The sequence below is a fragment of the Maylandia zebra genome, linkage group LG10 (assembly GCF_041146795.1).
Source record: "Maylandia zebra isolate NMK-2024a linkage group LG10, Mzebra_GT3a, whole genome shotgun sequence".
NCBI lineage: Eukaryota > Metazoa > Chordata > Actinopteri > Cichliformes > Cichlidae > Maylandia > Maylandia zebra.
In genome coordinates this window covers 996,309-1,281,746 of record NC_135176.1, presented here as the reverse complement: position 1 = coordinate 1,281,746, position 285,438 = coordinate 996,309, and the positions used below count along the sequence as shown (strand labels likewise).

The following is a 285,438-nucleotide window of genomic DNA, read 5'->3' as shown; positions in this document are numbered from 1 at the left end:
GGACCAAACTTCAGTCAGGAGAACAACTGAGATAATCCATCCACAATACCAGGTTAGTCATTCATATACTGCAGCAACATGGGAATAGAACAGCTGCAGAGGATTCAGCATTAATGAATCAATGGTACAGAAGTGGAGGAAGCAAGAAGAATGAGTTGAGGAAAGTTTGACTTATCTGACTGTTTGGTTTTGTTTAATGCGCCTTATGGTCCGAAAAATACGGTAACTGTAAACCAAGTACTGCATCTTGGTGGAAGGGAGAATTACAGTATACAATTTATCTCACGGTGGATATGAATGTCTGAACCAAACTTCTGTGCAACCGTCGATTAGCAAACACTCGAATCCTCAGCAAGGCAGGAATAATTAAAGGAATGAATACAGCCCAGTCTTCACCGGTGTGGTGGACGGACTGACTGACATTGCTATCCCACGAGCCACAGTGATAGCATGACCAGAAGCATGTGCAAATGACACTATTACTTAATCTGAAAGATTGAAAATCAGATTACAGTTACTACACATTGGGACCGTGTATCTTAATATACTGTGCTATCGCTAATGATCAGGGACTGCAAAGCAGGCACTTCCATCTATATCGACATGGAACCAATCCATTTATTTAGGAGCTGAAGCATGCCAAACACCCCCTGTTTAGTGCAAAACATACCTGGTCCCAAGTCCACCCATGTATCACTTGAAAATTGATGTAAACAAAGACAATACCATCTGTTTAAGCCCGTCTCATTACTACTACATGTTTCACATAGCTGCCACATGTAGGTTGGGTGACAGAACCTTCTGCCAGTGTGTGGGCATTCACTTGAAATAACTTGAGATATGCATTAACTATTTTTATCTTTGTACCATTTCACTTTAAACGAGTATCTCCCTGTGTACTGTCAGGCCCTCTTTAAGGAAATGAAGTGAGCTAAAAATATGGAACAGGTGGTGAGTGCTCAGAGCAGGTAAGGCTAAACCCAAAGGTGTTCGCTGTGACCAGTGCTGCAGAGGGAAAGCCGATGTCGGGGTTTGCAGGAGAGTTTTCAGCATAGATCAGCGTCTCCAGAGGACAGGCACACACTCAACCACACATTTATTTCAGTTAGCTCCCCGGCCCTGGGACCGTGTGAGAGAACGACGTTAGCAGGACATGAATACAGACACAACTTACAGGGATTTAAGAGCTACTTGTGTTATTTTTCTAGGAAACAAATTTATTGCATTGCTGTCATACTGCCAGTCTGACAACAACGTGTCTTTCTAAGAGTACTACTATATCGAACCGTATGGATTTCTGTAAAATCACAATGTGGTTACGCAGCCAAAGCTTCAGGAAAGCCACAGAAACATACTAATCAATACTTTAATTTTGGCCGTCTTAAGATGTGCCGCTGTCTCTCATACACAGACTAATGAGAACGAGCGAGAAGTGCAAGTGGGGTGGAGTACAGGCTAGCACTTGGATGAGGTTAACTGAGAGATCTGAGGACCCCCGGAGTCCTTACTGATCGTGCTTTGAATGATAAAGGCCAATATGCAGATATAGCTGCGTGCCAGGTGCAGAATGAACTAATGAGGATTCACTTTCTACACCTCTCGCCTCTAAAAAGTAAAATAACACAACTTGCTACCTGCACCTAAAGTTTCACAATTATCTTTCTGTTAGGTTGGCTGACATTTAAAATGTCATCTGGAGGGTAAAGCAAAAAAAGGGGGGGGGGGGGGGGTGTCTCTTTACCTCACCCACCCTTTTATTCAGTGTTAGCTGTGTTTGGTTCTCTGACTGACTCTGTGCAGACCATCATGATCTGAGCAGCCCAGCTCGGCACACAAGAATGTAGCTCAGGCTGCCTGTAAGTTTGTGCTTGATGTCATCATTCACTGATTTTGAGCACTTATCCTAAATATGGAGATTCCTCGTTTTTAATCTAATTAGTTTGTGTGACAAACTGCAAACCCAGCAAGTACCAAGCTGTGGGCTGGAGCTACTCTGTTTTAGCATATAAAGATGCATATGGAACGATTTGTTTTTCAATATGATTGAATACTTCAATTTGACCAAACCAAACAATACTGCAGCATACACAGTTAGGTATAGAGAGTAAAAGTAAAGATGTTTTTCACTGCTAGTTTAGCCTAAACATGGAGTCTGAGAGCACTGACTTACTTTTTGTGGAGGAACTGCAGTCATTAGTGTTTCCATGTTGGCTTCATTGTTCAGACTTGTAAGTTGAATCTTCAATATATGAATTAGCAGGATATAGACCACGCCCTGCGTTGTACTGCGCTGATAAGTGACCAATATCCAGAAAGCACCATCAACAGGAACAGGAAACAATACATAAAACAGAGCGGGACACAGACTCGTCTTAACCTGCTTTAACTCGGTCATCTCAGCCCTGTTGGAGAGCTCACCTGTTACAATTACTTCATGCGTCTATTCATCCTACACCGCTAGAGTCGTTCTGACAGAGTGAAACTCTGCAACATTACACCGGGAGCTTCTACAAAGGAGGCAGAATCACTACAGCGAGTACAGCTGCTGCTCGCTCCTCACAGCTGTAACATGAAAGCCTGCGAGACATCAAATAAAGCGCTCTTTGGCGTGGATACAAATAGGCCTGAGCGTCACTCTCCAGACTGGAAAACACACTTGAGATGCACGTAATGAGTTGTCTTATATCTCTGGTGAGGAAGACTACTGTCACTATCTGTGACAGTATTTATACAGCTCCATCTCCTGCAAAATGACTCATTATGGCTGATGTCTCCTAAAAGACCCAACAACCCAAGAACAAAGGCTGTGTGTAACTGAACTTCTTCGTGTATTATTACATAGAGGCTTTATTTGAATATCAAAGCATCAAATCCCAAGAATAATGTCTCACCAGTCCAGGTCAAAGGTCAGGCACAGATTTCCATTTGGATCCAAATCTGTGAACCTTCATGGCTGACACACACAAACATGTAGAGGTGTAGCTCATCTCCACCTGATGATGATCACCGGGCTCTCTTACAGTGAGCAGCAGACACACCACCATGCAAACAAACAGAAAGGCCTTGATTTGATCAAACGATGCTACTTGAAGCTCTACAGACACTTAATGACCACAAATGATCCAAAATGACGAGCTGCAGGGTCAAGTGGTCGTCATCTCCAACCAGCTGCGAGCAGTCACAGAGCGACGCAGAACGATGTTCAGGCCTTTATGTAAATCTTTTTAAGATTTATTTAAAACACTAATGGTAACACACACACACACACACAAAAAATACATATTTCTTTCTCCTCCCAGCCTCATGCAAGTAATTTCCCAGAGGGGCTGAAGGAGCTGGGAGCTGTTGACATGTCCTCCTTTTTAGTCACTGAGCTGTGTCTCTGCTATGGTTCCAGTTTAAGCCATCGGCACCTTCAGTGGGGAAAAAAGCAGGGTGCAAGGAAAACCGAAGCAATCCATGCAAAAGCAAATAATGAAATAAGATCTTGTTTTAATCAAAGTATATCTGCAATATGCTTCTAAACAAACAACTCTTGGCAATGCATGGCTCATTTTTGGGCACATCACTTGACAAAGACCAAAATGCAGCCATCACCTGTGCACATGTTTTGTTCAAACTGGAGAACCATTTAAAAAGCTGTTTCCAGCTTCCATTCCTGGGATCCAGTGCAAAAAGTGCTGCATAGAAAAACAAACACTAAATAAGCCCAAAAGAGGGAAGCTGAGCTGCTCAGGAACCAAACTCGCAATACGTCAGCACCGCTGCAACAGAGCCTCCGGCCAGTTCAGCTGAAGTCACTTTAGTTACTGTGCCTGCGGGGATTCAAGTCATCATAGTGTCGACCAAGCCAAACAGAAACTGGTTTTCTCTGCGCTGAGTAAACACCATGCCTGACTAATTGTTTAGGCTGGGGTTAGGAAGGAAGTCAGAGACGACTCTGCAACTATTTGTGTGTCATTCAGCCACTCGCTGATTGTTTTTCCAAGGTGTACCACCGAATGAGTCTGTTCATTTGGAAGCTATCCTTCAAGCGACTTCAAAAATTCAGGTGCGTGCCTCAAAGCGTGAGAGCAAACAGTCCTTCTCCGGGCAAGCCGAGTGGCTCCCTGCTGTTAGGGATAAGATCTCAGAACAAGCCTTATGAGCTGGTACGACAGTCACACCGAGTGCAGGCAGGTCAAAATGAATGTGTCTAGAAAGCCCAGTCTCTGTGTAGCTCAAAGTTCCTCAGCTCTGGTTGAGTAGATGATTTCCCACCTCATAATTTGTCAATGCAAAGTGTTCTGCGCTCCAGTTGGAAGCTCCTTCAATCACACCCAACAAAACTGGGAGAAGTTTAACTCTGAGCTACAGGTGAGATTGAAATCTTTTAATGATCTTAAAATGAGATCTTCTGACAGTGGGGTCCTGTCTCATCCACGCAGACGTGCCCTGCTGAGCACCGTTCGTTGCAACTATATCATTAACCGCAGGACAAAGTTCACATTTAGTCAGCTTGTCCTTTCAATGACATTTGAATTCTAACATATGATCCTCGTATTTGAGAGGCTGCAAGCAGTGAAATTTAGTCCTTAAATTCCACAAATGAGGACTTCAAACTCACACGTGTTCATTTCGAGGATTCATCTTCTGCTGGCTCTCTAATCAATAAATAATTACAGCTTGTGGCTCACAGAGGGAAATCTGTGATCGCATGAGACATACCAGTGTGGAACTGGGCTAAAACCGGGCCCTCCACAGTAACCCTGGAATCTAAGTTTCTGGTTTGCACAGTTAGATTCTTGACAAACGTCGTGTGTCTGGTGCAAGGCCACATCATGTTCTGCCAGGTGCGTGACATAAATAAGCGGCACGTCACGCAGCGTTGCGGTGCAGCTTCCAGCTCGAGGGCGCAAAAGCGCTTAAAATTCAGTGCAACAAACTGCAGTGACCCACGCGAGCGATCCACTGAACATCATTAAAACACGGTCAGAAAGCACGTGCGGGGAGCTCCATCTGCATTGCACAACAACACCAGCGTACCTGTGTTACACCACGGCGACTGCCCTGAAACCCGACGGGAACACACCACGCGAGGATTTAGAGGAAAAAGTTTCACTTACCCACAAAACAGAAAAAGAGCGCTGGTGCGTGCTCGAGCCCCGGATTCAGAGGGTTGTCCCGCTCGGACGCGCGGTGCCTGTTCGAGTCGCTCTCTTCGCTGCCTTTTGTTCACAGACGGGCACCTCGTCGGGCTTCTGCGTGTGGCTGCTGACCCGAGGTGTGTCCCGTGTTTTGCACCATCGTTTCCGGAAAGCACGGGCGGACCAGCCTACACTCGCCTCGGTTTGTTTACAGTGCAGCCACAGAGTAGTGAAGACACCCCGCGGCAGATCGCGCACACAAACACACACGCAGCCCTGCAGCTGACTGCTGCTGCACCACTGCAATGGGAGCACAGCAGCAGCAGCAGCAAAGGGGCTGACCACAGACACTTTGACACACTCTGACTGCTGTGTAGCACGTCCACAGCACGCCGAGCGCCCCCCTAACTTTTTGTTATTCGACGAGGAATGAAAGCACGGGTCCTAAGATCCGCCCTGTTCCCGCAGCGTGGCCAGTCGGTGCCGACGGCCGTGGAAAACTCCGATACTGGCGCTACTGGTCACTATTCACCTCACACAAAGCAGCCAGACTCCTGGCGTTATAGAATAAAGCGTCATGTGTGTCCCGGATTAGATCACCGGGTTTATAAGCACAGATGTGGAGCTGCCATAATCATCCATCCATCTAACACTGTGTGTACAGCAGTGTGATTAGCGCCTCTGCTGGCCATCCTGCTTCGTTTCTCCAGAAACAAAATTCCAGGGAAGGTCTGACTCATTAGTGGAGATAAGAGAAGCAGTCGGTGAAACAGTCTAATTGCTGGCCCACATTTTCCACCGGATGCTGGTAAAACATCCAGCTCTTCGCATTTCTTTGGCTGATTCTATGAAATAAATGCCTCCCTATCACTAAGAGCACTTCAGTGAACAGCAGGTGATCAGCTGAAGGACTGGATGCTCTCAGGCTCTGTGTCCGGGTTTTTACCGGATGTTTTCCCCATTTCTTAAGGACGTGGCTTGCAGACACTGTTAAAGAGGGTTTTTTAAGGTTTGCCACTTCTTCTTTTTCTTCCTCTACTTGTCCAGTTTCCTCAACTAAAAAAAAAGACGCACTGCACACAGTGGTGAACTATGTCAAGTTTTCAGTTAATATAGGCTGACCAACCGCCCTCTTTCCCCCGGACATGTCCTCTTTTCACGTTCTGTCCGTGGGGATTTTCGAGACTGATAAAAATGTCCAGAGGACCCGTGTGTGACGTCATCCCCAAACTTGCTTTGTGGGCGCGTGCTCTGCGCTCACAGACAGCGCACAGGAACGCGCCAAATGATGTTTAAACGACCCCAAAGCGCAAGTCCTTCTTTCACTGCAAAAGAAATTTCCCTCCTAACGACCATAGCTGACATGGCCATCGGGCATACCGGTATAAACGGTATAAACAATGAAAGGTGGTGGATTGGCCAGATGCTCGCCGATGTATAAAAATAACTCAGAAATACTTTTCTTTATTCTCATTTAAAATGTTTCACTTTTGATAAATAATCATCTGAAAGTTTTTATCTGATGTAAAATGTATAGAAATCACACATATACCAACAAGACTGTACATCACTGTCACCACAGCGGGTTAGGGTTATGGCTTTCATACCTGGGGGGCCGGTCTCTAGTCAAAATGCCCGGAACGATTTTATGTTTCTTTAAGAAAGTTCTTCATGAGTGAGCCACGTTTTCTCTTTTTTGGAAATCAAAATATGGCCGCCCTACGTTAATAGCTGTTAGAAATGATCTTGTTTATGCAAACATACTATTCGTGCCTGTTAACTGTGATGGTTGGCATTATCACTGGTTCATCCACTGAGTCTTACGCCTTTTGTACAATTCTGAAGTCAGTGTTAAGTGGATTAACAAACAACAGTAAGAACAACTGAAGAGCTTCAGCTCAGCATTAAAGAACTTACACGTCTGGCTCCTTGGAAGCAAAATATTAAAAAATGAGTTGGCTCAGTACCGCAATAGCATCGAATGGTCTCAAGGAGGTCAGGTGGCCAGTGGAAGAAGAGAGAGCTGGTGTGTGATGTAGCACAATGCAGCTACCAGTAGGGAAATATTAGAAAGAAATAGTAAAATGCCATATGTGCATTTTATGTCCCATAAGATACTCCATATAATTGTTATGTAATGTCAAAAATAGTAGGGGTGAAGTATTAGTGCAGTAATAAAATCATTCCTAATATTTTGGTAAAAATTATATGGAGCATGTTATGAGGCATGAAATGTGCATCTGGCATAAGCACTCAGAGCCCAGCTGACCTTCCTGTTGAGACTCAAGGTGTTTAGAAAGCTTAGCATCACTGTGTAATACAGACTTTGAAAAGGTTTATTAAATGAAACACTTTGCAGTTGCTTCCTATGTGCACCCAGTGATCCTCCTAGTCACAGATAACGCCATAATCAATATATCTAATTATGTGCACTGCTGGCAGGGCAAAGCTCAGCCTTCCATCGAATTGGTATCAGGCCTTTTGCTGCAGTGGATCCATCATGTCCTCTAAGACACGTTTAAGCTGACGTAAGTCTTCATTTAATAGCAGTACTGGTAGGGAAATGCACAAGAGGGTTCAACTCAGCAGGAAACATTATTTTTGTGTTTGCTCGCGTTCATCTTTTTGTCGTTGTACCTCCAAAGGAAACACTAACAGGCAGCTTTTTTAGAGCATTTACAAACCAGGTCAGGTCCGACAAGGAACTAAACACAGCTGAAACTAATCAAGGACAGCAATTAAGGGGGAAGTAAAACAAGGAACAAGACACAGGCGACGACTGCTAACAAAATAAAACAGGAAGTAACACAACAAAAGAAAACTAACATAGAGACAGGGACTTAACAAGAAGACACACAGGGGAGCAGGACAAAGTGAAACTCACGGAGTTAAAACAAAAACAGAAACTAGACTGTAATACGTAGCAAAACTACACTGACAAAGTAACCATAAAGAAACCAGTCGAGAAATCTCTGCTACACAAAGAGAGTACACAGGAAACGCTTACAAAAACCCAGGATCCACGACACAGACTGCAGAAAACACAATTAAAAAATACATGACGTTAACAATTCTAAGTAATCTTTAGTCCTGTCTTTGCAGTTGTGATGCAGACGTGCGCGTGGCTACAGTGCTGTGTGAACTTGAACCAGCAGGACTTTATCGTAAACCTGTCACACATCTGCTGTTGGTGATATCAAACGAGTACGCTCCACAGCAAAGAGGAACATTTCTGGATGGCTTATGAATTAATATGTTTAAGTCTAATGCCAAATACTGCACATACTGTGTGCCGTATGCGTGCCGTACACCCTATATTACAGTCAAAGAGTCTGAATGTAAGAACATCTGTTTTTGAAGAACCTTTGATTACATGATCATAAAAGAGCTGTGGTGAGTGTCAGCGTGCCTGAGCTCACGGAGCTGGATTGGAGCATGGAATAAACAGCATTTACACCTTTCTCCTTCTTAAAAAGCCCAGAGTGATGACACACGTATTTAAAAGACAAAGTGAAACTTCCTCCTCCAGCTGGAGGAGGTGGCTGGGGAGAGGGAGGTCTGGACCTCTTTGCTTAGGCTGCTACCCCCGCGACCCGACCTCGGATAAGCGGATGAAGATGGATGGATGGATGGATGGAAAGTGAAACTTTTGCACATCCGTCATTCAAGCGAGACATCAAAGTGGTGTAGCACAAAGTCAAACACACGTTTGAGGAGGACTTTAAATATTTATTATCTCAGTGGAGACACCTCGCTCAGGCTGAAACGTGTCAGTCTGATGAATGGATGTTTAGTTTACTGCAGTCTGCAGTAGGAATCTGTGTGACGTAGTTTGGCATCAGGAGGTGCGATTTCAAACAAGTGCTGGCGCCAACTTCACACTTTCATTTCATATCATCACTAAAATTCTTCATGAAGACACTCCATCAGGCAGCTTAAAGTCAGCTGTTTCTGCTAACTACCTACTAATAGATGAACACACAGTACAAACATCACCTCTGTGTTTGTCTTCACACATCACCAGATGTGTCCGAGTTGTGTGACAGCAGCGATGGAAGACGCTGCACGCCGTCATGGCTGACTACAGTCTCACGAGATGTGCACGGCACAATTAATGATTGTGATTTAAACATCTGCAGCAAGCATGAAGATGGATCACAGCAGATTAACAACATGCAGGCCCGGGTGGATGCGAGTCATTCTTTGGGATCGCAATCCTCATGATGGACTTTCTGGGCGTATCCCATCTCTCTCCAGTGTCAGTGGCAATAATCCCAGGGTTAACTGAGCTCACATGTAGCAGAGTCACATGTCCTGAATTTGCAAAATCTGTATTTGCAGTCGGCACATACATTTGACCAGGCTCTTCGTTTTGATAAAGATATTTTAATAGTTGTTTCATTTAGGAAATGTTACCCGCCTCAGTCGAATGCTGGCCTTTGTTTCACACAGTCAGACTACTGTAAGTCACTGTAAGGCGTTTTTGGTCCAAGTTACAGCTGTGGGGCTGCTTACTAAGTGTTCTCATCTGACACCTTTTTTGTCATCTTTGCACATCTGTTCCCATGAAGTTCAGACTTCAGTTTAACATCTTGGTGATCACTTTCAGGGCTCTGATCGGTCAAACACCTGCTTACACTATAGCAAACTCTTAGACCGGGGGTGTCCAACTCCAGGCCTCGAGGGCCGGTGTCCTGCAGGTTTTAGATCTCACCCTGGGTCAACACACCTGAATCAAATGATTCGTTTATTACCAGACCTCTGGAGAACTTCAAGACATGTTGAGGAGGCAATTTAGCCATTTAAATCAGCTGTGTTGGATCAAGGACACGTCTAAAACCTGCAGGACTCCGGCCCTCGAGGCCTGCAGTTGGACACCTGTGTCTTAGAGCCACAGCTAACATGCAGGTCACTGAAATCTTTTGACCAAACCAGCTGTTGTTCTCTGTTCACTGGCTGAAAACTAAAGGAGAAAGTGTGTGTGATGATGGTGTCCGCACTATGAGACCTGTGAGCAGCTCAAGCTTTATTCGCACAGACTCACTTTTGACTAGTGGATACTGTTTCCTTTTAATATTTGTGTTTTTATTGGTCGACTGTGGTGAAGCACTTTGTGAGCCTCATCTAGAAAATTGCTATAAAAATAAATGTTACTTACATGTATAAGATAGTAAATGCTAAACCTAAATAAAATCCACACTATAAATATGAACGTCACACTAGCACAGAAGCTTAACGTGTAGTTAAGAATTCATTTTTGCACGATGAGAATAAATCAAAACTTTTAGCTATTTTATACATGAATTGGTTAGTTCTTGGTTAGTTCAGTGATTGATGGGATTTACTGCAGGTAATATAAATGCATGGAGTCAGACAGTGTTAGAGGGCTAAAGTAAAATCAACACCATATGTTTTTCATCATCATCATCTTTATTTATAAAGCACTTTAAAAACAAACAGCTGACACACAGTACTGTACATAAATAATACTATCACATAAGACATAAATAAAAGCCAAATAAAAATAATTATTATTAATTCGTTAGTTAATAAATGATTAAATTATTATTATTTTAAAATAGTTTCAATTAAAAGCCACAAATTGTTACACCTGAGAAGCTGGAACTATTAAAACTAAACAGATATTAATTGTCAGTTCATTTTCCAATCTCTTATGTTTTCAGTGCAGAATCTTAAACAATCTTTAAACTGCAGCCGGCTGTATCGTACAGTACATTGGAGGCTTCTGAGTTGTAAAGCTGCAGTAAGTGGTGCACATGTGCCACAGCCTCTGAGCTCTTTCTTGGCAACAGCTCCAGCCTCACAGCACAACACGGGCTGACACCATGGGATAAGGGGCACAATGTCCTCGCAGCGCAATCGCTCCTCAAATTTCAAGTCTTTCCCAGCCATTCCTGTTTTTTAGAGCCTGCTGGACTGTGAGCAGCATCTGCTTGTTTTCAAATGAGTCATGGTGCAAATCGGCCGCAGCACAGCCTTGTATGTGCATAACAGGACTGAGCGTATGAAACGAGTTCAAAGAAGGCATGTGGCATGACCAGATCATTATCAAAGGTCAGGGATCCCTGCTTGAGTCGGAGCTTGTTTAGCCTTAGCGATTTATTTATTTTTTCTTGTCTTGCATGGTTGCATTTTAACAAATATGGTCTTTTTCACAAAGACATAATCGTTGGAAACAGCTTCACACAAAAAAGAAAAAAGTGTGTGAGTCAGTTGGACATTGAAGTAGAATAATATTTAATTTCATCCTTCTTTCTGCTGATGCTTTACAAGTTAGCCTCAGGGGTGCTGTTATTTCACCTGCTTTTTCTTTCATAGACATTCATTTTATTCAGTTTTCATGCCGACATGTAGAATGAAAGCAGAGGTGTGTGTTTTCAGAGCAATAACGCTGTGGTCTCGTCTCACAGGACGTCTTAAACCACAGTTCGGACATTCTCTTCCTGCTGATATGAAAGCAACAGGATCCTGGCAGGATTCACTTTAAGCAAACGCAACAATTCTCCTCAAACACCTTTTGCTATCAGCTCTAAAAATTTGCAGTCTTTCCATTAGTTTTCCCAACTCCTATCTTTGGCCTGTGTGTTTACTTGCCTTTCACTGGGACAGCGTCTCTGCTGAATGCTGTCTTGCATCTGTCCTGCTGGAAAAAACAACCTAATACTAATGAGATCCTCCTCTGCGGCCCTTGAGAGGAACTTCCCCCTCTGGAGACAATGTGCGTGCATGTGTGCCATTCTCACATGGGAGGTCTGAGAAAGCATATCTGGCACGTGTGTGCAGGTGATTAGGTTTCCTGGAGAAGTGGAAAGTGCTGCTAGGCTGTAGTGTGATGGAGAAACTTAATTTCATCCTGTTGGGTCTTTTTTCTCCCTTGGTGTTATAGGACACAATCAGTGCAGCTGCTGCAGAATAAAAGCTACATATAGCATCTTGACAGGCCCACTTAGTAAACAGCACAGATGCACCAGGAATGCGATGCAACATCTCCCCCTGCTGGTCCCATAGCTGTCCTTCAGTTTTATTCCACTGATTTAAATTCAATAATAATAAAATCAGTGGATTTGACTGCATTTGAAATCATGGCCACTACATCTGTATCTTTGCAGAGTTGAACTGAACAAGAGCTTTCGGTTCACGGCAAAGAGAAAGCCGCTCCTGCTGGCAGAGCTCCTTCACTGTGTGAGAATGTGAAGCATGTGAAGGGCACACACGGTTTTATCAGAGCAGTGTTTCCAGTGTCATTGAAGCAGCATTCTGCTGTTGTCCTTATGTTCCTAGATTATGATAAGAAATGACCTGATAGAAATAAATACTTTTTGTTTCCTTTTTTAATTTTGTGACACGTTTAAAAGTAAACTGTAATAAATCACGACTCTTGTAAAGAGCTGCTCGTAAACTCAGAGGATTGACCGTACGGGTCCATCCAGGTCACGGTGCTCTCGACGTTCTTGAATGAAGGCAACTGGATTTGTTTTAGGTTTGTGAAGACATTTCACCCCCGTCCAAGAGGCTTCTTCGTTTCTGAACACTGGCAGAGGCCCAAGTATTTAAACTCATTGTTGACCCATCCTGTTATAATGTGGCTGATTAAGGATTCTTCACACTGCATTTAATCATTAGTTGTTATTAATCTCTTTCACAGAGTGTCTTTTGTCCCATGTCCCTCAGCCAATGGCCGCCCCTCCCTGATCCGGGTTCTGCGGCAGGTCCCCCCCACAGTCACCGGGTGCTTGCTGATAGGGGGTCGTCTCATGGTTGGGATATTCTCCGCACGTCCGAGTGGTTAATTTGTCTGAAATGCACCTGTTGGCCTCAAACTATGTTGTCTTTACTATTTTGAAAATAAACATAGGCTGTGTCTCAATTCAGGGGCCGCCTTTGAAGGCTGATTACGTCACAGCGATGCGCCGAAGGCTGTCCCAATTCGAAGACAAATGCGTCCTCCCTTTCCCCAGATTTGGAGGATGGGTGGGGTGTGTCCTTCGTGGACCACCATATCCCAGAATTCATAGCACAGCAGCCAATTCCAGTTTCCAACAATGGCGGCCGCTACTTAGTTGTAATATTACTCTTTTCAATACTTTGAATAATAATTTAATTACTATAGTATTTTTATAATAATATAAAAATACTTTTCAAACAATGGCTGAGGAGCGTGGCTAAAAAGTTTGAAATATTATTCTTTCTGGGCCACAAAATAAACTTTTAAGATATTTTCAGGCGAGTATGTAGCTGTGCAAACTTCAAATATCTGCTCAGTTTATCAAGACATCGCACATTTGCAAAAGCGCTCCGATGTTTTCGGAGACGTCTGTTACCCACCAGCTCGATAGCTGACTGGGGTTCAAGGCTCACTGGAGCCGGCGAGAACAGCGACCTCCCGGCACAAACATGATATTTTTCAGTGTTTGATTTGTTCCTGAGTAAATCTGATGGTCAAGAGTTTACTCTGGTGTCCTGTTACATTTTAGATAGCAAGGAGCAGACGGCTGAGTTTATTAAACTCCACTGAGACAGCGGTGACGCAAACCTGAAGGTTAGACCGTCCCATCTCACAACCTCGCACTTCCGGCCTTCACGGTCTACGTGGGCCGGGTCCACCGAAGGATGCAGCCCCTGAAGTGAGACACAGCTATAGTATTCAAATCATCTGCTCATTATTGCCTCGTGCTTTCATTTACATATCGAAGACTGTCCCAAGTGTTGGGGGGGGGGGGTTGCACTGACAATCATCCATTTAAACAAAAAACCCACAGCCTCTGAATAAATAACAAGATAAATAATCTTTATTTCCACGTCTTTGTCATTTATAAAATTATGTGTCCACAATTAATATTAACAAGGCAACACAGAGAATCCTTTTAATTTCTCAGAGGTGGAGGTCAGGCTCTAGAGGCACGTTCACTAGTCAGCTGTTATCATCTCAACCCGATCGCTCCTTCACTGTTAGTAAAGGAGGTTAGCCTTTTACAGACTGCGGAGGACTCGGAGTACCAAGCTGGAAGAGCTTTGCAACGTCCCAGATCTGAAAGGGGTCTCTAGAGCCTGCATCACCACCAAGCCCTTCAATGTACACTCATGAAACTTCATATCCCAGGATTCATCACTGCTTATCGCTCAGTGTAAACCAGACACTGTTCGTTCACAATTTCTTGAGTATCCTCACACCAGCTAGCTATCACTGAAATGTTCCATGTCATTGCCACTTATTAGCGTAAGCGTTAATCTCGTCTATCCTAAACACGATATCATCATATTCTTCTCCCTACAGTAAAAGACACAAAACCCCACAAGTGTAAAAACCAAATGGAAACATGAAGAAACAACCTTTCTATTCTACAAGGAAACAAATAAACCAAAACAGACAAGAAACAAAGGTCCTTAGATACCATGTGCTCCAAAGAAAAAGAAAAACAGGAAGTCTTGTAAGTCCGTCTCTTGTTGAAAGTAGGTTTTCATTGATGCAAGTTATCAAAAAATTAAATATTATATACTGTATAGGGTATTATTACAGTAACAAGGTTCCATGCGATCGTTTTCTCAGCGTCTGTACAGAGTTGAGGATTCAGTAGTAAATAACAAGGCTACGCAGACCTATCGTGCCAGCATGTTACAGAGCCTTGGAGATCTGGGACAGGGATGTGGAATCTGCTGGTCTGGAAAGAGGTGCCACATTCACACGGTGGTGACGGGAAATCATGAAAAGCTCAACCTTAACATAAAGGCTGCTTTGTGTCAAGTATAGTCACAATCCAGCTTCTGGTCTATAGTTAAAGGACTAGTCTGCTCTTAAAACCTATTTTTTAATATATATATAGATAGATATTAAAACTGGTGAGGTGTTTTAACAAACTTTATAGTGTATTTGTTTTAATTTGCCTCGTCTACTTAAGTCAGTTTCCTACTGTGCATTCCAAGAATGACCCCAGAGAGCATGCGAAACTGGAAACATCTATACTTTGGCGAGCTATTCCCTGGAGCGAGAAAAAAACAACCCCATCACCAAGCAACAAAACGAGTGTGTAGCACAGCTGCATACGCCACAGTCAACAGCTGCAGACTGGATGGATTGTGTTGAAGGGTAAATTTCCTGCATCACACTGAAAAAAGTACTGGGTTTGAAATGCTGTCTGAAAAGGAGAAAGGGGGAAAAGATCTGCACACTGTGTTGATAACTCCCAGTTCAATTTAAAAAAATGAAACAAACCTCCTTAAGTCCCGTGCTGCAAGTAAAAGCCATTTTTAATATACCAGGTCTGCTGAATATAGTAATTGTTTGGTCAGAACACAAAGAAGATGACTGTGTTGCAGAGCTCCTGCTCCAGGATGAGGTTTACCTCCACTCATTTCTACCCAGCTGCTGTTTTTAGACAGCTCCCAAAGTCTGCACGGCCAAAACGCTTCTAAGGTGAGCGGCGGCACGAGCCTCGGCTCACGTTGTTTACCGTCCTCCTTCAGATGATCACCATTACCTCTCATCACCACATGTATATGACCACATACAAGTGGTCAGAAGAGCACCTCCAGGGACTGAGGTACGCGACAAGATGACCTCGAAGGGGAGCTCAGCTAAACTTCAAAGTGTTTGTTTTTTTAATGGCTGTAGTGCTTCAGTGTTTTTAACCAATCACTGCAGCTCTACCTTTAAACACACAACAGCCACAACATATCATTGCTTTAATAAGTATGAGGGACACAGTGTGCAGATTCCCATTTTTATTCCACCTATTCAAAGACTTTTTAAAAATGTGTACACGCTCTTCTCTGCAGCATGTGGAAGCAATAAGAGTCCAAAAACACAGCCGACCCCGTCCACAGAGCACCAGGGCCCCACACAAAACCCAGAATTAAGACTTAAAAGACACAATCCAAACCCTGCGGGTTCATTCAGTCAAACACATTATTATTATTAAGAATTATAAAACACCCAAATGAAATGCTATAGCACTGAGAAAGCAGGAGGAGCTGAGGGAGCAGCGCACAAAGCAGAACAAGAAAACCAAAAAACACGCCACATTCAGAGTCTTTAAGACTTCACATGATCAGTGTGAGAATCACGGTCCGGCCATGCGAGTGCAAAGTGGTAGTGATGGGTAACGAGCTCATTAAAGGTCAGCAAACACATTCATCGGGACCACATGTTTAATGTGGAGGTGCAGTGGGCTGTGTAAGGCATGGATGTGCTTAATATCTACACTGTTAATGTCCACGTGACGCTGGGACGAGCCACTTACTTCTCTAACTTACTTTAAACTACATCGTTTGTGCGATTCAGACGGGGGAAAAAGCCTATCACATCAAATTAGACAACTTTATTCAAGTAAGGCTATAACGCACACACACCTCAGCGCTGGTTCAGGGTGTGACACAGCGGATTAAAGGCATGACGCAGGAATCCTGAAGCATCAGTTTCCCGTCCACCTTTAACCTTTACATGAAATGACTCGCAGAGATTTTCCAGTGGCAGCAAAGAAGCAGAAGGACATTATAGTGAAGCTAAAGAGGGCCAGCTAAGTGGGCTGGATCACAACTACTCTACCGATTTGCTGGTTTGGTTGCTGTTTGACTTTTTAAAATTTCGTTTCTTTGCCCAGTGTGTGAGCCGACCTCAGCCCCTCGAATTTAGAGCCAAAGGAAGCAGCCAAGCAGCGTAAAGCTATTCACACCTTTAGGCGGAGCGACCCCAACCCCACCAAAGAGCCCGACAGTCACGACCCCGGGCCCACAGCTGCCTCCTCACACAGAGAGCGAGAAAGAGACAAAGAGAGAGCAGAGACAGGCCGAAGGAGAGGAACTGAGCATAAACGACAGAAGAGTGATGAAGGAGCAGCGCTGTGACAAACTGGCCAGAGAAACAGTTGTGTTGTGCTGATAAGGCCAGAGCTGGCTGGAATTCACTGCCAGTAGTGTGATGGCAGAAGCCTGGGCAGCGCCTCCTGATAATGATGCTTCTGTGGACACGCGTGGGTACCGTGGCTCTCTCCTCACAGCGCCTCCAGGCTGTTCTCACCTTCCTCGTCCTTTCCTTGATGCTTTTGCTTTTTTGTCAGTGTGTCCATCTGGTTCTTCTCCTCTCAGTCTCTCTTTCAGTCTCTGTGTTGATTTTAAAACCCCAACTCCCACCCCCACCCCACCCAGTATTATCAATGTCTGTTCCCCCATCCTCCCCTCTCCCCCCAGAAGTCCACCACTATGTTTGTACTGTACAGACAACAAAAAGATGAGCAGAAACCTTTAAAAAGCAGAGCCCAGTTGTATTTTTCTTTTCTGCAGTTGTTTCTTGCTCTTGCAACTATAAAGACAGGTCTGCATCCGTCTGTGTCCTCCCACACACACACACACACACACACACACACACACACACGCACGCTTGCAGGAGCACAAGCGCTCTCACTTTCTCACACTCATTCTCATGCAAGCCACCCCTCATTTCTAGTGGTGGTTTGTTGGACATGCAGAAGTGGGGAACGAGGGCAGGGGAGAGAAACGTTTCCTAGCTCAAAAATGGGAAGAGGGTAGCTGTGTGTCTAACTGTGTGAGTGTGTTGAGGGAGAGGTCTTAGTTCAGCTGCCATCTCCTCCGATACTTCTTCTCCTCATCACCTGCCAAAACAAAAACCCACAGGCTTAGAACACGTAACCATCGGACAGCAGGCAGGTTCGAATGGAGACGGAAGAAAGCAGCACAAAGAAAGTCAGGTACCTTTTTACAGAAGGTGAGATTAAAAGAGTTTAGGCTGATTTAGAAATGCAGAAGAGAAGGAAAAAAGAGCAGAACAAGCATCATTAGATTCGTTTATTGATTTGAAAAAAATTGCTTATTAAATTAAAAACAGGTAGGACTTAACATACCTTCCAGATGGTTCCTGGATAAATATTTCAAAGCCTCATCCAGTAGGATGACTGGGAAGGAAATCTTCAGGACCACAGTCCACTGGGACCAATGCAGAGGGGTCACCTGGAAGATGAGCTGAAGGACAAGAGAAATCAGACGATGATGACAAAGCTGCAGCAGAAGCCTTTTCTAACATGCAAGCTTAATATTTTGTAACTATTTTGAAAAATGCAAAGACATCAGCCTGCAAGAAAACATAATCCAGTGGAGCCATGGAAACCTTTATTTTGTAACGCCTTCTGTCTGACTCACAGCATTTCTGTATCTGCTTTTTGCACGACGCTAGCTATTACATTACATTACATTACACCTACAGGGCCATCCTACTTTTTTTGCAGACGACAGACAAGTTGTGTCATCACTGGCAAAAGAATCGGACTCATAAAACACGGCTCGTGAATCTGGGCCACAATACAGTGCTGAGGATTATTAGCATGCAGTGTTTGGGTTTTTTTAAACGCTCAAAGAGCTGCGTGTCCTGTGTACTCACTGGCAGAGGCTCGACGTAGAGGATTAAGAAGTGGAGGGAGAGGGAGAGGATGATTGCTCCCAGCAACCAAATATTGACCCAGGGAGGCATCCTGAGCAGGGACTGGTTCTCAGACAAACTGTAAGGAGAAGTTTGAATAGATGAAAACATGCTAACATTTCAGGATCAGGTTGCAAAACAACAACTGATGAAAATATTCCAGCAAGCTGCATGAAAATGAACAGATGTGCCGGCGTTAGGCTGGACCATCTTTGGACTCCATCTGAAGTGGTGATCAGACCTCGTCGAGTTGGACATTTCTTTCAAAACAGAGCTAATGACCCTTCATAGCTCCGTTCAATAAAGTATAATTTCTCTTCTTAAGATGTGCGCTTAAGCACATTCTTCAGGTGGAGGACATAAAAACAAAAATCAGTCGTTCAAACAGTGAACAGCTGATGTTTGCGACGGCCGTGGCCTTTCTGGCACGGATCGTTCTTCCTCAAAGGGAGCTCCGTCTCGTCGAATGACAGCGTCGCTTTCTTTGAGTAAATTTCTGACGTTTGTGACATTTAAGGCTCGTTTACTCTGACACCAGCTCTGAAGCCGACTGACCTGTTGAGCGCGTTGAACATTTCGATGGTGACCAGCACAGACAGCGCCATGGTTGTGGGGTAGCGAGATTCAAACACCTCGCAGTCTATTTCTTTGAACATGGGGTTGTCCTCAGTGCACTGCATGAAATGTCGCTGTGAAGAGAGAGACAGGCGGAGTTAGCGTGCGCTCGTGCATCGTGTTGCGACCTGGTTTGATGGGACTCTGCTCAGATTGGGTGGGGGGCAGCTGCCAAACCCTGGCTTCATTTCAGCTCTGCATGCAATCAATCCACAGAAATCTTAATTCCCTTTCTATGCCTGTCTGCTGCTGGGATCATCAAACGTTACTGCATCAAATAGCAGCGAATGAAAAGGATGCATAGAGGTGGGGTAAACAGTATAACAGGAAACAATGCAGCTCATGTTCTCCTAGGGCAGGAGCTACGTCAGATAAACTGTTTTACAACTCACCAGCTGATAGAAAGACACTTGTGGGCCCTCCTCATCAAACAGGTACCACCATGTGGCTGCACTCACTGTTCCCAGACCCACATATCCTGCAAGACAACACAGACATACATTTATATTTATACACACAAACAAGAGCTGCCGTTTCTTGCCTGTGAGACAAAACCAGATATTGATAGACGCACAGTCACAAATTTAATATTATACAGACAAAGTGTAAGGTTACAGTTATTCAGTGTGCGAAGAATAAAATGTAATAACCTTACAAAGGAGAAGCTGTTCAGGAAAATAAACATGCTGACATGAGTGCTTGATTAGAAAAAAAAAAAAAAAGATGCTAGGCCTACTGACAGTCGCCGTTTTACTAAATACATCTCAAATCTTGTTACTGTATTTTTCCTACCATAAGGCGCATTAAGCGAAACCAAACAGTCAGATAAGTCAAACTTTCCTCAACTCATTCTTCTTGCTTCCTCCACTTCTGTACCATTGATTCATTAATGCTGAATCCTCTGCAGCGGCTCTATTCCCATGTTGTTGCAGTATATTAATGACTAACCTCGTATTGTGGATGGATTATCTCAGTTGTTCTCCTGACTGAAGTTTGGTCCGTTTACAGCATCCTGCCATGAGATTGCATTTGTCTCTAACCATCAGGAACCCTCACGTTAACTTTTATCGAGTGGAATAAAGTTAGCGTTCATCCTCCAGCTTCACTGTGTTTATGCTAACATAGCTGTGTCGCTAGCGATCACGTAGCACATCATTATATACCAGCTAGTGCAACTTCAGTAACCCTACAAACGTCACTGCTGTTTAGTTTTCTGTCTTCATTTATGTTGGAAGTGATAGCAGAGCTGTACCTTTGAATTTGTTTCAGAAATCCCTCAGTCAGAACATGCTATATTATGTTTAGGTGGAAGCTAGTGAGCTAACTTCCTGCTAACTTCTAACTCCGTTAAGTGTAATAAATTCTGTTTTCATGGATGCCTGGATGTTAAACTTAATTGTTACACCTGGTAAAGCAGCAACACTGATCATTTTATTAAAGATGAAAGAATTTAGACAGTTTTTAACTCTCAGTGATGCTGCAGTGTTCGTTTGACTTTGGGACCTGAAATAGATGGAGTTTAGGACCCAGATTCCTCTGCAAGGCTCCTGACTACAGCCGTGATGTTCCAACAATCCGTCAAGCGGTGCGGCTTCGTAGCTTAGCAAAGTCGGACTAAAACATTTGTGACAGAGTTTTGAGCGCAGTGTATGACATACAACCGGTTCAAGGTCAATGAGCACAACCAGAATTCATACATAAGTTGAACTGACGATTTTTGAGAAAATTAAAGGATTTTAAGTGCGCCTTATAGTGTGAAAAATCAACGTTAACTAAGGTACCATCGATAAAGTGTTAGAAAATGCATCAAGTTGTTCTGCTATTAGATTTTTAAAAATGGGCGCAGGTGCACAGAAGCTCTTTAGACAGCCCTGTCAGCCAATCAGCAGGGCTAACACACAGACACAGTCAACCAGTCACAATTTAGAATCACCAGTTAATGTTAACTCAGGCATGTCTTTGGACCGTGGAGGGAAGCTGGAGTACCCGGTACCCATGCAGCGAGAGACTAAAAGAACCCTGACTGGATTCAAACCCAAGACCTTCTTGCTGTGAGGTGACAGTGCTAACCACCGCACCACCCCACACAGTGACAACTGCACAATAATTTATTCACGTCTGAGTGAATAATACCTCCAATGGCCAGGTATCTAAAGAAGAGCCAGCCAGAGATGAGTGGCTCCTTAGGGTTGCGGGGTGGTTTATCCATGATGTCCAAATCTGGGGGGTTGAAGCCCAGGGCGGTGGCAGGCAGGCCATCAGTCACCAGGTTAACCCACAGCAGCTGGACTGGAATCAAAGCCTCAGGCAGACCCAGGATAGCTGTCAGGAAGATGCTGCAGACAGACACAGGAGAGACCCACAAACGTCAGCCGCACACGAAGACAGTCCCCGCCCGGCAGCTGCGTCTCACGGCGCTCTTGTCTCACCACACGACTTCTCCCACGTTTGAGGAGATGAGGTATCTGATGAACTGCTTCATGTTGTTGTAGATGGCTCTGCCCTCCTCCACAGCAGCTACGATGGTGGAGAAGTTGTCGTCAGACAGCACCATCTCAGACGCCGACTTTGCCACAGCTGTACCGGATCCCATGGCGATGCCGATCTCTGCCTTCTTCAAGGCCGGGGCATCGTTCACACCATCACCTGTCTGCAACCAGGAGGAAATACCTGGATTATTACGTGTCAAAGAACAGGGGGGCACTAAAGGAAACGTCAACAGTATTGTTTATTAAAAAGCGTCTCTCAATAAGACTTGCTTATCCTTAAATGGTCCTTACTTAGAGATATAAGCTGAGCATTGAAACTTGGCCCTCAGAGTCCAACACTGTGACAGTACATGTGTGTCAGAAAAGAACAAGTCCACTCTCAAATACCGAGCCCACACTCATTTTTCATGAAGGATGACTCGCTCGGGAGCCCCAAGTTTAACAAGCAACGACTCTAACTCACTGTGCAAAGGCTCATTATCTTTTCACACCATGACGGGATTAAACTAAAGCTGTGCAGAAGAGATATTTATCTGTCAAGGCAGGGCCTGAAAGCAGCTTCAGACTGATGGGCAAATGGTGATATTGTCGTTTCCCTCCCGCGGACCAACTTCTCTTCTGAGACGCATGTCAGATAGGAAGCAGCCGAGCAGACCAGAGATGACAGCTCGTGATAGCGGCGTCTGAGAGAGCAGCCTCACAGAGACCTGGAACATGTCATGCCTCACTGGCTTCTCCTCATACATCTTTGACAAGTCATTCAAACAGCGAATGGCTACAGGAAGGAGAAAGGCAGCAGTGCTGTGCACTGCCACAAAAAGAAGAAGATGCTGGAACACGCAGGTGTGTTACTTGTATGGGGATAGTTTTCCTTACCATGGCTGTAATCTCGTCAAACGACTGCAGGTATCCGACGATCTTGGACTTGTGAGCCGGCTCCACGCGGGCAAAGCACCGTGCCCGTTTGACGGCATCTCTCTGCACCTCCTGCGGTAGATCGTCAAACTCGCGGCCTGTATAGGCCTTTCTCGTCACGTCCTCGTCCTCTTCAAAGATGCCAATCCGTCTGCAGATGGCCACGGCCGTGCCCTTGTTGTCCCCTGTGATCATGATAACACGGATACCTGCCTCGTTGCACAGTTTCACCGAACCGATCACTTCCTTCCTGGGTGGGTCGAGCATGCCCACACAGCCAACAAATGTGAGCCCCAGCTACACGGAAAACAAACAGCATCAGGGTGGTTAGGTTACGCAGGACCACATCAGGAACAGCTTTCTACTGTTACTGCTGCCAAAAAACATCCGATCCAAATTCTTCCTAAAGAACAAAGAAACTATTGGAGCGAAGACCAAAGTGTAGAAAGTACTAACTACTACTAAGCAAACTAGTACCCAGTCGTCTCATTAAACTTAACAAAGCCTATTTCAATTCAATGTGGGAACAAAAGGACTTCTAAGCTGTGATGTTTGGATAGAGAAATCTTGTGGCGAACCTCATATTCTGCAAACTTGCTGGAATTCTCCAGCTCCATGTTTTCCTTGCGTGGCGGAGTATCGTGCGTAGCCAGCGCCAGGCAGCGCAGGGTGTCCTTGCCCGTCCCCCATTCTCTGATCTTAGACATGAGCTGGTCGCGCACGGCTGGTGTCAGCGTCACTTTTCTGTTTCCCACCCGTACGTACTCGCACCGCTCTATCACACTCTCGGGCGCACCCTGAGGGGACACAATGCAATTGGCAAAAGAAGAACATTAAAAAAATGGTTCAAATGAAATGAAATTTGTGATTATTTGAGTTCGTGTTATTCAGCCGTGCCTTGATGAACATCTTGCTCTGGGACCCGGGCTTGACAGGGGTGCAGTAGACAGACATGGACTTGCGGTCACGAGAGAACTCCAGGGTGAACTCCTTCTTCATCAACTGTTTGATAACCTGACAGATGAAAAAGAGGGCAAATGCTGACATGGCAGAAGAAAATGATTGATTGATTGATTGATTGAATCTTTATTTTGAACATGTTGAAAAAGTATAAAAAAAAAAAAAAATAGAATTAAAAGAGACAAATGAACAAAGCAAACAAAAGGAAAACGAGCAACCACAACTCCAAATAACGTCCATGTTCAAAAAGGAGCAGGAAGAAGCATAAGCTTATTTAATCCCACCCCTTTTCCACTATCTAGTATCAATAGACTACAGAAATACTTCCTTGTAATTACATTATATGTTATGTGTAATTTTTTTTTTAAATATATACACACATATGTTTCTATCTATCCATACCTACGTATATACACACATATACACATTTTCAATAACCCCATTAACACCTGAAGGATACACAACCTACAATTTTTTTTTTTTTTATATATATACATACATACACACACATATATATACACATACACACACATATATATACACATACACACACATATATATACACACACATATACATATATATATATATATATATATATATATATATATATACACACACACACACACACATACATATATATACATACATACATACATACATACATATATATACACACACACCCATACCAACAAACCCGTGCATGCGCACACACATGATAATATTAGACAAGAACACCCTATCAAATCTCTACCTTTTCCCTGTACCCTGTAAAAACCATATCCTTAAACCGCTTTTTAAACTGCGCCATGCTTGGACATTGCTTCATATCTTTACTTAGTCTGTTCCACAGCTTCACTCCACACACAGAGATGCAGACACACACACACACACACACACACACACACACACACACACACACACAGACAGACACGCAGACAGAGAGACAGACACGCAGACACACACACACACACGCAGAGACAGGCACACACACGCAGACGCAGACACACACACGCAGACACACACAGAGACGCAGACACACGCAGACACACACAGACAGACACACACAGACAGACGCAGACACACGCAGACAGACAGACACACACAGACAGACGCAGACACACGCAGACACACGCAGACAGACAGACACACACAGACAGACAGACACACACAGACAGACGCAGACACACGCAGACACACGCAGACACACACACACAGAGACGCGCAGACACACACAGACAGACACACACAGACAGACAGACGCAGACACACACACACACACGCACGCAGACACACACACACACACACACACGCACACAGACACACACACACACACACGCAGACACACACACACACGCAGACACACACACACACGCAGACACACACAGAGCTTCTAACAGCTGACCGATGTTGAAATCCGTGAGTGTGCCAAGCAGCTTCTCTCTGTCAGAGTTCGGCACACTGGCCTCTTTCTCGGCCTCTTTCTCGGCTCTCTGGTTCTATATGTGAAAAAGTTCAGATCGTCTCATCTAAAAGTTTCTGCAGATTCCTGCTATTGTAAAGTAATGGTTCACATTTATCCATCTACTAACCAAGACAGCGCAGCAGCTCGTTTCAGAGTTACAGGTAAAAGGAAGATAAAACCCTGTAATGAGCTCTGCTGTTTGCTGTTGTTACGTTTATAGACTAGCTTTGTGCAAAGCTGTTTTTAGACTCACAAGCAAACACTCACACCCTGAAGTCAAACATTTGTTGATCATCAACTATCTGCTTTTTTTTTTTTTTTTTAAATAAATGGGTCGTCCTTGTGTGGGACACTTAACCATAACCTGCATCGTTCATCATATATATGACGTGGCACAGGTTTATAAGCAGGCTCCTCATAGGCAGTGCAGCAGTGTGATTACACAAGTCTGTACAAATCTTTGACTGGACATTTAACCTCCTAGGACCTGCGTCCACATATGTGGACATCACATTCTTGGTCATTTAGACCCAAATACTCAATTTTGCTCTACAAGGGCCTGGTATCCACTTACGAGGACGTTATACTGCTACTGTTCTACTGAAATTTTAAACAAATACCCTCATTTGTGGCTCTCATTTTTCTTAGAAACAAAAATTGGGCAAAAAAAAAAAAAATTCCTGTAATTGTTTGTTTTTAGATTCATCAGGTCAAATCAGCCCAAATATCAAAGATAAATTAAAAATGCTGTGAAGAGTTCGGGTCTTAGAGGTTAAAGACCAGTCCACTGATTTGCTCACCTGTCTGACTCACACTGGGCACTCCAATACATGAATATAGAGCTGGGCGATATGAGATTTTTTCATATCACGATATGTTTTTTTCATTTCAGGCGATAACGATATCTATCACGATATAAGCCAAATAACTATATTTGTAAGATTTAAATGTGCCGTTGCTCACAAGTAAAATGTGAAATAATCAGCAGCTTGTTTTTATTTAAATATTTATTTCCCATAATAAGTTCAACAGGGTAGATGTACTTAAGGAACATGAGACTTTTTCAGATAAATAAAGGCAAATATTGCAAACTACACAAAAGGCAGCCGCTAAAGCGTTTAAGTTTCAAAATAGAACAAACGAAACAGACTAAATTGTCAATTCCACTTAGAAACAAAATATTAATTCTAAAAATAAATCTTAGTTTGTTTTACAGAAGAACAGACAAAACTGACTAACTTTTGTCAATATCAAATAAACTGAGAACTAAAAGGAAATTCTCAATCTCTCCTTGTTGTATAGCTGAGCTTTTCAAACAGTTTTAACAGTTACTTTAGTCTGACAAAAGCCGAATGACGAATTAGCGCTTCCAGTCAGAGACTGAGGCTACGTCCACACGTACACGGGTGTTTTTGAAAACGGAGATTTTCCGTTTTCGTTTTAAAAAAATAATCCCGTCCACACATAAAGGCAGAAATGAAGGAAAACGCTGCTATGAACATGCCAAAGCAGCAGGTGGCGCTAGATTCCTAACCGTGCAGAAATGTTGGCCAATCAGAAGTCTAGAAGCCTCGGTGGGAAAAAGTAAACAAAGCTGGGGCATAGAAGCAGAACCGAGTCGTATGTGTGGAGGGACAGTAACTGTGTGTATATGTAAGCATTTAAACACTGCAGAGAGTAGAATTAACAGTATTGTAGAAATTCATTTCACCGAAACAATAACGTGGCGCACAGTGTGACGCATGCACCAGTTTATTGTATTTCCAGACTTGCTTTCGGCACAATTTACAGTGCACGCTGCTCTGTTTTTGTCAGACTTGAAATAGCAGAAATACCTTCACACTACGGAGCTTCTCTGGCTCTTCCGTTCGACAATCTCTCCGGCGTTGGAACCATCATCTGTTTTCTCTTCGGTCACGCTCGGTTGATTTTTCTAGTCGGCACACTCATTTCCTCCATTACCTGCTGGCTGCTTCCCAAACAAACACACGTGCGGCTTGGCACTTGTGCTGTACGTAACAAGTCACGCGACGTGACGCTGCGGCTGTGATTGGTTCGGCTCTGCGCTACTTAGTTTGGATTGGCTGACCTTTTTTTTTTTTTTTTTTTTTTTTAAGAGGACAAGAGCGGCGAGGTCTATCGCGATAGCTTAATTTCTCTATCGAGTAAAAGTTATATCGCGATACATATCGTTATCGTTCTATCGCCCAGCTCTACATGAATACATAATTAATTGAAAAAAATTGGGTTGACTGCCTTGAAAAAAGTAAAGTGGTGTCAATACTACTTGAAGGGTAATATTTGTTCTTTATTACTATAAAACAGGACGGTCCCTAAAAACTAATCAGATTTTACATTTTCCGAGTGTTGGATGCTGCACATCTGGAGTCAGCCTAAAACTGACTAACTTAAAGTGTGAGGTTTTTGGCAAACCCACGTCCCCTCATCAATATGGAAATTCATGCAAACGTCTGCTCCAGAATCTAATTGGATCACCTACTGCATATGGACTGAGCCGTAAGAAGCCTATGAAGTTTGTATCGTGTCAGACATGTTCATAAGAGCACGCCAACAGCTGCACAGAGGCAGGAAGGAGCCGCACTGCTTGTGAGTTTGATATCAGGTCTACAGTTTGAGTAGGAAGTCAAGCTTAAACAGCTTTAAGCAGAAATGAAGAGAAACCTGCTGAGGTCTGGTTAGCTCACCTCTTTTTACTTGTTTCATCTCAAGTCAGCAAGACTTCACACAGCTGACTATTAAACCACCGTGTTAGCTTCATGTATGCAGCAGTACTTTAAATGCACACTAGGATCATGCAGCAGTGGCAACTTACTGAGTTGCAGGCACCGGCACGCTCCACCTTGGTGAGTCCAGACAGATCCGTCTTGAAGACATTCATCTTCTCGACCAAGGTGGTGAGAGCTGTTTCTGTGGCCTCGCCCACCTTCTCATAAACCCCTTTGGCCTGCGAGAGAGAAGAAATTTATCAAAACACATTGATCAGCTCTTCCTTGGACTGGTTTTTGTCCCGTCTCCCTCTCCGAACCCCTGACTGGTCACGGGAGTTGGCCCCGCCCCGCCCCTCCCTGAGCCTGGTTCTGCTGGAGGTTCCTTCCTGTTAAAAGGGAGTTTTTCCTTCCCACTGTCACCAAGTACTTGCTCATAGGGGGTCATATGATTGTTGGGTTTTCTGTATTATTGTAGGGCCTTTACCTTATGGTGACTGCTGTTGTTAGGATATGAATAAAAGAGCACTGAATGAAACTGAAAAAGTTGGAGTGTTCAACATTTGGTACACTTGTGTTTATTACAAGCATTAAATGTTTAATATTTGTAACTATTTTAGAAGCAGACACTTGTTTGGCTTCATGTTCGTTTCCATGGAGTCAAAATAGCTCAAGACTGACTGGACAAACATGCTGAAAGGATATCTGCAAGTCATTCGCCACGACCTCCACCATTGCGTTTGAGTCATGCATGCAAAGTGGCTTGTCCTCGCCAGCAGTAAGCCGGCAGTCGAGATGAAGCAGTAACGGCACATCGCACATCATTTGCTTGTGCGACTGGCCGTAGACGGGAATTAAACACCTCACTCCCCTCCAGCATCGGCTCCTCTGCAACTCTCCTGTCTCTCTCCTGGTTTGGCTCAATCAGACTCTTTATCCAAAGTGTACAAAATTAGCAGAGAAACAGCCATTTATGAGAACAGACGCAGATACGATGGAGTTTAGAAGTGCTGCATGCCTGGCCTCTATCCTCAGCATGGTTACCATGATACCATGGTGATGACAAATAGGTGAGAAAAGCAATTCAAACCAGAGAAAAGAGATCATACCAGAGTAAAATTAGCTCAGTTGGACAAAAAGAAAAAAAAGCAGTGAGTGTGATTAAGGGCTAATAATTATGGAAAATATCATTCGTGTAATTCTACGTAGAAAGTTAGACTGATGGATCTGTTTGGAGCTTAAAAGTGTTCAAAGTGTGTGCTAATGACCTCGTTATAGTCCAGTGAAGAATCATTGCACATCGAGCACACGGTTGCCAACTCCACAAGTCCATCATAGTCTCCACACTGGACAGGCTTGTTGTCTTTGAGTCTGAAAGAACAACACACACACATAAAACGTCACACTTCGCTTCACTGCACACACGGCAATCTCACGAATACCCATGAATGGGGTTCACGTTCCACAGCTGATGGAGAAACCGTGCTCGGACGGCAGTAAGGAGTGTATCTGAGTGTGTGTGTGCTCACTGCATGACAACCATGGATCTCTTCCCAGTAGAGACTGCAACCGTTGCTAGCGAAGCTCCCACACAGTAACCCACACTCTGCTGTTATGAAACCGTAGGTTCATCCAGAGTCACAGCGATGTAGTCAGCAAACGGCAAAACAAACAGCATGTATATACACAATGAACCGCAACACCCTGCCCCTGTCTGCTGAACGCTTGTGCTCAGAGGCCACCTGCCTTCACTGCTGCACAGTTTACATCTCTGAGATTTCAAAAGTGTCACAGGCAACGTCAAAAAGGGTCAAAAATTCAGTTTGTCCAAGTTTGCATTAACAATAGTCGATCATTAAGGTGCTTACTGGGAGTAAAGTACAACTGAGACTTATGGGGCATATATAATTAAAGCCACATGTGCTGTAACACAACCAACTGGGACTGCTCGCTGTTTTTATGCTGCACCAACTGAAGCAAAGCTACTCAAACTATTCCTGCAAACTGACGGTGCATCAAATCTCAGAGCACATCGATTTATTGCATTTATGTTTTATCTGGTTAAGAAGAAAGGAGGAGCTGGGAAAGGAGAGAGAGACGCTTTAACTTGTTTTTCATTCAGTGTAGAATCTGCTGGTAAAAAAAATGAAAAATCTGGAAGGCTTAACAGCAAACATTTTCCATGTAATGAGTTATTAAAGCACAGAGGCAGAACAAGTAATAAATCCAGAATGGTGGTACTCACATTTGTCCCTCAGGGGCATACGTAGAACCAGTTATAGAGAACTCGTGCAGGGTGCAGCTGGAGTCCTCCACCTTGTCTAGGATGAACATCTGGAGAGAGAAAAAGACCAAAGCAAACAGAGGTGGGACCTTTAGCCAGTTACAACTGTGGCTGCTCCTCGTTTCGCAGCTGTCCACTGCTGTAAAAGATAATGACCGCTCAAATTGTGTGAGATTTTGGAGCAGTAAAAAAAAAAAAAAATAATTTCATATTTTCAGTAGCTAATTGGATCCACCCACTGACGAGGTCCTGTGGACCAAGAGAAACCGGCTGGCGATTACTGTAAGAACTGAGTGAACTAAGTCAAACAGCTTAATAATAACGAACACGTGACTTAATGTGAATAACAAAAAAAACACTGAAAGCACAAAGCAGTCACACTCCTGCTTTTTGCCCCTTTCAGTTGCATCACAATCAAGAAATGTAGCTGAACTGTAATTGGTCGGCTGTGGCTCAGGTGATCCCTGACTCATACTGAAGTTTGAGATGAATGCATTGGAGGCAACCTGGGAACCGATTACATACCTGACGTGGACCATTGCAGCGCTTTGATTCGTTTCCTTTTCTGTTGCAGATTTGTTTCTTATCTCAAGCACAGTTGCTGAGCCGTTTGTGCTGATATGCTGCGTTTGGTTGTTCAGACTCTTTGGTCTCATATGTGCAGACGTTGTTCCAGGAGCCTCGCGGTTTGATCAGACGCACGGTCGTGTTCCTTCTACAGCGAGCCGGCTTCCAAACCCTTCCAACCAAGCCGTACTTGTTCAGGCTCTTTTCTGACTGCACTGTTGTAACCTTTAACATGCTGAGGCCTGCAGAGTCTGTAGCTCTTGGGCTTTTTTCAGTGAGAACTGTGGGGTCTGGGAATTTGCTGGGACGTCAACTCCTGGGAAGTTTGCATTGTGTTAACACACACCTAAATGGTTCATGCCGGCAAACTGCCAGAGCTTCTTCTTTTATAGATGCACAGCTGCTGATCAACTAATCCAGTGCACTTGATTAGCAGCTGGCTGCTAACGACTGGGATATAACTGTAAATATTAGACTATAGTGTGAAAGCAGCCAGAACAGAGAAGTGTGCTGGTGAAGTAACTTAGTAATGGCATTTACAAAGTACATTAGGCTAAAATTAGCCACCATCAAGGCAAAGCAGAAACGTACTGAACATATTAAAGCAGTAAAAAGTAAATACTTGCTGTAAACAGGAAGTCTTCAAGGCTAAAACACAAACGAGGAGTTCTGTTTATCAAGTGTTGCTGTGATCCAGAAACATCAGCCCCTACTGCATACCGGCGTCTGCACCGTACGGGCACTCCTTTCTCCAATTTCTTTGTTTCTCTACACATGCAAGCAACACGGGAGTTGCAGTTGGCTTCATCGGTCCCGGTTACGAAACACGCTGTAGTGAACTGATGGAAAAGAAGTCAAGTGAAAGCAGGAGACAGAGCTGCATTCCCAGAGCACTTCAAGGACTTGTTGACTGCTTTGTTGACAAGACTTCCCCCAGGAGGCGCAGTTCACGATGTACTGCTAATGCTAATGCATCAGTAAAAACAGAAGGGAGAACAGGGGCCAGGATACGCCATCGCCCATATTCCAGTGACTGTGTCCACGCTGCTCATTTCAATGGGACAGACATTAGGCAAACAGACTTTCATTGACCTCAAGTCGTTTAACAATATTCTGTGAAAACTTCTAAAGATAAGACATGCATGGACAACATGCCCAGCTCGACTTAGTTTGAGACTGAACAAAGTCCTTTTCTTGCCTCTCGATTCTCCTGTAACTGCGAGCGTGTACGAGTCGCTGACTTAAACCCACCGATTAGTGTCAAAGGAGCTCTTGATCAGCGGCAGACTTCACCTGAGAGGAGACCGCCGTTGTTTGCAGAAAATGCAGTTTTTAAGCTATTATTCACATAAAAACTCTCCATGACAGCAGAGTGGTACATTTACTCAGTGGCCCACAGACTTTACATGCAGCTCTTTGGCTCTGAAAGTAACCCTGGTCAAAGCTGCCTTTAACCTTCTTTTAAACTCCTGGCCAGCAGGGGGCAGCTCCTCTTTAAAAGCCAGTCTGGGAAAGACTTGTCCTGGACTCATGTTTACTTTTGGACTTTGTCACTTTGGATTCAGATATCAGCATTAAAAGCTTCCTTTTTGTCTCCACTCAGTGACTGTGACTGTGTGCAGGGTGGCTGTTACCTTTATCATGTGATGGAGCATGCAGCGTCGGTTTCTCAGTCAGATCAGCTCGAACCAGTGAGCAAAACTGTCATTTTTATATATTTTTTAATTTATTTTCCTTGTATCCAGTCGACACTCTTGAAATTTTCTTCATTTAGCAGTGATGTTTAAGAAAGCGGTGATGTTTTAGCAACACACACACACGCCCGTTCAGCTATCTTAGTGAGGACCTTCATTGACATATTGGTTTCCCTAGCCCCTCACCCTAACCATTAAAAATGAATGCCTAACCCTTTTTATGACAGTTTCAATCACAAATGCAACAAAGCTCATCAGAGGGAACCAGGACGAGGGTTGCTGGGTTTAAAAGCTGCAGACAGCAGGCTGCAAACTTCCAACTACAGTTTGTAAAGGGAACCTTTTTGCTTTGCCCTGCTGCATTTTTGCAGTGACTGTGAAGGACCTATTCATCTGGCCACTCTGTAACCTGAGCCAACAGTTGTATTACAAATAACAGAGCTGTCCTGTTACAGTGGCTAAAACCTTTAGCCGGGTTTATACAACACTGTTGTTTAAAAAGTGGGACTTGTTATTCCAAGATTTTCCATTTCATTTTGGGAGGTAATGCCCTTTAAACAGCGCCGACCTTCTGTTCACTTCTTTATTTCACAAAGGTCAGCCGTCAGACTTTGTTCCTTTCTTCTGTAATAAATCAACAATGAGCACAGAGCGACACAATAACTTTCACAAAGCAGAGGCGAAGGAATAAGATGAGGTTGCTCTTTCATCCGTGGTCAGTTTTCACTCACGATCTGATCCGCTGTGGTCTCCAAGGAAACACGGCACAGTGAGATCCACCACTATCAAACGTTTTTTTCCATACTCATTTCCTCTGAGCTTGCATGGGGATGAATGGTGAGCAGCTGTTGATGTGCATTTGTGAAAGGCTTTTTAGTGCGTGCCGGTCAGAGTGTGAGAGAGGAGGGAAAACAGAGGTATAACGTCAGGATGCAGAGGGGAATCCCTGGAAATCCTGCTGATATGGGGATACCCCCGAGGCCAGGGAGACACATGGCATTATCAGGGCCACTGGCTGCAGACCAGTACAGGAATAAGCACAGATGGATACGCCTGAGCAAACAGAGTATAAATGGTGACGCACAGAAAGCATTAAAAAAACAGACAGAGGCAGTCTTGGTTCAGCATACAAGCACCACGAAGGGGGAAAGTGAAGCTAAATATGAAGCGGACCTATCACCAGGAAACAAGTGGTGCAAGAAAAAAAAAAAAAAAAAACCTGCAAAGCGGAAGCTTGATTCATCTTTGCAACAACGCAAACGTGTATGCTCCTTATCTCACAGCAGAGAGCTGAGAGCAGCAAGCCGGGGAGTATAGGTGGAAGCAGAAGGTCAATATTTACCAACGTCTGCCTGCCTGAGAGCATTTCAGGGTTGTGGTGAGATCACTCCTCCATGTCCCTGCTGCCAGAGGGAACTCCCTGCAGCTACGCATTAATCACTCAGACGCTCCACGTCGACTCGTGGAGAAAGGAGGGGCGAGCGTTCGTACGACAAGAACAGAGAGTCGGCTCTGAAGCCATTTTGAGGTCGAAAGGAATTCACAGAGACGCCGATTATACAGCAGCTACTGTTGCTTTTTCATTTCCTGCCTATAGGAAGTCATCCTGTTGGGATATTTATAGAGCAGCATTTCATCTTGTTGATCGATAGCATCTCCATCTAACATAAAGAGCCAAGCTCTTCTTGTCCCGACGTGGACCTCCGTGGGTCCAACCTGACTATCCACCAGTATCTGTGGGTTCCCTTAATTTTTGCTCTTATTTGCCTGTTGCATTATTCTTAGGACACCATTAAGCTTTTTTCCCAAGATATATAAAAGGAACTGGTTAATTAGAGCATAATTTTTGATCAATACAATCAATTCCTCTTTGGGAAACCAATAAGTGGCCAACAATATCTCGTCTAAACAGGGTTTTGATGCTGCCCTGCTCGACTAACGAGGTCATCATTGTGGTGAGATGGGAGATCGTGAGGACAAGAGGTGTTAACTGAGATTAGGGTGTGCATGTGTGCAGAGCTCGAACCAGGAGCCAAGTCAAACAGCAGTGCTGGTATTTACTCTGCGCTTACAGCAAAGTCGGTTAGCAAGCGACACACACACGCACACGCTAACAGACAAAGGGAAGGGTGAGGCTGTGCACCATACGAGCACTTGTGAATTGTGAACAGTGGATAAAATCTTTCAGTGTTTATCACGTATACTGAAAGCTAGAGAAAGGTTCAGGGCCTTGTGTTTGTTCAGGTGACGTTCTGGAACCCGTCACTGCTAACCGCTAACAGCCCGCGCTGGTGCTGCTAGGTCATGCCAGCCTGTGCTGCTCCTGCCAGCTGCTATCTCGAATCTGCCAAACGGAGGCAAACATTACGGCACCACAGGGATTTCTCAGCATTCTTTAAGCTCCACGTGCATGAAAAGAAAACCTCAGAGGGGGGAAAGAGAGACAAAAAGATCAGGATTGCACAGACTGGCAGCAACAATCCCAAAGTATTCACCTGGAAAACATTTTTTTTGAGAGGGAAGACCCAGAAGTGCCGGGCACTATGATAGAAGGTGGAATTAATTACTCTACTTTGGCTGAGTTGAAGAAATCTCAGTCAGAAGCAATATCGTCACAGAAGATTTTCATTTCCTTCCGCAGTATTCGACAGCATGCTCGGCGTAAACCTGGGAAGCCTGAAGCACAGGAGGACTGTTTGTCACTTACTCTGCACACAGACATCTGGTTGGTGGTGAGGGTGCCCGTCTTGTCAGAGCAGATAACGGAGGTACAGCCCAGGGTCTCCACAGACGGCAGGCTCCGGACGATGGCGTTCTTCTTGGCCATGCGACGCGTGCCGAGGGCCAGGCAGGTGGTGATGACGGCCGGCAGGCCCTCGGGGATGGCGGCCACTGCCAGGGCCACGGCAATTTTAAAGTAATAGATGGCCCCTCGAACCCAGGAGCCCCCGTGGACCGGGTCTCCGAAGTGGCCGATGTTGATGACCCACACAGCCACGCAGATCAGGGAGATGACCTTTGAGAGCTGCTGGCCAAACTCGTCCAGCTTCTGCTGCAGCGGTGTCTTCTCTTGCTCCGTCGACGCCATCTGATTACGGATCTTCCCGATCTCTGTCGAGACACCCGTAGCAACGACGACACCTATGGCACGACCGGCAGCAATGTTTGTGCCCTGAGAGAAGGACAGAGACATACGCACAGGGAAGTCAGCACAAATCCGCCGTCATCTGGGAGAAAACAGACAAACTCCGTCACCAGCTCACAAACAGCAACATGGCCGATTACTACGAGTTTGGCCACGAGACAAGTGAAAGAATGTGATAGCTGCCATTACTGCTTTTGACTACGTGACCAAATGTAAGGACTAATGTAGCTTTGTCTGTGACAACATGAGTTTTTGATTTGAAAGCTGAAGATAAGCACGAGTCGGGGGTTCTTACAGAAAACAACATGTTCTTTTTGTCCTGGTTGACGGCTCGAGGGTCAGGAACAGGGTCGGTGTGTTTGATGACAGACACAGACTCTCCTACAGAAAACAAATCGAGACGGTTGGAGGTGTAGCAGGTGATTATCAGACCGTGCTTCAAAGCAAACACAGTGAGGAGAAAAACATCAACGGAAATCTTGGTTGCAACCAGTTACTGGGAAGCCATGGAGAGGAGCTTCTGGTGAGATGTAATAAATACCTGTGAGAATGGACTGGTCCACGCGCAGGGTGGTGGACTTTATCGAGGTCACTCTGATGTCAGCAGGCACCTTGTCACCAACTAAAAGAAAAATATTAAGAGATTTAAAATCAAATGTACAAAAGCAAGCAGCTCTGTTGGGCTACATTTAGACTTCCTGTGTTAGCACCTTTACATCACTCCATCAGGAGTTACAGGTAACTGGAGTTAGGGGTGGCTGCAGCTCAGAGCGGGTCACCTGCTAATCAGGCGACGACCGATCCACTGTTAATGTGTGTGACCGGTTTATAGAAAGCAGTTAGGGGTTAAAAACGCGCCTGTATGACAGCGTGTGAAAGAGCACCTGTAGACAGCTCAATGATCATTTCTCTAACTATTTGAAAACCTTGATCTGCTCGTGTTCTCCTGAAAATGATTCACATTCTGCTCCCATCACAAAAGAGCCTTAATCCTCAGACGACTATAATCGATGCAGTATTAGTACTGTACAAATACACACACACGTCAGTAAAGGGTGTAGGGGCAGCTGCAGCTCAGGAGGTAGAGCGCGTCATCTGCTAATCAGAAGGTTGGTGGTTGGATCCGGTCTGCAGGACAAATATTAGCATCTTAGTGGAAAGATGGCCAAGATGCTCCCGAGGAGCTGGGAAGTGTTCGAATGTTAGACAGGAAGCACTTATGTAGAAAAAAAGTGCTGAATGAGCACGTTGCATAAAGCACTGAGTGCTCAGAGTGCAGAAGCACCACATGAGAAGCCATTCATTTACCAGTTAAAGAGACAACAGGTAACAAGTTCTGCTCATTTCGGTGTTTTGCAGATGGGCACTCAGTTACATCCCTATTTAACGTCCGTGCTGAAACAATAAATCCTGAAGCATCGGTGGGTTCAGTCCAGGCTCGGGCTGCAGGTAAACAACAGCTCGATACAACCTTGATGGAGTCGCGTAAAATGATTGATTATTTCCTTCTGTGTCCTCTCTGTTCCTCTAACACAAACCACACCTGAACCCTGCGTTAAAGGCTCAAATTAATTCCATCGCCAACGGTCTCGAGTCTGCTTATTAAGCCTGCATATTAAACTCATAATTCATAGCCAAAACAAAATGGTTATTACTTCCTCTGTGTCAGGGCCTGACAATGAACATTTAACGGAAATATTTTCATAATAACAGGGCAGACTTGTGATTAATGGATCGTCTGATGCAGTCAGTGACAATGATGTCAGCGCACAGGAGTGGGAAGCTGCTCCAAATACTCTAGACAGATGTAATATTCTTCAGTTGTTTCCTTCCAGCAGGAGAGAAGAAGAGAAGGAGCTGCTCATTACTTTGTGTAATAAGTGACTCATTAATGCCAGCTCAGAGTGCTCAGCTATCACGACTTCTCAACGTAACGGCACCAAAACTCCTGCTTTTCCTCGCCAGGCAGCGGCACTGCTGTTGTACGAGCACGCTTACACGTGAGAGTGGTCTCGCAATTCTGGAGCTTTTTTCCATCATCTCTTCATGACATTTGTTCAGCGCTCTGACACCTGAGGTGATGGCCTTCATCTCGATGGGACGGAGGTACCTTTCTCCACCTCCGACACGGCTCAGAGAGAACGCGAGTGGGAGAGCGTGTGTGTTGTTGTGTTTGTGTGGGAGATGGCTGGGGGCTACAGGTGGCCGAGGGCAGGAAAAGAGAGACTTTTCAAACGCCCACCCACAGACTCCTGCTCCCCTCACTGCCACAGCCTCCCACAGACACTTTCCATGTGCTAGAAATGTAAATCCTAATACGGCTTTTATACATTATAAAAATCTGATATTTGTCTGGCTTTTATCGTTAGCCGTCTTAATAAATCTGAATCCAACACATGCAGCTCTGAGGCGGTGTTCTTGCATAACATCCTGGTGACATGCAGGATAACCGTGACTTGTTACTGGGAATGGCTGGTTGCAGGTTTCCTTTTCTTCGGGTTGTCTGTAAATCCTGGAGTTCCTGACAACCTGACCGCGGCAGTTAAGTCAAAGAAAGAGGAAAGTTCCAGTGGAGGCGCAAATCACAAATGTGCTGTAACCGTGGCTGGCACTGGCAGCAGGGAGCAAGAGGGCAGGCGGGCACCGGCAGTGGAAACCTGAGTAAATACATTTATGCTCTTTTCTCTCCTCAAAGGCACTTGTGGTCTACAGCGTCTTTTTCCAATACCTTCATACAGTTTACTTCAGCCCCTCGCATTAAGCTAGCATGGAATAACCGCTGGCTGATACAAAGTCCAGGAAAGCCTGAGAAAACTCACTGGAGAACGGGATGAAATATCCCGACATGCTTCCTTTGGAGCGATCCCCAACAAGCATCCTTTCTAAAGAGAGCGTGCTGCCCTGCCTACCTCAGCTGCCTAGCAACAACATTATGTCAAAAAAAAAAACAAAGCACTGAATGTATGAATGTGTATGTTTAACAAACCACTAGTTACACCCAGTTAACCAGTGCTCTGGAAATGTATTTGATACTTGAGACAAGTTACTGTAACCCGTGAACATTTTAAACCTTATATGGTTCTTAAACATATATTTGAATTTTCCCTATAAACTTCTATGTGTTTAGATCAGACACTTTATGTACGCGTCCGTCTGCTTATCCAATCAGCTGACGTGCTTTGGGGCACATCTGTAATGAAACACTCACAGGCGCCGCCCTCACTGTAGGCGCCTTCACTCACCAGAACATCAGAGTTCGTCAGAGCACATTTGATTTTATTTGACCCACCGACAATTAAAGAAAAACGTTTTTGTCCACCGTGTTTGTTTGCAGTTACTAAACAGTCAGCCTAAAAATAGTACAGATAACACGGAAGATTAAAACAAACAACAACAACAAAGCAAGCTCCTCTGAGTCGCAGCGTGCCCCCCCCCTCCTTTATGGGAGCTGCTGACACTCAGCAATAATATCAGAGGCTTTATTCAAACAGCAGATGGGAGTCACATCTCTCCCTGCTTCACGCTGTCATCAACAGGTGTCGTTAAAACCTCAAGCTCTTGTGAACTTGAGCACCGTGGAGATGAGTGGAACTGAGCGGGGGGGTTGTCATGGCGACACTGTTGGTGTTGACAGTGACGGTGATGGTAGTGGCGGTAGGCGGGAGCTAAGCGGAGTCATTGCGGTCCTTGCTACCTGTGTGGGCTTGCCTGCGTCTGGCTGCGAGGACGCTGGCTGCAACAAGCCCAAATTCCAAGCAACTGCTATGAGTTACAAAAACAGCACGCTAAATAAGTGCAACCGGTAAATAAGACATGGAAAAGAAAGAGAACATTTGTTTAAAGAGAATGTGAACTGTAGTGTGGCTGTGGGTGACAGTTAAGCAAACGGATGATTGATTTCGCCTCAGTTTTACAACCTCGCGTTGAAATCCGAGGCTTCGCTGCCACCAGCACAGCACGTATAATCTCTCTGCGCTTCTGAATGAAGGCTGCCAGCTCCCTCCTTTCCCACACATTGCTCCGAGCCGCCTGAGATAAATCGCCAGTCACGCAAAGCTCAGGATTACCACCACCACCCCCCTCCGACCCAAAACGGCCACGTCGGTGGCAAAGCGGTCTCCTCCATCCTGCGTTTGCAGTTCAGCTCTGGCATTCACAGATGTTTGGGAGCCAGAGCGACAATGCGGCTATTTTTAATCAGAGGCTGCCCACACATGGGCGAGTTTACAGCAGGGGAATATTGTGTGTAAGCGAGGAGCTGACAAACATCAGGCAGCCTCCAGGTGGTGAGACTGAGAGCATGGAAAGCAAAGGGGAAGCGGAAAGTTGTGGAAAATTCAACTGGGCCTTAAATATAAGGAGTGACCACAGCCACTTGCAAAGAACCAAACACATGCACACACAAACAGACACTGGACAGCAGCCCTGGCACCTCCACATCCAGAGAAAAGACTCTTATGTAATCTGCATTGAGTGTTTCCACGCTCACAAAGGTTGTGCGAGTGTGCGTCTGTGTGTGCGAATGTGTTAAGGACAGCATAAAAGCAGCTAGGTGAGACAAGCCAAGCATAAATTAGCCCGAGTGAGTGACAGTAAGAGTTCGGCCCGGTGCAGCCGCAGCTAACCTGCCACCTCCACTATATCTCCTGGGACGATGTCTCTGGCTTTGATCCTCTGGACCGCCTTGCGGTTCATGCGATACACCTTTCCCATCTCAGGTTCGTACTCCTTCAGAGCCTCAATGGCATTCTCGGCATTCCGTTCCTGTGAGATACGGAAAAGAAAAGAAAAAAGTTAATTGCAAGAACAATTTGATGTCCTTTTGATTTGACGTGATGTTCAGTGAGCAAACTCTGCTCATTGCAAAGATGATATCTCCTAATGTGTTGGTGTTTTGCATGGGCTCTGTGGTTTGTTTATGTTGATGAACAGCCTGATCCCTCTGCAGTGTGCTATATGGATGCTAACACGTGTCACTATGGTGTCAGTTTGATTAGTACTAATATATCTATATCTATCTCTCTATCTCTATATCTATCTCTCTATCTCTATATCTATCTCTCTATCTCTATATCTATCTATCTATCTATATATATATACATATATACATATATACATATATATATATACACACACACACATACACACACACGTGTGTGAATTCTGCAACAGCTGCATGTTTATCAACTACTACTAGCCTTTGTTAGCCTGTGTGTGTGAAGACCAAATCGAATGAACACTCTGAAAAGAGACACAGGACGAAGAACACATCTCACCTGCCAGACCCCAATAACAGCATTGGCGATGAGGATAAGAAGAATAACAATCGGCTCTACGAAGGCGGTGGTTGTCTCCTCTCCTTCTTCAAACAGAGCTAACACCTATACGAACATACAGTACAAATTAGCTTAGCCAACATAATAAACTAGCACTCTTTAAAACCTATGTTAGCTCGCGTACATTTTCAGAAGAAGCTCGGTGCGACAAAATCATAAAATCAGGACAAATAAAACGAAGCAGTATTTGAACAAAGCAGCTGTCACTGTTTGAGTGGGCCTGTGCTATCCTGTCTTTAAGTCTGACGTCATTAGCCGTTTCCGGGTCCAAAATCTGCTGCAGGTCCATAAGTCAAGCGATCACTGCGGCATCACTGAGAGTTAAAAACTGTCTAAATTCTTTCATCTTTAATAAAATCATCAGTGTTGCTGCTTTACCAGGTGTAACAATTAAGTTTAACATCCAGGCATCCATGAAAACAGAATTTATTACATTTAAGTTAGAAGTTAGCAGGAAGTTAGCTCGCTAGCTTCCATCTAAACATAATATAGCATGTTTTGACAGAGAGACTTCTGAAACAAATTCAAACGTACAGCTCTGCTATCACTTCCAACATAAATGAAGACAGAAAACTAAACAGCAGTGACGTTTGTAGGGTTACTGAAGTTGGGCTAGCTGGTTTAAAATGATGTGCTGCGTGATCGCTAGCAACACAGCTATGTTAGCATAAACACAGTGAAGCTGGAGGATGAATGCTAACTTTTTTTCCACTGGATAAAAGTTAACGTGAAGGTTCCTGATGGTTAGAGACAAATGCAATCGCATGGCAGGATGCTGTAAACGCACCAAACTTCAGTCAGGAGAACAACTGAGATAATCCATCCACAATACGAGGTTAGTCATTAATATACTGCTGCATGGGCTGCAGTTACATCGTAAGGATTTAAAAACTGAGCTTTAAAATGAATAGCGGTAATAAAAACCGAGAGAGGCCGACAGTGATCACTGACTGTTTTTAGAGGCTTGTTGAGATTAAATAGAACAAGATACAAAGCATTAAAACATGTTAAACACACAACAGACTTAATAAATGCAGAGTAGTTTGGGCCCGGAAGCAGGATTCATCACGTCATCACTTAAAGGTTAGCTTGTGTAGCCTTTAGCATCTTTTGGTTTCAGGTTCCTTAGACAGTCCTACAAGATAAACTCACGCTCACTGCAAGTTTACATTCACACGAGATTCCTAACTTGGAAATTCAATCTCATGTCTTTGAAATAGACCAAACCACCACTCAAAATATTTATCCGCTACTTTGAGTTTCACATTTAGCTATTTACCTTAAAAGTTTAGCTAGTTAATCATCTTCTACTGGTTTATTACTTTAACCAGCTATCAACTAGCTCACTTTATCCAGTTATTTGAACTACAAATTGTTTCAATCCTTCAATTATTTTGTGCCATGGCAATCCTTTTTATTAACAGTTTGAACATTCATTTTGGCTAATACGTACACAGCTACAGAGCCAGTCTGACGTGTAAATGATGAGTTTTGACCCCTCAGCCAATAAAGGACCTCGCCGGGCAGGCAGGTCTGCGACGTGGACACTTAAGTTTGTGGTAACTCAGCCACTGGTATTTTTATGTCATTTCATATGGACTTAGCATCCGTTAGTTTCCAGAGTGGATTTTCTTGTTTCAGTTTAGCTTTAGTTTGGTTTTTAATAATTTCAGTGTTTGAGTCTTTTTCATTACTATGATGTATGAAGGGCAGATGCCAGAGGCAGTATTTAGGAAAATCATTGAAGGCATGACTACGATACTTTTTTGAAAGCAGTTGAAAATCTTGTAGACTCGATAAACACGCCCATCAAAGCCACATCAAACTCACTTCCATAAAACCTTTTATGAAAGTTAATGATACTAAAAGTAAGGATATTTCCTCTGTATTTTTATTTTATGTGACTGCAGTAATATTCTGACCTCCAGTGTATCTGAAGTCAGGAAAGGAGAGGGCTGCTCACCGCCTGTACTATTAACAACCGAGGCACTGAAAGCAGAGAGGCTGGGAAATGGCCCGAGGGTTCAAGCCTGTTTCTCTGCAGTTAGAAGCTGCAAATGACTGCAACAGCGAGGTACAGCACAGTGCAATGAAATCACGGGAAAAGCTAATATTTCTCACACCCGGCAGAAAAAGCTGTCTTCTTTACTTTTTTAAACAATATCTGTGTGGATTCACGATTGTAATTACTCTCGTGTGCATTTCTCAGAAGACTGTGCTCTTCACTTCACTCTGCAGGTTTTGCAAGTCCAAGATTACATCAAATGAAGGGTAAGTTGTGCACACCGAGTAATGGCAAAAACATGTAGCTGCCTTGCCCAGAGCATAATTATGATGTATGACAAGCAAGGGTGATAAAAACTCAATAAATTATGAGATCACTGAGTAATTTCAATGATTAGGATTACAAAGAACAAACTGGATGAAGTCAAAGCTGTGTTTTTTTAACCTAGTGTTGTATTCACAGCATATCTGCGACTGAACTGTGTTTATGAAAACATAGTTTGCTCATTTACCTGTGTGACATTTTACAAATGCCTACCAACATCACACGACGTCCAGTCCACAGCTCCCTGATGAATGCAGACTTAGAACATGGTTTATATCTTTGTCTCAAACTGTGAAATTTTCATTATTATTATTCAAACAGCTGAAACTATAAAATGATAAAGACTCTTAAACAGGCTGCCCTTCACATCAGTGGTCACGGGAAACAATTATCCACTAATAAACACATATTTAACTTTGTAGAAACTTTGAAAAAACTAAACTTATCATTTAGTACCACTCAGTATCTATTAGTCTTTAAAGACACGTCTGTGTGCGTCAGGCAGCTTAAGCATGAAAAACATCCCTGCACTCTGATATTTGTGATCGTTTTTTACCAGATATAGTTTATTGTGGCAAAAGCACAGTCACCCAACAGCTGAGCTGTAGGTTTTTGCCTAAAGCTGTCTTTACACATGCACTGTATGTCCAGTTTGTTTCTAGACTACATCGTGCCTTTATGGTTCATTATAAAATAATAACACAATAAGATACCCCAGAGGAACAGAGAATAGTTTTCACATTATTTTATCACTGGTGAGAGTAGAAACTAAAATGACTGCAGCAGAGAGCAGCACAGACAGCAGTGGGTAAAGTGGATCTATTTTTCGATTATCTGATGGGACTTATCAAAGACAGAGGACAATTTTCTCTGCAGAGTATTAAGAGCCAGCGTATACGTCACGGCAGCCTGAGCTCGGTCGATAGCTCATCATTCCCCATCGTGTGGGACGGTAAATCTCCCTCCTGTCTGAGCGGAGAGTGGAGGGCACCAATGTCAGTCCTCCGAGTATGGATGGCTCAAAAAACCAGGACGCGTTCAGAGAGCGGACCGAGTACCAACGCCCACCTTCACGGCGAGCAGGAGTTCAAAAGCTGGAGATTTCTTTGGCTTTTTGAACTTATTGAGGGATTCTGGTGGAAATTTCACTGCATGCATTTGGCAGTCTGAGACAAAATTAAGCTCAGTTTCACTGATGGGTTTGGAAACTCATGCTCCATCACCAACATCAGCATACAGCTCGCGTTCCTCAGATCCCACACACACAGCGACATGCCACAGAGTTTCAGAAAAGCCTTATTCATAAATCATATTGATCAGAAAGGAGAACTCATGGAACGTCGTGTAGTGTGGCCTTCTGCGCGTCACCTCCTTTCTTTATATTGTGCTTCCAATGAGCCAGACTTTGTCTGAGGGTCGTTCATAGTTTCCTTTGTCTGCCTTTCCGCTCATTTTCAGTCCAGTCAGGAATAAAGTAATTTCCTCGGCATGCTGTGCAGTGTGCCGGGTGAGTGCAAGACAAAAGAAGAGGTGGCAGGGAGGGCTGTGCCGTACCGTCCACGACAGAAAAATGTCATATCACTATATTATTGCGATATCATCAACAGGATGCGTTTATGTTCCAAGACGAGCCCGGGCGTGTCTGAGAGCCGCGGGAGCCGTGTGGAACCTGGTGATGCGTGACCCACACATCGCTCTCCACATGACAGGAAGAGCAAACGGTGGATGGAAAGCACTGAAGTGGTTGCATAGTGGAAAAGCAGGGCTTCGGGCAGCTGGTTAAAAAGCTCAGCCCAGACGGAGAAAACATTTTCAGCTTTGTTGTGTGACAGTACTGCGCAGCTCCTGAGGAGTCACAGGGTTCAGTTACTTTAACAGATATCTGCTGCTTTTACTTTAAATGTGCCCCCAGCTGCCTTTGTGCTGACGGGCACTGTGACATAATGCTGAGTCACTACTATTACACTACCGTGGTGCTGCTGCCACCTCATTTCAATACACACACACTGCAAAACAGGAAGCGTGTCATCACTGACACAATGAAGCTCACTGGAAAAGAAAGATGGAAATGACCTTCGCTCACTTCCACTTACAAATGCTGATGTGTGCAAGCATCAAACAATACTTTCTTAACTTCCACAGAAACATCGTTATCGCACATTTGATGTATCCTAATATCAGGCTACATCTCTCTGCCTAACATCCATCAGATGAACAGTATGTGAAAGTCACGTCCTTGAGAAATGGATAAACAGGAAAAATGCATCTTCAGTTGATCCACCTACTGTTCACTGAAGCCTCATCGGGAACAGCATCAGTGGAAGGGTGGATGTCACGAAGCATTTTATAAGGAAGGGGAAAAGGCTGAGGTATGCCACGTCACACAGGAACTGAGCTGAGAATCAGTGGCAACGTCTGATGGAGCCACGGATCCAAGTTTACATTTTTTGGGCTGAAATCATCGTCAATGTCAATCGTCCGACAGGGAGTCGATATCTACATGGTGGAGGCTGCGTCAGGGTTTGGGGCAGCAGTGGTGTTGGATCCAGATGCAGTTTTCAGTTTTCATCTTGACAGAGAAAAGAAGAAAAAGCAGCCGAGATCCAAAGAAGAGCCTTCAAGAGACCCAGAGAAAAGTACAAGAACACTTCAAGAGTTCAGGCTGTTCAAGAATAAAGACGCACACACCAAATATTGACTTTCCAGCTGTTCCATGCCTGTTTGCACAGTTCAATAAACTGCTGCACCCATTCTCCAAGCACAGTCTAAAGAAATGAGGCTTTTGCACAGTCTGTAACTGTAAGCTGGTGCATAACTAACTGTTTGTGAATTCAGTTCCTCATTTATTTGCTGTACATTAATAGCATATTTTATAAAATGTCCCAACTTGCCCAGTTTCCCACTGGTGCGTCATGGAAAGGAACCAGGGAATCTAATACTGTCAATTTGAATATATTGAAATTAGCAGACAAATAAGTCCGAGATTAGGGCTCAAGTTCAGTCCACTGAGAATCAGCCACACCCTGGTTGTAGTGGAAACATTCAAAACAGCAACAAAACAGCAAAATAGCTGTGAAATAAGAGTTCTAATAAAGTCAACTCTCTGGGCTGGATGACTTTGGATTTCAAGTTGAATCAGGTCACAAGGAAACTTGAGTTTCTGAGCTGACACCACTCCAGGCAACGGTGACACTGTAAAGTGTTCGGGTAGTGTAGCAGTGGAGCAGGTTCCACTATAAACAATCTGGTAAAAGTAAGGAAAGCCTGATTTGCATGAGGAAATTTAAGCCATGCTTCAAAGTCATGGCACCAAAGCCCACGCCTGCACTCCGCGTTTGTCACTAACAGAAGAAACAGTAAAAGATAGATTGGGTCGGTTTTTGTGCCGTTTTCCTACTTTCAGAAACAGCTAGAGCAATTCCATCCCAAGTCACCAGTGCTGTGCTGTAATAGATGGAAAAAGTTATTATGCAGTGAGGATTGCACCACTCCACCCCTCTCTGACCTTCACCTCCCTCAAACTGCAACCGGGGTCACAGTCTGAGGGAACGGGAGCTTTGATTGAGAGTTTTGTTTCCAGTTTGGCACAAGCAAGGAGACTGCACTGAACGCATATCAGCACTGGGTGGAAAAGCCTGCGACAGACACGTTTCCACACAAACTGGGTAACCAGAATCCTAACAGGGGAATAACAGTGCAGTCTATTAGGTGGCGACTTCCTGGACAGTTAGGGTCTCAGATCCCCGAGCGGTACATCTGAAAATGGAGACTGACACATTTTAATTAGCAGGGTCATACTTACAAAGGAGACGCAGGCAGCCAGCAGCAGGATCCTCACCAAGAGGTCTTCAAACTGCTCCACCACCAGCTCCCACAGGGACTTGCCTGAAATGTTTAAGTACACATTGCACACCTCGATGCATCACACTTGATTTAACGTTGAAGGCTCTCGCTGTAAAGACGTGTGTCCTGGAAAGACGTGTTGACATTAGCTCTCTAATACTGATAAAACAAGACCAATGCTGTATCTACAGTGTTGTGTGTCCATGGGTGGGTAGCTGCTATAGTGGACACTGCCAAGATTACCCCTCAGTCAACAACAAGAAAGAAAGAAAAGATCCCGGCTCAGGATACTTCATTAAGCACAGAGAGGAGGATCACAGCTCAGTGCAAAAATCAATATTTACCTTCTTCAGCTGGGAGCTCTGTGGATGTCACGCGGTGCAGGTCGTAGAAGAGTCGAATCGGCAGGGCCGAGGCGGAGGAGAAAAACAAGAAGAGAGCAGTTAATACGTTTGATTACCTCAGTGTGACTTTAAGATGCACGGACACGCACAAATTGCTCTGTTGAATTGTTCCGCTTGGTTACGATGATTAAACGCTCCGCGCAGTGAGGCAGGACAGCGACGCCGTTGTTTTTCCAAGCCGAGGACTACAGGACGCAATCACACGTCTACTGTTGTGATGACCTGCAAGTCCAATTCTAGGATCAGCCACTCATGGAAGTGCAGCTCGGGATGTTTTGCACAGCGAACCACAGACCACCAATCACCTTTGACTGCTCGTGGTGATGTAACGGCTAACCAGACTCAGTCTCGCCACCTCACAGATGTTTCATGACGAGCGTTTCTTCACTAAGACTGAAAAGCCAAGTTATAAAACTTCAGTTGATATTCTTTTGGAAACCCATACCCACCGCCTGTTAATCAGATATTTCTGAAGGCCCGGGCGACCTCTGACTGACCTCATTATCAAGTCACTGCTGATTGCAAACAGGTTATTCAGTAAGCTGACAGTCGTATATGGGAGACACTTTTTTTGCTCAAAACTAAACTAAATTTTTTAACTAACTTTGTTATAAACGTCCAACCTCATGAATCCCTGCAGCTTCCATGCTGTTTCTGAGCGCGGCAGCAAAGCTCACGATGCTAGTGTAAGTTAGATTAGACAGAGTGATTGCAATTATAACGAATCTATCCAATGAGCCACTTCAGTTCAGAAATAAGATTAGCTTTATAATAAAGGTAATCTGTGTTAGTTTATCAAGGCAACGGGTTGCTCTCAGCACTGGTGCACATTCTGTTTACTGCACCAAACCCTTTTGTTCATCCACGAGCTAATATCCCACAAAAACAATCACCAAGATTTCAGCACGTTGCTCCGTTCTGTAACATTTTCTTGTCATTTTCAGGCTTAATCAACATTTCAAAGGAGAAATTGTTTGTTTTTTGGCATTCCGACATCCCCCCACGTACATGAGTCAGCGGCAAGAGTAGAAAACACATCAGTCATGTTCTAAAAATGCTCCAATTGACAAGCACTGTTGATCAGTGTCACCACAATGAGACAAAAGCATAGTCGCCGTGTTTGTCGGGCCCATATCGGGTCCAGTGCAAAGTTACGACTGAACAGGTCGGACGTAGCAAACGACCTGAGGATGCATCACTGGACGCGTTTGCTTCGGCGGGATTAGTTATGAATTCTTTCCAGGAGAGTGTGCGTGTTTTCTTACCGACTAAGGGAATCAAAAAAATATTATTCTTTAATCCACTCCTTTTAAGTGAAGCTTTTTCTGCATATAAAATAAGTAAAAGCTTGAATTACAGCCCTCATTACAGAATGACTGTGGAAAAGCAGCTATACTTAGAAGGCAGTGGGCTGCAGCTCTCAATAATAGCAGCATTCTCCTTTAAGCAGTGGAAACCCCGTGTTTCTCTGCATGCTCTGACCACACTGTGCAACACGTGTGTCTAATGTGTAGAGAGGAACTGGAAAGAGGCCGTGACACGAGGCCTCGGCACTCCTTCCACTCGCTGGCGCAGAGAGAAATAAACTGTGTTTTTAGGTGGAGAAGAGATGCTAAAAGCAACCGGGGAGCATGCCAAATTAGATGAAAAGGCTCCTTTATTTACTTTAATAAAACTACACACAGGCCACCACTTCAATGTCCACTTGATAAGGTTTGATAAGGTCAAACATGCAGCTGATCTGTTAGCATTTCTGTATTAGAAAACAACCATCTTGCGGGGGTTGACCCTCACACTGTGGTCAGCTCTCTCCGCTCCACAAAACACCCTCCTCAGACTGTGTATTAATAGCTGATGAGTCACTGTGAATAGCTTTTCTAACCTGCCATCTGAAGGGTTTTCTGAGTGCACTCTGCCAGCAGCAGCAGAAATGTGGAGAAGTGGGTTCTGCTGTTTTCCATGCTCCACCAGTGTGACATAAGCCTCTTTCCCCATAACTGTGCCTCCCCGGTTGTATAATGTTTTTATGGCAGACAGGCTGGCTGTGACCCGACTGCATGAGACAAAGACGGGCTGACTGAAAGGACGAGACAGACACGAGGGTGGGGGATACAGCGAGGAAAAGAGATGGAGGTGTTGAACGGGGTTCCCCGGCTTCCCTCTGCCAAGGATTCCCTCCCAGTCATCCGGGCTCTGTCAACGCGAGGCTTGCCCAGGCACATTCCTGAATACTGACTTCACCTCTCTCCTCATGTCCCCACAGCACCTCCCCACCTCCTCCTCCCTTCTCCCAGCCCAGACAATGAATAAAAGAGGCTGTTTACGCAGAACAGAAAAACTGAGCAGTGCCTAGAAGAAGGGAGACACTTCCTGGAGACAGTTGCCAACAACAGCAACAGTGAGATGCTCTCTGTGTTCAGAGCATCAGGAAGCAAAGCAGGAAACAGTCCGTCTTTCTTTCTGCACTGCAAACAATCTGCCGATAAAGGATCTCACAGTCCGAGCTGCCCCCCCCCCCCTCCCCCTTGCTCTGAGTCCATTAACAAATTACAGGCCAGATCATTAAAACCCCCAGTAAACATCACATCTGAGTGTGTTAAGCAGTGTTAACAAGCCAGAATCCAGGCTGACTTGTGAAAACTACAAACACAACAAAGTTTTCAGCAGTTACCATGGCGACTTGACTCATGAAGACTCCTTGAAAACAAGTGCGTTACAAGGTAATGTGCAAGTGTCTGTCAAAATTGACCAAGAATAACTATTATGCAATCAGTGGGACCTTGATGTAGCATGCAGGCATCAAGCCCCCACACATTCTCATGTAGATAAGCTCACTGCTGGCCTGCTACTAAAACACCATTAGCATGCAGACAAGCAGACACACCTCCGAGCACACAGCTTACAGTCACCCATCGATTGAGGAGGAGCACGGGGGTGAAGGAGAAAGGAGTATGGAGGCAGTGTGGTGAGGCGTGTACTAGCTGAAGGATTCGGCTCCATCCACTAACCCTGAATGCAAAACAGGTCTATAAATAGCATGATGGTAACCCCTAATGATAGCTTCCTACATCCACTAAATGTGTTGTCCCACTGGAAAAGGTCTGAATGCATTAACCGTATCAAATGTGAATGATAAATGTACTTCATTCTCCACCCTAACATCATTATCTCCGCTGCACAGAAAACACTGCAAGTGACTGCAGAACAGACATCCGCAGTCTGATAATGTCAAAGTTTCTCTCCTTTACATAAATATCGACAGAGGGCTTCCCTATTCTGAGGAGCTCATATCGAACTACGTTACGTGGGCGAGTATCAGCGACCATCTTTAGGAATCCCTGACCTCTGCCAGGCAACCCTAAAGATCTGCTACCACAGGAACAAGAGCAGTGATGCTAAAGTTACTACAAGAACATCAAGTCCTCACATACGGCCGATGTTCAGTCATTTAAGCCCCAGAAATCGTTCATAGTGGATTAAAGCTGCTCCGCTCAAACAAAAGAAGATTAAGTCAACACAGCCAAGCTAACTGTGGTGCTTTGAGCTAAACGCCAATGAGAACACGAGGATTCTAGTGTAGCATGCTAATGCTATTTAGCAGCACGCAACAAAGCTGAGGGGAGCAGCTGTTTAGTCACAAACAGTGAAAGTAGTCGTAGAGTGTTGGAGCTGCAGAAATGGTGACCGTGTAGTTAGAGGAAAAGTCTGATGACTTCTGAAGTGACAACAACTCAGTTTGAGAGAAGCATAGAAATGTTCACTGGTGACCCAGCCAAAATGTGGCTTTTCCCCAAAATGCAAATTCCCACACAAAGAAAAAGCTAGAAGAGAGGGATTCCTGCTACTGGAACTGGCAACATCTCGTCAAATTTTGAGCCAACCCAAATTGGCTCAATGTCACATATATTTGATTCAGTTATTTGAAACAGTATTGGACCAATTTCTGAAGTAGTGAATCCTTTAGCCTGCAGGCATTCAAACATCAGTGGAAGCACAGCTCAGTTTCTGTAAAGTTTTTATTGCCGGCAAAAATTCTGCTGTTCTTTGAAATATTTCAGGAAAAATCCTGAAATATAAAGTTAGAATAAGTCAAGATTTCTTGAGCAACAAAGGACCAAGTTTTCCCTAACAGCAGAATAAGAACAGCATTAACGTTTTCCCAGTTCACATTATACAAACTTTGTCAAAATAAGTTGGAACAATGGTTTCATTTTGGTGGAAGGAAAATTATATTAACATGCACAGTGGGGACAAAAAGGACGTAGGATGTTCTGCTCAATACAATTTGGCATTAGCTGCGATGATATCGATTAACCGATAGAGTCGTGATTCTTCCCCTGCTGAGCCCACAGAGGAGAAATACCATCAGCTGTCAAAGCTGAAAGGAGATTGGCTCTTTTGTGCAGCTTCTCTCTGAAAGTCTGCGTCATTAGAGAGACTGAATTTAGTTTCAAAGTGGAGATTTTCCTCTTTTCGAGCCAGTTACGACATGAGATTGAGGGTAACGGCCGCTGCAGCTGTCCATTGGCTGCACTGTATCTGACGTCATCAAAGCTGTGGTCAGGGAAAAAGAGAGCAAGTTTTTTCCCTTTGGTTGTTGCACAAGATAGAGCATGCTGAAATCAAACTGTAGCATCATTCTCACGTTCTAAATGCACGCATGCAAGTGTCCTGCTTATTTTACTGCATCGATCATTTGCACGCCATGCTCGACTGAGCCACGAAAGAGTGAAAGTGCTGATGAAGACCAGAGATACGACATCTATATTTAGGCCTTAATGTAAAGAACACTGCTCTCTAACTGTTCACACCCCACGCACACTGCACACTGCTCTTTCTACATCAGATGCAAGTTTAAATAAGCATCCAATAAAGTGCTTTTCCCCACATATTGCCACTAAGTATCTTCAGCTCTGCTGTCAAATTATAGAGGAAAAGGAAGAGGGCCTGTCAACAGAGCAGGACATGCTTGAGGTGATTAGCAAAGAGCCCGTATCGCGTCAGGGCTCAGAGTTTCCTCTTTAAGGTCACAGCTGTGCAAAGAACCATTTTTCGAACATCTCAACAGGCATCTGGCCACCAAACGAAGACGCTGTGGAAAATAGCCAGAAATCCCCAAACGGACAGACTGAAATATCTGTGTATTTATAGAGTTTCTTCTAGGTTTGGAAACCAGAGCGCCACTTCTGTCCAATCACGTGCCTGATAGATTACAACTTCACTGATGTGAACCCTGAAGCAATGGAGGCCACTGAAACTAGGGCTGCTCAATTAATCGAATTTTAATCACGATTACGATCTGGGCTTTCAACGATCATTAAAAATGACTGAGCCGATTATTAGCCCCTCCCTCATTTATCCGCGACACCTTAAAGGCCGGTCCGTGAAAATATTGTCGGGCATAAACCGGTCCGTGGTGCAAAAAAGGTTGGAGACCGCTGATTAAGAGGACCCGAGGGAAGCTCGGAAAGCTAAGCAGAAGTTATTTGGAGAGGAGAGAGTGACTGCCGTTGGTTGAAAAGAGTTAAAAAAAAAAAAAAAAAACTTCAGTGGTGTTGCACACTATTTTATATTATTTTTTTAAAGTCATTGTTAACCCTTTAAAGCCGGTCAGAGCTGCACGCTCCGTTTTGCGTAACTATTTTTAAATCCCTGTAGAATCTGAACCGTGTAAGCTAGCGCAATAATTTGTTTTGCATATGAAACCGGAGGAGTTGTACTTACATCTGATGCCATCAGCTTGTCCTCGGTCACGGTTTCCTTCCACATATAGCTTTGCAAAAATTGCATAAAAAGCGCTTGCAGGAACAAAAACATAATATTCCAGAAACACGCTTTGCCGTTCCTATCAGCTGTTCGTAACACTTCCCACAGTGAAATGATGCACCTGCTGTTTTCTTTGCAAATTTGCATCATAGGATTGTTTTTTGTTTTTCCTGCAGTATATAAAAATTGGTGTATCTCCAAAATAAAACTATGAAGACACTCAAAATAAATTTCCTGTGGTGGGAAACTATTTTTTGCAACTTTATTGTATTTAAAGTTTTGAGGGATAAACCTCTTAAATTTCTCCAAGTAGAAATATATGTAAACAAAACAAAAGCGATTTTCAATTTTTTTTGTAGTTTATTGCACTTTTTTGCAATTTATGTAATTACTATGCACTTAATGCATACATATTATTAAAATATGGGCTATAACAGTTGTATTGATGTATAGCAACTTGAAATGCTCCCACAAATGGCACTACAGCATGTAAAAAAAAAAAAATAATATAAGCTCTGGTGGACTTGGTTCTATAGTAGGTCTTAAAGGGTTAAATAAATATCGTCAAATAATCGTGATCTCAATTTCAGTGAAAATAATCGTGATTATCATTTTTGCCATAATCGAGCAGCCCTAACTGAAACTAGTTGAGCGACTTCTATAGGCTGTGTGAATACTTGTGCCCTAGCATTTGAATATATGCTTAACATTGTAAAAGCCCCTTCTCAGCCATGTCTGTGATCCTGCCATCACACCCACCTGCTAACAGCTCATAATCACAGGGACACGATTGTTCTCGACGTCTGAAACGAACCCCAAACAACTGCTATAAATGCACTATTCTCTTCGAACAGTGTGTGGTTATTTTGCCAAAATGATCGGTAGTTTTAACCATCGTATTCAGAAAGGGCCAAAAACAGCTCCTAAAGCAGGTCTGCCTGTGAAGCCAACACTCTGTACTTCCCTTTCCTTCGTACAGCTCCGTTGTTTGGATTGTGGGCCACACTCTGGAGGGTCACGTGCAAGCTGAGCATGGTTATGGTGACATTTTCTTTTTTATTATATACAATATGTAGACAGATAAGTGATTGAGACGCTGGCTCGATGGATGGGTGCATAAAGTGTTGCTAGTAAAGGGCAGAATCGGTGACTGTAGAAACTACTGCAGTCATTGGGTGGAATTAACACAAAAAGCAAGGACGCTCGTTGCATGTGCGTGCAATCACAACTTGTAGGCACACTCAGCTTCATCACGTTTTACTTACAATACGAATGATTTTCTACATGAACGTTCTGCGGTACTAAACTTGAAACTAACGATTAGAATCACAAACTCATCAGGAAAGTGTTTACTCAGATCACAAGCTTCAGCATCCAAACCAGAGGAGGCGCCCCCTGCTGGCCATTGGCTTCACCTTTCAGACTGGGAACTGCTGCCATCTTTTAGATTCAGTCTGTTATTTAACCATTGATCCAACTGTTAGGTTCTAGTGTTCCAGCCACTAATGATCATTAATTGACATGCAGCTGATTATCCATAACCCACGCTGCTCTTGGACGTCTCTGAATGCTATTTAATGACTTTCATGTGCTCTTTACCTCTTTGTGGTATATTTGAAGGCAGTGTAGGCTACAGCACACGCTCTGCATACTGCCCACACTTTGGAACACAAACTCCGTGCATCTCCTCTGTGGATCGGACCGTGCTGTAGCAGAGCATCCAGGCAACGTGTTAGAGCCTCATGACTCAATATCATGTTAACATAAGGGCTTGATGATGAGTGACACATGCAGGGGTGGGAGGGAAGAAGCCGAGACAAGTGACAAGCTAGAACAGGATCACAGTCCCTTAGAAGGCAGCTGGGCAGGCACGCACAGAGCCACTACAACAGGGAAGTGACTCAACACCCCGAAGACTTCAAATTACTTTTCTACAACTTCTCTCAGCCCACACAACACCAACACTGTTACCGCAGTTTAAGTCTCAACTGGACACTTTTCAGTGATCGAAACGCGCTCTGCAAAGCGCCATGGTGAGTGTGCCGGCAGAGAGGAGGAGCAGGAAGCAGCGTGTCTCTCACATTTCAAATGGAGGAGAGATTAAGTCAGGCAGCTTTTATATTGATCTGCAGAACAGGAAGAGAAACAGCCCTGTGTGAGAGCGAGATCCTACCAGAGGAAGCTGTAGTTATTATGTGTGGCAGAAACCAGACTGAAGAAACAGCTTAGATAAAGACAGAATCACCTTAGAATAACAACAACAGGCAGCTTCCATCAGTGAAAGTAACCAAACGCTTTAATTCAAACAACTTCAAAGAAGAGAAGAAGTTCAGTGGCATTCATGACAGTTTATCAATCGAACACTTTCGGTTTGCTGCCACCGGCAATTTGACTCGAAGCATTTCCATCTGCGAGCCAGAAAACGCATGTCATTTTGGACACGGAGCAATGGTGGCGCAATGACACGTCATACCAAGTTGTTTAACCTGTAAATGTTGCACAACTATACTCCAGGGAGTGTCGAGTGACATCCTAACACATTCAGGCTATTCTGAAGGCTCTGCACTTGTGCAAAGTAACTGAAAAAACAGAACCCATAAAGAAAGGAAATAGAAAAGCCTCACACTGTAAATTAGTCACAGAAGGGGCCTTTGTTCCAAAACAGGAGGATATGAATGAAATCTAATTATTTAACATGCTCCGAGTAAGAATCCTTCTCAATTTAAACATCATTTAATATATTCAATTCCTAAGAAGAAGACTGATGCCATGAACACTCGTTCATTCATTCGAGTGTCAGCTACTTTAAAATGTCGGTTTTTTAAACAAAGAAAGTTTAGAGAGCAAACGTGTCGTTTTTCTGACTCTTCCTAACAATGAGTGCAGCACACAATCACTGAGCACCACAAGTGTGCACCCACACACAGGAGAGACAGACCTGCGACTTCCTCTCTCCTGCTGCATCACAATGATGAAAGTGATAAACTGTCTCACAAATTGAGGTGCTTGCAGCGCTCAACAGTAGTTTAGCTGGATGCCTGTAGTGTGCGTCTCTGTGAATGGAGTTGCAAATAAGCGAGCTGCTGCTAGACCATAAACGGAAGGTGTGACTAAAAGGCCAGCTGCCTCCTTTCTGCAGCACAGACTGCTGTGTAGAAAAGGCTCTCTCCATATGTGGGAGCTAATGTTCCAACAAAGCCTGAGGGCGGCTGCTCCGATGGAGCGCGTTTAAAGTGCTGATAGAAAGCTCACCTGTATTTACGTTTCAGCAACAAGTTACAAAGAAAGATGATATAAGTATCAGTAAGGTTTGAACCTGTTGCCATCTACACCACAATCAGGGGAAAAATCTCATACTAGGCCGATATTTAACCTCATGGTGGTTTCCCTTTATTTGTGACCTCCATATTATGCACCGACATAATAGTGCAGGACACAGTCTCATCTCAAACAGCAGAGGTAGTGCAAGAGGATAAAGTCCCACCAGGCCCACGACAGTGTCATCTCGGAGTCAAACAGATCATGTAATCTTCCTAGCGTGTCGTGCCTCCTTACACAGACAGCTGGAGTGACACTTGGACAGCAGCTCGCGTCATTTTCACGTCCTATCTGCCTCCAAACCGAGGCAAACGCTGAGCTCAGACGAATAGTGGAGGATCTCGCATGTTTGGGGTCCCCTGCTAACCAGACAGTGCACACATGTCAGTGGAGGCAAGGTAATCATACCAGCCGCGAGCTGCTTTGAACCAACGTAGCCTGGAACAAAACAGCAAGGCGCATATGAGGCCCTTGCTTCATCTACAAAGTCTGTGGTTTGCGAGCAGAGGGGAAGCAGCAGTTAAGCAGCTGTATATCACTTTGCAGGGACATGCACTAAAATAGTAAACAGACCCGTCAACTCTCCTGCTGTCATTTTTCAACAGCTTTGACTTGGGAAAAAGCACATGATAACCCTTTTGCAGGTAGCCCCCAAAAACTGGGGAAAAAAGGGGGGGGGTATTCCCTCCCTCCAGTGTTTCTCTGCAGCGCGCTCACACAAGGCAGGAAGTTCACAGCTCAAAGCGAAAGAGATGTTATCTGTAGCAAGACGTTGCTTTTTTCCATGAAGTCATCACGAGCCCCTGGGTAGAGTCGGCTGGCTGCAACAAAAGGGCTACTGTTCGACTGGCACAATGCGCGGCTCTGCTCAACAGCTTGGCAGCACATGCAAATGACAGGCCAGGAGCGATAGGTGCGTTGGTGTCAGGCCCAAACTCCACACAAAACCACGCAAACACCAGTATGTGTCGGTGCATGTACGCGATGAGGTAGACCTGAACAGGCTTGCTCATGATCAGCATCAGTCCAGCTGAGAGCCTCAATTGAAAGAGGCTTTGACAGGCAGACCTGGCAACCAGGGCCTGGTCCAGTATGTCACTCTGAAACGTTACATGACTTGACCCAGCTACTCCCTCTGTTATTGTGTAATTTGAACTGCAAAGTAGAGGCCCTGTGTAAGAACCACTGTTGAAAGTGAAAACAGGTTGTTCAAGATTTTCAGTGTGATTATTTACGGCACAGACCATGCCCCAAAGCCCGAACTCTGCAGGACAGCCGAGGATGCCCGTCCTCACACAGCTGCGCATACTGTGTCGGTATTTGGTCAGTGGACCCTTCTTTGGTTTTGGTGAGATACAAGCGCGCTGTCTGTCTGCTCACTAAGCCACTTGACATGACTTCAAACCAGACCAGACACGAGGCGACCTCGGGGAGGGGGACTACGACCTCGGGGAGGGGGACTAACTCAAACACAGATGTAGCTGGATTGGTCAGGCTTGCATTACACCTTTCCTTCCCAGACGGGGCTTCTATGTGCTCGCTGCGAGGTGTTTCAACACGGGCATGAGCATCAATGAATGTGCCTCTGACATTTCCACTGACTGTGCGCCTGAGGGAACGGGGCTGTTTTTTACGCGCACGATCTGCCTCAGCATGAAATATAACGGCTGCTGAGGGATTTCCTGGGAAATGAATCGATATACATCATGACACGCAGCAGCCACGAGCCGCAAATTTAAGAGGGAAATGATTTACAGAGCTACTCACCGTTCGGTCCATATTTCTCCAGGTTGGCTTTGACCTGTTCGAGAGTCAGCCCAGTGTTTTCGTTCACACCGAAGTTGTCTAAAACTTCAGTCGCCGATTTAGTGTGCGCATTTTCCATGTTGGTGTGCCGGGCTTAGATGATCAGACAGAAATGTAGTTCAGTCACATCTATTGTGGGAATCGGAGGGTGCGCGTGCCTGGAGGGTGTACGAGCAGTAATTTCCACCGAAGGACGCGGGAGCGGTCGGTCACCTGTCCCCCCCCCAAGTGAAGAAAACCTCCGGATCCGCGGTTCAGACGCTGCTCTTTCTGTGTTGCTCGACTGCCGCTGCTACTTCATCCCCATCTGAAGGTGTGCTGTGTCTGTGCCGACGCGGACCGCCTCTCGGTTGTTGTGGGCACTCCCTCCTGCCCTCATTGGCTGCGTGTACCTGAGCGCAGACCCCCCCGCCCGCAGCCACCTCAGACATATCCCCTTGAAATAGGACCCGTGCTCCGTGTGGTGTAATGCGGGTTAATAACTTGTACATACTCTGTCATGGTTGCTGCTCCTTGTAGGGGGTTTGTCTTTTTTTTTTTTTGCCTAAACTTCAGCTGCTCATCAGAGGCTGAGTTGAACTTGAACAAGGCGCTGTTCAAAGCGCAGGTTTGAAAGCACAGCACACAAAACTGCTGCTGCTGCGTGTGAGAGACAAGTGCACATAGGAGCCGAAGACTTGAAGTGAAGGGAACTCAGCCCGGATGCAGCTCTGATGCCCGCTGCGCAGTGAGCATGTAGATGCGGTCATTTAGGTTTTTAGCTTAAAGACATGGCTGCCCTGCGCTCCAGGCTCATCCACCGTGGAGCCGAAAGCTGAGATAGAAGAGTGAAACATGTGCAGGTTCATCTGCACATGTTTCACTCCAAAGTTTCTGTTTCACGCGTTGGAATTATTTTTATTTTCTTTTTTTCTCCTTTTTTTGGAAATGACTGCAGCTCCAACTAATAGCTTTGTCAGCATGTTTGGAAATAATTAACTGAAATAGAAGCAGGAGTAAAAAATTAAAGTGTGTTCATATGGATATTAGTTACTACGAGAATGATGAGACAGGAGATCATCTGAATGTGCTGTGGTTTCATTTTCAGGGAGTTAACTGTGAGAAAAAGTTATGAATGAGCAACATTTTCCACATGTTGCAGCTAACCGGACTAAATGAGGTTTCGACTACATTTACCACACAGGAACCCTCTGAAACACAGCTGTGGTTTTATTCGGTTTATTTGCAAGATAAAAATGCAAATGAAACAGTGAAAGAAATCATTTGACCACAATGAAGCACGATGGCTGTGGCGTCTTTTCAAAAGCGGGGATCACACTAACAGCTAAGCAGAACAAACGGTGACAGCTGTTCTTCGTCCTTGCGATGGTGCCAGAGTGTTCTCTAAAGGAGACTTGGCTGGAGTGTCCTTCTGAAGTCCATTCCTGGCTGCACCGGTACTGAGAAACAACCTTGAGTCCTCAGGAACGAGGCTGAATGCTTAAAAGGAAGATTTCAGATGCAGGCTTGAACTCATACAAGAGGAGAAAGCACATTTAAAGTGAGAACACATGCATACATTTCAGCTTATGAGGAATAAATAATAAATGTAGCATATTTGTGGCAACTTGTTTTTGGTATAAAGCATCTTATTTTGCAACTGATGCAAAACCATTTAAGGTTAACACACATAAACCTGCAGCAGCAACACATTAAAATGCACCTAAAACACTTGCTTACATTCACTTCCTTCAGATAAGAGTGCAGGCGATCCTTAGTGCACACGAAAACAGTATTTTGCAAATCATTAACAAGGCCCCATTAACACCTGAACTTCCTGGAAAATTGTCTTTTGCAATGATGCTCTTACATAGCATGGCGAGCAGACATCACTAAAACATTCAAGTATCCCCGCCTGTTGGCCAATTAAACTCTCTTTCACCCTCTAACTGATATCTCAATGGTTGAGATGTCATCATCAGCCTGCCTGAGAAACATTACTGTTCGCAGTGCTTTACAGTTTCGAGTCGATGCTTATGGGAACAGAAGACGTTTTCCAAGAAGTTTCAAAAATTCATCGTCATCTGGGGAAGAATCAGCCAAATGAATGCTAGTAAGGAAACGGGCGTTCCAGATTTCACGTCCATCGCTTCATTCCGAGTGTGAGGCTGCAGCACAATCCCCCCGCAGTATGTGGACTCTGAAGTGGGTCTGCTGTTGGAGATCACAGGCACCGGACTGGGACCTCGTTGGGCACAAACTATAAAAGGAACAGGGTGCTCCAATTCTGTCCCTGCTCACAGCTGGCCTCTTCTGTCACAGCAGAAGAAAAAGTATATTTATATCTGAAACTTACGTAACTTCCAGAACTGCTGTCTGGAGGATGGCAGCCGCTACGTGAAGTTCTGGGATGCTAAGTGCCTGGTAGTGTCCTCGCACTTGATTTGGAGGGCCTGTCTTTGCCTTCGTCTCCATGTTCAGTCCATTTCTGTTTGAAAAGACAGACCTCACTACAGTTATCCACACGTCCCAGCAGACAATATGACCACAGGTTCCACTTGGGCTGCTCGCTGCCCACTCACATGCACAGTCAGTGGGATTATTACTGACTTACAGCATCAAATTCTTTTTAAACTTGTGCTCGTGTGTGTGTGTGTCCATCCTGCTGTGTGAGCTAAAAGTTTTGCATCAGGCCTCACGGTGACATAAATTTCAAGCGAACCCCTCCAACACCAAAGCTCTTATGAAAAGGAAATCCCCACCTCCCCCCACCTCCACACACCCCTCTTTTTGGCTCGCTCCCTCTTTCCCTTCTGTGGCACACACTGGGGGACTGTACTAGTCTCAGTGCCAGTCACACAACATTTTCCACACACCACTGTCAGCCTTCCAATAGCATTTGCTTTCCCCTTTCGCTTGCAGGGTCATTTGCATGAGGGAAATGAGCCCTGCCCTTCCAAGCATAAAAAAAGACGTTCTCCTCCATCTCGACAGAACCCACGAGTGCCCACCGAAGATGACACACGCCACTCTCTGTGCGCCTGTGGTTTAGAAATCGATGTGAACTCCAGACTAATTTAAATTTAACTGTGAAAAACAGCCACCATTGATGTTCGCCGTAGAGCTCTGTCCCCAAAGCTGTGGGCCAGGCAGCTGCTGCTGACGCTGACTTTGACTCAAGGAGACGATGATGTCGTGAGGTGACCGCATTTTGGAGCAGGTGTACCTGACAGGCAGCCCAAGTGGGAAGTCATTCCCGCCCAGCCACTTTGCCATTAACAAACCTCTCTACCCCCTTTCCCGTTCACTTCTTCCCCATTCAGAGCTCTGCACATCTGTGAGAAATCCATCATTGCACAGTCTGCCGCGGCAGGATGCTGCGCCGCCCGTCAGCCCGAGAAAATAAGAGCAATGGTTTAATGTCAGGGGAGAACTGGCTGCTTTCATGCTGCTTTAATATCAGCTCAACACTTTACATTCACGTCTTGATTTAAGAAGCAGCCTCTATTAGGGAGGTGTTCACTTTTCAGATCATCAGAACCAACATGCTCCAAATCCTGGTAATCATCCTATTCAGAGTGGACGGTTCTCGCACCATCTACTGTTGCGGGGACCTGCAGGAGTTGCACACATTTCTTATATTATTCCAAGTCCTCAAACCTTTCCCACAGCACCATTTCCACATTTTAAAAGCTTTACTTAGACATAATTTCACAAGTCGGCTCAGTATTTGCTCTGAAATCTTTCATGAAAAGCAGATATAGAGTTCAATCTGTTCTATTAAAAAGCTATGTTTCCATTTTCTCCTGCCGGTGTTAGTTTCCCACGTCTGTGAGAGCTAGTCAATAAGAGTCAAGTTGCACTTTGAGGTTACTTTCCCATCAGTAGATGCTGCCTGCTCGCACAGAGCCCCATGGATGGAGCAGAGTGATTACACCACGGTCCATGCTCCGTCTTGGCTTTGTGACAAACAAGCACTTGACTGGTAGGATTGCAGTCACTGTGGTTCAGCCTGGAGCTAGGCTCAAGCAAAAACGAGGAGGTAACGTCTTTTTAACTCCCTCATTTAACTTGTAGTCTTCAGCCCTGACCACCAATGATTCAAGTTACGTCGTGTGTGGCTACTTTAAAGGTTGCACAGCCTTTTGTTGAGACATACCACACCTTTTCACATATGCAATAGTACTTTCCAGGCCCTGTAAACCAAATTTGATTAGTTTAATGAGCAGTAGGCAAAAATGTGCAAAAGGAAATGTAAAACAGGCAGAATTGTAAAATAGAAAATAGCTGCAGCTCTTCCCTCGGTGGTCCACGTGTCATAAGCTAAAAAAAGATTTCTGAGCTTCATTTTTGCATAAATTGACTCTCACCTTTCAAGGCGAGCTGTTCTGCTGGAAATCAGATAAAAGACTGGATCTTAAATACTGTCTGTCACTCACCTGAGCTGGAGTGGAAAACAAAACCTGTGATTGGCCAAAGTCTCCAGTCAGAGCTTTAGGAGACTGGTTCCCTTCCACAATGTTTGTCTATGTTTATTCACATGACACTAAAACCGTGCTACCCACTCCAGGTTTAATGCCCCCCATCCAACTAGTGTTCCAGGGATACTTGACCCCATCCCAGTCCAGCATAGGTGGACTCAGTTGATTTCAATTTGGATATTTCCTATTCTCAGTGTCAGCTGGGCTCTAGCTGCAATCACATAAATACTGGTTCACAGTGGAGTATGAGACCAATGTGGGCAACATACAAATAAAGGCAGAACCATCCGCATCACGCTGAAAGACAATGTTGAATCATCAGTTAGCATCGGATGCAAATCTTTGTATCGGGGGAGAAAATCTCTGCAGGCACAGGAAGCAGAAGGAGGGTTTGAATCCATTCCCTAAAAAGGAACCCGTCCCATAACAAACAAACCTTACAGCAGCGCGAGAACACAGAGCCACAGCAGCTACTCTCGTTACCCAATCACGTGGCCGGTTACATGTACACTGATGATTCAAAGTATAGTTGTCTTTTATGTCTGTGATTTCACCTCCTTTGTAACTCAGAAATTAACAGGAGTGATTTCAACACAGCCGGTGTTTTAAGACTGTGGTTAGTCCGTCTGCCTTTAACCTGTTATTCTGTGTTTGATGTCAGTAACCTGCACAATCTCTGACAGCCCACTTTCTACACTTGTCACTACTCATTTTCCCTTCTCCCCAAAGTCAACATTTTAATTGGCAACTGGCACATACACGTCATCATCATCATCATCATCACCAGCAGCAGCACATCCAGGCTGTTTGTGGGCTCGATCGCTTTGGACCGGATGAGTCACTGTGTGATGACGGGCTCATCCTGTCACTCAGCCCCTCTGTAATGGAATCAGATGCAGCATATGAAGCAATTACCCGACTCGCTGACGACGTGCGTTTAAAAGGTGCTGCTCTGTGCTTTTTGCCACACAAACACAGAGCTGGGCTGACAGCATGAGATGCTCCTGACTATCAGCAGTAACAGCATCATCTGTGTCTCCCATCTGTTGCTAAAAGATACTGTTGATCATTCACCAGCCAACAATCCAACTTGTGACAGGATTCATATTTGCTCTAATGAAGTCATTTATCACAGGATGAAGGCTGAGTTTACTCCACAATCGATATTATTGCTCAAAACAAATTTGTCCTTTAAGTAAGTGTTGGTGCTGCAATCCTTAAAATATTTTACTGCAGTGCTTTGGCATCATCAGAGCAAAAGGATCGTCATCAACATTACATGTATGTGCCTCGGAGCTCCCGCAATCCACAATCAGAGGCCGAAGCAACACACAGCACGCGAATGGGAACAGCTGCGCGTGGTGTCTGTGGGTCCGGCTCAAAGATGTTCATCTTTCTGAACATGTTCATGGAAAACTTGTTTTTGTCCCCTGAAAAAAAGAAAAGAGAAAAGTGCTCATCTCACCTTCGTCCGAGTTCCCCCTGAGCACGAGTGATTACCCGGCACCGAGCAGTTCACTCGCTGACTATGAATCTTTGCAGCTTTACAGGCTTTCATCTAATTTCCTGATGTCACAAAGACATACAGCTCTGGAGTGATCCCAGAATGGGAGAACGACTTTGTCTGTGCGCGGTGCATTAACATTGAAATGCACTTGATTTTTATAGTGAGAACAATTCGTGTGACACCAGTGTACCAACAGTGTCCAAACTACAGAGCTGTAAGTCACCAGCAGGGCGGATTGAATCAGACATGAGTAAAATGGACGACAGGAGACAACACGCTGTCTCAGGCCGCAGGAAGGACGTGGCTTTACAATAAATGGTGCTTCTCTTCTATCAAGAGGCTGGATTGAATTTCTGGATCTGTTCCTCCTGCTGTCCCAGAAGTGATAATGCTATTAATAGCAGTGATGACAAACCTGCTGCTTGAGCTCCTCAGCATTAGCCAGAGGCTGCTCGTTTGACAGGTCATCTACACAAATGAACTCGAGCACGAGACGCCGTCAACAAGTGCAGCGGTTTGAAAACTGGGGAGGGGGGGGGGGCTTGACAGTAGCTCTGGTATAAATATCCTGGCAGAGCAGCGGCAAACGCTGCTTCAGAGGTGTCGCCACCGTTGTTGTGAAGAGGATTCTTGCCTCGGTTTTTGGTTGTGAAAAGATCTCCCCAAAACTCCCACTTACACCACGACCCCACCCACTGCCAGTATATGTGCTTCTCGAAGGTCAGCCACACTCTGGCACTGCCCAGCAGCAGCATCGGGCGCCTGGTTCCTCTAAGGGCTTTTATGCAAATTATAAACCAACACGCTTCTTCACAACATGACAAGCGAAGAAACAACACAGTGTCACTTCCTGTCAGAAATCTCCAATTACCCATCATGACCTGGGAAATAGATGGTGGGAGGGAAGGAGCAGGTGATAAAGAAAGCAGTAACGTAAGATCTCAGCCAAGGAGCGCGCTGACGGCCACTGACAACATTTTCACAAGGTGGTTAAACAGAATTTAGGCTGGTTTGTTTTCTCGCTGCCACTCTGAATGTGTGTCCTTTGAGTTTTATTGAAAAAGAACGGTTCTGAGAACAGAAACTGTCATTCACAGTTTGGCTTTCAGACAGGGAAACAATTGCAGTTAATGCTTGTGTGGGGTGGACACAAGAACCCAATGTAGGATGTAGAGGCAGGCAGGAAAAAATAGCTTACAAAGAAGGAACTAAAGCAGGAGGTACTGCCCAAACAAGACAGAAGGGAAAACCAGCTTCAACGTAAAAGACATGACCGAAGGCTGATGCAGAGGGTTGCTTCTTCGCTGTCAGTTACTATGTTACCATCAGAAGACGGCACCGCGCACTCGGCCTCTGTCGTGGTGCACGGACAGCGAACGTGATGGAGAGAGCGCGTGTCCCTCACACACCTCTCACTGCTGCACTGGTTAAAAAAGAGAAGAAAACAAATCCTACTGACAATCTAGCAACAGGAAACTCTCTCACATGCTCAGTTCACTGTTATTTATACAGCACCAAACACAGCAACAGTGAACGGTCCGACGATTATACGAGGCAACAGTGTTTGTCACTCAGGGGCTTTTCCAGCCCCCGATTGAGATGGGTGCATCAAAAATAACTGCCCAAACAAACGCACAGAGGTGTTACCAAGATGTGCCTCTAGACTGATTTGGTGTCTCATCCTTTTAATCATAAAGGGGAAAAGTTTTTGAACACATTTACCTACAAAACACAAGAAAAATCACGTTTGATGTCTGACAGACATATATAGACATATGTACACATATATACACATTATTTACACATATGTACACATATATATTGGGTAATGTGTGTGTAGGAATGAAAGGACTCCGTATTGTTCGATGGAAATGATCAACTTACAGAGGGCTGAACTCAAAAACAGCCCAGAAATCAAAGTGAAAACATTTTGCGAGAGGCTGGTCCATTTTGCCGAAATTTAATTGCAGCAACTCAAAGTGGTCCTGTTATGTTTGTATACATACCTGAGAATGTCGGGGCTCCTAATGAGACCACGGTGTCCTGTGGGATCTGGAGCAGGGCATCAGGGTTTCTGGACAGCCCAAGGTGCAACCTGGAGGCATCATAGTGGCCCAGAGGCATTCTGTTGTTGTTCAGCTGTATCAGTTCATTCATGCTCCAGGACCTGCCTGCATACTCTCCCCACATGAGGCACTGGAGGGGTTGGACTACCTGTGCAGCCTTCAGCTCATGCTAGCAGCAGTGACTCGAGCCAAAGACGAGGAGAGAGAAACATGTCGGCGACCTCCACCTGTAACATCATTCCTGTTTACAGGTTGTGTCATTGTTGCGCCTCTGCTGAAACTGATGTTAATTTGATCAAACTGATCAACAACGCCCTCTGATACTTATCTGATCAGATCAATAACCCAGAAGTTTAATGTGAATAAAAAGTGTTCCTTTGATCTGAGCAGTGCGCACAGGGTAAGGTTTGCACGAATGCTGCAAAATTACAATTATAGGTGCTTTTTAAAGGAGCAGATAAACTGTGCGAACTCTACAAGCTGCACTTGGTCCTGTACTCTGGACACACGTCTTCATATGCACGGTTTAAGCTTCCTAACAAGGATGCAACTCTGGTTAGTCTCTGATCTCCTGGCAGATCCAGGATCCCACAGGAGATTTTTCTTTCACAATATGTGTGTGTGTGTGTGTGTGTGTGTGTGTGTGTGTGTGCGTGTGTGCGGGTGTGTGGGTGTGTGTGTGTGCGTGTGTGTGCGTGTGTGTGGGTGTGTGTGGGTGTGTGTGTGTGTGTGTGGGTGTGTGGGTGTGTGCGTGTGTGCGGGTGTGTGTGTGTGTGTGTGTGTGTGTGTGTGCTGTATAATGCCTGCAGTGTCCAGTGGTGACCTGTCTTTTTAATGGGCGACTGATGGCTTCTCTCTGCCAGCCTGTGTTCATCATCTCTGTCAGTCTGGAGTATAACAAAGCGAATCAGAGCAATGGCAGCTTAATAACAGAAGCTCTGCAGCAGAGTGCACAGCCCTTCATGAAGTACCTTCCCTCCCTGGTTAAAGTACAGAGGTGTTGTTTAGTTTATACTAAAGATGACTCAGGCTTTTGGGACTAACATCACAAACACTGTCAGCTGGAACAGACGGGTGAGGATAGTAACTCTTCAGTTTGAATATCAACACTTCCTCTTTTAGAATAAATGTGTGACCTTATTCAAACGAACTGAGAGAGCTACACACTTCCTCTCTTTGAGTCCTGACTGCCTGTCAGAGCGGAGCAGAGAGCGAGGCGCCTTTGTGGGAAAGGTTTCTTACCAAAAACATTTCATGACTGAGTTCCCCCGGGTCAGATTACTTTCTGTGCAGTGTTGTAAGAAGTTTCTCCTGTCAGTTTGAACCACTGACCATCTGAAAATATAACGTACTGTGCACCTTTAGACGATGGAACATTTGATTATTTCCTGGAAACTTCAGAATTGCAGCAGCTCATTTGTTTAAGTTGACTGAAAGAAGTGAAGACATGTAAAAAAAAGTTGTATAATAATGATTTTTTTTTTTATTTAAAACAGTGTAACTGTATTTATAACATTTAAAAAGTTCAACGCTCACTCATGTTCCTTCACATTAGCTTCTGTCCACTGACCTTTTGTAACTTTCAAAGCATTCAAAGCCCTAAATGATCCAGTCGTAACGTAAAGGTTTGGCGTTCAATGGAGAGGCCTCTTCACACATAAAGGTCATTAATGGAGTTCCACAGGGTTCAGTGCTTGAACCACGTCTGTTTACATTACACATGCTTCCCTTAGGCAGCATCATTCAAATGAATAGCTTAAATTTTCCCTGCTATGCAGATGATACCCAGCTTTATCTATGCATGAAGCCAGTCTTAGAAATATGGTGTCTAAGCAGATACTGGCATTACCTTGGCTTCTAATAACACCGTTGGAGGTGTTTTCGACTTCTATGTTCTTCAGTCTGCATATTAAACAAATATGTAAGACTGCTTTCTTTAATTTGTGCAACATCTCTAAAAACATCCTGTCTCAGAGTGACGCTGAGAAACGTGTTCATGTAGTTGTGTAATTTAGTATCAGGTTTTTCTACAAACTGCTGCAGCAAGAGCATCGACAGGGACGAGAGAGCAGGTTTGTCTGATATTAGCTTCTCTTTATTAAATCCACAATCACATACAAGGTCTTAAATAATCAGGCCCCATCGTATCTTAATGACCTTGTAGTACCATATCACCCTATTAGAGCACTTCGCTCTCGCTCTGCAGGCCTACTTGTTGTTCCTAGAGTATTTAAAAGTAGAATGGGAGGCAGAGCCTTCAGTTTTCAGGCCCCTCTTCTGTGGAACCAGCTTCCAGTTTGGATTCAGGAGACAGACACTATCTCTACTTTTAAGATTAGGCTTCAAACTTTCCTTTTTGCTAAAGCATATAGTTAGGGCTGGACCAGGTGACCCTGAATCCTCCCTTAGTTATGCTGCAATCCGGTCGTGAAGTCTGACGTCACTAGCCGTGTCTGGGCCTAAACTCCGCTGCAGGTCCATATATCAAACGATCACTATGGCATTACTGAGAGTTGAAAAACTGTCTAAAGTCTTTCATCTTTAATAAAATGATCAGCGTTCTGCTCTACCAGGTGTAACAATTGAGTTTAACATCCAGGCATCCATGAAAACGGAATTTATGACATTTAACGGAGTTAGAAGTTAGCAGGGAGTTAGCTCGCTAGCTTCTATCTAAATACAATATAGCATGTCCTGACTGCGGGGTTTTGGAAACAAATTCAAACGTACAGCTCTGCTATCACTTCCAACATAAATGAAGACAGAAACTAAACAGCAGTGACGTTTGTAGGGTTACTGAAGTTGGGCTAGCTGGTATATAATGATGTGCTACGTGACCGCTAGCGACACAGCTATGTTAGCATAATATAAACAAGCTAACTTTTTTCCCACTCGATAAAAGTTAAGGTGAGTGTTCTCGGTGGTCAGGAACAAATGTAATCGCGTGGCAGGATGCTGTAAAAGGACCAAACTTCAGCCAGGAGAACAACTGAGATAATCCATCCACAATACGAGGTTAGTCATTCATATACTGCAGCATGGGCTGGGCTGTAGTTACATCCTAAGGTTTTAAAAACTGAGCTTAAATAAATGATTAGTGGTAATAAAAGCCGAGGGAGGTCAACGGTGATCACTGACTGTTTTAGGAGCTTTTTGAGATCAAATAGAAGAAAATACAAAACATTAAACATGTTAACAACACAAAAGCCATATTAAACGCAGACTACTTTAGACCCGGAAGTAGGATTCGTCGCGTCATCACTGAACAACCGGATTGACGTAGGCTGCCGGGGGATTCCCATGATGCACTGGGTGATTCTTCTTCACTCATGCTGTGTGTTTATACACCACTTTGCATTTAATCATTACTGATTGTTAAACTCTTCCAACTCTTCTGTCCAGTCTCTCTCCCATCACACCCATCAGTCGTGGCTGACCCTCCCTGAGCCTGGTTCTGTCGGCGGTTTCTTCCTCTGAAAATGGACTTTTTCCTTCCCACTGTCGCCAAATGCTTGCTCATGGGGGTCACCATATCAATTAAACTGAGTTGACTTTTATAGAATAAATGGTAAATGGCTTGTATTTATATAGCGCTTTACTAGTCCCTAAGGACCCCAAAGCGCTTTACATATCCAGTCATCCACCCATTCACACACTGGTGATGGCAGCTACATTGTAGCCACAGCCACCCTGGGGCGCACTGACAGAGGCGAGGCTGCCGGACACTGGCGCCACCGGGCCCTCTGACCACCACCAGTAGGCAACGGGTGAAGTGTCTTGCCCAAGGACACAACGACCGAGGCTGTCCAAGCCGGGGCTCGAACCGGCATATGTGTCCTCATCTCTGCTGACATCTCCTGGACAGTCAACATCTCAGCGGTCATCAAGAAGGCCCAACAGCGGCTGCACTTCCTGAGAGTCCTCAGGAAGTACAAGCTGAACTCCAACCTGCTGCTGACCTTCTACTTCTACCTTCTACTGCTAGTCCATTGAGAGCCTGCTAACCTACTGCATCATATGGTACGGCAGCTGCACCAAGGCGGATAGAGTGAGGCTTCAGAGTGTGGTCAAGACAGCACAAAAGATCATCGGCTGCCCTCTCCCCTCCCTGATGGACATCTATTCCTCCCGCTGCCTCAGCAGAGCAGCAAACATCATCAAGGACAGCTCCCACCCTGGCTTTAACATGTTCAGCCTGCTTCCCTCAGGGAAGCACCACAGGTGCATCAGCACAAAAACCCACAGACTCAAAAACAGTTTCTTCCCCAAAGCGATAACCACCCTGAACTCACACATGCACCGATATCCCACTTCCTCTATGGACCACCAGTGTGCAATACCAATTCTATGTGCAATGACTCAACTGTATATACATAACACTATTTATTACATATTACTTACAGCTTGTATATTTACATCTTATATATATATATATATATATATATATATATATATATATATATATATATATATATATATATATATATATATATGTTTTTCCCTGTGTTAATACTGTCCATATGTACATAGCGCTGCAGAACTGTACCCCCCCCCCCCCCCCCCAGCATGTTTACACTGAGTAGGAGATGCTCTGTATCTCATTGTACAACTGTATAGTGACAATAAAGGCATTCTATTCTATTCTATTCTATTCTATTCTATATGCACAAAGAAATTGTGAGTGCTCCACATGGACTGTGCAGGAAATAAAAATAATAAGACAAGTGAAATAAATACCAAACAAGAGGAAGGCACATCATTAAGGAGGCACAATAAGACAAGTAGACAGTGAACCATTTAGACCTTCAGCTATCATGCTGCTCTCCAGTGGAACCAGTTCCTAATCTGAGTTATGGCTGTGGAGTTATTGTCTCTTTTAAACAAGAAATACACCGACTGTCTGTTGTCCCTTTATGCTTTCGTTGTAATGTCACAAAATCCTTTCACATTTCTTTTTTCCAAGTGTACTACATGCATGTATGATGCAGGAGCCAGTATTTTCAAATTTACCCTGAATTTTGTCTTTTAATGTATTTCTTTGTCATGGTTCTGAGCAGTGAGACAAGTTAGGTGGCAAAAACAGACACATTCCACTTTTTGGGCAACTCAGAGATGTAGATATTACACCATTACAAAAATAATCATTAACTGTGGGTCATCTGGTATACTGGTAAGATGGTATTAGAAGATATAAGTTAAATGTTTGCTTCAACAATGTGTTTCTGACCATCTTGTGAATTTAAATCCATTATTTACTTTAAGCTCTGCCAAGTCCTGGAGTAATAACTGGACCTTCTGTATCAGCTAAAGTGTTGCACATCTTCACTTGCTGGTCACATCTTCATCTTCCTGAAGTGTGCTGACAGAAGAAGTCAGTAAAAAGAGAACAAACTGAGGCTCAGACAGTTGAATCGAGATTGGAGCAACTTTGGAAAAGAAACAAAAGACATCTTCTGTGGATTTATCAGCACCAGTGACGGCTCGAGTTTTTATTTAACGAAAATAGGCAGGTATATATTCATTTTTAAGCTTCAGCCTCAAAATGCTCGACTACAAAAAATACAAGTGCTCACACCATGCAGCAGATGTCTTTTCATCATCCCTCAGCAGCGCTACTCGTACCTACAGAGCTGTGCAGCAAAGGAAAGAATAACAGGAAGGAGTGAGACTCAGGTGCGTCCAAGCTGCTGTCAGAAAGCTGCTGCTGGGGTTCAGCGCTCACAGATGAAAATAGCTTCACTGTGGAAAGTCGAACGCATCTTCACAGTATCAGGGAAAAACTGCCGTGGACCGAGCACTTCTTCATAAAAAGAGGGGGAAAGAAAGAAACGGCGTAACCGGACATTATAAATCTGGGAGAAATGTGCAGCTCAGTGTGAATGTTCATAATGAAGACGATAAAGAAGACAAAAAAGGCCAAAGCGACGGTTATTAAAGATCATACTCGCTCTGCTTTTGTGCATAAACGGTTTACCCTCGCAGATATTAAGCGTCTCCTCGCATCACTTTTCTGAGCTTGTAATTCGTGGAAAGACATTTTTATCTCTTTGTGCTCATCTTTGAAACACCCTGATGCAGTGGAGTCACTGCACTCAAAATGACAAGGACATTAACTTCACTTTGCCAGAATATTTTAGATCTAAATCAAGGAGTCGTTATTTTATGGCACTACTATCCGCTGAGACAGCAGCGCCGTTTCAGCTGCTTTCACTGTCATTTTTTTCACCTTGCTTGCGCTGACGGGCCTCCTTCTCCCTCGCCTTGGTTTTGGCTACTGAGACGTTGGTGCATGCTCAGTCATGAATGCGAGTTTGCACCAGCTTCGCTTCTTGACCTCGCCTGTCTGCTCACGCTCAGCTCGTCATCTCAAGGATGCCCCCCCCCCCCCCCATCAGAGGCCTCACACCGCCAGCTGAAAGCGCCGGAGAGGAAAATGAAGAAATTATGGAGCCTTGTGGCGCCTTAATGAGCTGTCGGGCTGTCAGACTCAGAGAGATAATTAACCTTGATAATTTGTCACGTCACAATATCGTTGGAAGTTTGTCTACGCTGAGGACTCGAGCTGACATCAGGGTGACATCCCTGCCGCCGCAGGTACGGGCAGACGAAGGAGAGGGAAAGACCGGGGAGTGATAGTGATGGAGGTCCGAGATTAGGCCGGCGGATGTTGATACCTCAGGGAGAGCTGGTCCTCTGGCAAATTTCATTCTTTTTATAGCCTCAGTGGTCGGGCGCTCCCATGAAACCTGCCTGACACCTCACTTCATTCCTCTCTCCATCCATCACTCTCCCCCTGTTGGAAAGCCAGCATAATGTTAATGTTTGTATTTAAAGTGCTGAGCTCTTCCCCTGACTTTCCTTCTACAGGAAGACTGTTTAAATAAACAGCACACACACTGAGCACTCTCTCACTCGCCTCGCACTCCCTGGAGGAGGCAGTCTGGGAGAGTTGTGTTTATTTATTTTACTGTTATCAGACATAAATAGCATTCATGACGCAACGCTGGAGATTTAAGAATACTTCACAGAAAATCTGGAAGAGGAGGCATTTGCAGTTGCTGGTTATGTAAAGAAACTCACAAATGCAATGTGAGAAAAGGAACAAGGCATGCCCAGAAGCACCCAGGCGAGCGGCGTGGGGATACTCACACTGCACGCATGCACACACAAACTACGGGAACAGAGAGAGGCTACATCTTGTCTGTGGGTGGGAGAAGATGAGCCGACAGTCCAGCTTAACAAGCTGTGAGCTGAGTTGGAGCTGCCTAAGCTCCGGACTCAGAGGAGGGGGAGGCGTTTTACAGCTCCTCTCTCGTTCTGTCACACACACCGGCACATATGTAAACTCAGTAGGTTTCCATCGAATCTGAAGACACTCTCAAGTTATTAGTCTGACGTTGTAGTGACTTTGTTCTGCAGATGATGAGTTCTTCTTCTTAAGGTACTTTTGCATCTTGCTTCATAAGCTCCCCTAGCTCATATTTACTGACTCAACTCTGAAGGCGTCTCCTCTAAAAGCTCACAGTTACCAAACAACATTTGTGTCTCTTCTGTATTTCTATAGCAGCCATAGTTTCGAGACAATTTAAGGCAGGGGTGTCGAACTGCAGGCCTCGAGGGCCGGTGTCTGCAGGTTTTAGATCCCACCCTGGGTCAACACACCCGAATCAAATGATTAGTTCATTAGCAGGCCTCTGGAGAACTTCAAGACAGGGGCTGTGTCCCAATTCAGGGTCTGCAGCCATAAAGGCCGCATTTTAAGGCCGATTACATCACAGCAACGTGACGAAGGCTGTCCCAATTCGAAGGCTGCTCGAAATGCGGCCCTCAAATGCGTCCTTCATTTCCCTGAATTTTAAGGACGTGGCGGTGTAGACTTCATGGCCCAATCATCCCAGAATGCATAGCGCGGCGGTGGGTGTGGATAATTTTGCTGAAAAAAAAAACGGCGGATGAGGGGCGCCCGAAGAGTAAACTTTAAGTAAGTACTGAATATTATGTCACTTATTTATGTGCAAATGTTTAATAACGAAGAACATGAAAACATTCCTGTTGGCCACATGTCGGCAAAGTCATGTGACATCAGTGACGTTTGTACTAACTTGGTTTTAAAGCCTTTACTTTAAAATATACGCCGTTCAATAGCTGAGCTTAATCTCACAGAGAATGATCAAAGCTCATGTAGAAACAAACAAACAAATGAACAAAGAATTTTCTCCTTCATCTCTGTCAAACACAGCTGTATGACACGTTTCCAGCTGTTAGTATCATGGTTGCTAGGCAACCTTGACAGCGCAACGGAGGCTAGACCGTCCCATTTCACAAGCCTCGCACTTCCGGCCTTAGCGGTCTTTGAGTACGCGGCCCTTGTGGACCGTTAAGGCTGCGTACTTTAAGGCTGCAGACCCTGAATTGGGATACAGCCATGTTGAGGAGGTCGTTTAGCCATCAGCTGTGTTGGACCAAGGACACGTCTAAAACCTGCAGGACACCGGCCCTCGAGGCCTGCAGTTGGACACCTGTGATTTAAGGTTTTATACACAAAATATAAGTTAGTTAATACAAAAAACCTGCATTGGTACAAGTCAAAGTAAGCTGCTCCCTGAGTCCTCATCAGAAATATACACCTGGCATAAGAATAAGCAGCAAAGTAAAAGGAAAGAAACACTTTTTCCCTTCCATTGAAGTGCTTCCTGTCTAACATTCACACTGTGATGAGCTTCAGCATCTTCCCCAGCGATACTCATGCAGGAGGTCAGCAGGGATCAAAGCACCCAACAGTCGTCCCGCTCCACCGCCTCCCCTGTGAACATGTCAGTGAGATACTGAAGATATCATAACTCAATTTAGACACAGCTTGATAGTTATGCAGTCCACTATAGTTTATATAATTGAGGGAACAAATGTGTGATTTAGCAATGTATGTAACTGCACAAACTGTAGTTATTAAGCCTGAGCATTCGATTGTGTCAACCTTAGCTTGTCGAGTGTGTTTGTTGTAAAACCTGCTGCGACAGCGATCGCTCTGTAACAGTATTGTTGGTGTTTGATGGTCTGCTGAGCCTCAAACACTCCTGCTGTCTGTGTGACAAAGGCCAGGCAGATGTGCTCCAGCTGTAGTTCTTCTTCTAGATGATGTTTGCAGTTCTGTAGCTTGAACACCTCGTGTACTCACTTGTTTGAAATACATAAACAGTGTGAATACATACAAATATATTTGTGTTTTTTATTCCCTAAAATTACAGATGAACCACTTACAGGAACGGAAGGTTTCAAATTGAACACTTGACCATGACTGGCTGTCAAACTGGTCATGGTGTTACAATTCATGCTTGTGAGAGCTTGTGTTAAACGTGTAAGCACAGAGAAACTTTCCGCCTTTAGCAGCAACAGAAGCCCGCTGGTGTCAAACTGCACATCACTCTGGGCAGCTCAGCCATCCGAGCACAGTCGCATTCTGACGTTTCCTGCTGCGTTTGCTGAGGATACTGAGAAAAAATAAAGTGACACTTGGTGCATGCAGACAAATGTATGTAGTTAGAAGAAAAGCCACTTGTGTGAGAATCCTGATCTGGTTTATTGATGAACAATGAAAAGACGGACTGGTTAGAACTGGGTTTTTGTGGTGATTTTGCACAGGAAATCTGCATTAGCCTCGACATCAATGGATTTTATTCTGTACCCGGAGAGGTGGCACCTACACTGAAGTGAGTGTGTGTGTGTGTGTGTGTGTGTGTGTGTGTGTGTGTGTGTGTGTGTGTGTGTGTGTGTGTGTGTGTGTGTGCAAAACAGAGAAGCCATGGAGCAGGTCCAGCATATGTAAAGAGCAGACATCAGCATACTGGTTTTCTTCTTTTGCTTGTCTTTTAATAAAAACAGGATCCATGCTGTGCTGCAGCACAAACTGTTTATGCTGGAGATGAAGAGCTCAATGAAAGTCATCAGAGGAGCTTTCCAAACTTAATTTCACTAAACAAACGCACCTTTGGTAACTGCAGTTGTTTTTATTGTTGTGGATTCCTGATCTTTCTCAGCATCATCAGCGCAATACCCAGACTTCAAACAGCAGGCAGTGTTCCCACTGCCAATAGGGAGATATGTTCTTCAGCTGGGTATAAAATCACCTCCGGACCCTCAGCATCACATGATCTGTACATTCACTGATGGCAGCATTAACAAGCAGACCACCAGCAAATGTTCTCCTTGTGATGGGAAATTGCCCCGGGAAGATGTAAGGGATCTGATTAGAGGAGTCCTGAGTGAACAGCTTCATCCTGCACATACACGACAACTACTACAAACATAAAATATCACGAGTACTTTTACATCGATTCTTGCTGAGCTTCCTCTGTGCTTGTGTATAAATCAGGAGTCAGCAACCCTGGGCACCCGTGCCACAGTTGGCACGCAAAGGGTTAACTGATGGCACAACCAAATGCCCAACGGTGGTGGTTTTTCATTTTTATGGGCCGATGGTGGTATTTTTGTAACGGCATGAACAATGAGAGGTGGTGGATTGGCCAGATGCTGGCAGATGTGTTTGGTGGTGGCTATGGTGGAGCTTCCACAGAGGCAGCAGGTGGATGAGGGAAGGGGAGGCAGGAGGAGAGACCCGAGGCGGCCGCCGGTCCGAGTGTCAGGTGAACTGAACTTCAGGTAAGAAGTTATGACCTGCAGTCTCTCTGGGTCAGATATAAACCAAGTTTAGGTGGAGTTTATTTTAGCTGTGCTGACTTTTTACAGTCAGTTACAATAACTCGTACTGCGTACTAGCTAGCATGATGGAGTTTCTACAGCTGGGTGGTGCTATGATGTTACTGATAGTGAACTTTATTGTATTCATAAGGTCAGTTAGTAGAGTTGCCAACCGTCCCGTCTCGTATTCACGGAAAATATTACGCGTTTTGTGTTGAGCTGAAAAGAAACACAGTTTGTCCCGGACTTCAGCTACAATGAAAAAGACACAAAGCTGGAGTTATTCTGTCTTTGCTGCACAGCTGCCTCTTCTTCTCTCATTCAATCATGAAACTGATTAATGATCAGCTGATCGGCTTTTCTCTCTTGTTTGTTTATCACTTTGCGTCAGAAAGAAGAAACCAGCAGATGTCGTGTTAAACAACAGCAGCACGTTCAAGCTTGATCAGCTGTTGTTAGAGTTTATTTAACATTAATTTCTAGTATCAGCTGATGTTTGCTGGAGCCACAGCTGTCACGGTTCTGGGTCAGTTTTGACCCAGTATTTTGAGTTTCTCGTGTCTTGGTTTAATTTTGTATTTTGATTCTTTGTTGCCGCAAAACCAGAAGCTTTGCAAACACCTTAACAAATCTGGCTCACGGGCCGAGGAGCTGCACGTGCGCTCTCTTCACGGGACACCTTAAACACCTCGAAATGTGCTTTTTGTTTTTCAATCTGAAAGCACATTTGCTTATACCACGCGTCGGATTCGCTCACTGCAATTTGTGCTCATTTGGAAAAACACCATGATGCGTTCATCATTTATGTCCGACTTTTGATCCCAGCGCTAAAATGCTTTCTGTTGTTGTTTCGACCCTAACCCACTGAAAGGGTCACGCTCACGCACAGGAAAAAAAGCTCACACATTATTAACACGTGACACATGGACTGGTATGCAAACTGATGCCTGGCCTGCCCTCTTCTTTTTCTTACATTATGCTTCTCCCTGCCAGGCTCCATCTCGTCACTTCAAAGAAATCAGGAAGCTCTCTAAAAGGCAGCGATGTCCATCTTCCAGACTGCGTCAGATTCAAAGTTGGGGTAGAAAAGGGCTGAGGTGTTAAAAGTTAGTAGGAGGTCTGATCACCTCTATGAGAGCTGTGCTATGAAGCATCGAAGCCCCGGAGAATTGCTGCTGCCCACGTTACAGCCTTTAAATAAAACACTGTCCTGATTATACAGCTCTCCTCCCAGAAACATGCAGCACAAGGCGACTTGTCTACATGGCCTATATGCAAAGCCGTACAGTAAAGTGCAGTACAACGCCACACAGGACAAACAGGCAAATGCACTAGATCACAAAAACTTACTCAGTACTCAGATTATTCTACTGCCAAAGACATCAAACACCCTTTTCTCCACAGTAAGAAAGGAGACAAGCTCCAAGTTCTTCTTCTTTATTTGTTTTAGGTAAAGCAGCAGCAAAGCTGAGTAGACTTAGGTAAAACGACTCACTGGAAGTTTTCTCTGTCCTGATGTCAGGGACACAAAGCTTCTAAAGGCTGATGTTACACATGATGAGGTTACTCACTTTGAGAAACGCTGCTTATCCTGCTTATGGTCCCTTAATTCTCAGAAAATTTTATGGGTTGATTTTACAACAATACATCACTATTATACTTTTACTGCCTCTTCCCATTGAACTGGCCAAACTCTGTGAAGTGAAAGAAAAACTGAATCTAAAGTTAAGTTCCATTAACAAACACTGTTTGTGGAGTTTCATTTGAAGTATTTATTCTTACAGTCTTACTCAACATGTTCCTGGAAAGAAGCGTTGTTTTGGTGGGTGATGCTACCACTTTAAGGCGTATTATGATGTACAGCCCATTTTTTAAATGAGGATAAAAATACCTTTTTATGACCTCATTGGAAAAAGGGATATAGCTATTTACAGCTGTGGCCCGTGTCACAGACTGCAGTCTGTAGGATGTTAGCTAAAGGCTGGTCAACCAGAAGCATGCACAGAATTTGCCTAACAAATGCTGGCAAGCAAGGACGGACACTGGATGCAAACCAGGCTGAGATGATAAACTGAGGCTGGTGCTGCACACACACTGTGAGAGTGTGCATTATGGCTGTTACCTAAGAAGGTAAAACAAATGGTATGCTTTCATTTAGAGTGCAGTACTTAGCATGTCGCAAATCCAGGAGCTAATTTCCTATTTGGGAGACACCAGTGAGAGCTGTGCTCTGTATTCTTCATAGTCAAACAAATAAAAGCCCATCTCTGTTGTTCTCGACCATATCAAGAATATCAACATGACATATTCCACATGTATGTGTGGATACTTCTTTAAGAAACTCTGGCTAGCCCGGCCAAATCCCACAGCACAAAACAGCTGTTGAGACGTGAAACCGGTGATTGTTTGATTGTCACTTGCTTTTGTGTGTGTACCCCGTGTGGTACAGTGTGTGGTTTATTGTGTGTCCGTTTACCTTTGTGGAGTGGTAGGTAGCCTGTCCCTGTTATCCCCAATCCAAAAGAAGCAGCTGCAGTGACACTAGTTCCTGGTACCCTGTCTCGCAGGCTGCACACTTGGCACTCGCCCAGGGTCCGACAGCAGACAGTGCCCTAGCGTATAGCTTGCAGTGGGTTTATGTGAAAGTTAGACCTCGCTGTGTTTGACGTGTCGGCTAGCGAGTGAAAGTTCTCCAGCTTGCAGACCTGGCTTGCCATACGGCATATTGCCCAAGGTCTCGTGGGTTTACACACCCAGCGGGACCTGGCTGAAGCTAACATGTTAGCTTCTCTGGGTTTAGCGAGCCTAGCACTCTCAGACTTCCCAGTTCACAACACATAACATCAAGCATCCCATTCACACCATAAATGAGTGTGAGTATGGCAGCCCCAATGTATCATAACTGTGTGGTTTGCAGATGCTTTTTCTGTCCTCTCCTCTGAGGGACCCGTGGCCAGCCTCCAGATAGTTCCCTAGGGACAGAGTCGGACCAGAATCAATTTTTCAGTGTGTTAGGCAGGGTATCCAGGGTTCTGGATATCGCTCTGTCTGAGAACTCTGTGGAGGTGGTCCCATTGGCGCTCCTGGACATGAGACCGGTCCAATGATGCCTGCGTCTGTGCCCGCACCGGTACCACCAGTCGACAGTGGTAGTCTCTCAAGGGCTCCACCAAGCTCTCTGTTGGTGGAGGGACTCGTCCAACCTGGAGCAGGGTCAAGTGGTGGGTGTGGTGACCCACCATCAGTTAGTCTTCACAGGCGGCTCTCCAGTCGGGGTGCATTCAATGAGAGCTGTAGGGTCAGTGGCCATTGGACTGGCCTCTGGGCATCCCGGCACATACTGGAGCTGCAAGCTGTCGTCCTGGCACTCCGGCAGTTTCTGCCTCGTTGGCATAGGTATCATGTCATCATCAGGACAGACAGCACGGTCGCGGCAGCCTATGTCAACAGGATGGGGGGCTAGGAACTCCTGTTTTGGAGGGACCTCCTATTCCAGGCAAGCGGGTCTCTGGTCCAACTTCTCCCCACAGGTTTCTGGCCTGATGGCCTGGCCCCTATGAGGGACAAGCTGCCTGCTGCCTGGCTCAGTTGTGTGAATGTTGCAGGAGTCTCCTGCGCCATCAACCTTGGTTCTTTACATGAGAGACCATCTCTCCAGCCTCAGCCTGCTTGGAGACACATTTCAATCAAACCATCAAACCATGACCGGTTTCACACCTGCACATCTGTTTTATATGCAAACTGTGGGCTGGACTAGCTGGACTGTCTTAAAGACGTATCCACGCATCAGGACCAAGAGGGGTAACCTTGGTTCTCTCATTCAGAGAACCAAGGTTACAAAATAACCGTACACTTTGTGACACTACTGTGTTTATCTTCTGTTGGCAGTTGAAGATTAGATAAGACGGTCTTATACAGAAAAGTATGGCACCATTTTAAACTTTAATTTAGATGGTAATGTGCAAGAACAGTGGTTTTGTTGCATGATTAGATGAGGCAAAGCTATTGATGTGAAGTTGTCTTAGAAGCCAGCTTTCTTGGCATTAGGCCACCTTTACAATCAGACATAAATTCCTCAGATTAGCGTTCAGTAAAAAGCGATGGAAGCCTGTTTGATGCAGTAGCGATCCTGTATGCCTAACAGGAACAGATAACTTGGAAGATATGTTAGAAGCAAGTTCATTTCAGAGATGTGTTAAAAGGACGTTCCCTGTCTGGGCTCATTGTGTAATAGAAATCTTTTTTTAAGTTTATGTATGAGCCCTCATACAGGTGGTTGAGACACCTGAATCTGAAATGCAGTGACAAGGCAGCTGCATCTGACGCACAGCCAGAAAGCCTCTTTTCTACAGAATGAGTGCTCCATCACTCCGCTGTCACACAGACATGCACACTTTGGGAAAAGTGACAATTAGGAAAAGGGAAATCCCAAAGAAACAACAGTGCAGCGCTGGTTTCCTTTCAGTTTTTCAGTGATTTTTTTTCCAGTCATTCCTGCTGACAATGAAATTTCCAACAATACTGTGACAACAGTAATATTTTAATACTTTTCCTTTGGCCTTATTTCCAATAAGAACTAATCTTTGTATTTATAAGCATGCAAACACAAAAGCTGGCAGGTCATGTACGCACACAGGCTCTGCTGCCGTTTCAAGTAATAATGGCCATTAACTATTAACCAGCTCCCACTCGTTTATGCTGAGGCTTCATTGTCTGTCAAGGTCATTTGCTGAGAAATGATCCTGGGCCAGGAAGGCTTAATAAAAATGACGGAATTAAAATATCATCTTTCATGGCTGTGACTCCACTGGACCATCCACCCGGAGCCAGAATGAGTTCTAGTACAGTGCACCTTTAAGAACATCACATTGTGCCGCAAGTTAATGATGGAGTTACAAGTAGACCACTGCAGCACATTGTTGTGCATCAGAGTGTGACCTGAATCTGGGGCAAGTGGATGTGGAACAAGTGAGGCACAAGTTGGAGCTCGCATTTAGTAAAGCTCCACATCGACGAGAACAGCAAAAACATGTACAAACTGGATCTTTGTATGTGTGCATGTTCCTGCACACGTCTGACAGTTTACATTTAAACTAAAGGCCTCAGAGCTAAAATAATTTGATGCAAGCAGAGGGAGACACGTTTGTCACTCACACGTGCTGCATTTCATCTATAAAATAACACTCTTAAGAGACTGATGCAATGTCCCTGAAGAAAATGAGCCTAATTAGATCAGCGGATTGTAATTCCACTGGAAACAAAGACACATGGGATGGACCATAAACCTGGTCTTCCTACCACAGTGACAGGAATCTACAACAATGCATGGCACACGTCTTCCCCAGTCCATCCATCCATCTTCGTCCACTTCCCTGCTCTCAGTATCGCACAGGTCGTCGTGCAGGCATGCCCCCTGCTAAAAAAATAAGGAGTAAAGAATCAGGCAGTGGAGCACATTGCAGTACATGTGGTTAGTTACCCACCATCCCTTCCTCTCTTCATCATATCTGTTACTTCAGTAAGCCCCAGAGTGTGGGCTTGTGGGCACGGTGGACGCTCCCCTGAGCCTGGACAAGCTTTGCCTCTGCAGGAGGCAGACCTCTAACAGAATATTTACTCAAAAACATCTGTTCTGGATTTATCAAAGTACACAGAGTACATCTGTGCATACGTAGTAAAAGTTGTTATGTATGTGTCGTGGAAGAACCCAAACGCAGGATTCAGAAACAGGAAGTTAAGTTAAGGTGCAGCTTTATTGCTGGGAAAAGTCTACATAAGAAATAAACATCACAAAATGAACCAGAATCCTAAACGTGAAATTAAAACACTAGACTGAACGCTGGAGCCTAAAACTAAGAACCTCGTGGAAACAAACCAGGACTGAGAGCGAGGGTCAGGAACGCAGCACGAAGAGAGTGCAGGTTAAACAACAAGCCCGGGAAGACTGAGGACTAAAATACACAGGATGGGGAGCAGGAAGAAACACAGCTGGGGCAACTCAGACATAAGGAGACGAGGGAGGCAAAACTAGATACACTGACGTAGGACGCACACTACCAAAATAAAACAGGAAGTACGACACACACGCACCGACATGGATTCAGACACGAACAGAGGGAACACGGAGTGACTGAGGAACAAGAGAATAAACCCGAGGGCAGAACTGAACCTAAGAACTAGAAATCACAAACCAGACGAACCAGAGATCTAGAAATACAAAACACAAACCAAAAGCCTGGTAATAATAATAGATTGGATTTATATAGCGCTTTTCAAGGCACCCAAAGCGCTTTACAATGCCACTATTCATTCACTCTCACATTCACACACTGGTGGAGGCAGCTACAGGTGTAGCCACAGCTGCCCTGGGGCAGACTGACAGAGGCGAGGCTGCCATATCGCACCATCGGCCCCTCTGGCCATCACAAGTAGGCGGTAGGTGAAGTGTCTTGCCCAAGGACACAACGACCAGGACAGAGAGCCCGGGGATTGAACCAGCGACCTTCCGGCTGAAATGACATCGCTAGCTTGTCCATTTCAAGCACTTTTTAACAAAAATCACACCATAAACAAATAACATCTACTTACATATACAGTAAATATGATCACAAAGCTCATTCACATGATATGGTAAATAGAAAGGTTTCTACAGGACTCTGTGCCATCCTTTGAACGATACGCTTACTGATTCTGTAGGAGTTCAGAGGGTAAGTAGCAGCCAGGTCCTGCTAATCAAACGCACCGATTAACTGATTATCAGTGAGCGTGAACACGTAAAAGCAGGCGTCTTCACAGTTTGCTGGTCAGCTGTGTGTTAACGGTTGATGTCCGAGGAAATTCACCCAAATAATCCAAGCGTTACATCTATGAATCTACAGGCCTCAGTTAGCATGTTCAATGTTAAAGTTCACTACAGTACAATTACAGAAGGGCCCTCAGTGATGATGTGTGAGACTGATAAAGGTGGTTCTACTAGCTACTGAATCATGGGCTGCATTTCAGTTTTCACACAGTGATTCTGCATTTTAGCTTCATTTTTGTTAAATAAATAATGAGAATGTCACGATGTTGTCCATCTGACCAATAGACACTTCATTTGATCAACGCAGTAATCTTATAAACATATTTTTGCCTCAACCTCGTGTACTGCGATAGTTGTATTTGAATATTGTAAAGACGAGTGGGCCAAAATTCCTCCACAATGACGTGAGAGACCGACAGAGTCATACAGAAAATGATTTGCATGCAGGACTGCAGAGGGAAAACATTATTTTTCACATGATTGTATGTTTGATATGATTCACAGCATCTCTCTTTCACATAAACTGGACTTTTTTTTCTACTCAGGTTTTTAACTTAATAAGATCCTTTGGTCTGTGAATAACTCGACATGTGGACGCTTACTGTACTTGCTCCAACAACAAAGCTACAGCATAATCATAAGATGAACATTTTAGCTTGACTTTCTAATGTTACTAGTCAAACTTGAAAGAGGAGAGGATGAAAGGATGAGAAGAGAAAGGAAGGAGACGATACGGAGATCTGGTATAAAAGACTAAAGAAAAAAGTAGCAGAGAAGAGAGGAGGAAGAGCAGCTGCTGTCCTCCAGGCATGCCGTCATGTTGGTAGATTCACCTGGCGTGGGCAACCAGCTCTGCTGGAAACATTGGGGACTAATACAGGCTTTATGATTCTCCACAAGCTCTCAGTCATCTCTTAGTAGCTGAAAAGCCTCCTACAAGAAAACAGTGTTACAACTAGAGGCGTCTTGTGTCACAGATGAGCAGCGAAGAAGAGCTGACAGCACTATATCCCGATATCTATGGCTTGATCTTTGCAGCACCTGTTACAAGCCTTGAAATGTTTCCCACCAGAAAATATGACGAGTAAGACACAAACTCAAATCTGACTTGCATTTGTTTGGAAAACAAACAGCAAAGCCGGCGACGGCCCACTGGAGCTTTGAGAGTTACCGATTTCTCCTGAAAGCGTGTTTATGCCTGTAGCTGCAGAACACACTGTAGGAGTTTAAAGCTGGCCAAGCAACACTTCCTTGGCTCTAAAGATATGTCAGGCATGGCCTGGTCTCTCATATGCCTAAGTCTGACATTTTGGGAAATACAGTAAGCTGTTTTCCTAAGACTTAGCCTGCATGACAAGACTCATGCCATTTTTATATCAGAGCAGTAAGCTAGCTTAGCATAGATGCTGGAAACAGGAGGAGGCTTGAAAGAAGCTGAGGTTTGAGTTTAATGATGTGCTGAACAGAATGTCTCTTAATACATCCATTGGACTCTTTTCTGACACTGGGCCACTAACCAGAACCTATAGTAACCTATAGTTGCCATGGTTCTGTTCATGCAAAGATTTAAGAAATAAAATACTCTATAAATGTGAATCAGTCAGTTAAAGAGTGGTCGCTGGAATGTGCAACTTTGGACGGCAGCTACCACTTGCTATGTATGCTAAGCATTAACAAGAAAACAAATAAGTGTATCTTCCAAAATATCAAACGTTAAAATTACAGTGTGTAAAATCTCACCACTAGATGTCAGTAGATTGCAGATTGGTTAATTTGGTTTCTTGCCGTTACAATTTAAGTGCATAATCTTATCAGTGGAGGCTGCTGTAGGGTAGAGGGTAGCCTATGGGATGATCTGATATCCTCGTGTCAGTGTTGTTCCCACATCATCATAATAAATGTTGTTCCAGATCGTGCTAGGCTATGCGTCTGCTGTTTACCTCAGCTGCCAATACGTGTCCACTTCCATTTACTCTGGAAGAGGCTGTAAAACATTATGAAAGGAGTTCAGTGTAAGTGTAAGAAGTTAGTGTAAAAAACAGCAAAGCTTACTTCTTACTTACTGACAATGATACTGAAGAGAGTTATTGAGGATATCTTTTACTTTTTAGTAAGCGCTGCTGTTTTTGCCACTGTTAGCTGCTGTTAGCTATTAGGCCTAGACTTGGACACTTTGTGAATAAACTCTCATATGATGTGAAAATGTAACCAAACTGTTCTTGAGGGAAACCGTGATTTTTAAGATACCCACGGCTACCATTAGCTGGCATAATGTTAGCTTATAACCAGTTGTTGTTGTTTAGCTGGCCTGTTGTTAGCTAGGAAGGAAATGAGACAGCATGTCTAATGTGCTAACAATAAGTAATTGTGACAATATTGGGAATAAGAAAGCACGTTTATTCACATTTCCATGTTAGAGCCATGACTTCAGACCAGGAGATGAGGCCTGAGGTGAGGAGGTAGAAGATGACGTGCTGTCCAGATGTTGGTCATGTTGTCTCTTTCTTTGTATTTTTACTTCTTTGGTGATAAAACATAAGCATCCTTGATGTCTTGAGGCTGAAGGTGCAGGCATGAATTAAAATTTACCTCTGTGTCTTCTCCCTCACCTTTGGTGTGCCATGTATCCCCGACTCCTAGCTGAACACATTATACACGATTGGCAGCTGTATTCAAGATGGTGGGGAAACATGGTTGGTTCTACAAACTGGCATCACTTCAACTGACTGTACTCTCAGAAAAGCTTGAACTCTGTTTTGCAGTCTGGGTAGTGTGGTATTGGGTTCAATTTACATTCCCCTTGCTTTTTATGAGGCAGGATGAACAGGCACATTTTTTTAAACAAAACCCGTGAAAGCACATATTTCAAACAGTAAACTCACCACATTTATGCAAATTATTTACTTTTGTTTATTTTGGGTATAAATCTGTTTATGCAGTCAAAGTGTAATAATATTTTTAGAAAATCTTGGTTTTAGATTTAGGCCGTGGTTAGGCAAAGGCCAGCGGTTATGTTCATCGTTGTGGTTATGGTGAGGCTCTACGACATGAATGTACGTGAAAGTAATCTCTGATAAGACCTTCACACTGAACTCTGTGCAGAAGCAATGACGATCCTACTGGAGGTACAGAACCCCTGGAGGGGACAATGTTAGGTGTTTGGTACAAGTGAATCTTCCTAATAAAATGATGCTCCTGTAGTAACTAACATTCAACTACGTATGTTTAAAATATATTGTGATCAGTTAGAATTATTAAAAGGTTCATGGTGACTCTGAGTTTGTTCATTCAATGTAAAATCCATTAAATAGAAAAGTAGCCAAACTTATTTTCATACAGAAGGAATCAGTTTTAGAGGAAGAGCCTGGTATGAAAACATGTTGAAAGAAAACTTTGACAGCCACCTATCCCTCACAGGGATGTGACCCTTACATTTTATCCAAGCTGTCACTTTTACACATTTTCTTGAATTTAAAAAATGTGTTTAATTCAATCAAATTTTATTTATATAGCGCCACATCTCCAACAACTGTTGCCTTAAGGTGCTATATATTGTAATGTAAAGAGCCTACAGTAACAGAGAGAAACCCAACAATCGAACAACCGCCTTTGAGCAAGCACTTGGCGACAGTGGGAAGGAAAAACTCCCTTTTAACAGGAAGAAACCTCCGGTAGAACCAGGCTCAGGGAGGGGCGGCCATGTGCCACAGGCGGTTGGGGTGGGGGGAGAAAGAAGGGACCAAAGACTTACTGGAGGTTAATAATAACAAATGACTAAACTGAAATGACTTGTTGTGTCTTATCCATCCATTTACACACCACCACTCACACCACTGCTGTGTATGTGAGGTGTTTGTCTGAACCCCAAACAGCTGGTTAGAACATTGTCTCATACTCAAAGGAGCTTGCAAAGAAAAGCGTCTGGACTTCTTTAAGTTGCTTGAAGACGTTTCACCTCTCATCCAAGAAGCTTCTTCAGTTCTGAAGAATCTCATACAGACAAACTAATTTGGGTGTTTGTGACCAGTTTCTTGTCCAGGTGAAGCGATCAATAATCGCCCTTTCATTTCACACAGGTTCAGGCCACAACAGGCCAGTCAGTTCCTCTCGTCGCCATCGCATTAGAGCCATTATCCCCTTTTAGTCATACACAGCCCTCGTCCTAATGATCCAGATTAGCGAACGCGCTTGGCACCACGGCTGTCATATTGGAAGCCCCAGCTATCCATTATAGTCCACCTTCCCCTTGTGCCCTGGGTGGCTGTTCCAATAACAGCCCTCCTCTAACCCAGATAGGAGCGCAGCGAGAAATGAGATCAAAAACAGCGAGCTTCTCTCTCCCAGTGCGATCACACAACAGTGTGCGCCTAGCTGCTAAATCTGGGTGTAGTCCTTCACAGCGTCGTATTCTCACTGGATTCCTCAAACTACCCAATTATCCCCGATCCTCTTGAGAAGTGACCCATCGTGTCCCAGGAGGCTGAGTGGAAGTGGGTCTCATTATGATAAGGTGAAGGTAGAATTTCCTTCATCGTGGGAGCAGTTTCATCAGCGGGGTTGTGGAAAATGTCCAGAGATGTGAGCAGACTACACAACCATTCGCCCCCTTTTAACAGACTCCACAGTGAAATTCTGTGTTATTATTGGTGATATTATAGCGGTTCCATCCACTATAGGAAGCCTGAGTGGAAAACACTTAAGTCATCTGCACCAAAGTACAAAAGCAGACACGAACAATGATGACGTACGTGAGACTCAACGTCCAGTGAAGCTGGAAAGATGACAAACACTGGAGCAATCAGGAAGCTCTCTCTCTTCTCAAAGTTATGCAGGAAACGTATTTCATATCATATTTCCACGATCTTTCCTACATTCCTACGTGGCCATCTTATCTGTTTTGTGGCACCGTCTGTTTATCAGGACAAGCAGTATGTCTGTGTGACACGAGCGGATGGAAAAATGCTCGGTGCCGTCTACACGAGTACAGCACTGATAACAATCACTTTACTAAACACTCTGGCTGTGTCCCAATTCAGGGTCTGCACGCTTGAAGTACGCATTTTGAGTGCGATTACGTCACCGCCACGCAACGACGGCTGTCCCAATTCGAAGTGTGCTTCAAATGCATACTCCAAATGCGCCGTCGATTTCCCCAGATATCAAGCGTGCACACTTTGTGGTCCCATATATCCCACAATTCATAGCGCGGCGGTGGGTGTGGATAATTTTGCCACAAAATACGGCAGAAGGGAGCGGCCGAAGAGTGAAATGTCAAAAGTAAGTACTGAATATGATGTCACTTATTTATGTTATTAATGTTTAATAACGAAGAACATTAAAGCATTGCTGTTGGCCACATGTCGGCAAAGTCATGTGACATTAGTGATGTTTGTACTGTATATATATACAGTATATATATATATATATATATATATATATATATATATATATATATATATATATACAGCAATGACATTGCTGTACAGCAATGACATTGGAATGTCGTTCGGACTGGAGAAGTGTAGTCGGATGGTAACAAAGAGAGGGAAGGTAGTCAGAGCTGAGGGGATTGAACTACCAGAAGGCAACATTGCAGACATAGAGGACAGTTACAAGTACTTGGGGATCCCACAGGCGAATGGGAACCATGAAGAGGCCGCTAGAAAAGCTGCAACCACCAAGTACCTGCAGAGGGTCAGGCAAGTCCTGAGGAGTCAGCTGAATGGTAAGAACAAGATCCGGGCCATCAACACGTACGCCCTGCCCGTGATCAGGTACCCTGCTGGGGTAATAGGCTGGCCAAAGGAGGAGATAGAAGCCACTGACATAAAGACAAGAAAGCTCCTTACCATGCATGGAGGGTTTCACCCCAAATCCAGCACCCTGAGGCTGTACGCTAAGCGGAAGGAAGGGGGCCGGGGACTGGTGAGTGTCAGCACCACAGTCCAGGATGAGACAACGAACATCCAAGAATACATTAGGAAGATGGCCCCAACTGACCGAGTGCTCAGTGAATACCTCAGGCAGCAGAAACCCAAGAAAGAGGAGGGAGACGAGGAACCATCATGGAAGGACAGGCCCCTGCACGGTATGTACCACCGGCAGATAGAGGAGGTGGCTGATATCCAGAAATCCTACCAGTGGCTGGACAAAGCTGGACTGAAAGACAGCACAGAGGCACTAATCATGGCAGCACAAGAACAAGCTCTGAGCACAAGATCCATAGAGGCTGGGGTCTATCACACCAGGCAAGACCCCAGGTGCAGGCTGTGTAAAGATGCCCCAGAGACAATCCAGCACATAACAGCAGGGTGCAAGATGCTAGCAGGCAAGGCATACATGGAACGCCATAACCAAGTGGCCGGCATAGTGTACAGGAACATCTGTGCCGAGTATAACCTGGAAGTCCCGAGGTCAAAATGGGAGATGCCCCCAAGGGTGGTGGAGAATGACCGAGCTAAGATCCTGTGGGACTTCCAGATACAGACGGACAAAATGGTGGTGGCTAACCAACCGGACATAGTGGTGGTAGACAAACAGAAGAAGACGGCCGTAGTGATCGATGTAGCGGTTCCGAATGACAGCAATATCAGGAAGAAGGAACACGAGAAGCTGGAGAAATACCAAGGGCTCAGAGAAGAGCTCGAGAGGATGTGGAGGGTGAAGGTAACGGTGGTCCCCGTGGTAATCGGAGCACTAGGTGCGGTGACTCCCAAGCTAGGCGAGTGGCTCCAGCAGATCCCAGGAACAACATCGGAGATCTCTGTCCAGAAGAGCGCAGTCCTGGGAACAGCTAAGATACTGCGCAGGACCCTCAAGCTCCCAGGCCTCTGGTAGAGGACCCGAGCTTGAAGGATAAACCGCCCGCAGGGGCGTGCTGGGTGTTTGGGTATATATATATATATATATATATATAGTTCCTGATGAAGGCTCTTAGGGTCCCATTGATCATGTACAAATGTAGGCATTCCAGTATCCAGCTGTGGGGCATTGAGTCATAGGCCTTCTTGTAATCAATCCAGGCAGTGCACAGGTTGGTCAGTCTGGTCTTGCAGTCTCGGCTGACTGTTCTGTCTACCAGTAGCTGGTGTTTTGCGCCTCTGGTATTTTTGCCAATCCCTTTCTGTGTCCCGCTCATGTATTGACCCATGTGCCTGTTCATCTTAGCAGATATGATGCCTGACAGGAGCTTCCATGTAGTACTGAGGCAGGTTATTGGTCGATAGTTGGATGGGACCGGTCCCTTCTGGGGGTCCTTGAGGATCAGGACTGTCCGACCTTCGGTTAGCCATTCCGGGTGTCTCTTGTCAACTAGCAGCTGGTTCATTTGTGCTGCCAGACGCTCGTGGAGTGCAGTCAGCTTCTTCAGCCAGTAGGCGTGAACCATGTCGGGCCCTGGTGCTGTCCAACTCTTCATACTAGAGACCCTTGCTTGGATATCTGCCACTGTGATGGTTACTGGACCCTGTTCAGGGAGGTTGCTATGGTCTGCCCTCAGATCCACTAGCCACTGAGCATTGCCGTTATGGGTTGCATCCTTCTCTTCCAGTATTGTTCCGTCTCCAGCCTTGGTGGTGCTGTTCTCTTATTGTTCCCTTGACACTGAGAGTACACCTTTGCTGGTTCTGTGGAGAACAGCTGGTTTATTCTCCTGCCTTCTATCTCTCTGGTGTACCTCCTCAAGTGGCTGGCCAAGGCTGTGAGTCTTTGCTTGGCACTCAACGATCCTTCTCCTATCGCACTTGGGGCTTGGTACCCAATCTCGGGTGGGGGTGATGATATCTCACCCCTGACCTGGTGTCCTGGCTCTCCCCTTGCTGTAGCATTTATGTTGTGCCTCGTCAATATATATATATATATATATATATATATATATATATATATATATATATATATATATATATATATATATCATAATAATCTGACAATACATATAATATTGTCCATATTATATTTACATTACCACAGTGAGATGACTTTAGTCTCATGAACAACATTAGCTAATTGTTATTTACTAACTAATCTTAAATAACTGTTCAGCACAGAAATGAAGCCCAACAATCATGTTTTACAGTCCTGTGGTCTCAGCCTCAGATACTCAACTAATCAAAGTGATGTCATGACAAAAATGAATGACCAACAAAACATTTTTCTCCTTCATTTCTGTCAAACAAAGCTGTATGAAATGTTTCTCGCGGTTAGTATCATGGTTGCTAGGCAACCTGAACAGCGCGACGAAGGCTAGTCCGTCCCATTTCACAAGCCTCTCATTTCCGCACTTCTCGTACTTACAGTACGCACCGTGCGTAGTACGTGTAGTGCGCGTACTTCAAGCGTGCGGTCTCTTAATCCGGTTGTTCAGTCTGACGTCACTAGCCGTGTCTGGGCCTAAACTCCGCTGCAGGTCCATATATCAAACGATCACTGTGGCATTACTGAGACTTGAAAAACTGTCTAAAGTCTTTCATCTTTAATAAAATGATCAGCGTTCTGCTCTACCAGGTGTAACAATTGAGTTTAACATCCAGGCATCCATGAAAACGGAATTTATGACATTTAACGGAGTTAGAAGTTAGCAGGGAGTTAGCTCGCTAGCTTCTATCTAAATACAATATAGCATGTCCTGACTGCGGGGTTTTGGAAACAAATTCAAACGTACAGCTCTGTTATCACTTCCAACATAAATGAAGACAGAAAACTAAACAGCAGTGACGTTTGTAGGGTTACTGAAGTTGGGCTAGCTGGTATATAATGATGTGCTACGTGACCGCTAGCGACACAGCTATGTTAGCATAATATAAACAAGCTAACTTTTTTCCACTCGATAAAAGTTAACGTGAGTGTTCTCGGTGGTCAGGAACAAATGTAATCGCATGGCAGGATGCTGTAAAAGGACCAAACTTCAGCCAGGAGAACAACTGAGATAATCCATCCACAACATGAGGTTAGTCATTCATATACTGCTGCATGGGCTGGGCTGTAGTTACATCCTAAGGTTTTAAAAACTGAGCTTAAATAAATGATTAGCGGTAATTAGGGCTGGGCAATATGACCCAAAATTCATATCTCGATATTTTTTACCTGGACGGCGATATAAGATATATATCTCGATTTTTTTTTTTTAAAAGCCATAAAGTAAGAACAAAAAGAGAGTTCTTAGTCAAAGCTGTGTCCCAGATGTCACACAGGCACTTTTATTAACATAGAGCAGATGTACATAAAATTTACTCAAAAATAAATTATGAGCATTTATTAAATAATAATGCTCCATAAATAAAAGAAAACAATGTTGTTTTTGTGCATAACAAAAAGCTCACAATTGTGCAGTCAAAATGTAAACTAAAAGACGCTGAGCATAGTAACAAAGACAGATTTCACAGCTGCTCTGTTCCCAACTTGTACTCTGTGACTGACAGCATTGAGTTTGAAATCCTCTTCGTAACCACGTCTCTGAACAGGTGCCATTTATGGTCCTTATACACAGTAGGGTAATATTACGTTGAAGCACAGTACGTATCACTCCGCGAAGGCTCCTCGGTAGCCGTAATGCGCCGACAAACTATCAAGCGGTGCAGCACCGTAGCTTACCAAAGTCGTAATAAAACATTTTTGACAGATTGCTGAGCGCTGTGTACCACATAAAATCGGTTCGCGGCCATCAAACACAACCAGAATTCATACATAAGGTGCGCTGTCAACTTTTGAGAAAATGCATGGATTTTAGGCCGCGCAGCGCCTCTGGGCTGCATGGCGTTAGCGTGGTTAGCTCGTTAGCGTGGTTAGCTAGCTAACACGTTGACGGCGTCCAGCCCCACGCACGGGGCGATGTGCAGTAACTAGTTAACGGAGATTTGCCGTGTCCATCTTGTCGCTTCCTGCAGGTGAAGCGATGGGGGAGGAGGGGGAGTTGTCTTCAGTGAAGGCGAGGCGGAGTAACGTTGCGTAAAGACAAAAGTGGACGAAAGAGAGGCAAACTTGCGGCTCCACAAGTATAGTTATAACGTAACATAGACTATATCGATATAAAGGATATTGTCACATCTTATATCTCGTATAAAAATATATCGATATTTTTTAAAAACTCGATATATCGCCCAGCCCTAGTGGTAATAAAAGCAGAGGGAGGTCAACAGTGATCACTGACTGTTTTAGGAGCTTTTTGAGATCAAATAGAAGAAAATACAAAACATTAAACATGTTAACAACACAAAAGCCATATTAAACGCAACTACTTTAGGCCCGGAAGTAGGATTCGTCGCGTCATCACTTAACGACCGGATAGGGACACAGCCTCTGACATCACTGTTGGAGGCGGTTACAGGTGCAGCCCTGACTCTAGCCACACCGCCTCCACACTTTGAGGAGCTTCACGCTGGTGGCATCATCATCATGACAGGCATGAGTTGCAATCAAGAACGTGCTAGGAGGCATCTGAATATGACGCAAATGACACACTTAGCATATGTGTGGTGACAGTGAAGAGGGGGAGAAGGAGCCACAGCAGGCTGACCTCAACTGCCTGAGCCGCAGTGTGGCCGCTTAATTCATCTGAATGATCTAAAAGGAAAATGATGTGAGACAAATGGGGATGCTGGGATTCAGGGAGGCTTCGTAAAATGTGTTACTGCTAAAAGCTATACATTTGTAAAGCACTGGCAGCCTGATTCATTTGGTGCTTCGTGATTCAGAAGTGTAAACAGCTGAAGGAGACGATCGTGAAAAGCAAACGAGGTCTGAGGCGCGATGCTGCTGTCGTGCATATGGCCCCGTGAAACAAGCTCGGCGTATTGTGTCTCTTTGTTTGCTTCTCTCACTTTAGTCATGAACATTGTGTTATCATAGCTCTCTCTAGCTGTCTAAACTCTTTCTTCCTCTCGCAGCCTTCTAAATATTTGTCCTCTTGTATCTACAGAAGCCGGGAAGGTTCTCTTTCTATTTTTTCACTCCACTGTGATTTTTCCCATATCGCACGACCACATTATGCGGGTAATGTTTAATTAGAAGTCTCTACATTCCTTCCAACACTTAGAAGATGGAGCTGAGTCATTTCTGACATATTTGTGGGGATATCAAGAGCACATCTCTGTCCTCAAACCATTTTCTTCCATGGTTATTATAGAAACATGGTTTTCATATTTACAGTTTTTCTTTCTTGTTTTTGTTTGTGTTAGAAAAACTGTGACACATTGTTTCAAATGAATCAGCAAAACTGTTTTTCTCCATAAAACCAAATGTTTGGTAGATGGCTGTGCTTATGTTGGTGTGTCTTTGTAGACTCACGGCAGGGAGACTGAGACCTGACAGAGCTGAAATCTGTGGCTGCACAGGGCTCGTGGTCAGCACTGTTACCTGACAGCAACATAACCCAGGCCGGGGCATTTCTGCGTGAAGCTTGAGAACCTAAAGTTGACCTTTGTGTGACCCTCAGCGCTTCATTGCTGGGCTGATGTCAGTGCTGTGATGGAGCCGCTGCAGGTGGAGAGTCATGACCAGGCCAAAACAGAGTGCAGCTGAATACGAGGAGAAACAGAAGCGTCTGCTGATGCTACAGTGATGACAATTATTTTGCTGAAATTCAGTTTAGATCTTTTTAATTATTGAAAAAAAAAGTTATGTTTGAAAACGGCTGCCGTGTGTTAACGATTCGACATCAAAATGTGCATTTTTGAAAGTCTGCAGACCATACAGTAATATTTATAAATGCTAGATACAGTCACAAGAGCATTAAATCTGCTTTTGCCTTCAGAAAGGTGTTGGAAACATTCCTCAGAGGTTTGGGTCCACACTGACATGACAGCATCGCACGGTTGCTGCAGATTTGTCAGCTTTTCAAACATCCCAGAAGTGCTCAGTTGGAATAAGATCTGGGAAAGTGGAGACCATTCACACCAGTCGGTTTGGCACCAGCAACCGTTCACAGCCACTTTAATCACCTTTCTTTCCCTTTGTGATGCTCAGTTTGACCTTCAGCAGCTCATCCTGTCTGTGGCTAAATGTGTTGACTGTATTTAAGTATTTGAAATAATTATTTATTCATACAGATTTAGTGTGTTGGTGATTTCCCATGTTGGTGTTATTCCTCAGTATCATTGTGTTTGTCCAGGATCAACGTTGCGTCTGCGGACATCAGATCGTGCTTCACATTCACAGACAAAGAGTGGGATGGTAAGGGCAGAGAAGTGGAGCTACGTGCTGCAAAAAGGGAATTACAGTCAGCGCAAGCGAGAGCGAAAATGAAGGAGACGAGTGATCGTGAAGGTAGACGAGTTTAAATAGCTGTGGTCAACCATTCAAAGTGAACGAGAGAGCGTAGAGGGTGGAGATGAGCACTGGGTGATTTGGGTTTGGAGCACAGCAGGAGTGAAAGGTGCTGAGACTCGCTATGATGTGAGTGGCTCTAAAAAGTGCTTGAGGAGGCAGAAATAAAGGTTTAGTGATCTCCACTGTGAGTGACCAGGATTCAGGGATGAGCAGAGGATCCGTGGATATCCTGGTCAAAGGATGTTAAAGGTGGAGCAGATTTATTGATGCAGTGAATGGGGACATGGAGAGGGTGGGTGTAACAGAAGAGGAAGGACATCGTGAGGTGGAGTCAGATGATCTATTGTGGGGACCCTGAAAGGGGCCGTAAAAATGTCATTTGTAGCTCTTAACTCTCCTCATTCAGTGAACATTTCAACTCAACGTTGAACACTTGGAGCTCCACAGAATATCAGCACAGCTTGAAAACAGTTTCTCACAGCAGCATGCATTCAGCATTTCTTTCTTGAAAGTGCCACATTTTGGGAGGTTTCCCCATAGATTGCAGCTCGTGCAAGCCTTTTCTTTTTCTCCACCTCAGGTGAATAAGCACAGCGGGAAGCTGCATGAACAATCAGAAGGAAGCAGGACATGGAGGGGGGGTGCACCGGAGGAGGGGAAGCAGAAGAGCTGACTCACTCCAGTGTGGGGGCTTTTGTGGCGCAGCGGGGTACTGAATCATCTGGAGCCTTATTGAATATTTCCTCCATTTAATGTCATTATCGCCCCAGCGATCATCGCAGCCATCATCGGCGCTGTCCCCGAGACTCTAGCAGGCTGACCATGAGCTGATGACGCTGAATAAATCAAAGTCGTACGACGGGGCTGCTCAAAGAAACAACAAAGCGAGCGGTTTTTGTTTTATAGTGCAGAGGATAAGATGCATTTGTTTTTAAGAAGTCAAAGGGTGAAAGCAAACTCTTGATGGCGCTGGCTCACTGTGCGGGCTCTAATCACTGCTGAACGAGCGATCAAACTTTATTTACCGCAGCACATGCTGCTCCTACAGAAAGATGACAGCAGGCGCCAAATTTAAGTCATTTCTATCTTTTATTAGAAATGGATGACATTTCAACCCAAGCAGGACTTTAGTTTTACCTTCGGTGTGCCATGCATACAAAACCAGAATCCAAGTGTCCGTGTTAGTGCCGGTAATGTTTATTTGTAAGGGGTTGATATCAAAGTCTTTTTTTCTCCTGTGCAATTAATATTCACAGATATGTACATTCAGATTAGTCAGCCTCAAATATCAGCGTGAAAAGAAAAGCAACGTTAAAAGTAAAAAGTTACAAAAACCCCTCAAATTAAACAATATATTTCTCTTTTAAAATATAATTAATAAGAACTCCGGTAACACGAGTTAAATTATGATTGCTTCAGTTTAACCATAGGCACATAGTAGATCGGTGAGGCGTTGTAGAAGCCCAGCGGAGGGCACATCTTGGCCTTTGCTAACTGCGGTTGATGTTTGTGTGAACAAAACCACCAGCAGTCCGTGTGGGACCACTTCAGAATTAAAAGATGAAAAAATAAAAGAGACACAAACAAAAAAGACGACGCGACGTCTCAAGGTTTCCTCTGCGCCTCGCAGGTGGAGCTGCGTGAGAGACACAACGAACTCCACCAGGATCTCTCACAGACGTTCACGACGACAGTTTCTTTGGTATAAAACTACCACGCCTTCCTACATCTCAAAACTGCATTTATCCAATAATGATTGGGACTCAGACATGCATGATTCGAAGCGTGACGTGGCCACGTGCCGCACGATGAGACGAAGGGTTAGACGACACGTTTAGGAAGCGACTGAACGTGAGGACCTGATGTTGAACAGCAGTCAGATTCACTTCATAGTAACGTGTCACAGGGTCAGCGATGAAAGTCGAGGCCTTCGAGGGATCGGGCGCTTCTCAAGAACAACATTTGACATCATGATAGTTTTTCATAAAATAGTGAAACGGTCTCAGATTTCCCTCTGCTGCCGTCCTCATCCCCGTCCTGTGAGCCTTTGTTCCCTTTATACACAGGTCAGATCCATGTTTAGCATATTTATTGTGACACGTCGATTTCACCGTTCAATGAGAAAAAAAAAAGGAGGAAGAAGAAAGGAAGCACAGAGGGTAAAAAGTAAAGGAGGAGGCGGCAAGGAAGGATGGAGAGGGATTAGCTAGTAGGTCATTACTTTCTCTCTGTGGTGACTAATGAGACTCGAATGTCCCGGACAGTATTTTTAGGATGCTCCTCGTGTCCACGGAGACGCAAGTCGCCAAGGTGACCCGTTTTCACCACGATCAACTGGCGGCTGTATCTGAACGGCTTGTCGTCGTGTCTCAGTGGCAAAAACATCCTAGATCTGTAATATTTACCTGAAGGTTGCAGGTCGAGTCTAAACGTGTGGCGTGTCATTAAAGGGCGTGCCTGCACGACACCAGGACTTTGTCTTTTTACAGGATGCCCTTAACAACAATAACGTGTGCAGAACGACCTCTTTTGCTTAATTGTAACATTAGTAAAACCTTCCTGTACGTTTAAAGCAGGCGACAGAGGGGGGGGGGACCCAACTGTGTCTCACTGCTTCCATGTGAGGGGCGGAGTCTCTCAGCCACGCCCTGCAGCGCTCTCAGAGAGAAAGAGACATCCTGCTCAGTGACAATGACAGCACTAAGGTGTGGTTACATTTCCCTGTGTGCAATACTAACAGCAGGTCTACGGGTCTTTTGCACATGTGGAATTATTATGCAACGCTGTCGCTGTCGTGGCTCGTGGGTGTGTCAAAATGCAAGCGTGAGGAACATTAATGCAGAAACCACCTATGGGAGTGACTGATGAAGCCAGCAATGTCAGCTGCCCCGTGTCTGAAAAGTGCTTACGCAACCCAGAGCGGCCGCTGTTCAGAAGGGAGGGGAAAGGCAGGAAAACTAGGAATAACACTTCCCCTGGAAGGCTGCAAATTTGGCACACTTGATGTCATTTAGCACAGATTCTTCAAGTCAAAAATAATGACAGTTACACCCTACATTTGTTCCGGTTTCAGTGAATGCACATGCTGATATAACCGAGTCCCCTAAGGCAAAAAGGATTGTAAGTGTGGAAAGCTGTTCGAGTCCCCTCCACACCCACGTCCACAGTGCTGCACTGCGAGCTACCGTCTGAAGAGTAAGAGGGGGTCCTGGTAGAGGAAAAGCAGTAGATGGTAAACCGAGGTTCTCCTCTGGATCTCTGTGCCTGTTAAACAAGCAGAGTCAGGATGTGTCCCCTTCAAGTTATCCTCCTTCTTCCCTCGGGTCCTCTCACGGGGACATGTTGAGTAGTTTCGTAGATTTATTGGGGTAATTGATGGCCAGGCTGATGGCAGCGATGTTCTTCAGTGCCTACACAGAAAGCAAAAGTACGTCAGGAAACAGCTGCAGGTACAAAGAAATACTCAGTTCATCTATACAGCATCACACTACAGCAAAGGGCCCGACACGCAGACGACCCCTGTGAACAGGCGCTTGGCGACAGCAGGGAGGAAAACCTCCCATTAAGAGGAAGAACCCTCCGACAGAATCAGGCTCGATGAGGCGGAACAAACAGTGCGGATGTTAATATTAAGGATGACTTTCTGAAACTAACGATGCCATAACGTCTCTACGTCTGTGCTGTGCCAGTTTAACAGACGGTGCAACTTATGCTTTATGAAACTTTGTCCCTTATTAGCCGCGTCCTGTTATCGGTCCACCATGACACCTGCTCAGAGCGGGGTCTAGTTTTCCTTTGTCGAGTCCACTAATGGCAGCGGGACAAAAACCCAAACACCTCCACGATAAATAATAACGCTGTCACATTCAGTCGGTCACGTGCATCACTCTGATTTCTGCACATAAGATCTGTCAGAATATCAGGAAACATGCACTGTTGAAGGCTGATGCAGCTTCTGCTCCAAGGAAACATTCAGTGTAAGTGTGTCAAACAGCAGATTGATTCACATATTTGATCTGAAAGATTTTCACGTTGGTGCACTTTTGATGTCTGCAGCTCCCGGGGACCTGCGTCTTCTCCTGGTCTCAAACTGGACAGCTTCGTGTTTAGGCTGTGTGACACTGACAAACATGTTCAGAGCTGCTCTGCAGTACAGAAATATTTAGTATTGCCTAGAAACCATTTAGACCATTTACATTTGTTTTCTCCCAGTTCAGCTTTCTATTTTGACATTTAAGAGTCTGCAGCTCCTCAAGTGCAGCAGCCAGGCTGCAGACATGCACCAAAGGAAAGGACACATTACACCCAGTATGGCCGACTTGTGCTGGTTTGCTTCACAGTTCATTTGACACATTGCATAGCATTAAAACATGTCCCACACCAAGTTATACCCATTTGTCCCAGTGTGAACCACACCATCGTTCCTTTTAAGCTATAAATTGCACATTTTCAGTTCTCTAAGTGCAGCTAGTGCCATGCAAGCAGGTGGATGCAGTGAACTGTTAGCAGACAGCTAACTAGTGAGCAGCCAAATCAGTGAGCTGAGGGTGGCCGTCGGATGAGAGGATTCATCACTTCAGTCCCTTTTTCACATTATACCTGCTCGTTTCATTAATGGTTAATATAAAGCATGCAGCCACAGCGGATGCAGCCTTAATTTAATCAAACACTTGTGTCTTTTATCTCCTCACAGAGGAGAGCAGATATATGCACTGGAGGATTAATGATGAAGCTCCATTCTGCTCTTTCCATCTTGCGGCTCTACAATAATTTTTTAACAATGTTTCATTTAATTGCTTCCTCCTCCCTCCTCCAGCCTGCAGCTCAGCTCCAGGGAACGCTCCGTCTCATCGCGCTCGCCGATTCGGCTGTCACCGTGCTCACGGGGTCTGGTGGGCAATTTCATCAAATCAAAAACACACTGTTTAACTAAGTGATCAGTAAGTGATGGGCAGCCCTGTGCATTACTTTAAGCTGTGAAGACACGACGGCGAGCGAAGCCATCCTCGGTGGCTTCAGAGCGTTTGGGACATCAGCTGATTTGCCCCAAATATCCATTGTTATCGTAACAGTTTGTCACCTTTGGGTTTGTTTTCACCCTGACAGGTATTAGGTAACCACTCAGCAGAACCACCCACAGTGTGCTTTTCATGCTGCATCCTCTGCTCCTCCTAACTGCCTGTGGGCTCCTCTGCTATACTGCGTGGTCCTGAGTGCAGAGGACACTGTGGCTCGCTCTGCCACACATGCTAATGGACTGTAATTACCAAATACATTAGTCCCGAGCACAGCCCACACACATTCAAAACAAGGGGAGGGGGTGCAGAGGGATCTGCTAGGTGTCAACAGCTCTGTGATTCACTAGCAAAAGAGACTCCAGGCGAGCTGACTCACAGCAACTCAAGAGCGTTCAATCAGTGGGACTGCGTGGTTAAGAAAGAGTTGCATAACACTTTAAGGTGCACGAGCAACTTCTCTGAGCTGCAACCGTCCGCTGAGTGCAATGCTTTGAATTTAGGAATATGTTAATATGCAAAGACAAAGAGAGAGAGGAAGCCTTACCATGGCGGTGTGGTTGAGGAGCTGCTCATCAGTGGTCATGGCTAACAGGTACTCCTGGAGGACGCCCTGAGCCTGGAAGACACGTCCAACGCAGGTAAATTAGTAATGCATCGTTTGCACCATTCCAGCATTTAGTTTGATGCATGCATGCAAGACGCATGAATAAAACCAGATAAAGAAGGAACTTCCTGAAACAGAGCAGCAGGCTACATAAAAGAGGCGCTCGGTTATAAATGAGGCCTGGTTCCCTGACCTCTCTTCATCTCAGCATCTAACTGAAGCGTGGGATGTTGGAAAAGTCATTGAAAATTATAAACAAACTAAACGAGAGCTTCCACTTGGCCCTATGAGAGAGATGTACCTTGGGCTTACATAAGCACAGGGATTTGGAAAACACAGATAAGACTACACAGAGGCTAAATGGACTGAGACTGGCCAAATTGAGCTTTTACAGCACTGGAAACACAGTCCAGAGCTCTGCTCCAGCATTCATCCAAAGTGTTTACGCTGTAGGAGCAACCCAGGACGATTTGTACAGGCAGTGGTGCACGACTTACAGCTTGGATTCCTAAACACAACTTTCCCTTCTTAGGCAGCGACTTAATTGACTCTCAGAGGAGCTGACCATGAACTTTACGTGCATTCAGAGAACGAGAAGCCCGAACGTGAAGCCCGATGGCCCCTGAAGCCCTCTAATAAGCTGCGTAGGCGCTCAGAGCTAATGCAGCCACAGAGGACTCGATGCTGCTCGTTAGCTTCGTATGACTCGAACATTTTGTCACCACGGCGCTGGTCAGTATGGCCGTGCATCATCACTGCAGTCAGCTCTGACAGCCAACTTTAGTCACATCTTTCTGAGGAAGATCACAGATGCTTCCCCAGTATGTCAGCCACAGTGGACACCAGCATTCCCAGTTTTGGCTGGATGTAATCTAAACGCTTTGTAGCCCATTTGTCACCAGTCTAATCCAGTTTACAACCACACTTCCAATAATCCCGGACCAAGCACATCTCAGCCCACCCTTACTTCGACAGCTGCAACACGACGTGTTCATGTGTGGTGTTAAAACCACGGAGCCATTTCACACCCATCAGGAAAATCACAGTTGCGTCACATTCACTGGAGAACTTGGCGCGGCGTGAACAACAACTACTGCTGACGTCACACAGCTTCACTTCACTCCTAAGAAAGAAAATCTGCATCATACGTGTTTGTATAACCGAAGTGTGTCTGCAGTGCTGCTGTACACAACGCGTTACACACCATCATGTGTTGTTACGCTGACTGCAGTATTCATGAGGGGCATCCCAGGCAAATGTACTGAGCGCCACTACCGCCCCCTGGTGCTTGTTCAGAAACACTGCAGAACCTCAGCTCGCCAGTCCCTCTCTTACACGTGACAACATCGAGCGGGTGCAGCAGAGACTCCGTCCTGTAAGACGATTTAAGTGATGTCCTTTTATTATCAGAGAGAAGCCTCGGGCCTCGCTGGGAAGGCTGCAGGAGAGGTCCTGCTTTTCTGGCCCTGCCTGCTTCCCCTGCATCGACAGATGGGAAACTCCTGGCTGATGGTGCGCTCATAATCTCGAGACTTCTCTTCATTAATAATTCAAAACAACTGAGACGGAGAAAGAGAGCGAGCATTCATAAGCATCACAGTGAGCAGCATCTCTTCCTCGTCCGTGCAGCACGGCGCTGTCCCACAGATGGCTTTGGCCACAAGCCGAGCGTAGAACAGGTGCACGGTAAACATGCTCACAGAGACGCAGAGAGGAGCTCTGAGTAAATGCTCCTTCATATTAGATCTTTACTGTTGGAATGCTTCATATTTCAAAAGTGACAAAAACATGAAGAAAAAGGATTTTTAGATGATCAGCTGTGTGTGTGTGTGTGTGTGTGTGTGTGTGTGTGTGTGTGTGTGTGTGTGTGTGTGTGTGTGTGTGTGTACACGCTTCATATGTTGGTGGGCCCAAATCCAGGTCCCCACAGGGCTGAAGGCATTTTCACACTCAAACGGTGGTTTTAGTGTCATGGTCAGGGCCAGGCATTCATTATAGATGGTGAGGTTAGGGAAAGCGTTATGTCCATGGGATGTCCCCACGAGGATGGCAAACCAGACGTGTGTGTTGATGCATTACTCACGATTGCACGGGCCTCTGCGATAAAGAAGAGTTCAGTGAGGGCTCTGTGAAGAGGCAGCAGCACCGTGATGCTGGTGGGATCCTGGCTCAGGCTGTTCTCCATAGACATGAAGAGCTGCCACAGAGGTCGCAGCAGCGTCAGCGTGCAGGCTCTGCAGCAACACATCAACAGCAGGATGAAAAGCTGGCACAAAATGCTAATATCACCTCCTTAACTCTCAAACTTTGTCTGTTCATCATCTTACAAGTCTGTCGTCATGAGGTCATCTCGTTCAGCCCCCCCCCCCACCTTTTTTGCACCTCGGACCGGCCTTTAAGGTGTCGCGGATAAATACAACAAAATAAAACCAGTACCAAAAAAAGAAGATTTATTCATAACACACAGGAAACGACCCACGATAAAAAATAATGATAAAAAGCCTGAAAACCATAAATTTCACACTCGAGCCTCAACTATCGCGACCTGGTACCAAATGACTCAGACTGGTACCAGTCCAGGGCCCGGTGGTTGGGGACCGCTGATATAGCTCCCAACTCAAACGCAGAAAATCCTTTAAAGAGATTTTCTAGGACGCTAAACGGATGATTTCACTCTTAAAGATGGAGCTGCTGCCCGTCTACACACCAACTTCTATGAATTCCCTCATCGTGACCTGATGGTTGCTGGGTCAGTTTGCACATATGGAAATTTCTAAACGCATACTTTACCTAATGTCCATCATGATTACAAGAGCATGTATGAAGGCTTCTATGCAAATGCTGCGTGGAGGTGCACTCCTGCACCAGGACATGATGCTGAGCTAAAGATGAGAGGTAGACGGCACGGCTGCATCCAGGTGGGAGTGTGACAGTCACGGACGCATTTACAGAAAAAAAGAAGGAGGCTCGACCTACGTCTGGGACTGACACTGCAGCAGACGCAGCAACAGGTGAATGGCTCTCAGTCGCTGGTTTCCAGTCTGTCGACAGGCCACGCCCACTTGCCACTCCCAGATGTCGGCTAGTGGCAGTTGGCTGAGCACTTGGTCATCAGCTAGCATTTGCTTCAGTATCTCAAAACCTGATGAGCGAGCAGAGAAGAGTTGATGAAGCCGATGTTAATGTGACGTTCAACAAAAAGGCTGCAAAGCGAATCTGAACCCAAACAGAAGGAGGACGGCACCTGTCTGAAAACGGCCCCTGTGTCCCCCCGTTACGGTGAACTTGTAGCCCCACTCTGTGTTGCTCATGTCTGACATGAATCTGTAGTACAGGGTATCACCTGAGAAAGCCAGAGATGCAAATATGAAGTGAACAGTCACACGATCTCAAACGCAAACACACACGGACGGTCCTCACCGGGGATTTCAAAATCGGACCACTTCTGCGGAGACCCACTGAAGTTGTGAACATCTTGGACAAAATCGCTGCTGCTGGACATGATGAGCTCGTCGCAGCCTTCCTCTGTGTAGCAGCGGGAATCGAATTTTACGGACAGGTAGATGGCGCCAGGGATGTGCACCTTGTCCTGAGGGCAGAACACACGACATGAATCCCAACACAGCGCAGGTCTTTGTGGAGTTCAGATGTTCAGTAAAGCACACGTTTGAAGCAACAACAACCGACTCACCTCAAAGTTGGTGTTGTTATCGTACGGGTGTTTGGACTCTCTGACCTGCACTGCCATGCCAGGCTCCTCCATGAACTGGCAAGCAGTGAGAGAGAGACTGCAGAGCATGCTGTGGCTGCAGCCCTTCAGCACCCTCTGAAGAATCTGATTGTAAAAGCAAACAAAGCGGCTTCAGCCCATCGTGTACTCGCACACTACTTTTGTTCACTTCTGCCTCCCGTCTCACCTTCTCCCACGACGGCCGCTCCTCCAGCTGCATCAGCATGTCCAAGATGTAAGCCATGTGCGAGGCCCCGCTCAGCTCCAGGGCCTCCTCGCTCATCGGCGCGTCTGCGGGCCAGTCGGCCAGCAACGACGCCAGCACGTGGCGAGCGTACAGCGTGGCGATGGCCTGGTTGACCTTCACCAGGTACTGACGAACGGCTCGGTTGCTGCGCACATCCAGCTCTTTGTGCAGCAGAGCGGAGCTTTTGGTGCGTCTCTGTTTGGCATAGCTGAGCTGGAGGTCGCTCTCCGAGTTGGTGATGAGCTTCTGGGCTACGACGTTGATCTCCTCTGTGGCCTTTTCACAGTGACTCGGTTTAGACTGCCAGGCCAATCAAGAACATTATCATGTAAAACAACGACTTGTAACACTGACTGAGAAACTGGCTGTTTTAGAGCATTTTTGGAACAACCCACCATGCAAGACACCACAATCATGTCCGTGTCCACAGCCTTGGTGTTCCGCTCCTCAGACCGAGGCCGCCGGCTGGATTGCCACTTCTGGGCCAGCGTACGGATCGTCTCGTCCGTTTTTATCTCTTCTCCATCAAATCTGAAAAGCACAACATCACAGCAAGTTTTAGATTTGAGTGAATCCATGAATCACAAAGTAAATCTTCATCCTCACCTCTTCTGGACCTCCAGGAAGAACGAGTCGGTCCTCTTCATCTGCAGCTCATACATAGCTCGCAGAATGGGCAAAGGGGCGTTTAAGGCATCGTGGGTGATCTGCATTTGGAAGGAAAAAAGTCTTGAGCGTTTTCTTTCACCCCAGGTTTGGCTGCGCGTGTTTGCAGCACAACTCACTTGGAAGCAAATCTTTGTCTCCTCATCCAGACCCTCCAGCGGGTCGGGCTTATTGACATCCGTGTCGTCAGCACAGCAGCTGGAGTGGTCCGAGTCGTGCTCCTTGTCCTGCTCTCGTTGCTCTCGCTCCGGGTCCTGGGCCATGGAATGGATCTCCCTCTTTGAGGAGTACAGCATGATGGAGAGGATCTCCAGGTCGCGCAGCAGCCACAGCTTGCTGAAGCCGGTCCCCTTACTGCACTTCCTCACCAGCAGCTGGGTCAGGCCTGACTCCTGGATGGCTTCATGTGCGTGCTCCACTCCGTGCTTCTTAACAAAAAACACAACAGGACATGAAAAGGAATCGTGCCAAGTTTGTCTGATCAGAGGTGGGATACTGATCATGTTAAACAGGTCGGGGGTAGCTTGTTGATAAGAAGCTGTCCAACGTGGAGGGCGGATATGGTTGGAGTACCTTGAGTATGTTATAGAGGCCTTTAAGAGCCAAAGACAGGACCCAGGAAGCCTCCACAGCATCAGAAGAGCCGTTGTCCTGGCTTGTCTGCAACAGGTGGCTAATAATGGAGGTGAAATTGCCCAGGTAGCAACTGAGCAGCGTCTTTGGGCAGCCTTGGCCCTCTGGCTGCCCCGGTAGACTGACCGTGCAAGAATCCTGAGACTGGATGAGTTGGTAGTCCTTCACTACGAAAGCGAACACACAGAAGGTTAATCCAAAGATGACTCCTCATCATACGCGGTCCAGAAGCTACTGTGCTAACCTGTTTTCCTCTTGCGTGTTCTAACGTCCACCACCGCAGCATGGTTCTTTTCTGTGAAGTGTTTCAGCAAGATCATGTTGTGCTTTTCATTGGCGTTGTCGATAAACACCGTCTGGGTGCCCACACACAGCACCTGGCGTGCACACACACACGCACACACACACACACACACGCACACACACACACACACACGTCACAATAGGCTTCACAGAGTCTCAGTAAGGTTTCAGACTCCACAGCATCAACTGTCTTCTACCCACCTCGGCGAAGCCCACGAGCACCAGCAGTGTGAAGAGGTTGGTGCGCTTCAGAGTCTGCGGCAGCTGCTGAATGCAATGGTCAGTGAAGGCGGCGATGATTGTGCACCACTCGGGGCAAGCATTGAGACTGTGCAAAATGTCTGCCACCGTGCATGCCCAGTCCAAGCCAATGCGACTGCAACCAAACATCCAAACAGCTGTTTACACATCCACAAAAAACAACAACAGGGAAAAACAAACAAACTGGTTTCTATGAGCAGCTGGCGCCACCTCTGCCGTTAGGCCCATAATTTTGTAGTTTCCCTCTATAAAGCCCCGCAGGGGATTTCAAATCGATCGATCTGCGATCGACGTTCAGGGGATTGTAGGATGTACAAACAGTTTTATACATGTTTTATCGTTCAGACATTTTCAGAGGCTCAAAAGTAATTGGACAAAGAGCATCATCAACCCTGGGCACTCGAGCCACAGCTGGCACGCCCAGATGTGGCTCGACACGCATTAACCAGAGAAAGTGCATGAAGAAATAAATATCTACGGCCGGGCCGCACTGCACAGACACAGCTGTGCACTTCTCAACGACGGTATGTGAGCTAACAGCAAACGCCAGCGTCAGCACCACGGAAATACACGGATACATCCGAAGACTCGAGACGCTTTCAGGACTGAGGTGTTCGGACCAAGGTTTTCTTTCCTGATCAAACCAGAAAGCTTTAATAAGCAGCTGGATTCGTCTCTCAGACACAGAGGACATCGAAATGCAGCCGACTGAACTGAAAGCTCGACTCTGCGGGGTCAAAGTTTGCAGAACTACGAGCGCAGCTGAATCCACAGCTGTGCGTGTTCATGGAGCTGCACGTTCACCTGCTGCACGTCACTACCTGACACGTTTAACTGTCTTAAAAACACTGCACGGGGCTTATTGACAGTATTCGGCTCACAGATCTGTGTGAGCTGATCTCCCGTCACACTAAGAGTGTCCTCAGGTCTGAATGTGGACGCTCGGAGACTCTGAGTGGGAGACCAGGACCACATTAACACGTGTGTCGTATTGGCCCAGTTTTTCGCATCATTGTTGAGGGGACCATAAATATACAGAGACCATTAAATGCACTTTGCCAACATCTGTGAACAAATACAGTTCGATGAAGTTGTTCATTATAGTAACTGTTGCTATAGAGCGTTACTACATTTATTGTTCATGCACATGAGGACATTTTAGACGGCACTCATCATGCCGACCCTGCTCAAGAGCAAAATGTAGCAGCTGACAGAAAGCAGCAGGATGAATTTGTTGACCAATACTCTGCTCAGATTCAGCCAAATGCTGCAACGCCGATCGCTCAACACTCAATGACTCAAAGCCGAGAGCGTCTCATGGCAAAGACTGGCGCTTTTGTCAGACGCTTAAACTGAACCCAAAAGCTTTTCAGTTACTGAAGAGGAACCTGAAGGCAGAAAGACGGACAAACGAAAAGTATGTGAGGGCAGCTGCAGGTCTGTCAGAGCGCTGATGTCCACGCATTCAAGAAAAGGATTAAAAACAGTCCTTCTCTTTGAAGTGATGTCACTTTGCCCAACTACTATCGAGCCTCTGAAAAAGGGACCAACGTATAAAAAAACAGTTCACGCAGTATTTTGTTAAGGCTCGTGAATAAAGGCTGATCTGCACTTCAATCACATGACTGTTAATTTAAAATCTTTCACACAGAGGCAACTTTGTCCTGTATTTGTGATCAGCAGAGACATCGTCCTGGCTCGTCTGCAACAGGTGGATAATAACATAATGATATTTACCTGTCTAAACAGACGGCGCCCAGGCTGAAAAGCAGCTGTATGGTCTTCCAGCCCTGGATGTCTGAACAGGACATCTCTCCTTGTATCAGCAACTCATACTTGTCAGCCAGAGCCTCTGTCACAGCAGCGTCAGCCTCCATCGGAGGGATCCGGAGCAGCAGCTGACCCAGGAGGCCTAAGGTGAGGTGGTAGGTCTCATTCAGAGAGCCAGCATTGGAAATGACTGCCTTAAAAAGCTGTGGCAGCATGGAGCTCAGACTGGGCAGACACAGGGAACAGCCCTGACAGGAAGACAGCACACGTGAGGATAAGAGGAGAATATGTCAGCGCAGTCATAGGAGTGACGAACCTTTAGAAACATGTACAAAATCATTTATACTGTCCAACAGTTGGACAACAAGGTGCCGTCCATCAAGGCTCGCCGTTTGTCCACTTCTCATTGTTTAAATGTGTAATTCAGCTTCTTCGTACTGACTGGAGTTTCCCTGAGAGTCTGCTGTATGGCCCACAGTGTCATCTGGGCCAGCCCCTGACCTCAGCCAAGCTAAACGGCTGACAGCAGATTAGCCTTGTAGCTGTAACTCCATATTTATTGCACAGACATGAGAGCTGTATCTCCTATCTTAATGTTTTAACCCCACAAAATGATTTTGGTCTCTTACTGGTTTGGCTGGAGGTAGCATGGCTGCCAGCAGTCCCAGGATCCTCTCTCTTGAGCACTCGGAGAACACGTGCCCCTGAAGGGGAACTGGGGGCAGCCTATCGTCAGTTTCCTTGACAACATCAGATGTTGGCGAGTTGACTGCTCCTGGTCCACAATTTGGAGCAAAGAAGAGTAAATAAATAAATGAATACATTGAGTTGAACCAGGCCGAGCGTCTGGGTGAAAGCACTCACGTCGGACCACAGGAGAGAGGGCGTCTTCGCTGGACACTGACGGGGTCTGGCTGAGCCGGGCGGAGTCTAGGGTGTCTTGAGTGACCAGCTTCTTTTTGTCCCCCGGCCCACTGCTCGGAGGGAGCGACAACTCTGGCTGAGCAGAAGGAGGACAGCTCCCCTCCTCTGCCTTTTTCTCATCTGACGGTTTGTCCTGTTTGACAGAGGACAGGCTGACTTTTACGCGTTTCTGCATCTTTTCTGTAAATCGGCGAGACCCAAACATGAGGACGTCACATTATCTTTGAACATGAGTTGCATTCCCCACCTTGTGCTTAGGAGATGAAGGAGAGCAGATTGCTGCTGTGCTACCAGGGAGCGAGGAGGTGTCCGTGGCTGTGCTGAGCTCTTGAGAGGACTCGGGAGAGACTGGACACAGCTCGCTGTCAGAAGCAGAATCGTTGGTGGACAGCAGAGCAAGCAAAGCAGAGGAACGGAAACCTATGCAGAGCACAGGAGAAACAGAGAGTATTACATGTTAATAACCAGTCTGTGCAACGTAAAATTATGCAAGTGCTACACTGCTGTGAACTTACCTTTGCCAGTCTGTCCTTTGAGCAAGCAGTCAGTGATGAGCTGGGAGCAGTGGGTCTGCAGGGCTTTGGCCACGTTCAGAGTGTCGCTGTCCAAGGTGTCTCCATCCGTTTGCTTCTCGCTGCTCAGCTCTGACGTGTACAGGGCCAAAGCAGCAAACAGCAGCCAGGAGTAGTTGTGGATGTAGGGCTGGATGAGACGGTGGCGATCGCTGATCCGTATGGTCACCATGGGGTACACAGTGATCCGATGGGTGGGCAGGTGGCTGGCGATGGGACGATAACCATTTAATAAAAGGAGAACTAAAGAGGCCAACCTCAACATTAAATGTGAGTTGACGCGCGTCACCTGTCAGGATACTTCTTTGCGTGGTAACAACCGAAGCACAGGTCAAAGTCTTCACACACGTTGCAGTTGATCCTGCTGCCTACAATAAGCCCCTGGCAATGATCGCAGGCATATTCCATGTTTACCATCTCATGGTCATCCTCGTGGCCTTCAGGCTTGGCACCACCTGGTTTACATATACACGCATCCAGAGTGAGTATAACTACGACTACGGGAAGGTCCTCTGATCATCGGTGTCATGCACTTACTAAGGAAGCAGGTCTTGCAGAGGTCCATGTCCATGCACTGCAGACATCGGTAGCGGTGCCAAGGTGCCATCCTCTCACAGCCATCGCAAGAGATCACGACGTTGAGCAGGTCACAATAGCGGGCAATGAACATGTGCATCTGTGGACGGAGCACGTGCCTGATTAGAGTTTTTAAAATGACGGAGCATGCGTGCACATGTGTGTAAGCTGCAGCACGAATCTGCAGGTTTTTGTAAATGCAAAGGGAAGAATGTGGAGAAGAGAAAACGCAGCCAGCTTTGAGGCGAGTCTGGCTGTGAACATTGAAACGTTCATGTAGGGCTGCGCGATACGACCAGAATCTCATATCCCGATATCAGACATCTATCGTCCGATAACGATATAAATCACAAATTTAACATTTTCTGTAAATTCTGTGAATCTCGGGCAGCTCGACGTGAAGTGTTTCCAGCTGCGCGTCATGTAGCTGGAGTCGAGTGTTTTAACCGATGCATGAAACGATACATTTTTAGACATAAGCTGTAACGGCGCCGTTTCCTTTGTATTTATTACACGGCGTGCTGCGGGGAAAAGCCTGTTCTAACGTTTGAGTCTAAGCTTTATTTTTTAACACCTGGCGGCTCGTTTTTACTTCTCATCTATAAATAATCTGCATCTTTCACGTGATTCAGTTTATTTTGAAAAGTCTCAACAGGATCTTGAGCTTTATTGTGAAAGGTTTATGTGGAACATAAACAAGCGGACACGCGATGCTGTTACCGTCGTCGTTGCTAACGACAACGCATAAAAACAGGCGCTTGTGCGTCAGCAGTGTGGGTATATTACATATAAGAGAAAGAGAACTAATAAATTAACAGAACCATGTAAAAATATTGCCGTAAACAGTTTTTGTGACACCACGAAACAAACGATAGCATAAAATGAAAGAACGTTTTTATATCGTCATCTGATATATATGGTTATATCAAACAGTCCTACGTTCATGGACTGCAGTGTACCTTCCTCCTGTCCTCCATCGATTCCTCTTCATCAATTTTGTCATACCACTTCTCAAACATCCCGTCCATACACTCATCCATCCACTCCTGGTTCTTCTTGTAGTCTGCAATCTCGTCCTCCTCTGTCCACTGACTGCAGATGAAGTTAAACCACAGAAGAAACTTTATGAATAAAGCAGTTTGTGAAAACTGAGGTGTCTTTTGCCTTCTTCAGCAGCTTTTCGTACATTTAGACGAGCACTGAGATTACCTGATGGCAGTGTCATGGACGCTGATGTTCTCCTGAGACATGCTGAGGAGGAGGTCAGGAAGATTGATGCTCAGGAAGAAAGGAAGATCGTGCGCCTCCCAGTTCATGTCCAGGAGGTGCAACAAGCAGGTCTGCACACACGACAGGGCCGGCAGAAACGCTCTGTGGGGCAGTGATCGCGATCAGGTCACCGTGCACGCACTTTCACAACAACACTTCCTGCACTTGCAACAAATCTAAATTCACAAAATCACGACGGGTTAGAGGAAAGCGCTCACTTCTCATTGAGGCTGCTGAAGCCCTGTACCGCCTCCACAAGCATGAGCACCAGCTGATGGTAGGAGCGCCTCACTTCCTCTCCCAGCTTTTGCCCGCTGTCTGACAGCTGAGAGAAATAACTGGAAAACACAAAGAAAATGTTGTTTCTGTGCAGCCAGTCAGCAAAACACCAAACTGACATCGGTGACTAATCTCCAAAAAGACTTGAGAACCAAACTAAACTGCTGCCATCACATTTTGGGACACAACTTAAAAACCTCTTGCTGTAAAAAGTCTTCTGGGGCCTGGAGAGACTCTGCGTGCTTTGCTGCAATCTGCAGAGTTTAACCCTTTAACTGGGTGAGTGTTTAAAGCAGGGGTGTCCAACTCCAGGCCTCGAGGGCCGGAGTCCTGCAGGTTTCAGAACTCATCCTGGGTCAACACACTTGAATCACATAATTAGTTCATTTAGGCCTCTGGAGAACTTGAGGAGGTCATTTAGCCGTTTAAATCAGCTGTGTTGGATCAAGGACACGTCTAAAACCTGCAGGACACCGGCCCTCGAGGCCTGGAGTCGGACACCCCTGCTTTAAAAGGTAAATTAGGTCAGGGTTTAAAGGGTTAAATGAATCCATTCATTTATTTTCATTATGGAAATCTAAGACCTACTATCCCACTAGGACCAGTATGCGTGCAGCATCATATTCTGTGACCTTATTCTGATTGCTCCTGTGTCATGGAGGTTCATGCGTAAATGAATTAAAACGGAAAAACTGAGATTTACCAGGTAAAGTCTTTTTGGCATGCCAGCAGCTCCTGTAGGAACAGGATGCAGGGGGCTTGGAAGAGGTGCGGCTGTCCCATGGAGTGGAAGCACTGCTGAACCATCTCCAGCACCTTGCACACACTCAGGGCCTGCGCTTTGTTCAGAGACAGCGTCTGCAGAATGCTGCAGGAAGAAGAACGAGGACTTAACCCTGGATGCAAGTCTCATTATGCGTTACCAAACAGGAGAGTAGCAGTTTCTCACCTCGCTGTTGTGAGAGCCTGGTCCTTTATGAAGTTTAGGATGTGTTTGAGTATCGGGTAGCGATCTTTGACTGAGGGAGTCATGCGAGGCTCTTCTATAGAGCGGCAGGACAGGAGACGAAGGCGTGCCCGACTGAACGGAGCTTTGCGGTTGTAAGCAGAGGGGGAGGCTGGCTCCCCAGGCTGGGGGGAGAGACTCTCTGTCGAGTCTCGATGGGTTCGCCTGCTGTGGCCACATGAGGATGAGTTGGGAATGTGAGTACCGGACGACTGACTCTGTCCAGACCTGGACTCGTAGCTTTCCTCAGACCCTGCAGCCTGAGGTCCCACAGATGAGCTGGCTTGGAAGTCTCCTTCTGAAATAGAACTTGATTGGAACAGCAGAGCACTGCTGCTCTCTGTGGCTCTGGGAGCGTCGCTGCCTTGGCATGGAACGCCGCAAGGAGCAAATCGGAACAACAAGAGGCTCTTCTCGATGCACATCTCAGCTGAGAACAAGAAGAAAGAGTTAAAATGTCAGGAAAAAGCAAAGTAAAACCAAGACATGACATTAAAAAGGAAGAAGCACTCACCCAGTGTCTCCATGGTAACCTCATCAGGACCACCTTCCCGCTCGTCATGATTGTTCATCTTGCCAACCAGATATCTCTGCTTCATCTCCAGCTAACAGGAAATAGATCCCAGCAGAGTCACAGGTCAGAAACATGAAAAGCACGAGCCAGCGGAGATGTCCCGTGTTACACTCACCATCCACGTTCTGATGCTGTCTGCTAGTGAATACACCTGCACGAACTCTTCACTCAGACTGGATTTACAGTCCGGATTAACTACTAGCACAAAAACACAGATGGGAGAAAATCATTCAGAAGATTAATTAAGGAACAAACTCACAAAAACACAGCTGTATGAGCGCTGATTACCATAGCTAAGAAGTGCGAGGTTGAGGGCCGGTGTGTGGTACACCATGGCTGCCCAAATGGCATTCACAGCTTGGTCTATCTTTGACCCAGCGGTGATCTCGTTCCTCATCGCCTGTTTCCTGCAAGCCTGCATGAGGGTCCTCATCAGCTCTGTTCTAGCGTCTGTTAGCTCCTGTGAAGGGTTCCAGCGAGCAAAGTCCTCCAGGAAGCCCGTCGGCTCATCCAGAGTCCACGTGCTCGCCTACCACACAGAAAAAGAAAAACACCATCAGAGCATCTTCCAGTCGAGGTCACCGACTAATGCAACAGCAGCATCCGGTGCTTGTACGTAACTGAGGCAGCAGAGCGTTTTTTACCTGCTCTGTGATTGTTTTTGTTCGGGTCGCCTCCCTTTTGTCACACAGCCCATGTCTCAGGATGGGTTTCCATAAAGGTGAAGACTGAACATGGGACATTTTCCCTGATGGAAGTTCCTTTACACTGCGAACCTCTGGAGACAGAAACCCACAATAATACACGCTAGTGCCTCAAACTGGTTTCTTTTCTGCTCTGATAAACTGTGACTCAGGCCAGCCTCATGAAAACCGTCTCACCGTGCGGAGATTTCAACGCCAGCGTTCTGGATGCAAGGCGACCCATCAGACGAGCCACCAGCAGCTGCAGATCTGACATCCAAGAAATGGTGATGTCTGGTAAACCCAGCGCTGTTACAGTGAACTTATAGCCCCACTCGTTGTTGCTGCTGTCAGAGTGGAAGAGGAACTGCAGCTGGGGACCGGTGTCAAAGGTCACTTTCTAAAGGAGCAAACACACAAGGACACATTCGTAAACATCAGTGACGCATCTGAAGACCGGCCTGTGATTTTCCTTCGCCTACCTTTGGCCACTTCTCAGTTCCGACCTTCATGTCGTAGCGGACCTTTCCCCCTCTGGAATCTGTGAATTCTAAGTAGTCGTATCTGCGAATATTGTGAGCACAGTTAACAGGATAAAATCCCCACAAAGGATTTCAAAGACAAACAAATAAACATTTACAAACACGTCACCTCTTCTCTGTTTCACAGCGTTCATCAAACTCCACCTCGAACGACGTCGCACCGGGGCAGGCGAAGATGCTCGTCTCGTGGCGGCTGTTCTCGTAGTTGTGCGGGGACTCCATGTTCCAGGTCCTTAGCACCACCGGCTGCTGGGGTTGGTGCCAGTTCTCTTGATCCACCTTATAGTGACAGGTTACAACAAGTTTGTGGACTGCTGCACTGTTTGTGTAGCTCTGAACACCACACAGTGGATCAACTCAAACACATCAAAACGAGGCTGAACGCAGACTTTCAGCATCACTTGTAGAAGTATTATGTCACAGGAAATACAGACATTTTTAGACATAGTACGTTTATATAGCCTCCGTTATCTGAAGGTCAAAAGTAACTGGACTGATAATACAAGTACCTCTGTTGTGCATTTCAGAAAGAAACGCTGGCTTTCTTCCCACAAAAACACGTGATTTGCCTTTCTTATGGTTTTAAATACTTTTCACCACTAATTAGACTGGTCCTTCTGGACCCTCCATTCCCCAAATACATGATATCGGCTTCATTCGCACCCCTACGATGGGTGGAGGCAACAGAAATGCTAGCGGTCAAAGTGGACTGACCTTAGAAAAGATGTCTCCGGTGTCGCTTGACAGGCTTCTGAGCAGCTCAACGAGCGAGGAGAAGCTTTGCAGCAGCAGGCTGTGGGGGATGTCCAAAGGGCACAGCTCCAAGAGGAAGATCATCTGCCAGGACCCAAACCAATTATTCACAACGCACTATTCTAGATGTGTCTATGAAGCCAATTAAAGTGCATAACACAAGAGAGCATTACCAGTTGTCTGAAGACTGTGGCTATGATAGAGCTGCCTAATTTTGCAGTAATCTGAGCTCCAGTGTACCTCTCCAAGAGCGAGCCAAGGATCGACTTGACACTTTCCAAGAACTGATCCACATCTATTGAAAACAAATCATCATACAGCTTAGTCACACATGCTCTGATAAACACACAACCCCTGACAATCACGTATGTCGTCAGGAATGACGCGTCTCACATTTCAGCAGGATGTCTCTGGCCAGCTCCATTGCAATGGCCGTGGACGCTCCTCCTTTGAGCTGCAGGTAGCACCAGGAGAGCAGACTGCCCTGCAGAGCCCAGAACAACGACAGCAGGACCGATCTGCTGGCGCCGCTATTCTCATCCACCATCATGACCTCACACTGAAGGACAGAAGACACGAGGAGAAGCGAACTTTAGAAAGACAAAAGAAACGTTCAATGTCCACCCGTGAGAAGCGGGCTTACCTCTCTGGTGGCAACCAGGAGCAGCGTCTCCATGACTGAGAGTATTGGGCTGATGTCAAAGTCTGAGGGAGCTCCTTTAGGAGGGAGCAGCAGAAGGCCACTTGGATCCTGATCGCTGCAGAGGAAGCACAGACGTCACCGACTCCTCGGGATGTCTCATGTTGACAGGACCATATGATGACGTGTTTGTACAGCGCTTACCTGAAGTAATTACAAAGGGATTCAAAGGTAACCTTCACCGACTCTGGCTGATCCTCCTCTGTAATGTTCTTCTGGAAAAACACAAAAATACACATTAGGAGAATCGTTACGCTGCTGCTGCTTAATAACACAAACTCACCATCATGTGAAAGAGTTTGTCTCGCCTGACACGTTTATCAGGGAAGAAAACAGCCGCTCCATGAAGAACGGCCTTCACCGCTTCTGTGTGCAAAGCCTTTTCCACGGATGTCTCACCTTCCGGACTGTCCACAACTACAACAAAAACCACAAACAGGGTTGCTACGCCGGATTTCTCTGATGCTTACAAAGCTGCTCCCTCGCTCTGTGACGGCTCCTTACTGTGACAGAGGTGAGTGTAGAGCTCCCACACAGCCCTCATAGAGTCACTGAGATCATCTCTGCTGCTGGACATGGATGGACGAGCTGCTGCGCCAGCTTCATCTGGTACTTTGCTCTCCTCTTTGCCCCGGGACTCCCGGGGGGTGGGCAGCATGGGGAAACAGTTCTGCATCAGCTGGAGGAGGAGAACTCTGCTCTTCGTCACCTCCTCGCCCTCACTGGAAGAAAGAAACATGCTAACTTGCAGCAGCCATGGACTCCCACTGACTGACTCAGTGGTAATTATCATTCCAGTAATTCTAACAACAAGTGCCAGACTTGGCAGAGAGAAGAGCTTCACTCACATCTCCCTGAGTTTGCTGTAGAAGCTCCAGAAGAGGCTCAGGCTGAGGCCACTGAACTCCAACAGATACTTCTGCTTGCAGTGAGAGGCATCCTGTAGACACAACACGCAGCTCTATCAGTCATAAAGAGATGGGAAACATGTTGCAATGACTCTGAATGGCCATCAGGGGGCGCACTGTCTCATGTCTCAGGTTAGTTTACTGATTTCGTACAGGTTACATGTTTCTCTTGCTTTCTTGTAGGTTTCTTCATCTTAAATGCAGGAGTTTCCTCTTCAGCACTTTCCAGATTAATAACGGTCTTAATAGTATTCAAACTATATCTGAATGTGGCCCAGTGACTACTGCGTTCATCCTACGGTCCCTGCACCGTGCTGAGTGGCAGTTTTCTTTTTTTATCTGAATGATTTTATCACCGATAAAGTTGGTTTTTCTTGCCTGTTATGATTCAACCAAATGCAGCTGCCTTTGTTATGCAAGTCAGTCTTTACAGCTCTACTAACTCCTGCTAATGGAGACTCGTCACCAGCTGATTGTGCTCACAGGTCTACTGCCCAGAACCTCTGATCTCAGAGGAGCCAGCAGGAAATGACAGGGTTTAGTGATGGAGCAGATCCTCGTGGGAAATGTAGGTGTTTGCAAAACACAGCAGTGGAGTTTACTGAGGTTATTGAGCCCAGTGGGAGCATCGTGAGTGGAGTTATTGCCACGCTCACACGTTTCCAAACCAGTGTGACCGTGTCTGGTTTCAGGACACTTAAGGTGCATGGCGGCGTGCACTAGCTATGACTGAAACGTCACCGAGGGAACGCGGCCTCAACATTGAGCTGCTAGCTGTCTAACTCGCCACAGTAACTCATCAGTGCTGCTGAATCAGCACGCCTTTTGCTCCATCAGCCAACACGTCTGTGGCTGCGCTGACTGGATGCTGATAATCCTGATCACCCTCTGTACCGCTTACAGGACACACAGAAGGACGCTCTCTTTAAAATCTGTTTCAGATGCAGGAAATCTTTACCACCTCATACCTGCATTCATTTCAGATTTAAGCTCGAGTCTTAGTTTAATACAAAGAAAGAAAACTTTTTTTAAACTCTTCGGAGCCATTTCGTCTTGTGATGCTTTTTTCCTCTTACATTTTAATATAGTGAAAGTCATTTTTCATGTTTTGGCTGCTGTCACACAGTAATTTCCCAATTTTGGGGATAAAATGGGGTATTTTTATCTAACAAGTAGGTACCATGTCTCGTGTGAGCTGCTGTATGAAGAAGAGCGTCTTGTTTAGCAGACAAAGGCCGGTAACAGCATCACCATCAAAGCTCTCTCCTTTCGGACTGAGGTCATCCAGGTCTGCGAGCCTCTCTGTCCCAGGGCACAAGTAGCCACTGAAGCTGAGGGACTGCACACCAAGGCGCTCGGCGTTGTCCTGCCTGGTGCACAGGAATTTCACCATCAGGAACTGTGAAGACGGAAGAATTACAGGTGGTGTGACAATGACAGCACAATATTAAAGACTAACTAAACGTTCACCAATAATGAAGGGAGCTGACTAACTGGATGTAGTGTGTACCTTGGCAACACGACACTGCTGCAGCTTGATCTCCACATCATTCCAGTCGTCCTCCAGCTCAAACCAGCCAATCGGCTCGTCTTCACTCTGCGCTGGAGTCCTGGCGCTGCAGGTCAGGTGACAGCATGGTGTAATAATAATAATGATACAAATTTAAAATAGCAGAGTGGAGAGGTTATGTGGGATAAGCTGTTTTGAACAAGTGAGTTTTGAGTTGGGACTTAAAGAGAGAGAAGGAAGTGAGATTTCTTAAATCAGGAGGTCGGGAATTCCAGAGTCGAGCAGCTGAAAGCTCCCCATGGTGGCAAGACGAGGAGAGGGGACGGAGAGAGAAAGAGAAGAAGAAGATCTGAGACACCGAGATGGGGCGGTGATGTGAACCAGGTCAGAGAGATATGGAGGAGAGAGAGATGATGAATAGCCTTCAATGTGTACAAGAGTATTTTGAAATTGATGCGATATTTGACCAATGAAGCTGCTGCCGGACAGGAGGTGGACAGAAGGGGTCCAGGTGATGATACGAGCAGCAGAGTCCTGTGTTGGAGCTTGATGGTGGATTTTTGAGTAAGACCAGAAAGAAGTGAATTACAGTAATCGATCCGGGAAGTAACAAGGCGGTGGACAAGAATGGCAGCGGCATGTGGGGAGAGAGAAGGACGGAGACGATTAATGTTGCGCAACTGAAAATATGCAGACCGAGTGACGTTATTAATGTGTGAATTTAAAGACAGAGTACTGTGGAGGATGAGACCCAGACTTTTCACAGAGGAAGACAAGAAGACCGGCGAGTTATTGATAGTAACAGAGAAACTGTTGGTTCTGGATAATGTAGATTTAGAGCCGACCAAGAGGAGCTCGGATTTGTTACTGTTGAGTTTGAGAAAATTAGAAGAGAACCATGAATTTAGTTCAGCTAAGCAGAGGGTGAGGGAGGACGGGGGAGAGCAGAATCAGGTTTAGTGGACAGATACAGCTGGGTGTCATCAGCATAACAGTGAAACTGGATATTGTGTTTACGGAAAATGTGTCCAAGCGGAAGAAGGTAGATAATGAAAAGAAGGGGCCCAGGACAGATCCCTGCGGCACGCCAGTGCTCAGAGGAAAGGGCTGAGAAGAGAAGGATTTGAGTTGAATAAACTGAGAGCGGTCAGACAGGTATGATTTAAACCAGGCTAGTGGAGTATGGGAGAGACCGATGGAGGCCAGCCTACTGAGGAGAACAGAGTGAGAAATAGTGTCGACAGCAGCGCTCAGATCGAGGAGAATAAGAAAGTAAACCGGAGTCAGCTGCCATAAGAAGATCTTTGGTTACTTTTATTAGTGCTGTTCCTGTGCTGTGGGACTGGAACTGTTCATACAGATTATTATTAGTTAAATGTGAGTGGAGTTGTGTGCAACTATTTTCTCAAGAAGTTTTGAAAGGACTGGTCGATTGGAAATAGGCTGAAAATTCTCAAAATGACTGGGATCTAGACCAGTTTTTTTCAATATTGGGGTGATGGCGGCAAGTTTGAGGGAAGCAGGAACAGTTCCAGTGGTAAGTGAAGAGCAGATGATAGCAGGTATGAGGGGAAGCAAAGAAGGCAGACATGCCTTGTGTCAGCTACACACAGTATCAACCACTGAGGGCCCCACACACATACAGACTGCTGAGGGGTCTAAAGTTTGTCCCACTTTTAGGACTGGATGGTTCATTTTAGTGAGACGGTGTCAGTCTGTTCTTATCACAAGAGCATTTCAAACTAACATATAGGAACAAATAAATAGTTAAAAATAGCTGCAAATCCTTACCTGCTTTGTACAAACTCTTTGAAGTCCTTGTAGTCCCAGGAGTGATACTTTTTAAACCTTTTGAAGTGTTTCTCTGCATCGAAAGGGTCGTCCTCCTTATACGCAAACACTAAACCACATTTCGGTCCAATGGCTCCTTTCCGCACCTTGTCACACAAACACAGTGTAAGACCTGCAGCACCGTAATCCTCCGTCACTCTCTAGGTTATTGTATTTTGCACTGTAATGGTAAAATTATAGGCCGTCTCACTTTGATCTTTATCTGAGTGACCTGGAAGTTGCTCTGGTCCTCCGTCGAGAGGATTACGCTGGCTTTCAAACGGCCGGCTTCTGTGAGAAAACCTGCAAAGGACAAAGTATCCAGCAGCACTTTACGTCATGTTGATTTTGTACTCAATCTGAAGAACAGTCGTTATTGATCTCAGCTGTACCATCTCCAGTGGAGTACTCTGTTAGCATGTTCTCTGGTCCTGATTTCTCATCTTTGCTCTTCACATCACAGGCCTGTAAGTGCAGCTGGAGCGGCTTCCCTGTAATAAGCCAGAACGTCCAATCACAGCACACTTAATCATATGATCGCGTTCCATTACGTTGCAACTTTGTTACTACACTGGAGGACGGGAAGGCAGTAATCAGCACACTGCAGCGCAGCTTTGTAAAAGAAGAAGCAATTTTCCACTAATGCAACTCCTCCTCAGAAATGGCACTTTCTCAGATTTCAACGTCCTCGTGTGAAGAAGAGGAAAAGAAGAGCCGTTTACGTTACCGTTGCGATACAGCAGTCGTAGCCGGACCGAAGCCATAGAGACGATGAGAGGCGAGGCCTTGTACTTGGTGTCTAAATGATCACTGATGCAGGACAGGGCCTGAATGACTTTTGCCACACTCCCTCTGGCGAGGGCGAAGGCCAGGAGGGTCAGCTCTACATCAGGACTCACACAGCAGCTGCACACAGGAGAACAAATACTTTGCCATGAGTCAAACTTGTCGTGCCAGCGCACACTTTCCTTTTTTATATAAGCTCTAATGCCATGCTCACACGCTCAGCAGCATGTGCCTGCTGTGTTGTTGTTTAAACTGACTGCAGAGCTTTATTCACACACCGCGGGCTCAAAGGCCACACCTGACCTCAGCTGAACTTAGGAAGTGTTTCCTGTATAACCCAAGTGGATCGAGTAGTTCTAGCAACAATTCGACACATTGGAAATCGTAAATGCAAACTGATATTAAATTGTTTTAAATTTGTCAGAAGGTTAAAAAATGTGAATTTCCTGACGGTGAATTAATGGTTGTGGCTTTACAGAGTTAATAAAGGGACTCTACACAAGTAGATGTTTCCACCTTAAACAAGCTGTTTTACTTCCTCCTCATTTCAGCCTATGAGAACAGAACACGTGGGACTTGTAAGCACACAGAGCAGTGTGCATGGATGACCAGATTAGGGATAACTTAGTGACATCATACATATCTAAGAGTAGAAAAAAACAATGTTTTTCTGCCTCTGTCGGCAGAATTAGATTTGCAGAGCACCAAATGGAACAAAGTGTGTCGCCGCCTCAGTTAACCAGTATTTTTGTTTCCACCCGCTTTTACTGAGATGACGTCAGCATGGTGAGCTCAGTGTGGTGTCCGTGCCACAATGCCTTACTCTGCTATCCTGAGGAGAAATCCATCCACCTCCTCCAAGATGTTCGCAGAAAAGAACCTGGGGAACTCTGTGGATGACGGTGTAAGGGACAATGGCGGCATGTGACGCAAGGCTTTTCTAAAAGTGAATCAACAAAAGAAACCAGTGGCATCAGTAGGAATCTTACAAATGTGATGTCAATAAACACATGCAGTGAGCTCTGCATCTTACTGTGTGCTCTGAAGGACGGTCTGGGCAAGTGCAGGGTTCGTCTCCATGGACGCAGTGACCAAAGAGGTGAGGAGAGACAGGTACCAGACGGCTGAAGCATCCGAAACAGACATCTCTTTATTCTTGGTAATCTGATAACCCAGCGTCTTCAAGCCGTGAATCCGTGTGTCGCATCCATCACTCAGGCACCGCTTAATGTTGATTTGGATGTCTGGGATTTAGTGACAAGTTTATGTGGTTAACGGAAAAATCAGATACATCCCACAGGAAAGAAAGGAGAGCACCGTTGAAGATACTGTAGAATAAATATTGATTAGGGAGGCACATGTGAAACACATGACTTAACTATGGGGACCTCAATACATGCAAAGCACAGCTACGATTTTTAGGTGTGTGTGTCATTATTAAAAAGGAGCACATGTGGAGCATACATAGGCCTGTAAGCTGAAAAACAGACTCTCTCTTGGACTGGATCCCCTCGATCTTCAGCTTGTGGAAGCCTGCATGTGGACCCAATAAGGAGGCACAACTGTATGACCCCACAAAGCTCATATGAAGCTTACACCATGCTTTATGTTCAGACAGGTGATAGTGTGACCTAGAAGCATCAGTGAGATGGTGACTCACAGGGGTGTGTGATGTTGGCATTCTCCAAGAGAGCTACATAGCCCGTGACATTGCTCGGGATGCGGATGTCTCTGATCTCCTGCAAAGAACGCCGGTTCTTCCCCACAGCAACTGACACTAGCTGAGGCATATAGCTGTGGTCATTAGAAGCCACGGCAATGGCCAAACGTCTCAAAACAACATCCGGTTTCATTTTTAGTCTGGGAAGGGAGAAAGGAGATGAGTTTCCACCTTAGATCTGTTAATAGACTTGCTTAGAAACATCAGAAACTCAGCTGCCTTTTACCGTATCCAGTGCGAGCGAGCGCTGCCGTCAGACTGCCAGAAAGACGCCGTTTCCCCATTTGTCATCTTGTAGATGTCAGCAACATTGGACGAAGCTTCTATTGTGCTGTAGCACTGAGTGACGACCTTGACCATGTCTACGTCTGGGTCACGGTCCAGCTCTGCTCTGTACTGAATATCCAAATCTGAAAGAAAAACTCACATGAGGACAGCCTCACCACAGGCGTGGCGCTGCTGAATGTGCATTTAGCCTTAAATTACTAAAGAGAACACTCATGCTCACCTTTCTCCTTCTGCAAGAGGAATTCCAAGAAGTCCTGCACCACACTGGACCTCATGGTACAGATACTGTTGTAGCCCTCTAAAATTGGGAAAGGGATGGCACTGCTGGGAATACGATTCCTGTGTAAGAACTTTAGAATTTTAGAGGCGTGTGCTCCTAATCGGTCTTTGGTCTTGGAGAATATGTCCACAAAACCTGTGGAAAGGAAAACACAAGAGAAATGAACGGGTTAACTTTTCGGCCACACGCTGGCTGCACTGATTCAAATAAGGTCGAGTTTGTTTATCCGGGTAAACAAATCACGTATCGTACCTGGGGTAAGCGAGCAGGCCTGAAGCTGTCTTATCACATTACTCAGCTCTCCCTGCAGATTAGCTCCATTGGAGTTCTTCAGAGCAATCAGCATGCTCTCTATGTCCACCACTCCATCCCCCTCCGCATCAAACTGACCAAAGGCCTGAGACAGTGGAGAAGGACAAAGACTCTTTTATACCAACATTTACTTCCTCACTTTCACAGTGTTGCAAAAATCTACAAGAACATTAGTCTTAAAACACAAATGGCTGAACAACTGGTGTTAACATAAGGAGCCCTCAGCTGGAAGCATCTTTATCGCAGACTATGTTACGTAGCTACACTTTTGGAGTCTGTGGCTTGATTCCTGAAAGAAACACCGTCCCACTCCCTATTTAAAGCACAGCTTTGATAGTCAGGATTTACAAAGAGCTCAGACTGACATGCATTAGTTCAACCAGTCATCTGCAACCACTGGTTAAAACACAGCCAGTCAAGAGACGACAAAACAACGTGGTCTGCTACAAGTGACCAAAGCGGAAAACCTCGTGACAAACCCCACAAGAACGGGTGACATTATGTCAGCTCGTTTACTCGATCCACTGCAACTTCTAGAAATCTACAAACGGCAAAAACAAAGGGGGGGCTGCTAGAAAACTCCCCCTTCTGTCCAAGTTCAGCCACAGTCTACAAATCAGCCATAGCCGAGTTGTGGTTTGACAGAATTGGAGCCCGTCTGTTCCAGGCGACACTCCCGAGCTGCTTCGTGCATCGTGCCCAGGATAGATCGTCCCGTTACTCGACCTGGTACTGCCGACAGAACCGTGACTGGCCAAACTCACCTGTCACAGGTGAAGCCTGATAACAGAGCCCCCTCTTCGATCACTACAGCGCTATTTAGATTTGTTGACCGGCAATGATAAAAGCACGTGACAGCCCAAAGACTTAATTACGTATTTACGTATTGATTACAAACGCTGAATGGGCGTGGCGACAAGTTATCAAACACGACGCTCGAACCTGGGCCAAAAACGAGAAGACGCGACGGCTCCAATCATAACATGTGACGTTAGAAACGTGAGCAAGGCCACAGCGGGTTTATACCTCTTCGCACTCGTCCCTCGGGGCATCTCTGCTCTCTAACATCTCACAAAATTGCTCAATATTAACGGACTCTTCTCCTCGGTTTAACCGGTCCTCGAGCCACCGCATCAGGACACCCTCATTCCCGGCCAGGACGGACTCGTGAATGGCGACTCCAGAGTCGCTAATACGAGCCGCCGCTTCTCTCAGTTTCACTTGCTCCAAGAGGACCCCGGGGCTGGGTGGTCCACCAGTGGGCACGGGTAGGTTATTCGATCCCCTTCCGCTCCTGCCACAACCAGAGCCGCCGCCGCCGCCTCCAACACCGCCGCCAGCGGTCGCAGAGGCCGGACCGTCTTCCGCGAAGCCGGGACTCTCCGTTTCTATGTCTTCCTCGTCGCCGCTGCCTCCGCCGCAGCCGCTCTCCGCGTTGCCCATGTTTGTTTCTCCGACCTAAGGCTCCCCTGAAAACCCCTGCGGCCCACTGGGCGTGAGTTCTGAAGCGGTTGGACCGGTCTGTACACAGACCGCTCCAGCGTTCACCTACAGCAGAGCTCTACTCCACTACCGCATTGACGTTCTGTACGCCCGCAACGTCCTTTGCGTTCGTAGTTCGCGCAGGCGCTGTGGTTTGGCGTGTCCGTTCGCGGAAGCACCTGTGCTGCCACTGTGAGGTGTGCTGGACTGAATGTAAAGCTTAAAGAAAAGGCGCTTTAATAAAGCAGCATGCTCAGCTATGTGGTGGTCGCGCTTTTATCCGTGTCGCTGGCAGTGCTGTTCATCCCTCCTGATTGGTCAGCTATGTTTGGCACTGAGTCATCAAAGGGGTCACCGGTCAGACTCCTAAGCAGGAGTGAGTTAGCGCTGCACGGTGGGCAGCGGGGCAGCAAGGGGCTATACCTGGCCATACTGGGCCATGTTTTTGATGTACACAAGGGAGAAAAGCACTATGGACCCGGTGGCGCTTATCACTTTATGGCAGGTGATGCCCGGCTTTCTTTAACGACACTGGATTCCACGTGTGGTTCTCCTAGCAGTCCTCTATATTCCGCCTTTGTCTCTACGTGTGTTTGTACTTTCAGGCAAAGACGCCTCCCTGGCCTTCATCACCGGAGACTTCACAGAGAGTGGGCTGACAGATGACGTATCGAGTCTGTCCCCCCTAGAGGTGGTTGCACTGTACGACTGGCTGGCCTTCTACCAGAGGGACTACCAAAATGTGGGTATGTGATTTCCATCATATTGTAGTGGAACAGCTCCAGGTGGCCGTCAGAGTAAATAATGGTCTTGTTACTACAAGTGCGGCTGGTTGTTTCGGAAACGAAGAGATATTTTTGGTACGTGTTGTGCAGATCCTATTTTATGATGTGCAAAACAGACGCAAAGTATACAATGTTTGTTGTCACTATAATGACCTAGTGCAGAAGGTTACTTTAAAATGTCTTAACAACACTTCCTTTGTTAATTGACACGAATATTGTTACTACTTTACTCAGGGAGCAAAGTGCAGCTAGGATATGACCATACACTTCATGAAGACAATTTACCTTAAACATCCCAGAAAGTTTTCATTTAATGTTTTGGTATCCAACATTTAAATACAGGTGTATTAATCGGTCGGTTCTATAACGAGGCTGGAGAGCCCACAGAGGCCCTGTTGAGAGTAGAAGCATCACTAGCAGAGGGTAAGAAGCTCAAGGCTCAGTCTGAGGCTGAGAGGATTCGCTTTCCGTCTTGTAACTCAGAATGGACTGCTGCCAGTGGAGGAAGATTCTGGTGCTCCACTAAGAGGTATGGACATAGTTTGTGCCTAATCGAAAACAAGTCAATGTTGTATTATCCTACTGATGTGTAATACAGCATTTCTGACACTAGTGGGCGAGAGGAGTGCACATAAGGAGACACAGGGTTGAGTTTATTTCTTTATTCGCTGCAGCGGTGGAGTGGCGAGACACTGGGCAGGCGTGCCACGGCAGCTCTTCTCTCCCGGCTCCAGTGGTGTTCGTTGTGTCTGTGTTGAAGACCCGATCGCGGCAGAGGAAGACCCCAACCTGCAGAAATACGACGGCTGCCCTGCACATGCCGAGTCATGCTCTGTGGGAGCGCACTAGACCGGTCAGCCCCGAGAATGGGCCCACTCATAGCTGCTTCTTAGCAGCACTGAACTCAGAAAACTTTGGCTAGTAACTGAATTGTTTGACAAAGAGACGAAATCATGAAACCTCAAAGCATTTTTTGATGACCTTTATGTAAAGTTGTCCTCCTTTTCCCTAAAAGAATACACCAGGAAGAGACGAGCTAGATATCTGAGCATACAGATACGATACAATGTGCATAAAAGATTAAACAATGTGCATAAAAGATTAACAGAGGCAAGATTTAGGTTTGTCACAATGACAAGCACAAACTGCATTTAAGTACAAAACAGTTGTAGTGGTCAAAAATATCACACATTTATCTGTACAATTTAACAATACTTGAAGAGGCCCCACTACGTGGCCATCCCTCTTACTCCTCATTCTCCCCAATGATCAGAAATGTCACGTGAACTTGATAAAGTGCACCTGTTAGGTTTAGAAATCAAGAAGCGTTACATGTGATGGGGTCAAGACGACAACTTGACACGAGGCAACGTCGTGGGACCGTCGAGGACCTCACGGTCGGCCCGACATGGAATGTAATCATTCGGTGGCTGATTTTAAAATTATAACCATGACTTGAAGGCTGCAAATTAAATGACATGCATAGGCATACTAGGCATTTCTGTAACTGAGGAGGGGGGGGGGTACTTCATGTTTTGGAGAGGTTTCTAATGCTCTCGTGATAAATGGGCTTTCTCCTGTCACATTTCCATTCAACTTGGCCGAGGCGTCCTCATAAAGCTCAACTGGGGACAAAACACCACCTTATTTTTCCAGTTGCACCGTCACGTCTGCAGTAAAGTAATATAAAAGTTTAACAGAAAAGGTTGGATTCACTTTGGACCTAGTCAAGTTGAGGTGCTTTCCCCTCGACCCATTTTACTCAGTTAACACAAAATAGTGAATAAATGTTCAAAGATTACAGAGAACGCAGCGATCTTTAGAACAAAGGGCATTTTCCTGTTTGTTCTTGGTTGGCAGCAGCCTCAACTCCATCACGAATGTAGAGTTTCATTTCGTAGCATTGATATTTTTGTTGTATTTGGACAGGTCGGCATGTTTAAGGGAAGACCCCTTCTAAAGGTGGACTGAAATGCCGTGTACAACAGCTACCTGCTTGTGATATCAAAGAGCTCATCGGCGCAAACATCACTGAACTCAGTCCAGCCACTGATATTCACTTCAACATACTTTGAAACAGAAACAAAACAACAATGTTTCACTTCCTACTTGCAACATCCCTCTAAAAGATTAATAGTTTTTCATAAACTGGAATAGTATAAAGATGATGGTCCATAACTGTCTGGGATTCTCTTGTTAGCATGTCCTGCTCCCAGTGTGCCTGAATAATTGTGCCAAGTTGGACCTGGCGTGGTCGGAGCCAGAGGTTGAAAGACATCCAGGCCGGGGCATTACGACACGCCGCCCAGAGTCAGTACATCAAAGCAGATATCGCACACTCTGACCGGCTTGTTCAAGTCAAACTTGATGATGGGTATCTCTTTTATAGAGCACTTGTGGCACAGCAGACGCCCACAGTGGCGGCTAGAGGCAAAAAGGAAAAAGGAGAGTTAGACCAATACTGTATCTACTGCATGCCTACACAGAAAAGCTGCAGCACTAACCAGTGATGTTTCCGTGTTGTAACTCCAAACTTGGCACCGCATTCATAGCAGTTGGAGCCATCACACCACGGGGGCTCTTTGGAAAGCATATCTGCGGAAGGGGGCGAAAATTATCCCAAAGATCACCCCAACACGCCATTCCCTGTGAGGCTGTTGGTTTATAATACTGGAATATTGATGGGTAATTAGGTATGAAAAAGATACCTAGAAGGCGGAAGAGCAACTGCTTGGTTGCAACCTGGTAGTTGAAAATATTGATGCCCTGATTATTAGTGACTCCCAGGCGAGCGCCGGCCCTCACAATAGCACGGCACAGGTTTGCGTTTCCTTTCATGTAGGCCAGCAGCAGAACTGCAACAACATACATGTCGCCGTCATCCTTTTAGAAAAGCACCAGTGATTTCCACATTGTAGTTTTATAACTTCAGCTACAAAAGCCAACATGGTACCTGTGTTCCCTTCATTGTCAGGTTTGTCCAGAGGATATTCAGGCATGCACTCCAGGAACAACTCAAAAATGGCAGCAGCATTTTCTTTGCCATAGTGGCCCAGCACATGCATTGGTGACTGACCCCTAAACACACACAATGAGATGAAAAGTCAGAAGATTTTTTCTCACATTAGTTTTAATACAGTTCGTTCACGTGTATCTGCATAAATCACCTGAGATTGAAAGCCTCAGCATCGATGTTGGACTCTGTGAGAAGGACTCTGACATTGTTAAGGCGACCCTGCATCACAGCCAGATGCAGAGCTGACGAGACAGAAAAGAACGCAGTTATTCACAAATAGGTCGCAGTGGTGGAATAGTAACGACTGACACCAGATCCCACAGCCAGTCTAGTTTTAAAGGTGAACAGAGCAGGAAACTCCAGTTTGCAGCAGTCTGTTGTGACTCCTTTGTCACGTGGTGTGAGCAGAATCATCTGCAGCTCAACGTGGCATAGACCGAGGAACTGATCGTGGACTTCAGGAAGACCAGGAAACACTTGACCCCTGTTTCAATCCAGGGGGTCAGTGTTGACATTGTGGAGGACTATAAATACCTTGGAGTACACATTGACAATAAACTGGACTGGGCTAAAAACACCACAGCACTTTACAGGAAGGGCCAGAGTCGTCTCTATTTTTTGAGGCGACTGAGGTCCTTCAACATCTGCCAGAAAATGCTGAGGATTTTCTATGAGTCTGTGGTGGCCAGTGCGATCCTCTATGCTGTTGCATGCTGGGGGAGCAGGCTGAGGGTCGCAGATGCCAACAGACTTAATAAACTGATCCGTAAGGCCAGCAATGTTGTGGGGATGGAGCTGGACTCCCTCAAGGTGGTGTCGGAGAGGCGGATGCTGTCCAAGATAAAGACAATGTTGGATAACACCTCCCACCCACTCCATGACATGTTGGTCAGTCACAGGAGCTCGTTCAGTGAGAGACTGAGATTACCGAAAAGCACCACTGAACGACACAGGAAATCATTCCTGCCTGTGGCCATCTCCCTGTACAACGCATCCACTTAACACACTGTTTGCTGCTACAGCTACACGTTTCTTTTCCAAATATTTATTTATAAGTGACTTATGTATGTATGTATGTATGTATATATATGTATATATTGTACTATTCTTAGTTAGCGTATTGTCTGTCTTGTCTTAATGTTGGTTTAAAATGGAGCACTGTAACAAAAAATAATTTCCCCCAGGGATCAATAAAGTATTCTGATTCTGATTAATACAAATCTACCAGCACGATGCAACACCTCAGGAACAGCACTTATCACGTACAGATATATCTGCATTTATAATGACAGTTCTGATCTTGTCAGAAAGAACTGGTCGAGTCGTGATGTAATCTTTGCCCATCTCAGAGTCATTTCAGTGAAAACAAGACAAATGCTGTAAAGTACCATTATTGCCATTCTCGTCCTCGGCAGCGAAGTCGACTCCGTTCTCCAGCAGCACGGAGCAAATCGTGGCCAGGTCCTGCTGAGCAGCCAAATGTAGTGCTGTCTGTCTGTGTTTAGTCAGCTCATTCACTTTAGCACCAGCAAGCAGCTGGAAGGAGAAACCGTATCCATTGCAGTGTTTTTCTCATTACAACTCAAACTGGCATGAAATACGACTCATACAGGAGAAAATCTTGGGTTTCTTACCAGGTTGCGGACGATGATCTCAGATCCAGCCTGCACAGCCAGGTGGAGCGGGGTGAGTTTGGCCGCGTCCTGAACTCTGGAGTTGACGTTAGCTTGGACGCTGATTAGGAACAGGACACTTTCAATGTCTGAATTCTGCACAGCCACGTGGAGAAAGTTGCGCCCTTTGTTGTCCACCTGGACACAAGCACACGTTTGAGGTCATTACTGCAACACTCATTAACGCTACAGCAACAAACTAGCCCCTACCTGTTCGGCAGCACCTGGCTCCCTCTTGAGAATAGCCTCTGCCGCTTTATTGTTCTTGTGCGTCATGGCGCAGGCAAAGGGGGTCATTCCCTGACGGTCGCGAATGTTGAGACGAATGTCTGGATGGGAAATGAGGAGCTGTATAATGACATTGTGCTGGTTGCTAATAGCAGCATGGATGGGAGTTCTGCCCTCTGAATCCTGACAGAAAAACACATACAGCATTAACAGACAGCACACAGTTACACACACCAAGGCTTGATGATCTGAGTTCTTTGTCCACAGATAATTTCATGCATCAGTAACTACACAGGTACAGGTTTAAGGTTCCCCCTCAAACAATGCCAGCAAACTATTTGAGCATCTCTTTGAATTGTTATCCTCTGCCAGCAGTTTCAGCTCCGTTTTTTTTGGCTGCTCTGAATCTGTTGTGTCGTGTTTCAATTACATTTTCTAAAAATCTGGATCGCGTCATAAAACCCTCCAACAAAGATTAGTGGTGCAGTTTAAACCAGGGTAAAGATGTCATGCAGGTCCAACCTGTGCATTAACATTGGCTCCAAACTCAAGAAGGCACTGCACCACATCCTCCAGTCCCCAGTTGCTTGCCAGGTGGAGGGGAGTTTGTCCATCTCGGGCTTCTTCATCTCCCTCCCCATTAGGGCCAGGCCGCCTGGGGCTGTTCACGTCACAACCACTGCACGCACACGCACACACACACGAGATAGGAGTTATAGAGATACACACGAACAGTAAAGATAGATCGCCTGTTTAACTTTCTAACATCTCAGTAATGTTTTGGTAAAGACCGCTGCTAACGTGTTGACAGTTGACTTTTTTAAATTGAAGCCAATCAGATATAAGCGACATTCAGACACTTGCTGCATTTAAACAAGCAAACGATTTATAGCTTTGGTAAATATGTACAACAACAGAGACGTAGCTGACCTGCGGATAAGGAAGCAGGCCGAGACCTCGTTGTTCTCATCAACAGCTCTGTGCAGGAGGGTCTGCTGGCAGCCTGACGGCCCGGAGCTCCAACAAGTTGCATCACAGCCGTGGCGGACCTACACAGAACAGACAGAGTCTAGACTCATCCCACATCCTACCTGACAGAGGTTTATTTTATTGTTGCTAGAGCTGCCACGATTAGTCGACTAGTCACGATTATGTCGACTATCAAAATCGTCGACGACTGATTTAATAGTCGACGCGTCGTTTGAAGCTTTGTAAGATCCCAAAAGACGCAGGAATAAGTAGCAGGATTTAAGAGTGTAATAACGGACTGAAACAGAAGATGGCAGCACTGCATGTACAAGGATGTCAGCTGCCGTTAAACCCCGAAGAAGAAGAAGCTGTGTCCCAGAATTCATAGCGCAGCCCAGCGCAGTTTCCAACAATGGCAGCAGCTAGTTAGTTTTAATATTACTCTTATTATTCTTTCTGGGTCACAAAATAAACGTTTAACATATTTTCAGGCGAGAATGTAGCTGTGTAAACCTCAAATATCTGCTCAGTTTATCAAGACACCGCATATTTTCAAAAGCGCTCCGACGTTTTCGGAGACGTCTGTTACCCACTAGCTCGATAGCTAGGCGGGGGCTAGGCTAACTAGAGCCGTGAGAACACCGGACTCCCGGCAAATCGTTTTCAAACCCACCGCCGTCTTTCTCTACTCAGGTTAAACAGGATATATGAGTCACTTAGATAACTTAAAATGTTATTGTTTGGCTTTTTTTGTATTTTATTTGTTCCTGAGTAAATCGGTTTGGCTGAGATTAAAGTTATAGTTTTTACACAGCTGAATAAAGGTCAAGCAGACAGCTGATTATCAGAAGTGTGAGATGCTCCAGAATTTACTCCGGTGTCCTGTTATATTTTAGATAGCAAGGAGTTTATTAAACTTCACCGAAACAATCTGCAAATTTCATTAAAATTTAATAAACTATCATCTTGTCTTTATTTTTAGTTAGCACAGACCTTAAACACTTAAAGCTGTAGGCTAATGATAGTTATATAAGAGCAGATGCTGCTGGTGCAATAAGCTGTAGTTTTACGTCCAATGGATGATGATCTGATTAGTCGACTAATCGCATAAATAATCGGTGACTAGTCGACTATCAAAATAATCGTTTGTGGCAGCCCTAAGTGTTGCTCGTGTGGATACTCCTGCAGCTTCTTTTACTGCTGGATACAAACGAGTCACAGCAACTTTGTCTGGACACTCACATCCATTATTGTATTAAGAATGATTTCTTTCACGTGATGGATTCCTATCGGTGAAAACTGTGGAAATGCACTAAACTACTTCAGTTCATTTTTATTTCAATCATATACATTTACCAACATTTCACAATATCAAGGAGTAGGCAGAAGTATATACTTATTTAGCCCCACCCCCTAGGTTTACATATTAATTATTTCCTCATCATCTAAATTTGAACAACAAAAACTTCAATGGTTTCAACTTTGAACATAACGTCACAAAAAATATTTTCTCATATTCAACTAAAACTATATTTAGATTTACTAACTTGCAAAAGAAAATAAACATCACTTTGACTGCTGTCTTGGGTTAATTGCATTTTCTTCATTCTTATACTTATTTAAAATTTATTTTTGGAGTTTTATTTCAAACTGGTTTATATCACTGCTGACCTTTATTTCGATTGGGAGCATTCCTGTCCTTGCCTTATATACACTTGCTCAACATGCCATAGATGCTGAGAAATACAGAATATTCCTGCCACATCCAAACCACAGACCCAGCCTGACAACAAACTGTTAGTGTCAGCGTAACAGCGAGGGACTAAAACACCGTTTGTCTGTGCATTCTTACCAGTGTGGACGCGATATCTTCAAGTCCGTTCTCAAGAGCCAGCCACAGTGGAGGGTCACCTTTGTCATCAACCACCGACATGTCAGCTCCTCTTGTGCAAATGGCGTCCACCACCAAAGGCAGCTGGTTACTGATGGCCAGCTGCAGTGCTGTTTGTCCCTCCTGGGTCCTGGTAGTTGAGGGACCCAAAGAGAAAACAGTTGGAGTAAAAACAAACGAAAACTGAATGAAAAGTATTTTGTAATCTGCTGAAATACATTAAAATTACACATATCTCGGTATCGTTACCTAACATTAATGTCTGCCTGGTGTTCAAGAAGGAAGAGTGCGCTCTTGCTGTCCTGCCTTTGGATGGCCATGTGCAGCAGAGTTTGTCCACTGGACATAGTGTCATTGATAGATGCTCCTGATCCCAGCAGCTGAGCCGCTATGGTGTGCATGCCTGACACAGACAGATCGACAAATACAATCACTATTATTGATTTCACAGATCAATTTGATGACGCAGAAGTGACTTTGTTGGGTATTTTGCTGTATACCTGTCCAGAGGGCCAAGCCCAGAACGGTCTGGTCCATGGAGTCTTTGAGGCTGAAGTCTGGGATGATCTGGAAGTTGTTGGTGGCATGTAGTGCGTTGGCTGCAAGTATCAATGTCAGAATGATCATTACACACAAATGTAAACACGGCAGGTTGCTTTGCAGGTTAGTTACAGGATGTAACAAAGTCCCAAATCATATATGGACCTTTCTGCTCCAGGATGACGGAGACCACATCTGGGTGGTTGTGAGCGATGGCCATGTGGAGGGGGGTCTGCATGGCCACACCGAGGGGGTCATCGGGTAGAGGCTTCTGGGTTTGCAGGTTAGGATTGGCCCCTTGCTGGAGAAGCTCAGCTGTCAGGCTTGCTAGGCCACAGCGACATGCTGTATGAAGTGAGCTTTCACCCTGAGAGACAGCAAAGGGACCGAGCATGTATTTATGACCAATTAACAGTATTATTGATTTTATGTTAGTTTCATCGATTTAAGGTCAAACTGAGACATTCAGAGAGTTTGTGGTTTATGATATTACAGTGCATTAGTTATTTCATGAAATCTGTTTTTTACTTTTCTCCAACAATCACTAAAACAACCTGCAATGACCTCTCAGTCACTGCGTGGCTGTTTGATACAACGCTGAGCCAACGGGTCTCTGGAACAGCGATTGGCCTCAGACGTGAGAAAAAGGTCAGAAGAAAAAAGAACAAGTCTGCAGCAAACCGTCTGCTCATGACCAAATGTTCATACGCACCCATTTGTTAATGTGGTTGACCTTTGCCCCATGAGTTGTGAGGAAAAGAGCAGCCGCCTCATTGTTTGCAAGCGCTGCTCTCTGCATGAGGCAATACTCTGTGACCAATAAACGACGTAAAGGAGAATGTTTAAGGCACAAGCAGCACTGGAGTTGGACAGTAATGTGCAGAAAGGTTGCCGAGCAGCTTAATAACCTGTGGTAGTGTCAGGTGCATCAGGGTTGCTTCCTCTCTGGATGAGCTGGGCCGCAAAGCTATTCTCGTCAAACGAGGTGCCGTTTACGACCGGGGCATTATCTTCAAACGGGTTGACAGAGGGATCCGAAGACACGGTGATATACTGCAGCGCCAGCCACAGCGCTGTGCTGCCCTCGTGATCTTTCAGCTCCAGGTCAAGCCTAACAAAATGGAGACAGAAGGCCAGGTTACACACACAGCACTATCACACAGCACCAGGTTACACACACACAGCACCATCTTTAAGGTTACACAAGCTTAAAATTGCAGTGTGTTCAAAGAGAAATGGAAATTAGGATTGATGAAGTATGGCCTGCATTTGTATAGCGCTGTACTCAGTCCCTAAGGACCCCAAAGCGCTTTACATATCCAGTCATCCACCCATTCACACACTGGTGATGGCAGCTACATTGTAGCCACAGCTGCCCTGGGTTTCATATGTGACTCAGTAACTTTAGTAGGAGACTTGCTTTGTTTTTTTTTAAAGTTCCAGTTGATTCTAACTGGAGCCCAACTGATACAGGGTCTTTGAGACCAGTACCGACACAAAGACGGGTCAGAGCGCCCTCTGCTGAACAAACTGTGAAACAAAGCTCATAACACAGTTGAAGGGTGTTTCTCTGGTCTCACTTTACTGGCTGTTTTAAATGCAGACACATCTATAAATAAAAAGCTAATATTGGTGGATATTAGCTTTACTTTGGGCTCTAATCCTAACCTGCCAGCTTCTAATCTCCCATTTCCCAGAGTCATCATCAGTGCTGTGTAACTGCTGCTCAGGAGAGAACAAACCCCAATACAACTGACTCGAGCTAGCGAGTCTCTGTGCTGTGAGCTTGAAGGCAACTCTGTCCAGAACCTGCAGCAGGAGTAGAACTGGTTAATGCGCCGCTATGCCACGCTCAGCAAGGCTGCACAGCAAGGACTACAGAGGCAAAGACTTAGTGCAGCTTAACCCTTTAAGACCTACCATAGAACCAAGTCTGCCAGAGCCTATATTATATTTTTACATGCTGTGGAGCCATTTTTGGGAGCATTTCAAGTTGCTATACACCAATACAACCGTTATAGACCAAATTTTAATAATATGTCTGCATTAAGTGCATAGTAATTACATAAATTGCAAAAAAGTGCAATAAACTACAAATAAATTGAAAATCGTTTTTGTTTTTTTCCCCCCATATATTTCTAGTTAGAGACATTTCAGAGCTCAAAACTGTAATTACAAAACAGTTTCCAATAACAGGAAATTTATTTTGAGTGTCTTCATAGTTTTATTTTTGAAATCCACCAATTTTTATATACTGCAGGAAAAACGAAAATAAATATTATGATGCAAATTTGCAAAAAAACAAACAAAACAAAACAGCATGTGCATCAAAATAAACTGTTTCCAGCAGTGCAGTTTGAGTTCTAAGCATCCCAGCAACTATTCAGAAAAGCACGAGGTCAAACATAACTTTTAAAAACACCAGTATAGGCTTATAAGGCCCCGAAGGTAAAAACAACATTTTCCGCAAAAATGACATCACTTCAGGTTTCGGGCGGACATGCAACAGTTCTCGCTGACGTCTATTCCAACGTAGGAAGTGTTACGAACAGCTGATCGGATCAGCAAAGCGTGTTTCTGGAATATTATGTTTTTGTTGCTACAAGTGCTTTTTATGCAGTTTTTGCAAAGCTATATGTGGAACGAAACCGTGACTGAGGACGAGCTGATGGGATAAGATGTAAGTACAACTCCTCCGGTTTCATATGCAAAAAAAATTATTGCGCTCGCTCACGTGGTTGCAGAGCTACCGGGATTTAAAAATAGTTACGCAAAACGAAACGTGCCCGTTTTAAAGGGTTAAGACAGCAGAGTGCAAATGAAAAGAAATTTCAAAGTATATACAGGGTTATCTTTTCTTTAACGTGCGTGTCGCGGCTACTGGAACAAATCGATTTTATATTCTGTGGGAATCGCTGCCGAGTGTGACACGTCAGAAACAAGCCTGACATTCAGTTTGAAGGCAGAACATAACTCACTGTTTGCACTGCAGCAGCTGGTTGAACACCGGCTCGTTCCCTGATGACACAGCTTCATGCAAAGGAGTTCTAAAAACAATAAAAGACTAAAATGAATGATGATTATACTTTACAGCATAAGTAACTGCCTTTATAGTCCAATAAAGGTCATAAACCAAGTATCATGTGACCTACCTTCCCTTACTGTTCTGCATGTTGGGGTTGGCTCCAGCCTTGAGAAGAGCCTCAGTTATTCGCGCCATCCCGCTCATCACTTCGGCAGAGTGTTTCTTGGGGCTGAAAGAACAGACCAGGTGAAGCGGCGTTTCCACAGCCCCCACCGTGGCTGCATTAACCTGAGCTGAATGGCGAATCAGGAAGATGGAGGCAAACTCATCACCTGAAGGAAGACGGAAAGTTTTCAGGTTCATGGAGCTCAAAAGACATTTTTTTTACACAGTAACAAAGTTTATACATTTTAGCAGGAAACAAGCGAGCGATACAAAGTAACGTAGACAGGAGCCCTTCACCTCTTTGAATGGCTTTATGCAGCAGACTCCAGCCACTCTGGTCCACCATGTCCACATCAGCTTTGTTGTTCACAAGAGTGGTTGCAATGCTTTCCAATTTCCGGGAGAGCGCTAGGTCTAATGCTAGGTCGCCATTGTTGTCAAGTTCATTCAGCTTGCCAGGTAACTGAAATCAATAATAATAAAAACCAGTAACAAAACAAAATGTTGTGTTTTTGTACAATTCTGGTTACACCGTGACGAAGTCACTAAATAAGCATTTCATGGGAAGTTTGTGTGGAGAACTGACCTGCGCGTCCATCTCGATGAGATACAGAAACACCACATCTTCTCGCTCTACTTTGATGGCTTTATGGAGAGGATACTCTGTTTTAGATTTGATCATCTTGTACAGAAGCTGGGCACTCATGGTGCTGAAATCTTCTTTCCTCAGATCATCCTAATGAGAGGCACAAACAGTGTCACACAAAAGACTGCGCTCATGATGGAGAACGTCTAAGACCTCAAAAATCACAGACGAAGAAAGGCTGGCTTTTGTCAAAGACTGAGATCAAAGCTCGAGTCTATACAACAGTAAGGGGAGTGGTAGAAGCTGACAGTCAACAGCCTGCTATTCAAACAAATCCACAGGAAACAGTGAAAGCTGCATTTGAATTGTTGGAAAATAAGCAAAGCAGGCAGTTCCACTTTGATCTTACGAGCTTGTGCAATCCAGAAACACACTCATCGCTGGACATGCACAAACATGGCTCACGTTACTCACCCAGTGACTGGCTATGATCTCCCCACAGTAGTTCATTAAGGTGCTGGCATTTAGCTCCTCGGCTGTCTGGTAGAAGCGAATGCAGTTCCTGACATTCACCGAGGACATCACGCCTTTTTCACACCTGGCCCAGCCAAGAAGCACATGTATGTGTGTGTGTCACATGTGTGGCATCGTAATACACTTTGCAAAAGTGACACCACTACCATCAACAGTGCAGTCAAAAAACTCAGTATGTAGTTCTTCTACTTGCCTCTCTCTGAGCAGCTGAAGCTGGAAGCGGTTGGCCAGTTTCATCAAGTCGATAAGAAAGGCATCATCCTCGCTCAGCTCCAACTCGTCGGTGTATGTCCACCGTAACATTGCCATGGCAACCTCAGGTTTGCAATCTGAGAACCAATAAAGTTTTAAGACAAATTAGAACAAAAAACATCCCCTCGCAAAGTCACAACGCAGGGACGAACCGCCCCACCTCCCACGCCCACAGTGGACTTTGAAAGTGTTCTCACCAAAATAAATATTCTGCTATCACCCATCAACATACTGAGTGAGCTGAGATGGGAATAAGGACTTGGTTTAAACTGCCCTTTAAAAGCTGCTCACCAGACAGGTCCAGCTCATTGGTTGAAGCCAGGTTGGAGAGACTCCACACATCGCTGCGAGCAGCCAGCACAAACTTATGGGCATGAATCTGCTCCCCCACTACTTTCACCTTTAGATCACTGCAAAACCAACACATTCATCACTGAGAAGCACGTCCATATTAAACATTAATACTTTAATAAGGCACAAACTAACTAGGAACCACAAATTGTCTGGCACTTACACTTTTCTAGTCTTACTCAAAGCCATTTATAAACAGACAGCACTCAAAAGATGACCCACAGACCCGCGTCCCTATAATGACCCTCACCTGTACTGTTCCTGCTGATAGAGGTCGGCCACAATGTCCAGCAGACGGCTGATGAAGGTCTCCGCGGCTGCAGGGGTGGGAGTGCCCTGACTAGAAGACTGAGCGGCAAGCATGGCGCAGCGCCTCTCTGTATCAGCCAGCTTCTGCTGCATCTTCACATACTCCTGCCTGAGCAGGGCCAGGTGCTTCTGCAGCTTGGCCACCTCCTCTGTTGCACATGAAGCAAAAGGAAGAGGCAGGGCGAGGGAACGTGAGCTAGAAAAACCTACTTTAATCACAGGTTAGAACTGAGCTCCATGATGCGAGCAAACTTTCACCTACAAACAAGCAGGGTGGTCCAAAGCACACACCGAAAGAAGATATTATTTGGGGTTAAGGTTACAAGCTTTGTTGGCATTTTGCAGATAACATCACCAGTGTTTAAAGATAATTATTATAGCAGTGTTGACTGCATGTAGTATTAAAAGCTTAAGAAACATCGCTTGAGCACTGACTACTTTCATAACGCTGGTTTCTCTGTGTGTGTGTGTGTGTTAAGAAACAAGCCAATTTGCAGACATTTTAAAATCCCTTCACAAGGCAGAGACCATGCTGTCAAGTCTTATAAATCAGCTAAAGGAAAATCTAATGACAGTAATTTTGTTTGGCCAAACTTCGAGGCTATGCTTGAAGTCAAACGCACTTTCTACACATCATCATGTTACAATATTAACCCACAGAGTTTCACAGAGGCCCATTTCCTTCCTTTAAGTCAGTAAAGTTTTAGTGAAGAAAAACATGCTGAGGTAGCTCGTTACTTTGTCCTCCCTTGTAAACCGTCGCAGGGAAGGCTGGCTACTGGTCATGAGGAACAGAAAGGGGGAGTTGCTGAAAACCACATGACCAGCTCAGCACAGGAAGGGTGGTATGCTGCCAACCGTAACCCAGCTGCTGAGGACCAACTGAGAAGTGAGAAAACACTGACCCAAAATAAGAACAGTCTAGCAGGCATCAGGAAAGTCTTCCTCTCCAGGCTCACAGTTTTCAATCATTTTTTAAAGCTTTAAGACAAAGAAGTCTGAGGCATCAGGAAAGTCTGTTTGTCAGGACTTGTGGTCAGAATCACTTGCAGACCTGATGTGGCAATGATCCAAAATCTTAAAATGTTAGTACATACAAAAAATGCTCTCAAACTGTATCACCGACCAGAACACAGAGCAGTTTTAAATAAGCACGTATATCCTCTCTCCTACTAACCACAGACGGGTGTATTTGCTCCCTGGGTTCAGGAGATCTCCCTTAAGGACAAGCACAGAGCAAACCATCCTGTGTTTAGGCCAAACACCTGCCTGTCAGGTGGTCCGGATGACACCACCTGACACGGAGTGACATTTAACCTGTCCTGTCAAGTCTCCTGTCCTGCATTTATTCTCCATTTACTACGACTGGTAACAAGATGTGCTAATAAATAAAAGAAAAACTTTACCATAGCAGTTAAACCTCTGACCACGGTCAGATAAAGCAACGCTGGACAGTCTGATTAGACTCATGAAGCTAACACTTAATCTTTACCAGCAACACCTGCACATTACTGAAGATGATATACACCTTCTGGGACCTAGCAAACCAGCACGCTCCTTCGAAACGTGCCTTTCTTGCCTGGTTAAGCTAACTCGTAGCGATACAGTTCAGCTAGCAATATAAGCGAGAGCTAACGACAGAGCTTCTCAGTGGAAAGAACAGCGTGACAATAAGTGTCGCGACGCTTCGCATTTCCACCCACAGACTACGCTCGGTTTCCTTCACCGCTAACACATTAGTTGAGTCGGTGATATAGTTAAACAAGCGCACGCGGATAAAAGGGCGTGTGTCAAACTGCCCCAAAAATCAGTCACATACCTTCCGCCATGTTGCTCAACGGTAGCGCCGTGGCCTGGCGGTGTCTATCGCGATATGATGAAGCGGCTCGTAGCAGGCGGTGGTGCTGCGTTCAAGTGATTAACAGAAAAGACTCGATCACATGACCGTTACTAGCCCTCCTGCAGGCCAGTATCCATGTAAAACCGGTGCTAACTCCGTTAAGTGCTTTTCATTCACACTACGTTGCCAGTACATTTATAGGGAAAGACGGTAACAAGGTAAGAACCAGAATAACGGACTGCACAAACACAACTAATGCAGACGCTTTTGCAATGGTGCACGGTGTGGTTCAGTTAACTCTCTAATGACAGTTTGATGGAATCAACTCCCAGCCGTAGTGATCATTGCCACCTGACAGGGAGACGCACGCGTGTAAGTTTTGTAATATGCTGCAAACACTAAGGACAAACCCAACAGAATGATTCAAAGCTGTACTAATATTTAATTTATGAAAGCTACTGTATTCTTTTTATTAGAACTATCAAAAACAAAGGTGTGTTGATACATTAGCACTCAAATGACTGCAATTATGAGTAGACTTGTTCTTAGAGGGGAAAGCAAAGCAGTATTTAATTAAATTCAGATTACTCAATCAGAAATATATTAGCAACAATGATTGATTTATGGAATCACAAATAATATTAATAGGACAGCAACAGTGATCCAGTGTGTTCACTGGGACACTGAGTTGGAACATCTGTGGACCCCCCCCACCATGAGCTCCCCCCAAAACACATGAACCCCATGTAGGCTCACATGGGGCTCGTAGCAGTTTTGCCTTTTAGGTCCATTTCTGTAAGAAGCCATAGTGGGTTTGCCCACAGAAAACCCTCGATGCCACCCCTGTGGGTTAGACCACACAGGCCGCGTGAGTCTTCTGTGGGCAATGCACTGGAGCCAGCCTGCCCTCCACGGTGCTGCTAACACTGCCTTCACGTGGACAAGGGAGCATGTTTGCTGGGTTCCTACGACAACTTGAAAATGACCCAAAGCACAGCACCAAAATATTCAAGAAATGTTTGGAGAAAAAGAGCTCGGCTAGGATGCTGTCGACAACACACAGGCCAGCAGAGACACCGGACCTGATGGTGAGTCCGATACAGCCCAAACTCTGCACACGGCCATAAACAACCAGAGGAGTCTGTTCAGTGACAGGTTGCTTCTCCCAAAGAAAAGAACCAACAGACTTAAAACTCCTTTGTCCCACACGCCATCAAACTGTTTAACTCCTCTCTGGAGGGGAGAGGGAGGGGAAACAGGAGGACAAAGGAGGGGGGAACAACTAAGCTGAGGTGCCTTTTCACTGTGCAATACTTTTGTTAATATCCAACGGTGCAACAGACTCACAATACTTGAAATGTGCAATTTCCTTGTATTCTTATTCATTCCATTTCTCCCTTTGTATACTCTGGATTTATATATGTGTGTATATGTCATAGTTCTGCTCACATTCTGTGACTTCTGTCGGTGCTGTGCCACTGGAAACCCAATTTCCCGGAGGAATCCACCCGAGGGATTAATAAAGTTTTATCTCATCTCTAATCTAATCTCAAACGTCACCAAACTTGCAGCAGGATTAGCACAGATCTGCAGGGCTGACTAAAGCAGATATTTTATGAATAAAATGAGTTTTTCTTTTTTTAAACTAGAATTTGCTGGCTAACCCTGATCTGTTGAGCAGTGATGCAGTCTGCGCTCAGGTTTTAGTCTGACAGCCCTGCTTTAACACAGCTCAGCTAACATTAGCTCTATTTTGAAATGCTAAATATAACTTATTTTTAATTGCAAATGGTTCAATAAGAAGAAATCAAGTTTCTTTAACTTAATGTTTGTGCAGTTAGACTCTTGCTTTAAATTTCCTCCTGATTGCCAGGTGAGTTTTTATAGTCACAGGCAAAGGTCGCATTGATCGTGATCCATGACTAACAAGCTCTAATCAGTTCACCGGTGATTCCAGGTGAACATGTCCGGTGAAACTTCCCTGACCTATCGCGTTGCCAACATAACAGCGAGCATCGAGCTGTAGCTGGCAGAGACGCATCAGACAGGGAGAAAAATCACAGAATTCAAATTGTGTGATAATTTCACAACTCAGAGACGTCCTGTTTGAGACACACTTTGCTAAAACATAGTGCTGAATAAAAATACTGGAACACTTACAGAAGGCATCAGATTTGGAACAAAATAGGCAGCATGTCACTGGCAGAGAACAAAATCACACCAAAAATTAAACTTTAAGCAGGCTGATGTGGCTCAGCCATGTCTATAGTCCCCACATGGAAATACACTCCTGGCAATCCCACAGTGGATGTCGTCTTGAGGGTTGTACTCCCAAACCTGGAACAAGGCATCAGTGAGCTATTGGGCAGTCTGTGGTGCAGGTCTGAGGAATGGGACGGCTAGTCGATGGAATCAGTGCCCTCGTCGTCCTCAGTGAAGCTGTGGTGCACCAGGACGAACCCACTCACCCACTGCACCATCATATCTGACAAGGAAACAGATTTGAACACTCATGCTGTTAACACGTTTGTGGAACCGCTCATGAAAATGGCTCGCCAGACCATTATTGACCCACTGTCAAACTGGTCGGAGGATGATGCAGGAAGCTTAACATTCAAAGAGTCACCAGACTCGTCCCACCTGTCACTCAGTGTAGACCTGCTCTCACCTGTGAAGAGAACGGCACAGGGTACGCTAAACTGGGAGCTCCCGCTATTGTCGCGGAGCCTGAAACGCCAGCATGCTGAAATGATCAAGTGTTTCCTGCGCTTTGCTGCACTGGGCCCATTTGGTGTACGGTTTAACTGCTCCAATCGTTTTGTAGTTTTGGCTGCAAAACAACTCAAATCCCCCAAATCTAATATTTAAGAAATATTGTACAAAAATATCTGAAGACTGACCTGATCTCAGGAAATTTAGTTCTCATCTGTCCAAATGTTTGCAATCGTTGGTGGATACTGTTTAATATTCCAGGCCGCTGTGAAAACAGGTGAACACTGGAGCAAGCAAAGCTCAAGAACGCAGATAAATATTGAAAAAAAGTCATGTTTTAGAAGAACTCACTACAGGTGACAAGTTTCATAACATGAAAAATATACATCAGTATTTTGTCTTTATACATTAGGCAAAACTGCAATAGTGAGCAGAGTAATGATGAATTTGAATCTTTGAGAGGAAAGAGCGACAAAACAAAACCGGCGTACACGCTGTACACACAAGCACTCAAACGTCCACAAACAAAATCCCAGAAACATTCAGCAGAAAACCAAAAAAACCAACAAAACCATAAAACAAAGCATGCATAACAATTCCTACCGAGGACGATACAGACGATGGAGAGAGGCGCTGCTAAAAAATAAAACAATATCCAAGGAGGACGACGCGTTTTTATCAGGGTATCAAAAATGAATGTGTACACTCCAAACTAGGGGGGTTATTGCTACACCAAATTGTTACCGAATTATACAGTCGCTGTATACAGTCCCAGTCATACTACAGGTGGTAGTTTCTATATTTGCCTGGTTTTTTGACATTTTTAAGACTTAATCAACGCAGGATGAAGTGGCCGAGCTTTTTATTGGGAGGCACTTTTGAAAAGAAAAGACCAACAAAATTTAGCATGCACAAAAAAAAAGAGGGGGTGTAAGACTGAATATAGAGAGAAAATCATTCAGCTGCCTGTGATGCTGAGCAATAAAGGACCCAGAGGACAGCTGTGTATTCCTTAGTCACATCATTCACGTCTTGCTGGGACTGAACAAGCTCTTCACAGGTGACATTCCTCCAAACGCATCCGTGTTAACGGCTCCTATGAAAACAATCTAAAGAGAACTAATCCATGCCGGGGCTGAGAGAAGGAAAATGGACAAAAAGAAATGAACCCGCGCTATTTCATTTGGTCTAAATGTCTGGATGGATGGAAAGGGAGCGTATATATTATCCGGTTTAGTCTGTGCTATATACATGTCTTTACAATATCTTCCTGAATGTTGAAGCAGTTCATAGCCTTGAAAAATCTTTTATCATCTTCTGGGTTTTTTTCTTGTTTTCTTTTTTTCAGTTGGCACTTGCTTGGCGATTTTCCGTCAGCCTTGGTAGTCCTTGTTATGTTTCTATTGCAGCCTACAGTAGCCAGTCTGTTCCTGCCAAAATAAAGGAGGACAAGCCTGGCGACAGGGTGGAAGAGTGCAGGAAACAGTGCCGTGTTGATTTTCAATTGGAGACCTGCGGGAAACAACAAATGGCCGGAAAAAAACACAAGTTAGGACCACGAGTCGACGACAGGCGACATGCTCAGTACTGTGCAACAGTCTCAAAGCTCGCCTTCATTTCTTTAGATTTGGCGAGGAAAATGGCAAACAGGTGTAGTGAGTTATTGGACCATGTGCAAACATACATGGGATACATCAGGCAAAAAAGGCGACTGAGCAATTTTAATGAACTCATCCTTTGCTCTTTAACACAGCCTGAAATCTCTTCAAATGTGAAGCTTTGTCTAAGCAGCCGTCAGCAGCAGTTCTCCAGGCTGCTACAAACAGCAGCTCTTCTTTGGATGTTCACTGCCTTTCGTTTCATTCTGTCAAGATCAGTTGGACTGTGTGTTTTTCTATCCACACACTGTATCGCCTGTGTTTTAGACGTCACTGCCACCCTGAAACATTAAGCTGCTGCCAGTCAGACACTTTGTACATGGTGCTGCATGGCGGAGCAAAGTCTGCCAGTACTTTGCCTCTTACCTGTAGTTATTTTTATTTAATTTAATAACTGTACAGTACTCTGTTTATAGTAACCATTGTCCTTAATGTAAATCTGTAAGAAAGATTGTGTATGTTTCTGTTCCGTGTCCTGTTTGTTTGTATATGTGTCTTTTTGGCTGCTGTTACAACCAAATTTCCCCTTGTGGGACAATTAAAGGATTATTCTGTTCTATTCTACTTCTGTGTTCATGCTTCAGTTTTGATAGGATCGTCAACATCGTGAGCTGACATGCAACCACGTTGTTTATCTAAGCACGGCACAGACATTCAGAGCCGTGCGTCTGTCCTGACCTCCTCTGTACACACGGAAACGTTGAACCACCAATTTATCATTTGGATTCAAATTTGTCTGGTTCATTGGAAGCAAACTGTTGGCGCCTCAAGACTTTAGCACAGCACGCCATTTATTTATTCATTTGGGGTTTTTTAACGCTTTCATCAAGTGTAAGCAGACAAAACTAGGAGTGCTGCTAATATTTATCCTAAATCTTTTACAGTTGTGAATTTGTTTACCAGTATATTACTATAAACGTTCTTGTTTTGAGCCAACTGAATTGTCTTAATGGAGAATCTGTGGTGGTGCTCTCCAGATTAAGTTTAGGGATGACTGAACAATCCTTACCCTGAAAACATGAAGCCCAGAGCCGTGCTGAGCATCACTCAAACGCAGTCTCTTGGCTTTTTCGTACACAACGGGCAACTTTCCTTTTGAATGCGCCGTGTCTGTCCTCCCGCCATTCTTTCTGCAGGGGGACGTTTACACAAAATGTTAAAATCAGAAAGATTCACTCACGACTGGACTTTTATAGAAATGTTTGGATTGAATAAAAGGACACATGCAAAAGATCTTTACACAGTCAGACTTACTGCAGCATCCACATTGGCTGGCGAGTCACCGTTTGGGTCTGCCAGCATAGAGATAACACTAATCATGATGGTTTCCACAGTGTGGATAGGCAGCCAGCGCTCCTCTGGTTTCTCGTAGCCATATTTGTCCTCCCCAGGCTCGTGTAAAATAGAAATACATACATCGCCGTTCTTGTCAACTGGAGATGAAGAAAGAAAGATTACTAATATTTTGTGAAGTAGAAAATGCTCTCATTGGAAAGTGTGTACGTTGCTTTTCACTGCCTGCTCCTGCTAAGTGGCCAAATGTGTGTGTCCACAAACTTTCCCACTGGTTAGTCCTTATTTTCCTTAGACCTTATTTTAAAGGTCTGAGAAAATAGTTCCCATAGTCAGTGGGATTACTGCTGAGGTCGCACTGGTTCTTGATTTTACTGAATTTTATCTGGCTGCTGTTTACGTGCTCGTACATCAGTGGCCTTTATGTCTCTGCGTGTGTTTACAGTCTTTGCTGCCACTTTTGAAAAAGAGGCTTTTACCTCCATCAGGATAAACACACCATGTAGTAAAGATGGCAAAATAATTTTAATCAACAGTAGAGTCACAATAAAACTAATAACATGTAACATTAACACAAAGATCATACAGCCTTCATTTCGTAAGCTTAAAAACATTTATAATAACACTGATAGCATGTTTCACCGGTACCTACCGTTAGGGTGCCAAATATCTGTGATAAATTTCATTTTAGGTGGCCTGAGAGGGTAGTCTTTGGGAAAGGTCAGATGAGCTTTAAACACACCACCTTCACTGTGGGGGGAGGGGGAAAGATGAAAAAAATCAGCATGATAGGTACCAAAGTTTAAAAACAAATCCACACAGGCCAAAACTCATCTCAACCCATACACAAGACAGGGAGACTCACTACAGGGTGTCTGGAGGCCCAATGATAAGGACTTCCCATCTGTAGAGATCACTATCCTCGATCAGGCCTGCTGAGAATCCCTCCACTGGGTTTTTGTTCAGCTCTGAATATAAAAAAATCAAAGTCATTCACTATGACATACAGCACACTACCTCCACTACATAACCTACGTGCATTACACTGTTCTTCAGGTGGCTGAGGTGACAACATGACACTCAGAGGGGCTTGAGTGAGAATGAGCATATTGCTCAAACTACTTAGCAGTTCCCACCTATGTTACCAATTTGCCATGAACACCCAACATTGCATCAAGAATGGCAGCGCTCACTGTAAACAACATTTTAAACAACTGTAAATCTGTGCTCATGAGTCGGACTAAATGTCGATTTTTTACATCATAATACATTAAGTGGACTTTGGGATTATCGATCGAGCAGCCGTTTGATAAAACAGTTTAACCTTTTACATAACATGATGGAAGAATTTGTTTTTCTTGATAGGCCAAACAGAAACATTTCAAAGGAGCTGGCTCGGTGAAGTCTGATGCTTACTGATCATTATTTCAAGGCTTATAAGAATCACAAGCATTAATTGTAGACTGCAGATCGTATGAATGTACAACAAAGAAAGGCAGCCTTTTTATCAATGCAATAGCCCTGCGACACGAAATCCGTGGAGCTTTAATTTCCTGAATTAATCTACAACCCTTGCTCCAAAATATGGAGGTTTAGGTCAATTACCGGTCACCTTGAAGGGCAGAATGTGGGGACAAGTATAAAGGTGGACCCAGTGACCCTTACAGTCTCCATGCGAAATTTTCATTTTAAACAAAACCTGAAACACGTCATCAGTGCTACAAACCTAAAACATTATACAGCGCCTGTTCGACGCAGCTACTTTTGAAAGGTCGCTAATTTTAGAGTGGCTAAATATAATTCGCAGCTGACCCTGCTAAAAGAGCGAATTGAGGTAATGCGAGATTAACGTTAGCTTAGCGCGTTGACGCTAACAACAGTGACAGCGGCTAGCGTTAGCCTACAGTTAGCTAGCTGGTTAAACACGTTAATTCTGCGGTGAGTGGTAGGGACATGTTCTAACTACTGAAACTGTACTTACATTTATGCGTAAAATGTCCACTAATATCACACTGATCACGTAACTGCTAAACGTCATGTTAAAAAAACGAGAAACACTACTTGGCTCCTCGGTTAAAAATACATGTAAACACATTAAGTCAGTCGAGCCAGCTACAGGCTAACATTAGGCTCAGTGATTTGAGCTAGCCTCGTAATAGAAAGTCGCTGGGACTTCTGACAGCGGCTTTCATCTGCAAACAGGACGCAGTGTCGAAAGGCACACACACAAATCACTTGGTCTCCTGAAACACTGAAGACTTTCATTTACTAAACGAGGGAGGTGTTTGTTTGCTCCCACTGTTGTAATCCCCAGGCAGTTCTTTTGTCATTCGGATCTTAACGTTAATGCAGAATGTTCAAGAAAACAGTTTGCGCCAGCACCACGGTTTCAATCAAAGCCGCGGCACCGCTGTCGTTAGCTCGGCACCCAGCATCAGTTAACATGACGGTTTAATTACCTGCAAGCTGTCTCCGGAGTAACAGCGCTGACTGAGGCTCTGTCATACTTATACCAATGTAATGCAGCTATGTTCGATGTTAATATTTCGCGGTAACAGCGTTAATTTAATGTTCACTTAACAGGACTCTGTTCCTTCTATTTTCCGTTTAGCATTCCCGTCATTATTCTTCTTCGCCGCCTTCCCCTGCCGCTATCGTTTCTTCTTCGTTGATTTGTTTGGGGGAACTTCGCGTCCTCAGTGATGCATTACTCCCACCTTGCGGATAGGGTTTTACTTGCAGTGTTCATATTATTAAGTGTGCCTATGCCAAGAGCAGCGTTGGGGAGTAACGGAATACATGTACCGCCGTTACGTATTTAAAATACAAAATATGAGTAACTGTATTCCGTTACAGTTACCGGTTAAAAAGGTGGTATTCAGAATACAGTTACTTTGTTGAAATAAATGGATTACACTGCGATACTTTCCTGTTTCATTTTGTCGCGGGTCAGGACTGTTTGGGTTTTGTTTGACAGCTGTTCCAGGCGGCAGCGTTACGGTTGCCATGGTTACAGGGCGACACGCTCTCTCTCTCTCTGCGACTGTGTGTTTCCTGGGTGAGAGAGGCCTTTTCGTTGTTGTTGTTGTTGTTGTGCTAAGCTAACAGGCAGAATGCTACAAGCATAGCTCTAAAGAATGTAGCATCATGGGCAGTGTAGTCTGTGTTGCAGGGAGAATGCACTGCCATACACGTTATGTGTCTGTGAGCGCGAGGAGGGAGAAAAAGGGGAGTGGAAAGGTACGAGCTGTCATGGAGGAAAACGGGAGCTGGAAGCATGTAAATATAATAATAACCACTGCAGCCAAGAAGAGAGCCTGACGAGCCCAGTTGTAAGTAAGCTATTAAGACTCGACTGTACACCGTGTTCGTGTTTTCCTCCGAAAACAATAAGTTCCGTTGGAGCCTTTCAACGCCTCTCTCTGTATCTCGCAAGAAAAGTTGACCCACACAACAAAGTAAAGCTATTTTTCGGCTATGAGCCGACAGGGACCCCGCCGTATTAGTCAGAGGTCCCTTTACTACAGTTTGGAGTCGCGGACCTTCAGTAATAGTAATAAATCACACAGCAATAGTACATTCATGTTGTTGTAAAAAGCATGATAATATATTAAGTAATCCAAAGTATTCAGAATACGTTACTGTCATTGAGTAACGTAACAGAATACGTTACAGAATACATTTTGGGGCATGTATTCTGTATTCTGTAATGGAATACATTTTAAAAGTAACCTTCCCAACCCTGGCCAAGAGGCACACTTATTACTATTCCTCAGATTTATTCTTCTTCTTATTATTATTATTCCTCAGTTTCCGCCTGAAATTTTACAGTGTAACTCACCCCACAGTTTTGAGACATATTAATATTTAATGCAAATTTTTGCCCATTGAAATGAATGGGAAAGATTTATTTGTGGTGTGTTGGCTCCATCTCTTGGTCCCATTGAAACGAATTTCAAACTTCATTTGTGGTGTGTTGCCTCTCTCCAGTGGTATGTTGGCTGTGGTACGGCCTTGTCTACCCTTATTTGTATTACCGTAATGACGACAATATCAACGGCGCGCACAGCGTCACAGCTTTCAGGAACCGTTGAAATTTTTAAGGTTGCATGAACCATTGAATAGTTATGGTAATCGCAAGGGCGTATGCTTGGTGGAAAACTCCATATCCCACAATTCATAGCACGCCTCTGCTGAGTCAAACAATGGCGGCCACCACTTTGTTTTTATATTGCTTTATTAGTGTTTCTAGACGAGACACGCTCGTTTCATTGTATTCTTAAGGTTAGTTAGTAGAGTTGCCAACCATCCCGTGCAAACGGAATGCAAAGACTCGGTGTCTCAGCTAGACTTATTTTTCATTTATATGGGTTGATTATTCATTTATTCGTTTTAGTAACGGTATAAACAGTGAAAGGTGGTGGGTTGTCCAGATGCTGGTCGATGTGGAAAAAATAACTCAGTTGTTTGGTGGTGGCTAACGCGGAGCTACAACAGAGAGCAGCTAGCCACCGGTGTATGACAGAAAGGACATGCGAGAAACCGAGAGATACGAGGCGGCCGCCGAGCGACCGGGCATGGCTTACCTGGCGTTCTCTGTCTCGTTTCACCCCCTCCTCCTCTCTCTCGCGCGCGCCGCCGGTGAACTGAATTTCAGGTAAGAGGTTATATATATTTTCGTTGTGCTGACGTTTTACAATCAGTTACAATAAGTCGTACTGCGTGCTAGCTAGCATGACAGACTTTCTATACAGCTGGTGCCTGCTGTGTTACTGATGGTGAACTTTATTGTATTCATAAGGTTAGTTTCCAACCGTCCTGTGCAAACAGAATGTCCCGCATTCAGAGAAAATATTACGCGTTTCCTGTTGAGCTGAAAAGGAACACAGTTTGTCCCGGACTTCAGCTACAATGGAAAAAGACACAAAGCTGGAGTTACTCTGTGGTTACCTGCACAGCGGACTCTTCCCCTGTCATTCTCTCGCCTGTTGCAACTTCAGTCATGAAACTGATCAATGATCAGCTGATGGCTGTTCTCTGGTGTTTGTTTATCACCCACTTTGCGCCATAAACAACAGCAGCAGTTTAAGCTTGATCAGCTGCTGTTAGAATTCATTTGATTTTAATTTCTAGTATCAGCTGATGTTTGATGGAGCCACAGCTGTAAAAGCTGCTGGTCGAAACCAGGAGATGTCCTTACTGAATCATCAGAGCTGTGATGGAGAAACAGGTTTACCTTTTAGGTGACATGGATGAGTTGAAGTTATGAACTGTTTCTGAGAGACAAATAACACCAGGATCCTTTTCTATGTAGCTGACAGCTGGTAACTGTGCAGGGGCGGGTCTAGCAAAGTGTTGCCAGGGGGCAGGTAGGGCATTAACAGGGAGAGGGGGGCACAAAGAAATACTTTTCTTTCTTACTCTCATATAAAATATTTAGCTTTTATTAAATAGTTATCTGAATCTTACAACCAAAGTTTGTATAATAATACACGAGATTGGCTGTAGACCATTGTTAATAATTCAGAACACTGTGTAAAAATAACAAAAAGTGAATGCAAAAGTGCACAAATATTTATTTTACGTGTTTGATGTGTGTGGCGGGGCGTGGTCTGCAGTGCTGCTGCAGGGGAGGGTACACCAACCATGTGTGAAAAGTGGTCCATAAAGTAATGCTACAAAGCGTGTTCATGCAAACATTGTTGGGTCTGCCGTGGTACAATGGGACTTCTGCTCATGAACCTCTGTGCACAGCGTCTGCAAATCGGGGCTGTACGAAGTCACCTCATCTTTACACAAAACTGTAAGCTGTGATCTGTGAGGCGCGAGCGGTGTTTGGTTTTACCATAGTTCATGGTGGAGAATGGCTGCTCTGCTGAGTTTTGCTCTCTGTAGCCGTATGAATGGCAAACTACACTGATTAGCAGCGGCATAGGCACACTTAAAATTTCTTCTGAAATAGAATATTCTTCTTCTTATTGTTGTTGTTGGCGTGATTTTATTTTTCGTGCACTATTGAAATGATCGTATTTCATTTTCACATTTCTCTCAATTACTTCCAGGGTTTACCTTTTACCCTTGCACCTCCTGTTAATTATACATTATGTTACATTATACATGTAGATAGATACTTTAAAAGTGCCAGAGGTACATAGTGAGGGCTTTTTACTGAGACATAATTTTACTGTGAAAAATGTGAAAAATAAAATTTGAAATTAGGTTAATGAATGTCTGGTATGTAGAAATGAAATAAAGGCAACAGAATGCTGAAACTACAGTGAATCTATTCCTTCTGACAAACCTTCAATCAATAAAAATAAAAATACTGCAGGAATTTTGCATCAGGCTTCAACATAGCTTGATATCAATTTCTGATTTTCTTGTTGATAAACACTTTTCAAATAAAAGGTGGAAACAGTAGATTTAAATGGCATTTTAATTTATAAATAAATAATTTTAAGACATTAAGATAAGCAAAGCAGTAAGATGTTCTCATGCTTTACTGCATATTGTTAGTGGACATATTTTCTGATCTTAAGAAGAAAGCTCTTAAGGTGAAGAAAGCTCTGACACACTGACTGACTTGCAGCCATTTCTCACTGATCTGAAGAGCGAGGCAGGAAGTTGATTTCTAGATAAGAGTCAGCACTTCCAAGCAGAGGGGACCACATATGTGACACATGCTGTACTTGATCTAATGAGATTTGAAAGCAAACAGATGCTTTGGTGACTCCGCAGTTAAATGTAGACCTTCACATTCAGCATGACTGCACCAGTTTCCTGTCAGTAAGCCTGGTGTTTTAGAGCCTTTCAGGCATCCTATTGCTGCCAAAGGCATCGTCTTATTTGTCTTAACCTCAGAAGAAAGAAAGAAAAAGGTTTTACATACTTGAACCCTTTCATGCATAGTGGTCACTACAGTTACAGCTGTTCAAAGGCTGTTTTTGTGTATTTGTATCAGTGTTGATGGTATACTTGCACATAAACCTCTACATACACATCAGTGTCCACCTAAATGCATAAAGATGATGAACTCTCTCCCTCATACATTAAGAACTGTGGACTCGGTGGTTGTTTTTTAAAAAAAACCCTCAAAACTCACCTTTTTAAAACTGTTTTTGGTTAAATGTTTGCGTGTTTTATATTGTCTGTTTTACCTTTTTATTATTTGTTATCTTATGTGCAGCACTTTGTGATTCTGTCTAGAAAGGTGCTACATAAATACAATCGTGTTTATTTATTTATAATAAAAATACTTCAGAAAAAATCCAGGTTGAGGTCGTCGTCATCATTCATGAAAGGGTTAAAGGTTTTTAATGGCTCATATTATTATTTTTATTATTATTATAATATTATTTCTTTCTTTTTTTTTACATGTACATGACCCCAGTGTCAAAGTGAACAGTAGTTTGTAGAGCAGTGGTTTTGATGAGTCACTGGAAACTGAAACTAAAGCGAGTGTTTTCTTTCTGTCAGAAATAACCTCTCAGTCCTGAGATAACAGATGAAATGTAAAGGTTTGATAAGGCAGGTGTTTCCAGAGCAGAGCAGGACCACCTTTTAATCTCTCCTGAAATTGGATGGCAGGTTGCACACGTATAGTTTAGCTACTAACTTAACTGATCCGTTTGCCTTGCTGTCATGTGAGTGTAAGGCTGTGGACGGTGAATCAGACTAGTAAAAAGTCAAATGAGTACATTTATTGCTTTATTTTGTGCTAAGTCTCTTAAAAAAGAAACACAAAGTGGAAAATGTCCATGACGTCTGGCTGGTCTGTGCCATTGCTTCACTAAGACAGATATGTGTGAAACCCTGCATGACCAACCCTCAGTGGGCTGGCCCTGTCACTAACTTAATATAACTCGAGTCGTCCCAAAACTGAGGTCCCTGTTAGCGTCTTCATGCCTCAGAGCCATTCAGAGTCACATTGTTCTCTCGCAGCTGCACATCTGTAGGAATGAGATAAGAGGATTTAAAGTAAAACCAAACATCAGCAAGTCGGTGAGTCACCTGTAATTCACATTTTGCATGGTTTTAAATACCCGTATGATGGGAACACAGCTGCATTGTAAGATTACAGCTGTGCTGCACTGTGTTGTTTTGGGACAGAAGAGTTCATAAACAATGCTCTTAGTGTTGTCCCTCACCCTGGTTGGGCTGAAATATCTGAGGCGCACTGTTGCAGACGCCAAGGTTACATTTTTATACGCTCCGACTCACTGTGTCTATTTTCTACATATGCATAAACTTGCTATAATTAAAAGATGCTTTAACCTTTCTGTCGCGGTTTTAAGAACTGGAAAATAAGCTGCATTTAGAGAACAACCTTCTTCTCCTTTCTCTGTTATTTTGACACTGTTGCAAAAATATCTTCTTGGTTGTGTAATTACTTTCTGTCATAAGGGCTGTTTCTAAAGTCTTTCTACAGCTCACATGAATCAAATTTGCTAAAAGCTGCATCGCTTGAACCTGAAGACAGCGACTTAATGAAAGCAGGACTGTGTGTCTGCACTATATTGTCATTCTCGAGCTCTGTGGAGCATCTGTGCACGAGTTTTAACATTAGGTCATCTCATTCAGCTGAAGGGAGAGCAGCTAGCTATGGAGCCACGGGCATCAGTCACATCCTTCAAGGACATCCCAGTACGCCGATGGAGCCTGCGTTCCAGCTGCAGTCTACCTTATGGCTCTTTTGCAAACAGCCTGGCGTCTCTCGCACCCGATGCTGAGGAGAAACCTGCCATATCGCCCAAGCGCGCCTATGTCACTATGTTTGTGCTTTGCTACGTCAACTTGCTCAACTACATGGAGCGGTACACAATAGCAGGTTGGATGATTTCTTTGTCGATACACACTATTTACTGCTTCCAGTTGGGCAGGGCTTGCACTGAATGGTGTTTCTGGCCTTACAGGCGTCCTTACAGATATTCAAAAATTCTTTGATATAAAGGACAGCACCGCTGGACTTCTGCAGACAGGTATGATGAAGCAGCTGTTTGACAAACACACAGAAGCACTGATGGAGATCAAATTTGTTTTGCTTTTTTCTTTTTAATGTAAGTGCATGGCAGGCCCATGTGTCGTCAACTGCACATACAATCAGGCACCTAATTAAGCAGCGCTGTGTTTGGAGCTTTCACTGATCGTTGTGTGTTTACTGTGAACGAATGATGTCATTGAAACGGAATAACTGATTCCATCAATTTTCAGTTTTCATCTGCAGTTTTCTCCTTTTGGCCCCTCTCTTCGGTTACCTTGGCGACCGCTACAATCGCAAATACATCATGATTGGCGGCTTGAGTGTCTGGCTTTTGACTGCAACCGCCAGCTCTTTTGTCAATGAATCGGTAAGTGAGGAGTATTTTACAAGGAATAACAAAGTAACACAACTTTGCATTGCTACGTGTTCACTTTGCTCCCTGCGTTGTTCTAATTCATCACACGTCTGTTGGAAAGGCTCCTGAATTTCAACATTTGGCTCAGTGTTTGTGGTTCAGGGTAGTTTTCTTACCAAACTCCATCAGCTGAGTCGCACTCTTGTGAGGCAGAAACTGAAAGTCCAAGACGGTTAACCTGCACCCCGTCAGACAATCTGAATTATTAAATTAAAAGAATGAACAATTTGTCTTCATTGGGTTTAAAAAACGTTATTGTCATCTGGCTCTATAGAAACATACAGCTGTGTCATAACCACGCTGACAAATGTTAAGCTGTCGGGTGAGGTTTCATCAGATCGAGACGTCTGAGAAGAAAAGTCACAAAGCTGGTCTGCACAGGTTACGCAGAGTTTCTGATTTCAACACTGGAAATTCCAGCCCAGCGCTTGACAGCATTTTATAGTCTGTGGTATCAAAGGTTTCAGTGAAGTAAAGTGAGGACGGCACAATAAGTTATTAAGTTAGTCTGAGGTGACCAAACTATGTTGGTGAGGAGGCGCGCTGCGCTCTGTGATCACACTGGAACCCATCAAGCGATTCATTTTTGCATCAGTGCAGCTTTTTCTACAAAACAGTCTGTTTGTGTATTCACATTTGATATCCTTCGAAGTGGTTTAACTACAGGGGGAGAGACTCCTCCATCACATTCAGCTGTAGTTTTGACAGGCGCAGAGTTAAGAGGGAGTTTCAGGGAGTGGGAGCTGTGACACTCAGTGGGGTCTGAGATCATTTCCCCATGTTTGTGTTGAAAATGCATCAGAGGTTTGTTGTACCTTATCTGCAGACTGATTGTGCTGATGACTCTCCGTGCATGTAACCATGTGCGCTTGACAGAAAACATGTTGAATGTCTTTGATGTTTTTGTCTATGCAGCAATTCTGGCTTCTCGCCCTGCTGCGAGGCTTGGTCGGGACCGGAGAAGCCAGCTATTCCACCGTCGCTCCGACCATCATAAGCGATCTCTTTACTGGGGGCAAAAGGAGCATCATGATCTGCATCTTCTACATCTTTATCCCTGTCGGAAGGTAAACAGGTGTTTTTCTTTTTGCACGCTTTAACAGTTTCATTCAAATGATGCGCTGCTGCTGCTGCGCTGCTGCACGGCTGAAAGTGTTGCTGAATGTTGGGTGGATGTTTGGTAGGTTTCTCCTCACCACAGTTGTTTCGTGTGCAGAGCTGGTGTTGCAATGAGTGGTGACACAGCAGTGACTCTAGATTTAGGTTTCCGTACGTTATCGCCCGTCTTAATCTCTCACTTGTTAAGATGTCATATGGCGATATGAGCTTGTTTGTGCATCATGATCACACTATTGCGTGTTTGCAGCGGTCTTGGGTATATAACAGGGCGTGGCTTTGCATCTCTCACAGGGGACTGGCACTGGGCTCTGAGGGTGAGAACATTTTTCTTATTCACGATGCAGAAGTGTGATTTGATTCAAAGTGATGCTGGATTATTTGGCTCTGTTCTCAGATCACACCCATCATGGGCGCAGTGGGACTCATTTTGATGATCGTTTTGTGCCCCAACCCGCCGAGAGGTGCTGCAGAAACCCACGGAGAGGGTGTGACTGAGCAGAGCTCTTACTTGGAGGATGTCAAATATCTTCTGAAGAAGTACGATTTATATTTTGCCCTTGCAAGCGTGAAAAAACCCAAACAAATGGTGTTTGCTTCTAAACAATCTTGTCTTCCTGGTTCTCTGACCTCAGTAAAAGTTACGTGTGGTCATCGTTGGGAGTGACGGCCCTGGCCTTCCTCACCGGGGCGCTGGCTTTCTGGCTGCCGAACTTTTTGTCCCGAGCTCGTGTCTATCAGAAACTCAGCGACAAACCAGGTGACTCCTCGGACAGGTATAGCATGACCTTTTCCCCACGTCGCTTACTTGCTCCAGCCTGAATCGGTGCAGTTTTGACCGTACTGTGTGCTCTCTTCTGCTTCCTGTGCAGTTACATCTTTGGTGCTGTAACGGTGGCCACGGGCATTCTGGGCGGGGCTCTCGGCACTAGTTTATCCAGACGGTTTAGAGACAAGGTGCCAAATGCTGATCCACTCATCTGCGCCGTGGGCATGCTTGGATCAGTGCCGTGCCTCTTTATCACCATCTTTGTGGCATCAGCAAGCATTCCCGCCACTTACGTAAGACAGACTTTGGAGCTATCCTCTGGCTGAGTATACCTCGAGGTGGTGACGTTGTTGGTTAGTCACTGAAGGCACAGCTTTAGGGCAAACTGTGATATTTAGGACAACATTAAGAAGACTGAGCATCCTTTAATGGTTCATCTGGCAAAATTCTCTTCAGATGGTTTCTGCTGGTGGACTTGTAGTGATGCAACATGCAGCAATAGGTCCAAACGTCAAAGAAAGCCTCCTTTTTCTTCTTTCATTTAAATTCTAGTCACAATGTCAAAGGTTCACATTCAGAGTAGAGAAGTTAAAGGCATCGGTTGAAATAAAACATCGTGAGCACCTGTTATGACTGAAACATGAAAGCAGCAGTGACTGTTTGTCTTGAACGTTTCAGGTGTTCATTTTCTTGGGCGAGCTGCTGCTCTCGTTGAACTGGGCGGTCTTGGCTGACATACTGCTGGTGAGCATTAACTCTGACAGTAAAAACCTCAAAGTGTCGGCTCAAATGTGACACGCCCCTTTTGCTCGTGCTTCTCGCTTCAGTATGTTGTCGTACCAACAAGGAGGGCGACAGCGGAGGCTCTGCAGATTACAGTCGGACATCTGCTGGGTGATGCTGGGAGCCCTTACTTATTAGGAGTGGTAAGAAAGTAAGCTTTAGGAGATCATCTCTGATTCTGTCACTGACCACTAACACCGATTTCATACCTGCACTGGTGTAGATCTCTGATGCTATATACCCAGGTAGCCCCGACAGGAACTTTGACAGTTTGAAGTACAGCCTGCTGCTCTGCCCCGTGGTCGGGATTGTCGGGGGAGTGTTTTTCGTCGTTACTGCCGTCTACATTGCTGAAGACAGGAAAGCAGTGCAGCAGCTGCTTGGAGGTAATAAAACACAAAAGACACAAACACCAAAAACTAAATGTTGAAGCGGCTTCCGAGTGTTAATTTGTGCAAGGACGCACAAAAAGTTGTCATTTCTTTTGTAACATGCATGCTTGTGCCCGTGTGTCTGAACAGTGGTCCTCTGTTCAAGCTCTAACTTCAGACAGCTCCTGTCCTCACACAGTTACAAACACATCCCCCTCATCTGCACACATGCTCCAATAACACTCTGGTGCTCTGGCAACTCAGAGGAAGAACTGGGCCACAGCTGATAAAGGACACATCGTGATCCTCGTTTGTCTCATTCTTTCCTTTCTGCGGCGCTGCTAAAGGCTCAAACAGCCGACTGTCAGCTCAGTGTCTGAGTAGCTCTGCTGTGGTTCTACGTCTCAGATCCTTCACCAACCAGTGCGTGCAAGTGCGGCTTGCTTAATTTAGCATTTTTCAAACGTGTGTGTGTGTGTGTGTGTGTGTGTGTGTGTGTGTGTGTGTGTGTGTGTGTGTGTGTGTGTGTGTGTGTGTGTGTGTGTTTCGTTACCAGAGGAACCCCAACCACCGCAGCATCCTGCACCTGAGCCCTCGGTGGAGCTGAGCAACAGGGGAAATGTGTAACGTCTTGCAAAACGAGTCATGCAATGAATGTTAAGTTATGAGGCCCTGTTACACAGACGAACGGCTTTCAGTCTGTGCAGTGTTTAACACCACTTTTAAACGAGAGTCCGTTTCCGTTTTCACCTCAGTGTAATCTCACAGGAGAAGTTTGTCTTTTAAAATGGTCACATTGTTACCTCACAGCTCTCTGCAGTAGACTTGAAACGTGAATGCAGTTGTATTTTTCACTCTAAATGTTGTTGGTTATATTTCTATTAAATTTTCAAGCAAAACCTGCTCTCGAGTGTTGCTGAGTTACTCGCGCGTGCTTCAGTCTGCCGGTCGAACTAAAATAATAAGCTGACACTAAAATCTCAGTATTTCAAAGAAGACGTGTCTTTGACAATACTTCCAAGGATCATCACTGAAGTGACTCACTTATTTTTAATGCAAAAGAGGAGCATGTGTGGTTTGTACGGTGAAGCTTAGCTGCTCAATTCTGTCTACTGACCAGCAGGGGGCGACTTGATCTGACAAAGTGAAAATGATATAAAAGTATAGAGTGTTGTCTGTGTTATTAAGTACCACGAGTGTCTTGTGTTGTTTCTCGGTCAGAGTCGACCCTCATCTGGTTTAAAGAAGAAAAGCACCAACAACACGGTGACAGGCACAATGCTCAAACCAAGATGATGACAGGCCATCATTTATATACAGTTTGATAGTATGGTCCAGAGGAGGAATAAGTGGACGAGTGGTTCAATGAAGGAAAGAAGCAGAAAACAAAACTCTGTCATAAAGTATTTTCTGCTTTAAAAAACAAAGAAAAAAGCAAAACAAAAATGTTTGGATGCCTTTCAGAGAAAATGCTTCTGTCTGACATGAAGCAGGAGGCTGAACTTGGTGTTCTGTTAGGCCGTTATCCATCTAGTTTTATGTTCTTGATGACTGATGATGATATGACTCCTTTTGCTGACGCTCATCTGTGGAAGAGCTCCAAAAACGTGCCCAAGTATTCACAGCGAGTATCGTCACATTAACCTTGACTATCCTAACCAACGAGCAGCTGCTCCTCCAGAGATGAGACCATAAAATAAGCACATGATGGATTTAAAGATGGAGGAACAACATCCAGGCTGAATGCAAAAATACTGGGACAGCTTTGGTTGTTTAACAAAAAGCTTTCCAGTGTTTGTCCACTAGATGGCACCTCTGCATTATTCTTAAAAACGCTCCCAGGAGGGAGTCTCCTCCATCAGTGGGGCAGTATGGATTTAGCAGATGTTTACTGAGACCTCGTGGACCTGGCGTGGAAGTGTTCATGTCTGAGCGCACACAGTGAGCAGTTTTGCTGTACTGATGCAACTGTGGGTAAATAAGCCTGTTGTTGGGAAACCATTTGTAAGTCTGTGTCACCCAGCCTGGCAAAGTTTCCTTTAAGGCTGATATAATCATACTGACAATGTGAATTAAGAGCAAACAAAGAGCCCTGGGCACCGACCAGGTAAGCAAACTGGTCAGATTCCACAGCATGTCAAACCCAACAATGCACAGGACCCCAACACGTCTGTTGCTCGGGACCACAGGACACCTTCAATGTCCCCTCTCCATCTCAACAAGCACCTGCTGTTTGGTCCCACAAGAGGGCGCTACACAACAATAGTTTTAATGGTTCTGATGATGCAGCTGGTCGTGTATATGTGCAAATACACAGTTCAGGAATGTAATACAAACCCACACACCTAATGGACATACATACATACAGGTTATCGATATATATAAATAAATATAAAAACATATTTTTCATCCCCGACCAGTCGCAGCAGATGGCCCCGCCCCTCCCTGATCCTGGTTCTGCTGGAGGTCTCTTCCTGTTTTCCTTCCCACTGTCACCAAATGCTTGTTCATAGGGAGCCTTCAGCTGACAGTTGTGATTTCATGCTATATAAATTGAGTTGGGCTGAGTTGAGTTGAAGCCGCCGTGCTGCAGCCTTCCTGTGTGGAGTTAGCACTATGTGTGCATGCATTCTCCCCGGCTACCACAGCCTCCTCCACAGTCACACAGGACATGCATGTTTGGTTAGTTGGCGAGTCTAAGTTGCTGGATGTAGCTGATAAAATGAGAATGGTTGTCCGTCTGTGCCTCTTCCTCGTCACAGTTGGGATAGGCTCCAGGCCCTCTGAGACTGAGACGTGGATGAGCAGAAAACATAACACAAAGTCACACTGAAGGAATGCAGCTTCACAGGTTTGGGCACTGACACTGTAGCATTTTCATCCTCCTTTCATGGATGGTTACACATCATACAGTGAAGGCAGGCGTGGTGCTGAGGTGTGAAGGTGAGAAGAATGGAGCACAACCACAGTACTGTCCACCAGTGCTGGACCTTAGACCTTTAATCACCTCTCTCCATGTTAGAGGAGCTCTGTTACAGACATGGATTCCTCCCCCAGTACTGTGTGTGTGGGGGGGGGGGAACTATCCCAGCTGCCATAGGGCGAGGGGCGGGGTACACCCTGGACAGGTAACCAGCCTGTTGCAGGTCCATTACTTACACCCACATATTTAGAATCAGCCCAGTAGCAGCAAGTCTTTGGACTGTGTGAGGAAGCCAGAGGATCCAGAAGTACAAGCAAACTCCACACAGAAAGGTGGATTCAAACCCGGGACCTTCTTGCTGTGAGACCACAGCGCTAACCACCGCTTTCCAACTGGCCAAATCCTAAACTGGCTAACTCTCTGACCTCTGTCGAGTTCACGGAGCATGATGGGTGCCATGTTCAGTGTAGCCCAGCACAAACAGGGCATCATCACCTACGCCAGCGTCACAGCGTCAGTCGGTTTCAGACAGCTGCTGCAGAGGTGTCTGCTCTGCCAAATCCTAACAGCTGCATGTCTCCGTTATTTTGAACTGGAGTAAACCATGGAGGGAGGTTAAAGGTCACTGGCCTCGTCACTTTCAAGTACAAGGTCACGCTGTAGTTGGGCTGCATTGTCATCATGTTGGTTTATCCCAGTAAGTGCTGGACACGAGAACACGTGGCTAAATGCAGTCGTTTTACAGATTTTATGGCTGATTTATGAAACTTTTCACCAAGCTTGGCACTTACAAATTGAAATGAAAGGTGGAGTTCAGGGACATGGATTCATTGTTCAGGGTGTCACTGAGACACCGTCCTTTTGTTTTTCAACATTTCCGACTTTAGCTCTGTCTGCTGAGGGAATAGAGCGGGCGGCACGACAGTGCGAGCTGAATAACAAGCAGACGCACACTGAAAGGTATGTGGAAAACATTCTAGCGGTAAGAGTTCAACCTGTAATCAAAACACAATGGGTATTGTGTGGCATGTTTGAAAGCACTTTATCTGCATACCTCTCAGTTTCCCCCGTCGACCCTGGCTGTACAGGAAACTGTCACAATGGCTAATAAATTGCATTGGCCAATCAATGCAGGAGCCAGTGGCTGTTGTGGAGCGGATACAGTCGGTGTTTACTCAGGGACGGGGAGCATTTTAGTCATGAAAACAGGCTCATACATGGGGAGCAGCTCTCAATCAGAATGCTGACGTGATATCATTATTCCCCAGAAATGGCTCGTGCACATCGCGAATATTTACTGTAACTGAGGAGTGGGCTTATCTAGCCTCCATTTGAGTTATTCTCACCCTTCCACCAATCAGCTGTAGAGCAGCGATAAGAGGAGTAAAACCACATTTCTGGATGTGAGGTTGCACTCGGTCCTTATCTCCAGCAAACTGCTGCAGTGTCATGACATCATAGAGAGGAAGAGCCCTCTCCACCCTCTGTACTGTCCCTCATTTGGACAATTACATCATATGGGCCCCTCATGCATTTGGCCTAGACAAATATTTCTGATTTCGCTGTGAGGCGTCAGCACAGTCATTATTAGGACAACTATTGTTATGATGCCACCGTGTTCTTAGAGTCACTGGGTGCTTCTTGGGCGGGTTACACAAGAACAGAAGAGATGTGTTGATTGGATTGTTTGCAGGCGCGGGGGGTGATAATCCACACAGGAGCACAAGCATGCAGAAATTCAGAAGTTGTGTTAATTAACACAGTGGTTGTGTGATGGTGCCAGACAAAGAAGGAGAAATACCGATGTTGCAACGGTTGATTTTTAGGGGTTATTATATTTGTATCATGTGAAGGTTGTTGCCTGTTCATGCAGCAACATGCAGGAGATGGAGCTAGCACATGAAATGCCTTTGTCTGAGCACAGAACACAAATGTGGACTGCAGTGGAAATGCAGCCAAATCGGAGGCTTTCCCTTTAATGACACATGCACTTTTTTGGTCCTATGTATTTAGCATTCCTGCTTCAGAGGCCTGCCGGCCACTGAGCTGAGGAGAGCTGATTTGCAGACTTAGCAAAAGGGTAATTACAAAGATCCATGTGACCTATAAATATGAGCTAAAGTACCACACAGATCTGCCCTCGCTGCAAGTCGGCCTCCGTCACACAGCAGCTCCCATTTCTCCATTTAAATGCACTGCGATTGTTTTTTGTGCAGGAATGCAAACAAACAAGCTCAACACGACGATACTGAAGTGCACGCTGGAGTCTGGCCCCGATTGTCTACCCCTCATACAAATCAGCTGAGACTGATGACCCGGGTCCAAGGATTCCAGCTTGGATGGAGCTGCTGGATAAATTATTCAATCAGCAGATAAAAGAACCCGTCTCTGCCCCTGAACACTATATTTAGTCACTGCTGTCTCTCTGCCACCTGCTGCTGCACTTGCACAGCTCAGATCAGACTTCCAAGGAGGGGAGACATCAGCCCAGATCTGCCCAAATCCCCAGCTGCTCTGCTGCCAGACGCTCTGCTGCTCGACTTTGGGAGGGCAGTCACTCCTGCAAGCTACAGTCAGGAACAGGCGGGCCACAGGTCAGGAGGTCACAGCGGATGAGAGAAGGTCAGAATGGCAGGGCCAGCACCTCAAGACAGGCTGAAGCCAAGACGGCTCCAAAAACAAATGTATGTGAGGGGTGGTCCAATGCTGCCAGATATCAGCGAGGAGGACGTGAAAGGCACAGTTCAAAACACGTGTTAGTCTTAAGATGGATCATGTTGTCGAGGTTGTAGCTACGCTCTGTTAAAAACAACAGCTCTCTTCTCACACACAAACCTGACACTAGCTCTGCTTTTAATATCAGGCCTCAAACTTTCCTTTTTGATCAAACGTGGATCAGGTGACCCTCCCTTAGTTATACTGCAATAATTTCAATTCAATTTTATTTATATAGCGCCAAATCACAACAAAAGTCGCCTCAAGGCGCTTCATAGATACAGAGAAAAACCCAACAATCATATGACCCCCTATGAGCAGCACTTTGGCGACAGTGGGAAGGAAAAACTCCCTTTTAACAGGAAGAAACATCCAGCAGAACCAGGCTCAGGGAGGGGCGGGGCCATCTGCTGCGACCGGTTGGGGTGAGAGAAGGAAGACAGGATAAAGACATGCTGTGGAAGAGAGCCAGAGGTTAATAACAGATATGATTCAATGCAGAGAGGTCTGTTAATACATAGTGAGTGAGAAAGGTGACTGGAAAGGAAAAACTCAATGCATCATGGGAGTCCCCCGGCAGCCTACGTCTATTGCAGCATAACTAAGGGAGGATTCAGGGTCACATGGTCCAGCCCTAACTATATGCTTTAGCAAAAAGGAAAGTTTGAAGCCTAATCTTGAAAGTAGAGATAGTGTCTGTCTCCTGAATCCAAACTGGAAGCTGGTTCCACAGAAGAGGGGCCTGAAAACTGAAGGCTCTGCCTCCCATTCTACTTTTAAATACTCTAGGAACAACAAGTAGGCCTGCAGAGCGAGAGCGAAGTGCTCTAATAGGGTGATATGGTACTACAAGGTCATTAAGATAAGATGGGGCCTGATTATTTAAGACCTTGTATGTGAGGAGCAGGATTTTGAATTCTGGATTTAACAGGAAGCCAAAACAGGAGAAATCTGCTCTCTCTTTCTAGTCCCTGTCAGGACTCTTGCTGCAGCATTTTGGATTAGCTGAAGGCTTTTCAGGGAGTTTTTAGGACTTCCTGATAATAATGAATTACAGTCGTCCAGCCTGGAAGTAATAAATGCATGAACTAGTTTTTCAGCGTCACTCTGAGACAGGATATTTCTAATATTAGAGATGCTGCGCAAATGGAAGAACGCAGTCTTACATATTTGTTTAATATGTGCGTTGAAGGACATGTCCTGGTCAAACATGACTCCACGGTTCCTCACAGCGTTACTGGAGGCCAAGGTAATGCCATCCAGAGTAAGAATCTGGTTAGATACCATATTTCTAAGATTTTCAGGGCCGAGTACAATAACCTCAGTTTTATCTGAATTAAGAAGCAGAAAGTTAGCGGCCATCCAGGTCTTTATGTCTTTAAGCTGTCTTAGCTGTTTGACAACTACTCTTTCAAGGATGCTTGATATGAAAGGAAGGTTGGAGATTGGCCTATAATTAGCTAAGACTGCTGGGTCTAGAGATGCTTTTTGAGTAAAGGTTTAACTACAGCCAGCTTGAAGGCCTGTGGTACATAGCTGATTATTAGAGATAGGTTGATCATATTTAAGATCAAAGAATTAATTAATTAATTAATTAATTCAGCCAGACCTGCGACCATATGTTCTGGACACTCGGGTAAAGAGAGGGGCTGAGCTGTCAACTGAACACCACCTGGTGGTGAGTTGGATCAGGTGGCGGGGGAGGACGCTGGACAGACCTGGTGCACCTAAACGCGTAGTGAGGGTGTGCTGGGAACGTCTAGCAGAGGCCCCAGTCCGCGAGATCTTCAACGCACACCTCCGGCAGAGCTTCAACAGCATTCCGAGGGAGACTGGGGACATTGAGTCCGAATGGACCATGTTCAGCGTCTCCATTGCCGAAGCTGCTGCATTGAGCTGCGGCCGCAAGGTGGTGGGTGCCTGCCGTGGTGGTAATCCCCGAACCAAATGGTGGACACCAGAGGTGAGGGGAGCCACCAGGCTGAAGAAGGAGTCCTATCGGGCTTGGTTAGCCTGTGGGACTCCGGAGGCAGCCGACAGGTATTGACAGGCCAAGCGGAATGCGGCTCGGGCAGTGGCTGAAGCAAAAACTCGGGTGTGGGAGGAGTTCGGAGAGGCCATGGAAAAAGACTTTCGGACTGCCTCGAAGAGATTCTGGCAAACCGTCAGGCGTCTCAGGAGGGGAAAGCGGTGCTCTACCTGCACTGTGTATAGTGCTGGCGGAGCGCTGCTGACATCGACTGAGAAAATTGTCAGGTGGTGGAAGGAATACTTCGAGGACCTCCTTAATCCCACTGACACGTCTTCCGAAGAGGAAGCAGAGTCTGGGGATGAGGGGAATGACCCGCCAATTTCCGGGGGCGAGGTCACTGAGGCAGTTAAACAACTCCTTGGTGGCAGATGAGGTCCGCCCCGAGTTCCTGAAGGCTCTGGACGTTGTAGGGCTGTCCTGGTTGACACGCCTCTGCAATGTTGCGTGGAGATCAGGGACAGTACCTGTGGACTGGCAGACCGGGGTGGTGGTCCCCATCTTTAAGAAGGGGGACCGGAGGGTGTGTTCCAACTACAGGGGGATCACACTCCTCAGCCTCCCTGGGAAAGTCTATGCCAGGGTGCTGGAAAGGAGAGTTCGTCCGTTAGTCGAACCTCGGATACAGGAGGAACAATGCGGTTTTCGTCCTGGTCGCGGAACACTGGACCAGCTCTTTATCCTCTCCAGGATACTTGAGGGTGCATGGGAGTTTGCCCAACCAGTCTACATGTGTTTTGTGGACTTGGAGAAGGCATTCGACCGTGTCCCTCGGGTCGTCCTGTGGGAGGTGTTGCGGGAGTATGGGGTGTCTGGCCCATTGCTACGGGCCATTCGATCCCTATACAACCGTTGCAAGAGCTTGGTTTGCATTGCCGGCAATAAGTCGGACTCGTTCCCGGTGGGTGATGGGCTCCGCCAGGGCTGCCCTTTGTCTCCGGTTCTGTTCATAATTTTTATGGACAGGATTTCTAGGCGCAGCCAAGTGGCGGAGGGCTTTCGCTTTGGTGGCCTCAGAATCTCATCTCTGATTTTTGCAGATGATGTGGTTCTGTTGGCTTCATCGGGTGAGGGCCTCCAGCTCGCACTGGAACGGTTCGCAGCCGAGTGTGAAGCAGCGGGAATGAGGATCAGCACCTCCAAATCTGAGGCCATGGTTCTCAGCCGGAAAAGGGTGGAGTGCCCACTCCGGGTCGGGGATGAGTTCCTGCCCCAAGTGGAGGAGTTCAAGTATCTCGGGGTCTTGTTTGCGAGTGATGGGAGAAGGGAGCCGGAGATCGACAGACGGATTGGGGCTGCAGCTGCAGTAATGCGGACGCTGCACCGGTCCGTCGTGGTGAAGAGGGAGCTGAGTGTAAAAGCGAAGCTCTCAATTTACCGGTCGATCTACGTCCCTACCCTCACCTATGGCCACGAGCTGTGGGTAGTGACCGAAAGAACGAGATCGCGGATACAAGCGGCAGAAATGAGCTTCCTCCGAAGGGTGGCTGGCCTCTCCCTTAGAGATAGGGTGAGAAGTTCGGCCATCCGGGAGGGGCTCAGAGTAGAGCAGCTGCTGCTCCACATCGAAAGGAGCCAGCTGAGGTGGTTCGGGCATCTGACAAGGATGCCCCCTGGGCGCCTCCTGGGTGAGGTGTTCCAGGCATGTCCCACCGGGAGGAGGCCCCGGGGCAGACCCAGGACACGCTGGAGAGATTATATCTCTCGGCTGGCCTGGGAACGCCTTGGTGTTCCCCCGGATAAGCTGGAGGAGGTGGCTGGGGAGAGGGAGGTCTGGGCCTCTCTGCTTAGGCTGCTGCCCCCGCGACCCGACCCCGGATAAAGCGGATGAAAATGGATGGATGAATTAATTAATGGCAGGACTTCTTTGAGCAGTTTTGTAGGAATGGGGTCTAAAAGACAGGTTGATGGTTTGGAGGAAGTAATTATTGAAGTTAACTCAGAAAGATCAATTGGAGAAAAAGAGTCTAACTTAACATCAATGGTACTAAGAGTAGCTGTAGATAATATTACATCTGTGGGATGATTACTGGTAATTTTTTTTCTAATGATTAAAATATTATTTGTGAAGAAGTTCATGAAGTCATTACTAGTTAACGTTAAAGGGATTGTTGGCTCAAAAGAGCTCTGACTGTTTGTCAGCCTGGCTACAGAGCTGAAGAGAAACCTGGGGTTGTTCTTATTCTTCAATCAGTGATGAATAGTAAGATGTTCTGGCTTTGCGGAGGGCTTTCTTATAAAGCAGCAAACTATTTCTCCAGGCTAAATGATGATCCTCTAAATTTGTGACACGCCATTTCCTCTCCAGCTTAGGGTTCTACTTCCCATGATGACGAATGCTTCTTCTTCACTCCTTTGCTCTCTGTTCTGGTAGATGGCCGCCCCTCCCTCAGCCTGCATCTGCCTGAGTTTCTGTCCTCTTAGCATAAAGAAATAAGGATTATTCAGAGGTCCTACTGTCCTACTTGGACTACACAGTTCATCAACTCTGTTTGTTTTTAAATGTATATTTAACTGAATCAAAGAAAGAGATGCTTTAAAAGTAAAACTGTTCTAGTTTCAGTCAGGACTCTGAGAGGACAACTGGGCACGTTGTTTAGGGATTTCTGTCTGGGCTTTTTGTTTTAAAGCAATAAAATACAAAACTACAGCTCTGTGCAGTGGTAGCAGATGTTAACTAAAAACGTCCTGCGTAAGTTACAATGATCAGACAGAAAATGCACAGCTGCTCATTTTTGCTCAGCTCAGTCTAATGCACAGTTTTCAAACAGACGCTGTTTCTTTCAGTCGAGGGAGGAACATGTTCATGGTGCGTACACAGGCAGACTGAGGCCATGAAGTAACCTTTACAGTGATTAAAAACAACAATTGAGTGATTCTCGATTGTTGTTTGCAGAAATCTACAGTGAGCTGGAAGTTTAACCAAATAATGCCCATTACTTTCTTCTTCTTCTTATACTTTGTGGGTTCTTGTGAACTTCATGGACTGAAAGACATGAAGATGTGTTTACCAGAAAAACAGCTGATAGACGCACAGCTGATAGACATGTGTCAGTGGGACATTTAAACTTTAGTGGCCCCCACGTGTCTCAGAATGCACCGAGAGCCGGCCTTATCGTCCTGCAGGCGCTGGGTGCAGCGATTAGTCGGTTATCTCCCATCCTGCACTGGAGGCTCAGCCCTGAGCTTAGACAGGAAGGAAGGCCGGCGCAGTGACTGTGGCTCCGAGCCACATGGTAGAATAATGCTACAGATAGTTCTGGGCCCACCGAGCCATTCTGCATGATGGAAAAACACACAGGATCCCACAGACATGACCAGCATATCAAACACATACCAATGAAAGAGGGAGCGGGGGCTCCAGAGAGGGAGACGGGAGCAAGTCTTTACCAGGGATCTCTCCTCTGATCTTCTAAACCCTCTACATAAGGCCACGGGCTGGTCTTTTCCTGCATCCTTCCCTATACTGGACGTCAGTCTGCAGCATTACAAAAGCAGCTCTTGTATCACTTGCCTGGATAAGCATGTCAGGCTGCAGTTTTTGCATCATAGTTGTTATTTTAGACATCAAAGTTATCAGGAAGTACATGGATGACTGCTTAGAAGTCCTGCAAAACAAATCTAATGAGGGGCTTCAGGATGAGCTGACTTAAATCAGTCAACAAAACAAACAAACAAACGAAAAAATGCAGGTCATCTGGTGCACACAACATCCTGGCCACAGCCATACAAGCACCCAGCCTCCACCCTCACTGACGCCAGGATTCATCCTCCCTCATCGTCTCCATAGCGATCTGACCCCACGTGCTGATTGGCGATTAACTAGTTTGATAGCTCTCACTTTCACATCAGGTAGATCAGAGAACAAAACCTAATCGTTTACAGGCGGTTCAGAAAGCAGCTTACTGGCCCGTGTCCTCTCTGGCTTTCAGTACAATGAAACTACACCTGTCAGGAACGCGCCCTCTTCTCACTGCATCACTGAGCTCTGTCCTCGTGTTAAATCAACAAACGTCTTCTTGCCCTGCGTCACAACTTTCTGCTAAAATTCCACATGTAGTCGATCATGGTGGGGACACGCTGGGATTCCTGCCTGGAAAAAGTCAGACTGATGCTGTGTACACAGTAGGATGGTGAGAAAGGCGGCACAGAAACACTATTCAGGATCATGCTGCAGGACTGGACCCCTCCCAATCATTTAGACGCAGGTACTTTTCCTTTTTAGGCAACAACTCCTCATGACCTCCTGAAGGAAGACTCATAAAGGTGTGAGCCCAGTTTTTTAGGGCACCAGCATCTTCTTCAGTGTGTCTGAAGCTGTCGTTGGAGTAACGAGCCGTCTCTATGTCTTTTGACGCCTGTGTACAGTTCCTGCTCTCACTTTAGCTTTTCTTTTCTTTGCCATTGTCTGTCGTGACGTCGGGGCACAGACGGGTACAGAAACTGCTGAAACTGACAGAACGGAGCCAGCTGCAATCTGTTCATCCTCCTTTAGGCAGACCAGATGTATGACTTCCATCGCTTTATTCTGTAACCACTTGGGATACCACACACAAACAGATCCAATGTTAATATTCATCCAGCTTCCTTCTCCATCACCCGTCCTGTTCTGAGAAGCTATTTGGGAGCAAAGAAGAGGGTTCACAAATAAACAAGACTTGTAAACAACCAGCTTGAAAGCATCATTAACTGGCTCTCACTCATAAGTATATTTCCTAATTTCTTGATGAGATGAAATGATGCAAACCTCAGAACAATCTGACTGACTGGTGTTAAATCGCTGAACTAACACCCAGTTTTACGTTGTCACTCCATTTTATGGGATTACAGATTACAGAGCCGTCATTAGCACCACGCTCCAGGTTCCTCTACTTTATCTTCCACCCACACTGCTAATACAGCCATGCTATGATTGGTGACTCGCCTGGTGCCTGAAGGCAGGGATGCAAAGTAGACAAAGCACTTAACTACTATATACAGTGAATATATATGTGCACAGGTGAGTGTGGCTTATCATCTAAAGTGCTTTCAGCAGTCAGACTAGGAAGATACCATATAAATGCCAGCGAAGAAATAAATTGCTGTTGTGGATTTCTTCATTGCAGATATGATAATCATTTATTTTCAGTGTCATCCAGGATCTGTCGAAACTTCTTGGTTTATCTTTTAAGCAAACATCTCCCAAATGTGTGCACGGCATTAAATTAATTAAAGTTAGGACGATAAGCAGCTCAGACTCAGACGAGCATGCCGGCAAATCGCTCAAAGGATATTTTAAAGATATTTTCCCTTATGTGTTATTCCTTCATTTTCAAGCTAAAAACACAGTTCTAGTCTAAGATTTGACCAAACGAGCCGGATAAGGCTCGATGACGTGCAGTGTCATGTAAAAAAGGTCAAAGACTTCCCTGAAACTCTCATTTCTCCATCCTGCCTGCCTCAGCAATGAAACTCCACCTGCACTAACCACTGATAGAAAAGGGAGAACAGTCTAATGTGTGTACAACACGGACACACGGGGGTTTCCTTCTGTGATGCTGGATTCTATCTGCTGCCTGAAGTCGGGGTTTGTGGTGGGGGAAGCCCTGTAACCAGTTACCACTGAGTCTGGTGACCACTTTAAATACAACACATGTGTCTGGACACTTGATAATTTAATTCACAGAAAATGTAATCATAACACTCACACAGTGCTCACTGTAGATTTCTGCAAAGAGAACAGATATACACAACATAGTTATAATAAAGATATGAATGATACATGAAATAATAGCTGCCTAATTCATAATCAGCATTGAAAAGCTTGGAAATGAAGTAAAAGCAGCAGTGCTTAATCATAATAGTGCATAATCTTAATCATTATCAGTCTGATCTCAAGCACAACCGCGGAATGCATTTCCTCTTTCCTTCCAGTAAGCATGCAGCTTTCCATATCTGTGGCTGTTATGTACATGAACATATCTCAAATACCTGGCAGCTAATGGCGATCGGAACTAAGTCGATCTTTTTTTGACACGTTAGAAACAAATACAAGCAAGAAACACAAAAACAAACCTGGAATATCAGTATGCGCATTTATTTTAGGACCATTGAATGCACATATAGCACACCGGGGCGGTTATGTAGAGCCCGAAATATATCTGTGCAACATTCTTCGCTGACCTACTTTTATTAGCAATAACTATTCAGTAATAATAACTGACACATTTAAATAGAAACCTGGTTTTGCTCTCTCATCCATGCGGTGAAATAAAGACATAAATAAAGACATAAAATCCTTCCCAGCTTCTCTTAGAAATAACAGAGTGTCAGGTGCGGCTCCATCGCTCGCTGCAGGTTTTCTGGGAGGTGGGGGGGCGGAGCGTAACGAGGAGATCTCCCTCCTCTTTAAAAAAATAAAAAGTGAGGCGCGCACAGGCTGTCCGTTCGCACTGGCAGAGAAATTATGATTCCGAGAAGAGCTGCTCCTGCGCTTCAGCAATTAAGACAACACTTCCACTGCGACTGATTCCACCAGAAATCTCCGAGCCTCGCTGAGTGCGGTCCCCGTCAACTATCTCCTACTCCGTAGCCTCCCTCGCTCTCTCCTGCCTTCTTCTTCTGCGCTGGATCTTTCGTGCCAGAAAATGTGCGTGGAGAGCGATGGATGCGAGATTGAAGGCTGCAGCAGCTCGGATGAGGTGCGCACGCTGTCGGGCAGCATGAGTCCCGGACTGAAATCCAACCCGGACCTTCACCCCTGCAGACCGGGGCAGAAATTCCGCGCCGCGCTGCTGAAATGCCGCTCACCGGCCGCCGCCGCCGGGATCCTCAGTTTTGGGAACGTCCTCAATTACATGGATAGATACACCGTAGCCGGTAAGACAGCTGCCTACTCTGTTTCGTTGAAATCACAGCATGTTTTTATCATTTATCTGACAGAAAGTAGAGCGCCGGTCTGTATTTCTCTGAAGTGATTGTGCGCTAATTGTCCGTGGGCTGCTCCACTCTCGCGGAGCGACCAGCCTTACCTTAGCGGAGACGGGCGGAACAATGGGCATGCCCGAGCGCAGTGGGCTATCTGTTAAGACCACAGTGCTGTGTTTCATTGCTATAGATTGGTCCCTGCCAGCGGTGATTAAATCAAACACGCCTTCTCTGTCACTCAACAAAGACTTGACCTAAACGGCTTTTCTCCCTCCTCGCGGTCTCTAGATTATTGAGGATCGATCAATTAAGGCGATCGGCTTTCCGTCCACGGGCCGAGCCCGCCCCAACAGGCTTACGCACCGAGCGCGACGTCGCTGATGTGTCAGAGCCATTTAACAGTGCCTGGGAGACAAGCAGGGAAGAGAGTGAGTGTGTGTCACTGCGAAGCATCGCTGGTTCTTGGAGAGATTTAGTCCAGCAGCTAATAGCCCGGGTCCAGCTCGAGGTGTGAGGCCGTGATGAGGCCATGTGCTGCTAATCCTGTTAGTCTGCGTGTCCGCAGCTCCTCACTGCTCTGAGCGGAGATCCAGAGCGCGTTTCATTAAAACGCAGCGCAGATGGAAATTAAGGCCGTAGTGATGTGAAACTGATAAGGAGCTTGATAAACTGTTTGGCATATTAGACGTTAAAACAAAACGAGATATTTTAACTATGTTTTGTTAAAGCTTCTAAATAAAAGAAGTAATGATTCTGTATTTACTTTAAAGCTCGGTTTGAGTGTTACATCAGACCAGGTCAACATTTCTCCTCATGCCTGCTTTATCATCATAAAGCTGAATCTTTATAGCGTGCTGCTCGCTCAGGTGGCGGCACTGAATGGGTTAAATATAATGCTGCAGCACGAGAATAGAGGGAAGTGTGCTGAATGGGAGAGAAGGCTCTTCTGTGCGTAGAAGGCTTTTCCTGGTTAAAGGGCAGCTTTCTATTGCTGCTGACTACTTGATATGGTCACACATTAACCGTCCACCTGAAAATATTTGGGACACTTAACTTTTTTTTAACCCTATCATATCTAAAGCAGCTGGCAGCCCCTGGCACAGAGAAGGAGGGGCCAATTCAAACAGGACAGTGTGTATTCAGTCATCATCCCCAAGGCTTTAGGGCCAGTCTGTCAACTGTAGAGCCACAGAGCCTTGGGCGCCTGGCCGATCATCAAGACAGGATGGTTTTAGCCGCACAGCCTACAGCCACACCAAGAATGTATTGATGCACAGTGGCATATCTAATCTTAGCATCTTGGAGCACAAGCCAGTAAGAGCACATAGAGCTCAAGAAGCCACATCCTCATCCCCTGTCATGGGTGACTCAGCACCCCCCTCTTACAAGATGAACCTCCTTATGTTTTGTTCAGAGGAAACCTTTTAATAAGGAGCTCCGGAGCGGTCCTATCTGTCTCTGTCATTTCCATCATGATCCCATGTCGGATATTGACAGTTTTCACATGCAGAGTCGGGGAAGAAAATCCTCTGCAAAGCCGAGGATCTCAGAGCGCTTGCTGTGCAAGTGGAGGAGTGAGTGGAGAGGGATGAGGAGAAAGTGGTAATAGGGAGGAAAGGGAATGATAGTGCTAGGGAGGGGTGGTGGATGCAGCATCTTTGGCTAACTCATGCTGGAGAGAGGCTGTGTTTAGAGCATGTGGGGGGGTGGGGGGGGGGGTCCTTTCCCATTGTTTGCCACCTGAATGCTGCCGGACAGTTTTGCATTATGCGTGGGCAACATGTGAGTCAGACCCTCACACAGAATAAGGACCATGTGGCCCGACTGATACAGCATCAGCTAATCTGCCATTTTGCTCCTCTGTCTCTCTGCTGGAGTGTGAGCGATGCTGCAGTAGCAAAAGGAGGTGGAAGCAGCGCATCTGTTGGCAGCACAGCACATGGGGGGGATTACATAGAGCTCTGTGATGTATCTAATAATTATCACTGGAGATGCCTGTTATTGGTAACGTTTATTCGATTTTATCTTACTAAAATAAAGTGTCAGCTCCGCTAGAGCAGGGCGATATGGCCAAAAATATTTATCACGATATATATTTGAAAATTTGCGATAACGATATAACCGACGATATAATTGATGCGAGACAAAATACAACTCCACAACATTACTAGCGCAAAAAGACAACCTTCCATTTATTTTCACTTAAACAAGAAGCTGGTTTTTATGTACATTAAAGCTTTATAAAAATGTAACAGTGCAAATGCAAATTCCTTGCTGAAAGTTTAACCAAAAGGCATTTCCAGTAGAAATGGGCCGACATATCCTGAGCATAACCATGTATAATATCCACTGAAGTTAAAAAGAGGTGCTTTGCAACATTAAACTGCAGTGTGCAGTACGTATTTTTCGGACCATAAGGTGCACGGGATTATAAGGCACATTAAGCGAAACAAAGCAGTCAGATAAATCAAACTTTATTAAACTCATTCTTCTTGCTTCCTCCACTTCTGTACCATTGATTCATTAATGTTGAATTCTCTGGCAGCTGCTCTATTCCCATGTTGTTGCAGTATATTAATGACTAACCTCGTATTGTGGATGGATTATCTCAGTTGTTCTCCTGACTGAAGTTTGGTCCGTTTACAGCATCCTGCCATGCGATTGCATTTGTCTCTAACCATGAAGAACCTTCACGTTAACTTTTATAAGTGGAAAAGTGTTAGTGTTCGTCCTCCAGCTTCACTATGTTATGCTAACATAGCTGTGTCGCTAGCGATCACGTAGCACATCATTATATACCAGCTAGTGCAACTTCAGTAACCCTACAAACGTCACTGCTGTTTAGTTTCCTGTCTTCATTTATGTTGGAAGTGATAGCAGAGCTGTACGTTTGAATTTTTTCAGAAATCTCTCAGTCAGAACATGCTATATCATGCTTAGGTAACTAGCGAAACTAGCGAGCTAACTTCTGCTAGCTTCCTGCTAACTTCTAACTCCGTTAAATGTAATAACTTTTGTTTTCATGGATGCCTGGATGTTAAACTTTATAGTTACACCTGGTAAAGCAGCAATGCTGATCGTTTTATTAAAGATGAAAGAATTTAGACAGTTTTTAACTCTAAGTGTTGCTGCAGTGTTGTTTGACCTGAAGAATACGGAGTTTAGGACCCAGATTACTCCCAGATTTAAGAGCATCTTAGTCTGACAAATACGACAATAACAACGGCCGCTTGCATGTTCTGCAAAAAAATGTGCTTTGTTGTGTATCTGACGAACAAACACCAAACCAGTTCCACATCACTGAAGTTGCACCATTTTTACAAACCAATTCTGGTTCATCTGTTTCACTCAACAATCGGCCATGTGCGTATGAAAACAAAGGCACTGCGCATGCGCGTTTTACTCCCATTCTATCGCGATATTTCATTTTCCTATCGTTGCCTAACATTATACCGGTATTACCGTGAACGGTATAATATGGCCCAGCCCTAAGCTCCGCGAGCAAGTCCTTCTTTCCCATCATCCATCGGCTTCTTCTCCCTCCCTCTGTCTGCTTCTCTCCTGCTTCTTTTCCTCTTTCAAATCCCTTCAGTAGCAGGTACCCAAAGCTCATCCCAGCTCCCAGATCTTAGTGTCAATTAAGCAAGCACGAGCGCACTCTCACAGAGGAGCACACACACACACACACACACACACACACACACACACACACACTTTAGAAACGATTCTCTCCACCACTTCAAGAGGAGCTGAATGAGAGCAGAGAGTTGTAGAGGGAGGGGCTGCTCGCTGCAGAGGCAGCGGCGTGCAGGCAGCACTGAGCCAGAGCGATGCCGTCCCCCCGACCATCATCAAAAGGTCTTTGTACCAACACTGCTGTAGCGTGCGTTTGTGTGGATCACTAAAGCATTGTCACAGACACACAGGGTGACCGTTCGAGACACCGGGCGCTATTCTGATGTGCAACAATGATGGGAAAATTGCAGGCGGCACAGCAGCAGTGTCAGAGACGCTTTCTGTTAATCACTCGTGTACGAGATCGAACCACACACACACATAAACTCTGGGTTTGACTTATCCAAGATGATTGTAAGAACCACAGACGCAGAGAGACGTCAGCGTGTCTGTTCTTTTACACGAGGTTCTGGGTTTGATAGATTTAGTGCCAATATGTTTTACACAACACTTGAATGTTTAATGCCACCGCTTTGTGAGGAGGAACAGCTTGAGAACAAAGCAATTATATGAGACTCGAGCTGCTGCGCGTCGAAAGATCTCAGTGTGGGGCTGGAGTAACTGGAGAAGTGTCATACTGTCTGACTTAAATGACAGATTTCTGTGCTGCGACTGATTTTACACTAAATGTTCTGTAATGTGAGCAACCTATCCATGAACCCTTCAGCTTTTCCATCCTTTTAAGTGCTCTTGAAATGCTTTTTCAGCATTTTCAGCGTTGTAATGTGGTGCGTTTGGCTAAGGATCATCAAAGCGCTGCTAACAGTTCAGATTTCTCCAATTTCCACATTTCTGTATTGTGGAATAGGCAAACGTACAGAGATCTGGTTTTTGTCAGACACACTTACGGGCCAAGATCCAAGTGCAAACAGACCCCGAGGAGAGCACGATTAAGTTTCAGTGGGTGCTGAACAGAAGAAGGGTGTGAATGACAGCCTCAGGCTCTGTGCAGCGAGTCGGGCTTTCAGGCCGATGGTTCAGACCCGACCCGATGCGCTTCCTCACAAGCCTGCTGTTGTTTCCACGACTGGCTGTGATGCAGACCGGGAAGAAACTGGGAGTGACTGGGACATTCAGTGGTGTCCTGAGGAGGCCGATCCCTCACTTCTCACAGCATCTCAGAATACCACTGTGGAGGAAAACGAGTCCCGACGATACAAGATTGGAGTGGAGGCCGGTGTAGCTGGATGAGTTACGAGGCTCTGGCTGGGTCACTGGTAGTCTGGCCTTTGGAGGCAGTCATATAACCCCCAGCCACTTATATTCCATTTGCTTTTTAGAGCACATAAGAGCTTTGAGATTTACACAGCTACTCTATTTAATTGAATTTAATTTGAGGTGGCTTTGAAACCTTAAATCCTGGTGTTGGTCCCTGTGTAGTCCCTCAGCAGACAGTCCGAGCTCCTCGACAGCTTATCATAAAGACGGGATTAGGAGTTTTTTTTTTACTAAGAATATGAGGATATGTGAGGCAGACATGCAGCACTTTAAGTTATTTGCTTGCTAATTATTTAAGCTCTGATTTGTGTTATCTGTAGCAAGCCCCCCGTGTGCACGCAAAGGCACAGTTTGCACAGTAAAGACCACAACTTAATCTGTGCAGGACAGAAGTGTCGCAGAGCCACAGATTAAGATTCAAGTCAAGCTGTCATTTCAAGACTTCAAATCAGGGTTGCATCCCATTGGACAAGTGCGAGATCTGAGCCCGGAAACCTTTGGCATTTTGCATTTAGACACAGATGACCCTTTGGTAATAATCCTCTTAAGGCCGTCTCTTTGTTAGACAGTAAAAAAGACGGAGCGATCTATCCAGTCTGACTGGCCAGGCAGATTAATTCCTGTTAGCTTTGTCCAGCCCTCCTTATTAACACCGTCCACACGGGCCCGAGGCAGCACTCTGCATTCACCACTTCACTTTAAGCAGCGACAGGAAGAATGTTTCTATTTTCAACGACCTAAACTGCTCTTTCTGCTGAAAATGCAAGAAAGAGCTCCACTTCCAGTTTTACAGAGTCTGGAAAAGAAGGGAAGTGAACACAGTGTAGGTGTCTGTGTGTGTTAGAGAGATGTGAGAAGAAATTAATATTCTTAATATCAAAGTAGATAATGATGCAACCGTGCGCATTGTCGCTGTGACGTCTTTTTAAGCCTGTAGTAGAAACATGACACAGCAGATGTTCTCAGCAGCATGAAGCGCTGCAGCAGAAAATGTCAGGATAAGGAAGCATCGCCTCACTGTGCAGTTTGTGAGCCGCGTCTCAGTTTAGCTGTCGGTTGTCTCGCCCTGCACCCTGCACTCATCTCCCTATTTTCACCCTCTGTTGTTTTATAGCATCGCATTAAAGGTCGCCCAACAATAGCAGAAGCATTAAAGAGATGGAACGGCCTCTAGTAATTTACTTTATAGGGTTGCCGCATCTTTCTCGCCACGCTTTTTCCATCTGATCTTGAGCTGTTTCGAATTAGACAGAGCTGCACTGTAACAATTCGAATCTCTTTGAAACGAGGCTTCGTCATTTCTGCACATTTTTGACTGTAAGTCAAACTCCACCACAAAACCTGGACATAGTTTATTTCACTGTTGACAGCAAAATATTGATACTGTTCTACAGATGTTCAAGTAGGTGTCTTTAACAGCTACATGACTTCCTATACCGAGTGGACTTTTCCAGACTGGTTTCCCACAGATATCCCACTAATCTTTTTTTTTGCGTCTATATCCTAGCGTGCCATTCCCTGTGCTGTGAGAAAACAGTCTGTGTGTTCTTTAGGCTCCGATTTAGCCGACGTCTGTAATAGTAACCGATGGAATTAGACAGAACTTCCTCCTCGGCCTGTGGAGGCCCTTTCATGTGGCTATTCCAGATTTTACCATCAAGTAGACAAACTTCCACCCCGTGACCCCCTGAACCCACTATTTCATGGTCTCTTTTGGGTAACTCTTTCACACCTCCTCTCCATAAAGCTGTTATTTTGGCATTAGCCCGACTCGACACCCTGCATCTGTCATCACAGCTATGAGGTCATTATGGATGTTGCATTCTGGAGAGGATATTTTTATGCAGTGTTGCCTATGTAGCAGAACCAGGGTTTAGAAATTGTGAGGGAGGTGGCATGAGGAAACGATACTGCATATGGTGAAAGGGACGGTGAATGTTGGCGCTCTAGAAACAACTGGAGGTTTTTTTCCTCCATGCTAGAGCACTAACAGGACGGCTGTATAGACAAATAAAAGTAGTAAATTAAGCAAAAACTAAATTAACCAGTTTTCAGTTTATTAACAGGTTACTTGCTACCTGAATGTTATAGCTCTTACCAGCCTAGCATGCTAGAGAGCATTAATAGCTTCATATAGCTAATTAGCGGTAGCAATGTGTGCAGAGGGCTAATTAGCATATCCTTACACATTTTGCTAACAGGATTTCTAAACTGATATTTTTTTAACCTGTATTTGCACCAATGCTTTTTACAGCAGCACAGAAGGTGCACCTAATTAAAAAATATAATATACACTAAGTTAATGATGTATTTCAACACAAAGCTTGGCTAACAAACTAGTAGCTTCATCACCATAGATAAGCCGCAGCTAGCTAGCTTCAATATTGCATTGTGCCTCTTTTTGTAATGTAATGTAAAGCACATGTAGCTGCTGTGGTGTCACCCATTTGTTTGTAAAGTTACATTTCGAAGCCTTGAGAGTTTTCACCATCAATGGACAGGAAAATATCCAAGTGAGAGCCAGTGAATATATCCTGAATAATTCTCTTTTATGAAATTTAGAATCAGCAAAATTTACAGAAATGGTCTGAATGTTTATTCAGTCTGACCTAAAATGACTGTGAACCATAAACTCATCAGCAAAGTGTTTACTCTGGTTAAGTCCCAGGGTCCTTTTCCCATACGTTTATATCACTGGAAATGTTTTTGCAACCACATTTATCGTGCACGATGGCTGTGAAAATGAATGCAGTTTTATTCCACTTTCACATTTTGTCTGCAATAACTATAGTGGTTGTAGCATGTTGAATTTTTGTTTTTCTGCCTTTTGGCCTTTATTATACAGTGAAAAGCAGAAAGAACAGAGCAAAGTGGGAAGAAGGTGGGGAGAACAGGGTGCAGGAAATGGTGTGGGGTCAAGCTGTCGCAGCTCTTATAACGGGCTTAGTTTAGTTGGTACGACTGCAGACCAACGTAATCACTGACCGGAGGAACCCTTGTGTCCGATTGACTGCGAGTGTCACAAAGACGGAAACTGACCAATCTTTAACTTCGGCGTGACTTAGACTTGCTGAGATTGTAATTTTTCTAATAAAGGTGCCGCTTAACGTCACAACTGGAAAACAATTGCTGATCGCTAATTTGAGAAACGTTTATTAATGACGGTCTGGACTAACTCTGCTGCCACGAGTTCAACGCGTACAATGTTTTTAATAGGATCAACAATCTGGGGGACGATTTTACATACAGTTCATTTTTATCTCAACTTATCTTTAAACTTACAGTAGTTTGATGAGTCCACTGGTGAAAGCCAACAGTGCTTGCTGAAGTCTTCATGTAACCTCTGACATGTGAATCCAAGCTGTAGCCTGATGATTGCTGACCTCCCCTTTGTGTTTGTGGACACAGGGACCAAGAGGAGGTGGTTTCTTTGGTGTAAAGGGTTTGCTTTACGATTACAGCCCTGAGATAAACACATCATCTGCTACGTTCAGGGTTTTTTAGGAGGGAAAGAAAAAAATAAGACACCATGAGCAGAAATGTGAGCTTTCTCCCAGTTTGTGTTGCACTGTTTCCCAGCACTGAACCTCAGAGTTTAGATTGTGCCCCTCCTTTCCTGTGTCATTATCTGAGGAGATAGGAGTGTTTACCTGATGAAATGCTGAAATTTGTCTTCGTGCGCAGATGGACGGATTACAGGAAGGAGGGAGGAAAGATATGAGATGGGTTGCGTACTTATTTGAGATGCTGTCAGAAAACAGTTCGTCCCTGTATGAATTGCTTTCCTCACCCCGTGCATTCCCCGTCTCGGGAATAGCAGGCTTACGGTCGAGCTGCTGAAATTCAAATGTTTAATACATAAAAATACAAAAAAACACACAGAACCAATGTTTTTTTTGAAAGTTCGTCAGATGACCGACCTTTTCACCGCTAGCTTCACGTTTCCCTTTCCTTCAGAAATAACAGCACGAAGGGAGAGAAGCACAGCAGCACAAACCAAGCAAAGTGTTTGTGTTGTGAAGGTCATATTCAACCGTTCCCCTGGGATCGGTGCTTTGGCTGAGGCCGGCGAAACATGCAGTGAAGGAATGGAAATAGAAGTCATTGCAGTCCGTTTGGTGTCACTGGAAAATGACGCTCACAGATGATGGGCATTGATCAACAGAACAAAAGGAATCTGTTAGAAGTGATGAAACTGCGCCGTGACACGCCGACATTGGATTTTCTCTCACACATGAACATGTTGCTGTTCAGACGACTGGAGTCTAATATTGACCTGCTCGCTGTGAAAGCAGACCTACAGTAATATTAGCTCGTAGCTCCTGGAAGCTCCCACAGCTGCTACGACTTTGACTGTTTATTTAGCAGCACATTTAAAAAAGGCTTCTTTCATGAACATGAGACTAAATGGTAAAAGCATTATGCAGTTTTTAGCACGTCGTGTGTGTGTGTGTGTTGCCTCACATGTTTTTTGTTTTGTGGATGTGTGTCATGTGTCAGGCCTGGATGAGATTGCAGCAGATTTTTCATTACTGCGTTTATGGGGGGAACTGTTCTGGAATAAGGGTGCTCACCTCTGTCAAAGTTTGAGATGTTTCCGTTGATTCCCGGGGTCAGAGGTGGGCTCGCTAACAGCGCCGAGTGTTTCTTTTCTACATTAGGATCAAGTTCCTTTGAGTTTTGAGCTCCAAGACAACAAAACATACGCGCACATGCAGATATTAACGTGAACATCGGGCCATCGTCACGTTGTTTCCTATTCGGCTCTGAAAGCTTCTGAGGACACTGGGTGACGAGACAATGACAGGTTTAGATGTTTGACTCTGGAGTGGTTGGTTACAGCTCGCTGGCCTGGTTGGAGTACGACAGCATCCTTTTGTTCTCTGGGTAAATGTTTAGCGGTCCACTTATAAATACATCACACCTCTTAAAAATGTTGAATTCGTGTATTTCTGTCTTGCTAAGAGCAGGTCGTTGTGACATAAATGCAGTGGAGCTTTCTTTTAAACAAGAAGGTTTAGTTTTGAAAAGGCTGTTCCAGGAACTTGTTAATGAAAGTAGCTGCACTGCAAAGCTTTACGTGCATATTTCTTAGTATAGTTTATTGACAGGTAACTGTGCATGGCCCGAGGCTGCTGTGCGGTAGGTATGTGGGCTGTTCTTTAACGAAACAGGCCTGGTATGTGGATGTAGTTTGAAAGGAACGGGTTCCTTGAGGTGTTTTCCCACGCCGAGAAGAATTCAGACTCACCTTGTGTTTGACAAATTAGGCAGAAAGTTCAGCTTTGTCATATTCTTAATTTACTGACATGAATATTGTCAAAATACAGTCCACTGGAAACCAGCAAGCAAGATTCAAAGACATGTTTGGGTTTCTGTCAGGGTGTGAAACAGCAGAGGACATAATGAAAGATGGATGCCACGTTCTCAGCTAAACTGGGACGAGTTGATGAGTTGCTGTGTGACACTGGTAGGATTGGTTTGGAGTGGTGGGTGCAGAGAGGCAGAGAGGTCGCCTCGACCGAGTCGCAGTAAAAAGGCTGTTGTGTGTCTGATTGGTTTTCCCTCTGGGAGTTAATGAGATGTTGGGAATTCAGCCGGAGGCGCTGTAGCATCACTGAGAGTGCAGCACGTTACCGTAAAGCACATTCTCATTGAAGTGGGCGAGAGTGGCACACCTGTTAGCTTTAGCCCAAATGGAGCAGTTATCTGACTGATGTTGGGCAGAAACTCCAAAGCTTCCTGTTTCATCAGTCATACTGAACCTCAGCTGAGCGGCCGTGAAACTAAACTGCATGTCGTAGATATGATGCATCTGAGCGAGAAACCTGAGATCCATTTAGTCGTCATTACTGCTGATGAGAGGTTTCTACTGAAATAAGAGTCTGTACTTTGGATTTATTCCTCTCACTTTCAGGGCAGCGTACTCATTTTCAACACAAATGTGATCTTTTGTTAAATCACCGCTCACTTTAAATTGATTGATTTATTACAGATTTTTACCAGCCTGCTAAAAAATCATGACAGCCTTTTTGTTTCTGAATTAAATCCCAAATGGTGCTTTGAGTGTCACACATATGGGATCAGCTGTGCCGGGCTGGCCCTTAATTCTCCATTTTGTGAAGCTGAGCGCTGTGATCACTGAGAGAAGATAGCCACGCTGCGCTGATCTGATGCTAAATGGAGCTGAAAATACAAAATTTAGCCAGTTTTCTTCTCTTCTAGCTGTAGGTCACTTTGGAGTGGACCCACTGCTTAAGAAATAAAAGCAGCCAGCCCACAGTCATCTGATTGTTATGCGCCAGCGCTCACTCTGGGGTTAAACAAAGGGAGAGTCAGAATAAGCAGATGACTCAAATGACTCTCTTCTTCTGTTCTTTAAGTATTGATATCAGGATCATTTTAGAGGTTGTGTTTCACGTTCCAGTAATTAAAAACGCTTTGTGTAAAAGGACGTCATGAAGTAAGCCTCTGCAACAAAGACAGACAGAGACCAGAAGAGAAAAAATGAAATCTCATTAAAAACACTGCACAACGATTTTAATCCAAACTCCTCACTGTTATGTAAAGCAGTGGGGTTACTGACAGGACACATGTGCTTATGCACACGCTGAGGCTCACAGATGTGCAGGCTAATGCTAAAAGAACAATGCACCTTTGGGTGTTTTGCTACTGTTTCATAAAGTGCATTCACATAACCACACATTTGCATAACAGAGTAAACCCAGCAGGTAAAAGGGGCGTGTGCTGTTTGGGATTCACTTCTTTAGTTGTTGAAGGAATGGCAAAGCTTTGTCGATATGATGTCAGCAGCCTGACATGCGGTATGTAGCGCTGCTTGGTGAATATTAGCTTTTCCTGCTTCTAAACCTGCTGGCATTATTGTATAAATTCTTGTAAAGGGGATTTGCTTGTTCCACTTCTGTGTGTGAATATTGAAGACAGCTTCCGATTTTGCTGTGTAGACACATGGAAAGTTGGAGGCAAGGACATCAGACCCAAACATGAACTCAGGACCATGATTAAGGGAAGATGGAGGGTTGCAAAGCTGCTTGCAGACCCACATCTTGCTTGAAGTACTGGTATGCTCAGGACCTTCGTGGGGTTCTCTATAAATTCAGCCTCCAGATGTTTCCTGTGCATCTCACTGCTTTTGCTGTCAAATCCAACACAGTCTGGGCTCTATTAATGATCTCAGGCCAGCGTTGCTCCTCAAATATCCACATAGATCCCTGTTCAAGGCTCAGCTGCTGCCCAGTATTCCTGAGAGAGCGCTGGTGCAGCTCATGGAGGTCCCCCGGCAGTCTTACAGTCTCATTTAATCTCAAATACCTCTGCTTCGCTTCACTGCATCTCTTCCCAATACAACAAATGCATCATCTCATACAAACAAGTGGTCTGGCCTCTGGATGTATTATTGATGAGCTATATGTTTATCCTGCTTCCCTGATGCTTCGCTGTGCGTCCTCTCCACTGCCATCAAATATTTAGCACGTACCGGCTGGGACTAATGCACCGCAACCCTTCAGCTGAATTCAAGCTTTTGATTAGTGACGGAAAATTCGGAGGAAAAAAATCTTTATTAATCAAAGTGGTAAAGCTGGCGAGCCTGCAGGAGTTTAATTTGATTTCCCCCAGTTTGGCCCCAGTTTGGCTGGCACAGAGTGAAAGCTGTCTCGGATGTGACAGTGGAAGGAGGTCTGTTCATCTTTGTGCAAACATTCATCATTAAAAAATTATATGTTTGATTTTCGTCATGCGTGTATGACAAGGATTCAGAGGTTATCGTGCTGTGAGGGGAAAATGATGTGAATTATGGCAGCTCTTACAGTGTACAATGGTAGCATCAGCTGCGTTATCTCCTTCACTTATGAAAAGATAAAGTGTAGAATCATTTCATGACGATCAGCTGCTAGCGTGGCAGGAAACGTCGACACTCTTTGACGTTTCCTTCTTTGTCTCAGTGAACGATTAGGCTGCGTACGCTGTCTTTGTGAACACACTGCATCCACAGAGCCATTTCATTATGCACAGTGTGCATTAATTGCATTTAGTGTACATGTAGCTGTGTTCTGTATTGGACTTTTGCTGGTGCACTGCCACAACCAGTAATCAGTGGAATAGAAATGAGCAGCAGGATGTAAATTTCACTGCCATCATCACATTGGTGGTGTAAACACTGCTCCATACAGACACTGCTCATCAAAATCCGACTTTCTCGCACAGCGTGCAGCACATGTGACTTTGGTTTACATTTCGTGCTCGACTTGCTGCCGCGGGAAGCGCGAGTGTGTAGCGTGCACTCGCACACTCTCTGTCGATTTTATTGGGGAATCCTCTGAAGCTTCCCGTGCAGCTCTATAGACGGTTTCCCAGACATCTGCATCACGTTTCCTCTCTGTGTGGCAGGCAAAGGAAGTGGAATGGAAAAACTGCTCCCCCGCCCAGTGCGGCCACATGGCGAGGGAGGAGAGCAGTCGGTCAGGAGCCCGCCGGCCACAGTCGGGCATATTTGTGGTCAGCTTTCTCCTCTGCAGCAGTCTGAGCCGCTCTGCATCTTGGCCTACCTCTGCGCTCTGCTGCTGTCTCCCAGGCTGTTTCTTCTGAGTCTCTCTGTCTCACACGCTCAAATCCAACATTTGGTTACAAGAGGAGCCAGAAAACAGACATTTTGTCCTCACTCGTCGCTGTTCTCCTTCCCAGACTATTTATACTGATGGGGGGGGGGGTGACACATGAAAAGGAATCACCCTCTCTGCAGGAACGCAGTAGAAGGATGGGCCACATCAGCAGAGCGGTTCACACGCCGGCCACAGTCAACGACTTCCATCCACTAGCTCCTTCTCACTCAGGCTTACTCACAGTGAAACCAGGGGAAAGGGGAACACACACATTTATAATAAACAAAGGAAACATATGCTTTACCAACCAACCCAGTCCTGACTGATCTGATGTAGCCGCCATCTTTCTCTGCTCCTTATAACTCTGAGTTTCCCTCTCTGCTGTTAAATTGGACTCTCGGCCTAGTTTCTCTGACCATAAATAGAAGCAGGAGGGCTGCAGGTCTACAACTCTCTGTAGGGTATGAAGTAAATTTGTGTATGGCTGTGCTGGGTGTGGTGTGTGTCGGTGTGGGTGTGTGCTTCACTTAAGGTGTATTTGTGAGTGTGTGGTGGTCCCAGCGGAGAGGTGCTGGCAGTCTGCGTCACTGCACAAGAGCTGGCTGGCTTTGCAAAAACAACATGCCGTATACTCATTTAAACACTCGTTATTGGCGCTGCGGGCTCGCCTCCGCTTTAAAAAACAAACTGATGCATTATCAATATGTTCTCTTGGATTCGTGATGATTTGTGATGCTTATTTTCCTCGACGTAGAAATTCTGGTCCTTCCTGTACGCTAACGATCTTCTGGTGTCCTTAAAAAGACTGGAAGAAAACTTCTTTTCACATCGGAGCGATCATTCACCATTCATGGCTTTGAATGCCCCATTTGTGGAACGTTAACGTTCTACCAATTTGAGTCATTTCTTCTTGAGCTGAAAAAAGTGTCCATAAAGGCAGACTTTATGAGTGTCAGCCGCACACTGTAGCCGACTCTGTGTCAGCTTTAACTGCGCCGTGCAGCCAAATACAGTTCAGCATCAAAAACAGACTCATAAATGTGGTTCTGGATTATCATGAAACAGGTCAGACTTTCTGCTTTCTGTTTGATACACTTTCTGTTTTCGTTTAAAGCTCAACAAAGCACACTTAAAGGAGTGTGCAGTATAGAAGGAAGGGAGTGTCTTGCCTGGTAGCCGTGAATGTGCATTGCTGCGTAAGTGCTGTTACCTTAAATGATGGACGCCTGGAATGCCCACATTCCTCGGATGTTTCTCCTTCAGTCTTCAGACGCCGATCAGCGCCTCTGTAGGGGTTCATCTGCAAGACACTGGCAACGGCAGCAGCGATGTCATAAGAAATACGTCGTTACATAAGGATGAAGATGCAACGAGGATCAGTTTTGCAAGAAAAAGAAAAAGTAGGTTGGACACTGGAAGCCAAGTTCCTTTGAGGTATCTTGACCTTTATCTCGTTGAGCCGCCGTACAGCATTGCCATGGCAACTAAACTGGGTGCTGCCAGCTCGGGCGAGGGTTGTAATTCCTCAGCATCAGCCCCATCCCCGAGTGCCTCGGTGTTTTAGTCTGCACAAGCAGAGCTCGCACAGCAAAGACTCACGGTTGAGTAAGAAATACTAAGACCGATAAAGATGAAATGTTTCGGGAGTGCAGAAAAGGACAGAGTTTGATTGGCTCCGTGGAAGAGAGGAGATACCCGCTGCACAAACACAGCTTAGCAGTTCATTACACAGCTCATTGCACTTGCATCTCACACTCTTGCTTTAATCTGACTTCCACCTTGTATCTGAATGCAGGATGCTGAGTGTATCAAATGAACTTCTCAGGCTTTTCATACGTTTTGAATGCGGAGCTCGACTTTATGACACATTCTCAGCTCTGTTAATCTGAAATAGCTTTTAGCTAACTCTACCTTCATTAATTGTGTGGCAATTGTGTGGTAAGTGTAGACGGGTGTGGCTCTGACTATCGCAGTCTCTGTCCAGGAGGGACGCTCCACCATCTGCTGTAGGAATCCCCCTCCCAGCAGGCTTTGTGTATATGTGTGAGTGTGTGTGTGTGTGTGTGTGTGTGTGTGTGTGTGTGTGTCTGTGTGTGTGTGTGTGTGTGTGTGTGTGTGTGTGTGTGTGTGTGTGTGTGCACATCTTTGGGGCTAATTACAGTGCAGCTGCAGTTGTACAGTACACTGTTGAACAATTTTGTCGCTGTTTGACAGGCTTGGCAGGAGGCAGATTTGACCCATCTGCTGAGGGCATGTAAGACAACACAGTGTTTTTGTTTCTGCTTTTATTTTAGTTTGAATTTGGGGGATAATGAGAATTTGTCTCAACTGTTGGTTTCACTGAAACCAGGTGATAAGCAGCATATCAGCAGCTTGAAGTCAGGTGATTATGAAAGAGAAAGAATTTAAAAAGCTGTGTGTGTGTGTGTGTGTGTGTGTGTCTGTGTGTGTGTCTGTGTTTGTCTGTGTGTGTGTGTGTGTGTGTGTGTGTCTGTGTGTGTCTGTGTGTGTGTGTGTGTGTGTGTGTGTGTCTGTGTGTGTCTGTGTGTGTGTGTGTGTGTGTGTGTGTGTTTGTCTGTGTGTGTGTGTGTGTGTGTGTCTGTGTGTGTCTGTGTGTGTGTGTGTGTCTGTGTGTGTGTCTGTGTGTGTGTGTGTGTGTGTGTGTGTGTCTGTGTGTGTCTGTGTGTGTGTGTGTGTCTGTGTGTGTGTCTGTGTGTGTGTGTGTCTGTGTGTGTGTGTGTGAGTGTGCTAACAGGAATGCTTCCTGCAGTGTGAGAGTGCACGCAGGTGGTTTGACTCAGCTGAGAGGAATCTGATGTTTGCTTGCAGTCACGGTCCACCTGCACCTGCCCCTGCGTCGCACCACCTTTGCAACCTGCGCTCTTTCTTTGTTGACAAACAGAGTCAGTGGCGGCGCAGAGGATAGCCACAGAATCAGCTACGTCCATGTGCTGTTTTTGCCTGCTTGGCTCGATCGTACTCATTATCCTCCAGAGTGAAGCGAGAGGCGGCTGGATATTATAAAGCGGCCGTTTCTGAGCGTTACAAAAGCCCGTACAGAGGTCAGGCTCTGCTAGGTGATACTGGGCTCACACGCGGGCAGCACACAGATCAGAGGGAGCCAGCTTCTTAAAATGTGAGTCATGCTGCTGTTGCATTTTCATGAGCCGTGTTGCAATCCCCAGGACCGGCCCGCCAGCCTCACAGAGTCAGCCAGCACCACCAAGCACATCACGTTTCGTCTGGACTGCAGAGATGTTCTTTTATTCTCGGTTAGAAATGACGACTTTAAAGCTGTTGTTCTCAGGACGAGCAGAATCATTTGTGCTTTCTTGTTTACCAGTGCTTAAAATTACACAGTAGACATAAAGGCATTTCTTTTAATCTAATTTATCACCATCTGACCTTCTTCATCTTGATCCTTTGATGTTTACGATGTGTTTAAAACTTTATGGGATTTCTTCTATGTCGGGCACAGAGCACCAACAAGTCAGACAACTGTGATGAGCAGGTATTCAGCTGTGCGCGTGCATTCCTTGTCCCGTGATTGGCCAAAAAGCAGATGCCTTTCACCTTATTAAGGCATCGGTGCGACGTACAGTATGCTGATGACTCTTGGGTTACAGTAATGGGATTGAAAGAACTTCAGAGAACTTGTGGTTTCTCACAGTGGAATCATGTTATTGCCGTACGCACAGCGACTCACGTTTGCATCGTGTGGCAAAACCAGAATCAGCTGCAGTCATTGTGTCGGAGCTGTGCGCTGTACGAGCCAGTGACAAGTTAACGCTGGAGAGTGTGTTTGTGTGTTTGCAAGCGATTGTGTTATTTAACACCAGATATTGCTCATATATAGCACCCTGTGGGACAGTGTTTGAGCCGAAGGTTAGCACTGTGTGGCAGCCAAACGAGCGTTATCAGTCTCATTCTGTTGCTCTTCGAGGAAGCGAGGTGAATGACGACCTCTAACTACGATCTAAGCATCGTGTCCAAGCCACAAAAGGCTTTTGTAAATCCAGAATGGACTTGTCTGTGAGTCGGAGCTCAGCGTTTCAGGACCTGTGATTAGGGCTCTTATTGTACCTCCAAACCACATTCATGTTTTTCTTTTGCAGGTGTTGTGCTCGACATTCAGCGGAATTACGACGTGTCAGACAGCAGAATCGGCTTGCTGCAAACAGGTAAGCATCCTTTAATCTCATAATTACACGCGTGAAAAGAGTTCTCTCTCTCTGCGGCGACTGTGATTACTGTGTAACTCTGATCTTATTTAAAACGAATGGTCCAACCAAAGGCAGAGGCTCTTACTCCAATCTGTCACTCGAGCTCAGCCTCTGACAGCGGCAGTGTCAGCCTCCCTTTTCTCTTCTCACACATGAGCAACAAACCGGATTATTGACAGCACATTTACAGCAGTAAAGCTGCGTATTATGGAGGTAATTTACATAATCAACCCACTAATGGTTTTGTTCCTCTGCGTCTCTGTGCATCATCTGTGTGGGCAAGACAATCCAAGGAAATAGAATATCAGAAGGGCACACCTCCTGGAGTTTGTGATGGTTCAAAGTTACTGAAGCTGTTTACATTTTTCCACAGCAACACTGTATGACAAGCTGTGGCAGCAGCAAAGCAGCAGGCCAATAAAAAAGGGAATACAGTCAGGAGCCAGGCAGGCTTCTCCCCTGAGAGCACCCACAGAGTGTGACTCCTGCTCAGGGCAGGGCTTCCTGCTCCACACAGAGACTCACTGAATTCACCTTTTACAGAGAGATACTTTGCAAAGCCCTCTTATTGGAGGACAGGACCCCGTCTTGTCTCTGTGTGCTCTCAGACCCATTCAGACACCAACAGACTAACAAAGTGCCTTTGAGCTCAAGCAGACAGGACTGAGTGTGAGGGGCGGTAGAAAACAGCCCAGTGTTTTTAGGGTCGCGGTACGTGAAGGACAAAAATATCTCGAAGGAAAAAGAAATCTGTGTGACTCTTTTAGAGCTTTTTTAAGCTCAGCACATCACTTTACGATCTCATTTCAACCCAAACTGAGCCTCGTTTTTATTTTCTGTCAGCAAGTTTCTCCACATTATGTATTTGATCGTTTGTGTCTCGATGCTTGTTCTTTGGGTATTTTTCTCTACATATTTATTACTGTCAGAATCAGGAAGCCTTAGAAACATACGAGGGGAAGAACGGGACATTTTTTCGATCAGCAGGATTTCGTCCCATTTGAAAAACTGCATGTTTGTATGAACGCTTAACAAGAAACAGGAAACTGTGAAGGGCTTTGACTCTTAACTCTGCTTGTATTGGCTCACTGTGTGGATTATGCACACAGCCACACTGGCACAAACTCACACACACTTAAATAAACAGAGTATGCAAGTCTTCTAGTTGCATGCACAACTGATTTGCCCGCTGCACCGTCTTCAGTCTTTGAGAGGAACCCAGTCGGGCGCATGGCGAGGCTTCTGCGTGTTTGCTTTGTACGGTCATGGTTCTGACTCCGCTCGGCCCTTGATCCCCAAGGAACCTGTTTCTGACACGGACCTGGGGAATGGCGGGTGTCTGCGTGCAGACAAGGAGCCTAGGTGTGAAGAAGAGGCTTGGAGGATACGACATAATCGGGATGCTAGAAGGGAGGATCTTTACCTCAGCAGATACACATCACTAGCTCCATCCGTCTGCAGTGGGGTTGCATTTTGACATCACAGGTTCATGACATCCATCTTCCACAAAACCTCATGGAGTCAGTGGTTTAAGGTCCCCGGTTACTTTTCAGACATGAAGGTGACTTTACTATACAAATAAAGTTATTCTGATTATCGTGTTCATGGAAAGGAGAGCACGTCTGAAAGGAGTGTCAGTGTGTCTGTGTGTGTTTTATGGTTTGTCCCTTCCAGCGTCCCCCACCACCAGCCTCCTTCTCCGAGGGAACAGTTCCCACCTCTGTGAGCACCTGCAGGCCTGCTCTGTCCGCTCTCCTTCCTGCAGGCTTCGGTGCACCTGGGAATGCAAACTGCCAGTGTAGGTGTTTTATAGGAAGTGGGTGTATGCTCAGGCTTTCTCTCGCTCTGTGCTGCCAGGTCACCCTCAAACATTACAAAACATAACAGCGACCACACACTGCAGGGTCCAAGGCACACAATAGCACTGAGTCAGAATCACTTTTTGAATTTGAGAAACGACTCTTTGTTTTGGCTCTTAATAAGAACTACTGGAAGGAAAAATTCCCCATATCCAGACGGTCTTTTGGCTTTAGGAAACACTAGGCTGAGCACTAGAGGAGGCTTTTAAACCTGCTGCTGTGTTTCATGGTGTTACAACAACTTAACTCTTACCCCGCCCTACCCTCTACTACACGGGTGTCCAACTGCAGGCCTCGAGGGCCGGTGTCCTGCAGGTTTTAGACGTGTCCTTGATCCAACACAGCTGATTTAAATGGCTAAACGACCTCCTCAACGTGTCTTGAAGTTCTCCAGAGGCCTGGTAATGAACCAATCATTTGATTCAGGTGTGTTGACCCAGGGTGAGATCTAAAACCTGCAGGACACCGGCCCTCGAGGCCTGCAGTTCAACACCCCTGCTCTACTAGGACTAACCCACGAAGCCCTTTTGTGAACCGAGTGCTTTCGGTCCAGTTATTTTGTTCTGCTTATAGAACAAAATAACTGGTTGTGGATCAGAGGTTAAATGAGGAGGGTCTCCACTGGAAGAGCCTGGAAGCCATTGTAACGGTCGTCTACCTGCATCTTTATTGACATGTGCTGAGCTGTCAAAGCTCACGATGAAGCCTGCAGGGGAGGTCGTCTGTATCCTTTGGCAACATTAGTGCTTTCAAAATAACATAAGGTGACACGAGGTATGTGCTCATTTCTGTCATGCACGTGAGTGTGCACGCAAGCCTGAGGAGCTGAGGTCTCGGCTCTCGTCGTAACAGGATGAAGTGTCTGTCATGCTAGCGTAAAGGCGTGCCGTTTGAGCCTGAAGCTCCTCCCCCGTCCATCAGCGTGATGAGATGTCTCCTGAACACAGCGGGCCTGTCAGGGCGCAGGGACGTGGATGTGACAGGCCCTCGAGCAGCGAGTGACCCTCACACACATCTGTGAACAGGACCCTTCCCAAGGGTGTGGAGGGACGGGAGGTTAATGGAAGAGTGTAAGGGGAGCAGGGGTTCACCTGGATGGAATTACCTTTGGTGACGGGGAGTTTCAAACGCTTTTGTTAACTGCAGTGAGAAAGAAGAGCGCTCTTCCCTCTCGCTAACATGCCGTGCTTATTGTGTTCAGTGCTTTGAGGCCATTCAGAAAAAACAGACTTAATGGGTTGAATTTTGTCTCATAATGGATCCTGGCATCATAATCATCTTTAGTAGAACCAGAGATATTGGGGTCAGTCAGGCTGTGTGCACGCTGGGGGCGGCGGCTTAATAAGGAGCCGGCACTCAAAACAGCTCACAGACGGTCTGTGGCCTGTGTGTGGCTGCCCACCGCATCTGAAACACAACACCAGCACACACACACACACACACACACACACACACACACACACACACACACACACACACACACACACACACACACACAGTCCTGCAGTCTTTACATGGTGTCAGCCTGCCTGCAGAGAGTTGTTAGGAATGAGGCCACAGGTGCTGTGTGGGACTAATGGCCTGAGCTCCTCTATCACACATCACGACACACAGTTACACAAAGAAAAGTTTAATCACATCAATAGTAACCGCTATGCTGAAACAGCGACACAGTTTTTGTGTTTATACGCTGCTGTCTCCAATCCTTGGTTGGACCTGAGCTGCGGTCGAGTGTGTAAGTTGATTGCCAATGTCAATCAGAAATGTGTGAGCGCAGAGTTCCCTTCATGCGCTGGAAAGCGGAGCTGTCACTGCTTGATCAGCTGTTTCGGGCAGTGTCAGCTGCTTCTATTTTGTCTTTTGCCCTCGTTGGTATCCCCTGGTACCTCCTCTCTCACTCTCAGCACTTTGACAGCTGTTGTTGTCTTGTTGTTGGTCCCACTGGCACCTTATAGGAGTTAGGAGACATAAAGGGAAGGAGGGAGTAGAGAGAGCCGCTCTCCTCCCTTTAAGTAGCACAGTTTCATCTTCTCCACTATTGATTCCCAAAGCCAATAACGGCACTGCATTGGTGCTCAGCAGCCCTCTGCTGCTATGATGAGAATAGAACTACGACCTGATGATGTATGTGTGTGTGCGCGTGTGTGCGTGTGCGCGTGTGCGTGCGTGCGTGTGCGTGTGTGTGTGTGTGTCTTCATCTCGGGCTGTTTTTATAGGCCATGTCTCAGAGGAGGGCAGCTGCTGGGTGATGATTGGCACCCTGTTCCCGATCTCCTTCCCTTACACTTCCTGTCTTCCTGTGGCTGAACCAATAGCGCTGCTGAGTGACTGCAAATCCAATCAGGATTTCAGGGGGTCTAAACAGCCTCTTTTCATGTAAATGTCTAATGGCCCCTTTGTGTCAAGCACGGCTCACGCTGCGCCCTCAGAGAGAGCGTGGTGAGAAAGCTGCACGCACCTTTTTAAAAGAATAATCCGAGGACTGATTGGGCCTTTATGGCAACGAGATTCCGGCTGATATCCTTTCTTTCCTGCTTCTCTGAAAATGAAGACAAGATTGCTGCACCTTCACATCCAAGCAACATAAACAGATCAATTAAGACACACATGCACACTCCCCACACCGCAGCCTCTGAAGGTCAGAGCAAGGGCTGCTGCATGCTCCTTTCATCTGCTTTCATTTATTTAATGCAGACTATGTGTAATTTATTATATTTGATATTCCATTAATCCCAAACCAACAGCGACGTGCTTGAAACAAACGTAAACACTTGTCATTAAATTAGCTGCTCTCACAGTTGCTGCAGGAAAGACAAACTGCAGCGTTGAGCTGCTGGATGTCAGCTCGGTGCCAACAGCTTGTTTCCCTTAATGCTGCAGCCTGGGCACAAGTCTGCAGCATCACAGCAAGCACATCTGGATACTTTTTTTCTATCCTAAAAAATTTCAAGAAGCACCTTCCTGTATTCTCACCATATGTGTTTGTAATGTGTAAAAGATGATGTTCCACTGCACTCGGGCCAGCCAGCCGGGCCGGTATTTGTAGCTGTGTGATTCTTACCAGCTGCAGCTCGCACACTGAGCAGGTAGAAGAAAGACTTGATGCAGCAGCAGTGAAAACCTACCAGCCCTTAGCTGCAGTTAAAAGACTGAAAGAGTTTTTGGTTGGTGTTACAGCACAGCTGCACTTGATGGCAGCTTCTGTGGGTAGAGTATGAGCTGCTCAGATTGACAGGAACATTTCCCAGGCTTCATGTGGTATTTATCAGAGAGCTCTGGTAATCTGAGCCGAGGGATTTCTTGGAGAATTAGTGGTGATCAGAAATGTAAGGCATGCAGGAATGTTGGGGCTGCACATGAAGGAGGATCCAGCAGGCAGCAAAATGATGTTTGCGAGTGTCTGAGTTTCAGTCACACACGTTGGTGTCCTACTAAGTGATGTGTCACACCCTCCACAGGCAGGTCCATTAATCATTAGGGGAAGAACAACAAAGCTGCCACTCCTGCACACCTGATAGAAACACAGCACTGTGACGCCACAGTGTAATAAACACCAACGTGACTGAAGCTTAGTTTACACCACATTCCTCTCTGTTCAATAAATACATGCTCATAAGTTTTGGTCAGCATGATTCACCAGCAAAGCTATGATGTCATTTTAATCTCGGTGTTACTGTAATTGTTACATTTTTACTATTTTCCAGATGTAACAACACTGAAAGTCTTTCTTCCTGGACACGATGAATGTTCTTTCCTCAGAAATGCCCGTCACACATAACTGACCTTCAGCTACGTGTCTGTACGTCACTGTGTGATTGTACAAAACCTTTCTAAGCACAGTTTGAAATCAGGTGCTTTTATTGTGAAAGATTGACGGTGTTAAGAACAAGTTAAAGCAGAATGTGGTTTCGCTGCAGATGTAGTTGGTCGTGTTGTCAGACAATCATACGAGCTCCTGTGAGCAGAGGAAAAACTCCTTTTAACAGGAAGAAACCTCCGGCTCATCCAGGCTCATCTTGGGGTGAAAGCTGTGCGTCCGACTGCATCTGGTGCCAGTTACAGAGCAGTGGGCGTCCAGTATTGGGGACAGACTCGTTTATTTAGCCTCTGTCTGTGGCGTGTCTGTGAATGTGTCAGTGATTGTAGAGGAAAACCTCGACAGGAACTAGATTCCCATTTATGAGAAAGGTTAGATGTGTTTGGAGTGCCTGACATTTTCTGTGTGTGATGACATCTGTGGTATGCAGGGTTGGGTTACCTGTTTCCACATCAATACCAGTGCCTTCAACACAGTGTTTGAACTGGTAGGTCTCAGGGTAAGGATCATCGTGGCGTTATTTAAATCATTTTTTTGTCATCAGTGAGGTGAGTCATGGCGTGGTGATGCACAGCGAGGGCATCCTGTAAGTATTAATAGAAGGACTGTTGTCCTGTATTAGCTCCAGGGTGACATTTCTGACATTCCTCAGGATTAAAAGAAATGATGATTTAATCCAACGTGATAATAGAGATAGTGTGGTCTCATGCAAGAGCGAGAAGCTATTTTTAACAGCAGACGTTACTCGTGCATCGTTTGCTCTTCATACAAATACCTCCGGTTGCAGCAAGTGTTGTAATAATGAAAAGGGCAGCGGCACAAAGGTGGAGGAGAGTCAACAGAAACTGAAGAGGGGAGATGTATTTATGGAAGCTGCACTGAGCGCTGACACCTACACACACACCTCTCCACAGTGAACAGGTCACAGTGACACATGGCAGTTTTAAATGTGGCTGAATGACAACACCTAGCCTGAAGACATGTACAGACCTGCAGGTGTGCTTCTCCGGTTCCTCTAATTCCGTCTCTGGCAGCTGACAGACATTCAGATTCCTGAAACTGGTGTGCCTCAATTAGTTAGAGCGTCCTTACTGTCAGCTTCCACGGCTGCAGGGCTGACGCCTGGGAAACAGCTCATAAGCCCTAAAAGAGGAGATAAGTTTTAGAGTTATTGATCTGATCTGGCAGCGCGGTGGTTAGCACTGTCGCCTCGCAGCAAGACGGTAAATGGCCTGCATTTGTATAGCGCTTTTCTAGTCCCTAAGGACCCCAAAGCGCCTCACACAACCAGTCATCCACACATTCACACACAGGTGATGGCAGCTACATTGTAGTCACAGCCGCCCTGGGGCGCACTGACTGACTGTCGCACTGACAGAGGCGAGGCTGCCGGACACTGGCGCCGCCGGGCCCTCTGACCACCACCAGTAGGCAAACACGGGGTTAGTATCTGGCATGCAGCCAGGAGGCAGCCTGGGATCGAACCACCGACCTTCTGATTAGTGGCTGACCTGCTCTGCCACCTGAGCTACAGCCACCCCAAGACGGGTTCAATCCCACCATCAGGCCGGGTCTTTCTGTGTGGAGTGTTCTCCCCGTGTTTGTGTGGGTTCTCTCCGGGCACTCCGGCTTCCTCCCACAGTCATGTCATGACTGTGGGAGGAAGCCGGAGTTAGTGGGGATAGGTTAAGTGGAAATTGCCCGTGAGTGTGAATCTATGTGTTAGTCCTGCGACAGGCTGGCGACCTGTTTGGGGTGTACGCCGCCTCTCGCCCTAAGACAGCTGGGATAGGCTCCAGCGCGCCGCGACCCTGAAAAGGATACGTGGACGAGGCTGGAGGATACGATCTGGACTTTAGAGAGTTGCCAACAAAACAATGTAACAACTTTTAGTAATGTGACGTCTTATTGGTTTCTTTTTGTTCGGGTAAAGAGCCCAAATGTGACACCTTTCCCTGTGAAGCTTCTACTTGAGGTGCATTTTTAAAGAGTTTCACATTGAGGCACAGCAGAACAAAGAAACTCTGGGCCCTTTGATATCTGTATTTAAAAAAAGATTTTTATTTCCAAGCAAGAGCCATTCAATCCATGACAAATCCCATTTACTTGAAAAGTTAAATCTCGGCGCTAAAGGCTTACAGGGCGAGCTTGAAACGAGGAACGCTGTCTGCGTACATCTGCGTTAAACCCCCCAGTTTTTATCTTTTTGTCCCCTTCAGCTCCTTTAACGCCACTTTTTCCAGTGAAAGCTGCTGTCAATCACCCTCAGAATTAAAAAAAGCTAATCATCTCTTTGCAGTGGGAGACGCACCTTCAGTGGGTTTTTGTGGAAAAGGATCAAACAGGCTGCTGAGCACTTTGTGTCCCGCGGCCGGATTCAGGGGAATCTAGTGTGTCACAGGGCAGCGTTTCAGCTCAGTGAATATCAATCACAGACACACACTCCACATATGTGTGTCTGCATCGCCGCGATGCAGTATTCACAGTGGCATTGAATCGTAGGGAGTGAGTCATCCCTGGAGGTATTGTTCTGTTGGCCAATCAAAGCGATGGATGGATGTCCGGTGTTTAGAGTCTCCCTCTGTGCGGCATGCGAAGCAGGAAAATGTGTGTTGCAGGAGGTCGTGGTGCAGCTTGCTCAATTGTTTTCAGTTTCTGTTACTCTCAGCTTGACAGTAAATTTCCATTCCTGTCCTCTGAAACCCAGAAAACTCAAGACGGCTTCACACGAGTACGTTTCTACAAAGACTGGCTCCCAATCACCAGGAAACCTACTCTATAATATCCTGATGATGATGTAAGCAGAGCTTTTCCAGTTTACAGTGAAACAGTTTTAAATATGATGACATGAATGAGTCTTTGTGACGATGTTAGACTGAAACGCAGACTCGAGTGTGGCTGCTATTGTGTCTACTTTTAGACTTCTCACTCAGCCATTGTCTTCTCAAAGTGAAAGACGATGGTAACTTCCTCGCTTGAGAGACTGTGAGAAATACGCACGGCGTGTTATTTGAAGAACATCAGAGGAGGATTGGCACTCCTGCGTGATGCACGGGGCAAACTGAAGTCAGGGCTCGGTTTGCTTGGTTTGTGTTGTTTTGTTGCTTGTCTGCAGAAACGTTCCTCTCATTAGAGAAAACGTATCCGGTTACATCTTTTGTTTTTTATATAAAAAGTGAATGATAATGGAAAATAATAATTAATATATGGACTTCAGAGAGGTTTTAAACAGTTCTCAGCACGGTCCCTGCAGACCAGGCCGCACTGCTTCACACTGCTCACCATCACACACATTTATTCACAGCCCTCGCTGTTAATTCACTGTGTTGTAGTTTTCTAAACTCAGGTCGCCAGCCTGGCGTTTACAATGACTCGCAGCCGAAGAAGAAATAAAGTGTTTATTAGGATAATAGTGGGGAAATGTCCCGTAAGCCTAATGACAGAGGCACAGCTGATCCTATAGGACTCGTTTACGTTGTTTTGCAGTGTTCGGTTCACAGATAGATGTAATGTCTTCACTGTCAATGATCACAATTACGCCCCAGCAGTCATCACTGTAATTATCACCATCAATATGTCCAACAAATGCAGTAAACAGTGCTGCGAGTGCTGCCGGGTTGTACTGCTTATACGCGACATGTCTCTGTAGTCAGAGCTGCCCTGTGAGCGCGGTCCGCTGCGGTGGAAGCATCTATGGTGTGTCGGAGTCTTAGGCTTTCCTGCTGTGAGTTTGTCTTGTGTTTGGAGGTGGTTATGGAGATCGCACAAACATGTGGAGCTGCGATGTTACACTACTTTAAATCAAAGCGCGTTCGGCTCAGGAATGCTGGGCTTCTCAGGAGTGGGCAGCGAGGTTTATATGCTTCATATTCAAGAGTTTACTTTACGTCAATCAGGCTTTTCCTGTTATCATGCCCGACGGGGCCATTTAAGGTGCTTGACCACAAAATGAGATATAAGATATGAATAATTGCATTTTTCCTATTAAGGTTACATCTCTGCGTGTTTGCCTGAAGAGCTGCAGAGTTCTGGGAGGGACGTTGTTGTCTGTGGAGACTTATTGTTAGTGTTGGTTTGTCCGTCCTACAAGCTCTTGAAATAGACTGAAAGCATTTGTTTTCTTGTCACTTCTTACTAATCACGCCAAACACATCTGAGATTTAGTGCTTCAAACACGTACAGATAACAATAATGTCATTGTGATACCACAGTAAATGTCTGAGCATTTAACCGCGCTCTGTGCGACGTGTCATATTTAGGCCTGTTTGGGAGCGCCTGTAGCACGACTGTCGTACTCTTTTATACACAATCTTTGTAGTGATAAGGAATTTCCTGCAGCACCAAAGGTTGCACATGATATCAGTGTGAACCTGGTCTTCGGGGTCAGCATGTGTTCTTATGCCAGCCTGTAACTAATGTGTAACACTGACAAGAAAAGACTGTCGTGATCCTTATCAGGAGACATCTGTCATTGTAAACAAAGCTACATTATTAATATGTGAGTCTCTTTGAAGATCTGATGGATAAATAAGGTCAAAGAGAACAAGAACAAGATCTCCAGATCTGAATCTTCAGCAGGATTATCAGTGCTGACTCTGACTTCACTGAATTTAATAAGAGAACATGCAGAAAGCGTCTGAGTGTACCTTTGTTTTTCTTACAATAAACAACCTGACAACATCCCCTACGCCTCGTGTCAAGAAACAAAGTAATCCATTTGTAGCTGAAGTGTAACTGTTATTTATCATCTTATTATTTTCTTTCAGAGTTCAAACGGGTTCAGGAGAAAGCGCGTTCCTGGCAGGCGCGGCGTTCTCGCTCGGTTGGGCGCAGCCCTTCACGTCTCAAAACTAAAAACAGTATTTCACATATTTGTTCTGTTTTTGCCAAGTTTGGCACCGAGGCTGTTTTTTCTCCACAGCATCTTCTTAATTTTAACACCAAAGCTGACGTTACATCAAAGACTTTTGCACAAAGGATTTATGTGTCTCACTCTAAAAGCAAAAAGGCTGCGAGCAAACTGTTATTACCCGACTTAACTCACATGTGCTGGTACTGCTAAAAGGTGAAAATGAGCCGAGGAAAATAGCACAACTTATCAGCAAATTACATAAAATAAGATCTGCGGAGAGAGAGAGCCTGTGCGGTCCGGTTGATGACCTGAACTAAGTCAGCTGAAGATGTGAGGATGTGTTTGTAACAGCAAGAGTAATGATCTCTGTCCCCACGAGGAGCAGCTGCTGCTGGTTGATTATGGACCTGTCCCAACTTATCTCCAGTATGCACAGCAGAACCAGTGTGTGTGTGTGTGTGTGTGTGTGTGTGTGTGTGTGTGTGTGTGTGTGTGTGTGTGTGTGTGTGTGTGTGTGTGTGTGTGTGCTGTGGCTGCAGGGTGAGCTGGCAGAGCTCTTTTAGAGACCTGGACCTGCAGGGAGGAGTCATCAGAGTCATGACACAACAGGCCTGTGGTCGGTGATGGAGGCGACAGAGAGGGAAAGAAACCCGGGCGAGAAGAGGGAGAGTAGCGACGCTGAGAGGTGGAGATGTGAGGCACTCGTTAGGAACTCGCCCAGCTCCAGTAAAAACGTCATTAATATTAGTGAAATTAAATTAGAATTAGACTTTAGATCATTTCCCTGTCTCAGGTTAGATTGTTCTTCCCCAAAAATAACAGCAGAGTCGCACCGGACGAATGTTCACATGTAGATTTTCTATAAAGTGAGGACGCACTTTTCATTTACATAACACGCGTGTTAAGCTGTAACACCAATAACACGGCTCTTACTTTTAATCCCAAAAATTCATATTTCACATATGAACTTCATATATTCATATATGTTTTCAGTCAGATGTGGTGAACCTATCAGGATGCAGCTTCGCTACCTGCCCAGTTGTTGCATGTACATACCTGCAGCATCATTATGTAAAACCACAGCTTTTGCCTCAAAATAGGGTTTTTATCCTTTTGCTTTTTTTCTCCCGTTTATCAGACTACGATATCACATGTCCAAAACTACAGTTATGCTTTAATCTGATTACTGTCCCTCATCCCGCTGGCTGGCCTCAGCAGCTGTGGGACAGCGATGCCTGTATCTTATATAACACCCCCCTCCTCGCTTTCCTCTCTCAGCTCCTCTGAACGTTTATGCTGATGATGTGTCAAAACACTCCCGCCTGCCTCCCCATCTCCTCCCGCTGCTGTCAAGAGTAACATCGCTGCCCTTTCTCCTTCGCAAAGACACCAAACTCAGTTTGAAAGCTTTAAAAATTCTGCTGTGTTTGGGTTCGCCCGCCTCATAAATACTGACGAAGAGCCTGCAAGGGCTGAGCGGTCGTGCAGTCAGCAGTGGGGCAATTAGGGAAGCACATTTTGGAGCACAAAGTTTCCTTGTAAGAAATTAAGATGGAGGAATTATTTATGGCTGCACAGCCACCGAGCTTCTCAAGGGTCAGATATTGCTGTGAATTGTCCTACATCTGGTTAGTTCCCACTGTCATTCTTTCTTTTCTCCACAGCCTTTTTAATCGGTCTGAGCTCGTAACATTTGCCACATGTCATCCTGATTTTCTCTCCTTCAGGGCTACCTTATTTGACTACATCACAAACTGCGCTTCTCTGACCTGCTACGTTAGCTTAATGCAAGTTATCTCTGACATCTACCCACGTGTTATCGTATCTATGTGATATTCTCGTGAGGTGACGTGTAACAGGGGCGTGTCTCTGGCTGACTTCTATCAGACACTTGATCTGGACGGGTCTCGACTTAATCAGAGCTGAAGCAGTGTGACATAAAGCAGCAGTCCGCTCATGCAGTAAATGAGTATCGAAGTCAGTGACCGTCATTTTCTGTTTCTCTTCTCTTTCCGCAGTTTTCATCTGTAGCTTCATGGTGGCAGCTCCCATCTTTGGTTACCTGGGCGACCGCTTCAACAGAAAGGTCATCCTGAGCTGTGGCATTTTCTTCTGGTCCATTGTTACCCTGTTGAGCTCCTTCATCAGTAAAGAGGTACGGCTCTGAGAAACCACACAGCGCTCGCAGCACTGCAGCTCCACTGTCAGTGTGTTGGTTCCCCTCATAGACAAGGTTATTATTCTGTAATGATCTGGATACGCTCGAAGTTAAGGCAAGCAAAATGTAATGACATGCTTATTAAGTCAGATACCCGCTCTGCCTTTGTAGACATGCTCTGCCTGCGCCCTCTCTCTGGCTAGCAGCCAGCTAATGAAGGCCTCGCGCTTGTCTCGGTTACAATGGTTTGGAAGATAAAACTCATTTCGCTGATCTTTTACAAGCAGATTTAGACTGTGTGTCTCTAAGAACCTCTGTGTGCGAGGAGATGCCGGGTGCTTTAAACGGCCACATCATTCATTCGTGGAGGCCATAAAATGGGGGAAGGGGCGTCCCGCTGAGAGTCGACATCATATTAGAGTAAAAGGCTCGGCTCACGGACGTCTGCGTGGGGGCGTCGACGGGCTCGTGGTGCCTTCTTGACTGTTGTAATGAAAATCTGACAAAGTGACTGAAATATGTGCCTTCAAAGCTGTGTTAGTCAAATTTATGGAGCATGCAGAGCATCGTCACGCTGCAGTGTCTCCAGCAAGTAAACCGCGAGCGGAGCGACAGCTCGGCTCAGGTCTCAGGAGCCTGTCCTCTGTCCTCTGTCCTCTGTCCTCTGTCCTCTGTCCTCGACTCGACTGCTGCGCCTAAGCAGCAAATACATCGAGGCCACTTATAGATAAGTTGAAGTTAAGGAGCTCTGACGAATCCCACAAAGGCCGCTGATGGCTCACGTCCTTTGTCTCCAACTGTGACTCCACCCTTAAGACATGTTCCTGAGCGTGCCGATCAAACGAGACATGATGGCTGTTATATAATAGCTGTGGCACTGTCACCAGGAGAGATGAAAGACACGACACACAATGAAATGCTAACGAGTGCTTACAACAGACTCCTGTCGTGATGCATTTGAGGCGCTCTGGGGCGTTTGGAAGGACTCGCAGGAGATGCAGGATGCAGATCTTACATAAGAGAAATTCACCACAAAGTGAAACTTCATACTTTTTCCTCATGACCATAAGATTATGTCATAAAGTGATCACTTGTGCTTCTTTATTTTAACATGTTGAAGCATATTACTCGCTGCTCCTTACTATACGCCAGAAAGACAGCACATTGTGCTGCAGCTTGTCTGCCTCTGGTAGGCTTTATATGTTATATTTCCAGGACTGTCCCTGTTTATACCTTAGTTTAGTAGAAAGCATCGCTCAGCTCACTCAGCGTCACCTCGTTTGTGTCGAGGGTGTGAGACGAGGACATCGAGATCTTTTGTTGGACCAACTCCACAGGTTGATGATCCTTTTTTTGTTTATAGTTTTATGACGGTATCATCTTTATAATGGTGTTGTTGCGTGACTGCTCTTCAGTGAATAGCCAGTCTGCATGACTCAGACACAAGCAGGTAAAAGTCCACTTGGAGTTTACTCCAAACAGGAAAACTTTCAAATCAAGCAGAAAGAGAAAAGAAAGGTGGCGGCAAGTTCCAGGTTAGCAGGGGTTAAAAAACAAGAACATCTATGAATAACTGGAAAGCTCTGGCAACAGCACAAAGACAATCAGGCAAGGAACGGTCTTTGTTCCCACAGTACATGTCATGAGGGCACTCACAAAGGGAGTGAAGTGCAGATGAGCAGAGGGAAAAATCATGTGATGCGACTGGTGGGAAAGCAGGAAAGGTGGGAGTGGCTTAGTTAGAAATGACAGAAGAGTTAGAAGCAAGGACGCACACAGAATACAGCACTAATGAATAAAATTCAATTCAATTTTATTTATATAGCGCCAAATCACAACATAAGTCGCCTCAAGGCGCTTCATAGGTACAGAGAAAAACCCAACAATCATATGACCCCCTGTGAGCAAGCACTTTGGCAACAGTGGGAAGGAAAAACTCCCTTTTAACAGGAAGAAACCTCAGACAGAACCAGGCTCAGGGAGGGGCGGGGCCATCTGCTGCGATTGGTTGGGGTGAGCGAAGGAAGACAGGATAAAGACATGCTGTGGAAGAGAGACAGAGGTTAATAACAGATATGATTCAGTGCAGAGAGGTCTGTTAATACATAAAACACACGTACACCGTCTGTCAGCAGGCACGGCACCGTTAATGATAACTAATGACTAAATGCACCTGTAGGCCACCTGATCCAGCTCCAACTATAAGCTTTACCAAAAAGGAAAGTTTTTAATCTTAAAAGCAGAGCAGGTGTCTGTCTCCCAGTCCAAACTGGTAGTCCTGGTTCCACAGACCTCCCATTCTACCTTTAATATAACCAAAGAAGCGAGTAGATGTGGACGTAAATGATAAAAGTTTCCTTCAAAGTACCTCTTTGGACTTGCTAAAGTGTCAGGACCAGTGACAAGTGCCTGAACTGGTGTCCTGTAGATAAATATCAGACTGTGCTTTAATAAAGTAACAACACACAGTTTCTCAAACGTACTAGTTGAAAACAGCTGATTGTGAGCTCATCGTATGTCAGTGAACATGGGAAACTAACCCCGCCATGTCAGCATGCTGATATTTGTCTTTAACTCATTCAAAAGTCGGGGAAAGGTTTCGATCATCTCAAACTTCTCTTTCGTGTCTTTGTAGTCTTCAGACGTTTTCCAAACCACATTTTTGTGGTGCTTCTTTGGCAGCGTTGCTTCTTTGTCATTGCTAGTAGAGTTTCTGTTCCAGTGACCACAAACACAGGAAGAGTGCCTGTCATCATCCCACCAAACGGCCATTAAAGGAAAAAAATAGTCTGTCTGTAAATCATTTCAAACAATGTGACAAACATAACTATATACACAGCAGTAAACACTTGCATGGGCTCATAGTCTCAAGCAATATAATAATGCAAAACTATGTGCTGAAAAAACAGTAAACACATCTTTGGCGTCTTCACTGGTATAAACAGCTCCTAATTACGTCTTTATGAAGGACACTGCTTATCGGGCTGTAACAGCCCAGAGCCGCGTTACGAGTGGAAATAAAAAGATCTTTGCATATAAGAGCAGCTGACTGGATTGGAAGTCTTTACTGTAAATGTCTCGTTGTGGCCAGATCACAGGTCAGATTACTGACCCGTGTTTGTCATTTGTCTCCTGTGTGGGGATCCCGATTTCTTTGCAGCTTTACAAGCAAGCCGGTCGTCCAGATGTAGTGAGTAGTGGTTGCCGTGGAAACAGTTAGCGATCAGCTGCCTGCACAGGTGCCTCAATGAGAAAGATGCTCCTATTAAGGCCTTTTAAGTTTGTCTCTTCATCCCTTCATACCGCGCAGATTAAACACATAAAATCTTACTGCTGTTATATTTCCATTAACTGATAATATAATACATAACATTCAAAGTCAATAACTAATCTGTGCTCAGCACCAGTACAGCAGCATGATGGGCATAGATGCAGACTATGCTAACATATGCAGAAAGAAGAATTATAAAAGACTTTTATTCTGAAAATCCATGTTTTTTGGTGCTCATACAAGAGCTCATGAAGCCACTGAATATTTTGCGACAATGATAATATACTTAACTGATGGACTACACCTATAAAGACCGACTACATGGTGTTTCATTGTATTTTATATTTACCTGGTGTAAAGTAGGAACTCAATAATGGTTAAACAGAATTACCATGTTTGATGCTCTGATGTCTCGGAGGATGACCCACTGATCCTCCACTGTATGTTCACAAGCTCAGCGATGCTGAATCAGCACGGATGTAAATACTAAGTGATTAAATGTTGTGATTGTAACACAAGGATACGCAGATTAGCTTCTTCCTCCTCTCCACAGTACTTCTGGCTGTTTGTGCTCTCCAGAGGACTCGTGGGCATCGGAGAATCCAGCTACTCCTCCATCTCTCCCACCATCATAGGAGACCTCTTTACTAGTAACACCCGCACCATGATGCTCTCTGTCTTCTACCTGGCCATCCCCCTGGGAAGGTAAGATGCAGACAGGGCCTGGGTTGTTGAAGCTGATGAGCTATTTTGGGAGCTGAATGTTCATGAAACGACACCTCAGTGATGACCATGAACGTTTTCATCCTTTCATCTCTCCTAGCCCGTCCTTCAGATGTTAAATCCAAAGGAACTACAGAGCTGTCATATAGATAATTGAACTTTTCCTCACATTGGGAAGGTCACGCTTATGTTTGTTTTTTTTAAATTGAACCTTTGCAGAAAAATACTTTCAGTTGGCTCTGTGAAGCTTAAAGCAGGGTTGGAGCTGTGACATGGAGATTTGTGAGTAGGAGGTATTATTAAGCTCGAGTCTCTAGGCTCTGCAATTCATTTAAGCAGATAAAGAAGCTCAGGGAGAAAACAAACAGAGCCAAGAAATAAAAGACCAATGTACCTGCGATGCTCACTTTAGAGACGTCCCATTCGCCCGAGCTGTCGCAGGCTGTGCTGTTCTCCATCGTTTGCATGCTGGAAGCGCTGCGTAGTCTGCAACGCTCTGAACATGAGCGTTATTTGACATTTCTGTCATTATATCCAGGCTGGAGACAGACGAGCAAAGGGAAGCCTAATCTGCCCTTTGAGTGCTTGTGTTATGACTCGCCAGAGTTGTTTGGGTCACGGTAAACTGCCCAGCAACAATGACAATGGGAGGTGAAAGAGGGAGCCTCGGCGTGGCGCGTCAAACATCCTATCCACTCTCCCGCTTGTTTGTCTTTACTGACGCTGCGGTGACCATTTTCAGGAAATGACCCAGGAATTAGACTGGATTCATAGGAAACGGCTTCCCCTGCCCTTCATCCTTTGTTTGTTTGTTTTTTCAAACCTTTTTGAAACCGGCCCCACAGATATGTTTCTGGGTCTCGCTGCCGTTTGAGTCGGTCTGTTTTTCATGCTCAGGTTTTATTGTTGTGTCGAACTTTCCAAACGCTCTCTGATAAGATTAGCTGTTAGTCACTCACTGGAAATATCATATGCTGTCTGAGCACGTTTATGCTGCTCTGTTATTTTTGGAAGACTAGCCGACGACGGCAGACTGTTTCCACCTTCACTGTGCGTGTGTATAAAACCAGCTAAACATGTTTTGTCTCTTTTAGCAGCAAGTGCTGAAAACAAAGTTGTTGCGCTCAATTGATCCTCTCGCTAGTGTTGCAATTTATTATTCTGATGGGAAACAGCATGTGGGGAGAGACTCTGCACATGCAGATAACTCAGAAATCACAAAGGCTGACTGGCTTTCTTCACTTTTCCAGTCAAGAGTTTAAACAAACTGTGAGTAGAAGCCGCGCAAAGTGTTGGACGCCAGGCTCGGGGCCAATGTGTCACTGCTATCTGGGGCAGAGTGTCTGTCCGTGGAAGCCATGAGCTCCGTCAAGCTGTGATCGTGTTTAGTGTCAGGCAAGACTTAAAGGCCTTAACGCACCAGACGCGTTTATATTGTGTGTTAACATGTTTTCAGATTTAACGCCGTCATTTTTCAGATTGTTTCGATTCGGAGGATTTTTTGCATGATCTGACCAATCAGACTGCTGCATTTGGAAACAAGTGCGATCATAGCGTTTGAATATGCAGCGATATGAAAGTGTAAAGGTAATCAGATTCCTCTGCGCCCTCACACGTGACTCCATCTCTGCCAGTAAGAGCTCAAACTGCCCCGCTGACGTCGGTACCAAAGTGATGGTGGATCAAGGAGAACCTCTTCTTTACAAACATCACTATCACTTGATGTCGAGTCCACTTTTGTTGTGTCTATAGGTTAAATGACAAATTTGCATCTGAGAGATTCAGAATGTTGTGTACAAAGTTTACAGTTAGCCACCGTTTAGTTAGTTCGCCCATTTTAACTCCATTTTTCCAGGTAACGTTCCCGTAATGCAGCGTCATAAACGTGTGACAAACAAAGAAAACTTAATTTAGAGACGTGTCTCAGTGATGATCGTCAGCGACGTTTTCCATCCAAGCCACTTTACAGTCTTCAGTTTTAGTGGCAGAGATCAGTGTAGGTCAAAAGTGCTCAAAGCCTCTGAAAGTTAACGATTCATGTTATTGTCACACTCGTCGGGTTTTCTGTTGACATTTGATGAGTATGGTCATGCTGGATAAACTGGCATCAGGGGTGTAAAGCAGCGTCTTTTCTGACAGTTTCATCATTACTGGCAGTTACGTCATCGCCTACAAGCTCAGCAGCTTTGTATTTACTAATCCCCAGGTGCCCAGTTATCAATCTGAATCCTTTTTGTCCTTGAAACGCTGATGCCACGCCGATCTCACCCGATCTGATCCAGCGACAGTTCCCTCAAACGTTTCACTGCAGCGTTCATTCGTTAAGCACAAAACACCATTTTTTTAGCAAAAGCAGTGAAATTACTGTGAGAGTAAAGCCCGCGGCCAGAAGACAACACTGGCTCTGTGTCCTCACATTAGTTACTTTACACCTGCGTTTAGTGGCTGCTCGCACAAATCACCCACGCAGAGACCAAACAGATTCCGGTGCTTTGATCAGTAACACGTCATTAGTTCCCAAACACTCAGCAGCTATAATCAGACTACAAACAGGATGTGTAGTAGTGTGGGCTTCAGCTTCAGTGATGGAAATGACAGACTCAGCTGACGCATGTCACTGAGTCACAACTGACTGACCACTTCACTAATTACACATAATTCCAGTGATTGTTTGTCGAAGCGGCCACTGATCAGAGGAAGAAGAGCGATCCGAACAGGTACCATGGGCGGGGCATTTGAGCATTTCAGCAACTGCTTTTATATATTTTTATATATTTTTATATATTTTTATATATATATATATATATATATATAAACACCCAGCACGCCCCTGCGGGCGGTTTATCCTTCAAGCTCGGGTCCTCTACCAGAGGCCTGGGAGCTTGAGGGTCCTGCGCAGTATCTTAGCTGTTCCCAGGACTGCGCTCTTCTGGACAGAGATCTCCGATGTTGTTCCCGGGATCTGCTGGAGCCACTCGCCTAGCTTGGGAGTCACCGCACCTAGTGCTCCGATTACCACGGGGACCACCGTTACCTTCACCCTCCACATCCTCTCGAGCTCTTCTCTGAGCCCTTGGTATTTCTCCAGCTTCTCGTGTTCCTTCTTCCTGATATTGCTGTCATTTGGAACCGCTACATCGATCACTACGGCCGTCTTCTTCTGTTTGTCTACCACCACTATGTCCGGTTGGTTAGCCACCACCATTTTGTCCGTCTGTATCTGGAAGTCCCACAGGATCTTAGCTCGGTCATTCTCCACCACCCTTGGGGGCATCTCCCATTTTGACCTCGGGACTTCCAGGTTATACTCGGCACAGATGTTCCTGTACACTATGCCGGCCACTTGGTTATGGCGTTCCATGTATGCCTTGCCTGCTAGCATCTTGCACCCTGCTGTTATGTGCTGGATTGTCTCTGGGGCATCTTTACACAGCCTGCACCTGGGGTCTTGCCTGGTGTGATAGACCCCAGCCTCTATGGATCTTGTGCTCAGAGCTTGTTCTTGTGCTGCCATGATTAGTGCCTCTGTGCTGTCTTTCAGTCCAGCTTTGTCCAGCCACTGGTAGGATTTCTGGATATCAGCCACCTCCTCTATCTGCCGGTGGTACATACCGTGCATGGGCCTGTCCTTCCATGATGGTTCCTCGTCTCCCTCCTCTTTCTTGGGTTTCTGCTGCCTGAGGTATTCACTGAGCACTCGGTCAGTTGGGGCCATATATATATATATATATATATATATATATATATATATATATATATATATGTATATCTTTCACACAAAGTCTGAAAGAGGAACAACAACAACAGGTCTGTGGGCACAAATGCACTGATGAGGCCAGAGACCGCGGCAGAATGGCCACAAGCTGAGAGAAGAGCAACATTACCTCAGATGAATGAAGCAGCTCAGGACCTGTTCTGTTTAGTAACACAGCAATAGGCTCGATTTACTCAGAAACACTAGAAAAACCCGGCCTGTGTATTGAAGTGTTGCAGATTCAGTGTCTCACCTACACACTGCAGGATCATTTTAAGAACGATTGCTCGATGAGATCGTTGTACCCAAACAACCTTTGCAGACGTGCACATCACATCATGAGTGTGCTGCAGGGAGAATGACGCCATTATGCTGTTATGTGAAGATGGACCCAAATGTTTCTGTGATTCGGTAAACTTGAGCAGAGCAGGCTGACAGTAAAATGCTGTATATGTTGTGTTTTGATGCATAACCTGTTTGTCCCTCTGCAGCGGGCTGGGCTACATCCTGGGCTCCAGCGCCAAGGAGGCTGCAGGAGACTGGCACTGGGCACTGAGGGTAAGAGCGTCAGCATCATGTGGGGTGGTGGGAGGGGGCACTGGCTCAGACGTTTGGGGAACAGAGGCTCAAATCCTCCTTAGCTCAGCCTTCAGCTTCCTGCAGAAGCCTTTCTAAAACCATCTTCTTCCATTACACGTTCACACCAAAAAAACATTTGCTGCATAGGTTCTGATCGGCTTCAGCAGCAGGAACGTGGATTTCTAATAAACACGCTGCAGTCGCTGTAAACATTTAAGTAACATTTTGCTCATGAAGGCCATTTCTGCTGAACGAGGATAAATGGCAGCTCTGGGAGGTCTTTGTCACTACAGGAGATTAAGGAAATACAACATTTGGTTTGGCCATTGTGTCACTGTTGCACGTCTCGGGTGCATCCGCAGGTACGAGCTGTGTTGTGTCAAACAAATGTCTCCTGACGTCACACCGTAAAGCAAAGCGACAGAGATGATGTCAGAGCCCGATTCAGCAGCTGATGCAAAGATGCTGTTTATAGAGAGCAAGAATCACCCGCAGGAAATGAGCTGCAACAGGCGCCGCAGGCATTAAACGTCTTTGTAGGGCAGCGATGGAGCAATGAGCCGGGCATGGCGCTACAGCTGTGACTAAGTACTGTTGGGCAAATACCCTAAAGGTGCTCTGACGAATTAACCTGGATCTCGTTTGATAAAAGGCTCATTTCTGCTCCCGAGAGAAATCTATCTGCAGAAACCTGCTGATGGGATATTGAAAAAACTCATTAATAGACTGTTTTGTGCTGCAGCAGGAGAAAGGTGCTCTATTAGGAGCATAAAGCCAAAGCTGAGACCAAATGTTTGGAGGTGAACCTCAATGAAGCCGCCCGGCCTCAAAGGAGGGGACCAGCGAGAACCCCAGCAGGGCTCCTCGCGAACCGCTAACTTCAGGCCCATCCTTGGAACGAAGTATGACCTCACCCTTCTTATGAAGTGACTGGAACACATGAAACTTTCTCGCCATGGAAGAGATTCCTGGACACGGACAGCTCGCTTGGCAGGAAGTTCATTTCTTCCTCGCCGTGGCGGAGCTTTAAAATAAAAACAAAGAGCAGGCTGGCTTGTTCCAAAGCAGCCACAATGACATTCCAATAAAACAATCTCAAAGCCAATTAATCACCGGTGTGGCATGCAGGGAAAACAAATAACAAGACATAAAACGGGTTCTTTGCAGCGGCATCCTGCTTGAAGGGAAAAACACTGCAGCGCTTCCGTTTGTTTTTGCCCAGCGTGTTCCAGCTAGCTTCCTGAAAATATGGATGGGATGAAGCAACAAAGGAGGTCCAGCAGGAGAGGGCAGTAGCTCATTTATTTGATAGCCCACCACCCATACAGGAAGCGTCTAATGGGCCCTGTGGGAGTCGAGGTTAAAGGTCACAGCCCCTTTGAGTTTTAGAATAATTCTGAAGGAACATAAGTGCCAAAAAACCTGATATTTGTTTCCCCTTCAGTGAGACCAGCTCCAGCTTCCATTAGGCCGCCTCGCTCTGAGACACGTTATAAGATTTCGATGTAGACGGCGGCGCACGGCGGCGTAATCCTCACACTTCTGAGAGCGCAGCCACATTATTAACTGCATTATGAGCCACGGCAGACACAGAATTATTCCCCCAGTGAAAAACTCCAAAGGACAAACACAGACGCACACATCCTCACACAGACACACACAGACACACACAGACACACGTTTCACAGCAGCGCAGTACTTATGCATATAAATGGGCTTTTATGAGCATCAAAATATAACGGGATGAATTTCCCCTGACATACGAAATTGGTTTTGCTTTTGTGAGCAATTTGTATCACTCAAACGAACCCCCTCGAACGCAGCCCATCCTGCCTTTTGTCTTCGTCTCCGCCACAAAGTCGCACACAGGTACAAACACGCTGCCACGCAGCCCATGAAAGATGATGGTGACTATAGCAGCAGATGGGCACTTTATGAGGTTTTCACCTCGGTGAAACCTCACAAAGCAAAAACAAAAAAAGCTTTTTTAGGCTCTTTTGTGCTTGTACCCACAGCCAGGCCCACACCCACACATGCACACACATGCACACCCACACAGTGAGTGTCAGGCGTAACGCAGACGCCGTCCATTCAGACTGGAAACAGCGTTCTTTGTCTCCTGTTTTAACTCTTCTATTGCTGTTTGTTAGCATGATGTGTCTGAACTCTGATGCTGATTGATTCTCGTCCCTTTAGGTTTCCCCAGTTTTAGGCATCACTGCAAGCGTTCTCATCCTGCTCCTTGTCCCTGACCCAAAGAGAGGGAGCGCCGATCAGCTGGGAGGTCGCATCAGGAGCCGCACCTCCTGGTTGTGTGACATGAAAGCGCTCGCCAAGAAGTAAGGCTCACTTTCAGACAGCACATTTTGGGAAATCGTTTATGAGTTCAGTGTTCAGGGGGATTTATGGATAGATTTAGAGTTTTGGATATAAGTCGAGCTGCAAGGTCCCAACAGTCCTAAATGATCTCATCCTAGATCATCTGCCCCTCCGATCATCCTCCGTCTAAAGCTGTCGTCTCAGTTTCCCTACATGTCCACCCTGTCTTTGCTTCCCTCTGGTTTGCTCACAGCTGATATTAAATAAGGAAAATAGCAGAATTGTCTGTTTTTAGCTTTCTAAGTGTGAGAACATGCTTCTTTACATTCAACTACATCCTTCATCAGTACGTTTAAATTGTTGGATGGACAAACAAAAGCATTACACACGTCTTCATTATGTAACCATGGCTGAAATGGAAATGCCAACAGGAGCATTCACTGTCCTCCTGCCCTTCTGCTGAACAGCACATGGAGATATCATCTGAATTTCAGGAGCAGACCACCTCCGGCCTCAGGCTGTAGAAGCCCCCCCTTCACCAATACCTGCTGTTCTCATTTTCATGCCCCCCCGTTTTCTCTCGCTCCTCTCCTCTCCTCTCCTCTCGTCCTTTCCTTCATTCACTCCTCGTTAGTACATAGGATCTGTCCGGCCCGGGAGGCGTCACCAGTCCCCTTCGAGGCCTTCCCCAAACCGCAGCACCAGTTCGTACTCCCTCATCGCCCATCGTTACAAAGGATGTGGTCCCAGCCGGTGAAACACTGTAGCTTTGTTGTGTTGGACCCGTGGGCTGGGTTTCTTTATAGAGATGTTGGACATTTTTAGCCGTTTGGATTTATTCTTCACTTCGGTGGCTTTGAGCTGCAGCACCTGCTGTTTCAGCTGCTTTAACTCTGTGCAACCATCAGCTTGCAGTTCTGGTCAGATAAGAAAGAGTCAGCGAGATGTTTGACACGATGTGATTATCCTCACGATCTTTCTGTGTCTTTGTTGCCAGTCGGAGCTACGTGTTCTCCTCCTTGGCTTCGGCAGCGGTCTCCTTTGCCACGGGTGCGTTTGGTATATGGATTCCTGGCTACCTGTTTAGAGCCCGGGTGGTGCAGAAGACGGCAGAGGCTTGCACAAAAGAGATTTGCAGTAGCACGGACAGGTGAGAGGCTCATGACTCGACGGAGGGGGTGGATTTCTGTTTCCTTGTAAAGGGCAGGACTCCAGCACCGTTTAAGGATCAGAGATAGAAAGTAAAACTATTTGAGTTTCCTCCAAAGGATGCATGAGGAGGAGCGTGTGACACACCCCACTGTGAGCAGCTGATTGTAGCTTTTTTTACAGTGCGCCATTCTTCTGCGACCTTGATCGCAGTGTTTCACGCTGTAAAACCTGCTCGTCTAAATCTGCGTTATTTCCCACAGCATGGTGTTCGGGGCCATCACATGTGTGACGGGGCTGTTAGGCGTGGTCATCGGGGCTCTCACCACACGCCTGTGTCGCCAGAAGACAGAACGAGCCGACCCTCTGGTGTGCGCCGTCAGCATGCTGGGCTCGGCCATCTTCATCTGCCTCATCTTCGTGGTGGCCAAGAAGAGCATCATTGGAGCTTACGTAAGGCTCGTTCCCTGGAGCTGTCGCACAGACGGCGTTGTGCCTGCAGTGGATCAAGTTTAAGTAAAGAGCTGTGCCAGGTTTGGGGATGTTGGAAAAGCATTCTTCATTTTCAAGGATGAGGCGATATTAGCGTGTCAGTTATGATTCGTTCTAGAAGCTGACAGTCAAATGAGACGGAGAAGCTGTCGGGTGGGAGCAGAGCAGTGAATGGGTGTAGCTGATCATACTGATCGTAATAACAGGTGAGCCTGATCGGGCCTCCACACTCACTAATCGTAGGCAAACAGCATGGAGCCAGTGGACCTAATTACCTCGTGCAGCAGGAAAGGCTGTTTTTGAAACAATGTCGGACTTATCAAGCACAGATTTCTCGCTCTTATCAGTGACAAAGGAATAGGAAGGGACTCTCAACAAGTTGGCCTGCAGTGGCAGAAACGTGGCAGTCCCATGCGTGTAAGGAAACTTAACAAACAGGCTTCCATATCCTAAAAAATGTGACCTCGGCTTTCCCTGGAAAGTCCGGCTTCGTATTGGATTTTACAACTGTGAGCATTTTTTTAAACCGAGTGACGATTCGAGTGACACGTTTGATCCTGGTATGAGGAACAAATCCCTCTGAGCTGCTGTCAGGAAGAAGAAATCAAACATGCAGAGCTCCCACTGTCCACGAGCAAACAACCAAAAGCTGATTTATTTAAGCAGCAATATGTTAAGTTAAGTGTCATTTATATGAATTAAGTGAGTAGCCCACAGGTAGCACGCCAAACAAAGTAGGTCCCAGGTGACAGATGATTACTGCTGCGAATAATGATTTCGATGTAATGAAGTAAGATTTGTTTGAACTTCTTCCAGGTCAAAGGCGCACATTTATCAGGTGTCAGGCAGCAGCATGACTCAGCCAATTAGAGCCGAGGAGCAGAAGTTTCCATATTAATTACACCATTACAGATCTGTCCAACTCAATTTTATACAGTTGCTCTATTACAGAAACCGGCTTTAGCTTTGCTAATGACTGAAGTGACGCCTGGTATCGCTCCGAGTGTCAGATGGTAACAGTGCAGGTTGAACGCTGTCTCGGGTCCAACGACAGAGGTTTGGGTTTTTACCAGGCAGCAACAGTAGCAGTCCTCACTACGAGGTCATAATTTCAAACACATGATGTCACTGCTTTTAGCCAGCTTCAGTCTACTGTACAGTATTAAATCATCTTACAGTACAGCAGCGCGTGTAAGTGATCGGCTCAAGTTTCATGGCAAAGCGCTGACAGATGTGTCACATTATAAGGCGTGACACGGCTGCGGCGGGCGGCGCTGCTCTGTCGAGGCCGTCTGACCTCTCGCAGCTGTTGTCTCGTCAGCGCACAGCCGTGCGTCTCTCTTCTAAGAGGCGACGTGTTGGCAGCTTTCAGAGCGGACCTGTCTGCTGTGACCTCTCTGTACTGTAGGTCTGAAACAGCAGCACAAGTTTTATTCCCCGGCAGGAAACACATCAGCCGGCTGTGAGGAGCCGTGTTGGACCCTCGGTGCTGTTCACCAGCAGCCCGAGTGTTCCTGTCTTACTTCAAGTTTTCTCCTCCACCTGTATGGTTGTGGTTTTCCACACTGAGCTTCAACAACAATCCTTATCATCCGGTGCTGCTCTTCAGCTCGTGGGCTACACGCTCGGCGTTTTTAAACCACCGCAGCAAAGCATTTCTCTGAGTGTTCCCACACGGAGTTAACGATCTCTTTCTTTCTTTAGGTTTGTATCTTTATTGGAGAGACGCTGCTTTTCCTCAACTGGGCCATAACAGCAGACATCTTAATGGTAAGTATTGAGAAACCAGTACTTCTCCTCTGGGTCACTGGAAGTTCCAGCGACAAACTTTACCAATGGGGTCGTCAGATTAGATGCAGGTTTGGAAATGTGCGAGCGGCCGACAGTTCGGGCGGGGCTGATAATTGCTGCCTCGACTGAGGCTGAGTCATTCCCGCTGGTGAAAACAAACACAGGGGAGGTTTTTCTCTGATGTGTGTTTTAGTGTCTAAAAGTTCAAACCAGCCAAATGAAATTGGGTTTCCGCTGAGCTGGGTGAACGAAGCAGCGCCTGGGTTTGTGTTGGTGGTGACTGTGTGGAGACGCACCACTGTGGACAACCCAGGTGTGCCTGGGCTGGGTTTTCCAGTTACTTTGTGCAATCTGCTGCATTTTTCAGCCTTTGTTTCTTTATGTGTTTTTGCAGTTTGTTGTTATACCCACGCGGAGAGCAACAGCTGTCGCGTTCCAGAGCTTCACCTCTCATCTCCTGGGCGATGCAGGAAGTCCGTACCTGATAGGCCTGGTAAGACTCTCCCAACACAACACTGTGTGATGATCCGGGTGTGAAGAGGGAATGTGTTTACGGTTTAACCAGTGTTGTGAGTCTAGACAGTACTGCTGCAACACAAACGATGTTCAGCTCTCGCTTTAAGTAGGACGGTGCAAAGTGGAGCTTTTAGCTCACGTCTCAGGAGAGCTGTGATTTCACCGCTGCTCTTCAGGCTGTCGGTGGCTTTCTCTAGTAAACCTCGTGGCTCCCAGAAGGGGCCTCTGTTACTGTATTCAACTGGTCAGGAGACGAAAATGGCTCTTACCGCCACGCTGGGCCCCTCGAGGTCACAAGCAGCCCCCTGCCCCACATCCCACCCTTCAAACTGCAAGTATACAACCAAAGAACAGCATTTAGGGGCCCGAGTGGAAGTGCTGCTTGCTATTCAGTCAAGTGTGAAACAGGATTCACTTCAGACTGTCGAGTGAAATTCTTCACGTTTCAGCCTGAGATTAAACGATGTTAAATAGTAACTCACAGAGGCACACGGTGTGCGCTCGTGTTCAGCGTACACGGAGCGTGAACAACAGTGATGGCCGTAGAGCGTGTCACAATCTATGCACACGCTTGACTTTATCATAACCGCCTTTGTGTTGTATTGTTGTGCCCTGGCTCACAGCCTGGCTTAGCTACATTAACCAAAGCAGTGGAAGTGTTTGATTAGTGAATCAAACTGGCCCGACAGGCTCACGCAGACGCAGGTGTCTGCAGAGCTGCAGACCGCAGTGCTTTCTTCCCTAAATGAAAATGTTGAAATAGTGTCTAAGCCCGTGTAACAAAAGAAGCAGAAGATGATTTACAACGACTGATCAAAGCCAGCCTTTAAAAAAATACACATTCTGTGGTGATGCAGGTTCAGGGGCTGGCACTGCATTGTGCCTGCACATTCAATAGATCAATTATATTGTACAGATTTGCCACAGAGAGATTTTGCTTTGATAACCGTATGACTCATTCTCAGTCACCTTGATTCTACTCATTTGAAGGCTCCATCGGTGCTCCAATAGTCTAACCACAGAAACAGTTCAGATCAGTCGCAACAGGAAAAATGCAACGTGTTGCCGACAGGGAGGATTTGTCTCTGCTTGAAATCATTGTGCTTTATGTTGGATAAATAAAACAGGTGGAGTCTCACTGATATAATAAAACTTCTCCGTTTTTTTCCTGAATTTTACCAAGTAAAACAGAAAATTAACCAGCAGATTAAATATTAATTGAAATAACAGATTATTTAGACAGGACCATAGCAGCGCGGCTTTGTTGTCTACTTAAACATGCGGACATGAAACTGAGTAGGTGAGAAACAGCATGAGAAGAGGAGCTGGGGTGGAGGCGGGTTGCAAAGCTGCTTGCAGCCGCACAGAAGGTGAGGTTAAAACAGCAGGAAGGAATTTCTGTTTATGAGCAGACAACTGGATATCTGACAGAATATCAGCTGAGCTGTCATGTGATGTGTGCTGGCATTGAGGTCATCAACCTTATGCCTTTTATATAGTCCGATATAAGATTATTACTTAGCGGTCGTTGCCCATGCCCCAAATGTCGGTAAACACACACAGCTCAGTATTGAAGGCACTAAAGCCTACATCCAGGCTTCAGGGGTCACAGTTCACCTCTGGGTGACACAGCCAACCGCCGGCGGTTACTCAGACCTCCACAAACCCAGGACCGCAGCATAGACTGCTCCGAGTGCGTCAGCGCTGTTGTTGTGCAGTGGTTAGACATGGCCCTGTCGCAGCACAGGCTGAGTGCAGGCAGATACGCAGTCGCCCGTGCACTGTCACAAATACTGTGAATGAGCAAAGTGGAGAGTCACAAGAAAAACAGACCAGTGGTTATTGCTTAGCAACCACAGGAGAAAGTGAGCAAGTGAGTCGTCTCGGTTCACAATTAGGTTTTGACGTGTGACGCGGAGATCATGCACAACAAACCACTGCGGCATTTCCAGTACGCCTGCTGCACATGGCAGCGCCCGCAGATATCGGTGCCCGCATGCCGCACAGATACCACTTCCTGTCGTGTAAAAAAACAAAGATTCCTCTCTATCAGCGCGTACACCAAAACGAATCCCCCGAGAAGGACATGATGGACTCCACCTATACTGTAAAGTAGGACACAGCCAGAGGCAGAGTGGGTGGCAGCGGGATGCCGGTGACAATCTCTCAGCAATCTTCCAAGAAATGCTTCCTGGTAATTAGACATGCGGCTGTTCTCCACGTATTTTTAGTCAAGCTGCACTCTGCAAGTTGCAGACAATTGACTGTACCTGACGAAATGGCCTCTGCACCAGCCTCTCACACACACACACACACACACGCGCGCACACACACACACTTGGTCATTTTCTGTAATGGCTCCTTATTAAGCATGCACGTGGCTGCACATAGGAGCACATACTGCACGCGTGCAGTCCTCCTGTCAGCATTTCTCAAGCTCTCCCTGCAGAAGACCTGGCTTTTGCTGACATAACAAGAAATGCCTGTGCTTTAGTGACCTATTGTTGCCCACGGATTCGACAGCCCACAGTCTGCTGAAAGCTAGCAGCACCAGCCTCCTCTCCGTCACGACTGTCAGAGCAGCGATCTCTGGGAGGCAGAGATGGTCACTTCACTCCCACCGCTCTCCAGCTGTTGTTTTTCTCGACACTGCGCACGACAGACTGAATGCTGGTGTTGCTGAAGATGAAGATGAGCTATCAGCTGTGAAATCCTGCCTATTTTAGGACAAAAACAAGGCGTCTTACATCATGTGTCGGTTTTGCAGTGATGAAATGTGCAGAACTCACGCTGAGCAGTGAGCAGCTTGTAGTGTGTCAGAGCATTAGGAGATATATAAAGATAAGGTTTTGAATGAGTACAATCTTTCCTTTTGTTGTGTTTGTGGTCATGTGTCATTGTGTATGTGCGTCTGGCCTGATTGCAGATCTCGGACGCCCTTCAGCAGAAGTACACTACATCAGCACTGTGGCGGTTCCTGAGTTTGGGCTATGCCCTCATGCTTTGTCCCTTCATCATCGTCCTGGGGGGCATGTTTTTCCTGGCCACCGCGCTCTATTTCCTGGATGACAAAGATAAAGCCGAGGCCCAGTAAGTGACTCGGACTGTTTTTGAATAACTCATCATTATTTCATGTATTATTGAGTCATTCATTCTTCATGTAAGACCTCCACAAGTTCAAAACAAATCATCTTAGTTGCGAGAGGTTGAGGAGGTGTCAGCAATCCTTGTATTATTTATTGTCAGCAGAGTGCAGAAACATTGGGTTGAGATTTTTTATTTATGCTTGAGTTTGAGGCAAGCCAGGCACACGGCGCCTGAGCGATGCCAAGAGTGGTGCCAACCCGGAGGACCCAGAAAGGCCCCGAGCCAGCAGAAAGTCCCAGTCAGCTGAAAATGCTCCAGAGCTGTTGTAGCCATCAATTTGTTCTCACTAAGACTTTTACCAGCCTATCCTGCTCATACGTTCATATTTTCCCTCCTTCAAACCCAAGCAGGTCATAGCCTTAAAAGGCAAAAACACACTCGTCCTTCTTCGGTCTTCTTATTTCCTCCTGACTACTTTTTTCCTGTTTTTTTATCACGTCGGCTTACTCCCCTGGTGCCAGCGTTCTAAGAAATGACTTCCTTCCTGCTGAAGATGACGGGTGTTTTTAGACAGGATGGCAGTCTGAAGTCTGAAGTCTGTCTTCGCCCAATCGACTTAGTCACGCGTTGTTTCCCAGTGTTTTCCAAACCCCGTTCGAGCTTTTTTTGTCCAGCTTGGTCAAAATAATCACCAGAGGAGCGTTTTAGTGTCGTTGCCATATTTGTAGTCCAAGCTGCCGTTCACGCTGTCGATGTTTCCTCTGTGAAATGTTAATATACGGTTTTAAAGAGCTCTTTTTAAAGACATACATCACTGCTGTGGCTACGAAGCCACGCTGCGCTTCTGGTGGGTTTACTCGAAGAAGAAAAAGAGTCACACTCTTGCCATTGTGCCAGTAATAGATACGAGGCTGTGGCCAAACATGCAACCACATTATTGCAGATTGCAAATGTTCACTCAAACTATGTCCAACCACAAGCCCTTAACTTTCACGTGACACTGTTTAGGTCTAATGCTGCAGCATGTGCAGAGCTACACACTACACAGACTGGAGGCGTGTCCTCATACAAATACTTCACATGGTGTATGGAAGTTAGCATTAAGGTCACTTGGACTCAACGCCAGTACAGCTTTAAGTCTCCCTGCATAAAAGACTAAAAGAAAAAATGTTTAATCAGTATGTAATAAATCCTTATGCTGCAGTAATACGTGTGAGTATACAGACGTTACACAGACACTGTGGTAGGAAGAACACCATCCACACCCACAGCCTGCTCCTGTGGAAAGCTGAAGCATAAATAAATGACTGTGAATCCACTCGATACAACAGCAAACGCAGCGTTCATACCTGCGCGCTACACAGCAGATTTGTGCGAAATATCCCATCAGACTGAAACAGCAACTCTTATGTAACAAACAGCAAACGGCACCTCGGGGACCGAGAAAGCTCACAACACGCACAACTTTGTCGAACGAGGGTTGTTCCACGACTCGGCTATTTATAGATCCCATTCACACTATAAAGCCCCAATTTATACACAGCGCTCTGCACCCCCGTCCTCCTCCTCTGAGTGTGTCCTCAGACACTCTGAGCTATTTATAAAAAGCTGAACAAGTAACTCGGGAGAGTGCGGCTGTCTAATTTCTGCCTTAAACATTGCTTCATTATTTCTAGGTTGGTAGCTTTTGGCTGCAGGGTTGCCATTAATAGCTCCAGTTCATTGCACACACACACCCTTCTCGCACACATTTATCCAGTCCACATCTACACTCGCTGATGTGTGACAGCAGATCTGTCTCAGCCGCCATGACTGTGAGCTTTGATCGAGCGTGGGTTCAAGCAGGCAGGCGGTACGCTGCAGCTCGGTGAGAACAGGATGTGGACATGATGGAAGTTAGGATGAAAACGTGAAGAAAAACTGAGGATTCATAAACATACAGTGAATTGTGTGTGTTTTTAGCGAGATGCTAAAATGATTCTTCTTTCTTCAGGTGTAACCAGGCAACACAGCCCCCGTCTTCAGTCAAGGTATGACCAGGTAAATTGCCTTTTATCCTAAAGACACTTTCAGCAGTAGTAGTAGTGACAGTCTCAGCTCACTGACGTTTACAGAGCTCCCGTCTCAGTACCTGGCAGCGCTTTTCATTGGGAGACACCTAAAAACAAGGATGAATGACACGTTAACCTGAGGCCACGCAGAGCTTTACAGCAGTGCAGGTGATAAACACGAATCCATTCGGCGTCTACTCGGGCGTTCAGGCGTTCTTTGAATTGTGGTTATTTGACCAACTACTTGGCATCTTATCAGGACCTGAGGTGCCTTTCCTATTTCCTGCCTTTATCACTCGCTCACACATGGTGCAAACCTCCCTAATTATTAACTCAGCAGAAAAGCACACAATAACTGGCAGCAAACCAGCAGACTCTGCACAATGGGGGGGGGGCACAAGAATAAACTTTGACTCCCTGATTAGGAAGACAAGAAAATCTGCCGCGACTTATTTGTAAAGGTTATCATGTACAGCTGAAAGGCCGGGCTTTTACTCTGTTCTTTGGAGCCCTGGCTGGGTTTAATTGACCTCTAAATATTTATCAAACTGGTTTATGTACACGAAACGGAAAAAACTGCCAATTGATGCTTGTAATTTTGGCTTTTTTTCACTACCCGCCATTAATAATCTGTCTGTGTGAGCCAAGGTCCCGTCTGCTGGTGTAACCAGGATAGACAAACGAGAAAACAAAGGGGCGTTGGAGTTTTGACCGGATGGACAGAGTTCAGGTCAGGAAACAGTGTGATCATGGGCCAAAGTTGCAGCTGCCTGTAGTATTTGAGAGCAACGGTCGATTAGATGGAAAATTTGTCTGAGAGTGCGACTTCACACAGACGGTAGAAAGAATGATCTACCTGAGAAAACCTGATTATCTGTATGTAGGAAAAGTTGTCCTCTGCTCATCCTGCACATTTTCCGAAATAAACATAGAAATTAAAATTCAAAGATTACAACCGACGAGACGCTACGCTGGTGGCACCGCTCAGTTCAGGTTTGCTCGTATAACACCAAGTCAGAAAAGTGTAAAAGCCTCCTTTGACGACAACAGAAACTGTGCAAACAACAGTGTAAATATTCGCCTTGAGAATAAGAATGTTTTCAACAGTTAACACTGAAAGCTGCACCACCGTACGGCATAGCATCACTCACAGCAACCAAATGTTTACTGTGATGGATTACCTATTACAGGTGAGAGCTTGGGAAGCAGATTTGCATGGAGCACTGATGGATGGGAGCCTTGAAGGCAGAAAATCAATCTCAAAATTTGCAGAATGCTTCAGAATATATTCTGCAGAAACATAGGGGCATACAATTTGTATTTAATGGGCTGCAAAATATCGAAACACCAGTGCTGTCCTGTAGGTCCTGCAGCGTCATTCCCATTGGCAGGGTGAGATTAGCGTGCATAGCTAATGACAGGTGACACGAAAGGCTCCGCCGCCGTGCATATTGTGTTTCGGTGCTCTCGGCCTGAGGGCCTCATCACTTCTCTGTCACACGCAGCAACCAAAGCATTTCGTTCCTGCTGTCAAACGGTGCTAATTATAGAGAACAGTGATTACAGCTGCATGAGGTCAGAGTTGAGTCTGCCTGTGACATTTCTGCAGTACAACCACATCGTTCCAGGTAATTGATTCTCAACAGATTTGATGTGCAGGGTAATCCAGTCAATGGCAGGTAGCATTTCCTCCCTTGGGTCTGATTCAAGATCAATACAGAAAACAGATTACCTGCTCAGCGATGACACGTGTTCACGCTCACTTTGACCGCTGTGTACAGCCGTCAAATAGAAACAGGCCGACAAATAGAAACAGGGCAACAAATAGAAACAGGGCGACAAATAGAAACAGGCCGACAAATAGAAACAGGCCGTCAAATAGAAACAGGGCAACAAATAGAAACAGGCCGACAAATAGAAACAGGGCGACAAATAGAAACAGGCCGACAAATAGAAACAGGGCGACAAATAGAAACAGGGCGACAAATAGAAACAGGCCGACAAATAGAAACAGGCCGTCAAATAGAAACAGGCCGACAAATAGAAACAGGCCGACAAATAGAAACAGGGCGACAAATAGAAACAGGGCAACAAATAGAAACAGGCCGTCAAATAGAAACAGGCCGACAAATAGAAACAGGCCGACAAATAGAAACAGGCCGACAAATAGAAACAGGGCAACAAACAGAAACAGGGCGACAAATAGAAACAGGGCAACAAATAGAAACAGGCCGACAAATAGAAACAGGCGTTCAAATAGAAACAGGGCGACAAATAGAAACAGAGCGACAAATAGAAACAGGGCGACAAATAGAAACAGGCGTTCAAATAGAAACAGGGCAACAAATAGAAACAGGCCGTCAAATAGGAACAGGCCGTCAAATAGAAACAGGCCGTCAAATAGAAACAGGGCAACAAATAGAAACAGGCCGACAAATAGAAACAGGCCGACAAATAGAAACAGGGCGACAAACAGAAACAGGGCGACAAATAGAAACAGGGCGACAAATAGAAACAGGCCGTCAAATAGAAACAGGGCGACAAATAGAAACAGGGCGACAAATAGAAACAGGCCGACAAATAGAAACAGGGCGACAAATAGAAACAGGGCGACAAATAGAAACAGGGCGACAAATAGAAACAGGGCAACAAATAGAAACAGGGCGACAAATAGAAACAGGGCAACAAATAGAAACAGGGCGACAAATAGAAACAGGGCAACAAATAGAAACAGGCCGACAAATAGAAACAGGGCAACAAACAGAAACAGGGCGACAAATAGAAACAGGGCGACAAATAGAAACAGGCCGTCAAATAGAAACAGGGCGACAAACAGAAACAGGGCGACAAATAGAAACAGGGCGACAAATAGAAACAGGGCGACAAATAGAAACAGGGCGACAAACAGAAACAGGGTGACAAATAGAAACAGGCCGACAAATAGAAACAGGCCGACAAATAGAAACAGGCCGACAAATAGAAACAGGCCGACAAACAGAAACAGGGCGACAAACAGAAACAGGGTGACAAACAGAAACAGGGCGACAAATAGAAACAGGGCGACAAATAGAAACAGGCCGACAAATAGAAACAGGCCGACAAATAGAAACAGGGCGACAAATAGGAAATTATAAAGCGCTGGAAAAGTTTAGGGAAAATATTTTAATTTGAAAAGTGTCTGAATCCATCAAGAAGTGGAAGCTGGTGTGAGGAGAGAAAAGACACTTCTGCTGAATAAATGAGGATGAAGGGAGGCAGTAATCGCTTAAGCTGTTATACATCGCGAGCTATTAATCTCCGGCGAAGCAATCCCAGACGGAGATGAGATACACCAAGATCCAATTAACTTCATGTGCAAGAGGAACTGGCCTCTGCTGACCAGGTTTCCTCCACCCCGCCGCACAATACCTCGAGGACGTCCCCGAGCCGGGGGCCGTCAAAAGATCGCCGTGTGATCTGACAGCGGACCTTCACGCTCATTTATTCAGTAACTGCAACTCTCCTGAAATTTAAATCATGAGGCAAAACTCTGACTTAATCACTGCTGTCCAAACTTTAACTGTTACAACTGTTTATACAGCTGCAGGCACAAACTTTCCTTCTTCCTCCTCTTATCATTCAACAAAGGCTCAGAGTCCTCAGTCAGCAGAGCTCGCTGGGGTCACCGTGCCGCAACCGCAGACCGCACACACACATGCATATACACACACACACACATGCATATGAACACACACACATGCATATGCACACACGGGAAGTATAGAGGCAGGCTGTGGTGGGACTCGTATAGCTTTTATTGCATTGCTCCTGTTTCATGACATTGTGAATGCCGTGTCTTCTTTATTGTCTTTGGCCTTCAGTCTGGTTTCGTCGCTCCTCCATCACATCTGCAGCCGTGTCAGCCGACATGTTTTTGCTTCCAAAAACTGCTGCATGTTGGTTTGATTAGTCTTTGTTTGCTTGCCAAATCACTCAGTCCTCCACTTTGCTGCAGAAGCCAGCACAGTAATTGTTTAGCTGCGAGGAGGCAGGCCAGTCCCACAATATCAAAGCATTCACAACTCTAATTATCTCTCCATCACACTAGCGTTTGGGTATTTTAATTTCAAGTCTGTCTCATAAACAATTCAGAGTTTACAGCAACAACTGGAACTAACAGTTGAAAAATGCTTCATCCCAGAGAGGGCTGGATCTGCATATGCAAAACAAAAATCCCTTAATCCTCTTGTTTATGCTAATTACCCCGGCTGCTCTCAGTGTGTGTGTCTACATGTGCACTATATACACCTGTGTGTGTTTCACTGAGAGACGCTCAGAAACTCACTCTGCTGAGCTCTCTCACAATAATCCCATTGTAGCAGCAGCATTAGCACGTGCACTGGAGCGACCAGGGCAACGTAAATGACCACAACAAGCAGCGGGACACTCTGCCATCCCTCACTCATCCAATCTGAAGGGATCACAAGTGTGGCACCGTGAAAGCTTAAAGGTCTAATCTCCAGCTGGTGTGAAGTCCCCCCTCTGGTGCCACGCCTTCTCCATTCGCTTTGTTTGTGTTTGTATCAGCAGCTAGAAGTTAGATTGGCTTGTCACACCGGCCTCTTCGTTCAATCACTTCCTCATTTAATCGCCTCGTGTTATGACCGTGTTTTACCCTCAACAAACCCCTCCCTCATTAGTCTTTGCGTATGCCGATGGCATGTTTGCCATAGAAACCGAGGCACCATCAACATCGAATATACGGCTGCATCTGGAGAAGCAGCGGCCGCGTGTTGCTGTGGCTTATAGCTTGCAGACTGGGGAGGATCTGCGTTAGACAAAGCGTAAAGCGCTGTCAGACCATCTCTCCCTTCTGCTACACCCAATATACACACAAAAGATCAAGAGCACTGGGATTACAACCAAAACCGTGAGAACATGGCCGCAGGACGCTATTCCGATGCTTCAGGACTGTTTCCACTGCACAGACTGGGATGTATTCAAGGTGCAGGACACTGACAATCGTGTCGCATTGGACAGTTACACCTCCACTGTCTTGGACTACATCTGTTTCTGTGTGGACAATGTAACAACTTGGAAACGATTCCGTGTGTTCCCTAATAATCCACCCTGGATGACACACGGAGTTCAACAACTTATTCGAACAAGGAACAACGCTTTCAAATCCGGGGACCAGGAGGCATACAGTGCTGCCAGGGCCAACCTGAGAAGAGGCATCAAGACTGCCAAGCAGCAGCACAGGAGGCGTATCGAGGCCAGGTTTGAGAACAACACAAACCCAAGGCAGGTCTGGGAGGGCATCAGGGCTATCACGGACTACAAAAGAAGAACACCATCACCCTCAGCCGACAGTTCTACTCTGGCTGAGGATCTAAATCTCTTTTATGCCCGTTTTGACAGGGAGAACACCGACCCTGTCCTGTCCCCTCTCCCCTCAACCGACCCTGCTCCGGTCCTGAGCACTCATGAGCTGAGGCGTGTGTTCCGGAGCATTAACACCAGGAAGGCGGCCGGGCCGGATGGAGTGCTGGGCCGGGTGCTAAAAGACTGTGCTGCGGACCTGGCAGACGTCTTCACCTCTATATATAACACCTCGTTGTCCTGTTCACTGGTACCATCCTGTTTCAAAGCAGCAACCATCGTTCCCATCCCAAAACAGTCAAATGTCACATGTCTGAACGATTTCAGACCTGTGGCACTCACCCCCATTCCCGCCAAATGCCTGGAGAGACTGGTCATTAAACACATCAGAGCTGCTTTTCCACCATCCCTGGACTCGCACCAGTTTGCATACAGGGAGAACCGGTCAACCGAGGATGCGATCGCCACAGTGCTGCACACATTACTGAAGCACTTGGAACACAGGAACACCTATGCACGGCTCCTCTTTGTAGACTACAGCTCGGCTTTTAATACCATCCGGCCATACAAACTCCGTCCCAAACTCCACCAACTGGGACTTAACTCCTCTCTGTGCAACTGGATTGTGGACTTCCTCACTAACCGTAGACAGAGTGTCAGAGTGGGTAAGAACACCTCTTCCACCCTTGTGGTCAACACCGGTGCCCCTCAGGGGTGTGTTCTGAGCCCTCTGCTATACACTCTCTTCACCCATGACTGTATTTCCTCCTGCGCGTCCAATCTCATTGTTAAGTTTGCAGATGACACCACAGTGCTCGGACTTATATCCAACAATGATGAGACAAACTATAGGACAGAGGTGCAACAACTAGAGTCATGGTGCCACGACAATAACTTGGTCTTAAACACCAAAAAGACCAAGGAGATCATTGTAGATTTCTGGAAGAGGGGTCATAACAACCATCTGCCTCTCTTCATTGGCAGTGAGGCGGTGGAGAGGGTGAGCAGTTTTAAATTCTTGGGGGTAACTGTGACCGAGGACCTGTCCTGGGGCAACCATATCACCTCAGTTGCACGGAAGGCCCAACAGCGCCTCTACTACCTGAGGAGACTGCGGAGCGCACACATTCCCAGATCTCTGATGTTGAACTTCTACAACTGTGCCATCAGCAGCGTTCTGACGTATGGATTTCTAGTGTGGTTCCCCAGCTGCACCAAGGCCGATCAGCAAGCACTCCAGCGGGTGGTGAAAGAAGCTGGCAGAATTATTGGAACAAGTCTGCCAGAGATCAGTAATATCTTCCCCACTCGCTGTCTGAGGAGGGTGCACAGTATCTTGCGGGACCAACATCACCCTGCGCGCCACCTTTTCCATCTGCTGCCCTCAGGGAGAAGGTACAGGTCTATACAGGCCAGAACATCCAGACTGGCCAACAGCCTGTATCCACAGGCTGTGAGGCTCCTGAACTCTCTGCCCCCCTCTCACGGACAATAACCATATCCAACTTCTTAATAGCAATGAACTGGTCTGCATTGGTGCATCATATCTTTATTCTCTTCCCCCTCCTGCCCCCCCCCCCCCTCTTTCTTAAATAGATAACTATCATATCTGATATCATATCTCACAGTACAATAATATTGAATGGGTTGCATTGTTGTATTTTGTCATGTTTCTCAGGTCTTTGTCTGAATTTCTACGAACATTATTGCTAAGGATTGTCTTATTGCATTGGAGTCACACTGGGTTAAATATGTACACTTGGGTTTTAAGGGGTATTTATTATTTTCTTCTTTTTTTTGGGTTGTATGGAAGCCCCAAACGCAATTTCATTGTTCTTGACAATGACAATAAATAAATAAATACTAAATACTAAAATACTAAATACTATTTAGGTCATAGGCTGGTCCTGGTGTGAAGGGTCGCACCAGATGGCCCGGGAGCTTTCGACCTCAGCGTTAATTACAGGAGAATTCCCCGTGGTGCGGCCAGGCTCTAACTGCAGCTTTTTCTCTCTTCCTCTCAGGTGACGAGCAAATGAGGAGCTACCTGAATGCACAACCAAACCTGACAAAGGATGACTAGACGGCGATAAAAGAAAGGCTTCTTTATGCTCCCAGTCATCCTCCCCAAGATCATCATCATCCTCCTCCTCTTGGCTCCTGCTGCTCTCTGTTTTTTTACAGCCTCGCTGAGGTGACTGGAAAGAGGGAGCGTCTTGCCCCTCCTTCTAAACCACAGCCCGGTGAGAAGGTGCTCAACCCACCCTCCACTTGGATCGTGTCCTCCTCGCCTCTGTGAGGATCCTCTGAACTTTTGCAGGCCAAGACCGCCGTAAGCCCTCCTGATGCTAAACTACTGAATGCTGACCACGAACCTGCCCTGTCTGTCTGCCTGTCTGTCTCTTATCGGCTGTCGATCTGCAACAAGTGCCATCGCATCATTACATTCCTTCGGATTTGCACTGACCGCCAACAGCCCTCATCACTAGCTATGTTTACATGCATTCGACTAAGCCACGCATGCTCTGCTGAAGCTAAAGCAGCTGCAGGAAAACGCAGCAGCGGTGCAGGCGTTGTTTATCTCTTTAAACAAGTGACTGATGTCGCATTACTCATCACAGTCTCGCCACAGTAACAGCAGAAACAGCAAATTCAGTGTTTACACCATAAATCCAGTATTTTCACAGTGAAAGTTTTGCCGTGCATGTAAACAAGCTAGAGCCAAAAATGTGTTGCTTTGGGAAAGGTCAGTGAACGAGCCTTAAAGTCGGAGCTTTCACACCTGCAGATGTTTCTTTGAGCCCCGCGTGCGTTTCCACTTGGATGAGAACTCGTTATGTTCGGATTGTTTGTGTCGTTTTCTGTTTATGTCGGATTTGAAGCTGGAGGTTACTGCCTATGATTGTTTCCTAACCGTGATGATGCAGTCTGGGCAATTTAAAGTGGACACTGGATATGTATAGTTTATATAATTTATATTTATAATTTATTCTATTCATGCTTTTTCCAAAAGTCAATGTCATGCTAGTCTTTTGACTGTTTATGTACACGAGAAGCAATACTAAGAACATTTAGAAGAAACCAACCTTTTTGTTCCACACTGCCTTATCAGTGAGCTCGGCTTCCCTTTAAAGAGGTCGCTCTCTGATGGTTGGTTTTGAATTTCTGGACACACCACCCACCCACACAGGGACCGAGTCGCTCTTAATGGTGGATCGCAGTCCAATCATCAGCGGTTACAATAGCAGGCATTGTGAAAAGAGGCCCTTCCTCTCCAACTGCAGATATCCCATTGCATCAGTTTATTAGCGAGGGGAATCAAAATCCCAGACAGGAACAGGAAACGCGAGCTCGTATCGTTGCAAACTGATGAATGAGGAATCCCCCTAAAGAGCTGAAAGAGCTTCATTTCTGCCTGCCGTTTCCATGGGTACACATCTCTCGCGAAGAAAACAAAACAACAATTGTCAGTGAGGGAAGCTATAGCATGTAGCTTGCACATAACACAAGCGATGGTGAAGGGTGAAAGTGATTATTGTGAAACCTCAGAGCCACTAATGGGATCCCAGGTTTTAAGGGGGAAAGATGCACTTTGCAGACCTGGAAGGAACCACAGAAGGCAGAGGATGCACTGACCGTAGCTGAGGAACAAAAGGAGACTCCGAGGTTGTTCTTGTAGCATTGATGTGTGAGCATGACTCACTGGCTGTGTGGGGGTGCTGTGTGGGCTGTGTCCTTGCTGCCAGATCATTAGCTTTAGCTTCTTCCTCCAACTGCGTGGAGCTCTCTGAATGTGATTCTGTCCCACCCGATGTGTTTACACCACCTCCATCTTCTTAACGAACTAAGCTTCTTACCTTCCATTTATTGATCTTCTTTTCCTTTGTAATGTTATCAGAGGACTTTTTGAATACCTACAGTAGAGATATATATATAAAGCTATACCATGCAGCGATTTTAATATATTGTAAATGATGGCTTGGATGCAATGTATTTATTTGTTTGTTACATATTGAAGAATATTCTATAAAGGGAAATTTAAGGCTGCAGTATAATAGACTGAGCCATGTGTCACTGGGTTGGAAACCTTTTCCTGTCATACTGAAACAACACACGCCCCTTTTGCATTAGCTGGATTACGATTGGACGTGTCCCACGTGTAGACACAGAAATAAATGCAACGGGTTGTTTTTAAGACACATTAGTCTCATTGTAAGGATGCAATTTATATTAAGCTCATTTATGTGTTTTTATTTGTAGATTCAAAACCATTTTTGCACATTTAATGATCAGGGATTTCTTTGAGCCACCGCCTCGCACCATCGACGGCCCGGCCTCTCGGCGCTGGCGTGTCGTCGTCTGTCATCCGTAGGAACTTCCGCTCTGATCAGACGAGCCATGGATCGAGTTTCACGTTGCCAAAGTTCAGTTGATTTAGCACCAGTCCGTCCTTTTATCTGTCGTAAATGTATGTTAACAATCACTGAAGTGATGTCTCGAGGAAATGCTTCTTGTCATACAAGAGTCTGTACAAATAAACTCACGTTGAGCAGAAGAGAAAAAAAACAAAAAACAGAAGTTATTTTTATTTTTAGAGGACGTCAGTACACGTGTCCGAGAAGTCAAAGGGTATTCTTTTAGAGCTGGAATGTGATGCTCCCGTGGGTGGATGATGGAAAAATGTACAGGTCTGTAAATCAAATAAACCTATTCACACACACGTCTGTGCGTCTCTGTGTGTCTGTAACGCCACGGCCATGTGTGTTCACGGCGTTTGCTTCGTCTCGCTGTGTGAATCTGAGGACAGCTCGCACTGCGGCAGCGCCTCGACTGATATTTAGAGGCTGCGCGTAAACTAGAGCAAGAATCTGTGTGTGTTTAAATAGTGCTTTAATGTTCGGTGCAAGGATCGGTTCTGGCTGGAGTTGCAGATATTAATCTGTAACGTAGTTTGTTTGTAACTTTAATACAAGGATTCAAATATTTTAGGAGGAAAAATCTTTATTAAAAAGACAAGTGAGTGTTTAGTTATTAAGGCTTCAGTTTTGTGCTGCTTGGCAAAATGTTAATAGTGTTGGTGTCACAGAAATGGAGGAAACCCTGTGAGACTCGCTGTCAATCTGTTTAACCTGCAGAACGCGCGCCGACGTGTCTGTTTGCTCATCACTTGCTCATTTCCATGTGTGTCGTATTTGTGGGGAGAGGCTGCTGGAGCGCAGACACCAGACTTTAACTGCATTCTGCTGCAACAAATCAACCTGACAGACGGACCCGGGGCTTACAGTAGTACACAAACTCAATGCCAAAGAAATTGTGAGGAATGTAAATTTAAAGAAAAGTGTGGATTGATTTGAAAATCTCTCAAACCCGGATTTTATCCCCAGTAGATCCCACAAACCACGTCAAAGGTTTGAATGGAGAAAATCAACATTTTAAGAAAGAAGATCATTTTGAATTTGAAAGTTGGTCCGGGGAGATGTTTACTGCTGCGTAGCGTCCCCTCTTCTTTTAACCACAGCCTGCAAACATCTGGGAGCTGAGGACACCAGCTGCTGGGCTTCAAGGACAGTAATGCTGATTCCTCCACGGTGATGTGGGATTAAAGCTGCTCAACCAGGTCTCCTCTCTGGGTTAGCAGGCAGGTCAGCACCACGCTGTTGTGTAGATGGGAGCACATGTTGCTCTAAAACCTGCCTGTACCTTTGAACTGTGTTTGCAGACTTCCAGAAGTGCTTCTGAGCCCATGCAGCGATTTGCAGGACCGAATCATGACTGTTTTACAGAATCATGCAGTTCAGCCTGATCGCGGTCGTCCAGTATTGACTTTCAGCCTTGTCCCTCACACACCGATATTTCTCCAGGTGCGCTGAATCATCGTGCACTGTAGATGATGAGATAGTTACAGGATTCATAATTGTTCCAGAAACAGAAAACAGTTTGTACAGACTGATGAACCTCTGCCCATCGTCACGTCTGAGAAACTCCTTTCAGTTTCCTGCTTTTGTTCCTCCTTCCCATGTTGCTAACATCAAAATCAGCTGTTACTTTACAGAAAAGGGTTCATTCTCTCAGATCAGACGTTTGACACGTTTGTTATTCTCATTAAAGTCTGAAAGTCATCACATTCTGTTTTTATTCACATTTCGCTTCTGCAATCGAAACTATTGTATGAGCATAGTCCTTTGATTCTTGTTGCTGCTTTCTGTGAACCATCTCTGCTTGTAAATGAATCCACTTACTGTGCTATAGACCCATCATTAGCCCGCCTGCTACATCATTCAGCAGCAGCGTATTTTGTAAACCTTATAATAAAATGTCACCTGGCTTTGTTCACCAAAGGATGAGTCAGATCGAAGGCATTTAAACGATTTTATTTTGAAATAAACCTACATCCTATCTAGTTCCACACGCCTCATCTTTGCTTACAAAGACTTGATTTTCATCACAGCGAGAGAAGGCAGGAGCTGATCCGTGAATGAACCACTGTATTGTTCAGGTGCAGTGATGCAGGGCCCTGTAAGACTGTTCCCAAAGTAATTTTGCAGCCCCGAGATTGGTTTACAGACACGCTGACACATCACAGGTCTCCATCCGTGCTGTGCATTCTGTAGAAAAGATATATATATATATATATTTAACTTCCCGGGAAGTGAGGACACCTTCACCAAAAGGTCATCTCTGCACAGATGCTTATTAGAAAGGGCAGCTCCCTCACATGACTGCTAATGGCGCCAGTGGACGGGTCTATGACAAGGCTGTACAAGCACAAGGAGTAAGTACACGCTGCTTTTGTGACAAAAGAAGACTTGAGACGTTGTCTGGGAGGCCTTTAATTAGGCTAAACCACAGTTAGACCTCACTATCTGATTCGACGTCAGGAGTCCGAGCGAGCTCCAAGTGGAGATTTAGTGTTTAGTTGGCGAACGACCCAAAGAAACCAACACCCTTTCCCACAGTCAGACAAATATGTACCCCAAAGTCTGATGTTCTGGTCTCAAAGTCAACACACCTAGTCATATACAGCAGGCAGGAAACACAGGGGCGTAGACAGGAAAAGGGAACCATTCTAGCAGCGCTGGAATTTCCATCTGCACTTTGCCTACTTACACTCACAGAGGACGACACACGGGGCAAGTTCAGGTTCACAGCCTCCAAACTGTCGGCACATCCATTTCATACAAATACAGAAAGATCATCAGAATAAGTTCACTGCTGTAGAAATACATAAAAATCCTGTTTGTCATTCTGTTTGTTTCTTTGCTGGTTTTCTGTGAACCTCACAGAGCTTTGATCTCCAAACTTTAAATTAGTCTTTGCAGTCGAACGCTGTAAGAAGCATCATATTCTTTTAGAGCATTGATGAATGCCAACAAGTTGAAAACACAAAGAGCTTTCAATAAAGACCTGAAATAGTTTCTGTGAATGAAATCTAAGACACGGCGGCGTGGCGGCACGGCAGCACGGCGGCGTGGGTTCTCCCCGGGTCCTCCGCCTTCCTCCCACAAAGACACCAGTTAGTGGCTTTAGGTTCATTGGAAACTCTAAATTGCCCACAGGTTTGAATGTGAGCGTGAATGGTTGTCTGTGTGACACCCCTGTGACAGACTGGCGCCCTGTCCAGGCTGGACCCCGCCTCTCGCCCTCAGACAGCTGCGATAGGCTCCGGCCCCCGCGACCCTGACCAGGATAAGCGGAAGAGAACGGATGGATGGAAAAAGTGGAATCTTGGCAGTCACTCGAATCAGGACACGACAGGTTTGCTGTGGGGACGATCACTATCATATTTGATTCCTCTTAGACTCTGTTGAATATGACGACTCGTTCTGCAAGACACGTGGCCTTTCTGACATCGGATGCCACAAATGTCCCTGCTTAACTGGAATAAGGAACAGCCGACAAAAATAACAGATGTTACTATATGTGAAGCAAAGTGTGTGTTTTCCACAAAACGGTCGACTGCATAGAGCAGTCAGGTCTGATGATTAAGACTAAAATAAAGCTTAGAATAAAAAAAGGAAAGAAAGCAGATCTTTCATCTCAAATGGAGCCGAGAGTTTTTATCAGAATACGTGAACCACAGCTGTTTACAGTCTGTCGCCTCTGTGAGTCTCTCACTTCCCTCTGCCGACCACCCGCCGTCCTGACCCGGCTCACGCTGCCGAGGCACGGTCACCTTCATCCAAACACGATGACATCGTCCTTTTTAAGGTCATCCTGGATGTATCTGCGAGGCTGTCAAAGACAATATGTTTGCTTTTGAGCACTGAATTCGACTCTGCTCATCAGTTCACATGTTACATGTTCCTCACTTTACCATTTCTGTGTGTCGCAGATGCTTCTTCTAACATTACAGGACAGGAGGAGCTGCGAGTACAAAAGGATTAAAAACTACAAATAACTCTGTGATGTTTGAGCAACTGAGGCAAAAACAGCTGACTGCTCCATCACAAGTTCACTTAAGGCAGAGAGCTGTTCAGTTTTCATCCGCTGTCATTGTAAAGGCTCCGTGACTAACAGAAGAAGAAGTAAATGCAGTGTATTTATATGACAGTCATATCCAACATCATCATGCTTTTCTTCTGCTATGACACAGGAAACAGAGATGGAGGGTTTTAAACTCTTTGTGCCAGAAATACACCGACTGCTCTGTAAGTGACACGTCAGTGTTGTCATTTTGAAACCCTAAACTTTATTTGTTTTAGTTTCTGACACTTTGATCCAGTTTGCTGAACAAAGGCAGTGATGAGCCTAATATTCCCTCCACAACTTTAAAAGGAGTAAATGAGCGTTTTACAGCAGCATAGTCACAGCCCTGTTTAAATGAGATAACACACAACCAGGTTTGTTCATCTATTAACAAATATGTGTTTGTTTAATAATCATGTGAGGATTTCCATCCTGCACTGTGCTTGCAGTGGGAAGCTGTTACTGTGCGGTGTGATGAATGATTCGTTTGGTGTTTGGTGGACTTTGTTTCCTTTCAGACTGAGAACATTTCTGATCACGTTAAAGGAGCAGATAAGTCTTCCTATGCTTTCAGATTATGACTCTCAGATACTGTTTATCTGCAGAAGACGAGCCCTCCATTTCTTCTGTGTCCTCTCTGTAGTTTCCTACATTTTTATGAATACACTGCACACGATGTTGAAATGCCCGACTCTCAGCTTGCACCAACAAGAATCACATCGTTGGTGCAAAAACACTGTTGTCATTCCACAGAAAGAAACAGGAGCAAATGATGTGTTTGTGCAACAGGCTGCCCAAAGCCCCATTTTTAAATCGGCTAAAATAAGCTGTATGAACATGTTATTAGTTCAATTCAATTGTATTTATATAGACAAAAGTCGCAATAAGACGCTTTATTATTAGAATTCATCCCGTCTCCAACAAATCCCATAAAAGTCCAACCAACAGCCTGGAGTTCATCCTGGCTCTGTGTCTGAGGTTGTGTTCAAGGATGTTTTGACCTGACCTGCAGAACTATCACCGACGTGTAGCTGCTTCCTACAGACCCACACAGTCACATTTTATAAGATATTTTTGAACAGATGTGCAAGAATCGATCTTTGAGGTACAGCATACAGCAAAATTAAATGATCGAAGTTAAACATGGAAGTGTGGTTTATTGTTTAACACGCAACACGTGTGAAATTATTATTTGCTAACTTTTAAGACCTGCACATTGGTTGGCTGGCTTGAGCGATGCTCTTCCTCTCCTCTACTTTGGACTTCATGGATGTTTTTAGCCCTGTGGAGCCGGCTGACCTTCAGCTGTCAGAGTCTGCATTAATGCATATCTCTGCATGTGTTATTATGCGATTAAAGAAGCTGACACATGTTCGAGGGAAAACACGAGGTGCCCTCCTGCCCTCATGGAATGAATAAGAGACGTCGGTGGGCTCAGCAACGTCAGTGAAGGAGTAAATGATTCAGGAACACGTGTCAAGAACATGGCAGGAAGTGGCCATGCTTGCTGTCTTTGGAGCAGACGTCATTACCCCACAGCCAGCTATGATGATCACTCCTCGCTTCCCACCGGGCCTTGAGACTGTAACTTCATCTCAAACTGTGTCAGTGACGTCCCCGCTGGGATGAGGGATTAATTTGATTTGCATGCTTACTAACAAGGATGAAATGCAAATTGACAATGAAACAGTGTTACTGCAGTGTGCTTGTTAAGCACCACAGTGGGTTCAGTGTCACGGGTGAAGCAAGAGTGAGTTATGAATACCAGAGTTTTCTGAATTAAACATGAGTTTATGCTTGGCCTGCAAAGACTGGATGATGGTGCTATTTTTAATCCCACGATTCCATATTTAGAGCTGATGTTTCCACTGCAGCGTGAACTGAGGCTATTTATGCACACGCCCATGTGTGTGGGTAGCATCTGCATTCATCGCTCCCACACAAGAAGCAGAGGTGTGGAAGCAGCTTTGTGAATGATTTGTGTGTGGAGAAGTGAGAAAGTGCCGACCACAGTGTGGAGGAAGGCAAATTACACGGAGTAGCTACACACACACAAACAGGTGCATGCAAACGAGATGACAGAGTAAATCGCTCACACCTGCAGTACCACACCTCTTCTACTTTAAACGGGGTCAGACACCAAATGAGAGGATATCTGCTGCTTTGTGTAGTCAAATGAAACATGTTTGATGTAAGGAACATATTACACACATAGCTGATGTGCACATCCCTGGGTGCTCCAACTGGGCTGGATCAGCCATGCTGCAGTATACCTACAATACCCACAGTCCCATTTGTCAAGCTGGTCGACCCTTTAGGAACAGCAGCCGCTGGTCTGGCTCTTGACTGAATGGCTGCTCTGAATGTTTGTACAGATATCAGATGAAAATAAACGAATCCTGATGACGACCTTCTGACTTTCCCTTTAACCCTCTCAGGCTCAAATTAGACTTTTTGTTGCTAATGCACAACCAAGTCCTGCAGTGGTACTTCTGAGTAAACAAAACTCATAAAATATGTATGTGGGGTAATCAGGTTGTTCGTTATAAACTGTTGTAAATCTGCAACGCCTGCCTGGAGAGGGTTAACACTGACAGTGGCACTAAATCACTAAACCACTGGAAAATATAGAAATTCAGTTTTCCTAATGTTTTCTCTATGATCACATTTCTGCAAAGCAAATGATTTCCATCAGACTCAGTGTTCCCAGATGCTAACAGCTAATCCATATATGTCAGAATACAAACAGGTTACACTTTTCCAGTTGTTTCAGCACGATGTCATTACAGTTACAGTGGCTTTTGTAGTGTTACCGATGGCTGAATTTCCACCCATCAGGTTGGTTTTTCATATTTTGCATGAAATTTGTGAATGTCTAAAAATCAAAGTCCATATTTGAATAAAAAATAATCCTTCATTTTTACCTGTATGCTACCAAACTGACATAAGTCATTCTTATAGCCCAACATTAGTCCTGCCCAGCGTTTAGCTGCATTATAGATGCACAGCTGAGCCCAGCTTCCTGTCTTTGCTGTGGGCTCACACTTTCCTCGGCTCTTACTCAGCCAGAGAATAAAGAGCTGAGACATGTTAACCACAAAGAAACGGATGTCACTGAGCAAAGACTCAAATGGAGCCAGTACATAATTCAGAGTGGTTAGTGACCGACCAGGCGTTGCACGCAGGCCGACAGCGATGGGAAGCTGACTGCACATCGCCACACAAGCTCTGTGGATTTGAAACTGCTTTATGACGTGAATTCAGAAGTTAATGTGGATGTACAAATGTGGTGCCCACTGTTCAGCAGCTGTTTCAGTGGGACAGTTGTTTAGAAGATAATTATTCACATGAAATAATCCCTTGGTTGACTTGGACACAAATTTGAGGAGCATCAGTTGCTTCACTTAACCCTGTTTTTATGGCATCACCACATCCAGCGTGCTGCACGTCCACTGACCTCCCTCTTTGATTTTACCGCAGGAACAGCTTCTCTGCCTGTTCACATATGGCGCTAAGAGATTTCGTTTTTTCTCGGAGACTTCAGGAAATAGACGTGAATGCTATGCCTACACAGACGCCACATTCCAAATTCCTCAAATGCTATTCAAAGGACATGAATGACATCACACGAGGAAATGTGGCAGGACAGAAAAATAAGGAGGACAGGAAATATTGCTTCGTGCTAAACTTGCTGAACTTTACCTCAGTGAGATCTCGCTGCTTATGTCGACATAAACACGCGTCTGAGAGGTGCTTAATTAAGTGAAGCATGTTAGATAGCAGTAAGTGCAACTGATAAAGAAAAGGGGACATGACGAGTGTGACGTACTGATAAGAAGAGGACGCCATCACCCATGCTGTCAGTCAGTGTTGCAGTAAAACACCTGAGTGAGCCTCATTTGTAGCTGTAAGCAATCAGAGCAAACCACACAGTCCAAAAGCACAAAATCCTCCATTTCTTTGTTGTGTTGTTGCCTCTACAATTTGTCACCATGAACTGGTGACAAAAATCATTCACTACTTTAGAGCAAAACCCTTTCCTGACAATATCACTGATCAATACGTCCGTTCTGGTTTTGATATGGATACATTCACCTAATGAGATTCATGTGGAGAGGCTTGTTAGGCTATGAGAATGGCAAATGACCTTTGACACAGTCAATAGTGTAGGAGAGTGCTTGCCTGGCTGTCACTTTGACCCAGCTCGTTGAAGCACTTTGGCCGTGTTTTCAAAGCGCTTCAATGATTACAGAACAGCACTGAGTGCTGATTACAAATAAAGAGGAGATAAAGTCAGTGGATCTGTGGAGAGGACATTTGCAGAATACTAGGAGGGGAAAAAGGGCATCTAAATCTGTGAAACAGGCAAAATGCCACATGTTAGCATGCTGTGCAGCCTCGTAGCCTGTGGACAGCGGTGTGGAGACAAAGAGTGGGAGCCAAAACCTGCTCCCACCCAGAGGGGCCGAGCCGAGTGCGATCTGTAAACAGTGATCTGCATTCGCACTGACGCTGAAGACAAATGTCCTGAGGTCAAGTGTATTCAAATCCATATTAAATGAGACGGTTCTTAATTCTGCTGAGGAAGAGGATTCAGTTTACGTGGCTCCTGATAACGACGGACACGATAAAGGCGTCACCATATCGCTTCTGTAAATGCTAACAGTGAGGCTGGCTCCTTGGGAAGTTTGTCTCGGCCCAAATCCAGTGGGAGAATCATCGGATGTGGTGGTAGGCGGCAGCACAACAGAAGCCTCGTGGGACTGAGGGATTTATGGGATGTAGGCAGCAGGGTAAGAACTCTCTGCCAGACACCAACTAAACATTAAATATGCATGAGAGCAGGCAGTCTGCACTGCTCTCTGACCATATGTAGGTAAAATTGATTAACATGCTCTGATTGGTTTGAAACAGTCAGGTGATATTCCCATTTCAGCTGAAGGTTGCTGGTGATGCTATTGGTAGATACTGGCCTATCGCAGACATTTGAATGTGGCTGTCCAACATATGTTAACACTGAATGTAGAAGATTCACTGGTTTCAATGAATCCATGTAGAAATGGAGTGATTCGATTCACTGTCATTTATACAGCGCCAAGTCACAACAGTCGCCTCAAGGTGCTGTGTATTGTGCAGTAGATCCTACAATTATACATACAGAGAAAACCCAACAATCACATGACCCCCTATGAGCAGCACTTTGGCGACAGTGGGAAGGAAAAACTCCCTTTTAACAGGAAGAAACCTGTTAAAAAATACATATTAAATGTGACATATATGACTATGGGACCAAAAATCCAGTGTGATCTATTCAATGTAACAGTTTTTATAATACGTTTGATATGCCCACATACCAAACAGCACTTTAACTACTTATTTATTGTCACATTGTCAACAATTTATGACTTAGATAAAATACACTCACTTTGAAAACATGATTTGATTGAACCCTGTGTCAGATTTCTGGTTAAATACTCAGGCTAAACCCAAACATGACATGACAAGGATGACGAGACTCGCAGGGTCTAAACATTTGAATACAGGAAAATCTAGAGTGAGTGTCAAAGCCTGCTATACACCTACAGACTCAAGCAGGACATTTACAGGACGACACGCATCAAACATGCTGAAGTGATTCAACAGGAAGATATTTTTAGGCTGTATGCAGTGCTGTTCAATTTGCTCATTAAAATGCACACTAAGGGCTCGCAGGCATCCCAGCGGTTTGCACAGTGCATGGTTTCTCAGGACCAGGCTTACAGGAAAGATCTTTGAGCTCCCCCTTGTGGTAGCAACTGTAACTATTTTATTAGTGATAAACGTTATGAGTGATTTTGTTTTAAATTTTACATCCAAACGTTTTTTTCTTCAGCCGGGGTAATAAACTGATCACTGATCAATCCTGAGCAGACTCTGCACCACCGCCTGGTCAGGCAGACACATCATTCTCATGTTTATGTGAGCCTGCACCTCCAAAAGCTAACTTTAAACGTGAAAAACAGTTTCGTAGCTTTCAAGTTTAAAGGACAAGAAAGAAAGAATCTCAATATGCTTAGAAAAGCTTGTTTACTTATTTTCATAAAATTAAACCATGTAAAAGGTCAACAACATAAAACAAACACTTAAGGAATGGGTATTCACGCCACAAGGCCTCAGAGATGAAGGACTGGGGTCATTTCAAAATTCGATTGAATTTCAGTCCAAAAGATTTGAATTTAAACAGTGTGGAGATCAAGGACAATTCTGTGTCCACCTCCAGTCTAATTCAGTTAATTCAAGAGGCTAAACTCAAATTTGGGAAGAAGTCCGGTTGTGAATCGACACCAACACTAGATGACGGCGAACAGCATAAAAAAACTTCACAGAGGAGGAAGAGAAAGCATCGTCTTCATTACGAGGTGTCCATAGCAGCTGTTTCTGAAACATAAGAACATCTGTTCATCATGTCATGTCAAACCTGCATATTTACACAGAAAGAAAACCGAGCGCCTTCTTTTCCAGCACGACTGCAGCACTGAGTTGGGAATAACGCCGTTTCACAGCGTTTTTCTCCTCAGATCACTTTTAGTATTCTAAACCTAAAATCTACACTAGTTACTCCCACGAGGGGTGAAAACCAGCGTTTAACTTGTGTGAACGCACGAGCTGCTGATACAGAGAACGAACAGCAAACTCACGTGTTTCATTAAAGAGGAAGGAATCCTGATACTCCTTCATGTACTGAGAGGATCTGGCCTCATCCAGGAACAGAGAGTAAACTCTTTTAATGTCTTCTACCTGAACCTCTGTGCCCTGCAAAAAACAAACGGCACCAACAGAGTCAACGTGACAAAACTAAAGAAGCAATGGATGTGATACACGTGCAGCTGCTGAAGTCGTTCACATCGAGCTTACCTTGCGTTTACGACACACCAGCCCTGCGGTGCTGATCAGCTGGATCGCGTAGCGCAGTGACGTTTCCATGCCGATACGAGTGAGGACCGTGTGAGCCTCCTCGCTCAGCTCCACATCCTCCTCCTCACACCTGAAACGGAAACCTCAGCTTTACATTTCATCTGCGGCAGAAGATGGAAGTGTCTGCTGATTATGAACACGCGTTTTTACCGGATCTTCAGGATCTGCTTCGTCTCTTTTTCGGTGTAAGGGGAGGTGGCGATGATGAGCAGCCGATCGAGGAGATCGATGGGGATGCCGTGAGGGCTCTGATAGTTTGTTCCACGGATTCTGCAGGGAGACGAGTGAGTAGCACGTTACTAATGAAACACCCAAATTATTCAGTATTACCTTTACTGAAGCGGAAGGCTGACTGAAAGCAGTACGGTTTGGAAAAACAGTACCGAGTGATGCCTCTGTTGGTGGCCATAATGAGAACTGGGGAGAGGTCACTCTCCAGGGCACGGTTCAAGAAGGAAAAGCACTCCATGTCCAGCATATGCACCTCATCAATAAATAACACCTACAACAAGAGAGAAACGTTTAACAGAAACTCATGAAAAGCAAATAGAAGCATATAAAAACACTCACCCCTGGAATGATCTCGGCCTTTCCTTCTTCCCTCCACTCACACACTTTGGCATTAATCTGCTCGCGGACTTCAGACTTGATCTCTCCGGTGTCTCCAGAGAAAAGAGCCAGGAAGCCTTGTGTGCGACTGTTAATGACATCGATCTCGTGGAGCGACACTGTGTGGACCACCTCTTTTCTCTTCTGCAGCTCTCCCTCAGGACACTGTACAAACTGTGTCTAAAAAGATGGTAAAGAAATTGATTTTAAAATACTGCATCATCCAACAGCACGATCTGAGCGCTGTGACAACAGACCTGAGCTCCCATGGCATCGTAGTCTCTGGCTCTGGTGAAAGAGCGCCCCAACTTGGTGATCTTTCCAGTGGCTTTATCGATGGTGATAACATCTCTGAGAGAAAAGCAACAGAAACGCTCAGAAGACACGAGTCCTGTGCAAGTCTGAGTGATGCTGTAAAACTTCATATAACATTCATATCACATAACAGGTCCTGTAACAAGATCACCTACTGAACTTACCCCGCTTGCACCTTCTCTTTACTCAAACTGTCAATCATCTTGTTGCCCAAGTCGTAGATCGTCTCCATCTCCGTAGTCTTTAGCGTCAACTTGCCCACCTTTGCACCCTGATCCAAGGCACAAACTTCTCAGTAAGTTATATGAAGTATCATAATAATAATAATAATAATAATGGATTGCATTTATATAGCGCTTTTCAAGACCCTCAAAGCACTGTACACTTCCACTATTCATTCACTCTCACATTCACACACTGGTGGAGGCAGCTGCAGTTGTAGCCACAGCTGCCCTGGGGCAGACTGACAGAAGCGATTACCACTGGTGTGACCTGGGGTTGTGCGATTGGACGAACATGTCGACGACAGGCTCAGCCCATCAGCGATCGTTTTCACAAGGACGATTTATTTATTTGCCCATGAGTAAATTTGCTAATAATGATGTAGCTGCAGAAGTTGGTGATAGCCTAGCATACTCAGCTGCATGGTGGACACGTACGTGCTCATGCAAGTTAGCCGTGTTTGAGTGCTTTGCTCGCACTATACGTCTGCACAAGCCGCACACCGCTTTGGTTACATCCTCAGGTTTCAGGATAGCTCAGTAGGTAAAGTGGTCGCCCCATGATCGGAAGGTCGGCGGTTCGAATCCACTTAACGGCTACCCTGAGGTACCCCTGAGCAAGGTACCGTCCCTACACACTGCTCCCCGGGCGCCTGCTTAGTGGGCTGCCCACTGCTTCACTGAGTGAATGGGTCAAATGCAGAGAAAAACAAGTAATTTCCCCATGGGGATCAATAAAGTATCCATTATTATTATTATTATTATTATTATTATTACCTCTTTCACGTGGTTTAAAAATCCCAAATTGGCGACTTCATATTTTTTCAGTGCTGTCAGCGTTAACGTGCCGTCATCACGACTAACGCGATTAACAAGTAACCCATCGGGAGCGCAGACTGAGTCGAAATCCCTAAAATGTCTCTGTCAACGCACTGTCGTGTCGTGATGATTGACACGTTAACGCCACAGCCCTAATTTTGGGGGGAAATTAGTTCATCCCTGTTTGGACTTCCTCTGTGTTGTAAACGTGCAAATCAGTCTGTGCATGACTACATTGCTCCGCCCATCAAAAAGTCTGCGCAGGTGCAAATATATCGCCCATTGTCGATTACTGGACGGACGACTGTAGGCTGGAAAATGTTTACATATCGCCCAACCCTGGTGTGACCAATAAAATACTTCCCAAAGAACCACATAAAAAGACTGGGTTCACTATATTACGAGTGGAAGCTGCTTACCGTTCCTGTGGCTGGTCTGTCAATCTGGATCTCGACCACCTCTCCTTCAATGATCTCCGTCTCCTCTCTGTTAAAAAACAAAAACAGTTAATAGCAGTTCTTTTCGTATAAGAAGATTTACCAAACTCTATTACAGCATTTGCTCACTCACTTGATCCTTACTCCGATGGCTTTTCTAAAAGCTTGGCTAAGTGCCTCAGTCTTGCTCATCTCCAGGGAGAAGATCTCACTACCAGCCAGTGCTGTAAAGGGTGTATCAGGGCCAAGAGACTGGGCGATGCCTGCATTGGAAAACCCCCCAAAATCAAAAACAAAGTCTCAGCTGAACCCACACTCTGCCAATCAAGCTGGGAGCAACAAAAATGTACCCTAAGCCAATCCCATCAATCCAAGAAACCAATATCTCTTCTAGCTGGGGCTAATATTATGTTCTGGAGGCTTCCAGTGGAGATCTTACCCATAGCAATTGCAGTTTTTCCTGTGCCAGGCTGGCCAGCAATCAGTATTGCCCTGCCAGCAATGTGGCCATCTTTGATCATCTCCAAGATGACTCCTGCGGCTCGACGGGAGGCCAGCTGGCCAACCATCCCCTGAGACACCTGGAATTGAACATAGACATGTAAAAGGCACATCTCCTCGACACAGACACAGAATATTTAAGTCACAAATCCATTACATGCCCCTTAAGAAAGAGAGAAAAAAGGCATTTAAAGACTTAACGCTACCTGTCTTGGTTCTAAAGCATCATCCAAACCAAGGCCACGAATGTGAGAATGTGCACCTAAACAACAAGGTGAAAACAGATAAAATAATGTGAGTCACAGGAAGTAAAAAAACTCAAAAATCAGGTACCATGTGCACCTATCACAGCACTATCACACAGTAACCAATCATCATGTGTTTCCGGGTCTCAGTCATACCAATTCTCTCGATTCGTGTGATGTCACGAACCTCTGGAACCTTTGTAGTTGCCATCTGTATTAAAAGCAGAAAGATCATTCATTAATCACTATAGAGTGATCCTGCCCGGTTTCCTACCACTACTTTTACATTTAAAAACAGGCATTTCGCAGTATTAGACCTTCAGACTATCCCACTCCATGTCAGAATGTCAAACAACAGATAAAAAAAAAAAATTAGCTCCAGCAAGAGATTCAAATATTTCTACTGACGTTTTAACGACATACAACCCAGTCACTATTAAATAAATGTTAAAAACCAAAACACTTTGGTGATAAGACTACCACAACATTAAGTGGTTAGATTGTCAAACAATTAACACTTTAAAGAGCCCGTCCTGGTCAGTTGGTTGTCATAGTGACAGAGTTGAGCGCATGCCACAACAGAGTAAGAACAGTGTTAGCGTTACGTTAGCCTGGTTTCTAAGGCTTTTTATTCTTCATATTTTTACTTTTTCATATAAGCAACGGGAAGCTCGGGTATCGCCATAACACAGATTTAATAATGTGGTACACGAAATCCACAAATCTCGTTTGGCGCCAAGTAAACAGAGCAAGGATAGTGCCAAGTAATGCTAACGCCAGCTAATGTTATGTTAGCAAATTAGCTAGCTCCATTCAAAGCTTTCTTCTTTGAGTAACTCCTGCTTAGCAAGACGAAGACGTGATGTTCGACAGAACATGGAAGGATGATCCTACAGGACACATCGTGTAACACCACGGTGCGAAAGCCTGGAGTTAACACTGTTTATATTGATCGCATGAACACTCACCTGTGCAGCCACACTTGCGAAAATGTGAGAATGCGGCGCTTCTTTCTAATGGTGCGCAGATTAAAAGCGTCCGTACAGAAACAGCTTCTTTTCTTTTTTTTCCCCCCTGCTAGGGGATGTTTGGGTTGACTGCCCTCTATGGACTCGATGGTAAAAGGACAGCACGAGCTTGTGATTTACAGGGAGTGGCAGGAAACCTTACCGGTGTCCTGGATTATATTATGGACATTTGAATCCGTGTAGCCGTTTCAGTCCAGAGTGGTTAAACTGTGTGCTAGGCTCCCTTTAACTCCCTTTTCCACGGACGGGCTATTTTGTTGCAAGAAGAAAACGTAAAACCTTTAATATTTACTGGTGTAATGTGCTGGGTTACGGAACTGAGATGTTGTAGAGATGTCAATGTCATACTGTACGTAAGCTGGACCAGCCAAGGAAGCACTTTGCTCTGTTTTAGTTACTGTTTGTACACGCTAACAGCGGAAGCTTTCACTTCAGCCACGATAAAAAAAACCTGCTTAAACTTAGTACTGCAGACGTTTGTCCACCAGAGGCTGCAAGAGCCCCGAGTTATATTAAAGGTTGAAGAATTTCGAAGTTGAAGCCAAAGTTTTTGCAGAGTGGTGTTGATGATGCAGTAGGCCGGATAAATTCATCTTAGTGTAAAAGCCTCTTTCATTTTTTAAACTGAGAAATATTATAATCCAAACTATGGAGATGAGTTTGAGATTTTTATTGTCTCAAGCTCAGCTTCATATTTGCAAAAAGTAATTTTAAAAGCTTACAAATCAAGACTGCAGTATTATTGAACAATGGGAAAGCCTGCCTGCTGATTATAATCTCAAGGTTTCTGGAGGGGTTTTCATATCCTCTCCACTAGACCTTTCAAGCTCCACCTCAAGGCCCAGGCCACAAACTGAAGTCGCTTTATTTAAACATCACAGCAGAGCGACTGCTGCACGGTGAAAGGTAAATTTCGGTGCTCCTGAGTTGCTACACTAACTCAGAACAATTTTTATTTCATTTTAAACTTCGATAACAAAACCAAAATAAATAAAAAAAAAAGAATAAATAAATAAATGAATAATAAATGTAAAAAAACTAAACTAACTCAGAACTTTTTACTGAAGAACTTGACGATACATTAGGACTCAGTCATACTTCCACTCAGCTGAACGAGTCTTAAGCGTCACAGAAACCTCTCAGGTACACCTCGCCTGTTCCTGTAGAGTTCCTTAATGACCTCTCAGCTGCTTTTCAAAACACTGTGCTTTAAGCACACACAAACACACCATCTCCTCCCAGTCCACACTCAAAGCTGGGTCTATTTTACATTTGCTTATTAAATAATTGCACTGTGAGTGACGTTGCTAATGGCAGGAAATGTCTGCCTTTTAAAGATCTTACAGATCTGGCTCAGAGCTGATTAGCTTGAAGAGTGAGTTAGGAAGCTCGTCATCGTAGAAGAAATGAGAGGAAAAAATCCGCATCACAGCTCATGCTTGTTACCAAAAGTTTATTTGATAAAAAAAGCAAAATATCACAAATGGTCATCACATTGTACAAGGTTCATTATTTTGAATTATAGTGTAAATATACATATACTATATTATTTCTGAATTAGTAAATGCTCATTGACTTTCTGCAACTGATTTTACACTGAACACATGTTGATTTGCTGAATATTTGCTCTTCGAGCATCGTTTCCCCCATCAGCACATATCGGATACCAAACAAAACAACGATCTAATATCAGAAAAAAAGGGGGAAACAAAAGCATATTTTCTCACAACAGCAGTACTTTGCATCATTCCACACCCACTGATCTTTGGATGTGTTACTTAATCACAGCTGGATAATGGTAATGGCTGACTCATACCAAACCCAGAAGCCTGGATAGACAGGTTCACTAAAGGAGGCATTAAAGCGGTGGATTAGAGACATGGTTTCCCCAACAGCGTAGAATGAGAGAGTACCCCCGGCGTGATCCAGGAAAACGCCGATGCGGGAGGAGTAGGGCGCGCTGACCTCTTGCTGGTCCTTGTTGTGGCGGGCTGAGTAACTGGAATCAGAGCAGAAAAGGCTCCATGACTTGCGGTTGTAGCCGATGCGGCAGCTGTCACTGTAGCCCGATCTCTTGATGCCTTTGTAGGCGATGCCGATGGAAGCCCCCTCCCCACTCCAGTCTACCTCCCAGTAGTAGGTGCCTCCAGAGAGGGGCTCCTTACACAAGACCTGTGGCAGGGAGTCGAACCTGGCAGGGCTGTCAGGGTAGGACTGGGGGTCTCTCTTGAGGGCAGCTTTTCTGTTCCCTCGTGACAAGTAAAGCTGTCTGTAGGCTGTGTTTTGGTCCAGAGTGAGCTGGCAAGCATCTAAAGATGGGTGGAAGACAAGTTTACTCAACAATGCTTAACTTAAATCAGTCTGGGATAAACGTAAATGAGGAAAGCAAATAGCCAAAGCATCTGTCCTACAGCAGCTGAAGCACCCCACTCCAAAGCAGCAGCAGAACGTCATCGACATCTCAGTTAAACTTCTACTCACTGCGGTAGAAGTTTAAATGACTTCTGCAAAACACACTTTGAAGGAAAAGCAAGAGACCCTCTGGCTGGACACGGAAATCAGAATAGTCACCTGACTGCTGTGTACCTCCACCTCTGCAGGTCACAGCTGGTGGGACACCCGACGCCCTCGGCTAGATCTGCCCGGCCTATGATCTGGAACGCCAAAGGTATCAAACACTGTTTGTGAGTTTGACCACAAACAGAATTCCAGCAAAGACCTTTTTCAGCTGTGACGTGAGTCAATGACTATGCAGTTTCTCCCAGCGCTAAAGTTGAGAGGCCCCAAAGATTTCTGTTGAAAGCTGGATTAACCTCCTGAGACCGTGTCCTCATATGGGAACATTACATTTAGACTTACACTCCATCTTACAAAATCAATATTTTACACTCTGTTAATAATGACCATAAAACTATATTGTGTTATGCTGCCAAACAAACCCACTGTCTCTATATCGAGGACATACTTTTTAATATATTTATGTATTTAAAAACCTTTCTGTTCAAAGGCGATGCTTCTTTTTTTACTTATTGGCTTCGAGAAAATTTGGAGAAATGAAAAATGCATCCCAAACAAGAGCTCGTGTTGCAGGAGGTTAAAATGCAGCTTAAGTAAAGATGACATAGCTGTGCAATATTTGCAGTGAATCAGTCCCAACCTCTGTCAACACTGTAGGACTAACAGTAGCTTCTAAGAGCAGATTTTGTGGTCAGCCACAGGGTCTGACAGAGAACCTCGTCAGCATCTAATATGCGTCATGCAGTGAACTGAGCAGAGAGAACGGTGAACAGTGTGGGTCAGAGCAGAGACTCACATCTCAGGAAGTCCTCCCTGTACTGAGGCTCCTTGACTGGCACAGACTTGTACACGGGAGCTTCGTCACCTGTGAGAGGAAACACAGAAAATGAGACAGAGTTGTGTGTCAGCAGTTTTTAATGTGCTGCACCTGAACAGCTAATACGTGTGCAGGAGGTCACGTTCTCGTCACACTATCAGTGATCAGGCAAACACCTCGTAAAGCAATCTAACAGGAGAATGGAAAGAACTGAGGAAACAGGGCCAGATGATGAAACGCCTGAGCGTTATGACTCAACACCACATCTCCTGGCTTTAGCCTGACTCTGTGCTAAAGTTGTTCCGCCCTCATTCATTGTTGTGTGTATGAGCAAGTTGTGAAATGATGCTCTTGAAAGACTGACTCACTTTTTATTGATTGATATTGTTTCTTCTTGGAATCCTCCAGCTCACAGAAGGTCATTTTGTTAACTGCAAATACAGAAAAACCGCTCAGTCATCGTGCTTTCTTCATATGTTTGAAATAACACAGTGAGATTACAGCAACATCACACTGCAGTAGTCAGATTCCCTGCTGCATCTGTTCTGTGAACATCGAGACGTCAGTCTTCACGCTCACCTGTCTTGGCTACCTTAACCAGTTCGTCATTGCTGGATTCATTCAGTTGCTGTTTCAGCTCAGAGACGGCTTTGGTCACCGGGCCGAAGGAGAAGTACGGGTTGACGCTCACCGACGGCAGCTCCTCGGCCTCTGTTTGTGCTATCAGCATGTGGTAACTCTAACAACAATATAAAAGTAAGATAACACTGATTCTGTCAGATTATATTTTTATCTTTATGAACATGCCTTCCTGAGCCGCTGGCGGCTGCCAGTTACCTGGATGAAGTGGATGTGGTCCTCGGTGCGAGACAGCTGGGTGATCTCGTTGTCTCTCGCCTTCAGGTCAGCGATCTCATGACTCAGACGCTCCAGATGGCTCTCTGCGTTGTTGAGTGCCGCCCGCTTGTTGGAGGATATCAGCTTTGCCATCTCTTGCTGCATCCTCTCAATGGAGCGCATCATGTCGCCAAACATCTTCTCACATTCCTGAAGCGCCCTCTGGGCTGAGTTCTGCACAGGAGACATTGGAGTGTGTCGTAAGGTGAACTGGTGTCGCACTGGTTTTTACGATGACACACTTAGAAGAAGGAATGCTGTCAGTGCTGTTAGCTTCCGCTCAGCCTGTAGCGGTCAGAGTGCTCGTATCTGTCTGATGGATGATAATGACGGCACAAACCTTGAGAGAGTCCACCGCGTGTTTTAGTTCCTCCATCTGTTTCAGGCGATCGTGAATCCTCTCCTGGATCTCAGCCTGGGTGGCACCCAGCCGTTGCTATAAGACAGTTGAAACATTGATGATTATTATGACAAGAGCTTTACGCAGAAGTAACTCAAATATATGAAATCGTCTAAAAAAATTAGCTTAAATGTTTGGCTTTTAAGTTCAGGGGTCCAGGTTCACTGGACGCCAACACCTTTATCTTTGTTTGCATGAATGGGCGTCTATTGTTGCTGCTCTTTCATGCTTTGCTCCCCACCCTTTAACTGCTGTAGTGCACCGTGTTACAGCTTTAATACGGAATATTTGACCCTTATTTCTCACACGTTTTAGCGTTATTGTTGAACCAAAGGAGGACCGGTACGAGGGTGTTGCCTACCTGTTCCTCAGATCTCTCCTGCTCAGCTGACACCATGTCGTGGCCCTTGTGTTCTTTCACTGTGCACAGCACGCAGATACACATCTGGTCGGTGCGACAGAACAGCTCCAGACCCTTCTGATGCTGCGGGCAGATCTGCCTGTCCAGGTGGCCGATTTCATCCACCAGCTTGTGCCTCTTAAAGGTGGCCGACTCGTAGTGGGGCTTCAGGTGCTTCTCGCAGTAGTGCGCCAGACACATCAGGCAGGACTTGATGGCTTTGTGCTTCTTCCCAACGCAGATGTCACAACCTACATCCTGGGGTCCAGCGACGTTGTAGTCGGGGGACGGAGGTGGAGGCGGAAAGGACTCCGAGTTGCGTTGGAGCGTGGAGTTCCTTGAGCCTCCGACGCGCCTCGGAGTTGGCCTCTTGCTGTAGGAAACCCTGCACTCCGGGCAGTTGAACGAGCCGGTGTGTTCAGCATGATCCCAGTATGTCTTCAGGCAGATGGAGCAGAATACGTGGCCACATGGGATGGACACAGGGTCCCTGAGATATTCCTTACAAAGGTAGCAGGTGTCTTGGTCAAAAGACATGGAGGCAGTTTGCTTCTTTTCCCTCTAACGCCGAGAAGATGATGTGAAGTCAGAGCCTCACTTGTGTCAGCACTGTGGCAAAGTGACTGCACAGGTAGTGCGGGTGCAACTTATATAGAGTAAACAGAGAGGGAGGATAAACAGGTTAAGCCGAAACCAGTAAAACAAGGGCGGAGAAAGAAAAGGACACAATGAGTAGATCCACGTGTTACAGAATGCTGAGAAAATGAATGATATGTGCGATCTGAAAATATTTGATCCAAAGAGTTGTAGTTTCCATTTATTACATTTTGACACTGTAAAAAAACAAAAGGTCCAAACTAAGATAGGAAATTTTGAGCAGCAACGATGTGTAATCAAAGGATACCACGTAATATTCACAGGAACTGAAGCATTATTTGTTTTTTAACAGAAGTGAAAGAAAAGCCATAAAACAGGTGTTACACATTTCAGGGAATAAGATGTGTAATAATAAAATAAATAAAATGGCATCAAATGTAAACGAGTGAGTAAAACCTTCTGCGAGCTCCGGTCAGATTCAGTCTGTTGGATTTGCTAAAGTTGACTTCACCCGTGACCAGTTAATTATTAACCGCGTTTACTTTGCTTTGCCACTGATTTCCTCTGACAGGATGCCACAGTTCTCATATACACGAACTCAACTGTAACGTTTCCACCAGTAAGAAGCTAAAGTATTTAATAATGTATCATCTTCTGCACACACACAAAATCCTTCCCTCTGTATATTTTACTTTACGGCGAACACGCCTCCCGGCCGGAGTTTCAGTGTCGGATAGGAATGCAACTACACTTGATAGCCGAGATAACAGAAGGGCCAAGAAAGCCTGCTTAAAAGATTCCTTTGTGTGAGAGCCAGCAGGGTCTAAACAGCATTACAGGGTCGGCTGTGAACAACAGTAACTGCAGCTGACATGTATGACCACACGTAGCATTTAACCAAAGCTGCTCTGGCTGTGGTTACGCTCCTCACTGGAGGTGATTCAAAACTTTGTGAACTGATATTGGAAAAAGCATCACAAATATCTTTATGTAATCTCTGGTTTGCAAAAGTTACTTATTTTATTTCAAGTTCATTGGCATTCAAAGGATTTCCATCACTCTTCTCTGCAGTTAACTTATTTAAAGTCAGTGTTAGTTTAGGGTAAAGTTACATAGATACTTTTCACAGGATTTCTTTAATTTCATTTCTTATTTTACGCTGAATCATTTTAGGACAGTCTGTAACTTGTGCTCTGTAACACTGCTCATCTGTTTGTAATCTGATTACATGCCAGTGACATGCAACACACCCTTTTAAACTGACGACAGAACTGCTAGTGATGCAATAGAAAGCATGTCTGTCCTGATGGCAGATTTTCTGTTTTCTGATTTCGTTTCCATAAAACAAAAAAATTTCTTTGTTTGATTCTTTGGAGGAGAAAAACTGTCTGGAGCTACGAGACGATATTTCACTTTGTCATCTGTGCATAGTTTTGTTTTTTCATGCGCCCGTTATCCAGTTCCAACAAACACAGTGATCGGAGCAAAAAGGTCAAATAAGCATCTGTCAGAGTTTATTCCTTCCATGTGACTCGACCTCTCCCTACAGGGGTGTAGAAACAGAGAGCGCTGAGATCTTAGCTTCTTTTAAAGTTCTCTGACTTTGTGATTCAGTTTTTTCCGCGTTGCTCAAAAAGAGGGCCCTCGAGCATCATGACACAAAGTTCAGCTGTGAGGATGTCAGCATGGGAGCATAAACCATTGTGAATCTTTGGCAGGTTCACTGAAGAGGCGACAACAAGACACCACCGAGGCTTTGCTGCTGGCCACAGACCGTCGCTCTCTCCTTATCCCCCGACTCCAGCCTTACGTTCTGCTGATGTTCTTGTCGTGGCTCGCTGCTGGCTGCAGGTTTCCTTATAAGCAGTTCAGCTGCATCACGACCTAAAATAGCGCCTAACAATGATCGTGTAAGGATTTGATACCGTTCCCTTCTTTTTTTCAGGACTCACTTTCGAGCAAACCAAAACTTTATATCATAACAATAACAAAGGATGTGCACATCTCTACATCCTTATCATTACCACAACAAATGAAAAAACACGGGAATGCAGTTCTGAGCCGCAGAACGAGCTGTTAGACACTTTGAACGCTGTTCTACGTTTTGGATCATCCCTATCTGAGTTATGCATCCTGTCAAGCAACATTTCTTCTGAATCTTGCAACAGTCTTTTTCACTGAAATCTTGTGTATGCACTGATGACCGATGCCTGCATTTTCACTTTTTAAGCTCTCATTTCACTCGTTTCCTTTGATCAAACAGCGAGCGCTCTCCTGCGCTCACCTTGAAGAAACCATGCTCGCTGCACTTTTATAAAGGGTGACCTTTCCCCTTGAACTTGGACTATATATGACTGTGGATGACTGCGGAGTTTCGGTCTGCTTTGTTGGAGAAAACAGCCTGATAACAAGCCTGCCACTCTTTAAAGTGGGCGTCTGCTCAAACCTTAATAAAACTGACTGTAAACACTGTTATGCTTCAGATTGGCTTCCTCGGAGCACGGGATACATTTGACCAAACTTGTGCTGTTAAGTTTTCACTCTTCTAGCAAGCACGCTCATTTAAAACTTTGATTCAAAGATTTTTCCCCTTTGGCAGTCGTGCTGTCCAAAAACAGGTGGTTAATCTGTAAGCACAATGCTCCCTTTACTCTGGAGGAAGGAAGGAAAACTGGCTTATCAGAAACCTGACCAAATACGGAGAGGTGAAACTACCTCGTGTATGAAGTAATGCAAGCTATGAATTGAAGGTGGAGCAAATGTACCTTTTAGAAGCTTAAGATTACTTTGCCATGTGATTGCAGATCAGGCAAACATACATTGCACAATTTTATTTGAAGCTAATTTCAAACAGTGTTCAAAGAGTGTTTGTATTTCTTTTTTTAACAATGTGTACTTTCAATGTAATTTCAAGCAGGAAACATGCCTGTGAGTTGGACACTGGTGTAAGTAGGAGCAGATTGGGCCTAATTGAAATGCTAATGAGAGGCCGGTGATGTCAGCAGACACTTCACGCTGTGGAGAGAGTCGGGTCACCTCAGGAGTTCTTCCCCTGCTTTGTTCTAACCAGTAATACGTGCAGGAATTATGAGGGGGACATTTTGCATTGCCACGTAACTCGAGTGAAATATGTACACAACTATGCGAAACATCTACCGCAACAACACCTGGACGCGACAGGAATGCGTCTGTTTGAGTATTTGCACCCATGCGTTTATGTTTGACACGTGAATGTTTTCTTACCACTGAAAACAGAAACCAGCCGCATATCTGCAGATACAAACGGCCACGTACGAGTGAACGGACGAGTCGGGCCAGTTACAGAACAAATATTACAACTTTTAAATGAGTGTTTCTCTGACGACAGATGTGAGCAGAGACGTTTGAGGTCATTCTCAAACCGTGTGCGTGTTTGTTTACTGGGTGGTCCCTGAAATTCCTTCAGTACCTTAGGCTGCATGTATGTTTGTCGGACTATAACCGGTTTAAGACAATGGCGATTCTGTGGGACAACAATAGGTGGAAATGCAGCTGCCAAGAAGTGTGTGCGCAGCTCACCCGCAGATGAGCCACATGAGAAATGCGAGTGAAAGAAGAGGAAGCTGCAGGGAAATGGAAACATTTTCTTGCACATTTATTGTCACGACTTTGGTGTTTTACTTTTCATTCATTCTCTCTTTATTTCTGCTCTCTCTCTGCTCTCCTGTCTGCTCTCTGCTTTGCTCTTTTTTCCTCTCCCTCCTTGTTCAACCTGCTTATCTGAACTGGGCAGGGCCCGATGTACTCACAGGACGGGGGAGGGGCCTTGCCTGCTTTCAATCAATAACCTTTTGGAATTTAGAAATACAAGTAGGTCCTGTCTCTGGCAGGCTGTACCACACTCTCGAGGGCGGGCTTTCAGGCACACTCGACGAAATCCCTATCTCCTCCTGGCATTCTCCCTGACTGTTTCTCCAGGGCTGACTGTTTGGAGTCCACCACAATGGCTGATCACACCTCTCCAGACTACTTCAGCTGCTCTCTGTGTCAGAACCTACTGAGGGACCCTGTGGCTATCCCCTGCGGCCACAGCTTCTGTATGGACTGCATCAGTGGCTACTGGAATGAAGCCGACTACACAGGGATTTACATTTGTCCCCAGTGTAAGATCACATTCACCCAGAGGCCTGTACTGAGGCCCAACGCCACTCTGAGCATGGTGGCAGAGAAGATCAAGAAGAGCGGTCTGAACCTCAACCTCAGCACGTCCCAGGGGAGCGTCTTTGCCGGATCAAACGACGTGCCCTGTGACTTCTGCATCGGGAAGAAATTAAAGGCTGTCAAGTCCTGCCTCAACTGCCTGGCATCCTACTGCGAAAAGCACTTGAAGCCACACTATGAATCAACCACGTTCAAGAGGCACAAGCTTGTGGACGAGTTAGGGAACTTGGACAGGAAGATCTGCCCACAGCACCAGAAGTCCCTGGAGCTCTTCTGTCGCACAGATCAAATGTGTATCTGTGCCATCTGCACAGTCAGCGAGCACAGGGGCCATGACATCGTGTCTGCTGAGGCAGAGAGGGGCGAGAAGCAGGTAAGAATAACTCTCAGTGTCTGTTGATGCCTCCTTTTAACAGACAGAGACCAAGTGAGAGAGAGACTGCAAGCTGAATGTTTTCTTTGATAGGTTAGGAGCACATCCTCTCTGGAATAACTTCAGCTAAAGCAAACAGGCTGTTTTTCTCAATTCCTTCCCCTGAACTGCGACTGGTGATTGTACTTTGACCCATTTCACCAAGGCTATCAGCAACCCTGGCGAGCGTTCACAGCCGCCAAAACAAATCCAGCCCTGTGATTAGCTGGACACTGGCCGGAGGCGTGTCTTACAGGCGTCGTGAAAGCGGCTTTCCAGAAAATGCGGTGATCCAGCTGTGGGATAAACACACAGAAAGTGCAGCCTTCTTTCTGCTGCGCTGGTTCCCACCTGTGGGAGTGAGTGTGCAGCGGTGCAGGAATGTCAGGGAGTGCAGGCACTCTACACCTACATTCAATCTCTGTGAGCAATGTGCATTCAAATGACTCACTTTGCCTGTAACACGCTGTGGGATAGACATGAATGTCAATAGATACTGTAATGTAGCAGCTGTGTGAGTAATCAGGGAGTGTTTTTACAGCTAATGCAGGCTAAAGGAGTCCTGTGCCGCCATGAACGCATATTTTATCCCACTGTTGGCTTTACATGGCGGGGAGTCTGGTTTCTCTCATCTAAAGATTTACAACCTGAGTCCAACACATCTCACTCCATCTCCCGCTCCGTCTCCCCTCCCCCTCTCCTGTTGATTCCCCCTCCCTGGATTCCCCACATTCCTCAAGCTTATCTTGAAGAATGGGTTGGTGGGCTCGAGTAAAAGCTGAATTAGAAGCCTTCTATTCTGCATGTCAGCGCTGCGTGCACCTTGAAACGTCTCTTTAAAAGTCAGACGCTGGTAGATTCACATTCCTGACATGGCCAGAATTCCTCCAAAGATTTTTCCCCTCTCCCTCTGAGATAAAAGCGGGATGTATTAAGAAGATCTTTGAGAGGGGCTTATTAAGGACGCCACAGGGCCACACCGATACTCCGTGATGAGAAAGAATGTTTGCAGGCTTTACATTTGGCATAACCTTTTTAAAAACAACATTCAGCTGCATTTTACGTGATAGTAATCTTAAAGCCAGTTTGGCTCCCAGCATGAGCACAAATGGTTGGGAAATTATTAAAACGCATATCTCTGTAATACTCCTTAATTCTGCAGAAACTTTTGGGAGTCTCCCAAGCTGAGATTAAACAAAAATGCCAGGAGAGGGTGAAGGAGCTGGAGGAGCTCAAGACTGCGGTGGATTCCCTCAAGGTAAGGCCTGAACAACCGGATCAGTTTCTACACAAAGCAAGATCAGTCTCCCAAGATTGTTTAGATCAGGCTGATGAAGATCAGGCTGTAGAGCGATGACATCCTGCTTGCTTTGCCCAGAACTCCGCCCACAGAGCCATGGTGGAGAGCCAGAAGATGTTTGAGGATATGATACGCTCCATTGAGAGGATGAGGTCAGAGGTGAGCAAGCTGATTGGAATCAATGAGAAGGCTGCTTTCAGCCAATCCGAGGCTTTGATCGAGCGTCTGGAACAAGAGATTGATGAGCTGAAGAAAAAAGAGTCTGGCCTCAAGCAGCTGTACAGCACTGAGGACCACATCCACTTCCTGCAGGTACCACGCAGCCTTAAAGAAACTGTGTCGACAGCTGTCATATCAGGCTAACAGGATACTTATTAATAAGTGATTAACGATGACACTGTGATGAAATATTGAGCCCTTTTTAAAAAATTGGGCAGATCAATACATTTCCATAATATAACACTCACAGTACTGAGAACCCAGGCACCCACGTGTCACCGTCCACGTGACACTACCTCAAATTTCTCATTGGCTCTCATGTTTGCACCAGAACTTCAACTACCTCTGCACCCCCACTGATGACGGCTTCATACCCAGAGTGACCGTGAACCCCGACTTCTCCTTCGCGGCTGTCAGGAAAGCTGTGGCTGAGATTAAGGAGCGCCTCGAGGAGTTTGGCAGAGAGGAGCTGCTCAGGATTTCCAAGTCAGGTGTGAGCAGCACAAACGTAATGTTGAACACAAAGAGTAAAACTTCCAGGTTTCTAATCATGTATATCTTCTACTTTACAGTGAATGAGGTCCCGGTTTACACTACAGAGAGTCGAACGTTGGACAGAAGGAGCAGAGGTGAGGCTCCTATAGCAGTTTATAACCGCAAGAGGTTAATTATTATCCAAAACCACACCAGCCAAAGAATTACAGGCATTTGTGTGGGCGCATGGAGTTCACCGTGACCTAACAAAGAGATATTTCACGTGCAGGCAAAGAAATGACAGTGGACAACACTCCCCCAGAGCCAAAGACCAGAGCTGATTTTCTGAAATGTGAGTTGTTCTGGAACATAACTTGTACTCAAGTATTCATTTTTTTTACTTTTGTCAGTTTGACAGTTTGTATTTTACTGCAGCGTGCTGCTTTACTTGTGCTCATGACATCTCAGGAAAATGCGTTTCACTCATTGACTTTTTTATGGCACAGAAGTCTCTTGCTGGAGGTTAATATCCTCAATCATTTCTCTCGTATCAGTTATGGTATAAGGCAGCACTTCAAAGCAACAAAGAACATTTGACTTCTATGAAAAGGTCAAATGCAGCAGTGCAGCGCTGTGTATCAGCGTGCAGGTTATGAAACAATAAATCTGTAACTGACAAACACTTTGTAAAAACGGCATTTTTACTGGATTTAAGTCTGTTTCAGGAACTCTATGACTGGTATTTTTTAAATTCATGTACAGCATAGATATTTCAGAGGTGCACCTCACATCCATTTGAGGATCACTGCTCTGTTCTGCAGTAAAACAGCTACATTAGGCTCAACTTTTAAAAACTCGACATTGTTCACACGGTTTTGAATTGGATTCAATGTCGTCTTTCCTTCTTCAGACTTCTGCCAACTGAAATTAGATCATAACACGGCCTACAAGGAGCTTTGCATCTCTGAGAACAGCAGGAAAGTTATCCGCACCAGGGAGCCGCAGTCCTACGGAGACAACTCAGAGAGGTTTGATAGCTTTGCCCAGGTGCTGTGCCGAGAAGCTCTATCTGGAGGCCGCTACTACTGGGAGATCGAGTGGAGCGGGGAGTTCTCCATCGGAGTGGCTTATAAGAGCATCAGTCGAAAGGGCAAAGGTTCGCTCTGTCTGCTGGGCTATAACGACAAATCCTGGAGTCTGCTTTGTTCTGACTCCGGTTACTCAGCGTGGCACAACCGCGTGGACAAGCCTGCCAATGGTCCTCACTCCCCGCGGATAGGCGTGTACCTGGATCACACTGCAGGGGTGTTGGCATTTTACAGCATAGGCAACACCATGACCCGCCTGCACAGGTTTGAGACTAAATTTGTCGAGCCCCTCTATCCGGGCTTTGGAGTCGGAACGTCAGTCAGGATCTGCAACGTCAAGTGAACGCTGGCATTTGAGCTGTTTTAAAAAGATTTCTGCGAATATACACCAGTGCTTTTGGAATATCTATTTTTGCACCCATTATAAAATGTCTCAGCTTATTTTTAAGGTTTATGATGCTTCTTCCAAATGTCTATACACTTTTTTTGAACACCACATGTATTAAGCTTTGAATGTAGCTGTCAAATCATATTCTCATGGCAGTTTAACAAATATATATATATGTATTATTGAAATACACAATTCCTGCATAGTCACACAAGAAAAGTGTTATCCTGTTTGGCGTCTGATGATATCTGCTGGATAATATGATAACATACTTTTAAACATTTTAGCTGATAATTTGCATCTATAGATTTACACAAAGTTAACAATGTCAGTTTTGTGATGTCATCAGGTTGTTCACTATTGTTATTGAATAATTCTTTTAAAATTGCACTCCTACGACAGGTATGAGTACTATGAAGGTGCATTGTTATAATTTCACTACTGTTCCAAGAATGCTGTCATTTCATTTGGTCGTGTTGTGATATTATCTAAAGGTCGTCACATGAGTTTTTCCACTTGAACTAACCCTTATTTAATTTTGTGTATGTTTACTTACATAATGGACAGCAGAGTATAATTGCTATCAAAGAGAATTGTTTTGTAACAACATTGATGCATTTAAATAAAGAACTCAAATGAACAGAGCTTTGTCTTGTGAGCCGTGTGCAGAACTGGGCCAAAGAAGACAGGATCACCAAATGTAAACACATTACTGGATTAGAAATGGTGTGTGTGTCTCATGTTGAATACTAGCAGTGTGTTCCACATCATCCTTTGAAATCTCAAACTACACAGAGGGAGCAGTGCAGTATTGACACGCAGCTCCCCCTGCTGGTTGAATGTAAGAACTAAACCGTAAGAGAAAAAAAAAGGCCTCAGCCTATCAGTGACACTATTCTGCTCAGAGTTGATGTTAAAAATCCACCATATCATCAGAAAATACAATAAAGCCCAGTTTAAACGCAGTCCTTTAAAGTGCAGCAGCACAGCTCGTCTCCCATTTGGAACATGATCCAGTCCACTTGGATACTGAACCGTGAGCTGCCCCTGATGCATCCATCAGAGCGAGTGTCTGCATCAATGTTTGGCAGTGGAAAGCTCATCTACTGTTCACATTTAGCAGATAAGTGCTGCAAAATTAAAGTACTTAACTACAGCAGGATAGTTATAGTACAACACATGATTTCATGTTGGTAGTTTTTGCACAATCCTGACAGCAACAGTAACGATGATTACACACGTTCAACTCAGCTTTGAGCAGAGGAATAACATTTTGTAGTAAACCTGCAGATTAATTCAATAATAAGGTTAAATTAATGAGTCAAAAACAGATTTAACACAACAGCTTTACTGGTTCCCATATTTCATGGAGTAGGTTGAGCACACAATGCTCAAAAGAAAAAAAAATGCTTTAAAGTCCAAAATTTAGACATTGTAGCCCACGATGCCTCCTTTGCCAATGCACTCTCCAATGTAGAACCACATCAGCACCTCGGTGGCCACCAGCCCGTTCCTTAAAGCATCCTGCGAGGAAGCAAGGACACAGGTTTGATTTGCATTAGAAGTAACATCAAAAGTACAGGATTAGGATTCACACACACAACCTGAAATTCAAAAACATTTTATTTGCTGCTCTGGATAATTACAGGTTTAAGATGTACTTCACAGATTAATTCATCATTTGATCCATTTCTGTCAGTAATTACTAATATGATGAAGGACCTCACTAATGAAATACTGAATTAACATTTCCTGTACGACACACAGTGATCAATAATACAGCATCACATCCCAGGTGCTTTTTCTTATCATTTTAAATACAGATGAAGGCGTTTCTAATCACACCGCTTCTCTATAGAAAACATTAATTATTACTATTTGCACACAATAGCAGACTTATTACCATCCTCCTCCTGAAAAAGGGAACTTTTCATTTAGCCATAGCACAAACTACTGCTGTGCAATGAATGAACTCTGTAACGCTCAGCTTTAAAATCAACACATGCCAAGTTCTCACAGCATTACAGAGCAACTGAGAAGTATTATCAACAAGTTCAAAAGCCTGTCACAGGTAGGAAGCAAAAGATTTCCAGGACTCTGAAAGGAAAATTAGTAAGAAGAGTCTCAAGACCACAGAACGACTGCCAGGACATACAGTGGGGCAAAAAAGTATTTAGTCAGCCACCGATTGTGCAAGTTCCCCCACCTAAAATGATGACAGAGGTCAGTAATTTGCACCAGAGGTACACTTCAACTGTGAGAGACAGAATGTGAAAGAAAAAAATCCATGAATCCACATGGTAGGATTTGTAAAGAATTTATTCGTAAATCAGGGTGGAAAATAAGTATTTGGTCAATAACAAAAATACAACTCAATACTTTGTAACATAACCTTTGTTGGCAATAACAGAGGTCAAACGTTTACTATAGGTCTTTACCAGGTTTGCACACACAGTAGCTGGTATTTTGGCCCATTCCTCCATGCAGATCTTCTCGAGAGCAGTGATGTTTTGGGGCTGTCGCCGAGCAACACGGACTTTCAACTCCCGCCACAGATTTTCTATGGGGTTGAGGTCTGGAGACTGGCTAGGCCACTCCAGGACTTTCAAATGCTTCTTACGGAGCCACTCCTTTGTTGCCCGGGCGGTGTGTTTTGGATCATTGTCATGTTGGAAGACCCAGCCTGGTTTCATCTTCAAAGTTCTCACTGATGGAAGGAGGTTTTGGCTCAAAATCTCACGATACATGGCCCCATTCATTCTGTCCTTAACACGGATCAGTCGTCCTGTCCCCTTGGCAGAAAAACAGCCCCATAGCATGATGTTTCCACCCCCATGCTTCACAGTAGGTATGGTGTTCTTGGGATGCAATTCAGTATTCTTCTTCCTCCAAACACGACGAGTTGAGTTTATACCAAAAGGTTCTACTTTGGTTTCATCTGACCACATGACATTCTCCCAATCCTCTGCTGTATCATCCATGTGCTCTCTGGCAAACTTCAGACGGGCCTGGACATGCACTGGCTTCAGCAGCGGAACACGTCTGGCACTGCGGGATTTGATTCCCTGCCGTTGTAGTGTGTTACTGATGGTGACCTTTGTTACTTTGGTCCCAGCTCTCTGCAGGTCATTCACCAGGTCCCCCCGTGTGGTTCTGGGATCTTTGCTCACCGTTCTCATGATCATTTTGACCCCACGGGATGAGATCCTGCGTGGAGCCCCAGATGGAGGGAGATTATCAGTGGTCTTGTATGTCTTCCATTTTCTGATGATTGCTCCCACAGTTGATTTTTTCACACCAAGCTGCTTGCCTATTGTAGATTCACTCTTCCCAGTCTGGTGCAGGTCTACAATACTTTTCCTGGTGTCCTTCGAAAGCTCTTTGGTCTTGGCCATGGCGGAGTTTGGAGTCTGACTGTTTGAGGCTGTGGACAGGTGTCTTTTATACAGATGATGAGTTCAAACAGGTGCCATTCATACAGGTAACGAGTGGGGGACAGAAAAGCTTCTTACAGAAGACATTACAGGTCTGTGAGAGCCAGAGATTTTCCTTGTTTGAGGTGACCAAATACTTATTTTCCACCCTGATTTACGAATAAATTCTTTACAAATCCTACCATGTGGATTCATGGATTTTTTTTCACATTCTGTCTCTCACAGTTGAAGTGTACCTCTGGTGCAAATTACTGACCTCTGTCATCATTTTAAGTGGGGGAACTTGCACAATCGGTGGCTGACTAAATACTTTTTTGCCCCACTGTAAGTTAATGATGTAGCCAAGTCTGGAATTGTAGTGCAATCACTGAAAGCCTGCACGGGAGCGCACTTTGAGGCTGCACACCAAAACGCCACTTCTGCAGAAGAGACACTTCAAGCCAGACTGAAGAATACTAAAGACAACCTGGAGAAGATGATGCATACTGTACCATGTCTTTTGGTCAGATGAGACGATACTATGGTTACTGACAAGCTGCTGATGTTTGGGGAAAGACAGCAGAGGTGTACAACCCAAGAACACCGTCCCCACAGTGAAGCATGTTGGTGGGAGTATTATGCTGTGGGGATGGAAATCTTATCATTGTGGAGGGAATCATGAAGAAAGACGGATATGTTAAGATTTTGAAAGAAAAGTAGTCAGCAGCAAAACTTTACGTCTCTGCTGCTGCTTCCAACAGGACTACGACCCAAAACACACGTTGCTCCTGGTGAAGGATTTTCCCCTGAAGACCAAAGTGAACATTACTGACTGGCCTAACATGAATGCTACTGAAAATCTGGGGGCTGAACTGAAATCCATTACATCTGGAGAAGCTTGAGAGATTTGCCAAAGAAGAATTGGCTGGATTTGCTCAGGAGACGTGTGAGAGATAAAACACAACAACAAACCACTAAAGGCTGTGTTAAAAACTTTCAAGTTTGTCCTCATCCATGTACACACGCACACTAAATTCAGTGCATTACTGTGTGTACAACCACAGCTTTTATAATAATCCTGAATATTTTCTTAAGACAACAACAATTTGCCCACAGTCTGAAAGAGGTTTTCTTTACTATCAGAAGCTAGAAATGTGTCCTTATTTCATGATGTCCTACAGCTACTGCTTTGTTAATGAATCCAGGAGATGACAGACGATGTAAAGTCAGCACAAGAGGCTTTGGTTGGAATTAATAATGTGACATCTGCTGTGGTTAAGATGCACGACCACGGCCGCAGGTTTAATTTAAAAAAGACGTGGACGTGTTTTTTGTTGTTGTTTTTACATAAACAACAATGACCTGTGTCTTAGATTAATACGAGTACCTTCACTGTGGTTTGACCGAGACGTCCCGTCTGGAACCCCTTGATGATGTTTGTGGCCCCCTCGATGGCTTTAGGGATTTCAGCGGGGGCAGGTGGGACAAGCTCAACACGCGCATAGTACCAAAAGTTTGCCAGGCGAGGTTTGGAGTAGGTGACAGCGGCTGAAAGAGAGAGCGAGAGAACATTAAATGCTGCTATCGATTCGCCATCCTAGCAGCAGAGCTTCTGAGATGTTAGCAGGTAGCGTTAGCCATCAGCTACGCGGATTGTGTTTGCTGAGAGCAAACCAAATAAACCGATGTACCTGCTTATCCACAACACATGTCAAAACAACAAAAACACAGCATATCAACGTCAAAGGCCTTCTACGTCTGAAAGCGTCAATTAACGTTACACCTGCTTCATTCAACTGACGCCCGGGTCACAGTGCCGCTGACAGCGTCGGCCTACTGAAGTCTTCTCACCGAGGAGAAAACTGCCTACCTCAGCCTCCACTAATGGACCCGTCCAAATAACAGACTAGCTTACCGTTAACCAGGGTGGGTACTTTAGCAACCAACTTCTGCACTGCCTGTGCCATTTTGAGGCGTTTGTGATGTTAACTATTCCCCGTCTCTGCTAAATGTCACCTCCAATAGAAGGACCCTCGACTGCAGTTGACCACACAACTGCCTGAAGAGAAACCGCAGGAGTCTTCTTCTTTATATTGTTTATTGGCGGTTGGCAAACAGCAAAATGGTGCATTACCGCCACCAACTGGTGAGGAGTGTGGACTGAAATTAAAAAAAAAATCAAATCCTCCCGAACAAATGAGTCTGACTTAAAAACCAAAATATCACCTTATAACTTTCACTACTCGAATTCTTACGAAATAAATCAACCAGTTTGACTTTCAAGCTTTTTGATCAGCTGTCTTCTTTCAGCATCATATTTCTGACAATGCATTAAAACATGTTCTATTGTTTCCTGTTCTCTACTGCAGTCACACTCCCTGTACGGAATTTCTCTATTAAAAGCAACGTGTTATTCAGACCAATGTGTCCAAATCTAAGTTGAGATATAACCTTCGCCTCTCTCCTGTTCCTTCCTGTGCTTCTCATTTCTCCTGTTTTCCTTTGGATTTTGTAAAACCTTCGCCAGTATACACTGATAAACCAGTGTATACTGGTTTATCAGTGTATACTGATAAACCATCACTGGTCCTTTTCCTTACTTTGATATTAAATTCAGGAACAGTAAATGCTATCCCGCTTTGGTTGGCTGTATTCTTTGATGCATCTGTGTAGATTTTGACATAACTGTAATACTGATTAATATATGTCTGGCTACGGGCTTCCTTCTTCTTGCCAGCTTTTATTCGCGGTTGGCAAATAATGAAATGTTGCATTACCTCCACCAGCTGGCATTGAGTGTTGCATGCCCCGGTCCATGTCTTCCAGGAGATCCTCCAGGACATCCAACCATCGTCTTTTTAGGAGCCCTGGCACTGTCAGCCATGCATACAAACAGGTGGGGCCATATAAAGTACTGAGTAGGCCTACTGCTGACAATGTACATCTCACAACCATGAACTGCTGCAGCACTGCAGGAGAGGCAGACAGCAGACAGACAGAGAATGCATTAACCCACCTAGTAACACACACACATGCAATGAAAGCAGCTAACACTCATAAACATGGCCATACCGCTCATCACTGTTAAAAATGAAACAAAAACTTTACAAAAACACTTGCTACCAAATGCTGAGTTCATCCACTGCTGACATAGACCTGCCACATTAGGACAACAGGTTGACTTTTTAGTAGAGTCTGTGTAGACTGTGTTAAACCCACAGCAGCAGATGGTTAACCACATGATTTTATAGCAGCCTGTTCACCCAGACCTGACCTACAGGGCGCACCGCTCGCCAACTCTAACCTGAAGGTCTTTGTGGACAATTTGACATCACGCAACCTGGACACCAGTTAAAATGAAGTAGGCCATGTAGCGATCACAGAACACAGGCAAACACATGGGGTGATACATGATTTTAGACACATTATGGAAACAACAGTTTAGGATGTTTTCTACAGAATATCTTTTAATTTTTCTTTTGGGAATAAACTAAAACCCAACACCACCTTGGTCACACACTGGCTGAGTCGCAGTACGTGACCAGGAGTTGCCAGGCTGTTGTGGCTGTGTATGGTCCTTCCACGTGTTACTGAGGCCCCTATTTGTTAAAAGAATAAACCGTTTAATTGCAGATAATCTTCAGAATTCAGTAAATGACACCCAACAAGTGTCAGTAGCAGAATAAGCTGTCCGGCATTGGCAGAGAACATTCGACGAGTTTTTCATGGCCACAGCCCACATACTCAACTCTGCTGCTCAACCCACATTTTCCTTACAAACGTGACACCATTGAAGGGGAAATAAACGGGCTTTCCAGCAGTAAGACCTTTATAGCCAAGAAGCATAGTTACAACAAAGAAAAGACTGAACAAACACAAATTGCCTCAATTTTTGTGCTCACTGGGACCAGTGAAACATTCATTTTTGTCTGAAGCAGACGTGGACAAGTTTCCCCTCAGGGAAACTACGACTCCAGCAGCACAACACCAGGTCACACTAAATGCAAATAAGAAAAAATACCAAGCAGGTAAAATAGTTCAGATCCAAATATCAGCAGCTCACCAGCTTAATCTGTCAGGCTGCACCGTGTGTTTATGGCTGTGGTGACAGAGGTATTTTTAACCTTATGTTGAGGCCACGGCTCCGATTCTCATGATGAGCGACGGTGTCCCTGTGTTGGTGATGTTCCTGCATCAGCATAATAGTAAGAATAATAATAATAATGATGATAGCAGGGCAATTACTTTTGTCCCCACAGGTAAGTTTGGATAGGTTCTTTCCATTCTCACAGATACTTTCACAGCACTGCAGCTGGAGTGAAATTGGAGTCAGTAACGGGAAATTCCTCAAAAAATATTATTTGTATTTAATTATTTTTATTCTTTTATTTGCTAACTCTACTGCTGTTAACGCACATTTATTACCATTTCCGATTTTAGGGATGCTTAGCTGCCTGAATCTCAACCTTATCGTTCGGATAGAGGATGGAAATCCTCTATCCGAACGATCCTGAGGAAGTATAGCTGTAAAAAAGAAAAACCCCAAAACAAACTTGATAGATCCTGAGGAAGTCAGTATTGCAAAAGGTGGAAAACGGTCCGTGTCTGGACTCTGCTGATTTTACAAACTGCAACAATGGTTTTGTGTTCTCAGATGCATGTCTCCTGTTTTGTAGACGTTCTGTGATTGCATGATGGGCACAGACGTCAGCATCAGATAAATTATTGGGAAGCAGCGGTCATGTGCTCCTTATTCTGTTTGTTTCCCGGCAACATGAAACCGATGAGCTGAAAACCTGTTATATCACCTGCAGCTTCTCTTACAAATGTAACTGGACTGCCAGTGCTGCGAACATGTCAGCGGCCAGGGCAGAGAGCCATGCCCACTCCCTTGTCCGGTGCATTCTGGGAGTTGTAGTCATACTCACCTAGCCAAAACCCCAACAATGCTAAGAAGCTTTTATGTGGTTGAATTTGTCCATTTCATAAGCCTGGTGGTGCAAACACAACACCAATTCTTTTTTTCCTTTTTTTTTTTTTTTTTTTTTTTTTAAACAGACCCTAATCAACAGCTTTTCAATGGACACAGTTGTACAGATTTCTTAGCTTAAGCCTTAAACCCTACAGCAAGCTATCGATATTAGGTACTTATACTTAGCACAGAAAAAAGTCTGTTTTAACCAACGTGTGCGGACCAAGATTGGTCCACGTTATGCTCAACGTGTGTGTTGCCTTCTGACGAGCTCTGGGGGACAGATACATAATATCGGATCAGCCCATCTCTAGCACAGTTTGAAAAAATGCAAATAAAGTTGAAATATTTACAACGATTTTTATTTACAGAACTTTAACAAAAAAAATTAGGCAAGTTTTTCAAGTAAACCAAACAGCCTTCTCTGCTCTTTCCTCCATTTCCCTTCACATTCTCATATCCAATCTTTCTTTTCTTTCTTGGTTGCAGCTGGTCCTCATCCTCCTGGACGAGTGGTAGAAGACCTCCGTCCTAACACCTCATCCATGAGGGAAACCAGGGCCATGTAGCAGCAGTGGGCTTCCCACTCACTCCCACGCCTGACGCTGGATACTAGCAATCGTAAAGGCAGAGGAAAGGTGGCAGCTGACAAACGCAGCAACAGTGCAGGTTTATATGAATACGTTCAATAACGTCTGGTTAAAAATTCAGATTTGAATACTGCTGTCCATACTTTGTTTTTCTTTCTTTTTTTTGACACTTTTTATTTGTTTAGGAACATTTTTATGCAACAAGATAAAATAAAAAAATAAAAAACAAACAGTATGAGGTCATGGGACACAACAGGCAGCTTAGAATACAGTTGAATAAACATTAAAAACAACAGATGATGAAATCATTTCTGATAGTATGTCGTCATATTTTGACCAACACAGTGCATCTGTTTACATTTCAAAACCCATCATTCTAAATATTTTGTTAATGTGACATTGCTGTTACATGTTGGTACGAACATATGGCTTCTTCATACCGCAGTCTTCGTGAATGATGCGGTGTGCAGCGGTGTGCAGCTGTGGGCCATAAGCACACTGGTTCAGCTTCACATGGGAGACCTTTATGTGGTCACAAAGTGGTGAATGGCTGCCTCCCTCCACAGGGAGACTGTCATGGTTCAACCATCCTGGAATCACAAACATGACAGAATGAAAGATTTATTCATTAACTAACACACAAAGCCCACAGGCGCACACAAAGCCCACAGGCACACAAAGCCCACAGGCACACAAAGCCCACAGGCACACACAATCTGCTCACCTACCGCCAAATGTACCAGATGACTTTCAGCTGTCAGTATCACACTTCAGGTGCAGCATTACCTGCTTCAGCTGGAGAGTTTTTATAGGAACGTGTTGTTTCCCTGACAACCTTCCTCACTGCCAAACACAGAAAAGTCCATTAAAATTAACGTCAGTTATAGTGAGTGTATAGATCCGTGACAGGCGTTTGTTTCTTGACGAGTCTACAAACACCTTGGACACACAACACGTTTGAGTATTTTCCTTTAAACCCATGCTTCAGCGACAGCTTTCACTACATTATATGTCGACTACTTCCATTGTTCCTCCTTTTGTTTTCATTGTATACATCACACTCACTAAAGCCGTTTGTCTGTGCATTTAAAACGATATAATCTAATCCTTCCATCATTGTTAGCGAGCACATAAAGACTGTTGAGTGTAATCTAGCCCATACAATACAAATGTATGTAGGCATGATGGAAATGGACTGTATGAATACCAGAAACACAAATGATAAAATAATAGTGGTTGTTCATGTTCCCACAATTTAGTGTTTGACTGACAACAATTTTGACTGGTAAATGCATAAAAACAATAACGGTTTCTTTGAAAAGCTAAATATCAGTTCTGATGGGACCACAGATACTGACCTCCACGACCCCCCCTTGGTTGAGCTCATCTTTGGCGTCGTTACAGGCCAGGAGGATGCAGAAGATCCTCCGCTTTCGCAGTAAGACCTTCTGCCAGTGGAAGGGCAGGTGCCCTGAAAAACTGAGTCCATGCAGTGATGTTTATGACCTAAGGGGGAGCTGTGCCTCTCAGTTCATGCCCCCTTATTATATATGAGGCCCCCCCTCGTGGACTTTGGAGAACTCCTCAAACACGCTTCACTACAATCTCCCCATCGGTGATGGCTGCCACCTTATTACACTTTGTAATGTGTGGTTTAGCCACTCCCTCTTTCAAGTCCTAGGTGATCACCCCGACCTGGTCGCATCGTTTTAAAACCCGGATATGCAACGGTGGTGGAAATAAGGCATCTCTTCATCAAACACATTAACAGGTTAATGCATTTCTGCTGGATCCAGTTCTGATATAATACAGTAACACCTGCTGCTGTCATGGAGTCTCTTTGCATTTTGAGATGGCACAAACATCGTTAACCTCTTAAACACCAAGTGTGTTTCTGAGGTTCCTGCTTGAAATTTACACGCCCGAAATCATTACAATATTTCTCTGAAAGTACAAACTCTGTCTACAAAATTAACTTGACACTTATGAGCCTTCATCAAATACATACAAATATTACAGCTCATGCACGTCTGTCCAACTCACTCTGATAGAACCCAGTCACTGTTTTTGTAGCAAATAATCCCTTTTGAAAATAAGTTACAGTACACAATACACTAGAAAACAGGGAAGATGTTCATAGGAAGATTATGTGAGACACGATTCATGCGGCTGAAGTGAAACAGCAACGTTACAGATATTTTCCTGAGGAGCAGCCGAGGATTGTGCAGCCTGTGAGTCCTTATTTGTGAACAGCAGAAATAGAAGAAGAAGAAATGAAGTTATTCAGAAAATGGTTTCTATCAGTTTTTGGCAGATCTTGTTTATGGCCCTATATTGTCCATAACATTAACAAAGAGCAGTAAGAACTCAAAGTTCAATACTTACTGTAGTTGTGTCGTGAGGTGGCATGAGTCGATGACAACTCCGGATATTATTCCGGGATCACCAGGACATATGGTACGACTCTTCCTTGACGGCATTGAGAGAGAGAGAAAAGGGATCAGGCTTTTCCAAACCATCCCACCCCAGCCGAACCACCGGAGCGGTGCATCCAGACCGAGGTTGGTCCCAATGGTGTCCTTCGCTCGTGCTTCCCCACGGCGGATGTAGCCGTCCCCAGTGATGTAGATCTTGGGTCCTGTTGATTATGAAATTTAGTATAAAATGGGGTGATGATTTTTTGAAATGTGTTTTTGGTAATGTAATATTCACTATTTTTGTAATGAACAAAGATGGAGTGTCACTTTATTATAGATTAAGTTTTAAGGTAAACATTTAAACACACTCAGGTCTCTAAGAAGTTGAAATAAGTTTCCACATCACTTCCTCCTTGCTGTCGTTTTGCTCACCCACTGCTGTGCTTGGCCCTGGAGTGTCCTCAGGGAGAGAGGACACTAGGACAGGAGGCCTAATGGAAGGCATCTGTCCTCTCACCTCATCCGTGAGGGCAAACCAGGGCCAAGCACAGCAGTGGGCTTCCCACTGACCCCCTCTCCTGAGCCTGGATACTTCCTAAAGGCAGAGGAAATCAAAAATGACAGTAGACAAATAAAAACACCACAACAGCTCTTAGTATTTGTACATTTCTTAACTTGTGTTCTTAATAATTATCTTCTTGATAACACACATACGTACTTTGTATTTATTTTTTTTTTAAGTTGTCCCATTTCTTTCTGGCCTGCGAGGTGGGTGACTTTCCCCCGCAGGCCCAACTTCCCCAGAATTGTCCTGATCACACACAACACATAAGAGAAGAGAGGAAACCATGGCAACTATATTAATCTCTAAATCCAAAAGTTTTCACAGGAGAACATCAGAGGAACATCAGAGGTTCTGTACAGCATGAGGGTTAATAAAACCGGCCTCGTGTGATGTGTAAACTGATTTATTCCTGCACCCCAGTGAAGAGGGGATCGTTTTCTCCTCTTATTTTTATCAATTCAGCCGTTTGATCTTTGGTCCCTAAAACATATCACAAAAATCGAAATTAGCCGTATGTAAAAACCGCGGGACCCACCGTACAAGCTAGTTTACGATTATTTTAATTTAAAAAACAAAAACATGTCTATGCAGATGCCAAAGTCTAACAACACAACCGCTATAAAAATGTAACTTTTGTACCAGCAGATTTTCATACACTTACATTTGAAAGCGTTTCCTCTCCCGCATTAACTCCCGTTCTGACCGCCATCGTTATCAGAAAAACTCCTGTATGGCCCGCAATGAATCCTGGGATATGGTAGGACCCGAAGGATACCCGAGCCATCCTTCGAATTCAAGGAAAACAAGAAGGCATTTGTCGCCACATTTGGAGGACTCTTTGAATTTGCACAGCCTTCGTCAGTGTGCCTAGTTTGGCTTCCCCTGCTCTTGTTGTGTTTGATTACTCCCAGCTGTGCTCTCCTCCTGTGTGTCCCATTCCCTCGTTATCCCTCCGCGTATTTTAGCCCCGTGTTTCTCTCAGTCATGCTGTGTGGTAGTGATGGGAATTCCGGGTCTTTTTTAGAGAACCGGCTCTTTCGGCTCGACTCACTAAAAAGAGTCGGCTCTTTCGGCTCCCAATCGACTCTTCAGGTTGTTTTGTTGCTTTAATTAATTTATTATTAACAACAATATAAAATTATGCACAAAAGGAATTACTAATGTAAAAAAACGTGGTTTTATTTATTATATATATTAGGGGTGCAACGATACACAAAATCCACGGTTCGGTTCGATACTTTGGTGTCACGGTTCGATATTTTTTTCGATACAAAAAAAAATGTTCATGCCTTTTTAATTTGTCATTTATTAAATTTTCACGGCACATTCCGCACCACATCTCTGTGCGTTCATCATTTGTTTGAAGCCAGCTCACCTCCTGCAACTACTTTTCCGAGAATACATGCTTCTTTTGTGGTTCGGACTCCTTCTGACATTTGTTTGGAGGTGGAGGAACACCAAAGTAATTGCTTAAAGGAGCTTCTTCGACATCTTTAAGAGTTCTAAACAAATGTCTGTCCTCCTCCTGAAAATCTTATGTACGCAAACACGCGTTGCAACTTCTTATCTTGTGCGCGTTTTTTATTTTGACAGTGAATGCGCACCTGCGGACCACTTATGTGCAGCCCTGGTTATTTAGCTCATCATATCGCAGCCACAGAAATTATTTTGTCCATGAAACCATAAAGCTGCACTTTCTTTTTGCCTTATAGTCTGATTTGTCATAACTTCTCCGTTTTGCGGTAAGCTTTTATTTGGCTGTCACTTCTTCACCCTGACCTGTCTTATTTGGCTCAGCAGAACTAAAATATATATCCTGCTGCTTTTACACACGCACTCACATAAGCTCAGCGATTCTCTGCGCGATCAACCTCTCACATGTTTAAGCTGCGGGAGATTTCACTTGTCATGTTTGCATAGTAAGCTAACGATTAATAAGACGATGTCAGAGGAATTGGTGCGCAAATTATCATCACTCACAGATCAGTGCTGTCGCTCTCTATACACAGTTCGCACGATTGCAAAGTGAAAGCAAAAAACAAGCGCAAATTCAAACGCGATTTCAATATGTCACATATTGACAGTGGCTCACCGATGCCAATGACATAATTACCCAGCTACATTTCTGAAAGAATGCAAAAGCATTGACATATATTTTTCCTTCCTACAATAGCCCGACGGGCAGGGCAGAGATAGATTTTGGTAGCCCGACTGGAAAAATCGCTAGCCCCAGGACGTCGGGCTAGCGATATTGCAAGCCCTGTATCTGATTGAGGAATCACTCATCTTTGGAAAAGAGTTTGTTACAGAGAAATGTCTCTTTCCAAAATAAAAGCTATACTATCCGCTTCTTCTGGGCTATATTCTCAGCAGCATATTAAACATATCAGGTCCCCATAAGGAGAATCATGTGCTAACGGCTGTCTAAATGACTCGGGTAAAGTTTGTAGCATGGTGCTGGTTGTTTTTGTCTGCTTCCACTTGTCTTTGCACTACGATGATGTCGGAGTAAATGTGCAGTCATATTCGTTGTGTTCCCACTAGTGCTGTCAGCGTAAATCTCCTTGAAATGACGTTAACGCCACAACACGGCAAATCTCCGTTAACGAGCTACCGCGGATCGCCCCGTGCGTGGGGCTGGACGACCAACACGTTAACGAGCTAACTGCACTAACACACTAGCTCCCACCCATGTAATTGAGCATTGCATGGCACATCCAACATACTGTTTTACTTTAGTCCATGACGCGCTTACCTTCAGGGTCATACGTCACATGAAAACCAAAATAGTTCCAAAGGCCAGATCTGAATGAGGGTGGGGGAGGTTCAGTTTGCCATGTTGCAACGAGCTTAGCTTCTGTCTCGCTAGCTTGCGCTGCACTCAGTGGATCTAGGCTGCACTGTCGAGCGCAGATCCACTGAGCGCTCAACACAGACAGCATCGTCAGAAGGAAAGTTGATAAAATAAATTAATTTTTGTATTGTTCATACATATGCGTACCGAACCGAAAGCACTGTATCGAACGGTTCAATATCGATACGAGTATCGTTGCACCCCTAATAAATATATGTTTATATATAAATATATGCGGTGGCCCCTAGAGACAAAGCACTTACAAACTCCAAAACCCATGTCTAGCGTTAACTGAACTTCCAAAACAGTGCTACCTAGATCACTTAAATTACACAATTGAAAGCATATGTGTATTGTTTGTGTATTTATACACAAGCACTCATATAGGGCTGTGCGATATGACCAAAATCTCATATCCCGATCTATCGTTCCGATAACGATATAAATCACAAAAATTTAACATTTTCTGAAAATTCTATGAATCTGGTGCAGCTCGACTTGCGTGAAGTGTTTCCAGCTGAGCGTCGTGTACCGGGAGTTGAATGTTTTAACCGATGCATGAAACTATACATTTTTAGACATGAGTTGTAACGGCCGCCATTTTCTTTGTATTTATTATACAGCGTGCTGTTCTAACGTTTGAGTCTAAGGTTTATTTTTTAGCACCTGACGGCTCTTTTTTACTTCTCATCCGCAAGCACTCTGCATACTCTTTCACATGATTCAGTTTATTTTGAACAGGATCTTGAGCTTTATTGTGAAAGGTCTATGTGGAAAATAAACAAGCAAACAGGCGACGGTGTTACCGTCGTCGTTGCTAACGACAACACATAAAAACAGGCGCTTGTCTGTCTGTAGTGTGGTTATATTAAATATAAGACAAAGAGAGAACTTTAAGAATTTAGAAAAAGCCACTACAGTGACCATCAAAACCATGAAAAAATATTGCCATAAACAGTTTATTTTGTGACACCACGAAACAAACGACAGACATTTTTATATTGTCATCTGATATATATCGTTATATCGAACAGCCCTATATATATATGTCAATATAAATAATTTAAAAAAATGTTCATTTACCTGTTACTACCACAAACCAAATCTGGTCGTTGGTACTTCCTGGATTGTGTAGCCACTAGGTAACAAAAGCTCAACACTGCCCCCTAGCATCCTGGAGCACTTCCATTGTGTTTTGTACGTGCTTTGTCTGTAGGGGCCACTGTAAATATACTTTTATTTATTCACTCCACATAAAATGTAATAAATAAATTATATAATACAAAAACCAACTATTTACATTTCAACTTTTAACTATTTAAATTTTCAGCTTTTTCCTTTTAAACAAATTCAAAGTGAAACAACACAAAACGGCAGAAAGAAAAAGGAAAATAGTGAAGTATTTAAAAAAAGAAGGGCAAAAATGGATTTGTGTGTAACTTTTGAGGACTCACGAGCTTCAATCCACACACAAATACGAAGCACAAGTATTTTACAAATGTAAATGATCTGATTCTTATATAGCGCTTTTCTGCTCTCCCGGAGTACTCAAAGCACTGTATACAACATGCCTCATTCACCCACATACAAGCACTTCTAAACACAAGTGTAAACGAATCTACATTCATACTCATGGGGTTAATATCTTGCCCAAGGACATTTGGCATGCAGACTGGGGAAGCCAAGGATCGAACCACCAACCAGCAGCTGACCTGCTCTACCACCTGAGCTACAGCCACCCCGAAAGTGTACAAGCCTGAATAAATGCTGATAATTTATGCACGATTTATAAGTTCAGCTTCACGAGTCTGTTCATTTTCTCTTTCAAAAAACTTCCTGTGCACACAAATACCTGAAACTACACGTAACATCTCTCGCTTGCTCACAAAACCTTAAATGCATGTGCACCTGATACGTACCAATCACATCCCATGCCCACCTGGGGTTTTAAGGCTTTAATGCTGCCCGCTTCACACAGATCACAAATATAAGCTATGTTCAAGTCCCCGTGTAAAAGTGGGACATCTGGCCGTCCACTGTATACCGGCATCTAAAAAAAGTCGTTTGTTTATTTCAAATAAAATGGATCCGTATATGCACAGAAATGTTTTTTTTTAAAAGAAAATGATTCATGAAGCTGAACTTTATAAATGTAGTATTTATTCATTTTACAAATAATGTGCTCAATGCTTCTTATTCATGTGTGGATTGAAGAAAGCACCTGTGAGTCTAAAGTTACACAATGATTGTGCACTTTTGTAAATCTTAGTTCACGCCTGTCAAACATATCATAAATATGCATTTGCAACACTTTTGCTGCAAATTTCACTCCATAATTAAAGAGGGGAAGAAAGGGAGCCTCTGAAACTGTTCACAGCTATGAAGCCGTGTAGAGATTTAGTATCTGTAAAATTGACTGGGACTGTCCAGTGAGGATGTGAAACAGAAAAGAGGAAATGCAGGATTTTCTTTATTTCATTTTTCTGAAGTCAAGTGTGTGTGTCTATTTATATCATAGATAAATAACACTAAATAATTAGATATTATGATCATCCGGACCTTTGCTTCAATAATTGTTTTCTGACTCACCACTTTAAATTTGAGTTGATTTGCCCTGTTGTAGGCCTGTTGGAGAAGAGCAGAGCAGGCCACTGGTTTATTTTAGTAGTGTGTGACTACTACTACTGAGATATCCTGATGCTTTCTCCTCAAAAAAGGTTAAGGCCCATTCTCCATTCCAGGTTTTTTTTTTGACACAATTGGCCGGAAGAGTTTGACATGTTCACGGGGCTTCAGAAACAGCTTGGTTCGTCTGAACAGAGTCACGTGATCAGTGACGTACTGTTCTCTCTATGTGTTGAACTCCCTGAGTGCGAACATAGATAAACAGCCAAATTTGGCCCGCGAAGCCATACAAAATTAACAATAGAGCTGGCCTGCCAGTATTATACAGTGCATGTACTGCCAATACTACAATTCCCAGAATGCTCTGTTGGTGTTTTGGCACGTCAGTCATGACAGGACTTATTAGCACCCTCTCCTCTGTTGACCATAGTCATAGCAACCATGCAAATACTGCCATGCCACCGATCCCAAAATGTCAAAAAGAAAGGCAGAAAACAGGAGCTTTCTGGACAGGTGGGAGAATATGATGAAAATCTGATAAATGATAAAATGATCAAATTTAACTCAGAAGGCTGCAAATACAATTTTTATTTAAGAAATGAATTCCACTGATGTGTTATTTAATTGGAAGTTTGATTTTGCATGTGTGCAATATTAAGTTATATATACGTTTATATAAGTTATATATATTGTTTAGTATTAAGCTTTGATTGTTCCATACTTAGTTTTTCAGCAAAACTTGTTTGAGTCCATAAGAAAAGATTCCTTATTATATTTGGAGGAAGATTTTTTTTCAATAAATATTAATGTTAGCCCGCCACTTTGATCCAGTTTTGAATTTTGGCCCACTGTGTATTTGAGTTTGACAGCCCTGCTTTAAAGGATAAATTGATCCAGTTTAAAGTTGTAGACTCCAAAGTGCAGCAGTCACTTTAGAAATAAACACAGAAAGCGCACTCAGTGATAAAAGAGATCACTGGAATTAAAGTGTTTACCACTCACTAAGTTAACAGGTTAACAGATTTCTGCAGCAATTCAGTTCAGTTCAGTTCAGTTCAGTTTTATTTATACAGCGCCAAATCACAACAGCAGTCACCTCAAGGAGCTTTATATTGTACAGTAGATCGTACAATAATGCAGCATTCACATCGTGTCCTTTTTATAACAGTGCTGCATTTGCTTGTACATTTTTTGTTCTTTAAAGATTTTTAATCACCAATTAAACATTTCTGGAAGGGTTGGTGCTGGTAGGGATCATTTCCTGTGGAAGAAAAGTCATATGACCAGTGAAATGTTCTTTGTAGGTTAGTTTGATGGTACTAACCCCACCCCTTTCATGTGAACATGAAAGGGGTGGGGTTAACATATTAACTAACACAGTGAGTTAATAACCACTTTAATTGCCAGTGTTGTGTAAGTGTATCCAGGTCATGGAAAGATACGTGTGCTCCACTCACACCGTGTATAGCAGAGGTGCGGTGCTGCTGACTTCAGTTGAGGATATAATCAGGCCCTGACTGACACGCCTTCTATAGATGAAATAGAGTCTAGGGATGAAGGGGACGGCTTGCCCGTCACTGGGGGCGAGGTCACTGAGGTAGTTAAACAATTCTTTGGTGGCCGACCCCGGTACTGACGAGGTTCGCCCTCAGTTCCTAAAAACTCTGGATATTGAAGGACTGTCTTGTTTGACATGCCTCTGCAACATTGCATGGAGATCTGGGACGGTGGCTCTGGACTGGCAGACTGGGGTGGTGGTTCCTGTTTTTAAGAAGGGGGACTGGAGGGTGTGCAGGGGAAATCACACTCCTCTGCCTCCCTGGAAAAAGGGAACACGGAAAGGAGCATTCGCATAGTAGTCCAACCACGGATACAGGAGAAACAATGTGATCAAGTGTATATATTTGTTTGGTTATTTCCTATTTTCATTCATTATTGACACATTTAATAAATTATTTAAAATTATTTATGACATATGACGTATTTAGTTGATTAATTTTGGCACAGTTGGCACTCCACATTTTTACGCTAAAATAAAAGTTTGAACTGAATCTTTATTTATGGTTTAAAAGGGCACTGTGTATCAATGTAGAAAAAAATATCCTATAGTTTGATATTTAGTGGTATTGCTCATTGTTGAGTATATTGTTCTGTTTGTTTTCTTGTTATGTGCAAACTATTGTCAGAGTGTAATTTTGGTTGCCTACTTGTCTTATCACAGATAGGGGGCAGGTGTCAATAAGAATTTATTCTTCTGGCTCCTTTTCATGCATGGAACCAGTGCTACTTTAATTGAAAGGAAGGTTGTGAATAGGAAATGAATTACTAGTGTACCATGTGTGAAACTAAATAAATAAATAATAAATAAATGATGCACATTTTATTTCAATGGCAACTGAAGTGTTGGATTTCATATAATAGCTTCACTTGAATGGAAAAATTACTGGAGACCGAATCTGTGAAAGCCCGATGGTGGCGGTCCATTTGCACTACTTTATTTCTTTTAGAGCTGTTCTGTTGATCGCTTTGTAAAGACTAAATTCAAAAAACACTGAACACATAAAATGTTAGTGGTATTTCATCGCTGTGCTTTTATTTTTCCCCCCTGAAAATTAGGCTACACTTATTGTGGAAAATGTAACCGGAAGTAACTTCTACTTTCATTTAGTCCATCTGGCGACGACATGTGAGTTGACTTGAACAGGAAGAGGAAAAAACGGCTACAGACCTACCGCATCGAGTAAAAGGCAGGGTGCGTATCACACCGTTAGTAAGTGCCAGGCTTTTATTTGTCGCTGCACATTCAGTTCGTGTTTTTAAGCTGTGTGAATAATTTATCTGTAGTCGGTTGGATAGCTAGCTAGCTTATGAGATCAATTTAACGGCTGCCGTCTTCTCATCACTTCTTCTCTGTCTGGTTGTTTCCTGTGTTGTCAGGTGGAACAGAACCTTTGAAGAATCTAAGCCAGTCTGCTGAGACGTTTTTAACAGCAAGAAGAGTTTGTTGGAGCCGATACAGAATGTCCGGACAGAGCATTACTGACAGGATCACGGCCGCTCAGCACAGCGTCACCGGCTCGGCGATTTCGAAAACTGTCTGCAAGGCAACCACTCATGAAATAATGGGGCCAAAGAAGAAGCACTTGAACTGTAAGTTTCGTTTCCCTGTTTAGAAAAGTTGCACATTTCCTTCCCATTTTTTCGGTTAATACTGGATTTGAGCGCTGTGTCTGTGGGGCCTGCACATACTGTAACGCTATAATCACAGGGCCAGACGGTGCTTTTACGAGTTTCAGGAAACTTTCGAGAAAAGTAAACCCACCGTGTTTGATGTAAGCAGGGATCTGTACTGTACGCTTCATACAACTGTATTTACCAGCAGGATGTTATTGCCCACACTTTAACTCCACCTGCAAAGAACTCGCCGAGTAGCTTTAGAAAGTTTAACCCGCCTGTTCCACGTGAGGCTAAAAGGCTCAAATCTGTGTTATTCTTTTGAAATACATGATGGGACTTTGGGTCAACAACCAACATCCAGAAAGGCTCTAAAGTCACAGAGCTCGTTCTGTTATACAGAACACACACAGGCTGGACTTTGATAACCACAGTCATAATCATTTACAGCTCTGTACAACATGCTGTGTAGCTGACTCTGCTCTTATTCCTGGAAGCAGCTTCGTAGTTACCGACTTTACAACTTTACCAAGAGTTGGTAAATGCAGATTACTTTCAGCACAGCTTACCTTGTGCATTGTGGAGGAATACAGCAAGTATTCCTCCACAATAAGCCTACTGAAAGCTGCTTTCTGGGTTCTGTTGGTGGTGTTTGATGTTTTAAGTTACTGAAAGGAACTTTTTTATTTTTTAAACAATTATCTTTACTATATATCATGGCAGAATGATCTGCATCAAAAAGTACATTTTAAACTAGGGCTGCCACAAACGATTATTTTGATAGTCAACTAGTCACCGATGATTTTTGCGATTAGTCTGCAAGGCTACATGTATGTTTCCCGTCCAATGGACCATGCATCCATT

General features: G+C 45.1%; 13 protein-coding genes and 2 long non-coding RNA genes across 45 annotated transcripts in view; 5 read left to right on the top strand and 10 right to left on the bottom strand.

Moving 5' to 3' along the window:
• The window catches only part of camkk1a (calcium/calmodulin-dependent protein kinase kinase 1, alpha a), a 52,630-nt gene extending 46,895 nt beyond the window's left edge, over positions 1–5,735 (bottom strand). For 2 of the 3 annotated variants that reach the window (XM_076888878.1, XM_004561664.5), the window contains exon 1: positions 5,106–5,735. The gene's annotated coding sequence lies outside the window, so the exon portion shown is untranslated. The remainder of the gene's footprint in view (positions 1–5,105) is intronic. The other variant, XM_004561665.5, reaches the window with a different exon arrangement.
• Positions 5,736–13,914: 8,179 nt separating this feature from the next.
• atp2a3 (ATPase sarcoplasmic/endoplasmic reticulum Ca2+ transporting 3) lies at positions 13,915–58,592 on the bottom strand. 2 transcript variants are annotated; one of them, XM_014408384.3, is made up of 22 exons: positions 58,195–58,592; positions 47,284–47,301; positions 46,899–46,981; positions 40,708–40,812; positions 40,057–40,195; positions 35,973–36,053; positions 35,727–35,812; positions 34,994–35,458; positions 29,987–30,075; positions 29,010–29,112; positions 27,849–27,980; positions 23,490–23,606; positions 23,171–23,389; positions 22,554–22,889; positions 21,618–21,838; positions 21,322–21,524; positions 19,581–19,666; positions 19,129–19,262; positions 18,535–18,652; positions 18,002–18,119; positions 17,853–17,886; positions 13,915–17,752 (listed from the first exon to the last, which is right to left on the bottom strand). In XM_014408384.3, exons 1-21 carry the CDS (start codon positions 58,310–58,312, stop codon positions 17,882–17,884), a joined length of 2,976 nt encoding a protein of 991 aa, XP_014263870.1. In that variant the 5' UTR covers positions 58,313–58,592; the 3' UTR covers positions 13,915–17,752; positions 17,853–17,881. The 2 variants fall into 2 exon arrangements, with proteins under 2 accessions (XP_014263870.1, XP_014263869.1); XM_014408383.3 differs by lacking the exon at positions 17,853–17,886 and having other exon boundaries at positions 58,195–58,591.
• A 38,502-nt stretch (positions 58,593–97,094) lies between these two features.
• Positions 97,095–126,211, bottom strand: zzef1 (zinc finger, ZZ-type with EF hand domain 1). Of its 6 annotated transcripts, none has more exons than XM_012921950.5 (54): positions 125,795–126,211; positions 124,709–124,853; positions 124,397–124,591; positions 124,115–124,298; positions 123,829–124,028; positions 123,202–123,412; positions 122,992–123,108; positions 122,110–122,288; positions 121,775–121,873; positions 121,594–121,685; positions 121,344–121,489; positions 119,553–119,658; positions 119,223–119,441; positions 117,983–118,074; positions 117,639–117,856; positions 117,418–117,551; positions 117,279–117,349; positions 117,078–117,192; positions 116,828–116,993; positions 116,608–116,729; positions 116,396–116,518; positions 115,791–115,960; positions 115,622–115,703; positions 115,338–115,539; positions 115,101–115,234; positions 114,745–114,985; positions 114,572–114,654; positions 114,397–114,487; positions 113,826–114,312; positions 113,580–113,744; positions 112,816–112,935; positions 112,538–112,699; positions 112,288–112,420; positions 111,290–111,428; positions 111,042–111,207; positions 110,696–110,958; positions 110,428–110,600; positions 110,121–110,313; positions 109,886–110,031; positions 109,224–109,504; positions 107,427–107,601; positions 107,167–107,299; positions 106,863–107,089; positions 106,409–106,717; positions 106,230–106,330; positions 106,019–106,154; positions 105,564–105,923; positions 105,338–105,481; positions 105,067–105,235; positions 104,891–104,989; positions 104,623–104,788; positions 103,730–103,880; positions 101,587–101,658; positions 97,095–99,434 (listed from the first exon to the last, which is right to left on the bottom strand). In XM_012921950.5, the coding sequence occupies exons 1-54, from the start codon at positions 126,209–126,211 to the stop codon at positions 99,354–99,356; spliced, it is 9,105 nt and encodes a 3,034-aa protein (XP_012777404.2). In that variant the 3' UTR covers positions 97,095–99,353. The 6 variants fall into 6 exon arrangements, with proteins under 6 accessions (XP_012777404.2, XP_012777407.2, XP_012777405.2 ...); XM_012921953.5 differs by having other exon boundaries at positions 106,409–106,714; XM_012921951.5 differs by having other exon boundaries at positions 114,572–114,651.
• Positions 126,212–126,499: 288 nt separating this feature from the next.
• Positions 126,500–130,208, top strand: cyb5d2 (cytochrome b5 domain containing 2). The gene is made up of 4 exons (XM_004561669.4): positions 126,500–126,755; positions 126,856–126,996; positions 127,378–127,564; positions 127,710–130,208. The coding sequence occupies exons 1-4, from the start codon at positions 126,500–126,502 to the stop codon at positions 127,882–127,884; spliced, it is 759 nt and encodes a 252-aa protein (XP_004561726.1). The 3' UTR covers positions 127,885–130,208.
• On the bottom strand, positions 128,003–142,532 carry ankfy1 (ankyrin repeat and FYVE domain containing 1). 2 transcript variants are annotated; one of them, XM_012921955.4, is made up of 25 exons: positions 142,394–142,532; positions 140,516–140,723; positions 140,206–140,324; positions 139,856–139,991; positions 139,603–139,726; positions 139,129–139,278; positions 138,840–139,005; positions 138,505–138,709; positions 138,331–138,399; positions 136,261–136,463; positions 136,065–136,162; positions 135,518–135,719; positions 135,313–135,411; positions 135,062–135,215; positions 134,774–134,942; positions 132,883–133,001; positions 132,475–132,631; positions 131,935–132,135; positions 131,686–131,862; positions 131,440–131,587; positions 130,203–130,293; positions 129,989–130,113; positions 129,744–129,890; positions 129,540–129,630; positions 128,003–129,459 (listed from the first exon to the last, which is right to left on the bottom strand). In XM_012921955.4, the coding sequence occupies exons 1-25, from the start codon at positions 142,401–142,403 to the stop codon at positions 129,327–129,329; spliced, it is 3,501 nt and encodes a 1,166-aa protein (XP_012777409.1). In that variant the 5' UTR covers positions 142,404–142,532; the 3' UTR covers positions 128,003–129,326. The 2 variants fall into 2 exon arrangements, with proteins under 2 accessions (XP_012777409.1, XP_004561724.1); XM_004561667.6 differs by lacking the exon at positions 142,394–142,532 and adding an exon at positions 141,981–142,332.
• Positions 142,533–145,360: 2,828 nt separating this feature from the next.
• On the bottom strand, positions 145,361–150,775 carry ube2g1a (ubiquitin-conjugating enzyme E2G 1a (UBC7 homolog, yeast)). Its single transcript, XM_004561673.4, has 6 exons — positions 150,537–150,775; positions 148,943–149,045; positions 148,730–148,827; positions 148,039–148,217; positions 147,794–147,914; positions 145,361–146,638 (listed from the first exon to the last, which is right to left on the bottom strand). Exons 1-5 carry the CDS (start codon positions 150,580–150,582, stop codon positions 147,828–147,830), a joined length of 513 nt encoding a protein of 170 aa, XP_004561730.1. The 5' UTR covers positions 150,583–150,775; the 3' UTR covers positions 145,361–146,638; positions 147,794–147,827.
• On the top strand, positions 149,891–161,408 carry spns3 (SPNS lysolipid transporter 3, sphingosine-1-phosphate (putative)). Of its 5 annotated transcripts, none has more exons than XM_076888876.1 (13): positions 149,891–149,911; positions 156,658–156,904; positions 156,990–157,055; positions 157,288–157,424; positions 158,388–158,539; positions 158,839–158,905; positions 158,986–159,128; positions 159,224–159,364; positions 159,461–159,650; positions 160,036–160,101; positions 160,185–160,283; positions 160,364–160,526; positions 161,068–161,408. In XM_076888876.1, exons 2-13 carry the CDS (start codon positions 156,679–156,681, stop codon positions 161,136–161,138), a joined length of 1,521 nt encoding a protein of 506 aa, XP_076744991.1. In that variant the 5' UTR covers positions 149,891–149,911; positions 156,658–156,678; the 3' UTR covers positions 161,139–161,408. The 5 variants fall into 5 exon arrangements, with proteins under 5 accessions (XP_076744991.1, XP_014263864.1, XP_076744992.1 ...); XM_014408378.2 differs by lacking the exon at positions 149,891–149,911 and adding an exon at positions 151,117–151,135; XM_076888877.1 differs by lacking the exon at positions 149,891–149,911 and adding an exon at positions 151,325–151,409.
• On the bottom strand, positions 155,772–183,632 carry LOC105941159 (uncharacterized). The gene is made up of 2 exons (XR_013100463.1): positions 183,320–183,632; positions 155,772–156,026 (listed from the first exon to the last, which is right to left on the bottom strand). It is a non-coding gene; the product is annotated as an uncharacterized LOC105941159 (long non-coding RNA).
• On the top strand, positions 174,592–235,380 carry spns2 (SPNS lysolipid transporter 2, sphingosine-1-phosphate). Of its 2 annotated transcripts, none has more exons than XM_004561674.5 (13): positions 174,592–175,036; positions 192,774–192,839; positions 205,428–205,564; positions 209,392–209,543; positions 213,807–213,873; positions 216,091–216,233; positions 217,211–217,363; positions 217,626–217,815; positions 219,559–219,624; positions 220,040–220,138; positions 223,088–223,251; positions 225,242–225,278; positions 232,685–235,380. In XM_004561674.5, exons 1-13 carry the CDS (start codon positions 174,805–174,807, stop codon positions 232,697–232,699), a joined length of 1,521 nt encoding a protein of 506 aa, XP_004561731.1. In that variant the 5' UTR covers positions 174,592–174,804; the 3' UTR covers positions 232,700–235,380. The 2 variants fall into 2 exon arrangements, with proteins under 2 accessions (XP_004561731.1, XP_004561732.1); XM_004561675.5 differs by having other exon boundaries at positions 225,242–225,288.
• A 9,795-nt stretch (positions 235,381–245,175) lies between these two features.
• ruvbl2 (RuvB-like AAA ATPase 2) lies at positions 245,176–250,309 on the bottom strand. 3 transcript variants are annotated; one of them, XM_012921949.4, is made up of 14 exons: positions 250,196–250,309; positions 249,384–249,438; positions 249,189–249,244; positions 248,921–249,062; positions 248,615–248,744; positions 248,464–248,530; positions 247,169–247,275; positions 246,947–247,040; positions 246,651–246,869; positions 246,464–246,582; positions 246,231–246,350; positions 246,021–246,150; positions 245,804–245,918; positions 245,176–245,543 (listed from the first exon to the last, which is right to left on the bottom strand). In XM_012921949.4, the coding sequence occupies exons 2-14, from the start codon at positions 249,436–249,438 to the stop codon at positions 245,518–245,520; spliced, it is 1,380 nt and encodes a 459-aa protein (XP_012777403.1). In that variant the 5' UTR covers positions 250,196–250,309; the 3' UTR covers positions 245,176–245,517. The 3 variants fall into 3 exon arrangements, with proteins under 3 accessions (XP_012777403.1, XP_076744990.1, XP_076744989.1); XM_076888875.1 differs by lacking the exon at positions 250,196–250,309 and adding an exon at positions 249,545–249,714 and having other exon boundaries at positions 245,176–245,537; XM_076888874.1 differs by lacking the exon at positions 250,196–250,309 and adding an exon at positions 249,545–249,712.
• A 1,384-nt stretch (positions 250,310–251,693) lies between these two features.
• ftr83 (finTRIM family, member 83) lies at positions 251,694–255,916 on the bottom strand. 2 transcript variants are annotated; one of them, XM_004561681.4, is made up of 8 exons: positions 255,248–255,916; positions 254,827–254,922; positions 254,427–254,660; positions 254,169–254,328; positions 253,958–254,020; positions 253,569–253,637; positions 252,827–252,909; positions 252,427–252,564 (listed from the first exon to the last, which is right to left on the bottom strand). In XM_004561681.4, the coding sequence occupies exons 1-7, from the start codon at positions 255,821–255,823 to the stop codon at positions 252,857–252,859; spliced, it is 1,251 nt and encodes a 416-aa protein (XP_004561738.2). In that variant the 5' UTR covers positions 255,824–255,916; the 3' UTR covers positions 252,427–252,564; positions 252,827–252,856. The 2 variants fall into 2 exon arrangements, with proteins under 2 accessions (XP_004561736.2, XP_004561738.2); XM_004561679.4 differs by lacking the exon at positions 252,827–252,909 and having other exon boundaries at positions 251,694–252,564.
• Positions 255,917–259,284: 3,368 nt separating this feature from the next.
• On the top strand, positions 259,285–264,609 carry ftr82 (finTRIM family, member 82). Its single transcript, XM_004561682.6, has 7 exons — positions 259,285–260,456; positions 261,658–261,753; positions 261,874–262,107; positions 262,346–262,505; positions 262,587–262,643; positions 262,778–262,840; positions 263,399–264,609. Exons 1-7 carry the CDS (start codon positions 259,866–259,868, stop codon positions 263,917–263,919), a joined length of 1,722 nt encoding a protein of 573 aa, XP_004561739.1. The 5' UTR covers positions 259,285–259,865; the 3' UTR covers positions 263,920–264,609.
• Positions 264,610–265,296: 687 nt separating this feature from the next.
• On the bottom strand, positions 265,297–269,452 carry atp5l (ATP synthase, H+ transporting, mitochondrial F0 complex, subunit g). Its single transcript, XM_004561683.4, has 3 exons — positions 269,293–269,452; positions 268,765–268,925; positions 265,297–265,488 (listed from the first exon to the last, which is right to left on the bottom strand). The coding sequence occupies exons 1-3, from the start codon at positions 269,342–269,344 to the stop codon at positions 265,390–265,392; spliced, it is 312 nt and encodes a 103-aa protein (XP_004561740.1). The 5' UTR covers positions 269,345–269,452; the 3' UTR covers positions 265,297–265,389.
• Positions 269,453–272,695: 3,243 nt separating this feature from the next.
• On the bottom strand, positions 272,696–276,905 carry LOC143420745 (uncharacterized). 8 transcript variants are annotated; one of them, XR_013100456.1, is made up of 5 exons: positions 276,583–276,905; positions 275,325–276,167; positions 274,298–275,177; positions 273,664–273,782; positions 272,696–273,529 (listed from the first exon to the last, which is right to left on the bottom strand). It is a non-coding gene; the product is annotated as an uncharacterized LOC143420745 (long non-coding RNA). The 8 variants fall into 8 exon arrangements; XR_013100451.1 differs by having other exon boundaries at positions 273,668–273,782; XR_013100452.1 differs by having other exon boundaries at positions 273,668–275,177; positions 275,325–275,577; positions 275,652–276,167.
• A 7,163-nt stretch (positions 276,906–284,068) lies between these two features.
• The window catches only part of LOC101475175 (phosphatidylinositol-binding clathrin assembly protein), a 46,931-nt gene continuing 45,561 nt past the window's right edge, over positions 284,069–285,438 (top strand). For 6 of the 7 annotated variants that reach the window (XM_014408387.3, XM_076888864.1, XM_076888862.1 and 3 more), the window contains exons 1-2: positions 284,069–284,152; positions 284,338–284,550. In XM_014408387.3, the coding sequence (XP_014263873.2) occupies positions 284,421–284,550 (130 nt within the window). In that variant the 5' untranslated portion in view covers positions 284,069–284,152; positions 284,338–284,420. Of the gene's footprint in view, positions 284,171–284,337; positions 284,551–285,438 lie in introns of all 7 variants that reach the window. The other variant, XM_076888861.1, reaches the window with a different exon arrangement.

Coding starts and splice junctions, on each gene's coding strand:
- atp2a3 (XM_014408383.3), bottom strand. CDS start 58,312: ATGGAAAATGCGCACACTAAATCGGCGACTGAAGTTTTAGACAACTTC. Junction 35,459..35,726: donor AAAAGAACATGTTGTTTTCT/GTAAGAACCCCC, acceptor TCCTTCTCTCAG/GGCACAAACATTGCTGCCGG. Junction 21,839..22,553: donor TTGACGAGATTACAGCCATG/GTAAGGAAAACT, acceptor TCCTGGTTGCAG/ACAGGTGATGGTGTGAACGA.
- zzef1 (XM_012921950.5), bottom strand. CDS start 126,211: ATGGGCAACGCGGAGAGCGGCTGCGGCGGAGGCAGCGGCGACGAGGAA. Junction 124,854..125,794: donor CGAGGGACGAGTGCGAAGAG/GTATAAACCCGC, acceptor CCACTGTCTCAG/GCCTTTGGTCAGTTTGATGC. Junction 103,881..104,622: donor CTGCAGTGTCAGTCCCAGAC/GTAGGTCGAGCC, acceptor GTGTTGCTGCAG/AGCCTGCACGCTGACGCTGC.
- cyb5d2 (XM_004561669.4), top strand. CDS start 126,500: ATGCTCAGCTATGTGGTGGTCGCGCTTTTATCCGTGTCGCTGGCAGTG. Junction 126,997..127,377: donor GAGGGACTACCAAAATGTGG/GTATGTGATTTC, acceptor ATTTAAATACAG/GTGTATTAATCGGTCGGTTC. Junction 127,565..127,709: donor TTCTGGTGCTCCACTAAGAG/GTATGGACATAG, acceptor TATTCGCTGCAG/CGGTGGAGTGGCGAGACACT.
- ankfy1 (XM_004561667.6), bottom strand. CDS start 142,044: ATGAGTCTAATCAGACTGTCCAGCGTTGCTTTATCTGACCGTGGTCAG. Junction 139,727..139,855: donor CTTCAGCTGCTCAGAGAGAG/GCAAGTAGAAGA, acceptor TGGCTGGGCCAG/GTGTGAAAAAGGCGTGATGT. Junction 129,631..129,743: donor GTTGCTCTTCCGCCTTCTAG/GTATCTTTTTCA, acceptor CCCCTTCCGCAG/ATATGCTTTCCAAAGAGCCC.
- ube2g1a (XM_004561673.4), bottom strand. CDS start 150,582: ATGACAGAGCCTCAGTCAGCGCTGTTACTCCGGAGACAGCTTGCAG. Junction 148,828..148,942: donor GGGCCTCCAGACACCCTGTA/GTGAGTCTCCCT, acceptor CTCCCCCCACAG/TGAAGGTGGTGTGTTTAAAG. Junction 148,218..148,729: donor AGATATTTGGCACCCTAACG/GTAGGTACCGGT, acceptor CTTCATCTCCAG/TTGACAAGAACGGCGATGTA.
- spns3 (XM_076888876.1), top strand. CDS start 156,679: ATGGAGCCACGGGCATCAGTCACATCCTTCAAGGACATCCCAGTACGC. Junction 156,905..156,989: donor GGAGCGGTACACAATAGCAG/GTTGGATGATTT, acceptor CTGGCCTTACAG/GCGTCCTTACAGATATTCAA. Junction 159,651..160,035: donor CAAGCATTCCCGCCACTTAC/GTAAGACAGACT, acceptor TGAACGTTTCAG/GTGTTCATTTTCTTGGGCGA.
- spns2 (XM_004561674.5), top strand. CDS start 174,805: ATGTGCGTGGAGAGCGATGGATGCGAGATTGAAGGCTGCAGCAGCTCG. Junction 217,364..217,625: donor ATTTGCAGTAGCACGGACAG/GTGAGAGGCTCA, acceptor TATTTCCCACAG/CATGGTGTTCGGGGCCATCA. Junction 220,139..223,087: donor GTCCGTACCTGATAGGCCTG/GTAAGACTCTCC, acceptor GCCTGATTGCAG/ATCTCGGACGCCCTTCAGCA.
- ruvbl2 (XM_076888874.1), bottom strand. CDS start 249,565: ATGGAGTGGGATAGTCTGAAG. Junction 249,439..249,544: donor TGGAGTGGGATAGTCTGAAG/GTCTAATACTGC, acceptor CTTTTAATACAG/ATGGCAACTACAAAGGTTCC. Junction 245,919..246,020: donor TGGTGTGTCGTAAACGCAAG/GTAAGCTCGATG, acceptor TGTTTTTTGCAG/GGCACAGAGGTTCAGGTAGA.
- ftr83 (XM_004561679.4), bottom strand. CDS start 255,823: ATGTCTTTTGACCAAGACACCTGCTACCTTTGTAAGGAATATCTCAGG. Junction 254,923..255,247: donor AGGAGAGATCTGAGGAACAG/GTAGGCAACACC, acceptor ACTGTCTTATAG/CAACGGCTGGGTGCCACCCA. Junction 254,329..254,426: donor ACCACATCCACTTCATCCAG/GTAACTGGCAGC, acceptor TATTGTTGTTAG/AGTTACCACATGCTGATAGC.
- ftr82 (XM_004561682.6), top strand. CDS start 259,866: ATGGCTGATCACACCTCTCCAGACTACTTCAGCTGCTCTCTGTGTCAG. Junction 260,457..261,657: donor CAGAGAGGGGCGAGAAGCAG/GTAAGAATAACT, acceptor TTAATTCTGCAG/AAACTTTTGGGAGTCTCCCA. Junction 262,644..262,777: donor GTTGGACAGAAGGAGCAGAG/GTGAGGCTCCTA, acceptor TTTCACGTGCAG/GCAAAGAAATGACAGTGGAC.
- atp5l (XM_004561683.4), bottom strand. CDS start 269,344: ATGGCACAGGCAGTGCAGAAGTTGGTTGCTAAAGTACCCACCCTGGTT. Junction 268,926..269,292: donor AGTACCCACCCTGGTTAACG/GTAAGCTAGTCT, acceptor TCTCTCTTTCAG/CCGCTGTCACCTACTCCAAA. Junction 265,489..268,764: donor TCGGTCAAACCACAGTGAAG/GTACTCGTATTA, acceptor GCTTCCTCGCAG/GATGCTTTAAGGAACGGGCT.